The sequence below is a fragment of the Grampus griseus genome (genome assembly GCF_964374135.1).
Source record: "Grampus griseus genome assembly, chromosome: 1".
Classification (NCBI taxonomy): Eukaryota; Metazoa; Chordata; class Mammalia; order Artiodactyla; family Delphinidae; genus Grampus; species Grampus griseus.
Window position 1 is genome coordinate 82,328,636 of NC_139017.1, and position 235,690 is coordinate 82,564,325.

General features: G+C 35.7%; 3 protein-coding genes across 4 annotated transcripts; 1 reads left to right on the forward strand and 2 right to left on the reverse strand.

Moving 5' to 3' along the window:
* Positions 1 to 22,458: 22,458 nt before the first annotated feature.
* On the reverse strand, positions 22,459 to 180,631 carry SYCP1 (synaptonemal complex protein 1; the record flags this gene model as incomplete). 2 transcript variants are annotated; one of them, XM_082662437.1, is made up of 31 exons in its annotated part: positions 22,459 to 22,596; positions 22,704 to 22,793; positions 30,506 to 30,649; positions 37,519 to 37,698; positions 41,384 to 41,443; positions 58,256 to 58,330; positions 59,005 to 59,097; positions 60,245 to 60,355; positions 60,784 to 60,900; positions 86,945 to 87,007; positions 87,186 to 87,248; positions 93,165 to 93,246; positions 96,120 to 96,190; positions 96,902 to 97,019; positions 98,434 to 98,537; positions 99,339 to 99,443; positions 123,365 to 123,426; positions 142,469 to 142,536; positions 143,759 to 143,943; positions 144,448 to 144,542; positions 153,328 to 153,436; positions 156,164 to 156,237; positions 156,848 to 156,917; positions 158,168 to 158,226; positions 170,197 to 170,270; positions 175,284 to 175,351; positions 176,079 to 176,243; positions 177,379 to 177,435; positions 177,610 to 177,653; positions 177,830 to 177,914; positions 180,524 to 180,631. In XM_082662437.1, the coding sequence occupies 31 exons, from the start codon at positions 180,629 to 180,631 to the stop codon at positions 22,459 to 22,461; spliced, it is 2,937 nt and encodes a 978-aa protein (XP_082518563.1). The 2 variants fall into 2 exon arrangements, with proteins under 2 accessions (XP_082518563.1, XP_082518564.1); XM_082662438.1 differs by lacking the exon at positions 58,256 to 58,330.
* A 3,367-nt stretch (positions 180,632 to 183,998) lies between these two features.
* LOC309827047 (bile acid receptor-like) lies at positions 183,999 to 196,150 on the reverse strand (the record flags this gene model as incomplete). Its single annotated transcript, XM_082661537.1, has 10 exons — positions 183,999 to 184,243; positions 188,615 to 188,728; positions 188,882 to 189,007; positions 189,415 to 189,546; positions 190,418 to 190,517; positions 190,652 to 190,756; positions 190,851 to 190,993; positions 191,666 to 191,806; positions 193,817 to 194,179; positions 196,087 to 196,150. The coding sequence occupies 10 exons, from the start codon at positions 196,148 to 196,150 to the stop codon at positions 183,999 to 184,001; spliced, it is 1,533 nt and encodes a 510-aa protein (XP_082517663.1).
* Positions 187,398 to 188,237, forward strand: LOC309825524 (dnaJ homolog subfamily A member 1-like). Its single transcript, XM_082659126.1, has one exon. The coding sequence runs from the start codon at positions 187,463 to 187,465 to the stop codon at positions 188,183 to 188,185; it is 723 nt and encodes a 240-aa protein (XP_082515252.1). The 5' UTR covers positions 187,398 to 187,462; the 3' UTR covers positions 188,186 to 188,237.
* Positions 196,151 to 235,690: the final 39,540 nt, after the last annotated feature.

A 235,690-nucleotide genomic window follows, 5' to 3' on the forward strand; every position in this document is an offset into this window, starting at 1 on the left:
CTTACAGATGGCCAGTAAGTACACAAAAAGGTGCTAAACATCAGGAATCACTAGGAAAATGCAAATCAAAACCACAATAACATATCACCTCATACTTGTAAGAAAAGTTATTATCCAAAAGTCAAGAGATGAAAAATGTTGGCAAGGATGAAGAGAATGGAACCCTTATACACTGTTGTGGGAATGTAAATTGGTACAAGCATTATGGAAAACAGTATGGCAGTTCCTCAAAAAAAAAAAAATTAGAACTACCATATAAGCCAGTAATCCTACTCCTGGTTATATATCCAAAGGAAATGAAATCAGAATCTCAAAGAGGCATCTGTACTCCCATGTTCATGGCAACATTATTCATATAACCAAGACATGGATACAAACTAAGTGCTTATCAACAGATGAATGGATAAAGAAGATGTCTTACATGCGCACACACACACACACACACACACACACACACACTCATACACACACTGGAATATTATTATTCAGGCATAAAATAGAAGAAAATTCTTCCTTCTGCAGCAATATGGATGAACCTAAAGGATGTACTAAGTGAAATAAGCCAAAGACAAATACTGTACGGTATCACTTATATATGGAAGCCAAATAGAAAAAAAAAAAAGGTGATTTCATAGAAACAGAGAATAAAATGTTTATTTCCAGGAGCTGGGTTTAGGGGAAAATAAGGATATGTAGGCCAAAGGATATAAACTTTCAATTACAAGAAGAATAAATTCCAAGGTTCTAATGTGTGTCATGGTGACTATAGTTAATAATAGGGTATTGTAAACTTGAAAGTTTCTGTGAGTAGATACTACGCATTCTCATGACAGACAAAAAAAGAGCTAACTGTATTAGATGATGGATATATTAATTATCTTGATCTTGGTAATTATTCCACAATGTATATGTATATCAAATCATCACGTTGTATACTTTTAACATATACAATTATATTTGTCAATTACTCCTTAATAAATAAAGTTGGAAAAAGGTATTATAACTAAATTTTATATATTCAAGTAGTTAGAGGAAAAACTAAACATGTATAGACATGGAGATATAAAATGTCCAAATTGAACTTCTAAAGATAAAAACAACATTGTTTCTGATGAGAATACACTGAAGTAGGTTGATAGCAGATAAAGCATTACAGTGAAAAAGATTAGTAAAGTTAAATACATAGCAATACAAACTATTCTAAATAAATTACAGAGGTAAAAGGACTGAAAAAAAATGAACACTAAATGATTGAGTTGTGGAACAACTTTGAGATTCCAAATTTATGTGTAACTGTACCCCTGAAGGCAAGGGGCCCAGAAAAAAATACACTATACTAGAAGACTAAACAATAAAAACTATATGATCATCTCAATAAAGGCACACACACACAAAACGTTTGGCAAAATCCAAACTCTATTCCTGACAAAATTATCAGCAAACTGGGGATAGAAGGAAACTTACTTAACTTAATAAAAGGCATCAACAAAAAAACTATGACTAACATCATACTTAATATCAAAAGATAGAATGCTTCACCCTGAAGACAGTGAAAAAGGCAAGAATGTCTGTTCCCATATCTTCTATTTAACACTGCACTGGGGATAAGGTAAGAAACACAAAAAGGCATTGAGACTGGAAAGGAAGGAGTAACATTTTTAGTCACAAAAAACATGATTATATATAAAACCTTACTGAATCTAAAAAAACTAATAGAACTTAATAAACTAATAGAGTTCAGCAAGATTAATATACAAAAATCGGTTGTATTTCTATACATAAACATCAAAATTTTAAAACAATTGTTATTATATTTGCATAACATAAAACTGCTGCTTGAGGGTCTGGCTTCCAACCAGCCTGAATCTAGGTGCTGTGTGAGATGTTCCTGTTTGGGACATGACAGGCCTTTGCACCCCCCAGCCCCCAACTACTAGGAGCAACTAAGAATAAATTAAGCTGCTTGGACACTCAAAAAGGTTTGAGAGACAACCAAAAGCTAGGGCAGGGTTGAACAATAAATCCATCTCCTACATGAAGCCACTCATTACAGACTACGAAAGGTGGCTATTTTATCCAATGCAACCACACATGGAACATTATCCAGGATAAATCATATGTTAGGTCACAAAATAAGTCTTAATAAATTTAAGAAGACTGAAATCATATAAAGCACCTTTTCCAACCAAAATGGTATGAAGCTAGAAATCAATTACAAGAAGAAAACTGTAAAACTCACAAATATGTGTAGATTAAAAACATGCTACTGAATAACCAATTGGTCAAAGAAGAAATCAAGAGAGAAATTAAAAAATTACCTTGAGACAAATGGAACTGGAAATACAACATACCAAATTATATGATGCAGCAAAAGCAGTGCCAAGAGGGAGGTTCATAGCAATAAATGCCTACTTTAAGAAACAAGAAAGATATCAAATAAGCAACATAACTTTATACCACAAGGAACTAGAAAAAGAAAAACAAACTAACCTCAAAGTTAGTAGAAGGAAGTACATAACAAAGATCAGAGCAGAAATAAAAGAAATAGAGACTAAAAATGCAATAGAAAAGTCCGATGAAAATAAGAGCTCAATTTTTGAAAAGATAAACATAATTGTCAAACCCTTAGCTAGACTAACCAAGAAAAAAGAAAACTTAAATAAATAAAATCAGAAAAGAGGAGATATTACAATTGATATCACAGAAATACAAAAGAACATAAGAGATTACCATGAACAATTATAGGCCAAAGAACTAAACATCCTAGACAAAATGGGAAATTCCCATAGAAACATACAACCTAACAACACTGAATTATAAAGAAATAGAAAATCTGAAGAGACCAATCACTAGTAAGGAGATGGAATCAGTAATCAAAAACGCCCCAACAAACAAAAGTGCAGGACATACAATGAAGAAAGGACAGCCTCTTCAATAAATGGTGTTCGGAAAACTAGACAGTCACATGCAAAAGAATGAAACTAGACCATTATCTTACACCGTACACAAAAATTAATTCAAAATGGATTAAAGACTTGGATGTAAGACCTGAAACCATAAAAGTCCTAGAAGAAAACACAGGCAGCATATTCTTTGACATTGGTCTTAGCTATATCTTTCTGGATATGTCTCCTCAGGCAAGAAAAACAAAAGCAAAAATAAACAAACAGGACTACGTCAAACTAAAAAGCTTCTTCACAGAAAAGGAAACCATCAACAAAACTAAAAGACAACCTACCAAATGGGAGAAGATATTTGTAAATCATATATCCGATAAGGGGTTAATATTCAAAAAGTATAAAGAACTCATACAACTCAACATCAAAAAAACCCCACCTCAATTAAAATATAAGCAGAGAACCTGAATAGACATTTTTCCATACAGATAGCCAACAGACACATGAAAAGATGCTCAGCATCACTAATTAATAGGTAAATGCAAATCAAAACCACTATGAGATATCACCTCACACCCATCAGAATGGTTATTATCAAAAAGAGAAAAAAATAACAAGTGTTGGAGAGTATGTGGAGAAAACAGAACTGTCATACACTTAGTAGAAAGGTAAATTGGTGCAGTCACTATGAAAAACAATATGGCGATTCCTCAAAAAATTAAGAATAAAACTATATGATCCATCTATTTTATTCCTAGATATTTGTCTGAAGAGTACGAAAATACTAATTCAAAAAGATATAAGCACCCCTATGTTCATGGCAGCATTATTCAGAAAAGGTAGGATATGGAAATAACCTAAGTGCCCATCAGCGGATGAATAAATAAAGAAGGTGTGGTATATATATAAAATGGAATACTACTCAGTCATAAAAAGATGAAATCTTGCCATTTGCAATAACATGGATGTACCTTGAGGGTATTATGCTAAGTGAAATAAGTCAGGTGGAGAAAGACAAATAACATATGATTTCAATCATATGTGGAATACTTTTAAAAATCAAAATAAACAAAACAAAACAAACAAACACATAGATTCAGAGCACAGATTGGTGGCTACCAGAGGAGAAAGAGGATTGGAGGCAGGGCAAAATGGGTAAAGGGGGTCAGCTGCATGGTGACAGATAGAAACTAGACTCTTGGTGGTGAGCACGCTGTTGTGTATTCAGAAGCCGAATCATAATGTTGTACACATGAAACACACAATGTTATAAACCAATGTTACCTCAATAAAAATAATTATTCTATGTGAAAAAGCCAGACCAAAAAAAGTACATGCCATATGATTCTGTTTATATAAAATTCTAGAAAATACAAGTTAATCATTAGAGCAAAAGCCAATTAGTGACTAACTGGGGATGGGGAAATGCGAGGAAGAGCAGGAGAGAAGGATTACAAAGGGGCAGAGGAAATTTTTAGGGGTGATGAATATGTTCATTATCTTGATTGTGATGATTTCATAGGATATACATATGTCAAAACCTATCAAATTATACTCTTTAAACTTATGCACCGTTATGGTTTGAATAGAGTACCCCCAAAATTCATACATTGAAGTCCCAACCCCAAGTAACTCAGAATGTAATCTTATTTGGGAGATAGGGCATTGCAGATGAAATTAGTTAAGATGGAGTAGGTTAGGCCCCTGAAACAATATGATTGGTATCCTTATAAAAAGGGGAAATTTGGATACAGACACATGAGCAGGGAGAATGCCATGTGACGATTGGAGTTCCTTGCCACAAGGAACTAGCAGAAACTAGGAGACAGGCCTACAACAGATCCTTTCCCAGCACTCTCAGAGTAGCATGACCCTACCCTACCAATATCTTATCTTGGACTTCCCGCCTCTATAACTCTGAGACAATACATTTCTGATGTTTAAGCCATTCAGTTGTGGTACTATTTTATAACAGCCCTAGGAAACTAATACATGCAGTTAATTGTATGTCAATCATACCCCCAACAAAGCTGTTTTTAAAAATTCAGTAGATAGAAACGACCTGTGCCTTATCTGGATTCAGGTTGTACTACTCTTTCACTAATCTGTGCCTTATCTGGATTCATGTTGTACCACTCTTTCACTCTTCCTTTTACTATGTTCTTTTGAACATTCTAAACTTTTCTTGCAGCAGGGCTTTGCATTTGCTGTTTGTTCATTATGAAGAGCTCTTTCACCATATCTCCAAATGGCTTCCTCATTATCTCAGCTTAAAAATTATTTCCTCAGAAAAGTCTTCCTTGACAACTAAATCTAGTGTCTCACACTGCCCCCATCACTTTTTACCCCATTATCTCGTACTTCCTTCATAGCATTTATAACTTTCTGATATTGTATTATTTGTTTACACACTTTTCTCTGTTTCTCCCTTTCCAAAGAGAATGTAAACACCATAAATGGAGGGGCTCATCTGTCATCACTATATCCTCAGACTTCAAACCAGCCTACTGTATATACTATGTTAAATAAATATTTATTGAACACATAAATAAGTGAACATATAGAGCTAATCTCAGAGTGTATAATTCAATACATAGAGAGGTTATTAACTGCTTCAATGTTCTATAAATAGTTACAGTAAAAGCCAGGCTAAAATCCAAGTTTCCTAATATCCTTTTCATGACATTAAAATTTTAACTCACTTTCAAAGGTAAAAAGAGCCATCCACAATCTCCAATTAACTAAGCAGAGGAATGACATTGGAATATGGATCAGATTTACTAATACTTTCCCCTCCTCAAAGAGTGTACTTTTCTAGCTTGCAACATGCTCTAGTTCCATAAAATTCTAAAATCCTATGCAACAGATATTTTTTTAAACATCAGTTTATTCATCTGAACTCTGAGTTATCTATAAGAATCAAATTGCAATAGTCTGCAATTTGAAACAAAATCTATTTGTTTATTAAACTCCTTTTAACCCTCTTTTCTTAAACAATACAGATAACTGAGAGCAAGAAGAGCTGGACCTAATGGGCGTATTGATAATTTTATTATCTTGAAGCTCCAAAGAGACAATTTTGATTTAATATGTATAAAAAATATGTCAATTTGCTGCTTTCTTTTGGTAACCAGTTAAAGCCCCTAATATGACAGATTTATATGAATTTATGCAAGCTTGTCCCATCCATTTCAAAACATTTTTAAAATTAAGGTCATATATAAATGTTAATAGGAATTGCTAACATTTTCTGTAATAAAATTTATAGTGTTATAAAGTAGGATCAATACCAAGGTTTTTTTCCTATATATCAAAACTTATTTTTCTAACCCTTAGTATAATATCTTTCACTCTATTTTTGTTACTTTATATAACCTCTTGGTAATTAGATATTATTTCCCTGGCTAAATAATATGAGCAGTATTAACTGTACTCACAATAACACAGTATTGTTATATGCGAAAATCAATAAAAGATCATTAGCAAATTAATCTGTGGTAGCTAAGGGATAATAAACTAATAATATAGTTAATTTCCTTCACTACACATGTGTAAAAAACAACTGAAGTGAAAGAAGCTAGACACAAAAAATCATGTATTGTATGATACCACTTATTTGAAATACACAGGTGAATTCATAGAGACAGAAAGCAGACTGGTGGTTACCAGGAGCTGGCGGAGTAGAAAATGGGGAATAACAACTTAGAGGGTAAAGGGTATCCTTTTGGGGTGATGAAATTATTTTGAACCAGGTAAAGGTAGTGCTTGCACAACACTGTGAATGTATTAAATGCCACAGAACTGTTCATTTTGAAAGGTTTATTTTCATTATGTGAATTTCACATATTAACTTTAAAAAAGACAACTGACAGCTTAATGCAAAAATATTAACAATACATTGTGGTGTTTGTAATACATGTAGAAGTATATTGTATGTCAAGAACAGAATAAAGGACAGGAATGGGGAATGGAAATGTATTTCTGTAAGGTTTTTTTTTTTTTTTTTTTTTTTTGTGGTACACGGGCCTCCCACTGTTGTGGCCTCTCCCGTTGCAGAGCACAGGCTCCAGACACGCAGGCTCAGCAGCCATGGTTCATGGGCCTAGCCGCTCCACGGCATGTGGGATCTTCCCGGACTGGGGCACGAACCCACGTCCCCTGCATTGGCAGGCAGACTCTCAACCACTGTGCCACCAGGGAAGCCCTCTGTAAGGTTTTTATACCATATGTAAAGTGCTATAATATTATTAGAAGGTAAACTATGATAAGTTAAAGATGTATATTGAAAATCCTAGAGCAACCACCAAAAAATAAAATATAGCTAAAAAGGCAATAGTTCAAAAGAATAAGAAGACACAGACTGGGAGAAAATATTTACAAAAGATATATCAGATAAACCATTGTTATCTGAAATAGTCAAAGAATATTACAACTCAATGATAAGAAAACTAACAACCTGATTTAAAAATGGACTTGAGCAGACATCCCACCAGAGAAGACATATAGATGGCAAATCAGCATATGAAAAGATGTTCCACATTATATGTCACCAGGGAATCGCAAATTAAAAAAAAAGATACCACTACACACCTATTAGAATGGCCAAAATCCAGAACACTGACAATACCAAATGCTGGCAAGAATGTGGAGCAACAGGAGCTCTCATTAATTGCTGGTGTGAATACAAATGATACAGCCACTTTAGAAGATAGATTGGCAGTTTATTACAAAACTACATGACTCTTATTATAAGATCCAGCAATCATGCTCATCGGTATTAACCCAAAGGAGTTAAAAGCTTGTGTCCATACAGAAATTTCCACATGGATGTTTATAGAAGCTTAATCCATGATTGCCAAAACTTGGAAGCAACCAAGATGGCCTTCAAGCGGTGAAAGGATAAACAAATCGTGGTACATTCAGACAATGGAAAATTATTCAGCACTTAAAGAGAAATGATCTACCAAGCCATGAAAAGTTACGGAGGAGCCTTAAATGCATATTACTAAGTAAAAGAAGGCAATCTGAAAAGGCTACGTACTGTCTGATTCCAACTAAATGACATTCTGGAAAAGGCAAAACTATGGAGACATTAAAAAGAACAGTGGTTACCAGGGGTTGGGGGAGGGAGGGATGAATGGGCAAAGCACAGAGGATTTGTAGGGTAGTGATAATATTCTGTACGATATGATAATGTTGGGTACATGTCATTATACATTTGTCAAAACCCATAGAATGTAGAACACCAAGAGTAAACCCTAATGTAAACTATGAACTTTGGATGGCAATAATGAATTGATAAAGCTTCATCAGTTGTAACAAATGTACCACTCTGATACAGGATGTTAACTGAGGGGGAGATTAAGCATGCGTGGGACCATGTGCATATGGGAAATCTCTGTATTTTCCATTCAGTTTTTTTTTTTTTTTTTTTTTTTTGCGGTACACAGGCCTCTCACTGTTGTGGCCTCTCCCGTTGCGGAGCACAGGCTCCGGACACGCAGGCTCAGCGGCCATGGCTCACGGGCCTAGCCGCTCCGTGGCATGTGGGATCTTTGCAGACCAGGGCACGAACCCGTGTCCCCTGCATCGGCAGGCAGACTCTCAACCACTGCGCCACCAAGGAAGCCCTCCATTCAGTTTTACTTTGAACCTAAAACTACTCTAAAAAATAAAGTTTGTTACTTTTTAAAAAGCCAATGATGAAAATAAAATGGAATCATGACAACACTAAAATTCCAAAAGAAAATACAGGCTTACCTCATTTTACTGTGCTTCACTTAATTGCACTTCACAGCGTATTTTTTACAAATTGAAGGTTTGTGGCAACCCTGTGTCAAGCAAATCCATCAGTACCATTTTTCCAACAGCATTATTTTTAAATTAAAGTGTATACATTATTTTTTAGACATAATGCTATTGCAAACTTAATAGGCTATAGCAGAATGTAAACATAACTTTTATATGCATAGGGAAACCAAAAAATTTGTGTGACTCACTTTGTTTTGATACCTTATTTACTGCAGTGCTCTGCAACTGAACCTTGAATATCTCCAAAGTATGCCTGTAGAAACAGAGAAAACAAGGAACAAAGAACAGATGGAATAGAAAATAAATGGCAAGATGGTAAAATTAAACCCAAGTGCATCAATAATTATATTAAACGTAAATGGTTTAACTAATTCAAAAGATACATGCACCCCAATGTTCATAGCAGCACTATTTACAATAGTCAAGACATGGAAGCAATCCAAGTGCCCATCAACAGACGATTGTGTGTGTGGGTATATATATATACAGTGAATATTATTCAGCTATAGTAAAGAAATATTGCCATTTGTAGCAACATGGATGGACCTAGAGAATATTATATTAGTGAAGTCAGAGAAACACAAAAATGATATCCCTTGTGGAATCTAAAAAATAATACAAATGAATCTATATACAAAACAGAAACAGTCTCACAGACAAAGAAAACAAACTTATGGCTATCAAAGAGGAGAGGGGAGGGAGGGAGGGACAAATTACGTGTATGGGATTAACAGATACAAACTACTATATGTAAAATAGATAAGCAATAAGGATTTACTGTATAGCACAGGGGATTATATCCAATAGCTTACAATTACTTATAATGGAATATAACCTACAAAAAAACTGAATCACTATGCTGTACACCTGTAACAGCATATTATTGTAAGTCAATAATATTCAATTAAAATACTGTAAATCAACCATACTTCAATTAAAGATATATATGTAAATGGTTAATCATTCAAATTATAAAGCAAAGATGATCAGATTTGATTAAAAAATCAAGACTGACTGTATTCTGTCTACATGTAACCCAGTTTACATATAGAAATACAGACAGATAAAGACAAAAGAGTGGAAAAAGATAAAATATGAAAACATTAATTAGAAGAAAGCTGTAGTGGCTATATGAATATCAAAGTAAACTTCAGAGCAATGAATATTCTATGAATAAAAAGGAACACTTTACAATGATGAAGGGGTGAAGTCATCAAGAACAAAAAAGCAATCCTAAAAGTGTATGCACATAAAAACAAACTTAAAAGTATACGAAACAAACACGGACAGACTTAAAAGGAGAAATCAATAATCTATAATTATAGTTGAAAATTTCAACACCTTTCTCTCAGTAATTGAAATACTACATATTTCAAGAAGCTCAAGAAGAAATAGTAACTTTAAATAGCCATATATTTATCAAATAAATTTATTTCATAATTAAATATATTACTTCAAAGAAAACTTCATTCCCAGATTATTTCACTGGTAAATTCTCTCAAACATTTAAGAAAGATATAATACCAATTTAACACAAAGTCTTTCCAAAAGTTGAGAGAACACTCCTCAGTTAATGTTATAAGGCCAGCATAACCTTGATGGCAAACCAGGCAAAAACACTACAGACTAAGAAAACTAGAGACAAACATCTCTCAAAAAATGTCGAGATGCAAAAATTCTTCACAAGAATTTTAGCAAATCAAGTCCAATAATATATAAAAAGGATAATATGTCATGACCAAATGGGGTTTATCCCATGAATGCGAAGTTGGTTTAACACTGGAAAATCAATTAATGTAATTCACCACGTCAACAGACTAAAAATGAAATACCATATGTTCATCTCAAAATATGCAGAAAAAGCTTGAGAAAAATCAGCATTCATTCATGATAAAAATTTCCAGCAAATTAGTAATACAATGAACTTCTTCAACCTGATAAAAGACATCTAACATCATACTTAAGGTGAAATAATTGGGAAAAAGGCAAGGATGTCCACTCTCACCATTTGTATACAATGTTATATTAGAAATACTAGCCTGTGTAACAAGGCGATAAAAAGGGGAAAAAAGCATAGAGATTGAAGAAGTAAAAATGTGTTTATCTACAGATGACATGATCATCTATACAGAAAATTGTAAGGAATCTACAAAAATGTTACTGGAACTAGTAAATGCTACTGGAACTAGTAAGCAGGTTTATCAAGGTTGTAGGAATCAAGTTCATTAGACAAAAATTTCCACCTCCCTAGGCATCATTATCTTCCTTCTGCCACAAGGTTCCTGGAGTGTCAGACTATGTTACACTCATGCCCTCTTTCTGGGTCCTGGGCACCACAGATGGTTACTGCTAGGTGGCCATCCTTGGGTTCATCTACTTGTTTGGTCTGCCAGCTAGCCTGCCTTGACTTCCATGTACCAAATACCATTCCCTGAGTCCTACAAAGCAAATGCAGACCTTAGCGAGGCAAAGAACACTCAATCAGTAGAGCTGGCACCAAAATACCAATGCTCCATGCCAACATGGTCTTTCATTGACTGTGACCACCTATTACTGACCAGAGCTGCCTTGGGTGGCCCTCACGTGTCCAGTTGTAGGAACTGCAGCCTCCAAGTTAACTTCTGTTTTCAAAGGACCTGGGATAGGCAGGTGCATAATAATAATGGCTATTGCAGGCATCAGCCTGGCAATATGGGCTCTTTTGACATTTCAGCTACTCCCAGGACAGGAAGGAGGCTTCTGAGGATGGAGAGAGTCCATGGGGCCAGTTTAGAGCTAGGGAACATCTAGAGTACAAGTCCTCCTTTTTCCTTGTCCCTGTTGAATTCACCTTCATGTAATGAGTCAAATTCATTAAAACCCACTGAACGCCCACCTATCAAGGGCATTCATAACATTGATTTTATTAATAAAAATGAGAGATAATTATTAGCACTTGCTTTGTGCTAGATACACATCAAAATGTCTGTTAACTCATCTTTTTCTATTTATAATTATCACCATTTTACACACCAGAAAACTGAGCCACAGAGAGGTTATTCAGAACCTGAATGGCAGAGCAAGGACTCCAAACTTAGTCAGCCAAACAAACGCCATACTTTTAATATACACATCATATCACCTGTGGTAGGTAGGCCTGAAGAATTAGTTTTGACTTAATTAAACATGATAATCCAATAAACTATATTTGCGATTTAGCTAATAAACAGATTGTACAAAAATCTCAGATACTATTAAAAGAGCTAGAAAACTTTTTTTTCCACATCTTTATTGGAGTATAATTGCTTTAAAATGTCATGTTAGTTTCTGCTGTACAACAAAGTGAATCAACTATATGTATACATATATCCCCATATTCCCTCCCTCGTGAGCCTCCCTCCTACACTTCCTATCCCACCCCTCTAGGTCATCACAAAACATCAAGTTGATCTCCCTGTGCTATGCAGCTGCTTCCCACTAGCCATCCATTTTACATTTGGTAGTGTATATATGTCAATGTTACTCTCTCACTTCATCCCAGCTTCCCCTTCCCCCATTGTGTCCCCAAGTCCGTTTTCTACGTCTGCATCTTTATTCCTGCCCTGCCACTAGGTTCATCAGTACCTTTCTTTAGATTCCATATATATGCATTAGCATACGGTATTTGTTTTTCTCTTTCTGACTTACTTCACTCTGTATGACAGACTCTAGGTCCATCCACCTCACTAAAAATAACTCAATTTCATTCCATTTTATGGCTAATATTCCATTGTATATATGTGCATATCTTCTTTATCCATTCATGTGTTGATGGACATTTAGGTTGCTTCCATCTTCTGGCTATTGTAAATAGTGCTGCAGTGCACATTGGGATGCATGTATCTTTTGGAATTATGGTTTTCTCCGGGTATATGCCCAGGAGTGGGATTGCTGGGTCATATGGTAGTTGTATTTTTAGTTTTTTAAGGAACCTCCATACTGCTTTCCATAGTGGCTGTATCAATTTACATTCCCACCAGCAGTACAGGAGGGTTCCCCTTTCTCCACACCCTCTCCAGCATTTATTGTTTCTAGATTTTTTGATAATGGCCGTTCTGACTGGTGTGAGGTGATACCTCATGGTAGATTTGATTTGCATTTCTCTAGTGATTAGTGATGTTGAGCATCTTTTCATGTGTTTGTTGGCAATCTGTATGTCTTCTTTGGAGAAATGTCTATTTAGGTCTGCCCATTTTTGGATTGAGTTGTTTGTTTTTTGATATTGAGCTGCAAGAGCTGCTTGTATATTTGGAGATTAATCCTTTCTCAGTTGCTTCATTTGCAACTATTTTCTCCCATTCTGAGGGTTGTCTTTTTGTCTTGTTTATGGTTTCCTTTGCTGTGCAGAAGCTTTGAAGTTTCATTAGGTCACATTTGTTTATTCTTGTTTTTATTTCCATTACTCTAGGAGGTGGGTAAAAAAGGATCTTGCTGTGATTTATGTCAAAGAGTGTTCTGCCTATGTTTTCCTCTAAGAGTTTTATAGTGTCCGGCCTTACATTTAGGTCTTTAATCCATTTTGAGTTTATTTTTGTGTATGATGTTAGGAGGCGTTATAATTTCATTCTTTTACATGTAGCTGTCCAGTTTCCCCAGCACCACTTAATTGAGGAGGCTGTCTTTTCTCCATTGTATATTCTTGCCTCTTTTGTCAAAGAAAAAGTGACCATATGTGCATGGGTTTATCTCCAGGCTTTCTATCCTGTTCCATTGATCTATATTTCTGTTTTTGTACCAGTACCATACTGTCTTGATTACTATATCTTTGTAGTATAGTCTGAAGTCAGGGAGCCTGATTCCTCCATCTCCATTTCTCTTTCTCAAGATTGCTTTGGCTATTCAAGGTCTTTTGTGTTTCCATACAAATTATAAAATTTCTTGTTCTAGTTCTGTGAAAAATGCCATTGGTAATTTGATAAGGATTTCATTGAATCTGTAAATTGCTTCGGGTAATATAGTCATTTTCACAATGTTGATTCTTCCAATCCAAGAACAGAGTATATCTCTCCATCTGTTTGTATTGTCTTTGATTTCTTTAATCAGTGTCCTACAGTTTTCTGCATACAGGTCTTTTGCCTCCTTAGGTAGGTTTATGCCTAGGTATTTTATTCTTTTTGTTGCAATGGTAAATGGGAGTGTTTCCTTAATTTCTCTTTCTGATTTTTCATTGTTAGTGTATAGGAATGCAAGAGATTTCTGTTCATTAATTTTGTATCCTGCTGCTTTGCTGAATTCATTGCTTAGCTCTATTAGTTTTCTGGTGGCATCTTTAGGATTTTCTATGTATGGTATCATGTCATCTGCAAACAGTGGCAGTTTTACTTCTTCTTTTCCAATTTGGATTCCTTTTATTTCTTTTTCTTCTCTGATTGCAGTGGCTAAAACTTCCAAAAGTATGTTGAATAAGAGTGGTGAGAGTAGGCACTCTTGTCTTCTTCCTGATCTTACAGGAAATGCTTTCAGTTAGTCACCATTGAGAATGATGTTGGCTGCAGGTTTGTCATATATGGCTTTTATTATGTTGAGGTAGGTTCCCTCTATACCCACTTTCTGGAGAGTTTTTATCATAATGGGTGTTAAAATTTGTCAAAAGCTTTTTCTGCCTCTATTGAGATGATCATATGGTTTTTATCCTTCAATTTGTTAATATGTGAGCTAGAAAACTTTTAATGTAATAGTTGTTAACTTAGTGTACGTTGAGAGAGGATTTGGCACTATGAACAATATTGTTGACAAAAAGGAATTTTCTACCTATTGAGACTAGGTCATCCAATGACTGTCAATTTACTGGGAAAATCATTTTAAAAAATGGATGCATTTTCCTTTGACAAATCATAGTTCAGACATGGGCTTCTTTTAACTACAGACATCCTCATCAAGCAAATAACACAGCAATTATTTTTAAATTAAAAATAATTTGGAAATTATTAGAATAATTAGAGGATCTGCACTACAGGCTTATCACTTTGGGTTTTTTAAGGTTTTGTTTGTTTGTTTCCTTGCTTCTTGGCCGCACTGTGCAGCATGTGGGATCTTATTAGTTCCCCGACCATGGATTGAACCTGTGCCCCCTGCAGTGGAAGCATGGAGTCTTAAACCACTGGATCACCAGGGAAGTCTGGGAATGTCTATTAAAATTTTAAATATACATCTCCATAGGCCCATGAATTCCAAGTTAATAATTTATTCTATAGAAATAAAAGCACTAACATTAGCATTGTTCATAGTGCATAAAACTGGAAACAAAGAGAAATCCCATTACATCCGTTAAGATAGAGCAGATTATGCCAACAATAACAAACAACCCCAAACTCACAGGGGCTTAACACCACAAAGTCTTATTACTTATTCACACTACATGACCATGATGTGCTTAATCAGAGAACTTTATTCCATGTAATTTTCACTCACAGCCCTAGGATGACAGAGGTTTCATCATTTGTAACATCACAAATTGCTGCAGCAGGAGGAAGAGTGTAACAGAGGGTCTCATGTTATTAACCAAATACTCTGGCATGGAAGTAATTAACGTACATCACTTCTACCTAAAATCGATTGGCCAGAACTTATCATATAGCCTTACCGAAGTGAGAGGGGAAGTATAATTTTCTCATGTGTCTGGAAGGAGAGAAGAACTGGATACAGCTGATCATAAAAGTCTCTACCATACTCTAGTAGATAAATAGCTGAATTATGGTACATTCATAAAATGTCACACAGCAATTTAAAAGAATGAATTGGAAGTATACCATGTTTTAGAGAGATCTCCATGAGATAATGAACGAGTAAAGCAAGAATCCAAAAAGTATATATTATCTCATTTTTGTAAACTAACCATGATCGGAGAACCCTGTATGCATCACGCATATGTAAAAATATAAGTAAATACATTATATTTATATCTATCTGTCATGGAGAAAAATAGGGTTCTTGCCAAGGGTTACTACCTAGGAGAGGAGGATTTGGTGGAGGGGGACCCTGATATATGTAGACAGAGGAAGAGAGAGGGTGAAAAAGAAAGCAAAAGGAAAAAATTAGGGCACTAAGAATTTGTATGATTATATTTATGCATTGATGTAAGTTATGTATATGAATATAGAAACTAAGTCATTTTTAATTTTTTCCTTATAATTTTGATTGCTTTTATAGGCCTCAAAACACTGATCTGTTGAAATTAAATGAACTTTTCACTTGCCCCCAGCTCTAAACTCTATGATTTCGTAATTTAAATAAGTCTTATCTGTCTCTATTTGTCATTTCCTATTTCTAACCCACAGTTGACCTGCTACTGATTAAAGTTCTTGATGTACTACTACAGCCTGTGGACTATTAATTATACTGAGTTATACTGAATTCAGCTTGCCTGAAATTATGAATAATTTATTTCTAACCTTTATATCAACCGAAGCAACTTGCTCTTTGACGTCATTAATTTACATTTACATGAAGCAGGAGACATTTTATTACTGCTAAAGTGATAAAGTTATGGATATTTTTCTTAGGACAGGTATTAGGTCTAATCTAAAAGTCTATAACTTAAACTATCAGTCTAAGAAATTTTCCCGTCTCTCATCTGGACTATTTTAATATCTTCAATAACCTCACCTGTTCTGATTTACATCTAATGATCTTTCTAAAACAAAAGTCTTTTTCAAGTGAAAGGATGGATGATAAAGTTGGGAAACCATATACTTTATATCCTTTTGTAAAGTTTTAATTTTAAAATACCATATTTTAAGTAATAAAGTCTTATTTTCCTTGCTTAAACTCTATTTCATTTTCCATACCAAAAAAGTACAAGCTTTGCAACATAATATACAACATTCTATATGAAGAGACCATGGTCTGGTTCTACTAATTATTCTTCATTTCAACCTTTATTTTGCTATTTCTTCTGCTTTGATTTCCTCTTATCCTTCTTATACACCTGTAGAATTCCTATTTATGTTCAAAATCCATCTCTTCCTGAAGGCCTTCTCTGAAGTCGACATGAAATTATCATTTATGTCTCTGTATATTTCATACTTGTATACTGTTGAATTACTTATAAGTGACTCATTTGTTTACACATTTATATTTGCTACTAGACTGCAAGTCATTGAGAGTATCATTTATCATATTGATACCCCCAAATCCAACTATTTATTCTATACTTTCAGGTATTGCCACTCAGAATGATACGATACAGAATATTCCTTTCTTGAATCACTTTGTTCTCTAGGCTTCCATGATCCTTTACACTTCACTTGTCTCCCTTATTAGTGTTTACAGCAACCTCTCTATTGCTTGACAATGTTTCAGTATCCCAAGGCTCAGTACTAACTCCTTTCCCTTCTGTAACTACACACTCACTACCTGTAAAGAGAGTGCATTCAATCCTGTGCTTTAAACGGCATGTTTATGCCAATGATTAGTAAATACTGACCCTTCTGGAAAGCTCCAGATTCATTTGTCCAATGACCTTCTCAACATCTCCACTTAGATATCTAAGCTATCTCAAATATTACATAGCCCAAAACAGAACTTGAAAACCCAACCTTACACATTTTCTTTCTTTCACCTCATCCTTACCTCCAGCCAATCTGTCAGTAGTCAGCACATCTGTTTGGTTCCACTATCAAAATATATCCAAAATATAACCCCTGAGCCCCACACCCTTGCTCAGTCTAGTGTGGCTAACATATGCTCTTTTTACAGCCCAAATTTGGCTGAGGCTCCCTCAGCCCATGCTTCTGCTGAAGCGTATGTCCTGTAGACACACTGAAGTACTCATTTTTGCTTCAGACAAAGCTTACAAATCATTCAGTTAAGATCCAGAACCTGCAACCTATTTCTAAAAAACAGTAATTCATGTAAAAGCAAAGCTACCATAGGCTATAATGACTCACCAAGTGAAAATTCCTATGGGGCTATGATCCAGAACAGGACCACCAAAGCCACATCAGAGTTTCAATATTAGTATGTTATTTAGCTCCCCCAAATTCCACTCTATTTTTTAAACCTTTTTTAAAAAATTAGTTTATTTTATTTATTTTTGGCTCTGTTGGGTCTTTGTTGCTGTGCGCAGACTTTCTCTATTTGCGGCGAGCAGGGGCTACTCTTTGCGGTGCACAGGCTTCTCGTTGCGGTGGCTTCTCTTGTTGCAGAGCACGGGCTCTAGGCACGCAGGCTTTAGTAGTTATGGCTCGCGGGCTCTAGAGCGCAGGCTCAGGAGTTGTGGCGCACGGGCTTTGTTGCTCCGCGGCATGTGGGATCTTCCCGGACCAGGGCTCGAACTCGTGTCCCCTGCATTGGCAGGTGGATTCTTAACCACTGCGCCGCCAGAGAAGCCCCAAATTCTAATCTATTTTTTTCTCAAAGTATCCAGCCTATTTAATCAAATTACTGGGATTTGATAACGCTCTACTGAATTTATCCCCTCATTAGAGGAGCTTTCATCTGCAGGGCAAAGCCTGCTCTGTAAAACATACAGCATGGAGCAGATCACATGCCTCCTGCAAGAAGCTTCATGATGAAAAGAGTAGAGAAGGCTGGGTCCCCTATGCCCAATTTTCCTAAACTCATGGATCATACTGTCACCCCTTCAAAGAGTGACTAAAGGGCAGGAAATATTTCCTAACAACCTAAAACTGGGTTATGACAAAAAGCTTCTTCTTATAATAATATCTAAGCTGCACTCAGTTTAAATTATTATGCTTAAAAAAGGTATTAATCATTATGTAATTAGCCTATACAATTTTCATAATAATTAAATTATAAATTTTCCAATTGTTCATTAATGCTAGTTAAAATTATTTTTATGATATTTTTTGTGAGGTTTTTTTTTTTTTTTTTTTTTTTGATGAGGTTACCACAAATGAGTGCACTGATCCCTAAACTTAGAATGATAAATTATTTTTCTTACTCTGGTGTTTTTCAGGAGTTGCCTCAAAGTAAAAACAATAGCATTAGTCTTAAGTTTTATTCTGGATTTGGTTGTCAAAACTGACTCTCCAAATCTCAAAACAGAAGACACAAATATAGGCTACTATAACAATATAGGAAATTTTAGGAAATTTTATGGAAATTTTATGTTTTTCTAATTTCCAATATTTGATCTTATTTTTATTTTTTAAATTAATTTTTATTGGAGTATAGTTGCTTTACAATGTTGTATTAATTTCTGATCTTATTTTTAAATCATGTATTAAACATTTTGATTCTGAAGTCTTACTATAAGAATCATCAGTATGGTATATGTAAGTTTTTCTTAAATATATATTAAATTTTTATTTAATCAATTCAACAAATACTGAGTACCTACAATGGGTCAGGCATTGTTCTAAGTACTCAGGATGCATCAATAAACAAAGCAGACAAAAATCCCTGTCTTTGTGAAGTTTACATTCTAGTGAGTGAAGACAATGAATAATAAACATACTAAGTGAGGTATATAGTGTGTTAGAAGATTATATGTGCCATGGGGAGAAAAAGAGTAGTGTAAGGGGAATCAGAAGTACTGGAGAGAGGGGAAAGTTTCCGAGAAAGAAGCATGCCCAGCATGCTCAAAAACAGCAAGAAGCAGTCTTTCAAAACTTAAGAGCCTAACTCATCTTTTTAAATTAAAAGCAAGGAAGAACAATATTTGAAAATTTAAAGAGTGCAAACTAATTGTGACAGACTGGCTAGTTGTTGACCTGACCCCCTTCCCTGATCTCCTGAGACATAACTAGAAATGGATCACAGTCTCTCTTGAAATTAGGTGTGGCCATGTGATTTGGTTCCAGAAAGTAGAATGTGGGTGGAAGTGATGTACATCTATTTCAGACCTGGGTCATTAAAAACTTCCCACATGGATCCTCCATGGTATTTCCCCCTTTGCAACAACCTTGGAAGCAAGTTGTTGAAGATGGCAGAGCTAGAAGTTGGAAGGAGCCAGCGTTCCTAAATCACCACCTGGAGAAATGCTGCTTACTAAATAGTAGCATTTAAGTGAGAAGTTGATGATTAGCCAGAGAAGCTAGTGTTAACTAATATACAAGTCTTGTTTTATTTTAAAATGTTTGAAAATATATAGTAGCTTCAAATGTGAAATATCATGTCATCAAGACTAATAATCCTCCAAAGAAAATACTTGCTCAGGAGACTAATTATAAAGTTCCAATTAAAGTTTCTAGATCAAAAGCTAGAAATCCTAAGACTATATCCAGTTTTCAGAGTACAGTTACAGGCACACAAATTGAAGGAGGAACATAATTTCCATAATGTTATATAGCATTTCCATTTTTTCCTGGGTAGTCTTTCCTACAAACACATTTCCCCACCATAAGGAAATTAAAATTCTACTATACCAAAATTGTTATAGACAACTATAAGACTATTTTTATCCATTTGCCAATTGTTTTTATAAAGTTCATTCACTCCCTTACTTTATTAGATGAGTCTTTCATACCTACTCTTCTCTTCACAACTTGCAACACTTTCCCCTCCACCTTCATTCTCAGTGGATGATCTTAATTCTCACTTCACTTAAGAAAATTGAAGCTATGAAACCAGAAGTTCTACAAACTCCCATCCACCATCATGTTGTGATATATATGTTTCCTTTTCCCTTGTTACTATGGTAGAATTGTCTATTCTCCTAGCTAAGGCCCAGCACTTTAATCTTCCACCAGATTCCATTCCTCTTGCCTATTTATTACAGGACATTCTACTTAAAAAAAAAAAATCTTCTTTCTCTTCGGCATCATCATTTCCCATCATCCTGAATCTTTCCTTAATTATGTAAACTTGCTATTAATTCTTACATCTTTTAAAAAAGAATCTTCTCTTGACCCACTTCCATTTCAAGTAGCTATTTCATTTATCTTCTTCCCTTTTAAGGTATAACTTCTTAGTTTTCTTACTCTTAATGAAGATAGCTGTCTCCACTTTTTTCCTTCCATTCTTTCCTTAACCACTCCCTCCAATCGAACTCCACTTCACTGAAACTGCCATTGTTAAGATCACCAAAGTCCTCCCCATTAATAACACATTAATCAATTTTATCTCTGAGCAGTATTTAACACAATTTATCACTCCCTTCTTCTTTGAAATACCTTCTTGCTAGACTTCAGTATTACCCTTGCTAAATCTTTTATGGTTCCTTCTCATCTCTGATCTCTTCTCTTTTCTAGGTACAGTCACTCTCATAATTGTACATGTTCTCAACCACTCTGATAGCTTTAAATATGCTGTTGACTCCCAAATTTATATCACTCTCCTGGATCTGTCTCTAAGCCTACTTACCATCTCTGTTTGGATGTCTAATATACATTTTAGACCAAATATGTCCAAAATTACATTGCTCAGGCCAAAAATATTGACATTATCCTTGGCCTTTTCTTTTTTTTTTTTATCACATCCCACATCTAATCTTAAAAATAGATCCAGAAGTTGACCTCTTTACTCCTCTACTGCTCTCAGCTTTGTTCACACCACTACCATCTCTCATATGTATTATTAAAATAACCTGTTTTCCTGTTTTAACCTTTTGTCCTCTTTTTAAAATCTGTTCTCAATATAGCAGTCAGAAAGATCCTTATTTTAAAACATGAGTCAGATCACAGTTTTCTTTGCTCAGAAATATCTGCTAATTTCACATCTTATTCAGAGTAAAAGCCAAAGTTCTTACAGTAGCCTATAAGCATTACATAATCTGCCCACCCAAACTCCCTATCCTGTTAAATACCAGGCCTTTTCTCCTTATACTCTTCTTTTGCTCATTATCCTCTACCCACACTGGCCTCCTTGCTGTTTCCCAGATACACTAAGCACACCTCCACCTCTGGGCCTTTATACTTTTTGTTCCTTTTATCGGGAATGTTCTCCTCAAGATAGCCACAGGCTTACTAGTTATTCATCAGATCTTCAAATGTCATTGCACTGAGGGCCACTCTACATAAAATTTCAACCCTCTTCAATACTCCCTAATACTCTTACCTGTTTTATTTCTCCTTAGCAATTATCATTAACTAATATACTATGTGTTTTGCTTATATAGTTTATTTATTGTCTATTTTCCCCATTAAAATGTAAGCTCTAGAAGAAGAGAGGGCTTATTTTTGTCTCATTCATTCTTATATCCCCAGTATCTAGAACTGTGCTTAATTCTTAGCAGATATTCAATAAATATTTGCCGATTGAATGTTGAATAAATGAAGTATTTTAGGTAGTCATACTGGTGGAGGCTTTTTTCCCACAACTTAAAGCCATTTGTCAATTTTATAAATAGATAAATCAAAGCTGCTTCAGAACTGTGAAACTTAAATGCCCTCAAGATTTTAAAAATAAATAATATTAGCAAAATTATAATAATTAGCTGTTCAGATGACCTCACAGAATCAATGAGAAGTATTTTCATCTAAAATATTTTAATAGTAAAGAATAAATAGTAAATCTCAGTGTTCCTAGTGTTCAACGGACAACTTTACAGGTGTGAAAACTTAGCCAAAACAGCTTTCATGAATACAAGAAAAGGTAAAACCAAAATATAATCATCTAATTATCTGAATAGAATTACAAGTTTTTAAGTAACATGTGGTTATCTCCCATTTAGGCCAAAATATTAAAATAAAAAGAAACAAATTATTTATGAAAATATCAAAAAAGTCTCAATTTCAGAAAATGTTTGGCTCTGTAGAAAATAAGAATAAAAAAATTAAGTATAAATTTGCTGTTATTTAGGCTCCTTAATCACACTGATTTTCTGAAATTAAACAAATAGCTTTCCTGCTTCCTTTAGTTTTTGTTTCCTATCCATTTTAGCAATTATAGCCCAAGGGTCCTCCTGCATTTTCCTCATAGCTCCGAGCTTCCGCGTACATCCAGTGGTTGTTAGAGATGAAGGAGTCTGAATAGGAAATAAATAAAATCATAATATGTTTAACTAAAAAAAAAAAAGAAAGAATTAAATCCAGCTTTTGAAATTTGCTTTCTGAAATAAAATTTTAAAACTACCTTTTTTGGTGTTCTGACACAAAATTGAGAAATTGGTGGATTCTTCTTCTTGTATAGTTTTTTCAATGTCTCTTCCTCTGAAACCATGCTCTTAAAGAGAAATATAAAAATATAATTTGGAGGCTGCCACCATTAATATTATATTATTAAATTTTTGTCTACATCCCACATATGAGAAGGAGATGGAAGAGTACAAGGAGGGAGAATAAAAGAGGAGAGAGGGGAAAGGAAAAGAAGAGGAAAAAAATGAAAAAGACTGAAGAAAGAAGACAATGACAAAATAAATCTTCAATCTGTCAAACAAGGACCTAGATTTTGATTCTATTAACTATATATCTAAAAGGTTATGTGGAATACAAGATGTGTATGAATATTTTTCTACTGATTTCTATTTCTATTTCAGAGTCTTCATACTATCACTTTCCCCACCCCTTCTCCCAACCTACTTATTTAAATACACTTAGGCCTTATAATAAGCATTCATAATCCTATAAAAATTATAAATGTTGTCAATTATCAATTTATGAATATTTTCCCAAATAATAATAGCTAACACTTATTCAGTATTTTCTTTATGTCAGGCACTACTTTAAGCACTTTGCATATTTTAATTAGTTTTAATCCTCACAACATTTTTATGACACACAAATACTATTATTATCCCCATTTTAAAGGTGAAGAACTGAGACACACAAATATTAAGTAACTTGCCCAAGACTATACAGCTAGTAAGAGGTGGAGCCAGGATTCAAATCCAGGTAGGCTGGCTCCAGAATCCATTTCCTTAATGAATATGCTACATAAATTTAGTCAGGTAAGCAATCAGTTCACATTATCTTTTCCTGCTCATTAAAGTCACACTTAACACAAATTTCAGAAGCTTCATGGATGAAAATATTCAGCCATTTTCATGAATTCTAAGATTTCAGCAGAATTCACTTAGTCACAAAGAGTTGACCTTTCAGATACACTCAAATCAGTATGCACCAACGGACCAACTTAGAAAAGATAAATTATCTTAAAAATCATATCGTAAACTATCATTAAAATTTTGCTTACTGTATGGTAACTGTATGTTCACTAATGGCTGCCTATATAAAAAGAATAAATTAACCTAATTTAAAACAACAAAAACTTGTCTGTCCTTATAACTCTGTTGCATTCATCTTTTATGTGCTTATTGGGCACTTGTATATCTCCTTTGGAGAAATGTCTGGTCAAGTCCTTTGCCCATTTTTCAACTGGCTTGTTTTTGTCATTGAGTTACGGGAGTTCCTTATGTATTCTGGATATTAATCTCTTGTCAGATATATGATTTGCAAATATTTTCTCCCAATCTTTAACCTTTTCACTTTCTTAATAGAGTCCTTTGATGCATTTAAGTCCTTAATTTTGATGAAGTCCAATTTACCTATTTTTTTCTCTTTTTTGCCTGTGCTTTGGTGTCATGATATCCATGAAGTCCTTGCCATTCAATGTCATGAAGATTTTCCCAATGTTCTTCTAAGAGTTTCATAGTTTTAGTCCTTACGATTAGGTCTTTGATTCATTCTGAGTCAGTTTTTGTATATGGTGTAAGGTAAGAGTCCAACTTCATTTTCTTGCATGTGGACATCCAGTTTTCCTAGTACCATTTGTTGAAAAAACTGTCCTTTCCCCACTGAATGATCTTGGCACTCTTGTCAAAACTCAACTGATTATATATGTGAAGATTTATTTCTGGGCTCTGTTTTTTATTACATCGGTATATATATTTGTCTTTATGCCGGTACTATACTATTTCAATTACTAGCTTTGTAATAAGTTTCAAAGTCAAGAACTGTGAGTCCTCCAATGTTGTCTTTCTTTTTCAAGATTGCTTTAGCTATCTGGGGCCCCTTGCAAATCTGTATAAATGTATCGAATTTTCCATTTCTGCCAAAAAAGCTGTTGGAAATTTAATAGGGAACATGTTAAATATGTACACTGTTTTTGGTAGTATTGACATCTTAACAATGTTAACTCTTCCTATCCATGAACACAGAATTATTTTTCTTTATTTTTAAGTCTTTCAGCAATGTTTTGTAATTTTCAGTGTATGAGTATTTTACTTTCTTGGCTAGATTTGTTCTTAAGTATTTAATTCTTTTTAATGGTATAGTAAATAAAATTGTTTTCTTAATTTCCTTTTTGGATTATTCATTGTTGGAGTATAGAAACATAACTGATTTTCATATGTTGATCTTATACCTTTCAACAGTGCTGAATTTATCTATTAGGTCTAGAAGCTTTCTTGTTTAGGCTTTGTGATTTTCCATGTATAGATATGATCATGTCGCCTGCAAATTAGAGGCAGTTTTACCTCTTTTTTACATTTGCATGCCTTTTGTTTTTTGTATTTGTCTAATAGTTAAAAGCCATGGCTAGAACTTCCAGTACAATGCTGACTAACATTGGTGAAAGTGGGCATCCTTGTTTTATTCTTAATCTTAGGGGGAAAGCTTTCAGTCTTTCACCATTGAGTATGATGTTAGCTTTGGTTTTCATTCATACCCTTTATCATGTTGAGGAATTTTCCCTCTGTCCTAGCTTTATGAATTTTTATAATGTCAATTGAGACGATCATTTGCAATATTTTTTCCTTTGTTCTATTAATGTGGTGTATTATATTGATTTTCTTATATTGAACCACTCTGGCATTTCTTGGATAAGTCTCATTGGTCATGGTAAATGATCCATTTACTATGCTGCTGGATTTGATTTGCTAATATTTTGTTGAGGATTTTTGCATCTACGTTCAGAAAGAATAATGGTCTACAATTTTCCTTTCTTGTGATGTCTTCATCTGGCTTTGGTATCAAGGTAATGCTGGCCTTATTGAATGAGTTACAAAGTGTTCTCCCTTCAATTTTCTGGAAAACTTTGAGAAGGATTGGTGTTAAGTCTTTAAATATTTGGTAGAATCCATCGATAAAGCTATCTGGTCGAGGACTTTTCTTTGTTGGGAGTTTTGGATTACTAACTCAGCTCTGATAAGGTTTTCTGTTTCTTCTTGAGCAGATTTAGGTAATTTGTGTATTTCAAGTAGTTTTTCTATTTGTATATTTCTTCTAGGTTATCTAATTTGTTGGCATATAATTATTCACAGTATTATTTATCTCTAAAATGTTGGTAATAACATCTCCAATTATATTTCTGACTTTAGGTATTTGCTTTTGTCAGTCTAGCTAAAGGTTTGCCAATTTAATTGATCTTTTCAAAGAAACAAATTTTGGCTTCATTGATTTTCTGCTGTTTCCTTTTCTCTAATTTGTTTATCTCCACTCTAACCTTATTATTTCCTTCCTCTGTCAGCTTTGGGTTTAGTTTGATCTTCTTTTTCTAGTTCCTTAAGGTATAAAGTTAGTTTATTGATTTCTTTCTTTTTCAATGTAGGAATTTACAGCTATTACATTTCCCTTAGAGCACTGTTTTTTCTGTCTTACGTAAGTTTTGGTGTATTGTGTTTTTCATTTTCATACATCTCTAAGTCAAATTTCCCTTGTGATTTCTTCTCTGATCCATTGGTTGGTTAGAAGTGTGTTAATTTCCACAAGTTTGTGAATTTTCTAATTTTCTTTCTCTTATTGATTTCTAACTTCATCTCTTTGCATTAGCTTTACTTCATATATTTTAAGGGTTTGTTATTAGATGTGTAAATGATTAAAACTCTCATAACTTCCCACTGTATTGAATCTTTTATTAATATATAATGTCCTTATTTGTTTCTTGTACTTTTTGATTTAAAGTCTATTTTGTCAGATATTAGTATAGCCATCCCACCTCCTTTTTGGTTACTATTTGCACATCTTTTTCCATCCTTTCACATTTAACCAATTTAAAGCTAACATGAGTCTCTTTTTGTTTACTAGAGTGTATAATCTGTTTACATTTAAGTAACTACTGATAAGGAGAGACTAACTTTTGCCTTTTTTGATATTCATTTTCTATATGCTTTATAGGTGTTTTGTTTGTTTGTTTTTGGTCACTCATTTCCTCCATTACTCTCTTCTTTTGTGTTTAGGTGACTTTTTTGGTAGTAAAATGTTTTGATTCCCTTCCCATTTTCTTTTGTGTGTATTCTATAGATCATTTTTGTGTTTACCATGGGGATTACATTTAATGACCAAACATTATAGTAACCTAATTTGAATTTATACCAACTTCACTTCAATAGCCTACACAAACTGCTCTTATACAGCTCCATTCTCCTTCTGTTACTGATGTCAAAAATTACATCTTTATATATTGTGTGCCCAACAACATAGATTAATTAAGCATTTGTCTTTTAAATTATGTAGAGGATAAAAAGTGAAGTTAGAAACCAAAATTACAATCATTTCAGCTTTTATAATTTCCAATGTATTTAACTTTATCAGAGATCTTTTCTTTGTCTAGCATACTTTCATTTCAACCTGAACAACTCCCTTCAGCATTTCTTGAAGAGAAGGTCTAGTGACAACTCCCTCAGCTTTTGTTTATCTGGGAATGTCTTAATTTCACTACATTTTTGAAGGACAGTTTTGCTAAATAGCAAATGCTTAGCTGACAATGTTTGTCTTTCAGCCCTTTGAATATGTAAACCTACTGACTTCTGGTTCCAAGGTTTCTAATGAGAAATCAGCTGATAATCTTATTGAGGGTAACATATATGATGAGTTGATTCTCTCTTGCTGCTTTCAAGATTCTCTCTGTCTTTTGAATGAACTTATGTTTATCAGGTGGGGAGGATGGAGGGAAGGGATAGTTAGGGAGTTTCCTATTGACATGTACATACTGCTATACTTAAAAAGGATAACCAACAAGAACCTACTGTATAGCACAGGGGAACAAATATATTATGTATTAAAAAAAAGATTCTCTCTGTCTTTCAACAGTTTGATTATAATGTGTTTTGATGTGAGTCTATTTGAATCTATCCACTTAGAATTCATTGAGGCTCTTGGATTTGTAGATTCATTTACTTCATCAAAATCTGAAAAGTTTTCAGCCATTTCTTCAAACATTCTTTCTTCCCATTTCTCTCTTCTCTTTCTGGGACTCCCACAATTCATATATTGATTTTTTGATGGTGTCCCACAAGTTTCTGAGGCTCTGTTCACTTTTCTTCATTCCTTTTTTTCTGTGCTTATACTCAATAGTTTATTGTCCTATCTTCAAGTTTACCAATTCTTTCTTTTGCTTACTTATATCTGCTTTTGAATCCCTCTAATACACTTTTCATTTCAATTACTGTACTGTCAATTCCAAGATTTCTTCTTGGTTCCTTTTATAATTTCTATCTCTTTATTGCTATTCTCATTTTATTCATACATTTTTCTGTTTTTGTCTATGTCTTCCTTTAGCTCTTTGAACATCTTTAAGATGGTTGTTTTTAAAGTCTTTGTCTAGTAAGTCCAATATCTGAGCTTCCTCTGGACATTTTCTGTTGATTTGTTTTGTTCCTTTGATAGGCTATACTTTCCTTTTCTTCATATGCCTTGTGATTTTGTTGTTGTTGTTGTTGAAAACTAGCCACTTTAATCTTATAATTTGATACATCTGCAAATCAGATTCTTCCCCTTCCCCAGGGTTTACTGTTTATTTATTTAGATTTGTTTTGCTTTTTGTTTTACTATTAAAAGTGTCTCTGTGCATTGGATAAGCCTGTGGTGAAAATTTGAGATCTTCCTGGTTTTTTTTCTGAGCCTGTGTCTTTCCCTGGGCATGGCTTTCTAAATGCCCTGTAAATGTGATTGATTTTGAATGTTCTAATGCTTGAACATCTGGCTCTCCAAAGAGGGAAAAAAAGAGAGAGATAAAAGTGCAGTTTGTTCTTCTGGAAGACAAATCTTCTGGAAGACACTTCAGCCAGTGAGGTTCGAAACAATGGCAGCCAGACTCTGTACCTGTACCTCAGTGATCAGAATCAGCAGTCAGAACACTGAACCTTGATCTTCGGAGGACAAGGTCCTTATTGTTCACCCTGGTTCCAGCAAGACATGAGCATGGCCCTACCACATGGTTATAGGTTGAGTGATAGGTAGCCATTACCACTTTTAAGGCTGAAATTGACCAAAATTAACCATAACTTACCAGCCAAGTTTCCCTCTGGAAGTTGCAAGCATTCAAATAGTCTTTAGAGTTCCAAAATAAATTACTTCAGACAGTTTCTACCAGTACCATTGTTGTCTAGGTGGAGAAATGGGTTCCTGGCACTTCCTACTCCACTATCTTCTCTAAGGTCATTCTAGACAATACATTTTTAAATCTTACTTTTTATAATAATTTGAATGTTCACCAAAATTTAAATGCAACAGCTAAGAAAATTACAAAAATAACTAACTTCAAGTGATAATTATAACAAATAAAGCCCACTATGAAATATCTTTAGACTAGTTTAAACTGTAAAAAATAAAATAAAAATAAATAAAATACTGTAGTATGTTTATTGTGTTACAAAGTTGTGATGCTCCTTTTAAAAATGAAATGAAATCATGAATCATTCTGAATCTCAGATAAGCTAAGAAACTAGCCTAAATTCACACTACTAGAAAAACAGTATGAATTCTAGTCCTGGAATATCTAATTCCATAGCTCATGCTCTTTCTAATAATTCTCATTACATTCTTTTAATATCTGGACTTCAGTTTGAACTGGCAGTTATTATGTACCATGACATACATAGGCTATGGAGCTAGACTGTTGGTGTTCAAATTTTGGCTCCATGCCTTATTAGTTATGTGACCTTAGGCAATGTAACAGTGTGACTCAGTTTCCTCATCTGTAAAATGAGAATAACAATCCTGTCTCTACTTCTAAAGCATGAGATTGTTTCAAGAAATAACTGAAGTAATCTGTGTAAAGTCTTTACAATAGTGCCTGGTTCACATTTTAATCATTAAAATGCTAATCATTATCTACAAAACAAAGAGATACTAGAGTAGGGATTTTCTATAAGTTAATTTCAATAATTACAATTTTAAGACTTCAGCTACTCATTATTCCAGAACAAATGAAAGTAGAGGATCCCAAAACAGTATAAAAGCTTGAAGGATCTCATAGCTATGAGTTGGAATAATGAAACAAATGACTTTAGCTGGAATTTTGTAATTAAGAATCTTTGGTAAATTGCTCCATTTCGTGTAATAAGGTTTATCTGATTTTAAATCAAATGAGTATAAGTTTAATTATTCTCAATAAATCATTATTATGCCTTAAGAAAATACTGATACGTGTTAATATACTCATAGTAGGGAGTAATTGATGATACAAACTGCTAGGGGAACTATCCTCCTTAAACATGTCATCTTTAACACATTAACCCATTAAGAATCATAGAAATGTAATAGTTTTCAACCAATACCTTGATATAAATTTCAACCAATAAGTGGTATAAAATAAAAGAACATGTATAATATGCAAAATCAAGAGGGGTCTTGAATAACAAATTTGGCTGCAGCAAGATTAAAGATATTCACCTAGCCTTTCTTTAAAAAAAAAAAAAGGAAAAGAAATAACACTCTTCTGGAAAACAAGAGGGTTAGTCCTCTCATATGACAACTATGTTATACCAAGTATTTCAAAATGTCATTGTTTTCTGAAGTTTATGGTGATTTTTTTAACCCTAATTTCTTTAAAATGCTGCAAAAGTAGAGGGTTCTGTGTTATAGTAGAGTTCTACTTTTTTTCAGTATTGCAATATAGATACTATGCATATATATTATACATATACATCAAGAAATAATATAGAAATATAATAATGTAAACAAATAATAAATGCTGATTATTTGTAATAAGTTTACCAAAAGATCAGTAGTTTCTGAACTATCTGAATTAATATCAAAATCGAAGACCATTTTTCTCTTTTTACTACTTTCTTCAGTGGGTACATTCTTGTTTTCTCTTTGCTGAATTTTTAGTTTCGTTGGTGTCTTCACAGTATATGCCTATTCAAAAAGAAAAACAATACGTTATCCCATCAAATAAAACATATATTACTAATAAACGCAAGTTGAGGTTTTAGCAATCAATAATAACTCTCCATTATTATTGACATGTATATGAAGTAGAAATTTTGGATAAGAATTTAATTCAGAAGTTTTTGAAAAAAATCATGGGGGAGAGAGAAGGAGAAAGAGAGGGAGGGGCAGAGAAAGAGAGAGAAAAGAGGCACTCCAGCTTCATCAGTCAACAATCTTAAGAGAGACTTTAATTTTTCTAACAATGATTAAGACCCAAGACCTGAAATCTTTTCTCACTCCATAGAAATACTTACTGATTTATTTGACAAAAAGTTTGCTTATGTTTTGTTGACAAAGTAATTCCATTAGTCAATGTTTAGTATTCCATATTACCCTGTAATATGTAATATGTAAGTTTTATAATTTTTAAAAAGTATCTTTAAAAAGTAAGGGCACTCATATCTGCAAAAATGGCAGAATAAGGAGCTCCAAAAATATGCTCTTCCACAAAGCAACAAAAATGCTGGTAAAGGTGGTCAGAATCAGCTTGTTTAGAACTATGGAAATTAGCAAAAAGCTTGCAACAACCTGGAGAGTTTTTTGTTGTTGTTAATGGCTGAACTTCTGTAAGAAGAGCAAAATTAGCAGTATCTTAACTTTTCCTCATCTCATCCCCTGCTCTCTAGCTCTGTGGTACCCTTAAAAAGTAACAGCCCACATTCCTGGTCCAGCCTGGCAGCCACTGGACACAGCAAAACAGAACTGGGAGCTCTTTCAAAGTTTTATTCCCAAAAAGTTGTCATTATTTGACCTGCCTAGTGGTTCTCTGGATGATTTCATTTACAGGACTGTTGGTATTTGATCCAACTCAGAGCTCACTCAGTTAAAAAAAAAAAAAAAACTTTCTCCTTGATGTGTGTAGGGTAGGGAATAATATTTGTCAAAAACAATTAAAGACAAGTGTTTTAACTTTGCAGCTCCCTGAGGCAATGATTAACAGCTGGGTGAATGACAGACTAACCAAAAACCTTAAAAGGACAGCTAGGAAATAAGATGTCCATAAGGGGCTTTGAAAAACTCTGAAATATTCCTGGAAGTACAGAAAGCCATGCTCACAGACAGGGCTGTAAGCACAGGAAAGACATGAGAAGGCCCTAAGCTCTTACCTGTGGCTCATCTTGAAGGTCTGCAAAAGCAGAAACTGAAGGCTAAGGCAGAGTTTTCTACTGTCTGACTGAGTGTTGAAAGCATGCCTTAACACTAACTTAATAGTCCTTTGGCAAAGACTGTGAAATTTATTGATCCAGGTATTTAAGGAAATCTCTATTAAAACATTAGCTGAACATTAAGCTAACCAGTAGAGACTTTAGTGGCACTCAAAGAATACAAACTTTACAGAATTAATTTAGAAAAGTCACTAAACAAACAATAAAAACTATGACAAGCAGAAACAACAAACCTTGAGGAGAAGGGAGAATCTGATTTCCAGATTTGTCACTTACATTATTTTTAATGTTCAGATTTCAAGAGAAAATTATAAGCTGTGCAAATAAGAAATAATGGCCCATACATGTGTGAGGAAGCAATCAACAGAAACTATCCCTAAGGAAACCTAGTTACTGGACTTCCTAGACAAAGACTTTAAACCAACTATTTTAAACATGTTCAAAGTGAACATATTATAGTAATCTTATAGTCTTATTATAGTAAGAGATAAGAAAAACCATGTCCAAAGAACTAAAGGAAAGTATAAAGACAACGTCAAACCAAATGGAACATCAATAGATGGATAGAAATTATTTTTAAAAGCACCAAATAGAAATTCTGGAGTTGAAAAGTACAATAACTGAAATAAAAAATCACTAAAGAGGCTCAACCTCAGATTTGAGCAGGTAGAGGAAAGAATCCATGAACCTGAAGATAGTTCAACTGATATTATCCAATCTGAGTAACAGAAAGAAGAAAAAAGAAAAATGAAAAGAGCCTCAGAGACTTGTGGGGCACCATCAACCATACCAACATACACATAATGGGAATGAGAGTGGAGGGAATTCCCTGGTGGTCCAATGGTTAGGACTCTGTGCTTCCAGTGCAAGTGGCCTGGGTTCAATCCCTGGTTGGGGAACTAACATCCTGCAAGCCACATGGCACAGCCCCCCAAAAAATAAATATAAAAATAAAAAAAGAATGAGAGCAGAGAAAGGGCAGAAATAATATTTGAAAAAATGACTGAAAACCTCCCAAATTTGATGTAAACATTAATCTATACATCCAAGAAGCTCAACAAGCTCCAAGGAAGATAAAATCAAAGAGATCCACACCTAGACACATCATAACCAAAATGTCAAAAAACAAAGAGAAACTTGAAAGTAGCAAGAGACACGGGACTCACCATATACAAGGTATCTTCAATAATATTAATGGCTGGTTTCTCATGAGAAACCAGGGAGTCCATAAAAGATTGACATATCCAAATGCTAAAAGGAACCATTACCAAATAATTCTATATCCAGCAAAACTGTCCTTCAAAAATGAAGGAGAAATTAAGATATTCCTAGATAAACAAAAATTGAGAGAATTTGTCACAAGCAGACCTTCCCCACAAGAAATACTAAAGGCAGTCCTTCAGGCTGAAATGAAAGAACACAAGACTCAAATTCATATGAAGAAATAAAGAGCACCAGAAAAGGACACTGCATAGGTAATCATAAAAGATAGTATAAATATATTTTTGTTTGTAACTCTGTTTTTCCTATCTGATTTTAGACACAGATATATAAAGCAATAATACTGTATCGATGGGCTTAAAATGTATAAATATGTGACTTATGTGACAATGATAGCACAAAAGAGAAAGAGGGAACAAAGATATATTGGGGCAAAGTTTTTATATACCATTGAAATTACACTGACATTAATTCAAACTAAATTTAAGTTAAGGTGTTAACTGTACTTTTCAGCTAATCACTAAGAAAATTTATTCCGAAAGTATAGTAAAAACCAAAAGGATTAAAGTGTTATACTAGGTAATACCTATTTATCACAAAATAAGACAGTAATGGAAAGGTACAGGAATAAAAAGACATAAGACATATAGAAAACAAAGAACAAAATGGTGGACCTAAGTTCTACATTATTAGTAATTACATTAAATGTAAGTCGATTAAACATTCCAATCAAAATGCAGAGATTGTTCGAATGAATGATGGAAAAAATCATGATCCAACTATATCATGTCCACAAAAGACACAATTTAGATTCCATAACATGAATAGGTTGGCAGTAAAAGGGTGATAAAAGATATACCATGCAAATAGTAAACAAAAAGAGTTAATATCAGATAAAATATACTTAAAAAAAAAGATTAGTAGTGACAAAAGGAACATTTTATAAAGGTAAAAGAATCAATCCATCAAGAAAAGATAATTGGTATGAAGTATACATGCAGCTAACAATATAGCCCCCAACACATGAACCAAAAATTGGGAAAATTAGATTATTCAACAGTAATAGTAGGAGACTTCCATACCCCCACTTTCAATAATGAAAAGAACAACCAGACATAAGATCAGCAAGGAAATATAATACTTGAACAACACTATGAACCAGCTAGATGGATACTTAGCAGAATCACAAATTTGGAAATACAATGCATTCCTAAATAACCAATGGGTCAAAAAATAAATCACAAGGGAAATTAGAAAGTACTTTGAGATAATGAAAAGGAAAATACAACAGACTTATGGGATACAGTGAAATCAGTGCTTAGAGAGAATTTTATAGCTATAAATGTCTACATTAAAAATTATGATGAAGACATGACAATTAAATACAGTATGGTACCCTGAGTTGGATCCTGGAAGAGAAAGAGGACATTAACGGAAAAACTGTGAAATCCAAATCAAGTCTGAAGTCTAGTTAATAGTAATGTACCAATGAATGATTCTTAGTTTTGACAAATGTACATGGTAATGTAAGATGTTAACAATGGTGAAAACTGTGTGAGGAATATAAAGGGATTCTCTGTATTATGTTTGTAACTTTTCCATAGATCTAAAATTAATTGCAAAATAGAACTTCATTTGAAATAAAAAGGTCACCACACCACCAGAATAGCCAAAATAAAAAGATGAAAAATACCATGTGGTGACAAGGATGCGCAGCAATCAGAACTCTCATTCACTGGTAGCCAGAATGTACAATAATTTGGTACAATAAATTGGTACAATAATTTTTTTAAAAACATGATTGGCAGTGTGATACAATAAGAAATATATATATATATATTTGGTCTTTGTCCTTGGTTCCTGACACAACTTCTAAAACCCTTGTAATTTCCTGAGTGACAGGGTTGACAGGAGGCATCTTTTGGTATAATATTTGGTCTTTGTCCCCAGTGATGTTGATAGGAGAGTTTTTTGTTATTCATAATGAGCTCCTTTCAACTTACCTGAGTTTATGCTAATGAAATAACTGGTGGTAGGGGGTGCTTCAGGATGATAGCTTCAGGATGGTGGCTGGTTGCCAGGAAGACCAAGGCATGATTAGAAGTTTGGAACCTTTCACCCCACCCCCTGAACTCCTAGGAGGGGAGATGGGTTAAAGACTGAGTTAATCACCAATGGCCGATGATTTAACAAATCATGCCATGTAATGAAACCTCCATAAAACCCCTAAACAATGAGGTTCAGAGAGCTTCCAGGTTGGTAGACACATGGAGGTGTTGGGAGGGTAGCACTCCTGGAGAGGCATGGAAGCTTCTGTGCCCCTTTCCCCATACCTTGTGCCCTATGCATTTTTTCTATTTGGCTGTTCCTAAATTGTGTCCTTTATAAAAACTGTTAATAGCAAGTAAAGTAATTTCCTGAGTTCTGTGAGTCATTCTAGCAAATTATTAAACCTGAGAAGGGGGTTGTGGGAACCGTCAATTTATAGCCAGTTGGTCAGTAGTACAAGTGGCAAGCCAGGACGGTGTCTGAAATGGAAGCCTTGTGGGACTGAGCCCTTAACTTGTGGGGTCTACATTAACTACATTAACTACAGTGTCAGAAGTGAATCAAATTGCAGGACGCCTAGTTGATGTCTGGAGAACTGGAGAATTGGCTGGCGTGAGAAAAGATACACACACATTTTGTATCAGAGTAAAAACAGCTCAGGCTGTATCTGTTAACATGGAATGTATTATGCATAACCCTGTAACCCAGCAATTTCACTTCTATGGACATACCCAACCAAGATGTGTACATGTCAAGCAATACATTTTTATAGCAATGCTATTCATAAAAGTCCACTCTGGAAGCTAACCAAATGTCCATTAACATTACAAGGGATAAATAAGCTGTGGTACAGTCACACCATGAAATACCAAATAAAAATAAAGCAACTTCAAGCAACAATGTGGATGAATCTCATAAACATAATGTTAAGTGGAAAATGTCAAAACAAAAAGAATATGATTCTAATTACAGAAAATGCAAAAACAGGTACATCTAATACTAGAATTTGGGACAGCAGTTGGACTTGGAGGAAGGGCTAGTGACTGGAAGGGGAAACAATCAACTATTCTGAAGTGATAGTAATAGTCTCTTTTAATCTGAGTGCTAGTAGTAAGGTTAAGTTTGGTTTGTAAAGATTCATCAAGTTGTATAATTATGATCTGTGCATTTTCTTGCATATATTTCAATAAAAATCTTTTTTAAGTAAGGTCATTCTTCAACAGAGATCATTTCATATTTTGAATAACAGAATAGTAAATACAACAAAATAATTTTATATAAAAGGCTTGCTAAAAAAGAAACTATTCTTTTTTTAAAAATACGATAAAAATAAAATAAAAACAATATATCTTTTTTTAAAAAGCCTCGCTAAGCTATGTACTTTACTAATTTTCATAAATTCCACGAGGTGCATAATATTGTATATATAACAGGATATGAGTGTAACTCTTTCTTTTGCTCTGGAATTGTCAACTAAAGCACAAAGCTGGGGGAAAGTGCCAGTAACACATACTCTAAAGAAAGCTACCTATAATTAAGGCCAGCTCCTTCTCTAAGGGTTATTAAAAGGTGGTAGAACAGGCCCAACAATCACCAAATACCTCTCTTATTCCCAGTTATTTTAAGGAAACTGGGAGGTTAAAGCACAAAACTTCCACTTAGGGGGTAAAGACAGGTTGAAATACTCTGCCCCGCGACTCCCAAGACAAGTGAGGATATAACTTTAAAAAGCAGCCTTATAAGAAGGGGACACTGGCATCTCATTCCCTAAGTGGATATAAACCTAAGCAGAAAATTTGTTTATCTGTCTTTGTGTCTCCCTGAGCAAAGTAAAAAGAAATTAGAGAGAGACAGATGGCAGAGAGCGGGAAAGGGGGAGTCAGAAGTAGAGCATTATGCACCACCATTTAGCATTGAAAGGTTGAATGAATTCCCCATGGATTAAGTGGACATGTCGAAGATAGCTAGCAATGAGCCATCTTGTTAGTGGCACCTGCTCCACAGGGCTGACTGCTAAGTAAAAGACTCCAGCAGCAAGATGATGAGGAGTAAACAGCAAAGGGAGGTAACTGAGGTCATACTGGAAAATGCAAGTCAAAACCAGATTTTGTACATCAGGGTCCTATGCACTGGTGAATACCAGAAAGTGATAAAATTTGCCCAAGATGTCATTAAGTTGTGAACAGTGATAGATTAAAAAAAATGAAACCATTTCGTGCTGGTATAACAAATAATTGAAACTTTAAAGAAAATGGTTTCATGTCTATGTGTGTGATACCAGATATATGGTATGTGATAACAGAGACTTCTTTTTTATTAAAAAAAATTACTACTTTCTTAGAAATTTTAGCAACAAACCTTTGGTAATGGTGTAGATAAAGTATTTTTGGCAGATGTCCACAGACAGTCTCTTTTATCTTTTGATTTGCCGTGATCAGCTGATGGGAAGTTTCCAGATTTATTTTGTGAAGGAGCTGCTTTAGAATCAAGTTTCCAACAACTAGTTTCAGGTGTTTCCAATAAAGATGTCCGTGTTTTCTATATTGAACAACAAAAATGAATAAAGTCATCATTAAATGTCATTTTAATTAAAGTACAACAACTAGAAGAAATATCACTGAAATAAACTAGAATTTACCCCCAAATTTAGTATTGATTAGATAACTTTGAATAAATTTCACTTATCTTCTTTGTCACTTTATTTTGCCATTTAAGATGAAAGTGGTATCTGCCCCCTTTGTCTTCACAGAGCTGCTATGAAAACAAGTAAGACATCTCAACTCCCTATTTGACCAAAAGTTGAAAATTCTCCAGAGAAAAATCTCTATTCCTGGTGGCAAAAAAATCTTAATCTGAGGTTCATTCCAACAGCCTAACAGCCAAAGGGCATTCTCTTTTATGCTTTCATATTTTCTCTATCAACTATAAAAATATCAGCTTTTCCTATCCACCAGCTTCATTCCCCTCCAAAAAAAAGAAATAGAGAAGAAAAATTATGAAAGTAAAGAACTAGAGAAATTTTCAGGAAAATTTTCAGGGCAAGATAAAGGTAGCTGATTAGAAGGCACAAACTACTATGTATAAAATAAATAAGCTACAAGGATATATTGTACAGCACAGAGAATATACCCAATATTTTATAATAACTATAAATGGAGTATAACCTTTAAAATTTGTGAATCTCTATGTTGTATACCTGAAACTTATATAATACTGTAAGGAAACTATACCTCAATTAAAAAATAAAATATAAATTTTTAAAAAGGAGCTAAATGAGGTAATTTGAAGGTTTCTTGCCCAGTTCTAGTGATCTCACTTCATTATCCTTTTTCCAATAGGTATGAATTTTGGCAGCATTTTTTCCACAGAGTTGCATTTCTATATCTTTTTCCATAAATATTTCTATATCATAGCTGATAACACAATTTTGATGAAAGCAAATTTTCTTCCGCTCTCTGGACTCATCAGGAGTCATCCTCAAAATCTCCAAAATGTAACTGCTTTCATGGACAAATTTTTCTTACCCAAAAGGACTGAGAATAGCAACTACACCACCCTGTGGTCATATCTTGGAATCTAACATTTCCCTAGTAGCCTAAAAGAAAATGCACCAGCATTCTAGACTACTGAAATAACCCTCTTTGTAATACATCATGAAAATGTATATACTTTCCTACAAGTTACATTCTTTTCTGAATATTACATTTCCAATGATGAATATATACAGAACATTCATGATTTTCTCTGTTGTTCTTTTTAAACAAACATTTATTCGGTATTTCCTATGTGCCAAGCACTATTTTATTTTATTATTTTTTTAATACATCTTTATTGGAGTATAAAGTATACCAGCTTTACAATGGTGTATTAGTTTCTGCTTTATAACAAAGTGAATCAGTTATACATATACATATGTTCCCATATCTCTTCCCTCTTGCATCTCCCTCCCTCCCACCCTCCCTATCCCACCCCTCCAGGCGGTCACAAAGCACCGAGCTGATCTTCCTGCCAAGCACTATTTTAAATGCTTCACAAAGCATTAAATGAGATAATAATCTCATTTAATCTTCATAACAACTTTAGGAAAAAGGTACTATTATTATCCCTAGGTGATAAAACTGAAGCATGAAGAAATTACATTCCCAACCTCAGAAATGTTTGATGAACCTAATGATTATTATATATAAGGCTTGTGATACTTCAATATTGTTGGAATAAAGCATAGCACACAAAAGTCTATTTAAATCTTTTCATTTCATCATTTTCTCATTATTTGCAATATATATATATCTAGACACCCAGATAAAATATAGGGAATTATCTAATCTACTTGATAACATACATAAATAATAGACATATGTTACTGGAATTATACATGAATCAAAACAACTCTATAAGAATATGTGATATATACTTTCATAATATGAACACATTCTATATTTAGAAATAAATATTGGAGTTTAACCAATTTATCATCTTCATCAGACACTTCGCTTAGACTATATCTAATCCTCCTGGCTAATTTTAATATAACAATAATTTCTCCAAATATAATGTTTTCAAATATCTATCACAGTGTCCGGACATATGAAGCACCTAATATTCACTCACAGGTGCAATATTTCTTTCTTTCTTCTCTTTGAACCCAAATGTAACAAAATTATATCACTGTCTATACAAAAAAACTGAACATTGTTGTTTGGTATAGACAAACAACATACTCTTATGTTAAACAAACATATACAAACAATATACAAACAAACAAGACAAACAATATACTCTGTTACTTTCAGTTTATAGTTAAAGCAACTTCTGTGGGGACTTAGGAGACTACATCACTGTGTATAAGGAATATTTAATCATTTTAACTAAAATTTGCAATAAAACTCTTCTGTAATAATTCTATATTACCAACTGGATTAGAAGCTGAATATAACCTCCCTTTCTCATACCTGATGCTCCCTTCTATGTACAGGGAACATTCTTAACTTCTCTCTGCTTTCTTAGAGAAACAGCAATGACTTAATGGGATTGTTGAATATGAAAGGAGTAACAGGGGACATATAGTTCAGCCCCTTCCTTACTCCTCCTCTTGGGTACCAGAAGAAGCACACATTCTACTCTATGCCATACATTTTACAAGAGCAGGCCATTCAAGTAGGTACACTTGTCCCAGTCTAGCTCTACCTGTGATAGAGTAGATAAACTTGTTTAATTTAGGATTTCAGGATTAAGAAATCCTGTTGCCTTCAAATATAAGCCACACTGTCCAATGTTATTTGTCAATAATAAAGATATTATGTTGATTTTCACTGCCTTTCTCAGTTGGCTTAGACTTAAGAGAGCAAGATGTCATTTATTTAGCCCTCTCAAACCTCAAAATTAAACACAATCTAAACATGAGCTTTAGAATTTTTAATTGAAATATTTTCCCCCAATGTTGGAAATTTCTCAAGAAACACAGAAGTACCTAACTAATTTAATGCTATAATAAAAACTATAAAAGAATAAAATCTCTAAATTTCCAAATGACAAATGCTTTGAAATTTTTTAGCTAATGCTTTTGAATTAATAAATAGAAAGAAATAATTTTGGAAATGAAGTTGTGTGATATATATATATATTTAATTTTTATTGGGGTATAGTTGATTTACAATGTTGTATTAGTTTCAGGGGTACAGCAAAGTGAATCTGTTATACATATACATATATCCAGTCTTTTTTAGATTCTTTTCCCATATCGGCCATTACAGAGTATTGAATAGAGTTCCCTGTGCTATATACCATAGGTCCTTATTAGTTATGTATTTTTATATAGCAGTGGGTATATGTCAATCCCAATCTTCCAATTTATCCCTCCCTCACCCTTTACCCCCTAGTAACCATAAGTTTATTTTCTACATCTGTAACTCTATTTCTGTTTTGTAGATAAGTTCATTTGTAGATTCCACATATAAGCAATATCATATGATATTTGTCTTTCTCTGTCTGACTTAACTTCACTTAGAATGATAATCTCTAGGCCCATCCATGTTCCAGCAAATGGCATTATTTTGTTCTTTTTAATGGCTGAGTAATATTCCATTGTATATATGTACCACATCTTCTGTGTGATATATTTTTGATGTTATTTTCCCATTTATGAACAAAAAGATTTACTAAGTAGATGTTAGAAAGTGAAATGGTTATAAAGAAATCTATGAGAGTTATATAAAACTCTTACCTTGTCTTTTTTTTCTTTGAGAGTAACTGTGTTTTCTTTTGCCTCTCTTTTGAGGTTTGCCTATTAAAAATGAATATCAAGTACATACAATGTAGTCATTACTATTATAAAAAATTACTGTTCCTATTATCAAATCTTTCCTAAGAAGTATTAACAAAGAATACTGCCTTCTAAATCTTATAAAATAATGAAAAGAAAAAAGAAAAACAAATTAGTTCCTTTCTACAAAGGTATGTTATTCGATTTTGATTATCTTTTTTAAAAATTCTGATCTGTCAGTAGTTATCTGTGGACTCATTAAGTCCTTTAAAACACTGAATCTCAGCTTTCTCATTTGTAAAATGAAGTGGATGGATCAGCTTATAAAGTAAGGGTATATACAAGTAGCTAACTGTAAAGAGCTGCAAAGAGATCCAAAATATTGTGAGCCTTTAGAGGCAGAATTCCCTTTTTCTCTGTGTATGGAGAAAAGCAATTCAGTTGGACACTGAATAATCAATTTTCAACTTGAGATAAACAGGTATGAGAGAGAAAAAGAAAGTACAAAAAGAGTACAAAATACTTACAAAATAATACATCATTTCTCTAGTACTCCAGGAAACAATACATTTTGCTGGAGATTAGGGCATGTGTATTCAGTGGGAAAAAAAGAAAAATTAACCCTGGCCTAGAGAAAAGAATATGTGCAATGCCTTTAATATGACAATCATCTGGAAAACAGAATGGTTACAGCTCCAAGGAGCCTTAAAGGTCTCAGAGAAGAAAAAGTTTCAATAAGCACAACTTTAGGCAAACTCGCCTTGCCTGCCCATGATGCCTATGCCAATACCTGCATTCACTGAATGTCTGTGTACACCATGGTATCTCTCCTAAAGTGCTGCTCCTAACCAGAGAACACACTTCACCATGAAAGAAGCTGGCAATAAGCTGATGTAACAGTAGTCACTGCTCTTATTATGTATCCTATCAACTACCAATAGTTGATCTTCAGTTATCACAACTGGGGTCTACTCTATGGGGATGAAATGCTGTCTTCTAGGATAAAGTATACCCTCTAAACTGGCTAAATTACACTGCTTCTCAGAATACATATCTTGGCTTCTAGAGGATGGAAGGGAGAAAGCACCTCCCAAAACTGCACTTTCTCTACAACTCTGACTTTTGCTACTCCGGAGATCTTAGTACAGTCTGTTCTAATACAACATGGGTTTCCAAGGTGTGAATTAGCTCATATACAAAGGTGTATCTTTGCTAGTGTCTAATTAATCATGAGTTCCCTAAGACCAAAGTGATGGGCAGTCCACTAAGGTACCTATTTAATCTGAGTAACTAAAAAATGCGTGTAATATGGTCTGGCAAAGAGAGGATTGACTTGAGGCACAGGAGTAGAATATGATAGCCCTGTGCCCAAATTTCAGACCTGAATAAATTTACAAACCTAGAACCCTCTAAATTAAACAAAAGCTTGGTACTATTGTGGAAGGATTTTGCAATAATATCACAAATTCATACTGAATCCTTCCTACTACCATGTGCACTGAGAGAAATACTAAGACTTATGGGTAATTGGACATTGACTATTAGCTAACACCAATTCTTGTAACCCATAATGTTATTATTTTTTCACTAGTTTGAGCGCAGGTGTACTGGGGTCAAGTGATAAATAGCACTTAATCCAAGTCCACCTCATGGTGAGCCCATGGAACCATAAACCTATCCTGTGGTCATTTCTTTAGATCCTGAATATACAGCTGAACAGATAAACTCAATAAGTGGCAAAATCCCCATATTGGTTCTGACTACAGAGTGAGAGATTTTTATATTTGGAAGGACCAATTGGAAGACTTTAGAACTCTCCTTCCATATCAAGAATGTAAACAAATATACAAAATATCACATCTCACTAGGCAGAGATTAAGGCACCATCAAGAGATGAAAGATATAGGAAAGGTGATTTAGTACAGTCTCACAAAGCCAACCTATTTTAAGTGGAAGCTAACACTGTCATTCGGCAACAATTTCTTCATACCAACTGGTATGTAAAATAGGTCAAAATCGGGATTGGCATATTGACTAGGATCAAAATTGAAAACTAAAAAAAAGTTTCATACAAAACATGAGCTCAACTTAAATAATGGAATTGTGATTACAGAACAGAATATGTGTTTTTATTAATCCTGATAATGTAAAATAATTAAACATAAAAATTGTATATGCAAAAGAATAGGCAGTAGGAGAAGTGTTAGATATACTGTTTAAAAATATAAAGGTAATGAGTAAAATAATTTAAAAAACTATATACACGTCCCAAATCAACCAAAAATACACACACATAAAATTTAGAGAAAAAGACAATAAAATAAATATTAATATGCAATGTAAAATAAAATGGCAAAAGCATGATTAAAATATATATCATATTGATAAGGGTTAATATCCAGAATATGTAAGGAACTCACACAACTCAACCAAAAAAAACCAAATAATTTTTAAATGGGCAAAGGACATGAATAGACGATTCTCCAAAGAGGATATACAAATGGCCAACAAGCGTATGAAAAGATGCCCAACATCACTAATTATAAGAGAAATGCAAATCAAAACTACAATGAGCTATCACTCACACTCCTTAGGAGGATGACCACTATCAAAATAATAGAAAATAAGTGTTGGCAAGGATGCAGAGAAATCGGAACCCTTGCACACTATTGGCAGAAATGTAAAATGGTACAGTTGCTACAGAAGACTGTTTGGTGGTTCCTCAAAAATTAATAATAGAATTACCATATGATCCAGGAATCCCACTTTTGGGTATATATCCAAAAGAATTCACAGCAGGATCTCCAAGAGACATTTGCACACCCATGTTCATTAATTACAACATTAATCACAATAGCCAAGAGGTGGAAGCAACCTAAATGTCCATCACAGATGAATGGATATTCATCCATGTGGTATATACATGCAATGGAATATCAGACTGCCTTAAAAAAAAAAAAGGAAATTCTGTCACATGCTACAAATGGATGAACCCTGAAGACATTATGCTAATTGAAATAATCCAGTTACAGAAAGACAAATACTGCATGGTTCTACTCATATGAAGTATCAAAGGTAGTTAAAATCATAGAAACAGAAAAAAGGTGGTTGGAAGGGGAATTAGTGTTTAATGGATTTAGACTTCCAGTTTTGCAAGATTAAAAAGTTCTAGAGATCTATTGTACAACAATATGTATATGCTTAAAACTATTAAACTGTATACACTTAAAAAGTGTTAAGATGGATGGTAAATTTAATGATACATATTTTTACCATGATTAAAAAAAGTAAAACTATAACCATTCTATCTTATGAATATCAATATGAAGGTACTAAGTAAAAATATTAGCAAACAGAATCCAGCATCACATTAAAAATACTTCATGACCAAATGGAGTTCATTCCAGAAATGCAAGAATAATTTAAAAATATGAATCGTATCAATAAATACTATTGGAAAAAATAAGCTACTAAAGAAAAAGAGACTCTCAGATTAGAGACTCCACCAGGGTTAATAAGAAATGGACAAAAACATATAAGACAAACAAGTCCAAAAAGAAAGTTAGGATCACAACATAAATATCAGGCAAAGCTGGCTTCAAAGCAAAAAGGACAAAGATGAAAGATACAGTTTCCAAGGAGCAATTAATTAGTATAAACTTTTACACAATGAATAGTATTCATCAAAACATGTAAAGCAAAACTGGTCGAGAACTCACAAAGAAGAGAAATATAACAGTAATAAACCCTTAACTCCTTCTTTCAGCTCATGATTGATCAAACAGAAAAAATACATAACAAAGTTAAAGTAGATGTCAAAAAAAAACTGATACAGTAGATCAAACTGTTTGGTAAAGGTGGAAGAGTGAAGGCAGATTATAAAATCTTCCTCTCCCTACACTAACAAAAAAGTATAAAGGGAGGGAGGAAAAGTAAGTAGTCAAGAACCGGCAAAAATGAATTCAACGACAGAAACATACCATACCAGGTCATAATCTCTGATTCTAGTGAAGGTTCAGCATGAAAGATACAGAGTACAGCTGTGCTGATTTGACTCAATGTGTCTCCTAACCTAATCACTACTTACATGGTATTGGTGAAAGTGAACACATATAATAATGAGAAGAATTGTCACTAATATACCTGAATTTGCAAGAAGAAATCTGAGGGGATAAGCAGGCAGTCCAAGAAAAAGAAGCCTAGGAAATGCATGAAAAATGACTAAATCTTTTTTTTTTTGTTTTTTGTTTTTTGCGGTACACGGGCCTCTCACTGTTGTGGCCTCTCCCGTTGCGGAGCACAGGCTCCGGACGCGCAGGCTCAGTGGCCATGGCTCACGGGCCCAGCCGCTCCGCGGCATGTGGGATCCTCCCGGACCGGGGCACGAACCCGTGCCCACTGCATCGGCAGGCGGACTCTCAACCACTGCGCCACCAGGGAAGCCCCAAAAATGACTAAATCTTATCATTTTGGTCTCTCTAGTCTGGACAAAAAAGCATAACAACCATACCCGTATAGAATTAATTATCCTTGCCAATAAATAGAACATATTAGAAATAAAGTCAAAAGACAAAATGTAAAAAAGAAGAAAAGATTCCCCTGAAGGAGCAGAAAACATAAAAAATATGACATTCACTGAAAAACCACGTGAATTTTGTCCTTATCCCTGGGTCCACCTCTCATCACCTTGTAAGTGAGGTATACCAAATCATGATATTCTTATCTTTTCCCTCATAAAATTTGGTGCATGAGGAAATACAGCTTGGAAGAGAGATTGGAAAAATGGCAAAAATGAATAACCATAGCTTATCCTGTTGGATAGACACATGGGCTCCAGGGCTTCAGCTTGAGTTGGTTAAAAGATGTGAAGCCTGGGCTTCCCTGTGGCGCAGTGGTTGAGAGTCCACCTGCCGATGCAGGGGACACAGGTTCATGCCCCAGTACGGGAAGATCCCACATGCCGCGGAGCGGCTGAGCCCGTGAGCCATGGCCGCTGAGCCTGCACGTCCGGAGCCTGTGCTCTGCAATGGGAGAGGCCACAACAGTGAGAGGCCCGTGTACCGCAAAAAAAAAAAAAAAAAAAAAGATGTGAAGCCTAAGGAAAAAATCATCACAAAAAAACTACAGACCAATCTTTGTTATGAATCTAGGTGCAAAAATTGCTCAACAAAATACTAGCAAACCAAATCTAGCAGAATACAAAGAAGATTATATGTCATGACAAAGTAGGATTTCTCCCAAGAATTGAAATTGAATTTCATCAAATTAAAGACTTTGTGCTACAAATGATACCATCAAGAAACTGAAAAGACAATTCAAAGAATGGGAGAAACTGTTTAAAGATCTTATATCAGATAAGGGACTTGTATCTAGAATATATGAAGAACTCTTAAAACTCAACACTAAAAAAATAAGTAACCTAATTTAAAATATGCAAAGTATCTGAATAGATATTTCTCCAAAAAAGATATACAAATGGCCAATAGCACGTGAAAAGATGATCAAAATCATTAGGCATTAAAGAAATACAAATCAAAACAAAAATGATATACCATGCCACACCCACCTGGATGATTATATCAAAAAAAGACAACAAGTATTGGTGAGGTTGTGGAAAAACTGAGACCTTCATGCACTACTAGTGGGAATCCAAAATGGTACAGTTGGTTTAGAGAACAGTTGGGCAGTATCTTAAAATATAGAGACACCATATTACCCAGCAATTCTACTTCTACATATATAATCAAGAGAAATGAAAACATATATCCTCACAAAACTTGTACACAAATATTCTTAACAGCATTATTCTTAATAGTCAAAATGGAAACAACCGAAATTTCCATCAATTGATAAATGGATAAATAAAACAGTATACCCATATAACAAAATATTATTCAGCAATAAAAAGGAATGAAGTACTGATATATGCTAGGACATGGTTGGACCTTGAAGACATTATGCTCAGTGAAACAAGACCATATATTACATGATTTCATTTAAGTGAAATATCCAGAAAAGGTAAATCTTATAGAAATAGAAAGTAGATCATTGATTGACTAGAGCTAGTGAATTTGTTGATGGGAGCCAAGGGGCAGGTATAATTGCTGCTGGGGGGTTGATACATATATTCTAAAACTACGTAGCAGTGATGGTTGCACAACTCTCAGTAACTGTCAATATATGTAAAAACCACTGAGTTGTACACTTTAAATGGATGATTATATAGTACATAAATTATATGTCAGTGAAACTGTTTTTAAAAACTTTCGGAGCTGAGCAAGGAAACAGACAAAGTTGGGGACTTTAACACCCCTCTTTCAGCTACTGATAGAATTACTAGGCAGAAAGTCAGCAAAAATATATAAAACCTGAACAACACAACTAACTAATTAGGTTTAATTGACATTTATAGTACACTCCGCCAACAATAGCATAACATACATTTGTTTCAAGCACCTATAGATCATTCACCAAGACAGACCATATTCTGGGCCATAAAGCGAACCTCAACAAATTTAAAAGAATAAAACTGCTATGGACTAAATGTTTGTACCCCCCCAAAATTCATATATCAAGGCCTTAACACCCAGTGTGGAATGGTGTTTGGAGGTAGGGCCTTTAAGAAGTAATTGGGTTTGGAAGAGGTCATAGAGGTGAAGCCCTCACGATGGGACTGGTACTCATAAAGAGTTGAAGAGACCAGCATTCTCTTTCAGCCATGTGAGGACATAGCAAGAAAGTAACTGTCTTCAAGCCAGGAAATGGGCCCTGACCAGAACTTTACCACGCTGGCACTCTGATCTCAGACTTACAGCTTCCAGAACTGTGAGAAATAATATTTGTTGTTTAAGCCATTCAATCTATGGTATTTTTGTTATAGTATCACGCAGACAAATACAGAACTCATAAAGATTGTATTCTCTAACCATAATGGAATCAAACTAGAAATCAGTAACAGAGAGACAACAGGAAAATCTTTGAACACATGAAAATTTGAAAACAAACTTCTAAATAATCAATGGGTCAAAGAAGAAGTCTCAAAGAAAAATAAAATTATAAGAACTGAATGGGGAGAGGGGGAAGATGGCGAAGAGTAAGACGCGGAGATCACCTTCCTCCCCACAGATACATCAAAAATACATCTACACGTGGAACAACTCCTAGAGAACACCTACTGAACGCTGGCAGAAGACCTCAGACCTCCCAATGGCAAGAAACCCCCCATGTACCTGGGTAGGGCAAAAGAAAAAAGAATAAACAGAGACAAAAGAATAGGGATGGGACGGGACCTGCACCAGTGGGAGGGAGCTGTGAAGGAGGAAAGGTTTCCACACACTAGGAAGCCCCTTCGCGGGTGGAGACTGCGGGTGGCGGAGGGGGGAAGTCTTTGGTGCCGCGGAGGAGAGCACAGCTACAGGGGTATGGAGGGCAAAGGGGAGAGATTCCCGCACAGAGGATCGGTGCCAACTGGCACTCACCAGACCGAGAGGCTTGTCTGCTCACCCGCCGGGGAGGGCAGGGCTGGGAGCTGAGGCTCGGGATTCGGTTGGATCGCAGGCAGAGGACTAGCGGCGAGAACACAGCCTGAAGGGGTTAGTGCACCACAGCTAGCCGGGAGGGAGTCCGGGGAAAAGTCCGGACCTGCCGAAGAGGCAAGAGACTTTTTCTTGCCTTTTTGTTTCCTGGTGCGCGAGGAGAGGGGATTCAGAGCGCTGCTTAAAGGAGCTCCAGAGAAGGGCGCGAGCCGCAGCTATCAGCGCGGACCCCAGAGACAGGCATGGGATGCTAAGGCTGCTGCTGCAGCCACCAAGAAGCCTGTGTGCAAGCACAGGTCACTATCTACACCTCCCCTCCCGGGAGCCTGTGCAGCCCGCCACTGCCAGGGTCCCGGGATTCAGGGACTACTTTCCCGGGAGAACGCACGGTGGGCGCCTCAGGCTGGTGCAACGTCCTGCCGGCCTCTGCCACCGCAGGCTCGCCGCGCACTCCGTGCCCCTCCCTCCTCCCAGCCTGAGTGAGCCAGGGTCCCCGAATCAGCTGCTCCTTTAACCCCGTCCTGTCTGAGCGAAGAACAGATGCCCTCAGGCAACCTACACGCAACCTACACCACATCCCAAGCTGAACCCCGGGAGCTGTGCGAACACAGAAGAGAAAGGGAAATTTCTCCCAGCTGCCTCAGGAGCAGCGGATTAAATCTCCACAATTAACTTGATGTACCCTGCATCGGTGGAATACCTGAATGGACAACGAATCATCCCAAATTGAGGAGGTGGACTTTGACAGCAAGATATATTATTTGTTCCCCTTTTCCTCTTTTTGTGAGTGTATATGTGTATGCTTCAGTGTGAGATTTTGTATAGCTTTGCTTTCACCATTTGTCCTAGGGTTCTGTTCGTCCGTTTTCTTTTTTTACTTAAAAATTTTTTTCCTTAATAATTATTTTTTATTTTAATAACTTTATTTTATTTTATCCTCTTTCTTTCTTTCTACTTTTTCTCCCTTTTATTCTAAGCCGTGTGGATGAAAGGCTCTTGGTGCTGCAGCCAGGAGTCAGTGCTGTGCCTCTGAAGTGGGAGAGCCAACTTCAGGACACTGGTCCACAAGAGACCTCCCAGCTCCATGTAATATCAAACGGTGAAAATCTCCCAGAGATCTCCATCTCAACACCAACACCCAGCTTCACTCAACGACCAGCAACCTACAGTGCTGGACACCCTATGCCAAACAACTAGCAAGACAGGAACACAACCCCACCCATTAGCAGAGAGGCTGCCTAAAATCATAATAAGTCCACAGACACCCCAAAACACACCACCAGACGTGGACCTGCCCACCAGAAAGACAAGATCCAGCCTCATCCACCAGAACACAGACACTAGTCCCCTCCACCAGGAAGCCTACACAACCCACTGAACCAACTTTAGCCACTGGGGACAGACATCAAAAACAACGGGAACTACGAATCTGCAGCCTGCAAAAGGAGACCCCAAACACAGTAAGATAAGCAAAATGAGAAGACAGAAAAACACACAGCAGATAAAGGAGCAAGATAAAAACCCATCAGACCTAACAAATGAAGAGGAAATAGGCAGTCTACCTGAAAAAGAATTCAGAATAATGATAGTAAAGATGATCCAAGATCTTGGAAATACAATAGAGAAAATGCAAGAAACATTTAACAAGGACCTAGAAGAACTAAAGAGGAAACAAGCAATGATGAACAACAAAATAAATGAAATTAAAAATACTCTAGAAGGGATCAATAGCAGAATAACTGAGACAGAAGAATGGATAAGTGACCTGGAAGATAAAATAGTGGAAATAACTACTGCAGAGCAGAATAAAGAAAAAAGAATGAAAAGAAAAGAGGACAGTCTCAGAGACTTCTGGGACAACATTAAATGCAACAACATTCGAATTATAGGGGTTCTAGAAGAAGAAGAGAAAAAGAAAGGGACTGAGAAAGTATTTGAAGAGATTATAGTTGAAAACTTCCCTAACATAGAAAAGGAAATAGTTAATCAAGTCCAGGAAGCACAGAGAGTCCCACACAGGATAAATCCAAGGAGAAACACGCCAAGACACATATTAATCAAATTGTCAAAAATTAAATACAAAGAAAACATATTAAAAGCAGCAAGAGAAAAACAACAAATAACACACAAGGGAATTCCCATAAGGTTAACAGCTGATCTTTCAGCAGAAACTCTGCAAGCCAAAAGGGACTGGCAGGACATATTTAAAGTGATGAAGGAGAAAAACCTATAACCAAGATTACTCTACCCAGCAAGGATCTCATTCACATTTGATGGAGAAATTAAAACATTTACAGACAAGCAAAAGCTGAGAGAGTTCACCACCACCAAACCAGCTTTACAACAAATGCTAAAGGAACTTCTCTAGGCAAGAAACACAAGAGAAGGAAAAGACCTACAATAACAAACCCAAAACAATTAAGAAAATGGGAATAGTAACATACATATCGATAATTACCTTAAATGTAAATGGATTAAATGCTCCCACCAAAAGACACAGATTGGCTGAATAGATACAAAAACAAGACCCATATATATGCTGTCTACAAGAGACCCACTTCAGACCTAGGGACACATACACACTGAAAGTGAGGGGATGGAAAAAGATATTCCATGCAAATGGAAACCAAAAGAAAGCTGGAGTAGCAATTCTCATATCAGACAAAACAGACTTTAAAATAAAGACTATTAGAAGGGACAAAGAAAGACACTACATAATGATCAAGGGATCGATCCAAGAAGAAGATATAACAATTGTAAATATTTCTGCACGCAACATAGGAGCACCTCAATACATAAGGCAAATACTAACAGCCATAAAAGGGGAAATCGACAGTAACACATTCATAGTAGGGGACTTTAACACCCCACTTTCACCAATGGACAGATCATCCAAAACGAAAATAAATAAGGAAACACGAACTTTAAATGATACATTAAACAAGATAGACTTAATTGATACTTACAGAACATTCCATCCAAAACCAACAGAATACACATTTTTCTCAAGTGCTCATGGAACATTCTCCAGGATAGATCATATCTTGGGTCACAAATCAAGCCTTGGTAAATTTAAGAAAATTGAAATTGTATCAAGTATCTTTTCCGACCACAAGGCTATGAGACTAGATATCAATTACAGGAAAAGATCTGTAAAAAACACAGACACATGGTGGCTAAACAATACAATACTTAATAACGAAGTGATCACTGAAGAAATCAAAGAGGAAATAAAAAAATACCTAGAAACAAATGACAATGGAGACACGATGATCCAAAACCTATGGGATGCAGCAAAAGCAGTTCTAAGAGGGAAGTTTATAGCAATACAATCGTACCTTAAGAAACAGGAAACATCTTGAATAAACAACCTAACCTTGCACCTAACGCAATTAGAGAAAGAAGAACAAAAAACCCCAAAGTTAGCAGAAGGAAAGAAATCATAAAGATCAGATCAGAAATAAATGAAAAAGAAATGAAGGAAACGATAGCAAAGATCAATAAACTAAAAACTGGTTCTTCGAGAAGATAAACAAAATAGATAAACCATTAGCCAGACTCATCAAGAAAAAAAGGGAGAAGACTCAAATCAATAGAATTAAAAATGAAAAAGAAGTAACAACTGACACTGCAGAAATACAAAGATCATGAGAGATTACTACAAGCAACTCTATGCCAATAAAATGGACAACCTGGAAGAAATGGACAAATCTTAGAAATGCACAACCTGCCAAGACTGAATCAGGAAGAAATAGAAAATATGAACAGACAAATCACAAGCACTGAAATTGAAACTGTGATAAAAAATCTTCCAACAAACAAAAGCCCAGGACCAGATGGCTTCATGGGTGAATTCTACCAAACACTTAGAGACGAGCTAACACCTGTCCTTCTCAAACTCTTCCAAAATATAGCAGAGGGAGGAACACTCCCAAACTCATTCTACGAGGACACCATCACCCTGATACCAAAACCAGACAAGGATGTCACAAAGAAAGAAAACTACAGGCCAATATCACTGATGAACTAGATGCAAAAATTCTCGACAAAATATTAACAAACAGAATCCAACAGCACATTAAAAGGGTCATACACCATGATTAAGTGGGGTTTATTCCAGGAATTCAAGGATTCTTCAATATATGCAAATCAATCAATGTGATAAACCATATTAACAAATTAAAGGAGAAAAACCATATGATCAACTCAATAGATGCAGAGAAAGCTTTCGACAAAATTCAACACCCATTTTTGATAAAAACCCTGCAGAAAGTAGGCATAGAGGGAACTTTCCTCAACATAATAAAGGCCACATATGACAAACCCACAGGCAACATCATCCTCAATGGTGAAAAAGTGAAAGCATTTCCACTAAGATCAGGAACAAGACAAGGTTGCCCACTCTCACCACTCTTATTCAACATAGTTTTGGAAGTTTTAACCACAGCAATCAGATAAGAAAAGGAAATAAAGGGAATCCAAATCGGAAAAGAAGAAGTAAAGCTGTCACTGTTTACAGATGACATGATACTATACATAGAGAATCCTAAAGATGCTACCAGACAACTACTAGAGCTAATCAATGAATTTGGTAAAGTAGCAGGATACAAAATTACTGCACAGAAATCTCTGGCATTCCTATACACTCATGATGAAAAATCTGAAAGTGAAATCAAGAAAACACTCCCATTTACCACTGCAACAAAAAGAATATAATATCTAGGAATAAGCCTACCTAAGGAGACAAAAGACCTGTATGCAGAAAATTATAAGACACTGATGAAAGAAATTAAAGATGATACAAATAGATGGAGAGATATATCGTGTTCTTGGATTGGAAGAATCAAAATTGTGAAAATGACTCTACTACCCAAAGCAATCTACAGATTCAATGCAATCCCTATCAAACTACCACTGGCATTTTTCACAGAACTAGAACAAAAAATTTCACAATTTGTATGGAAACAGAAAAGACCCCGAATAGCCAAAGCAATCTTGAGAACCAGAAATGGATCTGGAGGAATCAGGCTCCCTGACTTCAGACTATACTATAAAGCTACAGTAATCAAGACACTATGGTACTGGCACAAAAACAGAAATATAGATCAATGGAACAGGATACAAAGCCCAGAGATAAACCCACAAACATATGGTCACCTGATCTTTGATAAAGGAGGCAGGAATGTACAGTGGAGAAAGGACAGCCTCTTCGATAAGTGGTCCTGGGAAAACTGGACAGGTACATGTAAAGTATGAAATTAGAACACTCCCTAACACCATACACAAAAATTAGCTTAGAATGGATTAAAGACATAAATGTAAGGCCAGAAACTATCAAACTCTTAGAGGAAAACATAGGCAGAACACTCTATGACATAAATCACAGCAAGATCCTTTTTGACCCACCTCTTAGAGAAATGGAAATAAAAACAAAAATAAACAAATGGGGCCTAATGAAACTTCAAAGCTTTTGCACAGCAAAGGAAACCATAAACAAGACCAAAAGACAACCCCCAGAATGGGAGAAAATATTTGCAAATGAAGCAACTGACAAAGGATTAATCTCCAAAATTTACAAGCAGCTCAATAACAAAAAACCAAACAACCCAATCCAAAAATGGGCAGAAGACCTAAATAGACATTTCTCCAAAGAAGATATACAGATTGCCAACAAACACATGAAAGAATGCTCATCATCATTAATCATTAGAGAAATGCAAATCAAAACTACAATGAGATATCATCTCACACCAGTCAGAATGGCCATCATCAAAAAATCTAGAACCAATAAATGCTGGAGAGGGTGTGGACAAAAGGGAACCCTCTTGCACTGCTGGTGGGAATGTGAATTGGTACAGCCACTATGGAGAACAGTATGGAGGTTCCTTAAAAAACTACAAACAGAACTACCATATGACCCAGCAATCCCACTACTGGGCATATACCCTGAGAAAACCATAATTCAAAAAGAGTCATGTACCAAAATGTTCATTGCAGCTGTATTTACAATAGCCAGAAGATGGAAGCAACCTAAGTGTCCATCATCGGATGAATGGATAAAGAAGATGTGGCACATATATACAATGGAATATTACTCAGCCATAAAAAGAAACGAAATTGAGTTATTTGTAGTGAGGTGGATGGACCTAGAGTCTTTCATACAGAGTGAAGTAACTCAGAAACAGAAAGGCAAATACCGTATGCTAACACATATATATGGAATCTAAGAAAAAAAAATGTCATGAAGAACCTAGGGGTAAGACGGGAATAAAGACACAGACCTACTAGAGAAGGGACTTGAGGATATAGGGAGGGAGGAGGGTAAGCTGTGACAAAGTGAGAGAGTGGCATGGACATATATACACTACCAAACATAAAATAGATAGCTAGTGGGAAGCAGCCGCATAGCACAGGGAGATCAGCTGGGTGCTTTGTGACCACCTAGAAGGGTGGGATAGGGAGGGTGGGAAGGAGGGAGATGCAAGAGGCAAGAGATACGGCAACATATGTATATGTATAACTGATTCACTTTGTTATAAAGCAGAAACTAACACACCATTGTAAAGCAATTATACTCCAATAAAGATGTAAAAAAAGTCTTTAGAGACATGAAAAGTAGGGCTAACCTTTTATTTCAAAAGTCTAGTAAAGAAGTAAAAAAAAAACTGTATGAACACAAAACACAACATATCAAAACATACGGGACACAGCTAAAGCAGTACTGAGAGAGAAATTTATAGTACTAAATGCTTATATTAGGAAAAAGGGGAGAGTGATTTCAGCAAAATGGCAGAATAGGCGTTTTTACCGTCCTCCCCATCAAGAACACAGATTTTGACTATAATCCATAGATGAGAATACCTCTGTGGAAGTTCTGGAGTCCAAAAGAGAACTTCCAGCACACCATTAGAGCAAAAAAAAAAAAAAAAAAAAAAAAAAAAAAAAAAAAAAAACCCAGATTCAACACACTGAAGAAGATAAGAAGAATGGTTTCATTTTACCCACATCACCCCCTCTCCCAAGACAGTACAGCACAGTTCCCAGAGAGAACCTGTTAAGTCAGCAATTTTTCCCATGGGGAAAAGTGAGACCAGGAAAGTAAGCACCTAGCTTCCCCAACTATGCAAAACACTGCCAAATATTTGCAAACCATATATGTGATAAAGGGTTAATGTCAAAAACATATAAAGAACTCATACAATTCAATAGCCAAAAGCCAAACGATCCAATTTAAAAATTGGCACAGGACCTGAGTAGACATATTTCCAAAGAAGATATATAAATGGCCAACAAGTAAATGAAAAGGTATTCAACATCACTAATCATCAGGGAACTGCAAATCCAAAGTACTATTAGATATATAACCTCATGTTTGTTGGAATGGCTATTATCAAATAAAACAAGGGATACATGCTGGCATGGATGCAGAGAAAAAGAAGAACCCTTGTGCACTACAGATGGGAAAGTAAATTGGTTCAGCCCCTACAGAAAACAGTATAAAGATTCTTCAAAAAATTAAAAATAGAACTGCCATACAAGTCAGAAATTCTACTTCTAAGACTACATCCAAAGGAAATGAAATTATTATGTTGAAGAGGTATTTGCACCCCCATGTAGCATTATTCACAACATCCAATACATGGAAACAACCTGAGTGTCCATAGACGAAGAATGGATAGAGACAGTGCAGTATATATATACAATGGAGTATTATTCAGGTGTAAAAAGAAGGAAATCCTTTCATTTGTAACAACATGGTTAGACCTTGAGAGCATTATGCTAACTGAAATCGACAGAGAAAGACAAATACTATATGATATCACTTACATGTGGAATCTTAAAAAACAAACAAAACACAACTAAATTCACAGAGAAGAGGATTAGATTTATGGTTACAAGATGCAGGGTTTGGGGAGATGGGGAACTGGATGAAGGTGGTCAAAAGGCACTAACATCCAGTTATAAGACAAGTACTAGGGATGTAATGTATAACATGATGACTATCATTAACACTACTGTATGGTACATTTGAAAGTTGCTAAGAGAGTAAATCCTAAGAGTTCTCATCACAAGGAAAAAACCTTTTTTTTCTTTGTCTTTCTTTTTCTTAATCTATATGAGATGATGGATGTTAACTAAACTTATTGTGGTTATCATTTTACAATGTATGTAAGGCAAATCATGCTGTACACCTTAACTTATACAGTGCTGTCAATTATATCTCAATAAAATTGGAAAAAGAACCTAGAAGAAAGAACATTAGGAGTGGTTTAATACAAGGAAGTATTATTCCTCTTTTACTAAAACAGTAGGATAAAGGTAAATATGTATGCTACAATCGCAGGTGAAGTAAAAGCCACTTAGTCATTTCTTTGACAAACATTTGTCGAAAACAGAAAATTTTCAAAGCACTATGCTCAAATAAAGGAAAGACAAAGATAAATAGACATAACCCCAGCCCTTGAGGAACTTGAAATATAATGGGGCACAGAGTGACATAACTATTTTAATATAAGAGCAAAATACTATGAGAATACTTATATACAGTCAGCTCACCTTTGCAAGATAAAAGATATGTGAAGTTTTCCATAGGTGGAGAAAGGAAGAAAGAAATTAAATGCAGGAAACAAAGTGAACAAATGCACAGAGGTTTGAAATTGAAATTGCATGTTACCTAGGCACGTTGCAGAGTGATTAGGGAGGAGGATTTGGAATTATGAAAAATAAACCTAGATTTGAATTCTAAGCCATTCTATTTTTTTTATTATGTGATCCTGAATAAATAAGCTAACCTCTATAAAAATGGAGATAACAATAAGTATTGTTTATAGAACTGCTATAAAGATTAAATTATATATAAGTAGTATACTCAGCACAGTGAGCTGTCATATAGAAAGAAAAAAAAAGTATTTGTCATTTTAAAGTGTGAGTCAATTCACTTTGTAAATTCCAAAACACTATACAAATATAAGGCATTATTTTTTTTCTGAAACATGATCAATAGCTAAAAAACACATCCAAATACATAAGTACTTTATAATATATGAAATAATATTTCTCAAATATTTATATCTGAAAGCTCACCTACTCTTAAAGTATACTTATATTTCTATGTCTTTAATATTTAAACAAGGGACTATACTAAATACTTCTGAAATAAAAGCTAATGGGGAAAATTATATTTTTAATCCTTACTCAAATTTATCCTATTATTTTCTAATATAACATGTTTATAAAAACTTAAGTTACACCTAAAACTTAAAATTAGTTACTTTATCTATAATGCCACAAAACCTACTTTTTCTTCTCTTTCTATTTCAAGTTGTTTCTTAGCAGAACAAAGTTCATTTTTGAGATTGGATAGTTCAGTCTCCTAAAGAAAAAGGAACATGAAGCTTATAAGTGCATCCATATATTTCTTAAGACAATAAAAATTCAAACTAGTGTTTCAAAACACTATTCTCTTTCTATTTCAAGTTGTTTCTTAGCAGAACAAAGTTCATTTTTGAGATTGGATAGTTCAGTCTCCTAAAGAAAAAGGAACATGAAGCTTATAAGTGCATCCATATATTTCTTAAGACAATAAAAATTCAAACTAGTGTTTCAAAACCAATTTAGTTTTATAGAGAAATAAATTCACTCATGAAATATATACACTTTTAAAACCCTACTGATATGAAGGCTCCTAGTTGAATATAACTAAAGATTTAATTTAGACAACTTTTGTATAGTTTGCTCTAAAGAAATGTTTAACACTATGTATATCTCTCCTTCTCATTCTCTCCCAATCTATCTCACTCCTCCTTTCCCAACCTCAATCAGAGCTCAAAACTTATTCGTAACTGGAGTTTATAACTTTTCATTTGAAAAACAGAGTTCGTTTTACCAAAAAAATGATTAGAAAACCACCTACCTATAAGATCTATAACATCCCTTTCAGATTTATGATTATTTGATTCTACAGTTCAAAATTATGGTTTTATTTATTATTCTTTACTACCAGCCATGCTGACATGAAAATTGGCTTCTACTGCTATTTGTTCTCACCAAAGATGCTTTCAATGATGACTGTTCTTGTTCTTTGCTCTTATAAAGTCCTAATTCTGAGTCTCTTTCTTCAACAATTTTATCATATTGGTGCTATGTTAAAAAGAGAAACCATTTTAAGTATATTAGAAGCCCAAAAGATTACATTTTAATACGACTGGTATCCTTATGCATTTAATATTTATAAAAAATGATGTTTATGAATTCAGTAATACATATCTGAGCTATTTTTTAATTTTTTCAACTACATTTTTAAATTCTAACAATAAAAACAATGAAACATAGATAACTGTCTTAGAAATAATCCAAGAGCAAGAAATAATTTTTTAAATTAGAGACACTGAATTTCATAATTTATAAAAAGTCTAGAAACACAGGACCTCTTCGAAAAACGGCTGATTCCAGATCTTGTGCAGGGAATACAAAATGAGTCTTGAACATTTTGTCATAACAGAAAGCAAGAAAGCTGTCACAGATTATTAGGGTCAAATCAAAGGGACCTGCCAACCAGTTCGAAGAGGCTCCCACTGGCCAAAGTTGGGACAATTTAAGTGTCAACAAGGATCAAAACTGTACTGGATTAAGACATACCAAATATGCTTAAATCTATGAGTTCACAATATTACTTAAAATATTTTTTTAAATCCTCATTGGTTACTTCATAATAATATCCTAGCAACAACTTATAAAGATTAATTGATAGGTATAGCCCACTTCCTCTCCAAATCTTGAAGAGTATAGGGCTTAATTCCCTAAGAGAATGATTACTTTCAAACAACAATAAAAAATAGAGCACACTCACAAACACAACAAACATTGTCTTTCATCTATTTATTATTGTTTAGCCTAGTATGTGTTAGACACAGGTAGAAGATAAAAATATTATATTTATAGTTATATTATATTTATTTAAATACATATCCTGGGTATGTATTTAAATAACTACAAGGTGGGAAAGTCTATAAGAGACTACTATGAAAATTGAGGAAAAGAGTGATTACATTTATCCATCAAGACAATAAGGAGAGACCTCCTCAAGGAAGTGACCCCCAGGCTCAGCTTCATGTGGTTAAGACTTCAATTTGGAGAAATGAGAGATCAAGAGTATTCCAGCTATAATTAGTCATTGTTGCATAGACAATAATTTTCTCTGACAAATCAGAATGCTATATTTTATCATTTTTATGCATAAATATGGCTCCAATTAATAATTTTCATTACACAACAGGAAAAAAATTACCTTATGCTTTTCCATAAGTGCTACCATTTCAGCTATTTTATGTTGACATCGTATATCAATTTCTTTCTGTAATTTTACTGCTTCATCAGCTATTACTTTTGCTTTCTCAACCTATCAAATAAATTTAAAGTTTTTTAAAATTAATGCACAAAAAACAAATTTAACTTAAATGTTAAATTTAAGTTAAAATACAGAAATCAAACACCAGGAAATTAGGAAAGCCAAGTAGAAAATACATTATTGTTTTGGTTTATTTTAGTTAGGGTCTTCTACTAAGTGAATGACAGTATAACACTGTAAAGATCATTTAATCTTTTCAAAATGATTATATACTACCCAATACTCAAATACTTAGAATAACAATGATACTTTTAGCTTCTATTAAAAAAGCTAATTAATTATCCCTAGTATAAATTTATTAAATCTTCTAAAGAATCATAATGTTAAAAGTAAGAATTATTACTTTTCTCTTAAAATGCAAACATACAAATATAGGGTTTTAGTATAACAACTTCTCAAACATATTTAGTTTTTCCTACCTCTCCCAAAAGATTTTCTTCTGATAGCTTTTTGTCCTCAATTTCTTTCTGATAGCTGTCAGTCATTTCTTTAAATTTTTGTTTGGCACCTTCTAGTTCTAATTCTAATTTATTGACCTTTGAATAAAGAAAACAGCATGAACATTAATAAATTCTGTGGATTACTTGAAAATATTCTGTATTCATTTTGTGGTTTTGTGACTCTTAAAAGATGATTTATTCATAGATATTATAGTTGGATCATTTTACTTACAGTTTTCATATGGTGAGATGTGCTTTATTTTTCACAATATCTATCTTTTTCCCTAAAATGCATATTTAGTCTTGACAAGTAATATTTTAAAAGCAGCCATATTTTTATTTTTAATGAATTTTTCAACAATATTTATTTAGTCTCAGTTTGCTGTTTTATTACAATAAGTAACTATTCCATTTGGACAGAACACACATGCGATTCAAGGAAAAAGCATTTTTTTCAAAAAAAAAGCTTTACTGAGGTATAACATATGCAAAAAAACTACACATAGTTAATGTATACAGTGAGATGAGATTGGACAAATGCATACACCCATGAAATCATCGCCAAAATCAAGGTAATAGACATATCCATCATCTTCAAAAGTTTCCTTCTGTCCCGTTTTTTTTGTCATAAGAACACTTACATGAGACTACTCTCTTAACAAATTTTTTTAAATTTTGTGCATATTTATTCCTTCTAATAGATAGTGTTCAGGTTCTTTTTAATTGATGCCTATTTCTCCCTATCCTCCTAACCCTGATACATTTTTTAAATGTTTTTATTGTGGTAAAAGTCACATGATATAAAACATACTATTTTAACCATATTTAACTGTACGGTTCAATGGCACTAAGTACATTCACATTGTTGTGCAACTCTCACCATCATCCATCTCCCGAATATTTCACCTTCCTAAACTGAAACTCTGTGCCCTTTAAACATTAACTCCCCATTCTCGCTCCCCACTCCCTCTACCCCCCAGCCCCTGGCATCTACCAATGTACTTTCTGACTCTATGAATTTGACTATTCTAGGCACCTCGTATAAGTGGAATCAAACAGTACTTGTCTGCACGTAATGTATACTGGAATGTATTTTTAAGGCTAACAATATATGTCCTGCAAACAGAATGTACCTTCTTTTTTTCCCCCCTGTGCTATACAGGAGGTACTGACCAGCCAAATACGTCATACATAGTAGTGTACATACATCAGTCCCAATCTCCCAATCCATCTCACCCCTCTCTTAGTGTCCATACACTTGCTCTCTACAATTGTGTCTCTATTTCTGCTTTGCAAATAGGTTCATTTGCACCATTTTTCTATATTGCATATACATGTGGTAATATACAACATTTGTGTTTCTCTTTCTAACTTACTTCACTCTGTATGACAGTTTCTAGGTCCATCCACGTCTCTGCGAATGGCACAACTTCATTCCTTTTTATGGCTAATAGTCCATTGTACCACATCTTCTTTATACATTCCTCTGTTAATGGACACTTAGGTTGCTTCCACGTCCTGGCTATTGTAAATAGTGCTGCAATGCACACTGGGGTGCATGCATCTTTTGGAATTATGGTTTTCTCAGGGTATATGACCAGTAGTGTGATTGCTGGGTCATATGGTAGTTGTATTTTTAGTTTTTTAAGGAACCTCCATACTGTTCTCCATAGTGGCTGTATCAATTTACATTCCAACCAACGGTGTAAAAGGGTTCCCTTTTCTCCACACCCTCTTCAGCATTTATTGTTTGTAGATTTTTTGATGATGGACATTCTGAACAGTGTGAGGTGATACCTCATGGTGGTTTTGATTTGCATTTCTCTAATAATTAGTGATGTTGAGCAGCTTTTCATGGGCCTCTTGGCCATCTGTATGTTTTCGTTGGAGAAAAGCCTATTTAGGTCTTCTGCCCACTTTTGATTGGGTTGTTTGTCTGGATATTGAGCTGCATAAGCTATTTGTATATTTTGGAGATGAATCCCTTGTCAGTTGCTTCATTTGCAAATATTTTCTCCCATTCTGAGGGTTGCCTTTTGGTCTTGTTTATGGTTTCCTTTGCTGTGCAAAAGCTTTTAAGTTTAAATGGGTCCCATTTGTTTATTTTTGTTTTAATTTTCATTATTCTAGAAGGTGTATCCAAAAAGATCTTGCTGTGATTTATGTCAAAGAGTGTTCTGCCTATGTTTTCCTCTAAGAGTTTTATAGTGTCTGGCCTTACATTTAGGTCTTTAATCCCTTTTGAGTTTATTTTTGTGTATGGTGTTAGGAAGTGTTCCAATTTCATTGTTTTACATGTAGCTGTCCAGTTTTCCCAGCACCACTTATTGAAGAGGCTGTCTTTTCTCCATTGTATATTCTTGCCTCCTTTTTCATAGATTAGTTGACCACAGGTGTGTGGGTTTATCTCTGGGCTTTCTATCCTGTTCCATTTATCTATATTACTGTTTTTGTGCCAGTACCATACTGTCTTGATTACTGTAGTTTTGTAGTGTAGTCTGAAGTCAGGGAGTCTGATTCCTCCAGCTCCAGTTTTCTTTCTCAAGATTGCATCGGCTATTCGGGGTCCTTTGTTTCCATATAAATTGTAAAAATTTTTGTTCTATTTCTGTGAAAAATGCCATTGGTAATTTGATAGGGATTGCATTGAATCTGTAGACTGCTTTAAGTAAACAATATAGAATTGTTGACTACAGGCACTATGTAGTACAGCAGATCTCTAGAACTACTTTATCTTGCATAACTGAAACCTAAGCAAATTGAAGAACAACTCCCCATTTCCCCCTCCCTCCTAGTCCCTGGTATTTACTTTTCTAATTTCTGCTTCTATGTGTTTGACTATTTTAGGTATCATGCAGTATTTGTTCTTCAGTGACTGGCTTTTGTTGCTGAATTGTAAATATTCTTTACATATTCTGGATATTAGATCATTACCAAATAATGATTTGCAAATATTTTTTCCAATTTTTTGGCTTGTCTTTTCACTCCCTTGATAGTGTCCTTTCAACCTTTGATAGTGTCCCCTTGAACATTATCAATAGAGTGAAAAGATTCATTGCAATCTCTACCCAAATTCCAACTGCCTTTTGTCGGAACAAATTGATCCTAAAGTTTACAAGGAATTCCCAGGGACCCTGGATAGCCAAAACAATCTTGAAAAAGAACAACGTTGGAGGACACATAATCCCCAATTTTAAAACTCACTACAAAGCTACAATAATCAAAACAGCGTGGTACTGACATAAGGTAAACATATGGATCAATGGAATAGAATAGGAAGTCCAGAAATAAAGCCATACAACTATGGTCAACTTAGAATGACAAGACAATTCAATGGAGAAAGAATAGCTTCTAACAATAAGAATGACAAAAGAATTCAATGGAGAAAGAACAGTTTCTAACAAATGTTGTTAAGACAAATAATAAGCACATGGAAAAGAATGAAGTTGGACTCTTACCTCATATCACATTACAAAAATAACTCAAAATAGATTAAACATCTAAATGTAATAGCTAAAACCAAAAACTCTTAGAAGAAAATAGGAGTTAAAATGCATGACAATAGATTTGGCAATGGATCCTTAGATATGACACTAAAAACACAAGCAACTAAAGAAAAACAGTTAAAATGGATTCCATTAAAAAGCACACTCAGTATTACTGAGATTAATTTTCTATAAAGAATCAACACCTTCAGTTTCTATTTTTTCCATATATTTTGTACAAATATTTACTAATATAATAATTATCAAAAGAAAGAGGACCTTAGGACTTCCCTGGTGGTCCAATGTTAAGAATCCGCCTACCAGTGCAGTGGATGTGGGTTCGATCCCTGGTCAGAGAACTAAGATCCCACATGCCTCAGGGCGACTAAGCCTGTGCACTGCAACTATTGAGCACAAAGGCCACAACTGGAGAGCCCACATACTGCAACTACAGAGCCCACGTGCTCTAGAGCCTGCGCACCACAATAGATCCTGTGTGCCACAGCTGAGTCCTGATGCAGCCAAAAATAAAATAAATAAATAAATAAATAAATATTTTAAAAAAGAGGACCTTTAATTAGCACTCACTCTCCAGAATCACTTATGGCATTAGGACTGAATTAGAATTGAGGAGGGGGTAGAGGACAGTGACAGGAATTGGGGAAGGGAGGCATGGGTAACTTAATAATGAAACAGACTGTATTCTGTACCCATGAAAGAACCACTAACTTTATTTTTCTTAATATTTATTTATTTGGCTGTGCCGGGTCTTAGTTGCAGCATGTGGGATCTTCATTGCTGCATGCGGGATCTTTTAGTTGAGGCGTGAGGAACCTTTAGTTGTGGCACATGGGTCCTTTAGTTGCAGCATGCAGGATCTTTAGTTGTAGCATGCAAACTTAGTTGTGGCATGTGGGATCTAGTTTCCTGACTAGGGATCAAACCCAGCCCCCCTACATTGGGAGCACAGAGTTTTAGTCACTGGACCATCAGGGAAGTCCCACAATCACCAACTTTAAAACACAGAATATTATAAATGTTGATAAAGGCTTCTGAATGCCTCTGTTCATTAGTTTCCCCTTCTGCTCCCTGAAGTGTAACAAAGATTCTTAATTTAATATTCATGAGTCCCTTCCCCTTTTTTATAGCTTTACTGCATAATGATATATCAGTATTTCAGAGTTTTTTGTTTCAGACTCTATATAAATGTTTTCTTAGTATGTATATTTTTCTGTCTTGCATTTTCACTCAGCAGTAGGTTTTACATATTTATGTGTGTATAGTTCCTTCATTTTCTCTGCAGAGTAGTGTTCCATTGTATGAATATACCATGGTTTATTTATGTACTCAACTGTTCACAGACACTGAATTGTATTCAACTTGGAGATAATACACACGATAATGGTGTGACTGTTCTCAAAAACATTGTCTCCTGGTACAAATGTATAAATTTCTCTATATCCAGACCTGAAATTGCAGATTGCATGTTCAACTTTACAAGATAACAACATTGTTTTCCAAAGTACATGTACCAATTTAAACTCCCAGCAACAGTGTGTGAATACGTATATCAATTTGGAGAGAACCAGCATTTTCACATAAATGGTAGATTGTTAAAATTACATTTTCTAATAGCTTGTTGCAGATGTTTAAGACTAGTAATTTTTTCTGTGTAATGATTATATATCTATCAACCTTACTAAACGACTCAATACTTTATTAACTCATCTGGAGATTCTTATAGATTTTTTACAAATGCAACTCCAATCTAAAACCATCTGAGTCTGAAGTTTGTTTGTTGAAAGATTTTAAACTGCTGATCCAATCTCCTTAATAGGACTATTCAGGTTAATTATTCGTTTTGAGATTGTTTTGGTTAATCGACTTCACTTCATATTTTTTGTATCTTTCAAATATATTGGCATAACAATGTTCATAGTAAAGGTATTAACTTCAGACCTTCATTAAAAAAACACGTTATAATTTCTAGATTAATAGAATTGTGGTTAGAGGACATATTCTGTATGATTTCAAGCCTTTGAATTCTGTGGCCCTATACATGATCATTTTTGTTAACTATCTGAGTGTTCTTGAAAAATATGTTTCCTTCAGTTTTTCATCTAAAAATGTCCTTATTTCTCCAACATAGAAGAGAGACACGTTGTGGACATAATTCAAGGTTGATCTGTTCTCTGTACTTGAGAATATTGTTTCACTGATTTCTAACTTCCACTGTTGCTTGCTGAGATGTCCACGGTAAATCTCTTGTCATTCTTTCATTGGTGATCTCTCATTTCTCTCTAGCTACTTTTAAGACCGATGTGTGTCTAACATTCTGTAGTTTTACTATACTAAGTCTAGTTCTGGATTTATTCTAATTTTTCCTTCTAGGTATCCATCAGTCTTCCTATATCTATGAATTCGTGTATTTCATCAATTCTAAACATTCTTAGTATTTATTGCCTCTCCCCAATTCACTCTATTCTTTCCTTCTTCCTGGGCAATACAAAACCCTTATAAAAACAAATTCATTACAATATGTGACAATAATAAGAGTATGATAGCATATAAGTTAGACATGAGAGAGAAAGGAGATTATGTATTCTGAAGCTAAAATGTACCAGTAAAAAGGACAAAAATTATGAACTCCAGCTGTATGTTGTTCATAAGAGACACATCTAAAACAAAGATATAGAAAGCACAATAGTAAATAGGTTGTTAAAAATACCATGCTTAACACAACATTGTAAATCAACTATACTCCAACAAAAATTTTAAATAAATAAATAAATTAAACCCTGTAAACACTAAGAAGAAAACTGGTATAGTTATAACAATAAAAAAGAAGAATTATTCTCTAAGGCAAGAAAACACTATTACATAGATAAAGTGAGTGTCTTTAAAGTGGAAAAAAGTTCTATTATGTATAGAATATACAGAATATATATAGAATATATATTAAGTATACACATTAAGTTCCACATTGTATAAAAAAAATTACATATATTATAGTATGTACCTAATAACGTGGTATTAAAAGAAAAATTGACAGAACTTCAAGGAAGAATAGAAATCCACAATCATCAAGTGAGATTTTTTAACACATCAATCTCATTCAAGTAATAAAACACGAAGAAAAAAGAAGTAAAGATATAGAATCAATAAATATGCAGCAGTTTAAAGAATATGACTATAATCTTGACCAAATGGAACACTTCACCCAACAACTGTAGAATACACATTATTTTCAGGTATATGGGTGTGTTTATAAAAAGTAACCCTATATTGGTCCATCAAGCAAATGTCAATAAATTCCAAAGTACTGAAGTCATACCAGAGTGTGTTCTCTAATTACAGTGTGCTTAGGATAGAAATCAATTCCAAAAACATAACATGCCATTAAGCTCAGAAACTGAGAAATATAGGAAGGTATTGAATGAAACAATACTAATTTAATATATATTTAAACCTACGAGACACAACTACAACAAGCTTAGAAGGAAATATATTGCCTTAAAATGTGTACACTGGAAAGACTGAAAATTAATTATCAAAGAATTAATATCAAATTGGAAAAAGAACATAATGAAAAAACAATAAAAGGAGGAGAAAATAATAAAGAACATAAATTAATGAAACAAAAACAAGCACCCTACAGAGAAGATCAAAAAATCCAAAACTGTGTTTTTTTTAAACTTCCAAAATTGATAAATGCCTGGTAAGACTGATCAAGAATAACAAAAGGCATAAATAACCAACATCAGGATTGAAAAAAGGACAATACTATAGATGCTACAATTTTCAAAATATAGAAAATGTAGATTAACAGGGCAAAATCCCCCCAAAATATTATTTACTAAAATTGAAAGAAATAGTAGGATACAAAATGAACATACAGATATCTGTTGCATGTCTAAACACTAACAACGAACAAGCAGAAAGAAAAATTTTTTTAAAATCCCATTTAAAATTGCAAAAGAAAAAGAATAAAATACCTAAGAATAATCTAAATAAAGAGGTAAAGACCTGTACTCAGAAAACTATAAGACACAGATGAAAGAAAGTGAAGGCGCCACAAAAAAGAATGGGAAAATATACTAAGCTCAGGGATTGGAAGAATTAATACTGTTAAAATGACCATACTACCTAAGGCAATCTACAGATTCAGTGCAATCTCTATCAAAATACCAATGGCATTTTTCACCAAACTACAACAAATAATTTTAAAATTTGTATGGAAACATGAAAGATCCCAGATAGCTAAAATAATCTTGAGAAAGAACAGCAAAGCAGGAGGTATCACACTCCCTGACTTCAACACTGTACTACAAAGCGACAGTAATCAAAGGAGCTGGCACAAAAACAGACACATAGATCAATGGAACAGAATAGAGAGTCCAGAAATAAACCTATGCTTATATGGTCAATTAATCTACAACAAAAGAAGAACACACAATGAGGAAAAGACAGCCTCTTCATAAATTGTGTCAAGAAAACTGGACAGCTACATGCAAAAGAATCAAATTGGACTACTTTCTCACACCATATACAAAAATAAAATAGATTAAAGACTTAAATGCAAGACCTGAAACCATAAACCTCCTAGGAGAAAACATAGGCGGTATGCTCTTTGACATTGATCTTATCAATATTTTTTTTTGGATATGTCTTCTTAGGCAAGGGTAACAAAAGCAAAAATTAAACAAATGGGAATCAAAATAAAAACTTTTGCATAGAGAAGGAAACTATCAACAAAATGAAAAAGCACTCTACTGAATGGGAAAAAATATTTCTAACAATATATCTGATAAGGGATTAACATCCAAAATATACAAAGAACTCATACAACTCAACATCAAAATAAACAAGCAATTCGATTAAAAAAGGGGCAGAAGACCTGAATAGACATTTTTCCAAAACAGACATGCAGATGGCCAACAGGCAGATGAAAAGATGCTTAACATCACTAACCATCAGGGAAATGCAAATCAAAACCACAATGAGGTGGGGAGGAGTCAAGATGGCAGAGTAGGAGGACATGGAATTCACCTCTCCCAACAAATACATCCACAAATGGAACAATTCTCACAGAGCACCTTCTAAACACTAGCAGAGGACCTTGGACACCTAAAAGGACAAGAAAGATTCCTGCATAACTCAGTAGGATGAAAGAAAGGAAAAAAAGAGGAAGTGGGATGGGATCAGTGCCCCTGGTGGGGAGCTGAAGAAGAGGAGAGGTTCCTGCACCCAGGGAAGCCCCCTCACCAGGGGGAAGATCAGCTGGGACAGAAGGGGAACTTCAGGGGCTCGAAGGAGAGTACAGCAACCAGTCTGTGGCAGGCAGGACAGAGTGAGACCTACACAGATGGTCCATGCCACAGCCCTGCACGCCTCAGCCTGAGACATGTGTCTGCCACTGCAGGCGGGGGCTGGGTGCTGGAACATGGAGTTTGGAGAGCAGACCCAGGGAGAGGTCTGTTGTTGGCTGCGAGGAGACAGCCTGAAGGGACGGGAGTGAGGAGCTGCGCAACTGGGAACATTCGTGGAAGAAGCCTGGGGCACCATCGAAGCGAAGCATCATTGTTGAATGGCACATGAAGGGCGGGGCTGTCATTGCAGCCTCTTTCCCCACGTGCTGGCCCTTGCCTCCATGGGCATTACGAGGAGCTCCCTCCTGAGCAGACTTGCATGCCCTGGTCACCACCTCAGCTCCCCCCAACCTGTCTGGGTGGGCTCACATACCCAAATCACTGCCCCAGCCCCCTCTCGCCAGGGCAGGCTCATGTACTCTGGGGCAACCTCAGAAGCAGGCACCGGTGGGTGACCCACACGCAGATGTGGAGCTGAAACCAAAGCTGAGCCCCAGGGGTTGTGTGACTAAGGAAGAAGAGCTGAAATCTCTCCTTGAGGCTGTGCGAACCACAGATTTACACCCCTGCTGCCAGCTTTGTAAATTCAGCACCTGTGGAACATTTGAAAGGACAATGAGTGCTCCCGAAGATGAGACAGGTCTAGCTTTAGCAAGTGGAGGGTTTGTGGGCACATACACTCAGGAGTTAGGCTAGGCCACAGTCTGAGCAGCCTCCATAGCTCCAACAGTGGGTCCAGGTGCACGATTACTGCAGTCCTTGGACCTGACTTCAGTAGGTCTGTGGTGGTGGCCTGGTGAAAACAATGCCAAAGAGACACCAGGGCCAATCAATTGCTGGCATACCCACAGTTAAGGTGGGTCATGAGCACTGACAACAAAAATGTAATTTGTGAGCCCACACAATGGGTAAAAGGTGACACAACAGAGCACGCTCACAGGTGAACAGTTTCAGAGGAGTAATATTTAGCGGCATCTCTCCCAGTGGGAATGCTCCAATCCTGCCTACCTAGCACTGCAGATCAGAAATACAGCTCCAAAACAGATCTGGGGGCCTCTACTCCAAGAACTAGGGAGCAAACCCTGTCCCTGACAGGGCTGTGACAATCACAGAGCAAAGGGGAGGCCTCACTCAATATCTAGTGCAGGCTCTGGTCACTACAACCTCCTATCAAGGGGATAACGGCCAGCATACACTGGGAAACAGGTGGCAGACATCCATACTAAAAAACAGCCCCCAAACCAAAAAATATTAAACACACAGAGACTACACAAGGACGTTCCCACATAAAAATAGCCCTCCAACACAGTGTGAGGTTCTGGCGTCGGGAGGAAGAGCCACCCGAGCATTTGGCTTTGAAGGCCAGTGGGTCTTGAGTGTGGGAGCCCAACAGAGCTGAGGGATACAGAGACTGCATTCTTAGAGGGCACACACAGGGTCTCATATGCACGGGGACCCAGCACAAAGCAGTATCTCCATAGGAACCTGGGCTAGACCTACCTAGGGGTCTTGGGAGGTCTCCTGGGGAGGCACGGGTTGGCTGTAGCTCACTGTGGAAGCAAGGACACTGGTTGTGGAGACCTCAGGGAATATTGATAAGCATAAGCACTCCTGGAGTTTCCAATTTCAGCACCAAGACCCAGCCCCACAAACAGCATGCAGGTTCCAGCACTGGAACATCTCAGGCCAAACAACCAGCAGGATAGGAATACAACCCTACCCATCAGTAGACAGGCTGCCTAAAGGAGTACTGAGCTCACAGCCACCTCATACCGCTTGACACAGTCCTGCCCACCAGACGGACAAGACCCATCTCCACCCACCAGAGGGCAGGCACCAGTCCCTCCCACCAGGAAACCTCCACAAGGCCCCAGACCAAACTCTTCCACCAAGGAGCAGATACCAGAAGCAAGAGGAACTATGATCCTGCAGCCTGCGGAAAGGAGACCACAAACACAGAAAGTTAGACATAATGAGATGACAGAGAAATATGTTTCAGATGAAGGAAAAAGATAAAAACCCACAAGAACAACTAAATGAAGAGGACATAGGCAACCTACCCAAAAAAGAATTCAGAGTAACAATACTAAAGATGATCCAAAATCTCAGAAAAAGAATGGTGGCACAGACCGAGAAGATACAAGAAATGTTTAACAAACAGCTACAAGATTTAAAGAACAGATATGAACAATACAACAAATGAAATGAAAAATACACTAGAAGGAATCAATAGCAGAATAACTGAGGCAGAAGAATGAACAAGTGAGCTGGAATATAGAATGGTGGAAATCACTGCCACAGAACAGAATAAAGAAGAAAAGAGTTAAAAGAAATGAGGACAGTCTCAGAGACCTCTGGGACAACAATAAATGTACCAAAATTTGCATTATATGGGTCCCAGAAGGAGAAGAGAAAGAGAAAGGGCCTGAGAAAATATTTGAAGAAATTATAGTCAAAAATTTCCCTAATATTAGAAAGGAAACACTCACTTAAGGCCAGGAAGCACAGAGAGTCCCATACAGGATAAACCCAAGGAGGAACATGCCAAAACACATATTAATCAGACAGAAAAAAATTAAATACCAAGAAAAAAATATTAAAAGCAACAAGGAAAAAGTGACAAATAATATACAAGGGAAAACCCATAAGGCTATCAGTTGATTTTTCAGCAGAAACTCTGTAGGCCAGAAGGGAGTGGCAGAATATATTTAAAGTGATGAAAGGGAAAGACCTACAACCAAGAATACTTTACCCAACAAGGCTCTCATTAAGATTCCAGGGAGAAATCAGAAGCTTTACAGATAAGCAAAAGCTAAGAGAATTCAGCAGTACCAAACCAGCCTTACAAAAAATGCTAAAAGAACTTTGCTAGGTGGGGGGAAAAAAAGAGGCCACAACTAGAAACAAGAAAATCACAAATGGGAAAAGTCACTGGTAAAGGCAAACATACAGTAAAAGTAAAAATTCATCAACATACAAACATATCAAAACCAGCAACCGTGAGGAGAGTACAAAAGCAGGAAATGGGAAATGCATTTGAAATTAAGATACCAGCAACTTATAACAACCTTGTATATATAAAGATTGCTATATCAAAACCTCATGGGAACTGCAAACAAAAAACAATAGAATCACACACAAAGAAGGAAAAGCAACCCAAACATAACACTAAAAGATAGTCATTAAATCAAAAGAGAAGAGAACAAAAGAAGAAGGGAAGAAAAATCACCTACAAAAACAAATCCAAAACAATTAAGAAAATGGCAATAAGAACATACATACCGATAACTACCTTAATTGTAAATAGATTAAATGCTCCAATCAAAAGAGGCAGACTGGCTGAAAGAATTTTTTAAAAGACCCATATATATGCTAGAAGAGACCCACTTCAGATCTATGGACACATACAGACTGAAAGTGAGTAGATGGAAAAAGGTATTCCATAAAAATGGAAATCAAAAGAAATCTGGAGTAGCAACACTCATATCAGACAAAATAGATTCTAAAATAATGACTATTATAAGAGAAAAAGAAGGACACTACATAATGACCAAGAGATAAATCCAAGAAGATACAACAATTGTAAATATTTATGCACCCAACATAGGAGCACCTCAATACATAAGGCAAATGCTGACAGCCATAAGAGGGGAAATCGACAGTAACACAATGATAGTAGGGGACTTTAACACCCCACTTTCACCAATGGAGAGATCATCCAAAATGAAAATGAATAAGGCAACACAAGCTTTAAATGATACATTAAACAAGATGGACTTAATTGATATTTATATGACATTCCACCTAAAAACAACAGAATACACTTTCTTCTCAAGTGCTCATGGAACAATTCTGCAATATAGATCATATCTTGGGTCACAAATCAGGCCTTGGAAAATTTAAGAAAATTGAAATAATATCAAGTATCTTTTCCGACCACAAGGCTATGAGACTAGATATCAATTACAGGAAAAAATCTATAAAAAATACAAACACATGGAGGATAAACAATACAGTACTAAATAACCAAGAGATCACTGAAGAAATCAAAGAGGAAATCAAAAAATACCTAGAAACAAATGACAATGAAAACACGACGACCCAAAACCTATGGGATGCAGCAAAAGCAGTTCTAAGAGGGAAGTTTATAGCAATACAATCCTACCTCAAGAAACAAGAAACATCTCAAATAAAACCTAACCTTACACCTAAAGCAATTAGAGAAAGAAGAAAGAAAAAACCCAAAGTTAGCAGAAGGAAAGAAATCGTAAAGATCAGATCAGAAATAAATGAAAAAGAAATGAAGCAAACAATAGATAAGATCAATAAAACTAAAAGCTGGTTCTTTGAGAAGATAAAATTGAGAAACCATTACCAGACTCACCAAGAGAAACAGGGAGAAGACTCAAATCAACAGAATAAGAAATGAAAAAGGAGAAGTAACAACTGACACTGCAGAAATACAAAGGATCATGAGAGATTACTACAAGCAACAATATGCCAATAAAATGGACAACCTGTAAGAAATGGACATATTCTTAGAAAAGCACAACCTTCTGAGACTGAACAGGAAGAAATAAAAAATATAAACAGACCAATCACAAGGACTGAAATTGAGATTGTGATTAAAAATCTTCCAAAAAAGAGAAGCCCAGGACCAGATGGTTTCACAGGCGAATTCTATCAAACATTTATAGAAGAGCTAACACCTATCCTTCTCAAACTCTTCCAAAATATAGCAGAGGGAGGAACACTCCCAAACTCATTCTATAAAGCCACCATCACCCTGATACCAAAACCAGACAAAGATGTCACAAAAAAAGAAAACTACAGGCCAAGTTCACTGATGACCATAGATGCCAAAATCCTCAACAAAATACTAGCAAACAGAATCCAACAAAACTTAAAATGACCATACACCATGATCAACTAGGGTTTATCCCAAGAATGCAAAGATTCCTCAATATATGCAAATCAATGTGATACACCACATTAACAAATTGAAGGATAAAAACCATATGATAATCTCAATAGATGCAGAAAAAGCTTTTGACAAAATTCAGCACCAATTTATGCCAGAAAGTAGGCATAAAGGGACCCTACATCAACATAATAAAGGTCATATATGACAAACCCACAGCCAACATGGTTCTCAATGGTGAAAAACTGAAACCATTTCCTCAAATATCAGGAAGAAGACAAGGTTGCACACTCTTGCCACTATTATTCAATATAGTTTTGGAAGTTTTAGCCACAGCAATCAGATAAGAAAAAGAAATAAAAGGAATACAAATTGGAAAAGAAGAAGTGAAACTGTCACTGTTTGCAGATCACATGATACTGTACATAGGGAATCCTAAAGATGCTACCTGAAAACTACTAGAGCTAATCAATGAATTTGGTAGAGTAGAAAGATACAAAATTACTTCACAGAAATCTCTTGCATTCCTTTACACCAATGATGAAAAGTCTGAAAGAGAAATTAAGGAAACACTGACATTTACCATTGCAACAAAAAAAATAAAATACCTAGGCATAAACCTACCTAAGGAGGCAAAAGACCTGTATGTAGAAAACTACATGACACTGATGAAAGAAATTCAAGATGATACCAACAGATGGAGAGATATATTATGTTCTTGGATTAGAAGAATCAGCATTGTGAAAATGACTATACTACCCAAAGCAATTTACAGATTCAGTGCAATCCCTATCAAACTACCAATGGCATTTTTCACAGAACTAGAAGAAAAAATTGCACAATTTGTATGGAAACACAAAAGACCCCGAATAGCCAAACAATGTTGAGAAAGAAAAATGGAGCTGGAGGACTCAGGCTCCCAGATTTCAGAATATACTACAAAGCTACAGTAATGAAGACAATACGGTATGGGCACAAAAATAGAAATACAGATCAATGGAACAGGAGAGAAAGCCCAGAGACAAACCCATGCACATATGGTCAACTTATATTTGATAAAGGAGGCAAGAGTATACAATGGAGAAAAGACAGCCTCTTCAATAAGTGGTGCTGGGACAACTGGACAGCTACATGTAAAAGAATGAAATTAGAACCCTTCCTAACACCTTACGCAAAATTAAACTCAAAATGGATTAAAGACCTAAATGTAAGGGCAGACAGTATAAAACTCTTAGAGGAAAACATAGGCAGAATACTCTATGACATAAATCACAGCAAGATCCATTTTGACCCACCTCCTAGAGAAATGGAAATAAAAACAAATGGGACCTAATGAAACTTAAAAGATTTTGCACAGCAAAGGAAACCATAAATATACACAAAAAGACAACACTCAGAATGGGAGAAAATATTTGCAAATGAAGCAACTGACAAAGGATTAATCTCAAAAATATACAAGCACCTCATGCAGCTCAATATCAAAAAAGCAAATAATCCAATCCAAAAATGGGCAGAAGACCTAAATAGACATTTCTCCAAAGGAGATATACAGATGGCCAACAAACACATGAAAAGATGCTCAACATCACTAATCATTAGAGAAATGTAAATCAAAACTACAATAAGGTATCACCTCACACCGGTCAGAATCACCATCATCAAAAAATCTACAAACAATAAATGCTGGAGAGGGTGTGAAGAAAAAGGCACCCTCTTGCACTGTTGGTAGGAATGTAAATTGATACAGCCACTATGGAGAACAGTATGGAGGTTCCTTAAAAAACTAAAAATACAACTACCATATGACCCAGCAATCCCACTACTGGGCATATACCCTGAGAAAACCATAATTCAAAAAGAGTCATGTATCACAATGTTCATTGCAGCAATATTTACAATAGCCAGGACGTGGAAGCAACCTACGTGTCCATCAACAGATGAATGGATAAAGAAGATGTGGCACATATATACAGTGGAATATTACTCAGCCATAACAAGAAATGAAATTGTCCCAGAGTCTGTCATACAGAGTGAAGTAAATCAGAAAGAGAAAAATAAATACCGTATGCTAACACATAGATATGGAATCTAAAAAACAAAATGGTTCTGATGAAATAGGGGCAGGACAGGAAAAAGGACACAGACGTAGAGAATGGACTTGACAACACGTGGAGGGGGAAGGGTAAGCTGCGACGAAGTGACAGAGTAGCATTGACACATGTACACTACCAAATATAAAACAGATAGCTAGTGGGAAGCAGCTGCATGGCAGAGGAAGATCAGTTCGGTGTTTTGCAACCACCTAGAGGTGTGGGATAACAGGGAGACACATGAGTAAGAGGTTATGGGGATATACGTATGCATATAGCTGACTCACTTTGTTATACAGCAGAAACTAACACAACACTGTAAAGCAATTATACTCCAATAAAGATGTTAAAAAATGATAAAAAATTAAAGACTGTTACAAGGGATAAGGAAGAACACTACACAATGATCAAGGGAACAATACAAGAAGATATAACAATTGTAAAAATATACGCACCCAACATAGGAGCACCTCAATATATAATGCAAATGCTAACAACCATAAAAGGGGAAATTGACAGTAACACAATAAAAGTGGGGGACTTTAACACCCCACTTATACCAATGGACAGATCATCCAGATAGAAAATCAATAAGGAACCACAGGCCTTAAATGACACATTAGACCATTCGGACTTAACTGATATTTATAAAACATTCGATCCAAAAGCACCAGAATACACTTTCTTCTCAAATGCACACAAAATGTTCTCTAGGATAGATCACATCTTGGACCACAAATCAAGCCTCGGTAAATTTAAGACAATGGAAATCATATCAAGCATCTTCGCCAACCACAACGCTCTGAAATTAGAAATAAATTACAGGAGGGGTTTCCCTGGTGGTGCAGTGGTTAAGAATCCACCTGCCAGTGCAGGGGACATGGGTTTGAGCCCTGGTCCGGGAAGATCCCACATGCTGCAGAGCAACTAAGCCCGTGCACCACAACTACAGAAGCCTGTGCTCTAGAGTCCACGTACCACAACTACTGAGCCTGCACACCTAGAGCCTGTGCTCTGCAACAAACAGAAGCCACCACAATGAGAAGCCCACGCACTGCAACAGAGTAGACCCCGCTCACTGAACCTAAAAGAAAGCCTGTGAGCAGCAACGAGAACCCAAAGCAGCCAAAAATAAAATAAGTAAATAAATAAATAAATAAATTTATTAAATATAAAAATAAAAGAAAGAAATTACAGGAAAAAACTGTAAAAAACACAAACACGAGGAGGCTAAACAATATGTTACTAAACAACCAATGGATCACTGAAGAAATCAAAGAGGAAATCAAAAAATACCTAGAGAAAAATGACAATGAAACATGACAATCTAAAATCTATGGGACACAGTAAAAGCAGTCCCAAGAGGAAAGTTTACAGCAATACAATATTACCTTAGGAAACAAGAAAAATATCAAATAACTTAACCTTACACTTAAAGCAACTAGAGAAAGAAAAACAAACAAAGCCCAAAGTTAGTAGAAGGAAAAAACTCATAAAGATCAGAGCAGAAATAAATGAAATAGAGACAAAGAAAACAAGATCAATGAAATTAAAAGCTGGTTCCTTGAAAAGATAAACAAAATTGATAAACCTTTAGGCAGACTCATCAAGAAAAAAAGGGAAAGGGCTCAAATCAATAAAATTAGGACATTACTACAAGCAACTACACACCAATAAAATGGACAACCTAGAAGAAATGGACAAATTCTTAGAAGGGTACAATCTCCCAAGACTGAACCAGGAAGAAATAGAAAACATGAACAGACCAATCACAAGTACTGAAATTGCAACTGTGATTTTAAAATTTCCAACAAACGAAAGTCCAGAACCAGATGGCTTCACAGGCAAACTGTATCAAACATTTAGAGAAGAGTTAACACCTATTCTTCTGAAACTCTTCCAAAAAATTGCAGAGAAAGAAACACTCCTAAGCTCATTTTATGAGGCCACCAACACCCTGATACCAAAACCAGACAAAGATACCACAATAAAAGAAAATTACACATGGATGAACAGAGACACAAAAATCCTCAACAAAATACTAGCAAACCGAATCCAACAAACAATACGTTAAAAGTAGCATACACCATGATCAAGTGGGATTTATCCCAGGGATGCAGGAGTTTTTAATATATGCAAATCAGTGGGACACACCACATTAACAAACTGAAGAATAAAAACCATACGATCATCTCAGTAGATGCAGGAAAAGCTTTTGACAAAATTCAACACCCATTTATGATAAAAGCTCTCCAGAAAGTTGGCATAGAGGGAACCTACCTCAACATAATAAAGGCCATATATGACAAACCCACAGAAACCCTTATTCTCAGTGGTGAAAAACTGAAAGCAGTGTATATATGTCCATGCCACTCTCTCACTTTGTCACAGCTTACCATTCCCCCTCCCCATACCCTCAAGTCCATTCTCTAGTAGGTCATAGCTAGTGGGAAGCAGCCACATAGCACAGGGAGATCAGCTCGGTGCTTTGTGACCACCTAGAGTGGTGGGATAGGGAGGGTGGGAGGGAGGGAGACACAAGAGGGAAGAGAGATGGGAACATATGTATATGTATAACTGATTCACTTTGTTATAAAGCAGAAACTAACACACCACTGTAAAACAATTATACTCCAATAAAGATGTAAAAAAAAAAAACAAAAACTGAAAGCATTTCCTCTAAGATCAGGAACAAGACAAGGATGTCCACTCTTGCCACTTTTATCCAACATAGTTTTGGAAATCCTAGCCATGGAAAACAGAGAAGAAAAAGAAATAAAGGGAATCCATATTGCAAAGGAAAAAGTAAAACTGTCACTGTTTGCAGATGCCATGATACCATACACAGAAAATCTTAAAGATGCCACCAGAAAACTACTAGAGCTCATCAATGAATTTGGCAAAGTTGCAGGATACTAAATTAATACACAGAAATGTTGCATTCCTATACAAATAAATTAATACACAGAAATGTTGCATTCCTATACACTGACAACAAAAGATCAGAAAAAGAAACTGAGGAAACAATCCCATTTACCATCGCATCAAAAAGAATACAATACCTAGGAATAAACCTATCTAAGGAGGCAAAAGACCTGTACTCTGAAAGCTATAAGATGCTGATGAAAGAAATCAAAGATAACACAAACAGATGGAGAAATATACCATATGCTTGTATTGGAAGAATCAATGTTGTCAAAATGACTATACTACCCAAGTCAATCTATAGACTCAATGCAACCCCAGCAAATTACCAATGGCCTTTTTTACAGAAATAGAACAAAAAAAAATTTTAATTCGTATGGAAACATAAAAGACCCCAAATAGTCGAAGCAATCTTGAGAAAGAAAAATGGAGCTGGAGGAATCAGACACCCTGACTTCAGACAATACAAAGCTACAATAATCAAAACAGTATAATATTGGCACAAAAACAAAAATATAGCTCAATGCAACAGAATAGAAAGTCCAGAGATAAACTCACGCACCTATGGTGAACTGATCTATGACAAAGGAGGCAAGAATATACAATGGAGAAAAGACAGCCTCTTCAATAACCAGTGCTGGGAAAACTGGACAGCTTTATGAGAAAGAATGAAATTAGAACACTCCCTAACACCATACACAAAAATATACTAAAACTGGATTAAAGACCTAAATGTAAGGCCGGATACTATAAAACTCTTAGAGGAAAACATAGGCAGAACACTCTCTGACATAATTGTAGCAATATCTTTTTGGATCCACCTCCTAGAGTAACTAAAATAAAACAAAAATAAACAAATGGGACCTAACTAAACTTAAAAGCTTTTGCACAGCAAAGGAAGCCATAAACAAAATGGAAAGACAACCAAAAAAACAAGAAAAAATATTTGCAAGCAAAGTGACTGACAAGGGATTAATCTCCAAAATATACAAACAGCTCACACAGCCCAATATTAAAAAAACAAACAATCCAATCAAAAACTGGGCAGAAGATCTAAACAGACATTTCTCCAAAGAAGACATACAGATGGCCAAAAGCACATGAAAAGATGGTCAACATCACTTATTACTAGAGAAATGCAAATCAAAACTACCACGAGGTATCACCCCTCACCTGTCAGAATGACTATCCTCAAAGACAACAAATAACAAGCATTGATGAGGATGTGGAGGAAAGGGAACCCTCATGCACTGTCAGTAGAAATGTAAATTGGTACAGCCACTGTGGAAAACAGTATGGAAATTCCTCAGAAAATTAAAAAAGAACACTACCCTATGATGCAGCAATTCCATTTCTGGGTGCTTTTCTGAGGAAAGCAAAAACACTAATTTGAAATATATATGTACCCCTATGTTCCTTGTAGCATTATTTACAATAGTCAAGATATAGAAGCAACCTAAATGTCCATCAACAGATGAACCAATAAAATTTCAACCATTCTTGTAGGTAGGGCCCACTTTCATAGGTGTGAGACCTATGTAGTCATACAATGCTCTCTGATTAGTTTCCAGCCTATTTTGAATTTTTTAAGAATATTTGAACTAGGTGCCCCACCTTTTCATTTTGCACTGAGCCCTACATATTATGTGGCTAGTCCTGCTTAGGGGTGTAGTGATATTCCATTGTGATTTTATTTTTATTTCTGTAACTAATAGTGTTAAATATTTCTTCATGAGCTAATCAGTCATTAGTATATTTCCTTTGTGAAGTGTCTATTCAAGTCTTTTGCCCACTTTTTAATTTTTATTATGATAAAATACCCATAACATAAAATTTGCCATCTTAACCTTTCTAAACCATACAGTTCATTTACATGGTTATGCAACCAATCCCCAGAACTCTTTATCTCATAAAACTGAAACTCTATACCCATTAAATAATTCCCCACTACCCCCCTCGCACAGTCCCTGGCAACCACCACTCTCTAGCCCATAAATTTGACAACCCTAGGTACCTCACATAAGTAGAATAATATTTGTCTTTTTGTGACTGGCTTCTTTCACTTAGCTTATGCCCTCAAGGTTTATTCATGCCGTAGCATATATCAGAATTTCCTTCTTTCTTAAGGCTGGGTAAAATTTCATTCTATGTATATACCACATATTGTTTGTCACTCATTAGTCAATGAATGTTGAGTTGCTTCTACCTTTCAGCTATTGTGAATAATGCTGCTAAAAACACGGGTGTATACATATTTCTTTCAGACCCTACTTTCAATTCTTTAGGTATATGCACAGAGATGGAATTACCAGATCATATGTTAATTCAATTTTTAATTTTTGAGTAACCACCAGACTGCTTTCCATAGCAATGGTACCATTTGACATCCCACCAACAGTGTACAAGGATTCCAATTTCTCTACAATTTCACAAATATGTCTTATGTTCTTTTTTTTTTTTAATAGTACCCATCCTAATGGATGTGAGGTGGCATCTTATTGTGGTTTTGATTTGCATTTTCCTAATGATTAGTGATGTTGAAGATCTTTTCATGTACCTATATACCATTTATACATCTTCTGTGGAGAAATATTTATTCAAGTCCTTTGCCCATTTCCAATCCAGGTTGTTTGTAGTTGTCTTTTGCCAATTTTGAATTGGAATATTTGTATTTTAGTGTTGAGTTTTAAGAGTTCTTTATATATTCTGGATATATGTTATTTGTCAAACAAATATTTTTGTCAGTATTTTCGTCTTCTTTGTACTTTGCCTGTTTTCTTTTTTTTTTTTTTTTCCCGGTACGCGGGCCTCTCACTGTTTGTGGCCTCTCCGGACGCGCAGGCTCAGTGGCCATGGCTCACGGGCCTAGCCGCTCTGCGGCATGTGGGATCTTCCCGGACCGGGGCACGAACCCATGTCCCCTGCATCGGCAGGCGGACTCTCAACCACTGCGCCACCAGGGAAGCCCGCCTATCTTCTTAATGATACCTTTTGATATGCAGATCTTTCAGATTTTGATGAAGTCTAATTTATCATATTTTTATGAATATTGCTAGTTCACTTACTAGTACACTAGTGACTTTGTAGAAACCTTAGAATTTTCAGTGTAGACCATCACATCGCTTAAGAAGAAACAGTTTTACATATTGTTTTACAATCTATATAACTTTATTCCTTTTTCTTGCCTTAATGTACTAGCTAGAACCTCCAATACAATGTTGAATGGGGTAGTAAGAGCAGACACTGTTCTTGATACTAAAGAGAAAGTATTCAGTCTTTCATCATTAAGTATGATGCTAGCTCTAGGTATTTTGTAGGTATTCTGTATTAGACTGATAAAGTCTCCTTTTATACCTAGTTTTGTTGAAATTTTTTTATCAAGAATGAGTGGGGAATTTTGTCAAATGTTTCTCTGCAATCATTGAGCTGATTATATTTTTCTATTTAATCACTTGATACAGTAAATTACACTGATAGTTTCAAATTTTAAACCTAACTTAAGTTTCAAAAACCCCCACTTCTTCAATGTAATATGGTTTTAATATATTGCTAGATTATATTTACTGGTATTTTTTTAAGGGTTTTATGTCTCTATAAAGGATACTGGTCTGTAATTTTTTTTCTTGTAATATCTTTATCAGGATTTTGTATCAAAAAACTAGTTGGGAATTGTTTCCCCTCTTCTATTTTTTGAAAGAATTTGTAGAACACTGGCATTATTTCTTCCTGAAGTGTGTGTTAGAATTCACCTGAGAACTTCCAGATCAGGATTTTCTCAAGGAAATTTTTTTTTGAATTTTATTTAATTTGTTTTTATACAGCAGGTTCTTATTAGTTATCTATTTTATACATATTGGTGCATATATGTCAATCCCAATCTCTCAATTCATCCAACCACACCCCCACACACACTTCCCCCCTTGGTGTCCATACGTTTGTTCTCTACATCTGTGTCTCTATTTCTGCCCTGCAAACCGGTTCATCTGTACCATTTTTCTAGATTCCACAAATATGCGTTAATATATGATATTTGTTTTTCTCTGACTTGCTTCACTCTGTATGACAGTCTTTAGGTCCAACCACATCTCTACAAATGACCCAATTGAGTTCCTTTTTATGGATAAGTAATATTCCATTGCATATACGTACCACATCTTCTTTATCCATTCGTCTGTCAATGGGCACTTAGGTTGCTTCCATGACCTGGTTATTGTAAATAGTGCTGCAATGAACACTGGGGTGCATGTGTCTTTCTGAATTATGGTTTTCTCTGGGTATATGCCCAGTAGTGGGATTGCTGGATCACATGGTAATTCTATTTTTAGTTTTTCTAGGAACTTCCATACTGTTCTCCATAGTGGCTATATCAATTTACATTCCAACCAACAATGTAAGAGGGTTCCCTTTTCTTCACACCCTCTCCAGCATTTGTTTGTAGATTTTTTTGATGATGGCCATTCTGACCGGTGTGAGGTGATACCTCATGGTAGGTTTGATTTGCATTTCTCTAATAATTAGTGATGTTGAGCATCTTTTCATGTGCTTTGGGCCATCTGTATGTCTTCTTTGGAGAAATGTCTGTTTAGATCTTCTGCTCATTTTTTAATTGGGTTGTTTGTTTTTTTGATATTGAGCTGCATGAACTGTTTATATATTTTGGAGATTAATCCTTTGTCTGTTGATTCGTTTGCAAGTATTTTCTCCCATTCTGGGGGCTGTCTTTTTGTCTTGTTTATAGTTTCCTTTGCTGTGCAAAAGCTTTTAAGTTTCATTAGGTCCCATTTGTTTATTTTTGCTTTTATTTCCATTACTCTAGGAGGTGGGTCAAAAAGGATCTTGATGTGATTTATGTCATAGAGTGTTCTGCCTGTTTTCCTCTAAGCGTTTTATAGTGTCCAGTCTTACATTTAGGTCTTTAATCCATTTTGAGTTTACTTTTGTGTATGGTGTTAGGGAGTGTTCTCATTTCATTCTTTTACATGTAGCTGTCCAGTTTTCCCAGCACCACTTACTGAAGAGACTGTCTTTTCCCCATTGTATATCCTTGACTCCTTTGTCATAGATTAGTTGACATAGGTGTGTGGGTTTATCTCTGGGCTTTCTATCCTGTTCCATTGATCTATATTTCTGTTTTTGTGTCAGTACTACATTGTCTTGATTACTATAGCTTGGTAGTATAGTCAGAAGTCAGGGTGTCTGATTCCTCCAACTCCATTTTTCTTTCTCAAGATTGCTTTGGTTATTCAGGGTCTTTTGTGTCTCCATACAAATTTTAAGATTTTTTTCTTCTAGTTCTGTGAAAAATGCCATTGGTAGTTTGATAGGAATTGCACTGAATCTGTAGATTGCTTTGGGTAGCATAGTCATTTTCACAATATTGATCCTTCCAATCCAAGAACATGGTATATCTCTTCTCTAGGAGATTTTTGATGACAAATTCAATTTCCCTGATATATGGCTCTTCAGATGTACTGTTTCATCTTGTGTCAGTTTTTAGGAAGTTAGGTTTTCCAAGAAATTTGCCCATATATACAATGGAATATTACTCGGCCATAAAAAGGAATGAAATTGGGTCATTTGCAAAGACATGGATGGACCTACAGACTGTCATACAGAGTGAAGTAAGTCAGAAAGAGAAAAACAAATATCGTACAAACGTATATATGTGGAATCTAGAAAAAATGGTACAGATGAACTGGTTTGCAAGGCTGAAACAGAGACACAGATGTAGAGAACAAACGTATGGACAGCAAGGGGGAAAAGCGGGGGTGGGGGTGGTGGTGGTGGTGGGAAGAATTGGGAGATACATATATACACTAATATGTATAAAATCGATAACTAATAAGAACCTGCTGTATAAAAAAGTTAAATTTAATTAAATTTTAAAAAAATAAATTTGCCCATTTCATCTAAGTTTCAAATTTATTGATATAATGTTGTCCATGACATTCCTTTGTTATCCTTTTAATATTTACAGTATCTATATGGTAATGCCCTATTTTATTCCTGCCTTCAGTGAATTTTACTCTCTCTCCTTTTGTAATCAACCCTGCTAGGGGCTTATCAATTTTATTAATATTTTCAAAGAATCAACTTTTGATTTCATTAATTTTTGTCTTTGTCTCTCTTATTTCTTTGATCTCTCTTTTCATTTTTATTATTTCCTTTGGTCTACTTTCCATGGGTTTCATTTGCTCACCTCTTTTCAGTATCTGGGTGAAAACCTAGGTCATTTCTCCTTTTCTAAAATAAACATTATTTATAAATTTCCCTACAAGAACTGCTTTAGTTGCATCCCACAAATTTTGGCATATTGTATTTCTATGATCGTTCCATTTAAAATAATTTCTAATTTTCCTTGTGATTTCTTCTTTGGCCCATGAGTTACTTACTAGTATAATGCTTAATTTCCAAATATTTAGGCTTTTCCAGATATCCTATGGTTACTTATTTGTAATTTAATTCTGTTGTAGTGAGAGAATATACTCTATAAGACTTTAAAATTTTTAAATGTATGGTCCAGCATATGGTCTATCTTGGTAAACAACCTATGTGCACTTCAAAAGAATTTACAGTTGTAGCTATAATGTTCTACAAATGTCAATTAAGTCAAGGTAGTTAATAATGTTGTTCAAATTTTGTATATTCTTACCTATTTTCTTCTAGTTGCATCAATTGCTGAAAGAGGGCTATTACAACCCCCAAATATAATAATGAAATTATCTATTTCTCATTTTAGTTTTTTATGTTTTTACTTCACGTATATTGAAGCTCTGCTATTAAGAACAAATACATTCATGACTGTTATATCTTCCTGATGAACTGATACCTTTATCATTATCAAATGCCCCTTAGGATCTCTGATAATACTCCTTGTATTTCAATCTATTATATGTGTTATAAAAATTGTTATTCCAGCTTTTCTATGCTTACTGTTTGTATAGCATATGACATATCTTTTTCCATATTTTTACTTCAACTTCCTTTTATCTTTATATTTAATAAAGTGTGTCTCTTGCAGGGAGCATATAGTGTGGCCTTGACTTTTTTATCCAGATTAACAATTCCAAGGCTCCACCCCAAACCTACTCAAGTTCAATTTTCAATGTATGGGTAAGGAATATGAAGACATATATATACACACACGTACATATATTCTAAGCTGCTTAGATGATTTTAACATAGATAAACCAAAGATGTGCACTCTACTACAACTAAAAGGATTGATCCCCACAATCTCAAAAGATAATGATTGAAAATAATTGCTACAATATAAATAAAGGGCTTAAAATTCCTAAATTCTCATCTATGTGTTAGTATTTTTAAAACAAAAATAAGGATTCCAAATACCTTTATCTCATAAACATTCAGTTGCTTGCTTTCTGCTGTACTTTTTTTTTTTAAGGCCTTATTCTGTTAAAAGATAAAAATAAAGGATTATGTTTAATATCAAAGTGATTCAAACTTGCACTGTTACTGACTTAGACTAAAATTACTAAAGTAAAGGAAAGCATTATTCTCTAAAACTGTAGTGAAAACATAGGTTGTTTTTTTTTTTTTAAATAGTTTTATTTTGAGAATCAGTACATACCTCCTGCTGGAGTTCTTCAATAACCTTGCTTTTATTTTCAACTTGTTTCCTTAAATTGTTACACTAAAAAATCAAGAGAAATTTAAAATATTTTATTCAATATTCCAGTCAAAATAATTTCAAACTAACAAAAATATTAGCATAGAGATCACTTCAAAAATCATGTCGTTAAATAATTCCATTAATGTCAAAAATTATGTGAACAAGTACAAATTTTAATAGATTATCTCAGTACAAATTTGAAATTCTTAAAATGTCTTAATCTACTTAAAGAACACATGAATTCAATTACTTTAAGGGAAAAGTACCTTTTACTGAATCCCATACAGAGGGCTGAATTATATAATTAATTGGATTTTGGAAAGCCAGCCAGAGGAATAACTATAATTTGTCTTCTTTCTTATTCATTATTCCCCATTTATCATTTATGAAATCTCTTTTACTTATTATATTTGGGGAAGGGGAATAATATAATACTCTATCTCCTCTATAATACTCTATCTCCTCCTAAATACATTCTAATTCCTCTTACAGAAATACCATCTAAATCATTTTTTTAATATCTCACTTTGAGGGACTATTTCACCTGGCTACACATGTAGAATTGGATTAAGAGGTACTAGCCCAAAAATATATGGAGCACCATAAATGCAGCACAGATTTCTAAAGGGTCCTAAAACATTACAGATATATAAGCTGTTCTAATTTCCATCAAAGTAGAAAGAAAGTCCAACGGGAAAAATATTTTAATATCCACAATTAGCACAAAATGCTGTGTTAAATATCTTTCTTGAAATACTCATATGTAGTCATAGTCAGCAACTATTCTGAAACTGAATAAGGTATGATACTGGGGTTTACAAGTGATTTATTTAATCTAAATTTTACTGTGCACCATCCCCCTCAATGGTCTATTTCAGAAAACTCAAAAGAAAACTGAAGAAGAAAAGCCATAGAAAAGTGAGAAACATTTTACTGATTATCATGCCAATTGGCAGGTATAAACATATTAGGTGAAACTATTTGTGTATACAATTTTTATTTATTAAAAAAATCAAAGACTTCCATTTTTGACAGAAAAATCACCTAGATACTCTGAACAACTTTCCTGATAAAAATAATTTGAAAGTAAATATCTAAAAAATAAGGAATCTGCCTACTTGAAATTACAACTTTAAAGTGTCGTAATAGTAGGTTTGAGGCTAGCATCAAAGGCAGCACTTGGCCTACGGGTATCTGCTGAACATACCTAGGGTCAAAGAGATAGGAGATAAAACTCAGAGCTCACTAAAGGTAGAGAATCCAATAAGAGAACCCTGCATAAAGTCACAAACTCAAAGGACTACCTACTCAGTGAAAGTGTAAACAAGAAATAAATCTGCCACACAGAAGGGTACAGTAAGGAAACTTGTCTGTCTTGACCCTGGCACTGAGTGAATGTTATGAAAACTGTCCTGAAAATTTGTAGCCATGAGGTGGCCTTATATTGGATTGGGGAGGGGAGCGGGGCAGTCATTTATAGCTGGATTCATACTATCTCTATAATCTCAAAAAACTTCAAATGGAGAATTTACTTTAAAACGGGCTCCTCGTTAGTAGTGTCCCCAAGAAAATCTTTCTGGGAGGATACCAATTTCAACACAAGCCTCAAAGAATTACCACAGGTAAAAAACCAAGGAATCAGAAAACATAAATAAGGCTCAAAGAATAAAAAGTCAGCAGAAAGAACAAAGAGCAAAATCAGACCTGAAGAAGACTTCAGATATTGATATTATCAGACAAAGAATATCATATTAAAATATATTAAATATTTTTTAAAATTAAAGACTTGAAACTATGAAAAAGAAATGAGAGACCATAAACAACAATTGAGCAGATTTTTAAAAGAACTAATTAAAACTTCAGTAATGAAAAATATAATTAAAATTTAAAACTCAATAGACAGGAAAATAGGTTACTTCTTGGCCTTACCACATGAATGCTGAACACATTTTAAAAATATCAGTTTGAAGTATCACCAGATTATTAACTTTGCCCAAAAAAGCACATGTTTTATGCATTTCTCTGTTCTTCAGACCATCAAAACTTATTCCCTTGAGAGTTAATATTGATGATCATATTTTTCTGCTACTCAGTTTTTCCTAAAAACTATCTTTATAACTGACACTACTACATATTATAAAAACCATCTTTATAACTGTAATTATGACAGTTAAAAAAATATGTATATTTTACTAAAAGGATAATGACATCAGATCTATCAACTTTGCCATTTTGACTGGACCATCTCACTGTCCCTTATTTCTGAATAAACTAATGAAAATTAAAGTAACTTAAGTTTTCAATCCTTTTAAATTTAAATAATATCCAAATTTAGGACTAATTAATATATTTGGTGGAATACCCAGAAATTCTTGAAAAGATTTTAAAGTATTACAGTTATTTTTAAGTCAAATAATTCATGTACAAAAAATCAAAGAATTTTATTCACCAGAATTCTAGGTAGAAGAAAATAGTGTTAATTATTAGAGGTCGGAACTTCAGAAAGTGAACTATGCTTTCCGAAAGACTACTCACTGACTCACTATACAGAAAGTCAAGTTTAAGACAAGTGTGTGGTGAAGGGCAGAGAAGGGAAAAGTGAATTGGTATTGCCAGCCAGGCAGTAAAAACATTTCACATAAAGAAAGCAGAAATTTTTCTGCAGCTCCCTTGATTATAAGAATTGGAGAGATATCTAAGAATGATTTTTAAAAGCATCTTGCCACTCTAAAGATATCCACAACAAATGCAGCTGCTAAGAGAATGAAATTTGGGGAAAGAGAAGAGATAGCTGAAGATCAGTTTAATGAAGCTTTCTTTGGTCTTTGAAGCATTATGCAAAAACTCCTTATCCCAGAGCCTCTTCAAAGAAACCTGTAGTAAAAATCCTATACTATTTCTCGGGGAGGGGAAAGGGTAAGCTGGGACAAAGTGAGAGAGTGGCATGGACTTATATATACTACCAAATGTAAAATAGATAGCTAGTAGGAAGCAGCCGCATAGCACAGGGCAATCAGCTCAGTGCTTTGTGACCACCTAGAGAGGTGGGATAGGGAGGGTGGGAGGGAGACACAAGAGGGAGGAGATATGGGGATATATGTATATGTATAGCTGATTCACTTTGTTATAAAGCAGAAACTAACACACCATTGTAAAGCAATTATACTCCAATAAAGATGTTAAAAAAAAATCCTATACTATTCCTGAAAGCCTTCAAAGTGGAATTGAGATTTCTTTGTACAGGACAATGTAAAGGTTGGCCCTAAAGAATCTAGCCATACATATTTTGTTACAAAGTCTCTATTCCTAAATATTTTTCACATTTGATAATACCTTGTTTTCTAATATCTTCATTTGTTTATCTTTTTTTACGACTTCACATTCAATGCTTCGAGCCTAAAAAACATTATTTGACATCAGATTTTTAAAAAATGTTAACAGAATTTCTATTTTCTGAGTATCTTTTAGACATGGAATTATAAAGCTTAGTCTTATATTTCTACAAAAACATTTATCAGCTCTCCCAGTTTAGTTCAGTAACCTTTTTTAAAAAAGAAATTCTTTTTGTGTCTATATGTCAATGTTCATTATTCTTATCTTAGCATTAATATCACTTTACAATATTTTATTAGCTTTCCCAGTTTATACTGAATTTTTTTAAACTATATATAAATGTTTATAATTTGTTAAATATGTTCTTCACAAACTTTTGTTAAACTGAACTTTGTAACAATCCAATGATATAGAAAAGTAGGTATTATTATCCCCACTTTAGAGATGAGGAAACAAAGGCTCAGATAAACTACGTATGAAATAATAAATGTCTGAACTAACGTAGTGAATTGGGATAAGAGAAGAGTGTAATGAATTTCAATGTCAGCCAAAATATCCAAGAAATATTTGTATTTTAAATTCTTTCCAGAAAACTGTTTCAACAGGTAAATTGAAATCCAACCATGGAAAGCTGAAACATGCTATCAACTTGTCTTGCATTTCGTTGTTGTTTTTTTTTTCCTTAACTCATCATTAATATTTTCTACTTTGGTAAAATAAATTTACGTTCTTAGTGGAAGATTTTTATTTTACATTAAACATGAAATTCATGTTTTTCCCTACACCAACAAAATTAGTGTTTTGAAGCAGCCCTCTGATACAAATTTTAAAGTAGTGAATTACATACCAAGTCTTTAGGAGATTAAATTCATTTTTTTCGGGTTGAATTTAACAAATAAATATGAAACTCAAAGAAAAAATAGCTTTTTGAGAAAAATATACGATATAGTCTAAAGAATGTTAGAGAGGCAGCTCTACCACTTCTTAGTCATGTAGCTTGTCAAGTTTTTACCCTTTGAAGGCCTGACTTCCTAATTCATAAAATGAGAACAAAAATGACTTCCAGTTTAAGATAACATACATAATCTAGAATGTTCCTGGTTCATTGCAAGCCCTTAAAAATATAGTTCATCTCATCCTTAGACTATTCCAATAGTCTTAGAGCTCTCCAACGTATAAATAAAATTATGACACTTCTCAGGTGAAAACTCTTCAATAACCTCAAACTCCTAAATATAGCTATGTGGCCTTAAATGATCTACCCTCATTTTCCCCCACCCTCATTTTTCCCCATCTTCATCTCTCCACTCGCATGTCCTCGCCTCTCAGCTTTCCCTCCTCTCTCCACTCTCACCACTATCTTAAACTCTACCTTTCAGCCAAGATAAACTTTGTCTAGTTGCTTAAATATGATGGGCTCTCTCATACTTCATATACAATGTGTGTATGTGTATGTGTGTGTGTGTGTGTGTGTGTGTGTGTGTGTGTGTGTTTAACTTGGAATACTCTTCTTTTCCCTGATATACTTGTGCCCACACCTCTGCCTTCCACTAATTCCTATTAATCAGAGGTTTCAAAATGAATGTTGCTTCTTCCAGGAAGCTTGTCCTGACTCAAGTTTAGATAGATGCCCTTTCCATGGGCTCCAACAGCAATTACATAGAAGACCTATGTTTTGGTCTGGCCAGCATCCTTTCCTGGAAAGACTCTTTCAGTGTAAATTTCACAGTAATCCTGCTTAGTTCATAAAGCTTGATGGGGACTGATATGTCTCCAAGGATGGCAATGCAGCTCAGGCTTGGACAGATTACTCTATCCCCTAACTGCAATGAATGGCTCAGGTATAAGTGAGCTAAACTAGGCCAGAGTCCTCTCTAAGATTTTTTTCAGAGCTTTCAAGACTATTTTTTATAGCCTTCCAATTTATTCCAGTGCCTTTCACCTCTCCCTATTCCATTTTCAAAAATTAAAAATGTTACTTGCCTAATGAAAAAACTTAATTGGATACTATTGTCCACCAAAACAAATTAAAAACAAACTTAGCACCCAGAACAGTGCCTGGCACATCGTAGGTAGTCAGTAATATTTGTGGAATGAATGAAAAAACACAGTCAAGGCTTTCACAATCTAGGTTGATCAGCACAATCTATTTTGGCACCCTTTTCTCCCTCTATGTATGTTATATACTATAATCATGTCACATACTTTATACTATTCCACTTTTGTGAATAATCTTCCCTAAAAGCCTTCTTCCTATCTCAACTCTTTGAAATCATTTCCACCAATGCACAACACAAATTTATTAATCAATTTATCAGTATATTTCATATTACTAAAGTATGAGCCTTTTATTTAGCCTAAAATATAAATCAACATTTATAAATGCTCACTATTTAAAGAAATTTAGAATCATGCCACTATTTCTTCTAGATATAAACCACATAAGCAAAATAACCCAACGTGGCCCCTATTTTTAAGGTCAATAGCCTACAACAGTCCTTGGCCCACTAATTATTTATACAATAGTATACTTTTTCTTGACACGTGGTATTGCTTTTATGATTTAAAATTTTGTGATAGAATCTTTTATTAAATACAACATACCTTTTCTTCACTCTTGTCCAATTTATATTTAACTTCATCTCCTTTCTGTTTTAGTTCTTCTTTCACAGATTCCAGTTCATTCCTTAAAGAAATAGAAGAGTGATACTGTAATAAAATCTATATTTTCATTTTATTCCCTTTCTGGAATTCCTAAAACGGTCGACTATTTAATTTTTTGTTGGTTTATATTTTCATTTTGTTTGATAATTTTTCATGCGTTAATGTCAATAAGCACAATTCTACTCCTACATTTAAATTAATTTATACATTTATTTTGAAATTACTTAGATCTTTATAGCCATTTTTCCATAAAAAAAGAAACTCCTAGATAGGAAAACTTATTTCTTATTTAAGTCAAGATTTCACTTTACTGTTTTCTTAGTCATAAATTAGTCATCATTCTAAGACATAGTCGTAATGTTGTACAGATAAATTAGGGACATATATACCAGTGATTTTAAAGAAGAACTACATGACTGAGATATTTGCGTATACCTGTATCCTTATATATGTACAGAGTATCTCTGGAAACATACACAAGAAACCATGATACCTCTGGAGAGGGAAACTGGATATCAGGAAGACAAAAGGCAAGCAAAACAGGTTTCTTTCCCCATGTCCTTTTGTCCTTTTGATTTTTACACCACATGCATGTATTATCCTTTCAAACTTTTTTCAATTTAAAATCTGTCTGTTGCATATGAAAACAAGGGTGTTTTGTCTCAGAAGGATACTTAAAGCTCTTTCTTTCTTTCTTTCTTTCTTTTTTTTTTTTTTTTTTTTTTGTGGTACGTGGGCCTCTCACTATTGTGGCCTCTCCTGTTGCAGAACACAGGCTCCGGACGCACAGGCTCAGCGGCCATGGCTCACGGGCCCAGCCGCTCCGCGGCATGTGGGATCTTCCCAGACCGGGGCACGAACCTGTGTCCCCTGCATCGGCAGGTGGACTCTCAACCACTGCGCCACCAGGGAAGCCCTAAAGCTATTTCTAATTGTAGACTCTCTTGTTACTACAACTGATATGTTACTGGGTCTAATGTAAATGCATGGAATAGTATTCAATCACGTGGAATAACTTGGCCTTGTAAGAACTGAATCTAGGATGTTTACTCTTCAACTGAGTTTAAAATTTTTAATTGGCATATTCTTACTTTTCCTAAATATATTTTTATTTACAGTTCTGTAAGTCCATAGAGTAGGCAGATGTACAAAAAGATATTATCCAAACAACTTAAATTCTCTTAAATTAAAAGCAGCCTTTCCCTAAAAAATATCTTCACTTTTTATCCCCAAAATGTACAGTGGCTTAATTACAGATTTAGTCTATAAATAACAGTTACTTCTGAAGAAGAAAAGTAAGCATAAAGGACAAAAGTAATCTTTAGAAGCATAGTAAAAGATGACTTTCCAAATATGGAAAATAGTAACAGTTAAGTGCCAGGCACTGTGCTCAGCACTTTATTCACATTTCCTCATGTAATCCCCAGACAGTCCTATGAGGGAGATATATTAGGTCTAAGGAAATATCAAATAATTTACAATTGCTAAGTTTTAATGACCACATTCTTTAATCAAACAAGTCAAAACTTAATACATCAGAATGTGAGTACAAACAAGAGCCCCCTAATATTTGGAAAGCATCTAAATTACTAATGGATTAAAAGGAAACTTAAAATACAAAAACAGATTATTTAGAAAATAATAAACATGAAAACACTGCATATCAAAAAGCAGGTCACAGATCTACAGTAGTGTTAGAAAGTAAATTGATACCTTGAAATGTTTTTCAGTATTTGAAAAAGAGAAAGATAAACCAAATATCAATATATTGATTTTTAAATATATCAATTTTTAAAGTAACTAAAGAAAATATTAATATTTGATTGCAGGCAGGAAAAAGATTTGTAAGTAAAAAAGCAATGGGAAAAAATTTCAAAAGGAAAGAATTCGATTTAATACAAAATTCTTTAAAAAAACTTCTGTATAACAAAAAAATTACCCAAAGTGAAAGGAAAACAACAGGTTAGGGGAAATATGTGCTTTAAATAAAATAACATAAAGGATTAATATGTTTTTTAAAGCTTAAATGAGTAAGAAAATAATCAAGATATCAAAATATTAGTGGGCAACAGGCATAAGCAATTTACAGAGAAGAAACTCTAGCAAACACACACGAAAAATTCCAAAGCTTACCCAAAACATGAAAATTATAAATAATATAAAATTTATAAAATTATAAATCATAAGAACTATGAGTTGTTTCTACCTGTTATATTATCAAATAAATTAATGATAATACCCAAAAGTAATTAAAACATTTGGAACCAGCATTTTCATAAAATATTGGTTGTATTGCATGGTTTACAACTGATAAAACCTATTAGAAACCATTGGTCTATAAAAAGTAATTGAAATAATTATTCCTATGACTCAATAAATTCACACTGGAAATTTATCCTATAAGAAAAAAATCTCTATGTCCCAAAATGTTTACTACAGTATTCTTTATGATAGTGAAAAACTGGAAAATGTAAATATCCAAATTAAAATATTGTTATATCCACTTGACTGACTGGCATACAAGCATTAAAATAGATGATTGTGAAAACAACTAGAAACATAGATAATGCTTAAAGTAATATTAAATTTTTTAAATACCTCTTCTAAATTTTCTGGCATATGACTAGTATACTTTCTTAAATAAATATTAAATATTAGAAAGTTTATGATAATTTAAAATTAATTTCTACATCTAATATCACTATTTCAAGCTAAGTATAAAATAGACATTATTACAATTTTATTTTTAAGCAGGATTGCAAAGCAATGATTTAAGTCTAATTTTTTATTTTATACTATATTCAACATAAGATTAATGTAAATTAACTACAACAAGTTAATAGAAAAGAAATACTATTTTGGGCCAGTCAAAAAAGGCCAATGCATTAGTCTTGCCTCAATTGTGTTTCTGTCTCTTCCAGATTTTCTATTTGTTTCAACATCCTTTCTTCTTCCTTTTTGCTGTTCTAAAGAAATAATCAGTGCGGTTTATATTAATTATTTTGTTTCAACAAAACTAAAATTGAAATTAATACTCAAGACCTTTATCTGTCTTAAAATTCATTTAGTTATATATAAAGCAAGAGAATGGGTTATTTAACTTATACAGTTCCACACTAGTTTTCCAGCCTTACTCTATTCCCCTAATAATCTCTATATTAGTAGCTAAAAAACTAGTCTTACTTGCTGTTTCCCAGTGATACTTTGAGACTTGTGTCCTTTGTTCGTATTGTTATGGCTTCAAGGAATGCTTTTCCACTCATTGCTACCGACTGAACTGATAATTATTCATGTTTTTAAGGTAAAAATCAATGCTGTATTCTCTCTGAAGCCTTCTCTTTCTCTTTCCCCAAGGCAGAAGTGATCCTGTGAACTATGATAACACTTTGTCCCCCAAACAATACATATGATATACTATTTTAAGCTATTTGAGCATTTATTTTTTTATTGAGTCATAAACTAAAGAGGAATATTTTATTCATCATTGTATGCATATTATTACTACCTCAGTATGCATATTTTTCTTCTAAAACAAAGTATTTCGAAGAAAAAGATAATCAGATAATCTAAAATAATCAGACTTTTAAAGCTGGAAGAAACTTTAGAGGTAATCTATTCTAACCCCTTAACTTTACAGTAAGAAAACTAAGTCACTGGGACTTTCTTTTTCAACTCACATTAATATCTTCTTGCTGTTTCTTTAATTCTAGGGCCATATCCCTTGTTTCTTGTGCTAGGTCTTTGTTTTCCAGTGAAAGCCTTTTGCAGCTTGCAGTTAGTTCAGTATTCTTAAGCCTGTTTTTTAAAAAACATGTCATACCAAAATATTTACATATAAAATTATATGATGTGGAATTTTATCCAAAATAATCTTAGGGGAAAGAAAGGAAGGGCTGGGGCTACAAATGAAATAAGATTGGCCATTAGTTAAAAATTTTTGAAGCTTGGTGATAGGTATATGCTGGTTCATTACAATATTCCCTCTTAACGTTGTATATATTTGAAAATTTTCTATAGTAAGTTTTTCAAGATGTTACATATTTCCTTGCATATTCTCCATACCACTTCCCCGTTTATCTTTCACAAATTTTGAAAAGTATTTATCTTTTCAAATAATATTTTCTTTCTAGTAGACTGTCTCTTAGAAACTGTTTCAAATTTCTGATGATTTAATAGCACATGAGACATTAACTATTTTTAATTAAAATATTTTCATTAAAATAAATAAAACTTTGTGCACATGCACAACACTTAAACTGCTCTTACAAGGTTTCAAATATTCTACATTGGAAGAGAGATTACTGCTGTTACTGGTTGCAGCCAGGATCAATTTTAAATGAGGGAAGGGGAGTGTGTGGCTGGCTCTATGGAATGATTTCAGAAGCACCTTTTATCTACTACTTACTGATACTGGAAACTCATCAAAGAGTTTTAATTAAAAAATGAAAAGTTGAAAAAGCAAATATACCAAGGATAACACAAATTTATATTAATCAGTTCATTCATTAAAAGGAATTTTGGTTAATAGATGAATATTACCCAGAGCCCCTACAAAAGTACTGTTGAAAAGGTACCAGAAAGCTGAGAATGGGAGTTGAAAGAGAAGTGACAAGATGCTGAGTAAATTACTTATTTCTCATTTTTATCTAGAGTTGAGAAGCAACCAGAAAGCAAAAATCATGCTCACCACTAGATTGCCTGCTTCAGTTTAGTTCTCCCTGAGTAACAACACAACAATCATTTCCTCCCACTTTCTCTAGAAATTAAATTTACTAAGTAGGTGAAACAACTAAATATTATGTTTGGACAATGTGAGAAATGAATTTATATTTTGTCAGTTCATCAATACAAACCTATGTAGTAATTTAGTAAAACAATCAAAATAACTAGTTACAACTACAAATGATTATTTTTATGAGGAGCTAAATAATCTCCAAGAAAAGAACATATCGCTCTTCTAATGCAGTTCTCAAGTTTGTGATATATACTCTTCTTATGTCAATAATACGTACCTCCTTTAACAATGAAATTGACACATTATTTTGATCTTTAATCAGAAATAAAACACAACTTTAAGCCTATTCAAAAAAGTATTACACATAATTTACTAATTTAGTATTACCTACTTCGGAAAGTAGTTAATACTTTACAGTATTACAGAAAGCTTAGGAATTGAATACATAAGCTACTTTATAGATAGAAAACATACTTCTCATTTTCAAGCTCAGTTTTCAGCTCTTTAACCTGTTTTGAATAATGCTGTTCACTTGTTGCAATGGCAGTTAACTGTATTTCCAAATCATGTACTTTTTTCTGGAAAATAAACATGTATTATCACAGCAAATGTTTTTACAGTTTTCTCACTTAAAAAGTATGGTCACTCCATGTAAGCAAGTTATATCTTTGGCAAAAATATGTCAAATTTTTAAAATTTAAATTGATTCAATGCCATAGTCATTATAATTTTAAAACAATGAGCAATGACAAATGCAATACTATAAGTAAATTCCATCTTGATATTCTGAAGCTCAACCAGTAAAATTATATTTACATATTATAAAATACTATTGTCAATTTTATACTACCAAGTAATTAATTTCAATTAAAATGTCACATTTTTAAGAAGAAATGCATTAATGAAATCAGGCAGTACTTGAAAAACTAAGCTGTTCTTACTATATTAGAAAGACAATTACAATGTAATACTGTAATAGACTGAAAACATACTTTTTAAAAATAAAAGACATTCTAAAATTATAACATGAGCACTATAAAAACTACTGTAAGCTAAGAACTTAATAAAGGCTAAAATTTAAATGTATCAATTAAGAAATACTCAAGACATCAAGAAATGTAATTGTTATAAGCCATGGCATTATGTATACTATTGGTATCTAAAATGTTGACCTTTCTCTTCCTCATTATAATATGCAGGTTCTCTAAATGTGCTTTAAATCAATTGTTAGCATACTAAATGTAGCAGGAACGCATCTTCCAGAGGAATTTTGTGAAGCAATCTTGCACAAATCTAACAGCCACACCATAATCTACAATGTAAATCTGTATCCTACTAACAAAACACTTGAAAAAAAAATGTATCCTTTTTAAACAAACCTCTCTGGTTTTGAGAAGCCCTGTTAGTTCTTGTTCTGCTCCTTTTAATTCTTCAGCAATCTTCTCAAATTGTTTCTTCTCATCTAAAAGCTTTTGGTTTTCTGCCTATTTAAGGACATTAACAAATCATGACAATCAAAGCACACACACATTCAAGATAATCAAGCTGCTCAAACAGAGTTGTGAAGAGAATTATGAATTTCTCTTTGGCTCAAATTTTTAAAAAAGAGAAAACAAGTCATTAAGTAAATTCCCAAACTAAATATGATAACAGAGGATTTAATGGGCAGAGCCCTGGAATTTTTTATTAAAAAAAAATAAGTCATACAGGTCACTGAATTCAAACCTCACCTTATGCATAAATCACTTTAATTTATTAGCACTTATTACTTAACTCACTATTCTATCAACCCAGTTTGTACTTACATTTTACTAAAATGCTCTTCCTGTAACTTTCATGCAATGGTCATTGTTCTGTGTTCCTTAATCACAAAGTCTAATTCCTCTTTTCACATGATAGCTGAGAAATATTTGAAGAGCTATCATCACTCCTGAACTTTTCTCTTAGCTACCCTAAAATTTCTAATTATTTTTATTATATATTCCTATGGAATGGTTTTATATTGCCTCATTCCTTCAGGATGGGCTCACTTTGTCAACATACCATTCTAAATGAGGTGTCAAGAATTTAATTCAATGTTCTAGACAACCATGGGTCAGCAAACTACAGCTCACAGATCAAACCCAGCCACTGCCTGTTTTTAATAATTCTTTACCATAATATAGCCAACCTAGTTGTTTATATATTATCTATGCCTGTCTTGCCCTGTAACAGCAAAGTTGAATAGCTGCAGCAGAGACCATATGGCCCGCAAAGCCTAAAAACTTACTATTGGCCTTTCACATAAAAATTTTGTCAACCCCTGCTCTAGACAAGTCCTATACAACAAAACTTTCTGCAACAATAGGAACATTTTCCATCCTGTCCAATATGGTAGCTATTAGTCCTTCAAATGTGGGCCACTGGAGCTTAGAAACTGACTTGTTAATTTGATTTATTTTAATTAATTTAAATATAACACATTTGGCCAGTGGCTACCATACTGGTTAGCATAGCTCTAGCTACTGAGTAAAACAAACTATAATCTAACCATTAACTCTTTAGTTATGAGTGCTTAATTTCTATTACTTCTTCCTGTTATCCAACAGAGCATAAGATTATGAATTCAATTTTTATTTTGTTTACTTAAGCATGAGATTATAATAATTTTATTAAAGCCTTGCCAATAAGAGGTCTGAGATTAAAAACTATAAAATCCACTAATTGCAGTTATAGATTTTGAATTTTACCTATAAGCAATGTAGAGCTATTGAAAGTTTTGATATAGCAATATAACATGATCATATTTGTGATTTAAAAAAGATAACTATAGAAATAGTACATAGGAAGACCCAATTATAATCAGGTATATATCTATACATATATAGATATGTACAAATATCTACAAATATAAAGACTCAAAGATATGCCATGTAAACAATAAACATAAGAAAACTAATGGCCATAATAATATCAGTTAAAACAGACTTCAAAATGAGACAGTATTATCAGAGATAAAGACAGGCATTCAATCATGACCAAAGAGTCAATTCAGCTGGAAGAGATAATAGTTATATATAAATGTAAAACCTTTAACTGAAATTCAAAATACACAAGGCAAACATTGACAGAATTAGAGAGAAACAGACAATTACAAAATCAAAGTAAGGGATTTTAATACCCATCTTTCAGTACACAATAGAACTGGACAAAAATCAATCAAAACCAAAAGAGTTTTCACAATACCATCAACCAACTGTACCTAATTGACATTTATAGAACGTTCCACCTAACAATAGCAGAGGAAATATTCTTTTCAAGTGCACATGGAGCATTCACTCAGATATACGAGATCATGATTTCTAAAACAAACCATAACAAATTTAAGTAATAAAGTATATTATTTGACCATAATGGAATTAAGCTAGAAATGAATAACAGAAATGTAACAGCAAAATCTCCAAATACACAGAAAATAAATAACAGACTTATAAATAACCCCAGGGTCAAAGAATAAATCTCAAGAGAAATCAGAAAATAAATGAAAATGAAAATACAACATATCAAAATTTGTGGGCTAAAGCTAAAGAGGTGATTAGAGGAAATTTATAATATTAAATGTTTACATTAGAAAAGTCTCAAAAGAGCAATCTAAGTTTCCACCTTAAAAACATAGAAAAAGAGCAAATACACACAAAGCAAACAGAAGGAAGGAATAAAGAGAAGAAATCAGTGAGATTGAAAATCAAAAACCAACAGAGAAAATCAATGAAATAGAAAGCTGGTTATTTGAAAAGATTGATAAAGTAATAAAACTCTATCAAGACTGACAAAGAAAACAAGACCACAAGACAACCCTCAGAATGGAAGAAAATATTTGCAAATAAAGCAACCGACAAAGGATTAATCTCCAAAATTTACAAGCAGCTCATGCAGCTAAATAACAAAAAACCAATAAACCCAATCCAAAAATGGGCAGAAGACCTAAACAGACATTTCTCCAAAGAAGTTATATAGATTGCCAACAAACACATGAAAGAATGCTCAACATCATTAATCATTAGAGAAATGCAAATCAAAACTACAATGAGATATCATCTCACACTGGTCAGAATGGCCATCATCAAAAAATCTAGAAATAATAAATGCTGGAGAGCGTGTGGAGAAAAGGGAACACTCTTGCACTGTTGGTGGGAATGCAAGTTGATACAGCCACTATGGAGAACAGTATGGAGGTTCCTTAAAAAACTAAAAATAGAATTACCATACGACCCAGCAATCCCACTACTGGGCATATACCCTGAGAAAACCATAATTCAAAAAGAGTCATGTACCAAAATGTTCATTGCAGCTCCATTTACAATAACCAGGAGATAGAAGCAACCTAAGTGTCCATCATTGGATGAATGGATAAAGAAGATGTGGCACATATATACAATGGAATATTACTCAGCCATAAAAAGAAATGAAATTGAGTTATTTGTAGTGAGGTGGATGGACCTAGAGTCTGTCATAGAGTGAAGTAAGTCAGAAAGAGAAAAACAAATACCGTATGCTAACACATATATATGGAATGTAAGAAAAAAAAATAGGTCATGAAGAACCTGGGGTAAGATGGGAATAACGACACAGACCTACTAAAGAATGGACTTAAGGATATGGGGAGGGGGAAGGGTAAGCTGTGACAAAGTGAGAGAGTGGCATGGACATATATACACTACCAAACATAAAATAGATAGCTAGTGGGAAGCAGCTGCATGGCACAGGGAGATCAGCTCGGTGGTTTGTGACCACCTAGAGGGGTGGGATAGGAAGGGTGAGAGGGAGAGAGATGCAAGAGGGAAGAGATATGGGAACATATGTATATGTATAACTGATTCACTTTGTTATAAAGCAGAAACTAACACACCATTGTAAAGCAATCATACTCCAATAAAGATGTTAAAAATAAAATGACTGACAAAGAAAAAAGAAGACATAAATCACCAATATCAGCAATGAAAATAAGAGTAACACTACAGACTCCAAAGACATTAAAAAAATAATTGCAGGGAGTGCTACAAACAACTCCATGCACAGACAGTCGACAAAGTTAATGAAATGGGTTAATTCCTTAAAAACCACAAACTACCAAAATCACCCAAGATAAAGCAAGTAACTTGAATAATTCTATAGAAAAAATAAATAAAATTCATAGTTAAAAATCTTGCCAAAAAGCAATCTCTAGGTCCACATGATTTCTCTGGAGAATTCTACCAAACATTTAAAAAAGAAATAATACTAATTCTATATAATCTCTTCCAGAAAATGGAAATGAAAGAAATGATTCCCAACTCATTTTATGAGGCCAGCATTAGCCTGGTTCCAAAACCAGTGAAAGACAGTCCAAGAAAACTATAGGCCAATAACTCTCATGAACACGAAAACAAAAATCCTCAACTAAATATTAACAAAAAAATTCAACAATACAGAAAAAGAATAATACAGGCATATCTCAGAGATATTGTGGGTTCATTACAGAATACTGCAATAAAGCAAATATCACAATAAAGCAAGGCACAGGAACTTTCTGTGCACATAAAAGTTATGTTTACACTATTCTTGGTTTATTAAGTGTTCAATAGCATTATGTCTAAAAACAACAATGTACATACTTTAATTTAAAAATACTTCGGAACTTCCCTGATGGAGCAGTGGTTAAGAATCCACCTGCCAAAGCAGGCGACATGGGTTCAAGCCCTGGTCCGGGAACATCCCACATGCCACGGAGCAACTAAGCCCGTATGCCACAACTACTGAGCCTGTGCTCTAGAGCTCATGAGCCACAACTACTGAGCCCACTTGCCACAACTACAGAAATCCACACACCTAGAGCCCATGCTCTGCCACAAGAGAAGTCACCTCAATGAGAAGCCCGTGCACCACAACAAAGAGTAGCCCCACTCGCTGCAACTAGAGAAAGCCCGTGCACAGCAATGAAGACGCAATGCAGCCAAAAAGAAATAAATAAATAAAGTTTTTTAAAAATACTTCATTGCTAAATAAACCCAGACACCTACGGTCAATTAACCTTTGACTAAGGAGGCAAAAATATACAATGGGAAAAGTCTCTTCAGCAAGTGGTGTTGGGAATGTTGGACAGCTGCATGTAAATCAGTGAAGTTAGTATGCTAACACATATATATGGAATTTATGAAAAAAATATATCATGAAGAACGTAGGGGTAAGACAGAAATAAAGACACAGACCTACTAGAGAATGGACTTGAGGATATGGGGAGGGGGAAGGGCAAGCTGTGACAAAGTGAGAGAGTGGCATGGACATATATACACTACCAAACGTAAAATAGATAGCTAGTGGGAAGCAGCCGCATAGCACAGGGAGATAGCTCGGTGCTTTGTGACCACCTAGAGGGGTGGGATAGGGAGGGTGGGAGGGAGGGAGACGCAAGAGGGAAGAGATATGGGAACATAGGTATATGTATAACTGATTCACTTTGTTATAAAGCAGAAACTAACACACCATTGTAAAGAAATTATACTCCAATAAAGATGTTAAAAAAATAAAAAAGAATACACCCTCTCACCACACTCAAAAATAAACTCAAAATGGCTTAAAGACTTAAACATAAGACATGACACCACAAAACTCCTATAACAGATCACAGGCAAAACATTCTCTGACATAAATCATACCAATTTTTTCTTAGGTCAGTCTCCCAAGGCAATAGAAATGAAAACAAAAATAAATAAGTGGGACCTAATCAAACTTACAAGCTTTTGCACAGCAAAGGAAACCATAAACAAAACAAAAAGACAACCTACAGAATTGGAAAAAATAATTGCAAACGATGTGACCAACAAGGGCTTAATTTCCAAAATATACAAACAGCTCATACAACAACAATAAAGAAACAAACAACCCAATCGAAAAATGGGCAGAAGACCTAAAGAGACATTTCTCCAAAGAAGATATACAGATGGCCAATAGACACATGAAAAGATGATCAACATCGCTAATTATTAGAGAAATGCAAATCAAAGCTATAATGAGGTACCACCTCACGCCAGTCAGAATGGCATCATTAAAAAGTCTACAGATAACAAATGCTGGAGACAGTGTGGAGAAAAGGGAGCCCTCCTACACTGTTGGTGGGAATATAAGTTGGTGCAGCCACTGTGGAGAACAGTATGGAGGTTTTCTCAGAAAACTAAAAATAGAATTACCATAGGATCCAGCAAGCCCACTCCTGGGCATCTATCCAGACAAAACTATAATTCAAAAAGATATATGTACCCCTATGTTCATAGCAGCATTATTCACAATAGCCAAGACATGGAAACAACCTAAATGTCCATCGACAGATAGATGGATAAAGAAGATGTGGTATATATATACAATGGAATACTACTCAGGCATAAAACCAAACAAAATAATGCCATTTGCAGCAACATGGATGAACCTAGAGATTACCATACAAAGTGAAGTAAGTCAGAAAGAGAAAGACAAATACCATGTGATATCACTTATATATGGAATCTAAAATATGACACCAATGAACCTACCTAAGAAACAAAAACGGAGTCATGGTTATAGAGAATAGACTGGTGGTTGCCAGGGGTAGGTGGGTGGGAGAGGGAAAAAAAATACTTCATTGCTAAAAAAATGCTAACCATCATTACATTATTTGTAATCTTTCTGCACTAGTAACAAAGATCACTGATCACAGATCACTGTAACAAATATAATAATAATGAAAAAGTTTGAAATACCATGAGAATTACCAAAAAGTGACACCAAGACACAGAGTGAGCAAATGCTGTTGGAAAAATAGTGCCAATATACTTGCTTGAGGCAGCATTGCCACAAACCTTCAATTTACAGAAAATGCAATTATCTGCAGTGAAGTGCAATAAAACGAAGTATGCCTATACACCACACCAAGTGAGATTTTTCCCAGGAATACAAGGCTGGTTCAATGTTTGGAAATTAATCAATGTAAAACACCATATTAATAGTCTAAAGAAGAAAAACCACATGATCATATCAAATGACACGTAAAAATAATTTGACAAAATTCAACACAGATTCATAGTAAAAATTCTCAACAAACTAGGAATACATGGGAAAGTCAACAAAAAACCTATAATTAACATTATAGTTAATAGTTAAACACTAAATGTTTTTCCCTTAAGATCAGGACATCAAAGATGTACACAATCATCACTCCTATTCAATATCACATTGGAAGTATGGAAGAATAAAAAAATACACAAAATAATTCATCTTTAATAAATAAATAAATATTTTGTGGAAAAGGTTGGGGGTGTGGCCAAGATGGCACAGTAGGAAGACCTTGTGCTCACCTCCCCCTATCAGCATACCAGAATTAAACTATTTACACAGAAACTGTTGATGAGAAAGACCAGAAGACTAGAGAAAAGTTCTTCTACAACTAAAGAAATAAAAAAGGAACCACAATGAGATGGGTAGGAGGGGCAGATATGTGGTATAGTCAAGACCCATACCCCCAGGGTGGGCAACCCACAAACAGAAGAATAATTGAAATTGCAGAGATTCTCCCCAAAGAGCACGGAGTCCAAGTCCCACACTGGGCTCCCAGGCTAGGGTCCCTGCACCAGAAGATGAGTCCCCAAAACACCTGCCTTTGAAGGCCAGTGGGATTTACTTTCAGGAGAGCCAAACGGCTATGGGAAATCGAGATTCCACTTTTAAAGAGTGCACACAAAATCTCACATGCTCTGGGACCCAGGGAAAGAAACAGTAATTTGAAAGGAGCCTGCATCAGACCCACCTGCTGACACCAGAGAGCCTCCTAGAGAGGCATGAGGCAAGTGGAGCCCACCCTGGGAACACAGACACTGGCAGCAGCCAATTTTTGGAGCTCGTTCTACTACGAGGACACTTGTGCTGGCAAGCAACATTCTGGAATTCTCCCCCTCTAGCTTATTAGTGCCAAGACCCAGTCTGCCTCAACAGCCTGAAGACTCTAATACTGGGAACCTCAAGCCAAGCAACTAGCCAGATACAGCCCCACCCACCAACAGGTCAACTTCCTTAAGAGCCCCAAAGCCCACAGCCAACCCAAGACATGGTCCTATCCACGAGAAGGCAAAGGACTCGGCCCCACACATCAGTGCACCAGCAGCAGCCCTGGAACCACCAGGGCCCTACAATCAGAGATCTCAGGAACCAGCTCTACCCACCAGTGAGCCAGCACAAACACGAGGACCCAGCCTCACCCACCAGTTGGTGAGCACAAACCCCAGGATCCCTTGGGCTCCCACCCTTCCCACCAGTGGGTGAACAACAGGCACAGGACCACTGCAGCCACACAGCCTGCCTTGTCAAAAAACAGTCCACGTACCAGGAGGCTGGCACCAGTCTCAGGACCCCCAGGCCCTGAACCTGCCCACCTGCAGGCCAATACCAGTTCTGAGATGCCTTGGACCCCCTCAGCCAGCCATCCAATTATCCAGCCCCACCAACCTTCAGGCTGACAACAGCTCTGGGATACCCCGGACCCCAGAGCCAGTAGTGTCAGGAATCAGCCATGCCCACCAGCAGGCCGATACTAGATGCAAGACCCCAGCAATACAACTACTCATCCCAGAACCCAGCTCTGCCCACCCATAGGTCAGCACTAGCCCTAGGATCTCCTGAGGCTCCACAGCCAGCCACCTTGTGACCCAGCCCCACCCATCAGTGGGCAGCAGCCTCCACACAAGGCAGGGCCTGGCAACCAACTGGACCGGGGCCACCCACACCTGTAAGACCACCCAAAGTAGGCAGCCCACCACAACAGAAGGAAAAACATGGCCCACATAGGGGGCACCCCTAAAGCATATAGTTCTGATGACCAGAGGAAAATATGTGGCTGGGACACATAGGATGTCTCCTATAAAGGGCCACATCTCAAAGGTCAGGAAATATAACCAACCTTCTAAATACATAGAAATAAAAACAGCAAATTAGGCAAAATGAGGCAACAGAGGAATATGTTCTAAATGTAGGAACAACAAAGTGAAGTGGAGATAAGAATCTACCCAAAAGAGTTCAGGGTAATGATTGAAAAATGCTCAAAGAACATGGGAGAAAATTGGATGAACAGGGGGGAAGTTAGAAGTTTTTAACAAAAAGTTAGAAAATATAAAGAAGACCCAAACAGAGATGAAGAATACAATAACTGAAATTTTAAAAATACACTAGAAGAAATCAACAGTAGATTAGACAATACAGAGGAATGGATCAGTGAGCTGGAAGACAGAGTAGTGAAAATTACTGAAGATGAACAGAAAAAAGAATAAGAAGAAATGAGGACAGTTTAAGAGACTTCCATGACAACATCAAGAGTATTAACATCTGCATTATAGAGGGCCCAGAAGAACAGAGAGAGAAAAGGCCAGAGGACATATTTGAAGACATAATAGCAGAAAACTTCCCTAACCTGGGAAAGGAAACAGACATCAAGGTTCAGAAAGAACAAAGAGTCCCAAACAGGGCCACACCAAGACACACTGTAACTTAAATAGCAAAAATTAAAGATAAAGAGAGAATATTAACAGCAGCAATGGAAAAGAAGTTATGCACATGAGAACTCCCAAAAGGCTATCAGCTGACTTTTCTGCAGAAACTCCACAGCCCAGAAGGGAGTGGCATGATATATTTAAACTGGTGAAAGGGAAAAACTTAACAACCAAGAATACTCTACCTGGCAAGGCTTTCACTCAGATTTGATAAAGAGATCAAAAGTTTTACAGAAAAGAAAAGCTAAAAGAGTTCAGCACCACCAAACCAGCTCATGTACAAAGCTAGTAGAAAGGTTAAAAGACAAAAGTAATAAAATCAACTTTATCTGCCATAAGTAGTTAAGGGATACACAAAACAAAAAGATGAAAAGTATGATGTCAAAAATAGTAATCATGGAGAGAAGGGAGTAAAAATGCAGGGTTGTTAAAATGCATTTGAATTTAAGACATTAAAAACTTAATCAGATAGATAGATAGATAGATAGACTGCTGTATATAAACCTCATAGTAACCACAAGTCAAAAATCTATTATAGATACATACACACAAAATAGAAACGAACCCAAACATAACACTAAAGATAGCCATCAAATCATAAAGGAAGAGAGCAAAAAAGAACTACAAAAACAACTCAAGGAGGGGACCAAGATGGTGGAGTAGGAGGATATGGAACTTACCTTTCCCCACAAATACGTTAAAAATACATCTATACATGGAACAATTCTCATGGAAAACTGGAAACTGACAGAGGAACTCCTATACAACCAGGGATGCAAGAATGATTCCCATGTAATCAGGTAGGACAGGAAGAAAAGCATCAAGTTGGGACCTGTGCCCCTGGGAGGGGACTAAGAAGAAAAGGGAAATTGCATGGGGGGACACTCACTGTGGGGAGTAAGTGGGTTGAGCCACAGACTGGGTATCCCAGTCCTGAGGTATTACATAGAGGAGACAAGCCCCTTTGGCTATTTGGAGAACTGCTGGGACAGAGAGAAAGGCTGGAGGTGTCTAGACTCTACTTGTGAGGAGTGAGTGGGTGCTGGCTTGCCACCAGGCAGGGCAGGGAGAGGTCTGCCCTAGAGGCTAGCACCTTGAGCACTCCCCAGTCCAAGCTGAGTGAACACCTTGGCCCCACTCACTCCATGCAACATCTTGGCACTGGATCTAGGAAAGCCAGGTCCTGGGAAAAGACTCGATCTAGGAATGCAGAGGCGGCCCAAGAGCCTGGGGTGTGGTCCAGGTAGGGTGGCGGCAGCCATTGTTGGTGCTTCCTCAAACAGTGCCACAGAAGTAGCCCAGGCTTCTGATGGCAGCACAGCCACTTCAATTCCTGCAACCATAATGTCACTATCTCCAGTGTCAATCAAGGTAATTCTCCGGCCCTGCCCACTCCATGCCATAACCTTGCACTAGATCTGGGACAATGACAACAGGGGAAAAGACGTGACCTTGGGCTGAGTGAGTGGAGCCACAGACACATATGCAGGTAGCGGACTGGACCTCTGTTAGCCCACGAGCCCCACTTTCTATACAGCATTCCCCTCCTTTGGGGCAAAGGATCCAGCACGAGGAGAAGGAAAAAATACACACTTAAGGGAACACAGCCAGCTCTATCCCAACCCTCAGGGCATCCACTCCTGCAACTTAGGAACTGAAAGGGTGGGGATTGCCACTGAGCAGAGAAGAAGTCACACCTCACACCCTGTGCAGGCTTTAGCTCCTCAAACACCAGCCACATACCCTATCAAGGTGATAGTGGCCGGCACACCCTGGGGAAAGATGTGACTGGTCTCCACACCAAATCCAGCCCTTACACTAAAAACACTGGGCACATGCGGTCTACACAGGAATGCTCCCACATAAAAACACCCCTTCAAGACCACAGTAGATAACTGTTTCACCTAAATTCATAGAGACAGAAAAAGTTAAGTAAAATGAAAAGGCAGAGGAACAACTCATAATTGAAAGAGCAAGAGAAATCCCCTGAAAAATAATGAAACAGAGATAATCAGTACAACACACAAGTTCAAAACGTTGGTAATGAAAACACTAAATTAAGAAAGAGAATAGATCTAAACATTTTAACAAGGAACTAGAAATTATACAGAAGATCTAATCAAAAATAGAACATTCAATTTCTGATAAAAAGCACTCTAGAGGTAATGACTCACAGACTAAATGACACAAAAGAATTCATAAGTGATCTGGAAGGTGGAAAAATGTAAATCACCCAATCAGAATGGCAGACAAAGATAAATGAAAATTAATGGTGAAAGCAACATACAAGGTCTATGGGATAATATAAAACACGTCAACTTCCACATTATAGGGGTCCCAGAAGGGAGAAGAGAGAGAGAAAAAGGCCGAAAATGTACTTGATGAAATTACAGCTGAAAACTTCCCTAACCTAAAGAAGGAAACAGATATTCAGGTACAGGAAGCACAGACAGTCCCAAACAAGATAAACCCAAACAGACACACACCAAGATATGTCATAATTAAAACAGCAAAAGTTAAAGAGAGAATTCTAAAGGCAGCAAGAGAAAAAGAGAGTCACGTATAAAGGAACCCGCATAAGGCTATCAGCCGATTTTTCTACACTAACATTGCAGACCAAAAGGGACTGGCATGATATATTCAAAGTCATGAAAAGGAAAAACCTGCAAACTAGGATACTCTACTCAGCAAGACTATCATTTACAATAGAAGAGAGAAAGAATTTCACAGACAAGCGAAACTAGAAGAATTCAGCAATACTAAACCTATCCTAAAAGAAATGTTGAAGGAACTTCTCTAAATGAAAAAGAAGTAAGAATCTACAGGAAAGGGAAAATCCCAAGAGGAAAGGCAGATAAATAACAAGGATTGAAGATCACTTAAATGAGCTAGTACACATATTAAAAAACAAACAACAATTGTAAAAGCAACTATAACTACAATAAATAATAAAGGGATAAGCATGAAAATGTAAAATAGGACATCAAAATCACAAAATTGGGGGGAGGGGAGTAAAAAAATGTAGATCTTTTAGAATGTGCTTGAACTTAAATAACTATCAGTTTAAAGCAATAGATATGATTATGGTCAACATAGATGAACCCCATGGTAACCACAAATCGAAAACCTACAATAGATACACACACACACAAAAAAAAGAGAGAGAAACATAAGAATATTACAAAAGAAAATCATCAAACCACAGTGGGAAAAACAAAAAGAAGAAATAAAAAAGAAGAACTACAAAAACAACTGGAAAACAAGGAAAAAAATAACAATAAGTACATGCATATAAATAATTACACTCAATTTTAATAGACTAAATACTCCCATCAAAATATATGGTGGGTGATTGGACTAAAAAAAACAAGAGCCTTCAATATGCTAACTACAAGAGATTCACTTCAGAGTGAAATACACAGACTGAAAGTAAGCAGACGGAAAAAGATTTCATGCAAACAGAAACAAGAAAGTGGGGGTAGCAATACTCATATCAGACCAAATATGTTTTAAAACAAAGGCTATAACAAAAGATAAAGAAGAGCATCATACAATGATAAAGGTATCAATACAAGAAGAGGATTTTACACTCACTAACATATACGCACCCAATACAGGAGCACTAAACATTTAAATACTAACATACATAAAGGGGGAAACTGAAAACAATACAATGATAATAGGAGATTTTAACACTCGACTGACATCAATGGACAGATCATCCAGACAGAAAATCAATAAGGCAACAGAGGTCCTATATGACACAATAGACCAGTTGGACTTAATTGCTATGTACAGGATGCTACATCCCCAAAAAAGCAGAATACACATTCTTTTCAAGTTGACATAGAACATTCTCCAGGATAGATCACATACTACATCACAAAACAAGCCTCAACAAATTTAGGAGGACAGAAATTTTATCAAGCATCTTTTCCAATAATTGTATGAAACTAGAAATCAACTACAGAAAGAAAAATGGGAAAAGAACAACCATGTGGCAACTGAACAACATGCTACTAAAAAAAAAATGGGTCACCAATGAAATCAAAGGGAAAATCAAAATACCTTGAGGAAAATGAAAACACAACGTTCCAAAATCTATAGGATGCAGCAAAAGCAGTTCTAAGAGAGAGGTTTATAGTGATACAGGCCTTCCTCAAGAAACAAAGAAAATCAAAACAACCTAGCCTATCACCTAAAAGAATTAGAAGAAGAAAAACAAAGACAAAAGTCAGCAGACGGAAGGAAACAATAAAGATCAGAGAGGAAATAAATAAGAGACCAAAAAAAAAGAAAATATCAATAAAAACAAGAGCTGATTTTTTGACAAAATTGATAAACCTTCAGCGAGACTCACCAAGAAGATAAAAAAGAGGACCCAAACAAACAACATAAGAAATGAAAGAGGAAAAATAACAGCCAATACCACAGAGATACAAAAAGTCATGAGAATATTATCAGCAATTATATGCCAATAAACTGAAGAACCTAGAAGAAATGGACACATTCCTAGAAACATACAGCCTGCCAGGACTGAGTCAAGAAGAAACAGACAATTGAAACAGACTGCTAACTAAAAGCGAAATTGAATCTGTAATAAAACTCCCAGCAAACAAAAGTCCAGAACAGGATAAATTCACAGGATAATTCTACTAAACATATAGAGAAGAGCTAAGACCTATCCTTCTCAAACTATTCCCCCAAACTGAAGAGGAAACACTCCCAAATTCGTTCCACAGGGCCACTGTTACCCTGATACCAAAATCAGACAAAGACACTACAAAAAGAGAAAATATATTTTATGAATATATATGTAAAAATCCTCAACAAAATATTAGCAAACCAAATTCAACAATACATAAAAAGATCATGCACTATGATCAAGTTGGATTTATTCCAGGGCCACAAGGCTGGTTCAACATATGCAAGTCAATCAATGTGATACACCACATTAACGGAAGGAAAGACAAAAAACCCCATGATCATTCCAACAGATGCAGAAAAAAATGTTTAACAAAATTCATCATCCATTCGCAATAAAAGCTCTCATCAAAGTTGGTACAGAGTAAACATATCTCAATATAATAAAGGCCATTTATGAAAAACCCACAGCCAAAGTAATATTCAACAGTGAAAAGCTGAAAGACTTCCCACCAAATTCAGGAACTAGACAAGAATGCTCACTCTCACCACATCTATTTAACATAGTATTGAAAGTTCTACTCACAGCAATCAGACAAGAAGGAAAAACAAGTATCAAAATTGGAAGGAAAGGGGTACAACTGTTACTGTTTGCAGATTACATGATACTCTATACAAAGTATCCTAAAGCCTCCACCCAAAAACTATTAGAACTAAGAGATGAATTCAACAAGATTGTAGAATACAAGATTAAGCTGTACTAAAGATGCTACCAAAAAACTACTTGAGCTCATCAATGAATTTGGTGAAGTTGCAGGACACAAAATTAATACACAGAAATCTGTTGCATTTCTATACACTAATAATAAAATATCAAAAAGAGAGAGCAAAAAAAAATCCCATTTAAAATTTCATCAGAAAAATAAAATACCTAAGAATAACCTTAAACAACGAGGTGAAAACTCTGCAAACTATAAAACACTGATGAAGGAAATAGGAGATGATTCAAAGAAATGGAAAGATATCTTGTGCTCTTGGATTGGAATAATTAATATTATTAATATGGCCATACCACCCAAAGCAATCTACAAATTTAATGCAATCCCTATCAAAATATCCATGACATTTTTCACAGAACTAGGACAAATAATCCTAAAATACATATAGAACCACAAAAGACCATGAGTTGCCAAAGCAATCCTAAAAAATAAAACAACAAAGCTGGAGGTATAATCCTCAGAGACTTCAGACTATACTACAAAGCTGCAGTAATCAAGGCAGTATGGTACTGGTACAAAACCAGACACAAAGATGAATAGAACAAAATAGAACCCAGAAATAAATCCGCACACCTATTGTCAATTAATCTACGACAAAGGGGGCAAGAATGTACAATGGAGAAAAGACAGTCTCTTTGGTGCTGGGAAAACTGGACAGCTACATGTAAAAGAATGAAATCAAAACATTCTCTAACACCATATATAAAAATAACACAAAATGGATTAAAAACCTAAATGTAAGACTGGAAACCATAAAACTCCTAGAGGAAAACATAGGCAGAACACTCTTTAACATAAATCATAGCAATATCTTCTTGGATCAGTCTCCTAAGGCAAAAGAAATAAAAGCAAAAATAAATAATGGGACCCTATTAAACTTAAAAGCTTTTGCACAGTAAAGGAAACCATCGACAAAACAAAAAGACAACCTACAAAATAGGAGAAAATATTCGCAAATGATATGACTGACAAGGAGGTTTTTTTTGTTTGTTTGTTTGTGGTACGCGGGCCTCTCACTGCTGTGGCCTCTCCTGTTGCAGAGCACAGGCTCCGGACGCGCAGGCTCAGCAGACATGGATCATGGACCCAGCCACTCTGCGGCATGTGGGATCCTCCCGGACCGGGGCACAAACCCATGTCCCCTGCATCAGCAGGTGGATTCTCAACCACTGCACCACCAGGGAAGCCCAGACAAGGAGTTTTAATATTTAAAATACAAAAACAGCTCATACAACTCAATATCAAAAACAACCAATCCAATCAGAAAATGGACAGAAGACTTGTAGAGATATTTTTCCAAAGAAGATACACAAATGGCAAACAGGCACATAAAAAGATGCTCAACGTCACTAATTATTAGAGAAATGCAAATCAAAACCACAATTAAATATCACCTCACACCTCTGAGAATGGCTATCATCAAAAGTCTACATATAACAAACATTGGAGAGGATGTGGAGAAAAGGGAACCCTGGTACACTGTTGGTGGGAATGTAAATTGGTTCAGCCACTATGGAAAACAGTATAGAGATTCCTTTAAAAAACTTAGAACAGAATTACCATATGATGAAGCAATTCCACTCCTGGGCACATATCCAAAAAACCTAAAACACTAACTCAAAAAGATATACGCACCCCACTGTTCACAGAAGCACTATTTACAACAGCCAAGACACAGAAACATGGAAGCTACCCAACAGATAGTCATCAACAGATGACTGGATTAAGATGTATACACACACACACACACACACACACACACACAAAATGGAATATTGCTCAGCCATAAGAATGAATGAAATACTGCCATTTGCAGCAACATGGACGGACCTAGAGAATATTATGCTTAGTAAAATAAGTCAGAGAGAGAAATACAAATACAAATACATTATATCACATGTGGAATCTAAAAAATAATACAAATGAATGTATATGCAAAACAGAAACAGAATCACAGATGTAGAAAACAAACTTGTAGTTACCAAAGGGGAGAGGGAAGTGGGGAGGAGCAAATTAGGGATATGCGGTTAACAAATACAAACTACTTATAAATAAAATAGATATGCAACAAGAATATACTGTATAGAACACAGAATTACACCCAATACCTTTTGATAACCTATAATGGAATATAATCTGCAAAAAACCGAATCACTATGCTATACACCTGAAAATAACACAATATTGTAAATCAACTATAGTTCAAGAAAAAAAAGAGGAAGAAAGAAAGCTCTGACAGGTCTTACAAAACAATAAACCTGTCTAACTTTGAAAAATACAACAAAACCAATTTTAAAACGGCAATAAGAACATACCTATCAATAATTACTTTAAAAGAAATGGACTGGGGCTTCCCTGGTGGTGCAGTGGTTGAGAGTCTGCCTTCCGATGCAGGGGACACAGGTTCGTGCCCCGGTCCAGGAGGATCCCACGTGCCGCGAAGCGGCTGGGCCCGTGAGCCATGGCCGCTGAGCCTGCGCGTCCGGAGCCTGTGCTCCGCAACGGGAGAGGTCACAACAGTGAGAGGCCCGTGTACCACAAAAAAAAAAAAAAGGACTAATGGACTAAATTCTCCCAACAAAAGACACAGAGTGACTGAATGGACAAAAAAACAAGATGCATATATATGCTGCTTACAAGAGACTCACTTCAGATCTAAAGACATAGACTAAAAGTGAGGGCATGGAAAAAGGTATTCCATGCAAATGTAAATCAAAAGAAAGCCAGGGTAACAATACTTATATCAGACAAAGTAAAACAAAGACTGTTACAAGAGACAAAGAAGTCCATTACATAATGATTAAGGGATTAATCAAAAGGACGATATAATAATTATAAATATATATGCACCCAACATATAGAAGTACCTAAATACATAATGCAAACATTAACAGACATAAAGGGAGTAATTGACAGCAACACAATAATAGCAGGGAACTTTAACATCCCACTTACACCAATAGACAGATTATCCAGACAGAAAATCAATAAAGCACTGGCCTTAAATGACACATTACACCAAAAGGACTCAATATATCTATACAGAACATTCCATCCAAAAGCAGCAGAATAGACATTCTTTTCAAGTATACATGGAACCTTTTCCAGGATAGACCACATGCTAGGCCACAAAAAAAATCAGTAAATTTAAGAAAATTCAATTCATGTCAAGCATCTTTTCTGACCACAACACTATGAGACTAGAAATCAACTACAAAGAAAAAAACTACAAGGGAAAAAACTCCCAAACATGTGAAGGCTAAACAATATGCTACTAAACAACGAATGGATCACTGAAGGAATCAAAGAATAAATCAGAAAATACATGGTGACAAATGAAAATGAAAACACAACAATCCAAAATCTAAGCAATGCAGCAAAAGCAGTTCTAAGAGGGAGGTTTATAGTGATACAAGTCTACCTCTCAGGAAACAAGAAAAATCTCAAATAAATAGCTTAATCTTACACCCAAAGGAAGTAGAAAAAGAACACACAAAACCCAAAGTCAGTGGAAGGAAGAAAATCATAAAAATCAGAACTAAATTTTTAAAAAGAGAGACTAAGAAAACAATAGAAAAGATCAACAAAACTAAGAGCTGGTTATTTGAAAAAATAGACAAAATTGATAAACCTTAGTAAGAGACTCATCAAGAGAAAAACAGGGCCCAAATCAATAAAACCAGAAATAAAAAAGGATAAATAGAACCAACACCACAGAAATACAAAGGATCATGAGAGATTACTATGAACAATTTTACACCAATAAAATGGACAGCCTAGAAGAAAAGGACAAATTCCTAGAATTGTACAATTTTCCAAGACTGAACCAGGAAGACATAGAAAGAATAAACAGACCAATTACCAGTAATGAAATTGAATCAGTAATTTAAAAAATTTCCAACAAACAAAAGTCCAGGACCAGATGGCTTCATAGGTGAATTCTACCAAACATTTAAAGGAGAATTAACACCTATCCTTCTCAAACTATTCCAAAAAACTGCAGAGGTAGGAACTCTTCCAAACTAATCCTGCCAGGCCAGTATTATCCTATTAGCAAAACCAGTCAAAGATATCACAAAAACAAAAGATTACAGCCCAATATCATTGATGAACATAGATACAAAAATCCTCAACAAAATATTAGGAAACCAAATTCAACAATACATTAAAAGGATCATACACCATGATCAAGTGGGGTTTATTCCAGGGATGCAAGGATGGCTCAATATCTGCAAATTAATGTGATACACCACATTAACCAGATGAAGAATAAAAATTATTTGATCATCTCAATAGATGTGGAAAAAGTTTTTGACAAAATTCAATATCCATTTATGCTAAAAACTCTCCAGAAAGTGAGTATAGAGGGAATATATCTCAACATAATAAAGGTCATATATGACAAGCCCACAGCTAACATCATACTCAACAGTCAAAAGTACTTCCTTTAAAATCAGGAACAAGACAATGATGCCAACACTTGCCACTTCTACCTAACAAAGAATTGGAAATTCTAGCCACATCTATCATACAAGAAAAAGAAATAAAAGGAATCCAAATCAGAAAGGAAGAAGTAAAATTGTCACTGTTTGCATATGACATGATACTGTAAACAGAAAATCCTAAAGACGCCACCAAAAAACTACTAGAACTCATCCATGAATTTGGTAAAGTTACAGGACACAAAATTAATACACAGAAATCTGCTGCAGTTCTATATACTAACAACAAACTAACAGAAAGAGAAATTAAGAAAGCAATCCCATTTACAATCACATCAAGGAGAATAAAATACCTATGAATAACTCTAAGTAAGGAAGTAAAAATCTCTACCTGGAAAACTATAAGACACTGATGAAAGAAATTGAAAACAAACAAAAAAAAGATGAAAAGGTATACCATATTCATGGACTCAAAGAATTAATGTCATTAAAACAACCACAATACCCAAGGCAATCTACAAATTCAATGCATTCCCTATCAAAATAACAATGGCATTTTTCACCATACTACAATAATTCTAAAATTTGTATGGAAACACAAAAGACCTCAGATTTCCAAAATGATCTTGAGAAAGAACAAAGCAGGAGGTATTATGATACCTGATTTCAAACTCTACCACAAAGCTACAGTCATCAAAACAGTATGGTACTGGCACCAAAACAGACACATAGATCAATGGAACAGAACAGAGGGCGCAGAACTAAGCCCATGCTTATATAATCAATTAACCTACAACAAAAGAGCAAGAAATACAATGGGGAAAAGACAGCCTCTTTAATAAATGGTATTGGGAACACTGGACAGCTACATGCAAAGGAATCAAACTGGACTACTCTCTCACGCCATGCATAAAAATAAATTCAAAATGGATTGAAGACTTAAATGCAAGACCTGAAACCATAAAATTCCTAGGAGAAAACATAGGCAGTACACTATTTGACATCAGTGTTAGCAATATCTTTTTTGGATATGTTTCCTCAGGCAAGGGAAACAAAAGCAAAATAAACAAATTGGACTATATCAAACTAAAAAACTTTTTCATAGAAAAGGAAACTATCAAAAAAATGAAAAGGCCACCTACTGAATGGGAGAAAATATTTGCAAATGATACATCCAAAAGGGGTTAATATCCACAATATACAAAGAAACAAAGAACTCATACAACTCAACATCAAAAAAAACCCAAACAAGCTCATTATAAAACAGGACAAGGTAAAGGATCTGAAGAGAGATTTTTCCAAAGACATAAAGATGTCCAACCGGCACATGAAAAGATGCTCATCACCACTAATCAGGGAAAGGCAAATCAAAACCACAATGAGATACTACCTCCCATCTGTCAGACTGGCTATTATCAAAAGATAAGAGATAACAAGTGTTGGTGAGGATGTGGAACAAAGGGAACCCTCATGCATTGTTGGTGGGATTAGCATTATTTACAATAGCTAAGATATGGAAGCAACATAAATGCCCATCAATTGATGAACAGATAAAGAATATGTGAGAAAGATAGATAGATAACAGCCATAAAAAAAATGAAATCTTTTCATCTGCAACAACATAGGTGGACCCAGAGGGTATTATGTTGAAATAAGTTGTACAGAGAAAGGCAAATACTGTATGATTTCACTTATATGTGAAATCTAAAAAACAAAACAAATGAACAGACACAACAAAACAGAAACAGAGTTATAGATACAGTGAAAAAACAGGTGGTTGCCAGAGGGGAGAGAGGTGAGGGTAGGAAAGAAATGGACAAAGGAGACTAAGAGGTACAAACTTCCAGTTGCAAAATAAATGAGTCACAGGTATGAAATGTACAGTGTGGGGAATATAGTCAATACCTATGTAATATATTTGTATGGTGACATACTGTAACTAGACTTATCACAGTGAACGTTTCAAAATGTACAGAAATATCAAATCACTGGTGTGCAACAGGAACTAATATACTGTTTTAGGTCAATTATACTTCAAAACAAACAAACAAAGTCATAAAACAGAGATGAGATTTATGGTTATGGGGGTGGGGAAAATAAGGGAGGACAAGGAGTTGGATGAAGGCTGCCAAAAGGCACAAACTTCCAGTTGTAAGATAAACAGTACTAGGGATGTAACGTACAATGTGATATAATTCACACTGCTGTATGTTATTTATGAAAGTTGTTAAGACAGTAAATCTTAAGAGTTCTCATCACAAGGAAAATTTTTTTTCTATTTCTTTAATTTTGTATCTATATGAGATGATGGATGTAGACTTATTGTAATGTATGTAAATCAAATCATTATGCTGTAGACGTTAAACTTATACAGTGCTGTATGACAATTATATCTCAAGAAAACTGGAAGAAAAAATAAAATACAATTAGATTCAAAAAATAAATACATTAAAAAAATTATACACAAAAGAATAATAAAGCTGGAGGAATCACACTACCCAAATCTAAGACTCACTATAAAGCTACAGTAAGCAAAACACTGGTGAATGGATAGACCACAAAAATCAATGAAACAGAAATAGTCCAGAAGTAGACCCACACAAATATGGTCAATTGATTTTTTTTTTATAAATGTGCAAGAGTAACTCAATAGAAAAAGGAGAGTCTTGGGAATTCCCTGGTGGTCCAGTGGTTAGGACTCCGCACTTTCACTGCCGAGAGCTCAGGTTCAATCCCTGGTCGAGGAACTTAGATCCCGTAAGCCGCTTGGTGCAGCCAAAAACATAAATACATACATACACACATACATATATAAAGAAAAAGAGAGTCTTTTCAACAAATGGTATTATCAGTACCCTACATCAATCCAAAGTATTTAAATCTTAAATATCTCTCAAAGTAGTATCTCATTACTACCATCATCTCCCAGCCTAAGTTCTCTTCTCTGGCTCCTGTGATTGTCTGTCTATTCTGAACTGTTCTCTTAATATATTGTGTTCTCCGTACTGCAAACCAAATGAGCTCTTCAAATTGCAAATCTGACCAAGTCACTCCCTGCTGAAATTCTTTAGAGCTTCTCATTCCTCTTAGGATAAACATAAAATTCTGTTGATATGATTTTAAAGGGCCATGAATTAACAGGCTCCTACTACCTCTCTAGCCTCATTTTGCACCACACTCTTTCTTTCACTCCATGTTGTATTCACCATTCTCCTTCCTATCAAATGACCTTTGCACATATTTTCTCTACCTGATAAGCACTTCCCTTCCTTCTCTGGATTTCAGTTCAATCTTTACTTTTTCAAAAAATGTCTCCTAAACTCTCTACATAGTTCAAATCCCTTTATCACACTGTAAACTAATCCTTTATTGCCCTTGACACCATTGTATTATTACCTTTGAATGGCTGCTTGTATTTAAGTATGATTATTTCATGACTAGCTCCATGAAAACAGGATATGCATCCATTTGCTCCCCAGTGCATCCCCAGAGTATACCATAAAAGGAACTCAACAAATGTTTGTTAAATGAATAAATGTATCTTATTCATCCTTCACAACCACCCTATGAGATATGTACAATTATTTCCCCCATTTCATAAAATGGAAAAACCAAGGCATCAAGAATTTAGGTAAATTGCTCTAGGTCATACAGCTAAGAAGTAAAAAGCTGGATACCATCAAAGCATTATGATTCTAAGGACCAAGATATTAATTATGCTCTAACGGCTATTCAAATAAAACAAAACCTAAACCAATCCTTGTCCATGTAGGAGTGTAAAAATAATACTTTAGTATTAATTCATTCAACAAATATTTATAAAGTGCTTACAAAGTGTCAGTTACTGTGCTAAGTACTGAGGTTACAGGGCAAACAGGACAAAGGTTCTTAGCCCTTATTGGAGCATTCCACTATTTATTTATTGACCACCTACTATGTGCCAACTACTGTGCTAAGTAAAGGAGACTCTAAAGGGTGAATAAAGCTTTAAATAATTATACCAAAAATAAATTAAATTTCATTTGTGATACGTGCTATAAAGGAAAAATTCAGGGTGCTAGAGGAACAAGCTACACAGAGACCTAAACTAGCTAGGAATGTCAAGAGAGATTTCTAAAGAATTGATATTTAAGCTGAGACCTGAAGTATAAGTTTACATTATCAAATTTGAAAGAAATGTAAATATTATTATTTGCAAGAATTTGTGCAAAAGCAATTCACTGAAGAAAGGATAAGCATTTGGAAATAGTGCTTCCCAAGAGATGGAAGAATTAGGAGTTGCAAAATCAGGTAGAGATGTGATTGGTTAAACCCAAAATCAAAGACCTGTAATGATAAACAATATTGTCTTTTATAAGCAAAGTTTGGCAAACTACAGCCTCTAAGACAAAATCAGCCCACAACCTTCTTTTGTAGGCCCTTGAACTAAGAATGGTTCTTGCATTTTTATAAGATTGTTAAAAATAAAAGAAAAAAAAATGGAAGGGGAGGAGAAAATTAACATTCTGTATATAGCCACAAAGCCTAAAATATTTACTATCTAGTCCTTTACAAAAAAAGTTTACCAACCCATGCTCTACACACTATAATCAAGTAAAACATAATGAAGCCTATCCTAACAAATTCATTAAATATGATTCTATTTGAATACTAAACGTAGGTACTGAATAGATATCATACATATCTTTCTCAAAATTGCAGCTTTGTGGCTCAAAGTTATCAAACGCACACCAAATTTACAATCATCTACAGAATAGGCATATTTGATCTCACTTAAACGTACTGTCAACACATGCTTAAGTAATATAAACACCTACACCGACAGTTATCAAATATACCATAAAAATTGATAGAGATAAGAAATGTGGCTTCACTAAAACCAAATGTAGTTTTTTTTATATTTTAGTTGAAAAACTACCATAAGACATCTATAGGATGAGAGTCTAAGTCACTGGATTTAATACTATTTTGAAAAATAATTGCTACATGTTAATAAGAGAAACCATACACTTACCAAGATTTTTTTCAATTCTTCAAGTTCTACTTCTTTGTTATTTTTAAGCTTAGTCATCTCTTCTAAAAAATCAAAAGAATATAAATGCGTTAAAAGCTGGATTTAAAAAAATGGGAAAGGAGAGACAAGAAAACAAAAAAAAGATTCCATTTTTAAAAGACATTCTTTCATAGTTGTACCATTCAAATAGCCTCCAATCTGATTTCTCCACTTCTATTCCTCACTACCAACACTCCCCACCCAACATCAAATTTACCTTCCATACAGAAGTGACAATGATCCTTTAAAAATGTAAACAAGATCATGTCATTCCTCTAATTAAAATCTTTCAGTGGTGTTCCTTTGCCAGCAGAATAAAATCAAAATTCCTTTCCTTGGCCCTACCTGATTTGGTCCTTATTACCCCATACTCACTTCATTCCCCGTTCCATATTTCTTCTTACACTTAGTCACAAAGGTTTTCATTCACTCACATGTATTAACCAAGCTCCTTCACACCTCAGGGCATTTCTACATGCTTTTCCTCCTGAATGAAAAGCTCTCTCCAACTCACATGCTTTCCCTTAACTAAATCTCACTTACTTAGGTCTCAGTTTAAGGCCATCCTTGATCACCAAATCTAGATTAGGCCTTATTATTTTCTTATATTTTGTCATTTTCATTCATTTCATTCCTTCATAGCACTTATCACAATTTGTAATTAAATATTTATTTGTAATTATTCATTTTATGTGTCTCCGAGTGCAAAATCTCATGAGAACAAAGACCATGTCTGTTATGTTCCTAATCAATATCCAAAGCTAAATGAGAAACATCTAAGTCTAAGTTCTATAGTTATTGTGTATCTAATAACCAAAGAAGAAGCAATAGAAAAAACTAGAAGGAGAATCTATTATACAACCAGAGTGAAAATAAATGTGGGCACAGAGATAGAAAACTGACCACAGGAGTAAAACCTGTTTAGAGCTATATTAGACTGAACTGAAGATGGGAGACACATGAAGAAGCAAAGAAAACTGTACCAAGTAAAGAAACACATAAAAAATTATTTGACAAAGATTCTGAATTTACAGTTGTCTTTAACTTGCTTGGTATGCACTACCTCATTCTTTAAATGAACAATGAAGAAACAAAGAGTTTGAATTTAGGCAATTAGATGGCTCTTAAATCTGCAACACAGAATAGTCAGATTTGTATTTTTAAAGGAACACTCTAGCATAAATGCAGAGAATGAACAAAAGGTAGACAAGACTGGAAACAAAAAGATTGATTCTAAAGATACTGCAATTAGTTCTGGTCAGAGATGTCTGGTTCCAAGCTAATGTCAAGATATAAGGGGTAGAGTAGGCTGTATCTGAGAAGTGCACAGAATAACAGTGGTCTTAGGATAGGTCAATGATTGTAACTCCTGAGGGGACAGTGGAGGCATACACTAATCAAGATGTAATCCTACGAAAATATCATTAAGGAAGAATGCAAAGTGTAGCCAGGAAACAATGCAGTAAGAATGAGGGCTACTGCAGTAAGAAAGAAGGTTATGAATAAAGGCCAAAGCAAATAGAAGCCTAGTAAACACAAAAAGAGATGACAAAGATGAGGACAAATGAGGGTAATATGAAGCATGGTTTATGATAATGTCCCAGATACAATTTGTGTTCCATTATGTTACTCACATGCATCCCTCTCCTAGGCTAAGAGAATGTGCTTGAAACTCTAAAAACCAGGAAAGAGGAAATGAGGACTTGAACTGTTCTAGGTCTGTGGAGACGAAGAAAAGGGGGAAGATTCAAAAGATACTTAAGCATTAAAAACCCTTAAATTAGTTAGATTTTAAGAGCTAGATATTAAGAGTTAGAGACAACAGCATTAGATAACCAATTAGAAGTGAAAGGTAAGGGAGAAAGAAGATTTTTTGGTTTTGAGAACTATACTATCAACCAAAGAAGGAAATAAACTAATGTTGAGTACTTACATCATTGTTAATGATACTCTCCTAAACATAATACTTTGCACACTCCATCATTCTCTACAACTATCCAAATCCTCTCTGTATCTTAAACTCTACTTTGTTTTTTAAATCTACCTATTCTATAAAGCCTTTTCCAACTCTGCAGTCCACACTGATACCTTTGGCTTCCTCTTGTTAACAGCATTAACACATTTCCATCAATAAGAAATCTGTAAGCATTCACTCCAAATATATAAATATTTATACAATACAAATACATATTTATATTTTATAAATTTATATAAAATACATATATTATTCATTATAAAACATATATAAAGCATTAAAAATAAATAGAAGTTCTAATACTTCCTTCCCTAATCCTAAATAGAAGTCTCTCTCACTCCTTTAATTTTTGAAACATGGTTCTAATGATTTTATGAATTCAAACTTTCTCCTACAATAATTAGAGATTTCTCAAGAACATGGTATTTCACTTCTTGTATATGTTTCCAACTAAGATAGTGCTAAGAAACACACATAGAACTATTTCACAGTCCTGGAATTCCTTATCCAAACTTCTCATAATATATTGCTCTACTAAGAGAAAAATCACATTATGCATTCGATCTTTCAATATGACAATAACAGCCACTTACATTCAATATCAGATTTAATTATCCCATAGTCTACAACATTCATTGACCAATTCTAAAGAACATAGGTATATGCAGTGATTTAAGACAGTATGTTATGCTTTAAAGGAAGATTTAAAAAATGGGTGAAATATGCATTCACAATCATTCTAATGTAAAATAATACTAAAATTATTATTTACCATTGGATAGTACAATTTTGGATGTTCAAAACAGTCTAGTCTGTAATGGAAAAGTAAGCTTTGCAAAAGGAAAAGCATAAATTGGGTTTCAAAATTCAATCAAACATCCTAACAGGCACTACTGCTTACAATTATTTTAATTATATAAGTATTCAAAGTTAATAATAAAGATTATAGAAAGTTATAGAGATTTCCAGAAAAATGCCTGCCAATCCATGAATTATCTTAATTTATAAAATAATTCTTTTCACCAAAATTGGAAAAAAATGTTTATATATGTTTATAATTCTCCACAATTATAAATATGAAGCTTTATAAATATGAAGCATAGACTTATTAAAATTAGCTAACTAAATGGTCATAAATTCACAAAATAACTACAAACTTCTCTCTCTTTTAGCCATGAAAGTTGAGTATTAACAACACCACATGATAAAATAGGGTCACATTTTCCTGAAAATAGTTCATAGTCCAACATGGCTAATAAATGAAATTTCAAAATTCAATCAAAATATAAGACATTTCCCACTAAGAATTATTATTACGGCCTCTGAATCCTAAATTAAGAAAAAGAAGACTACAGGACGAAGACATTCCACCTGTGGGCAGCAGCTTCAGGCCATGCTCCAGAGTTCCAGGCTACCCTACATATTTCAGACTTGCCTAGCCAGCCGCTAAAACCTTGAGAATGCATCAAGCGCACGTTTATAACACTCTATGGAAGGAATCTGATCTTCCCATATGCAGAGCCTAAAAACCCACGGCAACTGTCTAGAAGGAGAACAAGGGGTAAAAGGCAGTTTCAGGCACAAGCCCCTTAGATATCCTCATCCACCAATGGGCAGAGAGCAGAAGCAAGAAGAACTACAATCCTGCAGCCTGGGGAATGAAAACCACATTCACAGAAAGATAAACAAAATGAAAAGGCAGAGGGCTATGTACCAGATGAAGAAACAAGATAAAACCCCAGAAAAACAACTAAATGAAGAGGAGATAGGCAACCTTCCAGAAAAAGAATTCAGAATAATGATAGTGAAGATGATCCAGGACCCCAGAAAAAGAATGGAGGCAAAGATTGAGAAGATGCAAGAAATATTTAACAAAGACCTAAAAGAATTAAAGAACAAACAGAGATGAACAGTACAATAACTGAAATGAAAACTACACTAGAAGGAATCAATAGAAGAATAACTGAGGCAGAAAACGGATAAGTGACCTGGAAGACAGAATGGTGGAACTCACTGCTGTAGAACAGAATAAAGAAAACAGAATGAAAAGAAATGAAGAGAGCCTAAGAGACCTCTGGGACAATATTAAATGCAACAACATTCGCATTATAGGGGTGCCAGAATGAGAAGAGAGAGAGAAAGGACCCAAGAAAATATTTGAAGAGATTATAGTCAAAAAATTCCCTAACATGGGAAAGGAAATAGCCACGCAAGTCCAGGAAGCGCAGAGAGTCCCATACAGGATAAACCCACGGAGAAACACACCGAGACACATTGTAATCAAATTGGCAAAAATTAAAAACAAAGAAAAATTATTGAAAGCAGCAAGGGAAAAATGACAAATAATATACAAGGGAATTCCCATAAGGTTAACAGCTGATTTCTCAGCAAAAACTCTACAAGCCAGAAGGGAGTGGCATGACACACTTAAAGAGATGAAAGGGAAGAACCTACAACCAAGATTACTCTACCTGGCAAGGATCTCATTCAGATTGTATGGAGAAATCAAAAGCTTTACAGACAAACAAAAGCTAAGAGAATTCAGCACCACCAAACCAGCTGTACAAGAAATGCTAAAGGAACTTCGCTAAGAGGGAAACACAAGAGAAGAAAAGGGCCGACAAACACAAACCCAAAACAATTAAGAATATGGTCATAGGAACATACATATCGATAATTACCTTAAACATGAATGGATTAAATGCTCCAAACAAAAGACACAAGCTTGCTGAATGGACACAAAAACAAGACCCATATATGTGCTGTCTACAAGAGACCCACTTTAGGCCTAGGGACACATACAGACTGAAAGTGAGTGGATAGAAAAGATATTCCATGCAAATGGAAATCAGAAGAAAGCTGGAGTAACAATACTCATGTCAGATAAAATAGACTTTAAAATAAAGAATGTTACAAGAAGAAAGGAAGGACACTACATAATGATCAAGGGATGAATGCAAGAAGAAGATATAACAATTATAAATATATATGCACCCAACATAGGAGCACCTCAATACATAAGGCAACTGCTACCAACTATAAAGGAGGAAATCGACAGTAACACAATAATATTGGGGGGCTGTAAACCTCACTTACACCAATGGACAGATCATCCAAACAGAAAATTAATAAGGAAACACAAGCTTTAAATGACACAATAGACCAAATAGATTTAATTGATATTTATAGGACATTCCATCCAAAAACAGCAGATTACACCTTCTTCTTAAGTGCACATGGAATATTCTCCAGGATAGATCACATCTTGGGTCACAAATCAAGCCACAGTAAATTTAAGAAAATTGAAATCATATCAAGCATGTTTTCTGCCCACAACGCTATGAGATTAGAAGTGAATTACAAGGAAAAAACGTAAAAAACACAAATTCATAGAGGCTAAATACGTTACTAAATAACCAAGAAATCACTGAAAAAATCAAAGAGGAAATCAAAAAATACCTAGAGACAAATGACAATGAAAATACGATGATCCAAAACCTATGGGATGCAGCAAAAGCAGTTCTAAGAGGGAAGTTTATACCAATACAATCCTACCTCAAGATACAAGAAAAATCTCAAATAAACAATTTAACCTTACACCTAAAGGAACTAAAGAAAGAAGAACAAACAAAACCAAAAGTTAGCAGAAGGAAAGAAATCATAAAGATCACAGCAGAAATAAATGAAATAGAAACAAAGAAAACAATAGCAAAGATCAATAAAACTAAAAGCTGGTCCTTTGAGGAGATAAACAAAAGTGATAAACCATTAGCCAGACTCATCAAGAAAAAGAGGGAGAGGACTTAAATCAATAAAATTAGAAATGAAAAAGGAGAAGTAACAACAGACACCACAGAAATACAAAGCATCCTAAGAGACTACTACAAGTAACTCTAGCCACTAAAATGGAAAATCTGGAAGAAATGGACAAATTCTTAGAGAGGTATAACCGTCCAAGATTGAACCAGGAAGAAACAGAAAATAATATGAACAGACCAATCACAAGTAATGAAAATGAAACTGTGATTAAACGTCTTCCAACAAACAAAAGTCCAGGACCAGAGAGCTTCAGAGGTGAATTCTATCAAACATTTAGAGAAGAGCTAACACCTATCCTTCTCAAACTCTTCCAAGAAATTGCAGAGGAAGGAACACTCTGAAACTCATTCTATGAGGTCACCATCACCCTGATACCAAAACCAGACAAAGATACTACAAAAAAAAAAAATTACAGGCCAATATCATTGATGAACATAGATGCAAAAATCCTCAACAAAATACTAGCAAACAGAATCCAACAACACATGAAAAGGATCATACACCATGATCAAGTGGGATTTATCCCAAAGATGCAAGGATTCTTCAATATATGCAAATCAATCAATGTGATACACCATATTAACAAATTGAAGAATAAAAACCATATGATCATCTCAATAGATGCAGAAAAAGCTTTTGGCAAAATTCAACACCCATTTATGATAAAAACTCTCTAGAAAGTGGGCATAGAGGGAACCTACCTCAACATAATAAAGGCCATATATGACAAACGCAAAGCAAACACCATTCTCAATGGTGAAAAACTGAAAGCATTTCCTCTAAGACCAGGAACAAGACAAGGATGTCCACTCTCACCACTATTATTAAACATAGTTTTGGAAGTCCTAGCCATGGCAATCAGAGAAAAAAAGAAATAAAAGGAATATGAATAGGAAATGAAGAAGTGAAACTGTCACTGTTTGCAGTTGACATGATACTATACATAGAGAATCCTAAAGATGCCACCAGAAAACTACTAGAGGTAATCAATGAATTTGGTAAAGCTGCAGGATATAAAATTAATGCACAGAAATCTCTTGCATTCCTATATACTAATGATGAAAAATCTGAAAGAGAAATTAAGGAAACACTGCCATTTACCTTTGCAACAAAAAGAAAATACCTAGGAATAAACCTACCTAGGGAGACAAAAGACCTGTATGCAGAAAACTATAAGACACTGACGAAAGAAATTACAGATGATACCAACAGATGGAGAGATATACCATGTTCTTGAATTGGAAGAATCAGTATTGTGAAAATGACTATACTACCCAAAGCAATCTACAGATTCAATGCAATCCCTATCAAAATACCAATGGCATTTTTTACAGAATTACAACAAAAAATCTTAAAATTTGTATGGAGACACAGAAGACTCCGAATAGCCAAAGCAGTCTTGAGGGAGAAATACAGAGCTGGAGGAATCAGACTCCCTGACTTCAAAGCTACAGTAATCAAGACAATATGGTACTGGCACAAAAACAGAAATATAGATCAATGGAACAAGATAGAAAGCCCAGAGGTAAACCCATGCACCTATCGTCAACTAATCTATGACAAAGGAGGCAAGGATATACAGTGGAGAAAAGACAGTTTCTTCAATAAGTGGTGCTGGGAAAACTGGACAGCTACATGTAAAAGAATGAAATTAGAACACTCCCTAACACCATACACAAAAATAAACTCAAAATAAATTAGAGACCTAAATGTAAGACCGGACACTATAAAACGCTTAGAGGAAAACATAGGAAGAACACTCTTTGACATAAATCACAGCAAGATATTTTTTGATCCACCTCCTAGAGTAATGGAAATAAAAACAAATATAAACAAATGGAACAGCGACTGCACAGGTGCAAGTGGAGAGCCTTCGGCTTGGCGCAGGAGCAGACGTGGTTCTGTGGCTCGTCAGTCTTACTCAGGGTTTTGGTCCCATCACTCCAGTGAATGGGTCTTCTCAATGTCACCACTGGGATGTGGCACTCCTGCTGCTGATGGAGTTGGAAAATTCCGTAAGACAAGGCCCAGTGACATTTCACATGGCATAGGAGGAAAAAACTTGGACAGGCAATGGACTGAAAGAACATGACTACGGAAGCACCCAGCTCCAAAAGTCCCAGCCTGCCACTATAGAATGGCCATGTGGATAAAAGGCTATTGGCGCTGCAGCCAGGAGTCACTGCTATGCCTCTTAGGTGGGAGAGCCAACTTCAGGACACTGGTCCACAAGAGACCTCCCAGCTCCATGTAATATCAAACGGTGAAAATCTCCCAGAGATCTCCATCTCAACACCAACACCCAGCTTCACTCAACGACCAGCAACCTACAGTGCTGGAAAACCTATGCCAAACAACTAGTAAGACAGGAACACAACCCCACCCATTAGCAGAGAGGCTGCCTAAAATCATAATAAGGCTACAGACACCCCAAAACACACCACCAGATGTGCACCTGCCCACCAGAAAGACAAGATCCAGCCTCATCCACCAGAACACAGGCACTAGTCCCCTCCACCAGGAAGCCTACACAACCCACTGAACCAACTTTAGCCACTGGGGACAGACATCAAAAACAACGGGAACCACGAATCTGCAGTCTGCAAAAGGAGACCCCAAACACAGTAAGATAAGCAAAATGAAAAACACACAGCAGATGAAGGAGCAAGATAAAAACCCACCAGACCTAACAAATGAAGAGGAAATAGGCAGTCTACCTGAAAAAGAATTCAGAATAATGATAGTAAAGATGATCCAAGATCTTGGAAATACAATAGAGAAAATGCAAGAAACATTTAACAAGGACCTAGAAGAACTAAAGAGGAAACAAGCAATGATGAACAACAAAATAAATGAAATTAAAAATACTCTAGAAGGGATCAATAGCAGAATAACTGAGGCAGAAGAATGGATAAGTGACCTGGAAGATAAAGTAGTGGAAATAACTATTGCAGAGCAGAATAAAGAAAAAAGAATGAAAAGAGCTGAGGACAGTCTCAGAGACCTCTGGGACAACATTAAATGCACCAACATTCGAATTATAGGGGTTCCAGAAGAAGAAGAGAAAAAGAAAGGGACTGAGAAAATATTTGAAGAGATTATAGTTGAAAACTTCCCTAATATGGGAAAGGAAATAGTTAATCAAGTCCAAGAAGCACAGAGAGTCCGATACAGGATAAATCCAAGGAGAAATACGCCAAGACACATATTAATCAAATTGTCAAAAATTAAATACAAAGAAAGCATATTAAAAGTAGCAAGGGAAAAACAACAAATAACACACAAGGGAATCCCCATAAGGTTCACAGCTGATCTCTCAGCAGAAACTCTGCAAGCCAGAAGGGACTGGCAGGACATACTGAAAGTGATGAAGGAGAAAAACCTACAACCAAGATTACTCTACCCAGCAAGGATCTCATTCACATTTGATGGAGAAATTAAAACCTTTACAGACAAGCAAAAGCTGAGAGAGTTCACCACCACCAAACCAGCTTTACAACAAATGCTAAAGGAACTTCTCTAGACAAGAAACACAAGAGAAGGAAAAGACCTATAATAACGAACCCAAAACAATTAAGAAAATGAGAATAGGAACATACATATCGATAATTACCTTAAATGTAAATGGACTAAATGCTCTCACCAAAAGACACAGATTGGCTGAATGGATACAAAAACAAGACCCATATATATGCTGTCTACAAGAGACCCACTTCAGACCTAGAGACACATACACACTGAAGGTAAGGGGATGGAAAAAGATATTCCATGAAAATGGAAACCAAAAGAAAGCTGGAGTAGCAATTCTCATATCAGACAAAATAGACTTTAAAATAAAGACTATTACAAGAGACAAAGAAGGACACTACATAATGACCAAGGGATTGATCCAAGAAGAAGATATAACAATTGTAAATATTTATGCACCCAACATAGGAGCACCTCAATACATAAGGCAAATACTAACAGCCATAAAAGGGGAAATCGACAGTAACGCATTCATAGTAGGGGACTTTAACACCGCAATTTCACCAATGGACAGATCATCCAAAACGAAAATAAATAAGGAAACACAAGCTTTAAATGATACATTAAACAAGATGGACTTAATTGATATGTATACGAAACTCCATTCAAAAACAACAGAATACACATTTTTCTCAAGTGCTCATGGAACATTCTCCAGGATAGATCATATCTTGGGTCACAAATCAAGCCTTGGTAAATTTAAGAAAATTGAAATTGTATCAAGTATCTTTTCGGACCACAGCGCTATGAAACTAGACATCAATTACAGGAAAAGATCTGTAAAAAATACAAACACATGGAGGCTAAACAATACACTCTTAATAATGAAGTGACCACTGAAGAAATCAAAGAGGAAATTAAAAAATACCTAGAAACAAATGACAATGGAGGCGGAGGGGAAGATGGCAGAAGAGTAAGATGCAGAGATCACCTTCCTCCCCACAGATACACCAGAAATACATCTACACGTGAAGCAACTCCTACTGAACACCTACTGAACGCTGGCAGAAGACCTCAGACCTCCCAAAATGCAAGAAACTCCCCACGTACCTGGGTAGGGCAAAAGAAAAAACAGAGACAAAAGGATAGGGACGGCACCTGCACCAGTGGGAGGGAGCTGTGAAGGAGGAAAGGTTTCCACACACTAGGAAGCCCCTTCACGGGCGGAGACTGCGGGAGGCAGAGGGGGGAGCTTCGAAGTCGCGAAGGAGAGCACAGCAACAGGGGTGCGGAGGGCAAACCGGGGAGATTCCCACACAGAAGATCGCTGCCAACCGGCACTCACCAGCCCAAGAGGCTTCTCTGCTCACCCGCCGGGGCGGGCCGGGCTGAGAGCTGAGGCTCGGGCTTTGGTCGGAGCGTAGCGAGAGGACTGGGGTTGGCTGCGTGAACACAGCCTGAAGGGGTTAGTGCACCACGGCTACCCGGGAGGGAGTCCGGGAAAAGGTCTGGAGCTGCCGAAGAGGCAAGAGACTTTTTCTTCCCTCTTTGTTTCCTGGTGCGCGAGGAGAGGGGTTTAAGAGCGCTGCTTAAAGGAACTCCAGAGACAGGCGCGAGCCGAGGCTAAAAGCACGGACCCCAGAGACAGGCGCGAGCCACGGCTAAAAGCGCGGACTCCAGAGACGGGCGCGAGTCGCGGCTAAAAGCACGGACCCCAGAGACGGGCGGGAGACGCTAAGGCTGCTGCTGCCGCCACCAAGGGGCCTGTGTGCGAGCACAGGTCACTATCCACACCCCTCTTCCGGGGAGCCTCTGCAGCCCCCCACTGCCAGGTTCCCGGAATCCAGGGATAACTCTCCCGGGAGAACGCACAGGGGGCCTCAGGCTGGTGCAACGTCACGCAGGCCTCTGCCGCCGCAGGCTCGCCCCGCACGCCGTGCCCCTCCCTATCCCCGGCATGAGTGCGCCAGAGCCCCCCAATCAGCGGCTCCTTTAACACCGTCCTCTCTGAGCAAAAAACAGACGCCCTCCAGCGACCTACACGCAGAGGCGGGGCCAAATCCAAAGTTGAGCCCCTGTGAGCTGTGAGAACAAAGAAGAGAAAGGGAAATCTCTCCCAGCAGCCTCAGAAGCAGCGGATTAAAGCTCCACAATCAACGTGATGTACCCTGCATCTGTGGAATACATGAATAGACAATGAATCATCTTAAATTGAGGAGGCGGACTTCGAGAGCAAGATTTATGATTTTTTCCCCTTTTGCTATTTTTGTGAGTGTGTATGTATATGCTTCTGTGTGAGATTTTGTCTGTATAGCTTTGCTTCCACCATGTGTCCTAGGGTTCTATCCCTTTTTTAAAAAATCTTTTTTCTTAATAATTAATTTTAATAACTTTATTATACTTTACCCTTTCTTTCTTTCTTTCTTTCTTTCTTTCTTTCCCTCCTTCCTTCCTTCCTTGCTTCCCGCCTTTAGACAACAAATCATCCCAAATTGAGGAGGTGGACTTTAAGAGCAAGATTTATGATTTTTTCCCCTTTACCTCTTTTTGTGAGGGTGTATGTGTATGCTTCTGTGTAAGATTTTGTCTGTATAGCTTTGCTTCCACCATTTGTCCTAAGGTTCTATCAGTCCCTTTTTTTTTCTAAATAATTATTTTTTAATTTAATAACTTTACTATACTTTATTTTATTTTACTGTATCTTCTTTCTTTCTTTTTTTTCTTCCTTCCCTCCTTCCTTCCTTCCTGCCTCCCTCCCTCCTTTCTTTCCTTCTTTTCTTTTCTTTCTTTCTTCCTTTGTTCCTTCCTTCCTTCCCTCCTTTCTTTCCTACTTCTACTAATTCTTTCTCTCTACTTTTTCTTACTTTTACTCTGAGCCATGTAGATGAAAGGCTCTTGGTGCTACAGCCAGGAGTCAGTGCTGTGCCTCTGAAGTGGGAGAGCCAACTTCAGGACACTGGTCCACAAGAGACCTCCCAGCTCCACATAATACCAAACGACGAAAATCTCCCAGAGACCTCCATCTCAACACCAGCACCCAGCTTCACTCAACGACCAGCAACCTACAGTGCTGGAAAACCTATGCCAACAAATAGCAAAACAGGAACACAACCCCACCCATTAGCAGAGAGGCTGCCTAAAATCATAATAAGGCTACAGACACCCCAAAACACACCACCAGATGTGCACCTGCCCACCAGAAAGACAAGATCAGGCTCATCCACCAGAACACAGGCACTAGTCCCCTCCACCAGGAAGCCTACACAACCCACTGAACCAACTTTAGCCACTGGGGACAGACATCAAAAACAACGGGAACTACAAACCTGCAGCCTGCAAAAAGGAGACCCCAAACACAATAAGATAAGCAAAATGAGAAGACAGAAAAACACACAGCAGATGAAGGAGCAAGATAAAAACCCACCAGACCTAACAAATGAAGAGGAAATAGGCAGTCTACCTGAAAAAGAATTCAGAATAATGATAGTAAAGATGATCCAAGATCTTGGAAATAGAATAGAAAAGATGCAAGAAACATTTAACAAGGACCTAGAAGAACTAAAGATGAAACAAACAATGATGAACAACACAATAAATGAAATGAAAAAGACTCTAGATGGGATCAATAGCAGAATAACAGAGGCAGAAGAATGGATAAGTGACCTGGAAGATAAAATAGTGGAAATAACTACTGCAGAGCAGAATAAAGAAAAAAGAATGAAAAGAGCTGAAGACAGTCTCAGAGACCTCTGGGACAACATTAAACGCACCGACATTCGAATTATAGGGGTTCCAGAAGAAGAAGAGAAAAAGAAAGGGACTGAGAAAATATTTGAAGAGATTATAGTTGAAAACTTCCCTAATATGGGAAAGGAAATAGTTAATCAAGTCCAGGAAGCACAGAGAGTCCGATACAGGATAAATCCAAGGAGAAATACGCCAAGACACATATTAATCAAACTGTCAAAAATTAAATACAAAGAAAGCATATTAAAAGTAGCAAGGGAAAAACAACAAATAACACACAAGGGAATCCCCATAAGGTTCACAGCTGATCTCTCAGCAGAAACTCTGCAAGCCAGAAGGGACTGGCAGGACATACTGAAAGTGATGAAGGAGAAAAACCTACAACCAAGATTACTCTACCCAGCAAGGATCTCATTCACATTTGATGGAGAAATTAAAACCTTTACAGACAAGCAAAAGCTGAGAGAGTTCACCACCACCAAACCAGCTTTACAACAAATGCTAAAGGAACTTCTCTAGACAAGAAACACAAGAGAAGGAAAAGACCTATAATAACGAACCCAAAACAATTAAGAAAATGAGAATAGGAACATACATATCGATAATTACCTTAAATGTAAATGGACTAAATGCTCTCACCAAAAGACACAGATTGGCTGAATGGATACAAAAACAAGACCCATATATATGCTGTCTACAAGAGACCCACTTCAGACCTAGAGACACATACACACTGAAGGTAAGGGGATGGAAAAAGATATTCCATGAAAATGGAAACCAAAAGAAAGCTGGAGTAGCAATTCTCATATCAGACAAAATAGACTTTAAAATAAAGACTATTACAAGAGACAAAGAAGGACACTACATAATGACCAAGGGATTGATCCAAGAAGAAGATATAACAATTGTAAATATTTATGCACCCAACATAGGAGCACCTCAATACATAAGGCAAATACTAACAGCCATAAAAGGGAAAATCGACAGTAACGCATTCATAGTAGGGGACTTTAACACCGCAATTTCACCAATGGACAGATCATCCAAAACGAAAATAAATAAGGAAACACAAGCTTTAAATGATACATTAAACAAGATGGACTTAATTGATATGTATACGAAACTCCATTCAAAAACAACAGAATACACATTTTTCTCAAGTGCTCATGGAACATTCTCCAGGATAGATCATATCTTGGGTCACAAATCAAGCCTTGGTAAATTTAAGAAAATTGAAATTGTATCAAGTATCTTTTCCAACCACAACACCATGAGACGAGATATCAATTACAGGAGGAGATCTCTAAAAAATACAAACACATGGAGGCTAAACAATACGTTACTTAATAACGAAGTGACCACTGAAGAAATCAAAGAGGAAATTAAAAAATACCTAGAAACAAATGACAATGGAGACACCATGACCCAAAACCTATGGGATGCAGCAAAAGCAGTTCTAAGAGGGAAGTTTATAGCAATACAAGCCCACCTTAAGAAACAGGAAACATCTCGAATATACAACCTAACCTTGCACCTAAAGCAATTAGAGAAAGAAGAACAAAAAACCCCAAAGTTAGCAGAAGGAAAGAAATCATAAAAATCAGATCAGAAATAAATGAAAAAGAAATGACGGAAACAATAGCAAAGATCAATAAAACTAAAAGCTGGTTCTTCGAGAAGATAAACAAAATAGATAAACCATTAGCCAGACTCATCAAGAACAAAAGGGAGAAGACTCAAATCAATAGAATTAGAAATGAAAAAAGAGAAGTAACGACTGACACTGCAGAAATAAAAAAGATCATGAGAGATTATTACAAGCAACTCTGTGCCAATAAAATGGACAACCTGGAAGAAATGGACAAATTCTTAGAAATGCACAATCTGCCAAGACTGAAACAGGAAGAAATAGAAAATATGAACAGACCAATTACAAGCACTGAAATTGAAACTGTGATTTAAAATCTTCCAACAAACAAAAGCCCAGGACCAGATGGCTTCACGGGCGAATTCTATCAAACATTTAGAGAAGAGCTAACACCTATCCTTCTCAAACTCTTCCAAAATATAGCAGAGGGAGGAACACTCCCAAATTCCTTCTACGAGGCAACAAACACCTTGATACCAAAACCAGACAAAGATGTCACAAAGAAAGGAAACTACAGGCCAATATCACTGATGAACATAGATGCAAAAATCCTCAACAAAATAGTAGCAAACAGAATCCAACAGCACATTAAAAGGATCATACACCATGATCAAGTGGAGTTTATTCCAGGAATGCAAGGATTCTTCAATATACGCAAAACTATCAATGTGATAAACCATATTAACAAATTGAAGGAAAAAAACCATATGATCATCTCAATAGATGCAGAGAAAGCCTTTGACAAAATTCAACACCCATTTATGATAAAAACTCTTCAGAAAGTAGTCACAGAGGGAACTTTCCTCAACATAATAAAGGCCATATATGAGAAGCCCACAGCCAACATCATCCTCAATGGTGAAAAAGTGAAAGCATTTCCACTAAGATCAGGAACAAGACAAGGCTGCCTACTCTCACCACTCTTATTCAACATAGTTTTCGAAGTTTTAGCCACAGCAATCAGAGAAGAAAAGGAAATAAAAGGTATCCAAATCGGAAAAGAAGAAGTAAAGCTGTCAGTGTTTGCAGATGACATGGTACTATACATAGAGAATCCTAAAGATGCAACCAGAAAACTACTAGAGCTAATCAATGAATTTGGTAAAGTAGCAGGATACAAAATTACTGCACAGATATCTCTGGCATTCCTATACACTAATGATGAAAAATCTGAAAGTGAAATCAAGAAAACACTCCCATTTACCACTGCAACAAAAAGAAAAAAATATCTACGAATAAACCTACCTAAGGAGACAAAAGACCTGTATGCAGAAAATTATAAGACACTGATGAAAGAAATTAAAGATGATACAAATATATGGAGAGATATACCGTGGTCTTCGATTAGAAGAATAACATTGTGAAAATGACTCTACTACCCAAAGCAATCTATAGATTCAATGCAATCCCTATCAAACTACCACTGGCATTTTTCAAAGAACTAGAACAAAAAATTTCACAATTTGTATGGAAACACAAAAGACCCCGAATAGCCAAAGCAATCTTGAGAACGAAAAACGGAGCTGGAGGAATCAGGCTCCCTGACTTCAGACTATACTACAAAGCTACAGTAATCAAGACAGTATGGTACTGGCACAAAAACAGAAAGAGAGATCAATGGAACAGGATAGAAAGCCCAGAGATAAACCCACACAAATATGGTCATCTTATCTTTGATAAAGGAGGCAGGAATGTACAGTGGAGAGAGGACAGCCTCTTCGATTAGTGGTCCTGGGAAAACTGGACAGGTACATGTAAAAGTATGAGATTAGATCACTCCCTAACACCATGCACAAAAATAAGCTCAAAATGGATTAAAGACATAAATGTGACCCCAGAAACTATCAAACTCTTAGAGGAAAACATAGGCAGAACACTCTATGACATAAATCACAGCAAGATCCTTTTTGACCCACCTCCTAGAGAAATGGAAATAAAAACAAAAATAAAGAAATGGGACTTAATGAAACTTCAAAGCTTTTGCGCAGCAAAGGAAAACATAAACAAGACCAAAAGACAACCCTCAGAATGAGAGAAAATATTTCAAATGAAGCAACTGACAAAGGATTAATCTCCAAAATTTATAAGCAGCTCATGCAGCTCAATAACAAAAAAACAAACAACCCAATCCAAAAATGTGCAGAGCTAAATAGACATTTCTCTGAAGAAGATATACAGACTGCCAACAAACACATGAAAGAATGCTCAACTTCATTAATCATTAGAGAAATGCACATCAAAACTGCAATGAGATACCATCTCACACCAGTCAGAACGGCCATCATCAAAAAATCTCGAAACAATAAATGCTGGAGAGGGTGTCGAGAAAAGGAAACACTCTTGCACTGCTGGTGGGAATGTGAATTGTTACAGCCACTATGGAGAACAGTATGGAGGTTCCTTAAAAAGCTACAAACAGAACTACCATATGACCCAACAATCCCACTACTGGGCATATACCCTGAGAAAACCATAATTCAAAAAGAGTCATGTACCAAAATGTTCATTGCAGCTCTATTTACAATAGCCCAGTGATGGAAACAACCTAATTGTCCATCATCGGATGAATGGATAAAGAAGATGTGGCACATATATACAATGGAATATTACTCAGCCATAAAAAGAAACGAAATTGAGTTATTTGTAATGAGGCGGATGGACCTAGAGTCTGTCATACAGAGTGAAGTAAGTCAGAAAGAGAAAGACATATACCGTATGCTAACACATATATATGGAATTTAAGAAAAAAAAAATGTCATGAAGAACCTAGGGGTAAGACAGGAATAAAGACACAGACCTACTGGAGAATGGACTTGAGGATATGGGGAGGGGGAAGGGTGAGCTGTGACAGGGCGAGAGAGAGGCATGGACATATATACACTACCAAACGTAAAATAGATAGCTAGTGGGAAGCAGCTGCATGGCACAGGGAGATCGGCTCCGTGCTTTGTGACCGCCTGGAGGGGTGGGATAGGGAGGGTGGGAGGGAGGGAGACGCAAGAGGCAAGAGATATGGCAACATATGTATATGTATAAGTGGTTCACTTTGTTATAAAGCAGAAACTCACACACCATTGTAAAGCAATTATATTCCAATAAAGATGTAAAATACTAATAAAAAAATAAAATAAACAAATGGAACCTAATGAAACTTAAAAGCTTTTGCACAGCAAAGGAAACCATGAACAAGATGAAAAGACTACCCTCAGAGTGGGAGAAAATATTTGCAAACAAATCAGCAGACAAAGGATTAATCTCCAAAACATATAAACATCTCATGCAGCTCAATATTAAAAAAAAAAAAAACCCAATCAAAAAATGGGAAGACGACCTAAATAGACATTTCTCCAAAGAAGACATACAGATGGCCAAGGAGCACATGAAAAGCTGCTCAACATCACTAATTATTAGAGAAATGCAAATCAAAACTACAGTGAGGTATCACCTCACACCAGTTAGAATGGGCATCATCAGAAAACCTAAAAACAGCAATTGCTGGAGAGGGTGTGGAGAAAAGGGAACCTTCTTGCACTGTTGGTGGGAATGTAAATTGATGCAGCCACTATGGAGAACAGTATGGAGGTTCCTTAAAAAACTAAAAATAGAATTACCATCTGACCCAGCAATCCCACTACTGGCCATATACCCAGAGAAAACCATAATTCAAAAAGACACACGCACCCCAATGTTCATTGCAGCACTATTTACAATAGCCAGAACACGGAAGCAACCTAAATGCCCATTGACAGACGAATGGATAAAGAAGATGTGGTACATATATACAATGGAATATTACTCAGCCATAAAAAGGAACGAAATTGGGTCATTTGTTGAGATGTGGATGGATCTAGAGCCTGTCATACAAAGTGAAGTCAGAAAGAGAAAAGAAATATCGTATATTAACGCATATATGTGGAACCTAGAAAAATGGTACAGATGAACCGGTTTGCAGGGCAGAAATTGAGACACAGATATAGAGAACAAATGTATGCACACCAAGGGGGGAAAGCAGCGGGGGGTGGGGGTGGTGGCGGGATGAACTGGCAGACTGGGATTGACATGTATACACTGATGTGGATAAAGTTGATGACTAATCAGAACCTGGTGTATAAAAAAAATTATATATATATATATATATATATATATATATATAGTGAGAAAAATAAAAAAGACTACAAAACATCTGTTAGGCTCCTTACAATTCTAGGTATGTATGAACTGCATAATGAAACTGAAAAGTCTTTCTTAAGATTTAAATTTTCTATCTTTGAAAAATCAAATTAATAGTTATCAAATAATCACTATTGGTAAATCATGGAGGAGAAACTATATTTTATTCTGAAATAATGTTGATGGTTTTATAATTGGTTAATATTATCATGTACATATGTTATTCTCTAAAACTTACCCAGATCACTTGATTTCTTCTGAAGCTCGATGGTAAGTACTTTCAATTGATCTTCACTTCTTTCCAACCTTGTAAAATATATTAGTTCATAATGTAAAATATTCTTTTAGTCAGAATACATCTAGTAACTGAAACTGGTGCAATTTAGCAACAGTATATCTTATCATAGATTCACTCATTCAATTATTACACATTTCTTGACAACCTACTTTGTGTCAGATAGTGTAACATTTCAAAACAAGATATTACTATTATACATACATAGTTGTGTATTAATTACATCTACATAAAACCTCAAACTTATTGTCATGATTTAGCTCTTAGCTATTGATGATAATCAAATTAATGCATCCTAGAACTTTGAAAGAGATTGAGTACATAACTACTATTATACTGAATTCTGCCTTAGGAACAATATATGAGAATTACACAATTCACTTAACTCCACTGGCTTTCCATTTCCTCATCCATAAAACTGAGTTAATTGGAACAGATGACATCCAAAGTCACTTAAAATTTGAAAATCACCTGGATAGGTCAATCAAGAATATACAAGATTAGCTGAGCTAGAATATCTAGTTTTCCTTCCTTCACTATACACAAGCAGTAGAGAAGAAACTCTACTAGGCCCAGGTCATGACTTCAGAGAGAAGCTTATTCCTCTCTTTCATCTTCCAGACTTAATTAACCCTTATACTAACGGGACAAAAATAATTACCTAGGCCTCATAACACAACTTCATATAAACATTTCCTTAATACAAAGTACTGGAAAACAGATGAAGTTTTTAACTCAAGTTTTAGAAAAACTATTTAGATGAAACGCAGATGAATATTTTATATATACCTAACCATGTTCATTAATCCATTGATTTATTAAAAATGTTTGAGTACCTACTCTGTACCAGGTTAGTTGCTAAATTTATAAATCACAAAGAAGGTTACAGACCCCAGTAAAAACAAAACAACAACCTAGGAAGTTATTTCTATTTAATAACCCACAGTTAATTAAATATGTGATATCACTGCATCAGCCCTTATGAGCTTGTCTATATTGCTTAACTCTATGAAAAGCATGCATGGGAACTATCCTAGAGAATACCTGCTATCTTTTCCTGGGATACCTGCCTACCCAATACAAACTCTTAAAATGTGTTCCCACTTTATATATAAAAAAGAGACTTGGTTATAGTTGTTATAGGAATTACAAGCCAGTTGTCAATGAATAGAAAATGGCACTGAATATTAGAAGTAAATTGCTTTTATTCAGCTAAATAAGAAGTATTTTTACCTTTGCTGTTCTGTTGTCAATAATTCTTTCAAGTTGCAGGTAGTAGTTTTAAGTTCAGTAACCACAAATGAATGGGCAGCTTTAGCTTCATTAAATTCTTCCATTTGCGCTTCTTTTTCTCTAGTGAGCTGATATATTTTTTTTGTTGCTATTTGTAAATCTTCCTCTAAAGCCTTTTGAGTACTCTAAATGAAATAAAGTACAAAAAAAACCCCTATGAACCAAGGGCCTTAAGAAAAAAGGCTGAATTCATCTGCTTTCTGTAATTCACTGCCTCTCCCTCCCTCTCTCCTTATCCCTTCACCCCTCCTCTACTCCACCCTGGCCAATCTGGAGTGCCGCACCCACTACTCTTATTTCAATTCACCATTCCTCCAAAGCCCACCTATACTCCCAATCCCTCCATGGAGTCTTCCTAACCAATCCAGCCCATAATGTTCTTTCAATTCTTAGAAATATTGTAGAATTTTTGCCTGAATCATGTTGGTACCTAGCATAGTCTTGTATTTGTTATATTTTTGATGTGTTTTTATCAAATGTCTCTAAACTATAAGCATTTGTAGACAGAGATTGTATCTTCTCTGTTTGAAGCTTCAGGTCCTTGTACATAGTATTAGCATTCAGTAAATATTTGTTGACTGACTGATGGTGTGAGAATTATCACACATTAATCAGTTTTTAAATCATACCACACTTCTTTGCAAAGACATTTTAATATCTTCTAGTTCTGATGTCAAATGATCCTTCTTCTCATTTGATTCTTTTAAGCTTTCATTCTGTAATTCTAAAAAAGAAAGTTGTAGATAGGTAATACTTAATAAAAAATACATACCAAGAAAACAAATTATTTGTAACAATTACTTTTTCCTCTATTACATACTCCAAAATGAGAGAGAATTATGCATATACAGATGCACTGATATCATCACCTTTTACTGACCTTTCAAGATTGTTATTGCCCAAGGACTCAAAGGTGAATATATAGGGACATTTTGTGCTACATTTTTTAGTACTAGCTAAGCATTAGAAACAACCTAAATATCCAAAAGGAGACATTAAATTATGGTGATACAATGGTATATCATGTAGCCAGCCACTGTAAATGATGATATAGATGTTTATTTATTTATTACTAATTTGAATATTCATAAAAATCATAGAATAAAAAGGGCAACTTAAAAACAGTATTTATATAAATAGTACATGTGAAAGGAAAGAATACACATAAAAATCTCAAAAGTAATTTGTCTCCTAATGGTGAAATTATTCATGATTTTCATTATTCCCGATCTTGATTTTTATATTTTTCTAAATAATTGCATTTACTTATTTAAATATTATGAAAAAAAGCTACTGACTCCACTTGATAGCTAAATATTTACTAAATCCTAAGTGCCAGGTGCTAGTTTATATGCTTTGCACATATGCAGTCACTTTTCAACCTCATAAAAAACACTAAGGGAAAACAGTTCATGCCCATCTCTGGGTTCAAATTATTCTATTTCCTTTTACTAGCTACCTACACTTGGGCATGATACTTAGTCAATCTCTCTCTACTTTTCCCACATGTAAAATGATAGTTATTCATATCTTGAAGAGTTCCTGTTAGGATTACACACGATAACGCAACTTAAAACATCTAACCACAGTGTTTTCTAGCATATAGTCAACAAATGTTAAATACTATTATGATGATGGTAATGATGGTATAGTGTATACAGAAAATGGACCTTAAAATTCAAGGTATTTACAGTACAACTGGACAGGCAGACAAATAATCAAAGATAAGTGCTGATGGGTAGTCACTAGAAATTCTGGGAATATATCAATACATAGAGGGGACACCAAAGCTTAATAGGACCAGTAACGGTTAGAGGTAAGGGGAGACAGACATAGAGAGGGAAAGTTCCAGAAAATGACAGCTGGGTTGAAACATTTGAAAGCCAGTAACAATTAACAAGAGTAATGGGAATTGGGAGAAAATCACAAGAGATGTGAAAGAGCATATACAAAGGCAAAAATGGAAGAGACAGGATGACACATTCTGAAATCTAAAGGAAATATATTTCAATAGCATGAAACTTAAAGTATGAGGGAGAAATCATAGCAGATATGATTGGAAAAATAATGACAAAATCATAACAGGATTCACATAACTTGCTCAGAGGTGTACGCTTCCTAAGTCATGAAAAACAATGAAGGATGTTAAACAACAGAATAATGTTCCAGGTTTATATTTTTTTTTTAATTCCAATCTCAAAATCTGTGTAGAAATGAAGGGGCTAGTGCTCCAACTCTCAGAAAAAAATAGGAAAAGTAGATCTGGAAAGGGGGCAATGATAACTAAAGGTTGTCTATTATCATACTATTTATAATGGTCTGTCAGTAAGTGTCTCCTCTGAGAAATCATAATCACAAACTAGTACTTAGGCATGTGTGGGAACAGAATATATGCTGCTTGAATATCCTAAAAAGCTCCAAGCCAAAACTTAGTTTGAAGTTCCCCTAAGTTCCCCCAGGATTCCAGAAGCTGCAAATGTAAATTTCCTCTGTAAAAATATACTTCCAGTTCAGGCCTTAAAGAATTTCCACAGCTGAAATTACATGACCTCACAATCAAAATTCACAAGAGTAAACAAAGCACTACGAGCAAAGTCAGTAGAATGAACAATAGACAGACTTTGACCTGACTGTGAGATTTCAGTTGTTAGAATTACTGGCTGTAGAATTTAAAAAATAAGTATTATATCATTTTTAAAAACTAAAAGAAGGAACTTCCCTGTCAGTCCAGTGGTTAAGACTCCATGCTTCTAATGCAGGGGGCACGGGTTTGATCCCTGGTCGGGGAACTAAGATCCCACATGCCGTGCGGTGCAGACAAAAATTAAAAAAAAACAAAAGTACTAAAACAAATAAGGGGACTTCCCTGGTGGCGCAGTGGTTGAGAGTCCGCCTGCCGATGCAGGGGACACGGGTTCGTGCCCCGGTCCGGGAAGATCCCACACGCCATGGAGCGGCTGGGCCTGTGAGCCATGGCCACTGAGCCTGCACGTCCGGAGCCTGTGCTCCACAACGGGAGAGGCCACAACAGTGAGAGGCCCGCGAACCGCAAAAATAAATAAATAAATAAAGAAAAGAAAAGAAAAGAAATAAGGAAGATGTCCTAAAACTATCTAGAAATGACATATAAAATTGAAACTGACAATTTCACTGGGGTAATAGTGAGATATGTCATTCAAACAAACATTCCTCTAAAAAGGAATAAAAATTCAGGATCAAATATTAAGAACATTAAAATCACTAAACTCCCAACAAAATAATAAGAAATTACCAGGCACAAAGTGAAGGGAAAATAGAAACTTAGAGAAGTAAGATAAGTACAAAACCTGCTTTTGCCTCAGGGGAATTTGCAGGTCCTGGCAAAGCTGGACTTTTGATTTGAAATTATGATGAAATGAGAAAAAGAAATATGAAAATCCAAAGACTATATAAGGTAAGAAGCCCAAGAATTAAACCTTTGTACAATAAGATAGAACACTCATTATATGTGGAGGGAGCAAAAGTAAACAAACTCTCAAGCAAATCTACAGCACAGGTTCACATCACCTGAGTGGTCCAGTTAATCCCAAGCCATGAAACGGACTTAAGGTGGGTAGAGCCACCATGCACATGGTAAAAGTAAATAGGAATCCTCCAAAGAGGAAGTTAAATTACTTACATACTAGGCAAGGCTTACAATACTTACAAATTTTTTCAAGAAAAATAATAAACATGTAGTCAAAGACAACAAGGCACCCAATAAAACAAGGCTAAATAAATAAAACAAAATCTGGACTAAAATATATCAGAAACAAAAGACAGTATGAGGCCCACAAACATTTAAGATAAAGAATTATCAGAAAGAAACTATAAAATAGCTATTCTTAGTATATTTAAAGAATAAAAACCTTGAAAATAATAAGAAACAGAAAATTATATAAAGTAGAATAGCAGATTTAAAAAATAAGTAAGAATAACATCTTAAACATCTTAATAACTGAAAATAAAATTGGAAGAGTTCATAGTGGGTGAGAAACAAATGAAGAGAGAATTAGTGAATGACAAGATAGGTGAAAAGAAATCGTCAAGAATAAGGCACAGAAAAGCAAAACTGTGAAAAGATGGAAAAGAAATTAAGAGTCACAGAAGATAGAGAAAATTAACATGATTTTTATTCAAAGTTCCAGAATGAGAGGAAACAGAGAATAGAGCAAATATAATGTTTGAAGGAAAGCAATAATAAAGGACATTAATTTACAGATTCAAGAAGCTGTAAAATTAGATTAAGCATATATCTTAACATATCATACTGAAAATGCTAAAATATCAAAGGCAAAGAAAATCTAAAAAGCCACAATAGAGGGAAAAGATAACTTATATTCAAAGGTTCAACAGTTAGGTTGAAAAATGACACAAAGGAAGCCAAAAGAAAGCAAGATGCTACCTTCAGTGTTCTAAAACATATAGTTTTAACATATAGTGTGCCAACTAGAAATACATATCAAACAAAAAAATCCTTTCCAGATGAGAATGGATAAACAAACGTTCAGACAAAATCATCACAAGAATATGCTCACTAAAGCATATTCTAAGTATTACTCTTCAAGGTGGAAAGAATATGATCCAAACAAAAGATCTGAGAATTAAGAGGAGGGATCAAAATCAAAATGGCAGAGTAGGAGGACACGAAACTCACCTCCCCACGAGGAACACATCAAAAATACATTTATACGTGGAACAATTCTCACTGAAAACTAACTGAAGAATGTCAGAAAAACTCTTGTACATCCAAGGCTGTAAGAAAGATCCACATGGAATCCAGTAGAAAGGAAAGAGAAGCAATCAGATCGGGACCTGTGCCCCTGTGAAGAGACACGGAAGAGGAGGGGAATCCTCCTTGGGGAGAGAGCAGTTCAAACCACGTATTGGGCACCTCAGCTCTCAGGTCCAAAAGTGGGAAGACAAGTCCCCTAAGCTGGTTAGAAAACCAGTGAGACTAACAAGGGGGCTGTAAGAAACCTAAACTCAACTTGTGAAGAACTGCAACACTTGCTTACTCCTGAAACAAGGCAGAGAAAGCAAACTGAAACTGCACTGTACTCTGTCCCATTTCCCACAACTTCCACAGTGTGCTACCCAGCCTGAGCCAAGTGCCTGCTCAGGCTTTGCTTGCTTTGCCCGCAACTCCACACTAGGTAAAGGGCTGCTGTGGCTGACCAGAGTGCTCAATTGTGAGGCACTATGCCAGCCCAAACACAAAACAGCATCTGAATAGGGAGGGGCATCCATTATCAGCACTTAAAGCAACAGTACATCAGAAGCGGTCCCAGGCTCTGACTACAGCTGACACCACCACAGCCTGCACCCAGACCCACACAGAGCACCCACACCAGCCCTGCCTACTCTGCAGTCCAACTCCAAACTAGGGTGAGGGTTGCAAAGGCATTTTAGTCCCATCTGAATGGGGCAGGGACAGCTATTAATGGTGCTTACAGATGCAGCACATAAGCAGTCCAGACTTTGACTGTGACCAGGGATGCCACAGACCATACCCAGACCCACGCCGAGCACCTGCACTGGCCCCTCTTGCTCCAGCACTGCTCTGCATGGGGTAAGGGTGCCAGTGCTGGGAGGGAAGAGCACACACTTAGAAGGAACAAAGACAGATCAGACCAAACCCTTAGGCTTTCTCCTTGAGCAACTTGAGACCTGACCCTGCCCCCAGTAGGGTGGTGTTGACCACTTAGAAAAGAAACCCCAGCTCACAACTGGCTCTGGCTCTAGTCCCTCCATCTCCAGCCCAACCTCTTACCAAGGTGATAGCTGCCAGCACATGCTGGGAAAAAACACGACTCACATCAGATCCCACTCTCCCACCACAACCAATGGGCACACTCAGACTCTCCCATACAATAATACCCCTTCAGGACCTCAATGGGTAACTTTTTCACCTAATTTCATCAAAACAGAGAAAGTTAAGCAAAATGAGAAGACAGATGAATTTCTTTCAATCAACAGAACAAGAGAAAAACCCTAAAAACAACTGATGAAACTAATAAATAATTTACCAAATAAAGAGTTTAAACCATTAGTAATAAGAATGCTACCTGAATTAGAGAAAAGAACAGATGAACACAGTGAGAATTTTAACAAGAAACAAGAATATATAAAAAAGAAACAGTAAGAACTAAATAATACAATAATTAAATGAAAAACACACTACAGGGAATTAACAAGTGACTAAGTGATATAGAAGAATGCATAAATGATCTGAAAGATAGAAAAATGTAAATCGCCCAATCAGCAAAAATATTTTCCAGCAAAAATGCCAAAAAAGTCCTAAAAATAACATTAATCAAACAATATGTAAAATTGAATAAAATAACATAAAAATAATAATAAAAGTAGATTCATAACCGGGGATAAAAAGTTAATATTAGAAAATTAGGTTTAACATTAGAAAATAATCACTAATAAATTAAAGGAAAAAAACATATGACAATCTCAATATATGCCAAAAAAAAGCACATTTGATAAGTCAATATCCATTATAAAACTCTTTGACAGTAATTCTCTTCCAGAAAGCAGGGATGCAATAATAAATAACTGCATTCCCCATAATTAGCTTTGTGCCTGACACAGAATAGAAAGGAGGTTAATAAAAGTTGAACAGATGAAAGAATGAGTAATTGTTTGAAAGTGGTAATATACATCCAAAAGAAAGTTTCCAACTGCCTTCCAACTGCATTATACATGGAATGTAGGACAATGTGCCGCTTCCATTCAAAAGGATAGCAGAGGAAGTAGAGACTTCAAATTTGTTAAAGCCAGAAGGTAAAGAAAACTTTCATTAATAGGTTTTGAGGGAAAAAAATTTTTATATGCTACGTAAGAAGAGCAAGGGTTTCAAAGACAAAGTTTGGAAAGTAGAGGAACAATAGGAGGTTAAGACAGGGAGAAAAGCCAACATTGATAAGAGAATGAAAAAAGGTAATGGGTTTTAACCAAGGATGACTGATATGTGGCCTCATGAAAAAACCCAAACCCTCTCCAAACAGCATCCTATTTCAAAGTATAGTACTCTTAATACACAGAAAGAAAATAATCAAAATTTTCTCCCCTTAAATTTATTTCTTAAATCTCTGATCACTGATACTCTTTAGCAGGCAACAAGTATTGGCAAGAGACAAAAATTAGGTAATAGCAAGAAAATATTAAAAATTAGCTGATCATAATTCATTTAAATGGATAGTTCCAGGCAGAATGAAGTAGTCTGTAACAGAACAACTCTCATGCTGAAAATAACTAGAAAACACGAAACAAACCAAAACAGAAAGGACAAAAGAGGCTAAGATTCCTAAGAAAGAACTCCTGATAACTGAACTGACAAAGTGCAGCTGACATCTGCTGATTCTGGGTATGAGCAAGAGGTCTAAATGCTGCCTTGGTCCCAGCAGAGGGCCACTGCCAGGGGATAAAAAAAAGAGCATAGTTTTATTGGGTCTCAAAGAGCTGAAGAAACAAAACTGAAGACTCAAAAAACCTCATAAACTTGACTATTTCCCTTCATTCAGCTCAGCCTCTAATTGCATTATAGTAATTAGCCCACCACACTCCCAATTTCTCCCTAGCAAACAGAAGACAATATCTCCAGAGCCTCTAACTTTTCTTATAACAATGTATGGAATTCAATCAAAAAATTACTGGGCACACCAAAAGATAAGGACAAATCACCAAAAAGTAAGACTGTAAAGGAATAGAAAGTAGAATGGGCTGAGGGGAGGAAGGAAGGGGAGTTACTGGTTAATGCGTACAGAGTTTCAGTTTTGCAACATGAAAAGAGTTGCAAGAGTTCTGGAGATAAATACTAGTGATGACTACATAACAGTGTGAATGTATCTACACCACTGAGCTGTACACTTAAAAATGATTAAGATGGTAAGTTTTATGTTATATGTATTTTATCACATTTTTTAAAAAGAAACAGACCAACAGGTAAGCCAGATATTGAAATAAAAAGAAAATAGCTATAAAATATCAATGATTAATATATTCAAAAAGGATGAAATGTCATTTTTAAAAGAGGAGAATTAACCGGAAAATTGGAATCTTAAGAAAAATAATTGAGTGGAAATTTAGAAGGAAAAAATATGATTAAAGTTAAGAATTCAGTAAATGAGTTTAAAACCAAATTAGACACAGCAGAAGGCAGGGTTAGGTAACAGGTCAATAGAAGATCTCTAAGTTGAAACAAAGAGAAAAACAAATGGAAGATACATACATATGGGAAACAATGAAAAGTAACTTAAATGAATATATTTCAGTGGTTATGAGTCTGCAGAATCACATTGTATTAGTTATTTATTACCAATAAGTTGTTTCCAGTTTATATAAGATTAAACATTCATTCATCCTAACACGTATTAAACTCCTATTATATATACATAGCAATATGCTGGGCACTAGAGTGACAAAGATATTTAGTGAGACAGAGTGCCTGCCCTCAAGACACTCATGGTCACAGGAGACACACAAGTAATGCTTAAGCCACTCTTAACAATAAGGAGTTCACTAGAATTTAGCCAGTAAATTTGGAGAGGAGGTAGGAGGTTCATTTTGGACAGAGTAAGTAGCCAAAAGCATGATGGTGAGATAGGAAGAACATAAAAGGTAAGGAAGTTAAACAATTTCAGTATATCTGGAGTATAGGATATAGTAGTGACCGTAAGATGAAAGGAGCAGGCATAGGTTAGCAGGAACTAGATAATTATTTGCCACATTTTTAAGAGAAAGGTGAAAAATGTCACAAGACCTCTATGATGTTCTGAAAGGGACATAGTATTTCACAAAGTGTATGCCTTTCAAGTGCCTTACTAGTTGAACAAGTTTGAAAAATACTCAATAATAATATAGTCTAAACATTACATGACACTAAAGATCCTTCATAATCTGATCCAAACATTTTTTTTCCAGTCTCATTTACCTGAGTTCTTTAAGATACAGACACACCAATCAGTGTTTCAAATATACCCTAATTTTCACACTTCCATGACTTGCACAAGCCATTTCTTCTGCCTACACTCCCTCCTCCAATTCATTGTCTAGTGAACTTTTAATCATTTAAGGTTTAGTTTAACTAACAATTTTTTCTAAATGTCTTGCTCCCAGAATAATTAATAATTCCCTCCATAGTGCTCCCAGAGTATTCATTTATTTATAAGATGTTTGAGTGCCTAATATATGCCAGGCACTTGGAATGCATCAATGAACAAAAAAAGACAAAGATCCTTGTTTTCATGGAGCACCTTATTGAAACTCTGAAGAAGGTGACAGTATGAAAAGGGATAAGAGGAGCACATATACTTTGAAAAATCTTAAGTGACTATTATTCCCTCCTCCAACTGTTCCAACCTAGGTGGAGAATTACAGCATTAGAAAGCATTACAAAAAAATTGTAATGAAAGCTAAATTTAAAACATAACAAGAGGAATACATAAGACATTCTTATATTTTCTTATATAAATTCTTACTTGTCTTTTCCTCTAATTGATTAACTTTATCTCTGGACTCCTCTAGCAGAAATGTTAACTCTTTCATTTTATTTTCTTTCTCAGTACTTTGGATCAATAGCAGTGATACCTAAAATGAAATATTTAAATAATACATTATAGATATGAAAAATTAGATATGACACCTTAGCATTTATCATTATCTGTGATTTTTTTATGTACTTGCTTATATGCTTTTCAGCTGTCTGTGCCTGGCATTTAGTTATGTGCCTGTACGATAAACATTTATTGGATGAAGGAATGAACAAACTAATACAATATACCCAATATTACAGTATGCATTTTAAGTTATCACTTAGAAGATTATATATTGAAATCTACTCGTTCATTTATTCCATAAATATTATTGAGCACCTAATCTGTTCCAGAAACCCTAATACGCACTGAATATACAGAGATGATGGAACTCACCTTCAAGAAACTCACAGCCTAGACCAGGAAACAAACAACTATACTTGAATATTATTAGTAATAGGACAAAAATGTTATAGGAATCAAGAAAAGAACACCTAAATCAGTCCTGGGGGAGGTAATCAAAAATTAATCCTTCTCAGAGAACTGAACTGAGTCTTGATAGACAAGTACAAATTAATCAGGCTGCAGGGGAAATGAACATTCTAGACTTGTATGAGAACACAAAGGATCAAGAGATCATGCTTCTATTCAGAGAACTGAAAATATTCAGATGGCTAGAATACAGAGTGCATGTAAAGAAAAGGTGAAAGATAAACTCATAAAGATAGATTGAAGACTTGCAGATTCAACATGGCAGAAAGACCTCTATGCCCTATTTTCATCTTCAAATCACCCAAAAAATAACCAGGAAAACAACAAAGGTGGACTTCATCTTCCATGAAACCACGAGATTTGTATAATCCAAACCATAACATGTCAAAAAGGAAAGCAGTTAGAAGGAACAGAAAAGGATTTAGTATAGAAAAGCAAGGTCAAAACTAAGAGTCTAGGGGCTTCCCTGGTGGCGCAGTGGTTAAGAATCTGCCTGCCAATGCAGAGGACAAAGGTTCGAGCCCTGGTCCGGGAAGATCCCACATGTCGCGAAGCAACTAAGCCCGTGTGCCACAGCTACAGAGCCTGCGCTGTAGAGCCTATGAGCCACAACTACTGAGCCCACGTGCCACAACTACTGAAGCCCGCGCACCTAGAGCCCATGCTCCAAAACAAGAGAAGCCACCGCAATGAGAAGCCTGTGCACTGCAACAAAGAGTTGCCCCCGCTCACCGCAACTAGAGAAAGCCCGTGCGCAGCAATGAAGACCCAACGCAGCCAAATAAATAAATAAATAAAAATAAATTAAAAAAAAAAAACTAAGAGTCTACACAGGGAAGATTACAAATGAGAAGATAATTCAATCCCAAAGAAACAGAATGTTTCAAGAATTAGAAGCAACAGACACTGTGAAAGGTAGGTATGAAACAGGAGACTAAGTCTAAGGAGACTGGAAGTCTGCAAAGAGTAGTAAGACCTCCCTAGGCCCTCTTATCCCTCCTTCCCTGGACTCTACTCCCTGAAAGCCAATGTAGTCAGAGAACTAACCTACTCCATCTTTATAAGAGACACTGGTATGATCAAACTGAAAAAAAGAATCTCTAAACCTGGGTATTCCAGGCACAGGAAGGGGTGGAGACAAAGGATATAATTGAGAGTCAGCATATGGAATGATGAGACTCAGCTTGTCCTTCCTACCCTGCCAACTCAGCCCCAAAATGCCATCAGCAAAGTTTACATTCCCAGGCAGGAATTTGGAGAACTCCAGAAAAAAAAAAAGCCTTACAAATAATGACATTTAGGAGTCCCCAACAAAAACACTAGCTGGCCACAGCATAATTTTACAGGGAACCCCCCAAATCTGTAAGCTCTGCTCATGTACCCAGGATTCCAACAAGCTTCTTAGCACTTTATTCTATTTTTGTGTTCTGTAATAATAAGCACAATTTTAAATTTTAAGAAGACCTTCTTCTTTCAGAAATCTGGTTTAAAAAATACAGTTAAAATACAGAAAAAATTGTTAACTCTTTCAAAAGATCAAAGTATAACACATAAATCAGAATTCTATCATTTAACCAGAACTTAAAGAAACTCTAAGAATCTTCTCTGTACTTTCAATTAACGTTTGCCATTATTGTTCAAGTAGATATCCTTATTATCTATAATTACAAGGTATCTGTGGCAAGTCAGATAAAAACTCAGGAAAAATAGGGGGAAGTAGAGAGATGAGGATTCCTTTCTATATTTCATTTTCCATTCTGGATTCAGAAGGCTTGAAACTGTTAAAGTTGGCATAATAATCATCTGAAATCAACATTCTTGTGACTGCAAAAGAACACAGACTCATCATTTTCAAGTCTCGCACTATGTGTCATTAATAGAAAGAAGCAAAAGAATGTTTTAGTTCCCCTTCATTGGTGTCATAAATAGTGTATTTCAAAATAAACTGCAAAATGTGGGTCGAGTGGTCAATCATCATCATCTTTATATTTTATGAGGTTTCTGTCTGAACAAAACTCACAAAATAATATATTTTTACAGCAATGTCCTAAAACCCACTAATATAAATATTGTAGATTCACTGATTTTAAAAAAGGACTAGCATTTAGTATGTATAAATTTGAGTCAATGGAAATTAAGGCAAATGGAAAATATATTTAAATATGTATAATATTAAAATTCTCTCAGAAATTTATCAAGCAGGCAGCAAGTACAAATTTCTCTTGAAATTTTAAGTATCTCATGAATTAGCAAGTATAAAGAATACAGAAAGTTGATTTTTAAAAGGCACCTGTTTTTCCTTGTTATTTACTTCCTTCTTGTATTGTTCATCAAGATGTTGGATTTTTTCATAATCTTCCTTTACTTTAAAAATAAAACAAATACACTTTAATATCTTCACATAATTGTATAACAAACAAAATTTTAAGTTTCTGATATTTTATTTCACTTCCTTATTTATCTAGATATTAAACCCCAAAGGTTTCTAACAAGTTAAAACTGCTATTTTCTTGCTGCTAACTTTCTGTTTAGTAAAATAAAGAATTTAAATAATATCAAAGTTACAATAACTTTTAAAAATTCTATCATTCTTATAATAGCAGATATATAAAAGTTTTTTCTTTATAACACACTAGTCTGAAATAACAGATTTTAAATGTGTATGTATATTATTATTTTAACATGCAACTTGACCAAGAAATGTAAAAATAAGACCAAATCACACTTCAAATCACCAAATCACACCATTATACAAACCATAATTTGATTTCAGGGAAAATGTAGCTTTTGAAGCCAAAAGGGTATTTTTAACATATACCAATTTCCTGCCACATTCCACAAGATTTTGAGGGGCTTATAAAACCATATACAATACAGAAATTTTCAATAGTTTAGGCATCAAGCTAAAGGTATGAAAACATTAGCAGAATCTAATAAACAGCAAAAGAGTAATATAAAAAATAAGGATTCCTACCCTTAAAATGGATTTCCAGTCTGGAATTCTCAGCTTGCACACGAAGTTCCTCAAAAGCTATTATCATTTTCTGAAATACATTTAACTTTTAAGAATCATACTTAGACTTTTTAAATAGCTTTCCTCAAACAATGAAAATAATAAATTTGTATCATCTGATCATTATACTTAAAACTATACAACTTTGAATAATGAAAATTCTATAACTTTTAACAATTAAATAATTTACTAAAATATTAAGAGTGCTTATTAAGGTAGCTTCCCAGGTATTTGAAGGCACTGAAGACAGGTTATATATCACTGAACAGCAAAAAAGCAATTGTTGGTACTCTAGTCATTTACTTAATAGCCCATATCAAAATCTGTAATTTTCTATTGATTTTTGCTTATGTATTTCTGTCTTCACTAAAGTGTAACCTCTGTGAGGTCTCTCCCCATAAGAGTTCAAATTATACTTCCATTACCTGGCAGCATGAGTTCATTCACATTCAACAAATCCTGATTTGTAAAATTGGATGAATTCATTTATTCATTTAATAAATAGTTACTGAGTGTCAATTATGTGCCAGGCACTGTTTTAAGCACTTAGGATATAAGACAAAGTCCTTACCCTATTGGAACTAACTTATATTTCAGTGTAAGAAAGAATATATACACACACAAATACACATACACACATACACACACACACGTGTATATCAAATAAATATCATGTAGTTTTAAGTGCTCTTCAGAAAAGTTAGACAAGGTGAGGAGATAGAGGATAATTGAACAGAAAGACATTTTAGGTAAAGTAGTAAAGGGGATAATAAAAAAAGCAGAATGAAGCTTATGAGTTTGCATAAGATCTTGGATACAGAAGTTCTAGATAGAAGGAACAAATTCAAAGAAGCAAGATCAGAAAGAGCTTAGCAAGTTTGAGAAACAAAAAAGGAACAACTATAGAAGAGAAGCAAAGTGGAAAATGATAGGGGATGGGGTAAAAAAGGTAAACAGGCAACAGACAGATTGATAATACTGGCATGTTTTTCAAATTAATGGTTAAGTGTCACAATGTGCTAGTCTCTGACACAGAGTTAATATCTAATAAATTAAGTTAAATGGTGTCACTAACATGTAAATTCAAAAAATATTAAAAAACAGAACATTAATACTCATGGTATATATAGAACCCTGGGAATTTTATTGGATATAATCATATATCAAAAGATAAATAATAATCCCTTTAGCAAGAACAATTGTTCATATCTTTGTAGCTATCACTCTAATTTGCTTAGAAATGCCTCTGTTTAAAATATTCAAATTTTCAATACCACTTACCTCAATGTTACTATTTAGGTCCACATAAACTTGCCTAGTTTCTTCCCGCTCATATTCATCTATTATAAATATAAAATTTTCAAAAGTAAATTTTAAAACAATTACAATTCCAATAAGATAATACTCAAATGTCTCCAGTAAACATTAAAATATTTAAAAATCTGTGTTAGTAAAGGGCACTGGTATATCTTTTGACTCTTTTAAAGTAGTATCAAAAGCAACTTCATAGTAAGGTATGGTCATACTTCATGACATCAATCTCAAAAGCTAGGTGCTGTTCAATTATCTCTAATTTCCTTTTATAGAATTACTACTATTCATTAATTTATTCAAACTTTGTAAAATATATTTACAGTTTTAGACTTTACAATAAGTAGGGATTTAACCACTAGTCTATGAAGTATTTTTCCTTTGTATATTTAAGATTCTTGAAGTACATGTGAAAGGCAAAGCTCACTCTTGTTTCTGCTCTATCTCTGAAGAGGCAGGAAAGAAGATAAATCTCAAGACCGGAGGAACAAGTTAAGAATAGGTGAAGCCCCAAGAACAAATCTCCTGTAAATCCTCTATAGTATTTTTTAGGGTTTTCTTTTTTGATTTTTTTTTAACCTGAGCAATGATTCCCTCTAACTATATATTCAAGCCTTGAGTAAAGTCAGTAAAACTTAGAGTTGATAGGTGGTGCTGTAGAGAATTAAGGCACGAGGCAGGAAAACAAATGCAGCTGTCCCATCATCATTCCCCCAGGTAAGGCCAAGCAACACAGAAACCACATTAGACTAAAGGGAGGGTATTGGTCCTATATTCTCAGTAACAAGCTGCAAAACAAGAGAACGGCAGCTACGATAGACTCAAATGTCAATGAAGAGCCAAATGAACTGACTTTAGAAGAATACAAGTATCCTAAATGCCTCAAAAATACTGGAGAGAGCTCTAGACTTATCACAGCACATGGAACAGGAGCCAAACCACTTTTATTTGAATATTAAAGGGCTGGAAAATTTAAAGAAATAGAGACAGAACACATCAGCATTTCAACAGAAAGATGGTTCATCCTTCTCACTCCATCTATTCACTGTCTCATATTCACTAACAAACACATTTAGCAACAAACCTTCTCTATTCCACAGAAATTATTTGCACCAAAGAACTGCATTCTATTGCCAACACCTCCAATCTTCCCGTTACCACTACCACCAGTACTTCCAAAATACCCTCCAGTCATTCTTCCAATAGGCAAGTACTGAAAAGCAAATAAATAAAACTACAAAAAAGAAAATAAATTGGTATAGATGTACTTTACAGTTGTCAGGAGCAAGTTGCTACAGGTGGCATAGAGAAGGGACTTTCGTAGCAGAGTGTTCTAATATACTGACGTAATACTGTAACAGTATAAGCCTACCTTTTTGGTTTTCCTGGTATCTATCTATCTATCTATCTATCTATCTATCTATCTATCTAAACTCCCTGGTTTTCCTGGTATCTATCTATCTATCTATCTAAACTCCCCACCCCCACCTCCTCCCTTCCCTCTCTCTCCCCTCTCCCTCCTCTCTCTCTCTCTCTCTCTCTCTCTCATACATATACACACACACACACACACACACACACACACACACACACACTTACTTTGCCCTAATTTGGCCAACTAGATCGTGCTGCATTCATCATCTTAAATAAGAAATGATTCAACCAAAAGCAAAGAAAATGTCTACGAGTTTCAAAAGCCCAGTGTTGGGATTAGGGGAAAGATTCAAGATATAAACAAGTAATAGATTTTCAGAATATATAAGTCAGAACAAAGCTTCCATCCTCTAGACCTAAGAAATATTTACCAGTTTGTAAGGAAGAAGCCTTTAAAAGGGGAAACTGAGAGAGCTTATTAGATTCTGGCAGGTACTTAAGAAAGGGTTCACAAATACCATATGCTAACACATATATACGGAATCTAAGAAAAAAAAAATGTCATGAAGAACCTAGGGGTAAGACAGGAATAAAGACACAGACCTACTAGAGAATGGACTTGAGGATATGGGGAGGGGGAAGGGTAAGCTGTGACAAAGCCAGAGAATGGCATGGACATATATACACTACCAAACGTAAAATAGATAGCCAGTGGGAAGGAGCCGCATAGCACAGGGAGATCAGCTGGGTGCTTTGTGACCACCTAGAGGGGTGGGATAGGGAGGGTGGGAGGGAGGGAGATGCAAGAGGGAAGAGATATGGGAACATATGTGTATGTATAACTGATTCACTTTGTTATAAAGCAGAAACTAACACACCATTGTAAAGCAATTATACTCCAATAAAGATGTAAAAAAAAAAAAAGAAAGGGTTCTGTAGCCCTCTACCCTCACCAAGCTAAGCTTCAGGGTTGGGGAACACAGAAATCCCAGAGAGTTAGGGCCAACTAAGAGTAGAGTGGGGCTGTGCTTTTTTTTTCTTCAGTATAACTCTAGGAAGATGACAAAACCTGAGAAGAAATGCCTGTGAAATATATATAGACAGGTAAGGCCTTAAACAGCTTCACAATTTCCCTTGTTCCAACACGTTGTGCAACTGAGCATGGTGGGATAAAGCACAGAGAACCAGCATACCTGAATAGGCCCTGAGGACTGGTATGAAGAGCAGCTCACCAACTATCTATGTGGACAAATAACTGAATACCAACCGAAATGATGAAAAGTCTCAGAGGATAGATGACTGAGAAACAAACGTCCCTCTCTACCACATGGTACTATATGGGCACCCCCAAATTTACATACAATCCCAGGGAAAGAAGAAAAATTCCCAAATTTACTGAGATAATTTCTTCCACACTAGCAGAATGAAGGCTTTAAGATATAAAGATATAAAAAAGATATAAAAATATAAAAAATATAAAGATATAAAACATCTTAAGAATTTTTAACATTTTAAGACATAAAAATCTTGTGCATACTTGAGTTTGCTGACTAAAATCACTCAGAATCATATATTCTACAAAATTTATCAGAGTACGAGAAAACCACACAGAAGGGACAGAAAAGAGATTCAGCTACCATAAGTAGAGCCATGCAAGGTGAAAACATTAGAAATTGCTCAGTGACCTGCTGTACAATTATAAATATAAAAAGAGGATTCAACCACTATACTAGGACCAAGCTCAGTTTATCACCTAGTTTGTTTATTTAGTCTAGATAGTTCTTGCTTTTTTCAATGATGTATATGGTTAGAAAACCTACACGAGGCCTATGAAAAAATACTGTCAAACAAAGAAAAGGGAACATGAAAGATGTTAAAAGGAACAGCCTATCTCTGAAAACGAACTCTAGAGAATTCAGATGAAAATTTCAGAAAACTATTTGGTATTCTCAACAGAACCAAGAAAATATGGTCTCAGTGAAAGAGGAAGATACAGTCATAAAGAAAGAACAGGCCATGTTAGAAATTCAAGAAATAGGGTGAATTAAATAGAAAAAATAAATAAGGAGGAAAGGAGCAATGGCTTAGATAATGAGCGACTCAAAGGAACTAGAGATTAGAGGCAGGACAGGAAAGAACTGATACTTCAGAAGTCAAATTGTTTCCTAATACAGGAAACAAACATAAATTGAGGAGGTGGGGGAACAAATATTAAAACAATTAGAGAAACGAAGAACAAAGGGCCAACAAACAAATAATAAGTATACCCAAACAGAAATCAGAATAAGTGACCAAAGATATCATAAGGCTTTCCTGGTCTAAAGAAATAGACTGGTGCATATAGATCCAAATGGTTGCACTGACAAAACTGTAAACCATAAGGATCAAGAAAATGCCAGAGTCCTGGCAAGGGGGAAAATATATGCATAAATACATATACTATATATTTAGGTAGAAATCTAGGTATAGATAAATGGAACTGTGATTATCCCCATTTCACAGATAACAAAAGTGTGACACAGAAAAATTATGGTATTTGCTAGGATCCCAAAATAATAAGTGGTGGTACGTGATTAAAACACAGGTCTGCCTAATGAAAACCAGTAGGGATAAATGCAAAGAATGTTATTTGGATCCAAAAACCTAAATGCACTTGCAAAGAATGAAGTAAAAAAAAAAAAGTGAAAGATTTTAATGACTAGTGAAGTCACTAAAGCCTATAATACAATGTGACTATCAAATAAGCTGACTTTAGAGTTCATTAATGACACCTACAATTAGACAAGAAATAGTCCTTTACACAGGTCAAGTTACACATTAGATTACCTAATACAGATCTGGACTCCTAAATATAACAACAATATTCAAACAGATCAACCAAAATAACAAAAGTACAAAGAATCTTGAAACATCTAGGCTGAAGAAGACAAGATTCAGAAAGGACAAGTAACCACCTTTAAAAATCTAAAGAGATGAAAAAGTGCTTAGACTTTTTCTGTATGCCTTAAGGAGAAGAAATACAGTAAGAAGAGAGAAACTACAAAGAGATTTCAATATAAGAGATTTCAACAGGGAATTCCCTGGAGGTCCACACTTTCACTGCAGGGGGCCCAGGTTCCACCCCTGGTGGGGAACTAAGATCCCGCAAGCTGCGTGGTGTGGCCAAAAAAACAAAAAGAGAGAGAGAGAGAGATTTCAACATAAAAATAAGAGCTGTGCTTAAATGACAGCCTCAGGGTTAGTGGGTTTCCAAAACTGAATATGTTCAATCACAGGAAAGAGACTACCACTTGGTAGTCACAAAGGAAATTATTAATTTCCTATAAAAGAATTAAAGCAATGGATATGTAAATAGACCAAAAAGCTTTAAAGTCCTTTTCAACACTAAGTAATTTAGATTAAGGGATAAGGCTACAGAAAAAAAAAAAATGTATGCAGTACTTCGAATGGCAGGCTAAAGAATTCCAATGTACTTAATGTGAGCAATAGACAGCCATTTAAAGGTTTGTTTTTTTTTAAGGTACATCTAAGAACAAATTTATTCTTTACTTATTCATTCATGAATTTATTTATTGCCTGCTATCTTCACAGACACTGTGCAAAGTGTTGAATATACTGAGTCAAATAAGACATGATCCCTTGCCTGCAAGCTTACAGTGAGATGTAGTAGGTACTCAATATTTGTTGAAGGAATTCATAAATACATGGTAAAGGTATACTAAGGGTACTAAGTAAAAGAAGAGGAGCATCTAAGTCAGAGTGAAAAACTAGGGAATATTTCCCAAGGGTGGTAATAATTACTCTGAGTTTTGAAGGACAAATATGAATTAACAAGATGAAAAAGGAAGGAGGATCAGCCAATAAACATATGCAAAAACTCAGAAGTATAATCTGTTTAGGGGTTAACAAGTAGTTCTCCATGAGCTTGTGTATGTGGGACATGTGAAAAGATTTGGCAAGGTGAAGGGAAGTGGCAAACACCATGCTATCCTGAAAATTATGGAAAGCCACTGAAAAAATTAGACAGTGACATTATTTGATCTGTATTTTGAAAAAGCATCCAGGACTCTGTTTTATGGTAATGACTAAATAATTCAGACCAACCTTCCTCCTAAAGATAAAAATCTGGAGGAATTTTTTGAATTATTGAAAGAATCAAAGATCTAAAAAGATAATGATGAATCATCAGGCCAAGAACAGGTTGAGGATTATAACTCAGAAAACCTAAACCAACTTCCAGTGTCAGTCAAGATGGAATAAGCCCACTATAGCCTTTCTCTCCCATTGATTACAACTAAAAACTCTGGATGAAATCCATAAAGTAACTACTTGAGGAATCTGAAAAGTAAGCAAAAGCAGGTAGATTGGGAAGAAAAGTAAAATCTTGAAGAAATGACTCATGTGAAGGCGAGTTTCCTGTTTGTTTAGTTTTTTTCCTACCTTCTCTCCTAGCATTACTAAAGTGTAAGGGCCCAGCAGAACTATAAAAGCAAAAGGAAATCCCTTTTTTTTTTTTTTCTCTTCCAGCCCTGCCCCAAAGGTGGCTCCAGTAGTGGAGCTACAGCAGCCATGGCAGCAAGGACATATGAAACCCCAGGAGAAACTCCATGTCTCTCACCAAAGGACAGGAGGACGGGACCCCTGTAAGGCTGAGGGTGAAGGGGCAATGCTAGAGAGAGCTGGAGAAGGTGATTCCCTAATTATTTGTATGACTTGGCACAAGTCCCATAGGGAAAAGGGAGGATGTGCATGTACAAGATAGACCCAAGGCAAATATAGCAAGTCCCTCTGAAATCACTATCCAAGTCCCAGAACTAATCTAATCTTGAGTGGAGCGTACATGAAACAGACGCAGAGTAACATGGCAAAAGCTTTGAAAACTGAACTGATAATGGAACCCCAGCACACAAAAGGTAAGATAGAACTTGTGATCTAAACTTGAGTTGCATATCTGCTAAAATACAAACAAACAAACAAACATTTTCCAGGGGATTTTTAACAGGACCCAGAATCTCACAACATGTCCAGGATATAATCTAAAACTTCTCAGCATTCAGAGAACTAGGAAAATGTCACATCATTCTAAGTCTCAAGCAAGCAATCAAAAATAATGAAGTACACAATGAAATAAACAATAAGAACTAGAATCTACAAAACAACAAACCACAGAAACAGATCCCAAGGGATTCCAGATATTGGCATTGCTGGACAAAAAATTTAATAAAACTAAGCTTACTATGCTCATGGAGACAAAAAAAAAAAACGAGCTTAAAAATTTCTGCAAGGAATTTGAAACTCTAAAAAGTAACATTACAGATATTTTTTAAAGAACAGAACCAGAGAATACAAGAACAGAAATTAAGGCCTAACAGATGAATTTAAAAACAGTTTAGAAACAGCTAAATAGAGAACTGGTGAACTGGAACAAAGCAGAAGAAATTATCCTGAAGGGAGCACAATAAGAAAAGAAGATGAAAGATACAAAAAAGGTAAGAAATATGGAAGGAACAGCACAGTGACCTCACTGTTATGACTTGAAAAGTTTCAACAGGCTCTCATCTAAGGGATTTTGCATTTGCTGTTTCCTCTGCCCGAAATATTCATTCCCAAAATAGCTACATGATACATTCCCTCATTTATTCAGGTCTCTAATCAGATACCACTTAATCAGAAAAAAACTTCCCCAAATACCCTATCCCAAAATATTCTCTTTTGAAGCAGTTGTCATCACCCAACATGTATTTTATTTATTCATTTATGATATGTGTCCCTTTACAAGAGTGCATACTCCATAATAGCAGAAATTTTGTCTGTTTACCACTGTTTTCCCTTAGCATCTAGAACATTTCATGGCACATAGTAGGCACTTTTTAAAATGTTGAATGAATAAATAAAAGACAGAGAAAATCACAATAGCAAAAATAAAGGCTTACGGCAAAAATACAGATGGAGTTTACAGTAAATATAAGGCAAATATTAAGAATTTTTAGGGCAAGAATATATAATGGAGAAAAGACAGTCTGTTCAATAAGTGGTGTTTGGAAAACTGGACAGCAACATGTAAATGAATGAAATTAGAACATTCCCTAATACACAAAAATAAACTCAAAATGGATTAAAGACCTAAATGTAAGGCCACAGACTACAAAACTCTTAGAGGAAAACATAGGCAGAACACTGACATAAATCACAGCAAGATCTTTTTTGATCCACCTCCTAGAGTAATGAAAATAAAAACAAAAATAAACAAATGGGACCTAATTAAACTTAAAAGCTTTTGCATAGCAAAGGAAACCATAAACAAAACAAAAAGACAACCCTCAGAATGGGAGAAAATATTTACGAATGAAGCAACCAACAAGAAATTAATCTCCAAAATATACAAACAGCTCATGCAACTCAATATCAAAAAAGCAAACAACCCAGTCAAAAAATGGGTGGAAGACCTAAAAAGCCTTTTCTCCAAAGAAGACATACACATGGCTAAAAAGCACGTGAAAAGAAGCGCAACATCACTAATTAAGAGAAATGCAAATCAAAACTACCATGAGGTACATTCATTCAACAAGTGATATGCTCAGGGCCAGGGATCCAGCAGTGAATAAACAGACAACAATTTTAATCTCATAGAGCTTACATTCCATTGCGGGAGGAGGTAAGATAAACATCTCAAAAAAGTAAAATCTAGAGTTTGTCAGATAGTGATTGACTGCCCAGGAGTGAAACAATTCAGGGAAAAAGGACTTGAAGTGTCAGTAGGGGTTGGGGTCATCAATGTACAATACAGTGGCTAGGCTAGAACCTAGGGGAAGATGGTATTTGAATAAAGACCTGATGGAGGTGAGGGAGCAGCACATGATGATGTTGGGGAGGGGTGGGAGCATCCCAGGCAGAGGGACCAGCAGGGACAAAGAACTTGAAGTGGGAGTAGGTCTGGAGAGTCTGAGGTGGCCAGAGCGGAGTCAATGAGGAGGAGAGAAGCAAGAGATGAGGATGGAAGAGTAGGCAGGGGCAGACATGAAAGGCCTTGTGGACCACTGTCAGGACTTTGACTTTTCCATTGAGTGTGATGGGAAACTGCTGGAGAATTAGGAGCACAGCAACAGTACAATCAGACTTAGGCTTAACAGTATTATCTAGACCACCAATGCCCCAAAGGTGAGCAACAGACCTTTGGAAATGTGGCTGATGAGATGGAGGGACTGATTTTTCATTTTATTTCATTTTAATTAAATTTAAAACTCATTTCTTGATTCAGTGATTGGAAAACTTATAAGTGTGTTTGGAACAACTTGGGTATGTGAATCTATTTTTTTCAACTGTGCATTTATGAGTTTTAAATATAGATCAGGTATTTCCAATAAAAATTTTACCATCTGAGGGTTTCCCTGGCGGTGCAGTGGTTGAGAATCTGCCTGCCAATGCAGGGTACATGGGTTCAAGCCCTGGTCTGGGAAGATCCCACATGCCACAGAGCAACTAGGCCCGTGAGCCACAACTACTGAGCCTGCGCGTCTGGAGCCCATGCTCTGCAACAAGAGAGGCCGCGATAGTGAGAGGCCCGCGCACCGTGATGAAGAGTGGCCCCCACTTGCCACAACTAGAGAAAGCCCTCGCACAGAAATGAAGACCTAACACAGTCAAAAATAAATAAATTAATTAATTAATTATAGTATCTTTAAAAAAAAAACAAAAATTTTACCATCTGAAAGAAAAAAAAAAACAACCTACCATGAGGTATCACTTCACACTGGTCAGAATGGCCATCAACAAAAAATCTACAAACAGTAAATGCTGGAGAGGGTGTGCAGAAAAAGGAACCCTCCTACATTGTTGGTGGGAATGTAAATTGGTACAGCCACTATGGAAAACAGTATAGAGGTTCTTTACAAAACTAAAAACAGAGCTACCATATGATCCACCACTCCTGGGCATATATCCAGAGAAAACCATAATTCAAAAAGATACATGCACCCCAATGTTCACAGCAGCACTATTTACAATAGCCAGGACATGGAAGTAACCTAAATGTCTATCCGCAGAAGAATGGATAAAGAAAATGTGGTATATATATACAACAGAATATTACTCAGCCAGAAAAAAGAATGAACTAATGCCATTTGCAGCAACATGGATGGACCTAGAGATTATCATACTGAGTGAAGTAAGTCAAACAGAGAAAGACAAATATCGTATGATATTGCTTATATGTGGAATCTAAAAAAAGGTACAAATCAACTTATCTACAAAACAGAAATAGAGTTACAGATGTAGAAAACAAACTTATGGTTACCAGGAGGTAAGATGGGAGGAAGGGATAAAATGGGACATTGGAACTGACATATACAGACTACTATATATAAAATAGATAACTAATAAGGACCTGCTACATAGCACAGGGAACTGTACTCAATATTCTGTAATGGCCTATATGGGAAAAGAATCTAAAAAAGAGTGGATATATGTATATGTATGTGTAACTGATTCACTTTGCTGTATACCTGAAACTAACACAACATTGTAAATCAAATATACTCCAATAAAAATTTAAAAAATAATAATAATCATAATAATAATAAAATAAATAAAAGATGTTTTAGGAAAAAAAGAATCTACATGTCACATCAAGATATACTCTTTAGGGGAATTCTGTGGTGGTCCAGTGGTTAGGACTCTGTGCTTTCACTGCCAAGGGCACAGGTTCAATCCCTGGCTAGAGAACTAAGATCCTGCAAGCCATGTGGCATCGCCATAAATAAATAAATAAATAAATAAATAAATAAATAAACAAACAAACAAATATGAGGAAAAAAGATATACTCTTTAGTTCACTTAAGAGATCACCTAAAAATGTTTAAAAGGTTCTTCAAACCTCTCCCACCATCTGATATCTGACTTAGCTTAAAACTAAATGGAAGAAAGAACTAGCAGCCTTGCCTCTCTAGCCCAGGTTACTTTCTACAGTGCAGTCCATATACTATCTCTCTACCCCATCCATATACTTTTCACCACTTTTTATATTTAGACAGAAAAGTTAATCTTGCAAGTTGAATAAACAGGGTATCATGGAAGAGCTGATAGTGGTGCAGTACATTCTGGAAGGTATATATAGTTGCAAAAGCAAAGTACTTTAGGCAGAGACCAAGAATAAAATAACTAGCAATACTGCATACTAGAAATAATAATAACGGCTAACATTTATTGAGCACTTTGCACTGTTTAAGCATTTTATATTTATTAACTACTTTAATTCTCAAAACAACACTGAGGAACTTTACTAACTAATAAACAGAGGGTCAGACATTACATAAATTATTCAAATTATTCAAGGTCAAGCAGATAACAACTGAAAGTTTGAATTTGAGCACAGGGCTATCTATCTCTTCAGTCCAAGCTCTTAAGCTGTGTGGTATCAATTAAAATTTGAAAAATAGAGGCTATCCTGAAAAAGCAGGTAGACAGTATTTCCCAACAGATTCTTGGCAGAAACAAACAAACAACAAAGTAGACCTAATGGCAGATTAATGACAAAGACAAAAACAATTATTTTTGAAAATCAGATTATGTTTTTCATCAAAATGAAAAAAATTCCTACTTTACAATTAACATCAAAATATGCATAAAATAAAAACATGCACTTTCACATACATACTACAACCTTAATAGAATGTTTTAAAATAATGTTTCTTTAGAAGAAATTTGAGAATTCTATTTATAAATAAATACTACACTGCTATTCTTAAGCACTGTGCTTTCAGCATAGCCCTCCATCAGTATTTTCTATTATGAACATGGCTATATATCATTCTTGATTCAATTTCCGGTTGTTCCAAACAGAAGAGAAGGTTAGTCTCAAGACCACACTTTAATTGAAATGAGAATTAACCATAAATGCCAAGTAAATATATATCTTTTAAAATATATTATCTTTCAAAAAGCTTGAAGAACTTTTCAAAGCTCAAAGAACTGAGAATCTAGTTACTACTTATATAAAGAAATGGTATGAGACACATATAACTTGTTCAAATAAAAAATGGCTCCTGGGACTTCCCTGGTGGTCCAGTGGTTAAGAATCCACCTTCCAATGCAGGGGACATGGGTTCGATCCCTGGTCAGGAAACTAGGATCCCACATGCCACAGGGCAACTAAGGCCGTGCCACAACTACTGAGACTGCATGCTCTAGAGCCCACGCAACACAACTAGAGGGCCCACATGCCGCAACTACTGAGGCTGCACACTCTGGAGCCTATGTGCCGCAACTAGACAGCCCATGCACCACAACTACCTAGCCCGCGTGCTCTGGAGCCCGTGCGCCACAAGTAGAGAGAAGCCCGCGTGCTGCAACAAAAAGACCCCACGTGCTGCAACAAAAATACCCCACATGCTGCAATGAAAAGACCCCACATGCAACAACCAAAAGACCTTGCATGCTGCAGTGAAGATCCCATGTGCCACAACTAAGACACAACGCAGCCAAATAAATAAATAAATAAATAAATATTTTTTAAAAATTTTTAATTGGTTCCAAAAACTGAAAAGACAATTTGTTTCCCTCTCCACCCCCCACCATTAAAGTAATAACAATAAATTGATAAAATCATATAAAATGAGAAAGATATTTACATTTCTTTGTCTTTTCAGCAGATCTGGCACAAGTTTCTTTGAGTAGATTACATAAATGCCTTGTAGCATTATTCCTGAAACAGAGGAAAGAGTTTGCATAAGTGTAATGTATCTCAAAGCAAAATCATATATAAAAGTTATGAAACATTACTGTTACAATTTTAAAGAAATTCTTAAAACATCATAATATTTAATATATATCACATATCGTTCATAAGTGACTATAAAGGAAAAATTGTACTATTAGCAAAGATGATTTAATAACTGCCTCCTTTTAAAGTGAAAAGCTCCTTAAAAGTTTCTACCCAAGTAGCTTTCAATAACCTTTTAGTAAACAGTTCCAGATTCAGCTAAGAAATAAAATGAGAAGAGAGGATTGGGATTTTCATTACTAATTACCCCAGAAATATTCTAGCTATCTTACCTTCAAAACATAAAATAAGTAATTTTCTGAAGAGTCATTAATTATGTGAATAAGACCTCTGATCATCTCACAGATGCAGAAAAAGCTTTTGACAAAATTCAAAATCCATCTATGATAAAAATTTTCAACAGAGTGGGTACAGAGGGAACCTACATCAACATAATAAAAGCCATATATAACAAGTCCACAGCTAACATCATACTCAACCCTGAAAAGCTGAAAGTTTGTCCTGTAAGATCAGGAACAAGACAAGGATGCCCATTCTTGCCACTGATATTCAACATAGTATTGGAAGTCCTAGCCACAGCAATAGACAAGAAAATAAAAGGCACTTGAATCAGAAAGAACAAAGTAAAACTGTCACGATTTGCAGATGACATGCTATTATATATAGAAAACCCTAAAGCCTCCACCGAAAAACTGTTAGAACTAATAAACAAATTCAGTAAAGTTACAGGATACAAAACCAACATACAAAAATCAGTTGTATTTCTGTACACTAATAATGAACTATCAGAAGAGAAATTAAGAATATAATTCCATTTACAATTGCATCAAAAAGAATAACACGCTTAGGAATACATTTAACCAAGGAGGTAAAAGACCTGCACACTGAAAACTATAACACACTGATGAAAGAAATTGAAGAAGACACAAATAAATGGAAAAATCTTCTGTGTCCATGAATTAGAAGAATTAATATTGTTAAAATGTCCACACTACCTAAATGGAGTCTGGTACCAATTCCAAAATTGGAAGGGGGTTCCTCACACCAACAAGCAATTCTGGGCACCACAGCTGAGTGTCCTACAATTCAATTCTGACACCATCTACCTGGAGATAGCATCAGACTTCATAAGTTAAGGGTTCAGTCCTATAAGACTGCTACCCTCCCCTTATCCCACCAACTTCAGATGCTTGTTGCAAGCCCAGGTTGTTACCTGTGGTTCTGTCCCACTGGCTATAAATCAGAGGTTCCCATGACCTCCTCCTTGGCTTCTATTAATTTGCTAGAATGACTCAGAGAACAGAGAAACAATTTACTTACTAGAGTACTGGTTTATCATAAAAGGATATAACTCAGGAACAGCCAAGTGGGAAAGATGCACAGGGCAAGGTATGAGGAAAGGGTGAGAATCTTTCATCCTCTCTCCGAGCTCATCATTCTCCCCAAATCTCCACATGTTCACCAACCAGGAACCTCTTGAACCCTGACCTCTCAGGTTTTTACAGAGGCTTCATTAGATAGGCATGACTGATTAAATCTTTAGCCATTGGCAACTGATTCAACCTCCAGGTCCTTGCCTGTCCCCAGAGGTTGGAAGTTCCAATCCTCTAACCATGTGGTTGGCTCTCCAGGCAACCGGCCCCTATCTTTAGGTGGGGTCCAAAAGTCACCTCATTAGCATAACAAGACACCTTTTCACTCTCAACATTTAGGAAATTCCAAGGGTTTGAAGAGTTGTGAGTCAGGAAAGATGGATGAAAACTAAATATATACGTGAAATATATTTTGGTCATCTGAATGACCAAATATATATATATATTTTCTTATAAATCACAATACCACACTACTGAAAGCAATCTACAAATTCAATGCAATCCCACTCAAATTTCCAATGGCATTTTTCACAGAAACAGAACAAACAATACTAAAATTTGTATGGCATCACCAAAAATGCCAATTAGCCAAAGTAATCTTGAGAAAGGAGACCAAAGCTGGAGGCATCACACTTCCTGATTTGAAACTACATTATAAAGCTATAGTAATCAAAATGGTATGGTACTGGCATAAAACCAGACACATAAATCAATAGAACAGAATAGACAGCCCAGAAATAAACCCACAGATATACAGTCAATTAATTCATGACGAAGAAACCAAAAACATACAGAATGAGGAAAGGACAGTCTCTTCAATACATGGTGTTGGGGAAACTAGACAGCCACATGCAAAAGAACAAAACTGGACCACTACCTTACACCATACACAAAAATAAAGTCAAAAGGGATCAAAGACTTGAACCTAAGATCTGAAATCATAAAACTCCTAGAAGAAAACATAGGCAGTAAGCTCCTTGACATAGGTGATGATTTTCTGGATTTAACACCAAAAGCAAAGGTAACAAAAGGAAAAATAAACAAGTGGGCTACATAAAATTTAAAAGCTTCTGCACAGCAAAGGAAACCATAAACAAAATTAAAAGGCAACCTACTAAATGAGAGAAAATATTTGCAAATCATATATCTGATAAGAGGTTAATATCCAAAGTATATAAAGAAGTCATGCAACTCAATAGCAAAAAACAATCTAATTTTAATGTGGGAAGAGGATCTGGACAGAGATTTTTCCAGAGAAGACATACAGATGGTCAACAGGTACATGAAAAGGTGCCCAACATCACTAACCTCCAGGGAAATGCAAATCAAAATCACAATGAGATATTACCTCACACCTATTAGAATGACTATTATTAAAAAGATGAGATAACAAGTGTTGGTGAGGATGTGGAGAAAAGGGAACCCTTGTGCACTACTGGTGGGAATATAAATTGGTTCAGCCACTATGAAAAACAGTTTGGTGGCTCCTCAAAAAATTAAAAATAAAACCATATGATCTAGCAATTCTACTTCTTGGGATTTATCCAAAGGAAACAAGAATACTAACTTGAAAAGGCATATGCATCCCCATGTTCAATGCAGCATTATTTACAACAGTCAAGACATGGAAACAACCTAACTATCAATGGATAAATAAAGTGTGGAATATATATACACCCATAAAAATGAAGGAAATCCTGTCATTTACAACATTATGAATGGAACTTGAGAGCATTATGCTATATGAAATAACTCAGACAAAGAAAGACAAATACCATATGGTCTCATTTATATGTGAAATCTTAAAAAAAAAAATTAAAAACTTATAGATACAGACAACAGATTGATGGTTGCCAGAGACAGAGGTGGGAGGTGGGCAAAATGAGTGAAGGGAGTTAAAAGGTACAAACTTCCAGTCATAAAATAAATCCCGGGGATGTAATATACCACATGATGAATATAGTTAGTAATATTGTATATTTGAAAGTTGCTAAGAGAGTAGATCTTGAGGGTTCTTGTCAAAACAAAAAATCTACAATTATATGTGGTAATGGATATTAACTAGACTTATTGCGGTGATAATTTTGCAATATATACATATATCAATCATTACATTATACACTTAAAAATAATATAATGTTATATGTCAATTATATCTCAACCAAAAAAAATTTTAAAGGTCAATATAATGCAGTCGTATCTTCCAAATCTCATTAAATGGTATTGAAAGTTAAAAAAAAAAGACCTCTGGGTGTCTTGAAGTTGCTAACATATACACCAGTTTAAATTTTCCAATGTATAATTTTTCTGCAGAAATGAATTGTTACAGATTAACATTTTATAATAATTTTTAAGTCTAAATATTAGTTTAATGAAGAGCAAAAGCTGTAATATTACATAAAGTACATCCTTTAACATTTTCAATAATCTAATAAATGAAAAGGTTAAGAAGTCACTGAAATCAAAGGTGGCTTTGTTTTCTTTTCAAAGCCTGTGACTATTCTCTACCACAAATCAGTAGTTCTCAAAGTATGATCCTTGCACCAGCAGCATCCACATCACTTGTTAGAAGTACAAATTCTTAAGTTTACTCCACTGAATCAGAAACTCTGTCAGGGGAGGAGAGGCCAACAACATGTGTTTTAAGAAGCTCTGCGGGTAATTCTGAAGCTTGCTAAAGTTTAAGAACCACTGTTCTAGACAGAGGAACTTTTTATTGTTACTGATTTTGTAAAATCAAAACAAGTAACTACAAACCTAATTCTTGGACTTCCCTGGTGGCACAGTGGTTAAGAATCTGCTTGCCAATGCAGGTAACACGGGTTGGCGCCCTGGTCCGGGAAGATCCCACATGCTGTGGAGCAACTAAGCCTGTGTGCCACAACTACTGAGCCTGCGCTCTAGAACCCGCAAGCCACAACTACTGAAGCCCATGCGCCTAGAGCCCATGCTCTGCAACAAGAGAAGCCACCGCAATGAGAAGCCCGCACACCGCAACAAAGAGTAGCCCCCCGCTCACCACAACTAGAGAAAGCCCGCGCGCAGCAACGAAGACCCAACACAGCCAAAATTAAATAAATAAAATAAATTAATTAATTTAAAAAAAAAGGATGATACTAAAGTTTTAAGCCAAAGTTAATGGAAGAATGATTGGGCCACTGGCAAAAACAGGAATTTGACAGTGAGAATTAGCTTGGAACTAAGTTGAGCCCTCTTCTGCAAGGGTTTCACCTAAAACAATAGTCAAACAAAAAGGTATACAATATACATAGGCAGTTGTAGATATAAGATTATCAGGTACCTTTATCAACACTAAGTAATGGCTTCCCTGCCTGTCATTTTAAAAAGTGAGAAGTTACTAGTCAGTGACCACAGTTTGCCAAATGCAAGAATGTAAAATAGGTATGTCTTCCTTTTCTCCACAGCACCCAGATAGAATTCTATACATCAATTAATATTATACAACAGAAAGAGCACATTCAATTTTTGGAAATTATTTTAATAATTAGTTTGGAATGAAAAATAAATTTGTAAAGAACAAATTCATTAAATTATTACTTACTCTTTTATTAAATCTTTATTTTCTTGAATTCCTTCTTCTAATTTCAAACTTACTTTTTCATTTTCAAACTAATTTATAAGACAAAAGAACAGTTCATCACATTTTACTTAGCAAAATAAACATGAGTATATTCATTAAGCAGCATTTCTTTGCTAACATGCTATGATGGTCAATAAGAATTATTTTCTTTGAACACAAAGAAGAACTTTTTTTGTCACACTTATGGATATCCTATAAGAATATGGGTCTCACTTTCATCAGTCTAAAATTAGGTTTGCTGAATTATCTCCAAAATGTATCCAACAATATTTTAATGTGATATTATCTTCCCTAAACATTTTGAAATGATGTTTTATCTTTCTCCTAACCCAATGTTGCATTTTCTCAAAATTTTTCTTTCACCATGCCATAAAATTGAAGAGAAACAGTTTCAAATTTAAAGTTTTATCTACAATGTCATTTTCTAATATAATAAAAAAAGACATATCAAACAAAACATCATCAGTAACGGGAACCAATAAAAATTAAAATTCTATAATTAGAATCATTAAATCAATCTCTATCTAAAGTAAATTACTATTTCCCTAGTCATTTGCATTAAGTTTCATGCAGCCTGTCTTCTGCTCATCCTAAAGTTGAAATGCAACTAATATTAATGAAACTTCAAAAAACACCATTCTTAAAATCCACATCACAGAAACAAGATAAACCCAACTTACTCTGAAATAATACTCTAGTTTTAATAGTATTATAAGATTTACTATACTATATTTTCAATTACAAATTTCATTATACCTGTAGTTCTTGAATGGCTTTCCGCTGTGCTTCAATTATTTTTCTATTTTCTTGCAACTTGTTTTCTTTCTGCTTCAGTTCAGATTCTACACTCACTTTCCACTTCTTGATCTTGTCAGTCTCCTTATACAGTTTTGAATATAGTCTGCTCATTGGTTCTGAATTCTATTATAAAATAGGTTTTCAATGACTGTTAATAGTTCAAAATTTTAGTATAACCAAACTACAGCTGCCTATTGAAAATATCCATGAGTATCTTAATAGTTGAGACCAAATCTCTCCTCAATTTATGCCCTAATACCATGCTGAAAGCTATATTAACTTTTTTCTAACTACTAAGGCAATATTAGCTACTTTACTAAGGTTACTGGTCACCTGACTAAGTTATTCCTTGATGAATAAAATCAAATAACTTCAAAATGTGCCTAAGCCAGAAGTTAGAAATCTTTAAGTCAATGAGAGAATCTGGCTGCTTAAAAGCTAAAATAAATCACTCTACATGAAATGTGTCAATTTTAGCAATGGTCTTGAAATATTTTGGTTATACAAACAGCTTAAGGATTAGCCAAAGGATATGAAGTTTAAGGTACAATGACAAGAAAAATAATAGTGAACACAAGATCTTTCATTTAGCCTGAGGTTTTATTTGGATTTTATTTGGATTTCCTGCATCATCCCTTTCCACATTATAAGGTAAATGTCAAAGGTTTGCTTTTATTTTTTTAATCACGCTACTTTCTCCTTGCTGATAGCTCTGTTATCAAAATATATGAATAAATTCCATATTTCTAAATTTGTGATACCATAATCCCAGCAACAACCAGATAGCACTTTACCAGGCCATGGAATTTCTCTTTGCTTTAAAGACATCTATGTGCCATAAGAAAGAATGATTTTTATAACTAAAATCAGAAGTACAGTATATCCTACAAATTCCTTAGACAGTAAACCAGCCAAACAATCATACCTATTAATTCAAGAATTGTTTGTAAAATACTGGCTTAATTCTCAACCTTTTCACACATTGCATTCATCTCCCCTTTCCTATTCTTGATTTTTATGGTTTAAAGTTAAATTGCCCCGTAAGAATTCATGCTTTCATAACTCAGGAAAATACAGAGGCCTAGTGTTTCAGCAAATTCAAAAGAAAAGCAAAGTGGCAAAAAGGTTTTAAAGAATATAACTTAAAACCTTAACTAAATATTAATCCTTTTGAAGCTTCAAAAGAAAGATAAATACAAGTAATAATAAATGATACTCCAATTACAAGAAATTTAATATAGACAGGAAATCTTCTGACCTCAAAATCAGAGTCTTTTAGTCCCTCCTGGTAATGACAACTGTCAGAATTATCAACCTAAAAAATGAATAAATTTTTCCTATGAGAAAATACTCCTGATGATAGTTTCCAAATAGCAGCAATTAAATACTGAAGACTAGTAATCCAACAACTAAAGACTTTTTTTTCTTTTTCAAGCAAGCAATTCAATATCTAAACAGGTTATATCTATATACACTATACTTAACTGACCTGTTCAAGCATGGGCAAAAAGTCAACTTTTTGTAAAGCAGGATCTGCAAGATAAAAGACAACTGGAATTAAATATGCCAACATCCTGTTTTATATATTAAGTATTATATCTAGCTTTAATGTCAAGGCTATCAATATAATACTCTTATTTGATATCTAGCAATGTGTATTTTAAAAATGCTTCTATGTATGGTGATACATTGCTTTTCTAGTCTCCTACCTGAATCAATGTTTTTCCCATTTTTGGAGAAATTAGTCATTGCAAATGGAAAACCAAAATCATCTTCAACACATTTGTTGAAACCCTAGAAACACAAAGAAGTTCTTAAACACACTGTCTCATACCACTCTAATAACTAGCAGTGTAATATGTAATTACATATACAGTATACATCTGCTTAAAAAAGTGACTATAATTGTAAATCCTTTAATGTATACATAGTGTTAAATATATCAAACGATTTTGCCCTGTAAACAAAGCAAAATTTTTTGATTTTCACTTATAAGAGAAAGCTAAACTAAAATTACATGATACATGCTTTGTAAGTACTCAGTAATAATTTTAGTGATTTTAATTAGTAGCTTAGAATATTGGCTTTCTTCAATTTCATTATGATCTTTCCCCTGGTAGAATTGAGAATTTTCTTCACTGAATAGCATTTTAATATTATACTCTTTGGCTATAGAGACATAAGAATTTTTCTACAACATAGAAAATTAAAATATTCATTGCTTCATCCTATTTCCAACATAAAGTTCCACATAAGAAATTTATTTTTTTAAAGAGAAAGATAGATCAATGGAAGAGGATAGAAAGCCCAGAGATAAACCCACGCACATATGGACACCTTATCTTTGAAAAAGGTGGCAGGAATGTACAGTGTAGAAAGGACAGCCTCTTCAATAAGTAGTGCTGGGAAAACTGGACAGATACATGTAAAAGTATGAGATTAGATCACTCCCTAACACCATACACAAAAATAAGCTCAAAATGGATTAAAGACCTAAATGTAAGGCCAGAAACTATCAAACTCTTAGAGGAAAACATAGGCAGAACACTCTATGACATAAATCACAGCAAGATCCTTTCTGACCCACCTCCTAGAATAATGGAAATAAAAACAAAAATAAACAAATGGGATCTAATGAAACTTCAAAGCTTTTGCACAGCAAAGGAAACCATAAACAAGACCAAAGGACAACCCTCAGAATGGGAGAAAATATTTGCAAATGAAGCAACCGACAAAGGATTAATCTCCAAAATTTACAAGCAGCTCATGCAGCTCAATAACAAAAAAACAAACAACCCAATCCAAAAATGGGCAGAAGACCTAAATAGACATTTCTCCAAAGAAGATATACAGACTGCCAACAAACACATGAAAGAATGCTCAACATCATTAATCATTAGAGAAATGCAAATCAAAACTACCATGAGATATCATCTCACCCCAGTCAGAATGGCCATCATCAAAAAATCTAGAAACAATAAATGCTGGAGAGGGTGTGGAAAAAAGGGAACCCTCTTGCACTGCTGTGAATAGGTTCAGCCACTATGGAGAACAGTATGGAGGTTCCTTAAAAAACTACAAATAGAACTACCATACGAGCCAGCAATCCCACTACTGGGCATATACCCTGAGAAAACCAAAATTCAAAAAGAGTCATGTACCAAAATGTTCATTGCAGCTCTATTTACAACAGCCCAGAGATGGAAACAACCTAAGTGCCCATCATCGGATGAATGGATAAAGAAGACGTGGCACATATATACAATGGAATATTACTCAGCCATAAAAAGAAACGAAATTGAGCTATTTGTAATGAGGTGGATAGACCTAGAGTCTGTCATACAGAGTGAAGTAAGTCAGAAAGAAAAAGACAAATACCGTATACTAACACATATATATGGAATTTAAGAAAAAAAATGTCATGAAGAACCTATGGGTAAGACAGGAATAAAGACACAGACCTACTGGAGAACAGACTTGAGGATATGGGGAGGGGGAAGGGTGAGCTGTGACAGGGCAAGAGAGAGTCATGGACATATACACACTAACAAACGTAAGGTAGATAGCTAGTGGGAAGCAGCCGCATAGCACGGGGAGATCAGCTCAGTGCTTTGTGACCGCCTGGAGGGGTGGGATAGGGAGGGTGGGAGGGAGGGAGACGCAAGAGGGAAGAGATATGGGAACATATGTATATGTATAACTGATTCACTTTGTTATAAAGCAGAAACTAACACACCATTGTAAAGCAATTATACCCCAATAAAGATGTTAAAAAAAATTATTTTTTTAATTTTTTTTTTTTTTTTTGCCACACTGTGCATAATGTGGGTTCTTAGTTCCCTGACCAGGGACTGAACGCATGCCCCCTGCAGTGAAAGTGCGGAGTCAACCACTGGACTGGCCAGGGAAGTCCCCACATGAGAAATTTAAATAAATTACTAAAAAAAGCTCTATTCCTCCTTTCCTACAAGAACCTACTACACGTACGAACTTCCCGTTTATCCTGTCAACCCAGAAGCTCAGAGTCAAATTTTAACCTCAAACACTGATTTTTACCAGTATGTCAACATATTTGTCCAAATTTTCTTAATTTTCCTTGATCCTAATATTCTTCTAATTTATATTTTACTATTTCATTGTATATGTTCATAAGTTGCTTTAAATCATTTAAAGAAAGAGGATTAAAGTAAGCAGGTTCCATTATGTATGCAGAATTCCAAAGCCCCAGTAATTATTTCTTTAAATGAATGATGCCTAAACACATTAAGTGTGCTCATTATTCATTCAAAGAAATGCTATGCAAAATTCTTGGGTAAATCAGAACATATTTACTGAAAAAAATTATATCACCAGTAAGAAAGTTCACGTTGCCTCATTTACCTAATGAATAAATGCAAATTTACCTTGAAGAAATCAGAATCTCCTCCCAAAGTCTGAGGTTTCACTGCAGATACTTGACTGCTACTTAATCTCGGTGGTACAAACAATTTAAAGGGCTTCTGCTTTTCCATTTTCTCTTCCAGTCGTAATTATCTATTGCTCAAGATGGGGGAGAAAGTGTTTTACATTGTTTCATTAATGCACTACTTATTCTATAATAAATGGGTATATAAAGGAATGCGTGAAACATTTGCTACCATGGAAGCCTACGGTGTCCCTTACTGCCGTGGTGTTCAAAGCAGAAACATCCCCTATTTGTCCCCACCATCCCCCCACCACCAATGGCCACGCTGGCGACGTCCATGGATAATAGAGAAACTCAAACTAGGCATCATCGCCGGGACTGCCTGAAAAGAAGCCCGTTACCTCCACCAGCCCTGTTAAATTGCATCACCTCGCCGGGAAGAACTAGTTGAGGTGCTTAGACGACTACGGAGAAGGCGCCACAAGGCGCCGGGGGCTGCCTGCGTGTGGGAGGGCCAGTAACAAAACGTCGCCCAGCTCTGGGTTCAATCATCAGGGAGGGAACTCAGCACACCTGCCCTTACCTTTAAAAAACTAGCGGGAAACCGCGGGCTCGGTGCTCACGCGAACCGCCACCTGCTGTCTATTAGGGCAGCAGAAAGAACCAACACGAACTTCTGCCTCCGAACCTCGGAAAAGGCGGGATATCGCGCCAGCCGAGCGGCCAGGAGGGAGGGGCAGGGCGGTTGGAGGTTTAACGGCTAAATAACGGTCGGCGACCTCCGTTGACCCGGGGCGCAAGACCTACATCTCGCGAGATTTCCCTTTACCTTAGTAGCAATTCTTCCCTGGATACTCTTTCTCCTTAGAATTGGCCTTCTTTAAGCTTCTCCTATTGTTAAAGAATGTGAGGAAAACTATCAGGTGCTGTGATAGAATGGAGCTGAGAGTGAAAAATCTATTTCTGTCCTCTAAGAAGAGCTCACAGTCTTAGGGAAGAAACAAGTGCAAACATAATTATAACCCCCTGTAATCATTTAATGGTAGTAATTTTCTAAGGGTTGTTGGGACCCTTAGAAAGGGACAGTGGCCTTTACAGTGGCTTGGGAGTCAGGAGAGAGCTTCACGGATGTGGTACACTTTTGTTACTACTTCCGTAGAAAACAGAAGGGTGAATAGAGCGTTGGCTAGATAGTGAATGCGGGAAGGGGTGTTCCCGGCTGAGGGACGGTAGGCAAAGGCGCTGGAGTCGTGAGAGAGATAAGTCCAAGAGTGACTGAGGGGGCTTCCCTGGTGGCGCAGTGGTTGAGAGTCCGCCTGCCGACCAGTTCGTGCCCCGGTCCGGGAAGATCCCACGTGCCGCGGAGCGGCTGGGCCCGTGAGCCATGGCCGCTGAGCCTGCGCATCTGGAGCCTGTGCTCCGCAACGGGAGAGGCCACAACAATGAGAGGCCCGTGTACCGCAAAAAATAAAAGTAAATAAAAAGAGTGAGTGGGTCCAGGCAGTGCGGTGTAGGTGTGTGAGGACGCAAATGGGAAAATGATGAAACTGGAGACTTAGCAGATGTGACGGCCTCTCGAAGGCTTTTGGATTTTAGCCTTTATGGATGGGAATCTTGAGGAAGTTTGAGCGGAAAAGGGGGCATGATCAAGTTCAGAAGAAAATTTGTAGTATGAAAAATGGTTTAGATTTATGAGACTGGAGTTAGGGAGACAGTTTTAATAGCCTAGGTGAGTAAGGTATGAGACCTGAGCTATGACAGTGCCAGTAAAGATGAAGAAAATGTGTCAAATGTAAAAGATATTTAGGAAGGAAAATTAATAGGATTTGATGGCTTTTTTAAAGTGAGCAGCAAAAGAGAGAAGTCTAAGATGACTGCCTGGTTTCAGACTTGGGCTACTAGACACAATAAATATTGTGGGTGCTAGGTACCTAGGTTTGAGAAATAAGACAATGAGTTCTGTTTTCAACATATTGACTTTGTTTTCTAACTTTCTCCATGTACTACAATATAATTCATGCTTTTCCAAAGGACTTTAGTAATATTTTTAAGCAACTCGTTTTGTATAAATTTAACCTACAAGACGGAACAGTTTCTGATAAAATTACATTTTGAGCTAGAAAGGATGATCCAGTGTAAGGCTTTCATTTTACATGAAACAGTCTAGATACCCTAAAAAAGATAAAATACTCCCTTCAAGAGATGATACCAAGAATAAATGCACAAGATAACCCCTGGGGGGAATAATTGATACATTTAATTAATATATTTTATAAGTTGAGGGTATAAATTCAATATTCCAATTTTTTTAAGTTTTACAACAGTGAAATATTCAACTATGGTCTTTTTTCTGTATTGAAAACAAAATGCTATTCCTAGTATTAAATTAACTTAAAAATCACAGTATTTTATTTAATCAGATCCAGTCTTTCAAAACAATTGTGCTTCCATAGAATTTCTCACTTTCATGTATTTCACATGAAAAATTGTTAACATTAATCTTGTTCTTACAAGGATTAAAATATTTGTGGTAAGATTTCAGGTTTTAAGAACTTTATTTTTTCTGCAAAAGGTGTTGGCAAAAATGTCAAAATATTGTCTACCAGAATGAGCATTAAATTGTGCTGAATTTCCCAATGTATGTTAAAATATTTTGTCATTTTAATTTTTTCAGTATCTTGCCATGACAAAATTTTTAATTGGGGCTTATGAAAGATCTCTTTTTTAAAGACATTAAGGGACTTCCCAGGCGGTCCAGTGGTTAAGACTTCACCTTCCAATGCAGGGGGTGCAGGTTTGATCACCGGTCGGGGAGCTAAGATCCCACATGCCTCGGGGCCAAAAAACCAAAAAGAAATAAAACACAAGCAATATTGTAACAATTTGTAACAAACTCAATAAAGACTTTAAAAATGGTCCACATCAAAAAAAAATCTTAAAAAAAAAGACATTAAGGAAAAGTAAGAATTGAACGAAGCTTTGTTCCTCTTTAATAATTTATAAAATGCTATAACAGAAATAAGTTTAAAATGTTAGTTCCTTATCCATCAATCTAGCCTTAAAGAGGTTCACAACTGCTTTTATTCTGATTACAACTGTTTCCACTAAATAATCTCTTTTATGTCTTCAAATAATATATATATTTTCATTCAATTTTCTACTAAATGAAAAAAAGGAGAGTTTCTTCAGGTAAGAACTCTATTTAGTACTACTCCTTTCTGAACGAACCACGCAGTAACAATAACCATTGCTTCTTTGGGGACGAATCTTAAAAAGAATACTAGATGTCCCTCTAGTGGTGGTCCTAAATTCCACAAAATTTGATGAGCCCTTGATGATGTCCATTTTATGGCGATATATTCTATTCGTAACAGCAATTCTGTTCATGTTTTTCAAATCAGTATCCTGTGATCATAGCGTAAACAATCTAGATTTAGGAAGTTTAAGACAAACCACAACATTCTAAAATTTCATCAAAATGAATACAAATTCCGTTTCTCAGAGAGTAAACTAGCCAATTTGGAGTCCTTTGTTTTCCAAATGCTAAGTATTTCTGAATAGTTGTGATTCAGTGTTCTCAGTTCAGTGAGCCTCCCAATGAGATGAGCAAAATGCTGTAGGTCTTCTGGATGATAAATTTTTGAATATTTGTACAAAATTTGTAAAACTGGTTCTTGTAAATTTTCCACATGTTGCTTATTTGTAATGCATGGACGATCTGAAAAACATTATCACATATATCTTAATGAATATTGGAAAATGGTAGAAGATAATGAATTAATTTAAAACAATACAGTTTTAAATAATAAAAATTGCAAATATTTACTGAACCTTTAATATATGCCAGATTTTATGCCAGGTAACTTGCTTCTATGCAATGTTTTATTTAATCTTCATAATACCCTATGAAGAGTATCTCTTAATGATCAGACAGCATTCACTCATCCAGTCATTGTGCTGGAGATACAGCAGTGAACAGAGACTAAATTTCCTGCCCTCATTGAGCTTATTTTTTGGGTCTGGGAGGAGTAGGGGAGGAAAGAGACATATACACATTTTTTAAATAAAAATATATGACAACAATAAGCGAGAGTACGGGATAAGAATTGGGGGGGAGGGGCATTAGCTATTTTTAAAAGGGTGATCAGAGATAAGATGACATTTAGCAGAGATCCAGGATGGTGAAGAGGGAGCCATGAAACCATCTAGGAAAGAGCTTTCCAAGCAGAAGATTTGTCAAGTACAGTAGAAGCTGTGGAAGGAGTCTGCTTGAAATTTACAGGCAACATATGTATCAAAGGCAGTGTGGCTGTGGTGGTGTGAGCAAAAGGAATAGTAATAGACACTGATAGAAAGAACTTTGGCTTTAAACTGTGTAAAATAGAAAGCCATTACAGGGTTATGAGCAGAGGAATGACATAATCTGGCTTATGTTGTCAAAGAATCACTCTGGCTGCTGTATAAAGAATAGACCCTAGGGAGGCAAGGGCAAAAACAGGAAAGTGAGTTAGTAGTTTTATTAGGATGGCAGGGACAGAGACAGTAAGAAGTGGTTGAGTTCTGGATCTATTTTGAGGCTATAGTCAACAAGACTTGTTGCATATTTGATAATGGGCATAAGAGAAAAAGAAGTGAAGGATGACTTCAAGAATTTTGGCTTATACAACTTGAAGTATGGAGATGCCATTTAGTAGAGATGGAGGAAGAATATAGGAGAATCAGGGGGCAATCAGGAGTTCACATTCAGACATGTTAAATTTTATATGCCTACTAAACATCCAAATTGAAATCTTGAGTAGGCTATTTAATGGAGCTTAGGGTAGCAGTCCAGGTTGGTATATAATTTGGGAGTTGTCAGCCTCTAGATGGCATTTAAAGCCATGAGATAAGATGAAATTTCAAAGGAAGTGCACATAGGAAAAAAGAGAACTGAGTCCTGGGACATTTTAACATTTATCAGTGTGGGAGATGAGGGGGAATTAACAAAGGAGACGGAAAGAGCAGCAACTGAGGAGGAAAACCAAGAGAGTGAAATGTCCTGGAAATCAAGTGGAAAAAAATCATGTCAAGAAGGAGGGAGTGATCAACTGAAGCCAAATGTTAAGTGTTCTAAGAAAGAGGGAGTGATCTGCTCTGTCAAATGTAGCTCACGGGTCAAGTAAGATGAAGACTAAGAATTGACCACTGTAATCTGCAATGCCAAATTACTGAAGATTTTGATAAGTTATGGTGGAAGGGAAAGGAGGGGACCAAATCTGACTGTACTGGGTTCAGAAGTAAATGAGAAGAGAGAAATGGAGGCAGGAGTATAGACAACTCTTAAATTTTTTTTTTTTTTTTTTTTTTTTTTGCTATAATGTAGAACAGAGAAATAGGAGAATAGCTGAAAGGGGATTTGAGGTAAGGGCAGACACTATAAAACTCTTAGAGGAAAACATAGGCAGAACACTCTACGACATAAATCACAGCAAGATCCTTTTTGACCCACCTCCTAGAGAAATGGAAATAAAAACAAAAATAAACAAATGGGACCTAATGAAACTTCAAAGTTTTGCACAGCAAAGGAAACCATAAACATGATGAAAAGACAACCCTTAGAATGGCAGAAAATATTTGCAAACGAAGCAACTGACAAAGGATTAATCTCAAAAATATACAAGCAGCTCATGCAGCTCAATATCAAAAAAACAAACAACCCAATCCAAAAATGGGCAGAAGACCTAAATAGACATTTCTCCAAAGAAGATATACAGATTGCCAACAAACACGTGAAAGGATGCTCAACATCACTAATCATTAGAGAAATGTGAATCAAAACTACAACGAGGGCCTTCCCTGGTGGCGCAGTGGTTGGGAGTCCGCCTGCTGATGCAGGGGACACGGGTTCGTGCCCCGGTCCGGGAAGATCCCACATGCCGCGGAGCGGCTGGGCCCATGAGCCATGGCCGCTGAGCCTGCGCGTCCGGAGCCTGTGCTCCACAATGGGAGAGGCCACAACAGTGAGAGGCCTGCATACCACAAAAAAAAAAAAAAAAAACTATAATGAGGTGTCACCTCACACTAGTCAGAATGGCCATCATCAAAAATCTACAAACAACAAATGCTGGAAAGGGTGTGAAGAAAAGGGAACCCTCTTGCATTTTTGGTGGGAATGTAAATTGATACAGCCACTATGGAGAACAGTATGGAGGTTCCTTTAAAAAATAAAAATAGAACTACCATACGACCCAGCAATCCCACTACTGGACATATACCCTGAGAAAACCATAATTCAAAAAGAGTCATGTACCACAATGTTCATTGCAGCAATATTTACAATAGCCAGGACATGGAAGCAACCTAAATGTCCATCAACAGATGAATGGTTAAAGAAGATGTGGCACATATATACAATGGAATATTACTCAACCATAAAAAGAAACGAAATTGAGTTATTGGTAGTGAGGTGGATGGACCTAGACTCTGTCATACAGAGTAAAGTAAGTCAGAAAGAGAAAAACAAATACCGTATGCTAACACATATATATGGAAACTAAAAAATAAGTGGTTCTGAAGAACCTAGGAGCAGGACAGGAATAAAGACACAGACGTAGAGAACAGACTTGAGGACACAAGGAGGGGGAAGGGTAAGCTGGGACAAAGTGAGAGAGTGGCATGGACATATATACACTACCAAATGTAAAATAAGATAGCTAGTGGGAAGCAGCCACATAGCACAGGGAGATCAGCTGGGTGCCTTGTGACCTCCTAGAGGGGTGGGATAGGGAGGGTGGGAGGGAGATGCAAGAGGGACGGGATATGGGGATATATGTATATGTATACGTATGGTGCAACAAGAAAACTAGCTCTGCAAAAGAATGTGATTTGTGACAAATGTGAAGGCCAAGGTGGTAAGAAAGGAGCAGTGGAGTGCTGTCCCAATTGCTGAGGTACTGGAATGCAAATAAGAATTCATCAGATAGGACCTGGAATGGTTCAGCAAATTCAGTCTGTCTGCATGGAGTTCCAGGGCCATGGGGAGCGGATCAGTCCTAAAGATAGATGTAAAAGCTGCAATGGAAGGAAGATAGTTCAAGAGAAGAAAATTCTAGAAGTTCATATTGACAAAGCCATGAAAGATGGCCAGAAGATAACATCCCATGGTGAAGGAGACCAAGAACCAGGACTGGAGCCAGGAGATATTATCATCATTTTAGATCAGAAGAATCATGCTGTTTTTACACGACGAGGAGAAGACCTTTTCATGTGTATGGACATACAGCTGGTTGAGGCATTGTGTGGCTTCCAAAACCCAATATCTACTCTTGACAACCGAACCATAGTCATCACTTCTCATCCAGGTCAGATTGTCAAGCATGGAGATATCAAGTGTGTGCTAAATGAAGGCATGCCAATTTATCGTAGACCATATGAAAAGGGTCGCCTAATCATTGAATTTAAGGTAAACTTTCCTGAGAATGGCTTTCTCTCCCCGGATAAACTCTCTTTGCTGGAAAAACTCCTACCTGAGAGGAAGGAAGTAGACGAGACTGATGAAATGGACCAGGTAGAACTAGTGGACTTTGATCCAAATCAGGAAAGACAGTGCCATTACAATGGAGACGCATATGAGGATGATGAACATCATCCTCGGGGTGGTGTTCAGTGTCAGACCTCCTAATGGGGCCAGTGAATAACACTCACTGCTGGCATTTTATTTGCAGTAGTGATTGAGTGAAAGACTATAATCATAATATGCTCACTACTTGCTATTTTTTGTTTTAATATTCAACTATAGTAGTGTTTTAAAAGTTAAATGAAGAATAAACTCAAATATAAAAAAGAAAAAAAAACTTTGTTATAAAGCAGAAACTAACACACCATTGTAAAGCAATTATACTCCAATAAAGATGTTTTTTAAAAAAAAAAGGCATTTTTTAAGATGCAAGAAATTACAGCATGTTTGTAAGCTGAAGGGAATGCCCTTATAGAGAAGGCTATTTTGATGGAAATTGGTACATTTGGAATCAATGAGTAATAAAATAATCACAATCTTCATGATTTCATTGCCAAACTTAATCCAAATTTTTACTGCTAAATAGTTTTTTACCTGAAAAAAACACTGTTGTGGCTGCAAGCAGAGCATATTCAGTATTAGTAATGCTAAGCTCACTCATTCTTCTACAGAAGTAATACAGTGTAGTAATAAATTCTTCAGAAATACCTAAAAAGATTAATATCAAATGTATTTTCATCAGAACACAGTGCAGACTCATATTGCCATTATCATATTTTCTCAAAGCAGTACAAGAAAATGAAACATGTCTGACAAATTTTTTCCATCCAATACAATATTTTGTATTATATATAATATTACCAGTCAGCATAGCAGAAGGACAATCTTCATTGCAAAATGTTTCCATAGGATAAATAGCACTTCTATCACCACTTTGATCATGACAATTCAGTGAATGATCTGAATGATCTGATATTTTCATAGTACCTAGTTAAGGGAAAAAATATAAAGTCTGATTTTTTTAAATCTTTATTCAGATAGTAAAGTCAATCTCTCTAACGTCTGTTAAACAGGAAACATTCCCAACAAATGTTATCTTTATAATTTTTATTACTGAAACATGAATCTAGAATAATAGTTCACACTTTATATAAACATTATATAGAAGACCCTCCAAAAATGCGTTTTCTATGATACTATATAAGAAGAATGGTTTTCTTTAAGAGAAAAACAAAAGCTAGAACAATGAATTGGAAAACTATAAACCACTATTATGAAGTACTTATTTGTACACCAACTAGTACAATAAAAATATAATAAAAAATAGCTCAATGTTATATAATCTGTTGCTAAATTTAATAGTAACTATTAACATTAAGATTGAGTTAGTTGACCTTTTTTGCTTTCAGAAGTTGATGAAAGATATTCTTTTTGACTGTAAATTTGGGCCACATAAAGGAACATCACTTCAGTTTTTGATCCCTTCTGTAATGCAGTCTGATCCTCATTGGTCAAATTTTCAAATCCTTTATGAAAAGATCACATAACTGTTTGAAATAAATAATGAAAAGATAATTTTCAGGTATAGGATTTAACTTTTTTTTTTTTTTTTTTGAGGTATGCAGGCCTCTCACTGTTGTGGCTTCTCCCGTTGCGGAGCACAGGCTCCGGACGCGCAGGCTCAGCGGCCATGGCTCCCGGGCCCAGTCGCCCCACGGCATGTGGGATCTTCCTGGACCGGGGCATGAACCTGTGTCCCCTGCATCGGCAGGCGGACTCTTAACCACTGTGCCACCAGGGAAGCCCAGGATTCAACATTTTTATATTATTTACTTATGACACGAATCTTAACTGGTCCCTTAGAATAATTATGATTCCACATGGTACTATTTGGGGGCACTTTCATCAAAACCAGATAATAATAATTTCCTATGGCAAGAGCAAATTAAACATAGTTGGTTTAGCCTTGAAGAATTTATTTTCACAGAGAGTTACCTGTGCATGTAACTAGATAGCTAAGTTTTGGCCAACAGTGGCTTCACCTTTTTTTTTTTTTTTTTTTTGGTATGGTACAGGGAATTTTGTTTCATGTTTTATCTAAAAAACAAAAACAATTTATTTCCCAAAATAAAAATAAAATAAAACATACAATCAATCATAGTTTGTCTTAACTCTAAGTCTTTGAATTCACTTGAATAATATTTTAAAATATTTATATTTTCATCCAACTGATTGATTAAAGCAAACAAAGTAAACATGTTTTTAAATTTAGAAGCAGTTTTGGTAGAAAAATAGAGGGTTTTGTTTTCTTAAAATGCCACCTTCCTTTAAAGCAAGGAACTTTTTTAAAATTACGTATTAAATTACTTTAATTTTTTCCAAAGATAAAGTGATTACCTGGGAGTCTCTTGGTGAAATCCATTAACCTCTGTATATGTAGGACAACTGTCTCTGAGAGTCGCAAGAAGATCAGTTCAGGATTTGCATATCCCTGCAGCTAAGCAACAAAAAGAAATAAGATTAATAATTTTTTTCTTTCAAATAACTTTAAATTTTAAACTTTTCTGATTATGCTGTTATTTTCTAACATAAGTAATTACAAATTATTTCTTGCTAGTAATGAACACATACAAATCTTTCTGTTTCTTCTAATGGAATTGTATATTTTTGATGAGCGGCCACAATGTTGTTAATGAGCTGATGTTCCTCTTGAGTTAGTTCCATGCTCTCCTGAATCTGTAAGAAAATATAGGGGGAAAACTGTAATGCATACCTATTAAATAAGACATCATCATTAAAGAAACAAGAAATTTTTTAAGGAGAGCCTTGCCACTTTTCCAGATCTAGTGGTAGGTGACACAAGCTTGTTGTTTACCCCTTCCTCTTCCACTTTGATGTTAGAGTAAAAATTATTCTTCTGCTTAAAGTTCTTTCGAAGTCTCTTTGATCTGCATTGGATTTCTGTGAGCAAACCTGTGATATTACAAAATTCACATAAAATATTTTTGGTACAACAAATAACATTATAGGATTTGATGAAAATTGTCTTACATTGTACACATATGTGATCATGAACTTGCCTTTTCACAAAAAACCTTTCTTTTTTGGTAAGCATGTACAACAGCAGTTAAATTTACTACATTACTTACTTCTTTTCCTTCCACAACTTCCTATCTACTTAAAACTACACAGTCATCCTAGACTTAAATTAAAAATTAATTTTGCATCTCCAAATTATAAATTTAGACCTTTTTATGTTAGAGAAATTTCCACATTAATTATATCTTGGAAGCAACAGAATGTTAATTGGTACATTGAAGGGAAACCACTAATTTTAAATTGTGCTTTTTGTAGTTGAATTATATAACTTTAGGTTAAGTAATATAAAAATACAAGGACTTCCAATTAAGAAGAAAATATGATTATTACCAAAGTTAGAGCAATATAGTATAGAACAGATTTTATGGAAATAATTACCTAGATTGGTAACTGGCTATCCTAATTTAGCAGTTGCTGGAGAAATAGCTTAAATCCAGACAAATATGTTATGTTCAAATATGTTCAAAATAACTTGAAGAACGTAAGTTCCTAGTAAGGTAAGAAAAACTAAAATCCCCCTAAAAAAAAAACCACAATGGCACTTACATTCTTCCAACATTCCTACTGCCTTACACTTTTTTAGTCTGCACTCTTGACATTTTCTACGCATGTACATGTCCATTTCACAGTGACCACCATTCTTGCAACTATATACTGCATTTTTGGTGATGCTACGTCGAAAAAACCCTAATAACAAAGGAGAGTTTTTAAAATTTTACTATTAGGTATTTTTAGTTACTTGTTTTTAACCTTCATAGTAAAAGTAATCAAGTTAACTAAATTATTTCAATAAAATGTTTTTTCCCTCAGTAAGAAGGTTTGGTTTAATATACATTTATCTGGATAATTGTTTTAATCCTCTCCTATTTGATATATCTTATTCCATGGTTGTTCCTGTCAATAATCTATCTGGAAATTAAACTAAATAACCCCAACACATTAAAACAACTCTCTGTTTTCTATGGTTATAATATACCATCTAAAAGCATTTTTAAACTATATTTTACAGAATATCAAGATTCCATGACACATCTCTCAAGGTTCCCTAGAAGGAATATGTGCTCATGTAAAATAAAACTATAAGGAAACCTCTCTTTTTCTCGCCCCACATTTCTACCTCAACTCATAAAGGAAGAGATAATTCTTCCAAACTTACTCCTCTGTCCTTCCTTTTTAGCACTTCCCCAGATGAGAACATATTGCTAATTTATTTAGTCCAAGACGTTGAATGGGCCGTTTTGTGTGTGTGTGTGTGTGTGTGTGTGTGTGTGTGTGTGTGTGTGTGCATGCTGGGGAGAGGTGTGGAGATTCTACATTTTCCTAAATCCATGCATAGCAGTCTCTTCCCATTTCCTGTTTCATTTCCCATTCCTGTGCAACAATCCCTGCTATCTTCCTCTTATTCCATTCCAAGCAGTGAAGTTGATAAAGTTAGTCAATACCCCAATTAGAAGCCTGCCATACTCTTTCTGTAGACACGCTTGAGAGTGGGAGTTTCATGACTTAGATTCAGCAAAGGGAATAGAAAGCTCAGCTTAGGTTTCAGAACTATGCCTCATTCTTCAACTTAGTTTTAACAGCAAGGCCCTGCATTTTAAGAGTAAGCAAATACTGGCCCAGCTAGTCTACTCATAAAGCTGGTACCTCCTTTCCCTTAGTCTTCGTTTGGCTATTCTTTGTGTGGGGTGAGTGTGAGATTCTGACAATAAGACTTCACCTTGAACTTCTAGACACGTTTACCTAGTCCTGTATTGATCTAATCATTTCCAGGTTCTGCCCCAATATTTCATTTGTGAATTTAAAAAATGCAGAAGTGTTTCAAAACCTCAAAACTTCATCAAGGACTATTTTACTCCTTACTCCATGCCAATATCAATGATGATCTTCAGTGGTAGACCTCCCATTGGTTTTCAAAAAAGCATTCCTGGGACTTCCCTGGTGGTCCAGTGGTAAAGAATCCGCCTTCCAATGCAGGGGATGCGGGTTCGATCCCTGGTTGGGAACTAAGATCCCACATGCCGCGGGGCAACTAAGCCCACTCGCCTCAACTAGAGAGGCCGCGTGCCTCGAACTCCAGGGTCCACGTGCTCTGGAGCCCAAGCACCACAACTAGAGAGAGAAAACCTGCACGCCACAACTAGAGAGAAGCCCATGCACCACAACAAATAGCCCGCACAACACACCAAAGTCCTGCATGCCGCAGTGGAGATCTCACGTGCCACAACTAAGACCCCACACAGCCAAAAATTTAAAAATAAAATAAAATAAATAAATATTTTTTAAAAAGCATTTCCAACAAATAGATAGAATCGTAGAAGTCATTTAATTGAAATTTCTTCTTAATTCACGAATTATACCAGCCATATGAGATGTAATAGTTAACATTCAGACCTTTTTAAAAGACATTTTTTATTCCAACGTCAAATTCACCTAGGAACATGCAAAGTTTCTGCCACAAAAATATTTTGAATTTTATATTTAAATATAAAAGTTTTCATCAAAATTAAAAAGAAAATGAAATCAAAACTTCGTTAAATTCCATTTTCACATCTTTGATCCCACAGATTGATCACTTTAAACATATCAATGGCTCTCCTTGATTTTATGTTTCACATTTTAAAGAGAGTACTCCTACATGCTTAAAATTTCATGACTCTTCAGTGAACACTAGGATTAAAGTTTTAACTTTATCCTTACCTTTGCAACCTTCACAAGTAAGTGCATTGTAATGATATCCTGATGCTTTATCACCACAAACTACACAGAGTTCTTCCTGTCCCTTAATACGAATGGAAGAATGAGTTATTCTGGACCTTTTTATTCCAGGGTAACCATCTTCAGCATCGTGGGCAACCACGTAAGTGGATTTATTTAATTCACAGGAAAGAAGTCCATACTCTCCACCACTGAACTGTGGGTCCAAGCTACAAGTGTTGAAATGACTTTGTAAAGATTGGGACTGTAGAGCTGGAGGAAACTGGACAGTAGAATACTTGCAATAAGGTGATTCTTGAAAATCAATGTCGTACAGCTGATAATTGATTTGTTCTGGCAAAATATCTAGTTTTTTTAACGGACACACACACACAAAAAAAAATGGTGAAAGTCAAGTTATTTTTCAAATTTCAAAGAGTTTTACAATCAAAGAACAGAGTTAATTCAACATGTCCAATACATCCCAGGGACTTGCTGTCCAGCATGAGAGGCAGACAGTAAACTGAATTGCAATGCATGGTAAATGCTGCCACCCCAGAAGTATGCAGAGGTTGCTCAGGAGCTGGGAGAAAGGGTTGTTAATGGCTTACATACCAATGCAGTCTATTTCCTTAAGTAGAAATGAGTATTTCCCGGAGTTTGAAATGAAAGCTTTTCCCCAGCTTCTGTATTTTCTTTGTTGTGAATAAAATTGTTTTCAGTGCAATCAGATCAGTAAAGAGATGAATTAATAAATTATCCCACCCCCCCACCAAAGAAATCAAACTAAAATACAATTATACCAGTTATCTGGTTATTTCAAGCAAAAAATAAATTCTTTAAACTCCCCATTTAATATACCTTAACACTCTCCTTCGCCATTTGTAGACCTGATTTAAATTACTAGTTTCTTTTCTGTTTTATTGTCTAGCAATTCAATTATCTGGTGATAAACTTACCTACCCCGGAGGGTGACTGTAAGAATGAAATAAAATGTGAAATGCAAAAGCATGTATAAAATACAAAATGATACTTAATGGGTATCTTTATTGTTATTATCAGAAGCTACCAAACACCAACTTACTTTCTGTTTTCAGGAGGATTACTGAAATCAATCCAGAAAATTGGCTCCAAAGAGACCCAGGAATACTTAGTTCCTCTATGTTTGTATCTAGTAATATTTGTACTTTTCCTGGTGCTGAATCACAGTATGATTAGACTTACTCTTACCCTCAAAATTCTACCCCCAAGATTGGTAAACAGTATAATTTCTATTAATTCACATAAATTATTTGCAATCTGATAGCATCCAATCCAATGCAAAGTGTTGAATAAATACCAATAACAGCCTGATATAAGAAGAAAAGTTATCAGTAAAAACAATGTAACTTTCATTTAAAGAAGAGGGCCCTTCATGGCTGAGTATCAAAAGACTGCAGAATACTGGCTGATGTTCCATTGGCATGGAAATCAGAGTTCAAAGTATAATATAAAAGAAAACTGCATTTAAAATTCAATTCATATTATAATCTTGGTCTTTTTGGAGAAAAATCCTATTGTCTCTTGCACTCTGTTTTCTATTTCTTTCCCTTTGATAAAAATCTTATATTAAGATTAAAGTTTCAGGAACATTGAATAACTACTCTGAACTACATATTCTAAATTGCATGTGAACTAGCTTCAGCTAACCCCTAAAAATAACTTATAATTTGCATGCTAATTCTATTTTTAAAAATTGAATACAATTTTAGACTACTGTGCTTTTTCTTCTTTACATTTGATTCTGGCTTACAGCATTTTGGTATTTCTGATTTTTGAAAGTAATTATATTCTCTGGTAGGGAGTAATTGAAAGTCTTTGGTTCATTTGTTAATTTCTTTAAAAAAAAAACCCTCTAGGGACTTCCCTGATGGCGCAGTGGTTAAGAATCCGCCTGCCAATGCAGGGCACATGGGTTCGAGCCCTGGTCCAGGAAGATCCCACATGCCGCGGAGCAACTAAGCCCGTGTGCCACAACTACTGAGTCTGCACGCCTAGAGCCCGTGATCTGCAACAAAGAGAAGCCACCGTAATGAGAAGCCTGTGCACCGCAATGAAGAGTAGCCCCCGCTCGCCGCAACTAGAGAAAGCCGGCGCGCAGTAATGAAGACCCAAAGCAGCCAACAATAAATAATAAATAAATAAATATTTTTTTAAAAACCCTCTAATTAACCATAATTCCCGCCAAATAAAAAGTTTTATTAAATATTATACTGTAGTTTTTTATTACACACCGTAGTACTGCACTGGTTCAGCAAGACAATACCCATCAGATGCAGTGACGTAAGAATTGGCCATTCTCTGGTCCAATTTTCACTTCTTCATTAGTAGATGCTAAAATAGAACCTGAAGGAAACAAAAATTTTGTAGACTTTTTGAAAGTATGATTATCAAATCAGTATGATTTTATAAAAGTATAATACTGTTTTTGAAAAATAAAGAATTTAGCAGACTTTATACAAGACATTTATATTTACACTTTAACTGGAAGAATATTGATTTTTCATATCTCTACATACCAGATTATTTAATTCAGACAACATCTTATTGCTCAGTTCTTTAAAATAACTTAAATCTTGGTAATAATCATTATGGCTCTTGAAAGGGTACCAAGCTTTGGAGTTAGACTTCATACACTGCATTTACCACTTATTTATGGGTCATTTTTACACCTCCCTGAACCTTAGTTTCCTCATTTGTAGAAGCGAAAGAATGAAACACACCTAGCCAAGTTATGGGAGAGTTTAATTAATGTGTTTAAAATCCAGTACAGTTCTTGACTTAATAACCGAGTTGTATAATTATTATTCTAATAGTTGCGCTAGATCTCAGTGTTCTCAATTTAGGTGAATTAGGAAGAAAAATTACACTTTTTCATGAAGGAAATTAAAGAATAGGAAAAGAATGGCTTTCGTAGCACTTTATTTAATCTTCTAAGTTCTTTGTAAATATTTTTCATAGCACTGTGATATGCTAAGCATTAAAACATTAATTTTGGTTCTGCGTGACCAATGAAAATAGTTTTTTGATTACTGAAAAAGTGTTTTATTTTTAATAGTAAAGACTAAAAATCATAAGCTATTATGAGGGAAAATTATTCAAAATCTAGGACGATCCCTTATGGGAAAAAAACCTATTTTTGTTATTTCCTAGGTAGGAACTCCAAAAAGAATGCATCTTTGAATAGACTTAAACAGGAAATCACAGTTAAAGAAATTGGAAATTATTAAAAGAAAATAAAGGTCACTCTAGAGTCCATGATATTTTATAGCTTTATCCTGTCTATTCGAAGGTAAAGACTGTTTTCACCTTTTAAAAGAACCGAAAAAGAAGAAAATGGGTTTTGAAACATACCAAAAGATATATATGACAAACTTCTGAGATTATATTGAAAAATCTTTTACTTAGATTTATTTCTCATGTGATGAGGTCATGGCAAAGGTTTCTACATTCGTGAAGATGATTAAAATAGTAGTATCTCTGAAATTTGTCTCCTGTATTATTTAATAGGCTCTAGGTTCCTTTAAAAGTACTTAAATCTCCCACTCTCTGACAGTCATGTAGAAGTGCTGAATGGAACAGATGAAGCAAAAGTGGTGCCCCCAAATAAGTGCACTTTCAAAATGAAGTTTTCCTTGAAAAGTAAGGACTAAAATCAATAGGATCAGTATTACAACAGGTTAATCGGCTCTCCATATGAAGAGAATTCTAAGTGCTATCGGTTTAATTTGTGCCATACTCTTTAGTAATAATCCTGTTTAGTTTTTTCCAAACTTCTCTTTTGAGTCTCGATTTGATTTTAGAAAATCCCAAATGAATGTGAAAACTTGAAGTTGTTACTCACCCTTCCTTTAAAATTCCTGCTTTTAGCATTAGGCTTCATATAATATTAAATAAATATCTGAAAATTAAAAAGTATTTGGTATTCCTTTTTTTTGCTGAGCAAGATTTCATCTAAGAAATAATATAGAATAAATTAGAGGTAGCACATTAAAACAAAACCGGTAATATCCTGGCAAATACATACAGAAGTATCTTATAACAATGCTGCTGTCAGGGTTCATATCATAAATAACAATGTTCTCAAACCAAGTCCTTCCAATACTGATAAATAAATGCCCCAAAATATTGTCTAAAGCAGAAATGTCTTTATCAGTTTATGGACTACAGGCATACCTCAGAGATACTGCGGGATTGGTTCCAGACCACCAAAATTAAGCAAATATCACAATAAAGCAAGTCACATACATTTTTTTATTTCCCAGTGCATATTAAAAGTTATGTTTATTTTATCCTGTAGTCTACTAAACATGCAATAGCATTATGTCTTTTTAAAAAATACCTTGTTAAAAATACTTTATTGCTAAAAAAAGTAATCATTATCTGAGCCTTTAGCAAGTCATAATCTTTTTGCTGGTGGAGGGTCTTGCCTCAGTGTTGTCGGCTGCTGACTGATCAGGGTGGTGGCTGCTGAAGTTGAAGTTATGAAACTATGAAGTTTCCCTCATCAATTGACTCTTCCTTTCATGAACAATTTCTCTGTAGCATGCACTGCTGTTTCATAGCAGTTTACCCACAGTAGAACTTCTTTCAAAATTGAAATCAGTCTTTCAAACCCTGCCTGTGCTTTATCAACTAAGTTTATTTACTATTCTAAATCCTTTGTTGTCATTTCAACAACCTTCATAGCATCTTCACCAGGGATAGATTCCATCTCAAGAAACCACTTTCTTTTCTCATCCATAAGAAGCAACTCCTCATCCATTCACATTTCATCATGAGATTGCAGCGATTCAGTCACATATTCACGCTTGACTTCTAATTCTAATTCTCTTGCTATTTTCACCACAGCTGCAGTTACTTCCTCCACTGAAGTCTTGAACCCCTCAAAGTCATCTATAAGGGTTGGGATCAACTTCCGAACTCCTGTTAATGTTGATATTTTTACCTCTTCCTAGGAATCACGAATGTTCTTTTTTTTTTAAGGTGTGTGTGTGTTTTTTTTTGTTTTTGGCCTCAACGCATAGCATGTGGGATCTTTGTTCCCCAAGTAGGGATCGAACCTGTGCCCCCTGCAGTGGAAGAGTGGAGTTTTAACCACTGGACAGCTAGGGAAATCCCTGAATGTTCTTAATGGCATCTAAAATGGTGAATCCTTACCAGAAGATTTTCAAGTTACTTGGTCCAGATCCATCAGAGGAATCACTAGCTGCAGCAGCTATAGCCTTACAAAATATATTTCTTAAATAATAAGACTTGAAAGTCAAAAGCCATGGGCTGTAGAATGGATGTTGTGTTAGCATGCATAAAAACAACATTAAACTTACTATACATCTCCATTAGAACTCTTGGGTGACCAGGTGCATTGTCAATGAGCGGTAATATTCTAAAAAGAATCTTTTTTTCTGAGCAGTACGTTTCAACAGTGGATTTAAAATATTCAGTAAACCATGTTGTAAACAGATGTGCTGTCATCCAGACTTTGTTTTTCCATTTATAGAGCACAGGCAGAGTAGACTTAGCATAATTCTTTAGGGCCCTAGGATTTTCAGAATAGTAACTGAACATTGGCTACAACTTCTAGTCACCAGCTGTATTAGCCCCTAACAGGAGAGTCAGCCTTTCCTTTGAAGCTTTGAAGCCAGGCATTGACTTCTCCTCTCTAGCTATGGAAGTCCTAGATGGCATTTTCTTCCAGTGTAAGGTTATTTCATCTACATTTGTTGTTTAGTGTAGCCACCTTCATTCATTACTTAGGTATGTCTTCTGGATAACACGCTGCAGCTTCTTCATCAGCACTTGCTGCCTCACCTTGCACTTTTACGTTATGGAGATGGCTTCTTTCCTTAAACATCATTAACCCACCTCTGCTAGCTTCAAACTTTTCTCCTGAAGCTTCCTCATCAATCTCAGCCTTCATAAAATTGAAGAGAGTTAGGGCCTTGCTCTGGATTAGGCTTTGGCTTGAAGGAATGTTGTGGTTGGTTTGATCTTCCATCCAGACCACTAAAACTTTCTCCATATCAGCAATAGGGTTGTTCCACTTTCTTATCATTTGTGTGTTCACTGGGGAATCACCTTTAATTTCCTTCAAGAACGTTTCCTTTGCACTCACAGCTTGGCTAACTGCTTGGCATAAGAGGCCTAGCTTTTGACCTATCACAGCTTTTAACATGCCTTCCTCACTATGCATAATCATTTCTAGCTTTTGATTTGAAGTGAGAGACATGAGACTCTTCCTTTCACTTGAGCACTTAGAGGTCATTGTAGGGTTATTCAGTGGCCTAATTTCAATATAGTTGTGCCTCAGAGGATAGCGAGGCCTAAGGAGAAGGGGAGAGATGGGAACCAGGCAGTTAGTGGAGCAGTCAGAACACGCAGCATTTATCGATTAAGTTCACTTTATATGGGTGTGAGTTCATGGTGCCCCAAAACAATTACAATGGTAACATCAGAAATCAATGATCACAGATTACCATAACAAATATAATAATAATGAAAACGTTTGAAATATTAAGAAAATTACCAAAATGTGACACAGAGACACAAAGTGAGCTAACTGCTTTTGGAAAAAATGGTGCCACTAGACTTGCTCAGTGTAGGGTCACCACAAAACTTCAATTGGTAAAAAAACCCAGTATCTGCAAAGCGCAGCAAAGCAAAGTGCAGTAAAATGAGGTATGCTTGTAGTTATAATCCAGGGCATATATGGGACACAAACATAAATAGGCCATTGATTAAAATATGCCTTTTAAAATATGAAATATTTCTCTCCTTTATATGCTTATAGTAATAGTTGCATTATTTTCTACATAAAATGTTCACTAATTAAATTTTTCTTCAGACTTCTAAATGTCTAACAGAAGTATTATAATATGTATGCATGGTAAAACAAAATTTTCAGAAATAATATGCTTATAAAATTAGTTTAAAAACAAATTATTAATAACATAGAGAGAGGTATGTAATCAAAAACTTCCTATCCTATTAAAGTAAAGAGAAAAATTACCGTGGTCTTGGAATGATTCTGTTTCATTACCTTCCTAGTAAATATTTATTTAAAGAGAAAATAACTTAGTTAAGAGAGGAGATTTTGTCAAGAGGATCAATTTGGCCTGCGTAAAGTCTATGTTTTTCTTTAACAAATATAACTTTATCAAAAACCATATTTTTCACAGATTATGATAGCTATTTTACTGAAAAGATGTGTAATTGCACAAATGGATTTGCGTCTCCTCTGCTTTAACCATGAATTGTTCTTGGTAACTCTTCATGTCTAAAACCTTAACAGGAAAAACATATTGATTACTGAGAACTATATCTATATGTTAAAGAATTTCACAGTTTTCACATTTTTACTCTTGCAATATATGTCATTTGAATCATGAATAATGCATTGCTTATTGACATAATTGAAAAGTATATTGTTTTGCAAAAAAAAATTTTTAGTTTTCATAGTAGTATCTACTAAAAAATGAGTGATAGTGCTATATAATACATAATTATAAAAAGGTTTTTTATGGTAGTGCTTCTTTGAGCCAGAATTCTCTGAGCTTATTGGAACCAGAAAAAATGAAAAGAATATATTTGAATAATAACACAAATTAAGGCTTCTTGATTCCTCCATAATTATCTGTCCTTTAACTTTTGAATACAGGGAGGACTTTACACTGTGAAGTCTTCTCATGCTTTTATTATACAGCTTTATCAAGATGTAATTTACATAACATCATATTCATTCTCTTAAATTCACTGTACAGTTCAGTGGTTTTTAGAATATTCAGAGTGTGCAGCTATTACCATCATCTAATTCCAGAGCATTTTTGTCACCCCAAAATGATCCCCCCATACCTGTAAGCATGGCACCTCATCCCCTCCTCCCCCAATCCCTGACAACCACTAAGCAACTTTCTGTTTTTATGGATACGCCTATTCTACACATTTCTTATAAATCTAATCATATAATCCATACATAGTTTTATATGAAAAAAGTAATTAATATGTTAAGTACTTTTCACAGCATAAGACAGAAAGAAAATAGATTAAGTATTCAGAAAATTCATGACTATGAAAGTAATATTTTAGATACTTCAGAAGTATAGAAATATTTGTGTGTCTATTTCCACAATCTGACGTAATTTTCATAATTATACCATCATAAAATTTTCAACAAAAGTATAATTCCCTGAATATCTCTTTATCAGAATTTATTTCAAGTGGTTTGAATTTACATATTACCTATTGCTTCAAAAAATAAAATATTTTATCAATAAGTTCTTGATTTAAAAATGAGTTTAATTTTTAAAATATAACAATAAACATTACTGTGAAGTGACTTATCACATCAAATGTCAAGTCCAACCATAGTCTAAAATTATCTTGTCATTCTTTAGGAAAGAACCAAATTATTGTGTAATCTACTTAATTAAATTTCTTATTTTCAAGGGGAAAATGCTTTTTATAGCTTGACTATCATAGTAACTACAATTGTCTTACCTTGCAAAAATTAAGTTAATGTTAGTGGAAACTAAAGATCTCAAAAAATACCCTCTAATTTATTAATACCTTACAGTTTAATAATGAAGTGAGTTGTCAACAAAATTAGCATTCATATTTAATTTAGACAGTATAAAATACATTTTTCTTATTTTAGAGAGAACAAAATACTCACAGTTCAATGATATTACTAGAGATTGTCCTTTTCCTCACAGAATGAGTATAGATAGATTTAGCAATGACTTTAACTTTCCATCTGGAGCAACTGAGCCTTTTCTCTATTTATCAAGGAGTGGAAATAAGGGCACTCTGCATACATTTAGGCTCTAGACACTCTGCAGAGCAATGCTTCAGCTCTGTCTCAGAGACAAACTTCCCACACAATCCTCTCGGGTCAAAGCAAGGGCAGTTACAAGCTGACATAAATCAAATAATAACCAGATCATCAGGGATAGAAGCCTTTGGGACCTTCAGGTCACACTCTCCCAGAGTTCCTTATTGTTTATTTAATACATACTTTGTTTTCATGATTGAATTTGACATTCTTCCATTCTGATTACAAAACATTGGGTCTCTACAAACTACCAAGTAATATATACAGGAAGGAAAAAAACCCTTCATTAAATTCAAACTCCACTAATACAGGTGCTATAACAATTCAACTTGAAGTTTATCTTTTCATTACCCATAAAAAAGGGAATTTGTTAAACCAATTAGTAATGTGTAATAATTCATAGATTGCTGCAATGTTAGATGTATACAAATCATCTAATCCAACTCTCTCAAGTTTTTGGCTAAGAAAAACTTCAACACAAATAGATACTACTCCTTGTTCAAGTTCTCATAGCTAGTTAGTAGCAGAGATGAAACTCAATGAAAATCCAAGCAGTTGAACAGGATATATAAATAATTTCATTATGACTTTTTTAATGTCACATAAATAAAGTCTGTTAGATAATACCAGGCTCAGAGTCTTATTCCTTTAAGGCATTTCTACAGAGGCAAGTTTACAAATGCATTTTCTACCACTAAACCCCATTCTCCTGGTTACACCATCTCTGACCTGATGACTGACTTTTCTTATCTGACACTATGCTCTTGTCTCAGTCCTGCCCAGTTCCACTTGCATGTAAACATGGCATAGCCTCAGTATGCACCTCTACCTTTCCTGGCATCTGATCTTGTCCACCTCCAGTTTCTGACTTCAAACTATAATACTGATGATGAATTCTTCAAGGGTCTTCATCTACTACAGAGCAGAATTCATGATAAAATCTGCAAGTCATGTCACATGGAGTTTTGTTTACTTTTTAAATAAGAGGCTCTGTTATCTGTGAATTTTAATTGGTTAACCAAAGAATAACAGTCATGCCATTATAATTCATTTGTGTTGATTCTAAAATATTCCAAAAATAGACTCCAGATTATGTCTTAAAAGAGGTACTCTCTACTAGCAACCTTACACTGAAAAATAGCAAAACAACTACATGAAAGAAAAAAATAGCAAAACAAACATATAGTACTTGATATCTTTTAAAAGCAATGTTTAACTTCTAAATATTTATCTGGAACATTTGTTTCTTAAGAGAACATATTTTTTAAAGAACTTTAATCCTTTCACTATTAGTATTCAAACATCAGGGATAATGTATACAATTTTATTGCTTAGATAATTCCCAATTTTAACCTCTGTTTATAAGCAGAATTATTAGCTTCTGTATTTAAAAAATACAATTTCGAATGCTCAATGATTCAAACTTTTCACTTATTCATATCATCTTGACCACACATACCCTCAGTTCCATCCCAATTATATCTGAGATACTACAATTCATTGACAATCAGCTTCCTTGTTTAGTTTTACAAAAAATGATTTGGGAATTCCCTGGCAGTCTAGTGGTTAGAATTTGACGCTTTCACTGTGGTGATCCAGGTTCAATTCCTGGTCGGGAACTAAGATCCTGCAAGCTGTGTGGCCGCAGACAAAAAAAAACAACAAAAAAAGATTCATCCAGAACTTTACAGCTACAAATTTTTACATGTACTTCCCTGGTTTATAATAATACTCTAGACTTACTGTGGCATTAGCATAGTGCTCATTCCAAGGTACTTAAAGATATGTGCAAATATATCTTGATATTTTAAAATAAGGAAAGCAGATTTATATTTTTCAAATTTTACACAGGCTACTGGCAACCGAGCATTCTACTTGTAATCACATGGTTCACTGATATCCCTTAATATGCATAAATGAGGAAATTTCTTGAAATTTATTCTTTTTATACTGTCACTCAATACACAGGTGGCCTATATTTATAGATACATGCCATTTAAAATAAATATTATCATTACATTATCAGTAACAAATAATCTAAAGAGTTACAAATCTAACCCACTTGTTTGCTGTATAATTAGGAGCATCATTAGGGAAGGCTCTATGAGAAAGTGACATCCAAGACAAGACCTAAAGGATGACAAAAAGCCAGCCACAGGAAGAGCTGAGGGATGAATGTTTTAGAAGGAACAACACACTGCTCTGTGTTGGCTTGTGTAACACCAAAAGAAGGTCAGTGTAGTGAATGGTGACAGAAGACAGGAATAGAACAGGATGAGACTGGAGAGAAAATAAAACCAGGTTGTAAGAGCCTTAGAGAGAAGTCCGAATTTTATTCTGGGTATAACAGGAAATCATTAAAGGATTTTAAGCAGAAAAGACACATAATCTGAAGTATATTTTTTGTTTTGCTTTATTTTGTTGTTTTGTTTTTAATTGACATTTTTATTGAGACAATTGTAGATTACCTTGCAGTTTTAAGAAATAATACGGAGAGATCATGTGCTTAATCTAGTTTCCCCCAATGGTAACATTTTGCAAAATTGTGGTACAATATCAAAACCAGTATATGGACATTGATAAAAACCACCTTATTCAGAGTTCCCCAATTTTACCTCTGCTTATTTATGTATGTGAATTAAATTCTGTACAATTTTATCACTTGTAGGTTCATGTAGCCATCACAGAGTCAAGATACTGAATAGTTCCCATATCACAATCCCTCGTGTCACCCTGTTTTAACCACACTCACTTCCTTCTTCCCTCTCCCCATTCCTAACCTCTGGCAACCACTAATATGTCCTCCATTTCTAAAAATTTGCCTTTTCAAAATGTTATACAATTGATCATACATTGTGTAACCTTTTATTCCTCAGCATAATTCCCTGGAGGTTAATCCAAGTTGTTGTGTAGATCAAAAAACCACTCATTTTCATTGTTGAGTAGTAGTCTATGGTTCTGGGCGTACCACAGTTTAAATATTAAATACCTTTGGAAGGGCACATGGGTTAATTCCATTTTCTGCTACTGCACATAAAGTTGCTATGAACACTCATGTACAGATTTATGTGTGAACATAAGTTTTCATTTCTCTGGAGTAAATGCCCAAAAGTATAATTTCTAGTTTTATGATAATTGTGTATTTTATAAGAAACTGCAAAACTTTTCACAAATAACTGTATAATTTTATATTTCTACTAGGAATGTATGAGTGAACCAATTTCTCTCCATCTCTTCCAGAATTTGATATTGTTACTATTTTTAATTTTAGCCTTTCTGATAGATGGGTAGTGATATCTTGTGGTTTTCATTTGTGTTTCCCTCATGGCTAATCATACTGAACATCTTTTTTTAATATTTATTTATTTTATTTATTTATTTTCCTTTTTTTTTTTTGGCTGCTTCGGGTCTTAGTTGTGGCATACGGGATCTTTGTTGAGGCATACAGGATCTTTTCGTTACGGCATGTGGTCTCTTCGTTGCAGCGCTCAGGTTTCTCTCTAGTTGCGGCACTCAGTCTTTTCTGTAGTCGTGGCACGTGGGCTCTGTAGTTTGCGGCATTTGGGCTCTCTTGTTGAGGCACACAAGCTCAGTGGTTGTGGCACGTGGGCTTACTTGCCCCACGGCATGTGGGATCTTAGTTTCCCAACCAGGGATCGAACCTGCATCCCTTGCATTGGAAGGTGGATTCTTTACCACTGGACCACCAGGGAGGTCTCCTGAACATCTTTTCACATTTTTTTTTTTTTTTTGCCATCTGTATATCCTCTTTGGGGAAGTGTCTGTTCATGTCTTCTCCCCATTTTCTAATAGAATTGTTTATCTTCTTATTGTTGAGTTTTGAGGGTTGTTTATATATTTTAGATACAAGTCTTTTGTTGCATATGTGGTTTGCAAACATTTCTCCTAATCTGTAGTGTGTCTTTGCATCCTCTTTACAGGGTCTTTTGCAGAGCAAAAGTTTTTTTGGCCTTTGTTTTGTTTTGTTTTGTTTTGTTTATTTAACATCTTTACTGGAGTATAATTGCTTTACATTGTTGTGTTAGTTTCTATTGCACAGCAAAATGAATCAGCTATACATATACATATATCCCCATATCCCCTCCCTCTTGCGTCTCCCTCCCACCCTCCCTATCCCACCCCTCTAGGTTGTCACAAAGCACCGAGATGATCTCCCTGTGCTATGTGGCTGCTTCCCACTAGCTATCTATTTTACATTTGTCTGTGTGTATATGTCCATGCCACTCTCTCACTTCGTTCCTGCTTACCCTTCCCCCTCCCCGTGTCTTCAAGTCCATTCTCTAATTCTGCGTCTTTATTCCTGTCCTGTCCCTAGGATCTTCAGAACCATTTTTTTTTTAAATTCCATATATATGTGTTAGCATATGGTATTTGTTTTTCTCTTTCTGACTTACTTCACTCTGTGTGACAGTCTCTAGGTCCATCCACCTCACTACAAATAACTCAATTTCGTTTCTTTTTATGGCTGAGTAATATTCCATTGTATATATGTGCCACATCTTCTTTATCCATTCATCTGTCAATGGACACTTAGGTTGCTTCCATGCCCTGGCTATTGTAAATATTGCTGCAGTGAACATTGTGGTACATGACCCTTTTTGAATTATGGTTTTCTCAGGGTATATGCCCAGTAGTGGGATTGCTGGGTCATATGGTAGTTCTATTTTTACTTTTTCAGGGAACCTCCATACTGTTCTCCATAGTGGCTGTATCAATTTACATTCCCACCAATAATGCAAGAGGGTTCCCTTTTCTTCACCCCATCTCCAGCATTTGTTGTTTGTAGATTTTTGATGATGGCCATTCTGACCAGTGTGAGGTGATACCTCATTGTAGCTTTGATTTGCATTTCTCTAAGAATCAGTGATGTTGAGCATCCTTTCATGTGTTTGTTGGCAGTCTGTATATCTTCTTCGGAGAAATGTCTATTTAGGTCTTCTGCCCATTTTTGGATTGGGTTGTTTGTTTCTTTGATATTGAGCTGCATGAGCTGCTTGTATGTTTTGGAGATTAATCCTTTGTCAGTTGCTTCATTTGCAAATATTTTCTGCCGTTCTGAGGGGGTTTTTTTCATCATGTTTATGGTTTCCTTTGCTGCGCAAAAGCTTTGAAGTTTCATTAGGTCCCATTTATTTATTTTTGTTTTTATTTCCATTTCTTTAGGAGGTGGGTCAAAAAGGATCTTGTGATTTATGTCAAAAAGTGTTCCTCCTATGTTTTCCCCTAAAATTCTATAGTGTCTGGCTTTACATTTAAGCCTTTCCTTTAATCCATTTTGAGTTTATTTTTGTGTGTGGTGTTAGGAAGTGTTCTAATTTCATTCTTTTACATGTAACTGTCCAGTTTTGCAGAGCAAAAGTTTTTAATTTTGATGAAGGATGATTTATCAATTTATCCTTTTACAGATTGTACTTATAGTGTTAAGTCTAAGAACTCTTCACCTAGCTCTAGATCCCGAAGATTTTCTTCTATATAGTTTTCTAAAAGTTTCATATTTTAAGTTTTACATTTAAGTCTAGGATTCATTGTTAGTTAATATTTTTATAAGATGTGAAGTTTAAGTTAAGGTTTTGTTTTGTTTTGTTTTTGTCTATGGATGTTCAATTGCTCCAGCACTGTTTGTTGAAAAAGTGATCCTTCCTCTGTTGAATTGCTTTTGCACCTTGTCAAAATTCAGTTGGGCATACCTGTGTGGGTATATTTTTGGGTTCTCTATTCTGTCAATTGATTTATGTGTCTACCTCTCCACCACTACCATGCCACACCATTTTGACTGCTGTAGCTAACTAGAAAGACTTAATGCTTAGTGGAAGGATCTTCCCACTTTCTCCTTTTTTGTCAAGATTGTCTTAGTTATTCTAGGACCTGTGCTTTTTCATATAAATTTCAAAATAAGCTTGTCTATTTCTACCAAAAAAAATTGCTGGGATTTTTATAAGAATTGTATTAAACTTATTGATCAGTTTGAAGAGAATTGACATCTTTACTATGTTGAATCTTCCAACCCATGAGCATGGTATATCTCTTCATTTATTTAGGTGGTCTTTGATTTATTTCAGCATACAAACCCTGTACATGTTTTGCTAAGTAAATACCTAAGTACTTCATTTTCTTTGGAGTGATTTTAAATGGTATTGTTTTTCATTTTAGTTACTTCATTGTTGGTTTATAGAAATATAACTGCATTTTTCTGTTGATCTTGTATCTTGCAACCTTGCTGAACTTACTTATTAGCTCTAAAGTGATTTTTCTATTCCTTGGAATTTTCTATGTAGACAATCACGTCATCTGCAAGTAGAAATAGTTTTATTTCTTCCTTTCCCAACTGTACGCCTTTTATTTCTATTTCTTCATTTATTAAAATGTCTAGAACTTCCAGTACTATGTTTAGTAAGAGTGGTGAAAGCAGACATCCTTACCCTTGTTCCAATCTTAGGGAGAAAGCATTCAGTTTTTCATCATTAAGTGTGATGTTAGCTAAGATTTTTATAGATGCTCTTTATCAAGTGGAGGTAATTCTCTATTCCTAACTAAACTACTATATGCGTGAATTTTATTTTCATATAATTCTGATGCTACATGGGAGGAGAGCAGGAAAATAAATGAGGTAGCCAGTAAGGTGACTATCACAGTACTCCAGGTGAGAGATGATGGTAGCCTAGACTAAGATGATGGTAGTGATGTGGACTAGGAGATAAGAGGGAAGATTCAAGATATATTTTGCTGTATAATCTGTAGGACTTGCTAATGGATTGGACAGTTAGTCAGAAATTGCATTTGGCTACAAACAGCAGAAAACCCTACTATAATGACTTAAGTAGAGGCCTTCTTCCCCCATACAAAAATAAGTCTGAGAGTTAGCAGTTCTATTGATGTCACCAATGTCTCAAGATCCTTCTATTCTTTGCTCCTTCATCATTAACATATGACTTTGAACCATATGGTCACAAATGGATGTTGTACTTCTAGGTACCACAGATGAGTTCCAGTAAGAAGGACAGAATTGCAAAAATTTTCCTTTAGTGAGACTTTATTCAGAAAGTTAAGCACTTCCAGAAACATCCATCTATATCTCCTTGATTAAAACTATGTCACTGGCCACTCAGCTTGCAAGGGAGGCTAGGAAATGAATATTTTATTTTCCAGTCTCTAAAGTAGAGAAAAGCAGGGAGAAGTTTACTGCAATGGGCGCTAAGTGAGCCAACCCAGAGCACCTGCCACATTAGGGATGATGGAGAATAAGGAATAATGGATTACTCCCATGTTTCTGGTTGACAGATTATATTACAGTTTGCTAGGATGTGTAAGAGCGGAATAGATATGGATTTTTAAGGGAAAGCGATAGTTCAACTTTGGACATGGTGAGATTAAAATGTCTGTGAAGTATCTAGAATGTCAAGCAAAGAATTAGATACATGAGGCTGGAATTTAGAGAAGTCAAGGCTGGAGGTAATAATCTGGAAGTTTTCAAGAAATTGATAGCATTTAAAGCTGTTGAACTATATAAGATCACCTAAGAAGAAAAAAAGTAGTTGGACACAGCCTTGAGGAACTCCAATATTTAAGTATTGCTTTGGGAAAAGTGAACTCACAAAATAGATTGAGTAGCTAAAAAGGTAAGAGAGAAACAAAGAAAGAGGCATCAAGGAAATAAAGGGAGATATGTGTTTCATGGAGAAGGTATTCTATAGTGTAGAATGCTACTGAGAGAAGCTAAATATGATAAAGAAAAAAATTTTTCCACTGAATTTAGCAGCATGAACGTAATTGATGATTGAATTAATTAAAACTGATTTCAGAGTCAAGAAACAAAAAATCCATTTTAACCCCAAATAGGAATCTGCTATTTTTCCCACACAACAAAAAGCCTGGATGTAAGCAGCTAAAAGCATTAGGGAGCCAACTGTCAGAGCCTGCTGATTTGTGCTTCCCTTGGACTGTCCCTCATGGCTGGAAAGTGGGTGTCATTGTTCTGGACTCATGTACAAGACAGAGGGAAAAGAAAGCAAAGGTGTGGTGCCAGCAACATATGCCCCTTTATCAAGAGTAGAAGAACTTTCCCTTCCCTCGGAATTATTTTGCATCTCATTAGTCAGAACTGTGTAACACAGCCATCCTGAACTGCAAGGGAAACTCTGGGAAGGTGAGAATTTAAGTTTTCTAGCCTCTACAGTGAAAATGGACAAAAGAAAGAGGGATTGAGAATGGATGGTTTAAGCAATCAAAAGTGCCTGCCATGATGACCTCGACAATAACAGTTTTAATGGTGTGGTGAGACTGAAACCAGATTACAGGGGACTGAAGAGTGAATGGGAGGTGAGGTAGTAAAATGCAATGAATAGAAACATTTTCTATTCATTTGGCCAGAAGTTTAGCTGTGAAGAGGAGCAGAGAAGTAGGATGGTATCTAGATTGGGTTATAAGGTCCAGGGATATTTTTTGTTTTATTTTATTGTCGTTGTTTTTAATATGAAGTAGTAGGCTATGTTTGTAAGATGATAAGAATGATCATTGTGAGGAGGGGCGAGACTAGTGATGCAGGGAGGAAAGAGAATGAAAAGGAAGACTCCAAAAAACTCATGCCCATAGGTTCTAACCTGCTTGTGATCTTCCCTTCCTGATCACCTGGACTTTAGACTCACCTAGCCAGCCTCCACAATTGCATCAACTTATTCCCTGTAATAAATGCCTTAAAATCCCTGGTTCTGCTTCTAGGATTGAATCCTGATGTGGAATTTGATTCTCAAAAAAGTCCTTGAAAAGGCAATAAAATTGTGCACTAGTTTCTATGAAAGAAGAGAGGAGGTACACTTGACCTGAGGAAGCAAGTGAAGACTTCTGGAGTGATATTTCACTTAACCTGAGTCTTGAAGAGTTATTAAAAATTAATAAGGCAAGGAAGGAGTGGAAGCAGCAATGAGCTAGTGAGCCAGCCCCCTGGAAAACAAACAAACAAACTTGATTTGTAGAATTCAGTAATTTCCCTGGTGTATATACTCCTAGCACGGCCAATTTTAAGCTCTCAACATGATGTCACATGAACACAGAGTTAGAAAGAGATGCACACAATTGGCTTTCATAAGTTAGTATGAGCCCACACCACTAAGTAGAAGGTATAGGGTGGAAACAGCATGTACAATCAAAACGTAAACACCAAACTTCTTTCTTGTACAAGACTCTTTATCATGGAGAAAAGATCCAGTGGGCCACCTTCTCCACCAGTTGTCATAGCAGTAAAAGAACAATGCTCAGAAGCATAACTGCATTTTTTTGGCAACATACCAACGATGAGCACCAAAATGATTAATTCAACTAAGGAACTTCTAGACATTGTCCTATAAAAGCAGATAATATTATTTGCCTGAGGTCAATGACAACTAAAGGCAGAGGTGTGATCAAACACTAGGCAGCCTAGAGTGAATGCTCTTTCCACTACAGAATTCTTCACTACCACATCCTACTATAAAGACTAAACCTGGAGTCCAGAATATCTAACACCTGGAAAATCCTCACACTCCCATTAGTCTGGAATCAAATTTTTAAGAATCACTGTGGTAAGATGGAAATGTCCACTTGGTTTTGAAGGAATTTAAAAGCCAGTCTTTAAGCCATACATCTATGATTTTTGACAGGGTGCCAATACCATTCAATGGTGATAGAATAGTCTCTTCAAAAAATAGTGCTGGGACATCTCAATATCCACCTGCAAAAGTATGAAGCTGCACCCCTACCTCACACCATATCAAAAAATTAACTCAAAATGGGCCCATAACCTAAATATCGAGAGTTAAACCATAAAACTCTTACAAGAAAACATAGGAGTAAATTGTCATGATCTTGGATTTAAAAATGGTTTCTTAGATATGACACCAAAATATGCGTAACAAAAGAAATATAGATAAATTGGACTTCACCAGAATTAAAGACTTTTGTGCATCAAAGAAAATTACCAAGAAGGTGAAAAGAAAATCTATGGAATAGTAGAAAACATATTCCAAATCATATATCTGTCAATGGTCTAGTATCCAGAATATATAAAGAACTCTTACAAATCAATAATAAAAAGAAAAAATTCAATAAAAAAATGGGCAAAGGACTTGATTAGACATTTCCCCAAAGAAGATGTACAAATGGCCAGCAAACACATGAAAGGATACTGAACTTCATCAATCACCATGGAAATGCAAATCAAAACCATAATGAGGTACCTCATCACAACCCCTAGGGTAGCTATAATAATTTTTTTAAAAAACAGAAAATAAGCGTTGGCAAGCAGGTGGAGAAACCAGAACCCTCCTACATTGCTGATGGGAACGTAAAATGATTCAGTGTGGTGGAAAATCATTTGGTGATTCCTCAAAAAGTTAAACATAGCATTACTACACGACCAAGTAATTCTACTCCTAAGTACATAGCCAAAAGAATTGAATACTCAAATAAATACACGCTCATATCATCACTATTCATTTGAGCCAAAAATGTAAACAATGGGGGCTTCCCTGGTGGCGCAGTGGTTGAGACTCCGCCTGCCGATGCAGGGGACACGGGTTCGTGCCCCGGTCCAGGAAGATCCCACATGCCGCAGAGTGGCTAGGCCCGTGAGCCATGGCCGCTGAGCCTGCGTGTCCGGAGCCTGTGCTCCGCAACGGGCGAGAGCACAACAGTGAGAGGCCCGCGTAGCGGGGAAAAAAAAAAAGTAAACAATGTAAATGTCCATCAATAGTTGAATGGATAAATAAATTGTGGTGTAAACATGCAATGAGGACTTCCCTGGTGGTCCAGTAGTTAAGACTCTGCACTTCCACTGCAGGGGGCACGGGTTCCATCCCTGGTTGGGGAAGTTCTGCATGCTGCCTGGTGCGCAAAATAAACAAACAAACAAATTAATAAATAATTAAAAATAAACGTGCAAATGAAATATTAAGCCATAAAAAGAAATGAAATACTGATATATGCTACAACATAGATGAACCTCAAAAACATTATTAAGCGAATGAAAGTAAACCCAAAAGGTCACATATTGTATGTTTCCATTTGTATGAAATATCCAGAATAGGTAAATCCATGGAGACAGAACACACATTGGTAGTTGCCAGCAGCTGGGGGTGGGGTGAATGGGAAGTAACAGTTTAATGGTCATGGGCTTTCCTCTTGGGGTGAGGAAAATGATTTGGAACTAAATAGAGGTGGTAGCTGCACAGCACTGAATGTACTAAATACAACTGGAATGTTCACTTTAAAATGGGTAATTTTATGTTACATGAACCTCACCTCACATGAACCACACCTCACCTTGTTTAATAACAAGAAAGGCCTGGCTCTATAGTTGAGGTTCATACTGAGCAAACAGAAAGGCTGTCTCTTAAAGTTGCACTGATTTTCATTTTATGGTAAGATCAAGTAAATTCCATTTTGTGGTTTTGGAGCTGTTTCACTGGATTTGAAAACTAAACTAGACGTGGCTTTCAATTCTAAACAAAACAGTAAGAAATAAAGTTACATGGTAGGTGGTTTGGTTGTTTTTTTGTCCTCAAGTGTTTTAAAACATTTTTGAGGTTTTTAATAGTAAAAGGAAATCAGATTTAGTACAGCTGGATCATTTCTACATAATTGGCTTTCATTCTTGATCTGGTTTTGAACTGTTTACCCCACTTTAGTATTTAACCATTATCAGCTTCATTAATGAAACAGAAACCACCTCCTCTAATCATTTATAAAAATGCTTGTCAAACAAAATTTAAACAAAGAACAGGATCCGGGCAAAGTAACATCTCTTTAAAAGCTACTGCAACTAATTATAGGAGTGTTCCAAGTTATTTTGTTGTTGTTTTCCATTTATTATGAAAGAATCTTAAGACCTACAGCATTTCTCTTGGCAAAGTTATCTGAATTCTTTTATACAAGAGTAATTATTTTAACAATACTTTTCACTGATATGAAAAGCAGAGTTTTCAGCTGCTTATTTATGTCTATAAGCTATAAAAATCAGATTCCTATTTAATCAAACCACCTTTAGAGACATCATTTTCTAGTCTACTTAGTTTTCAGTTGATTGAGTAAAAAAGAGCGTGGGAGACAGTTTAAAACATATTTCTTAGTTTATGATATGCTTATGAGATTGCACAAGCAAAATTATCAGTTTGTATATCCAAAAACAAAATTAGATTTAAATATTCAATTCCAAAAGACTGTTCTACTGGAATTTAATGAGAATGCCACAAAGTTTTAAGTGATTTATAGTTAAATATGCTCCACTCTTGTAATCATTTCTCCTCAAGTCTTCATATTTTGTAGAGTTGAGAATGTTAGAAAAATAAGGCAAAAAAAATAGAATGCTAATTCAAAATATAAGGGATAATGATGAGATGCAAGCTTTATATATATAAATGATGCTATTGGCTGATCATCAATTGAGCATGTTGTTTGAGCTTCTTTTCTAGTTCACTTTGCTGACTAAGGGGGTCAGTCTGTAGCTATAGAGCAGGAAAGGTTCTTAGGGTGATACAGTCAATGATCTTTTTTCATTACTATTCTGTTAGACTATTGGTCTGTGGCAATCTTCTTCACTATTGTGTTCCCAGTGCCCATCACAGGGCTTGGCTCATAATAAATGCTCAATAAGTATTTCTTGATTGAATAAACAAATACATGCATGAAGAATGAATGCCTGCTATGCTAACCAGCCTAGTTAACTATCCAGGGAGTGAAAGTAAAGATGCAATAAAGTAACGGCTCTGGCATTCAAGAAAGTCAAAATACTCAATTAAGGACTTCATTATCTTATAGCTCCTGTTTTGAATTCAAGATTTATTTATGCTCATTTTGTGGGAGGAAAACTGAGCAATAGCAGTTGACACTTTGTTTATGAATCTATTAGTGCTTTATCTCCCTGGGCTATAATTGTTTTTATTCATATTTATCCTAATGAATTAATCATGTGTACCTTATAAGCAGAGACCACGTTTATTTTTATTTCCCCAGTGCTTAATACAGTCACTTGCACATAAGAGATAATCAATAAATGCTTGTTGAACCCAAAGTTGACACTTTCTCTAAAATATTTTCTTCTTCATTTTTATTTTGTTCCTAGTATATTAATGTAGTACAGACCTTTCAGAATACGGAATCTGTAGATAATGGCAGGGACATTTCTATCTATTTATAATTTATACTTAATATATTTAAAAAAATCTTATTGATTAGCACTGGTTTATGAAGAAACAGCTCCAAAAATATATGGCTTCTAATTAACAGTAAATAATAATTTATGAAATTTCTTCACTCAGCTTTTGCAGAATATTATACATTTTAAAATATCATTTTAATAAAATAACCAATGAAAAATTAAATCTTATAACAATCTCAATTTCAAGGGTGGGAAATTTTTCTAAAGTATTCTAGTTACAACTTTCCTATCTAGAGAATTTTCAAAATAATACTGCTCAATATTTTCCCATAATACTAGTGAAAATCTGCAGGGGAAAAGTATTATTTTTTCTCCAAAGTGGCAAAGGTATAGGACCACCTGTTAAGGGTTCTTATTTTGAGAAAAAAAGAAGTCACCTGGTTTAAATAGCCAGGTGAATCTCCTTTGTGTGAATTAAAAAGCTGAATAATATCAGAGAGAATTTGAGAGTCACCATTTACCATACTGACACGCTTTACCTGGAAATTTAACCATTGGTTTTAGACTGTCAGATATTTTGTGTAAATGCACCTTAAAATGTAGAATTAAATATTCTAAGACTTCTTTTCATTCTACTTCCCCTTTTCCTTAATCAATATCATATTTGGCATAATGTTACAGAAATGCACATGATTTGTGCAGGCCTTTTTTTGGGGGGGGTGCGCCTTATCAGACTGTTTTATTTAATGGGGCATTGACAGATCAGCTCAGGCTCTAATTGTTAGGATAAAATATTAGTCACATTTTTTATGCAGTGTTTATGAATACTTGGCACCTCCTTTTATATTAATGCCAGAGTTAGAATGGATATTTTTAAAATTATCTATGGAGGAGGACAGTTGCTCTTCCTTGCTTTTTTTTTAACTAAATCAAGTAATTCTTTGTTAGCAGCTCTTCTGAGTCCTGCCGGAATGAATTTGTATCATTTTGACAAGATGCAGAAGTGGCGCTAATAGTTATTAAAAGCATTAAAACATTAACCTTTAGCAACCTCATTTTTCACTTGCTACCCTCGTTTAAGAATTTTATCAAATTGAAGTTAAACACTAAAAATTAGAGAGAACAACTAATCTATACTTTTCAGCCTAGAAAGAATAAATGTGACAGAAAGTAAAAGCATTGGAAGAGACAGCGTAAATTGTTGTTTTAGTGTTAATTAATATAATTTTAGTTATCTACGACTGGTGAAACTGAAGTGTCGGAGAGGGAATTGTTCAAGAAACAATTATCATTATAATAATCATTTAATCTTCAGAATTTCAAGATTACAGATTTGATAGTATCAGGACTCGGTTTATTAAACATTACATGAGAGACTTCCCTGGTGGCACAGTGGTTAAGAATCCGCCTGCCAATGCAGGAGACACAGGTTCGAGCCCTGGTCTGGGAAGATCCCACATGCCGCAGGGCAACTAAGCCCGTGCGCCACAACTACTGAGCCTGTGCTCTAGAGCCTGCAACCACAACTACTGAGTCCATGTGCCACAACTACTGAAGTCTGCGCCCCTGGAGACCGTGCTCCGCAACAAGAGAAGCCACTGCAATGAGAAGCCCATGCACCACAACAAAGAGCAGCCCCCGCTGGCCGCAACTAGAGAAAGCCTGTGTGCAGCAACGAAGACGCAACACAGCCAAAAATAAATAAATACATTTATTAAAAAATTTTTTTTAATTTAAAAATAATCATTACATGAGCACTCTAGATTAAAGAATTTTCAGAGAATTCCCTGATGGTCCCGTAGTTAGGACTCTGAGCTCTCACTGCTGAGGACACGGGTTCAATCCCTGCTCAGGGAACTAAGGTCCCGCAAGCCGCGCAGCCAAAAAATAATAATAATAAAATAAAATAAAGAATTTTCAGATCAGAATATTTTAGCCCCTCTAATCACAAATTTAATTGAATTCAATTTACAGCACACCTCAATAGGAAGTTCTTAACAAATATTAACGACTGCCCCAAATCTCTTGTCACCTGACTATAAACTAAGCACTTCACTGGCTCCTAAGGCAGAGCAAAGATAAATAAAACATAATTCCTTTATACATAGGGAGTAGGACATGTATATAAGTAACTACTACACAGGGTAGAACATGATAAGTGCTAAGCAGACAAAGAACTGTGAGGACACAGCAGAGGAAGAAATAATTAGCATAGCCCACAATAAGCATTTGTAGATGAAATTTATCATTCTTTCTAGCCACCTGGTACCTGAAACTTTTCACTGTTTGGAAAAGTTCCTCTCCTTATGATTCTTGGCAAGGCAGAGCCCAGATTTCACTATGGAAGCTAAAAATGTGGCATCCTCCCTTGCAGCTAGAACATGACTTAGGCTCAATTGACCAGATATCACTGTCCCCCACACCAACTATTCCCAATAGCAAAGACTGCAAAGAACTCTCTGTGGGGGGCTTTCCTGGCGGCACAGTGGTTAAGAATCTGCCTGCCAATGTAGGAGACACGGGTTCGAGCCCTGGGCCGGGAAGATCCCATATACCACGGAGCAGCTAAGCCCGTGCGCCACAACTACTGAGCCTGCTCTCTAGAGCCCGTGAGCCACAACTACTGAGCCCGTGAGCCTAGAGCCTGTGCTCCACAACAAGAGAAGCCACCTCAATGAGAAACCCACGCACCGCCACGAAGAGTAGCCCCTGCTCACCGCAACTAGAGAAAGCATGCGAGCAGCAACAAAGACCCCGCACAGCCAGAAAGAAAGAGAGAGAAAGACAGAAAGAAAGAGAGAGAAAGAAAAGTACCTGGAGCAACTACAGTAGAGATATTTGAGAACTCTCTGCAGAGCAAACTGAAGCATCTAGTGATAAAGATGGTAGTTGTAATGTTCTCACTACACAAGTTCTTCAGCATGATTTTGAACATTGTTCCTGGTTGCACAATGGTGAACCTGATTTTCCAGTCTTCCTAGTGGATCTTTAGGCAACACAATATCCTTAAAATAAATGATTCTCCATTCAGATCGACTAGAATTTTATTCTATAGCTAGCATGTAAGAATGTTGGTGGACACAGCACTTAATAAATGGTAGCATGCTTTTCTTGTGTCATATTTCTATCTGCTGACCCAGTCCAGGATGTTAAACAGGACCTTCTAGTATATGTAATGCAATGGTCCTCAAGTCCGCCTAACCATCAGAATCAAACTGAGGAGCTTTCAAATTCAAGCTAATGGAACTTGATCAGGAGAACCTGATGGCATCATTCATTCGTTCCACAATATTTATTGAACACCTACTATTTTTCAGGCACTCTGCAGGTGCTAGGGATCAATGATAGCAAGAACAAACATTATCTCAACTCTAGTGGAAATTACTGTCTTGTGGGGAAACAAAGTAATCTCATATGATGAGATTTCATCAGATGTTTCTCACTGATGAAACATCACTATAAATAAAATAAATGTGTGAAAGAACATAATTTTATGATAGTATATAATAAAAGAACCTAACCAAAACTGAGAGATTTCAGACAGCTTCCCAGATGAAAGATTGAGTTGAGATCTGGAGAATTAAAGGCATTTGATTTAGGCCTTGAAGGATCTCAGGCAAATATGCAAGAATGAAAGTGTCAGATCAGTGATTAGATTAGATGCCATATATCCTGGAACTTTGAGAGAGTTGGAGAACAAGAGACCTCTTTTTATTTTTTATTCTTTGATGGTTCTTTTTTGTTGTTATTATTGAGAAATATTGACATACAACATTTTCAGTTTTAGGTATACAACATAATGATCCGATACATGTATATATTGTGAAATGATCACCAAACTAAGTCCAGTCAACACCCATTACCACACATAATTACAATTTTTTCCCTTGTGATTAGATCCCTCAAGATCTACTCTCCTAGCAACCTTCAAATATACAATAGAGTACTATTAACTACAGTTATCATGCTGTCATTACATCTGCAAGACTCATTTATTTTATTTGCTGGAAGTTTACCGTTTATCCACATTTACCCATTTCACTCATACCCCAGCAGTGTCTAAACTAGGATTCCAGGATCCCTAGAAATGCATGAAAACAGCCTTACATCATTGAAGGATTTTTTGAGAAGTCAATTTCAAGAACCTCAAGAAGCCTTTTTCACGATTGATCTGTGTAAGAATGAGCTTATGTTCATAATAATAATTATCCTACTTTACAAAAGAAGTACATATTCCTAATCCAACCCAAACATTAGCACGATACTTTCCACTGGGTTATATTTCCAGAGCATCAAACAAGAGCATAAATGAAAATGCTAGTTTGGGAGAAATCTCCTTTAACAATAAATCAGCCCCACAGGGCTTCCTATCTTGCTTAGTAAGACTTAGCATTAGATATTGGATATTTTGGCCCACATTAGGATATTCTGAATTCAGAACAGATGAATCAGTATAAATTAGTGAGGATTTTTCTTTTCAATATAAATAGAATACATATTTAATATATGTTATATATTTATGTATAGTATATATAAATGGAATATTTGGGAGACTCCCAAATTTTTTGAGATACAGTGACTGAAACCTATAGATAAATGATGTGCTTTATTCAATTAAGTATTAAAACCAAATTTGTCAAATCATATAATTAAATATTCCTGTTAGTTAATTCTCATCTTATAAATGTTTACTAGTTCCTACCTAATTTTATCAAAAAATAAGTGTATTCAGATACAGAGAACAAACTAGTGGTTACCAGTGGGGAGAGGGGGGAGGGGCAAGGTAGGTAGGGGTGAGGGAGTGGTAGGTAAACACTCCTGGGTGTAAGGTAGGCTACAAGGATGTATCGTTCAACACAGGGAATATAGCCAATATTTTGTAATAACTGTAAATGGAGTATAACCTTTAAACATTTTATAAAAAATTAAAAATTCATAAAAGTCATAAAAAAGTGTATTTATATTTATGGTGAAAAATCACAAACAGCCACTTCAGTTTTAGTCAGAAACTGGGTGAGGTAGAATCCAGGGCCTAAGCATTTTAAAGCCTAGTTATTCAGAAGAGGGGGGCTTCCGGGAAGATGGAGGAAGAGTAAGATGCGAAGATCACCTTCCTCCCCACAGATACACCAAAAATACATCTACACGTGGAACAACTCCTACAGAACACCTACTGAACGCTGGCAGAAGACCTCAGACCTCCCAAAAGGCAAGAAACCCCCCACATACCTGGATAGGGCAAAAGAAAAAAGAATAACGAGAGACAAAAGGATAGGGACCTGCACCAGTGGGAGGGAGCTGTGAAGGAGGAAAGGTTTCCACACACTAGGAAGCTCCTTCGCGGGCGGAGACTGCGGGTGGTGCAGGGGAAAAGCTTCGGAGCTGCGGAGGAGAGCACAGCAACAGGGGTGCAGAGGACAAAGTGGAGAGATTCCCGCACAGAGGATCAGGGCCGACCGGCACTCACCAGCCCGAGAGGCTTGTCTGCTCACCCACTGGGGCGGGCGGGGCTGGGAGTTGAGGCTCGGGCTTCGGTCGGAGCGCAGGGAGAGGACTGAGGTTGGCGGCGTGAGCACAGCCTGCAGGGGGTTAGTGCGCCACGGCTAGCTGGGAGGGAGTCCGGGGAAAAGTCTGTACCTGCCGAAGAGGCAAGAGACTTTTTCTTACCTCTTTGTTTCCTGGTGCGCGAGGAGAGGGGATTCAGAGCGCTGCTTAAAGGAGCTCCAGAGACGGGCGCGAGCCGCGGCTAAAAGCGCGGACCCCAGAGACGGGCATGAGACGCTAAGGCTGCTGCTGCCGCCACCAAGAAGCCTGTGTGCGAGCACAGGTGACTCTCCACATCCCCCTTCCGGGGAGCCTGTGCAGCCCGCCACTGCTGGGGTCCCGGGATCCAGGGATAACTTCCCCGGCAGAACGCACAGCGCGCGTCAGGTTGCTGCAACGTCACGCCGGCCTCTGCCGCTGCAGGCCGGCCCCGCGCTCCGTGCCCCTCCCTCCCCCCCACCTGAGTGAGCCAGAGCCTCTGCTCCGAATCAGCGGCTCCTTTAACCCCATCCTGTCTGAGCGAAGAACAGAGACCCTCCGGCGACCTACACGCAGAGGCGGGGCCAAATCCGAAGCTGAGCCCCTGGGAGCTGTGAAAACAAAGAAGAGAAAGGGAAATCTCTTCCAGCAGCCTCAGAAGCAGCGGATTAAAGCTCCACAATCAACTTGATGTACGCTGCATCTGTGGAATACATGAATAGACAACGAATCATCCCAAATTGAGGACGTGGACTTTGAGAGCAAGATTTATGATTTTTTCCCCTTTTCCTATTTTTGTGACTGTGTATGTGTATGCTTCTGTGTGAGATTTTGTCTGTATAGCTTTGCTTCCACCATTTGTCCTAGGGTTCTATCCTTCCTTTTTTTAATTTTTTTCTTAATAATTATTTTTGATTTTAATAAATTTATTTTATTTTACTTTATCTTCTTCCTTCCTTCCTTTCTTTCTTTCTTTCTTTCTTTCTTTCTTTCTTTCTTTCTTGCCTTCCTTCCTTCCCTCCTTTAGACAACAAATCATCCCAAATTGAGGAGGTGGACGTTGAGAGCAAGATTTATGATTTTTTTCCCCTTTTCCTCTTTTTGTGAGTGTGTATGTGTATGCTTCTGTGTGAGATTACGTCTGTATAGCTTTGCTTCCACCATTTGTCCTAGGGTTCTATCCATCCTTTTTTTTTTTCCTTAATAATTATTTATTTATTTTAATAACGTTATTATATTTTATTTTATTTAACTTTATCTTTTTTCTTTCTTTATTTTTCTCCTTCCTTGCTTCCCTCCTTCCTTCCTTCCTCCCTCCCTCGCTCCCTCCCTGCCTCCTTTGTTTGTTTCTTTCTTTCTTTCTTTTTTCTACTTCTACTAATTCTTTCTTTCTACTTTTTCTCACTTTTATTCTGAGCCATGTGCATGAAAGGCTCTTGGTGCTGCAGTCAGGGGTCAGTGCTGTGCCTCTGAGGAGGGAGAGCCAACTTCAGAACACTGGTCCACAAGAGACCTCCCAGCTCCACATAATATCAAATGACGAAAATCTCCCAGAGATCTCCATCTCAACACCAGCACCCAGCATCACTCAATGACCAGCAAGCTACAGTGCTGGACATCCTATGCCAAACAACTAGCAAGACAGGAACACAACCCCACCTATTAGCAGAGAGGCTGCCTAAAATCATAATAACTCCACAGAAACCCCAAAACACACCACCAGATGTGGACCTGCCCACCAGAAAGACAAGATCCAGCCTCATCCACCAGAACACAGGCACTAGTCCCCTCCACCAGGAAGCCTAAACAACCCACTGAACTAAGTTTAGCCACTGGGGACAGACACGGAAAACAATGGGAACTACGAACCTGCAGCCTGCAAAAAGGAGATCCCCAAACACAGTAAGATAAGCAAAATGAGAAGACAGAAAAACACACAGCAGATGAAGGAGCAAGATAAAAACCCACCAGACCTAACAAATGAAGAGAAAATAGGCAGTCTACCTGAAAAAGAATTCAGAATAATTATAGTAAAGGGGATCCAAAATCTTGGAAATAGAATGGACAAAATGCAAGAAACATTTAACAAGGACCTAGAAGAACTAAAGATGAAATAAACAACGATGAACAACACAATAAATGAAATTAAAAATACTCTAGATGGGATCAGTAGCAGAATAACTGAGGCAGAAGAACGGATAAGTGACCTGGAAGATAAAATAGTGGAAATAACTACTGCAGAGCAGAATAAAGAAAAAAGAATGAAAAGAACTGAGGACAGTCTCAGAGACCTCTGGGACAACATTAAACGGACCAACATTCAAATTATAGGGGTTCCAGAAGAAGAAGAGAAAAAGAAAGGGACTGAGAAAATATTTGAAGAGATTATAGTTGAAAACTTCCCTAATATGGGAGAGGAAATAGTTAATCCAGTCCAGGAAGCACACAGAGTCCCATACAGGATAAACCCAAGGAGAAATATGCCAAGACACATATTAATCAAACTGTCAAAAATTAAATACAAAGAAAACATATAAAAGCAGCAAGGGAAAAACAAAAAATAACACACAAGGGAATCCCCATAACGTTAACAGCTGATCTTTCAGCAGAAACTCTGCAAGCCAGAAGGGACTGGCAGGACATATTTAAAGTGATGAAGTAGAAAAACCTACAACCAAGATTACTCTACCCAGCAAGGATCTCATTCACATTTGATGGAGAAATTAAAACCTTTACAGACAAGCAAAAGCTGAGAGAGTTCACCACCACCAAACCAGCTTTACCACAACTGCTAAAGGAACTTCTCTAGGCAAGAAACACAAGAGAAGGAAAAGACATACAATAACGAACCCAAAACAATTAAGAAAATGGGAATAGGAACATACATATTGATAATTACCTTATATGTAAATGGACTAAATGCTTCCACCAAAAGACACAGATTGGCTGAATGGATACAAAAACAAGACCCATATATATGCTGTCTACAAGAGACCCACTTCAGACCTAGAGACACATACACACTGAAAGTAAGGGGATGGAAAAAGATATTCCATGCAAATGAAAACCAAAAGAAAGCTGGAGTAGCAATTCTCATATCAGACAAAATAGACTTTAAAATAAAGACTATTACAAGAGACAAAGAAGAACACTACATAATGATCAAGGGATCGATCCAAGAAGAAGATATAACAATTGTAAATATTTATGCACCCAACAGAGGAGCACCTCAATACATAAGGCAAATACTAACAGCCATAAAAGGGGAAATCGACAGTAACACATTCATAGTAGGGGACTTTAACACCCCACTTTAACCAATGGACAGATCATCCAAAATGAAAATAAATAAGGAAACTCAAGCTTTAAATGATACATTAAACAAGATGGACTTAATTGATATTTATAGGACATTCCATCCAAAACCAACAGAATACACATTTTTCTCAACTGCTAATGGAACATTCTCCAGGATAGATCATATCTGGATCACAAGTCAAGCCTTGGTAAATTTAAGAAGATTGAAATTGTTTCAAGTATCTTTTCCAACCACAAGGCTATGAGACTAGATATCAATTACAGGAAAAGATCTGTAAAAAATACAAACACATGGAGGCTAAACAATACAATAATTAATAATGAAGTGATCACTGAAGAAATCAAAGAGGAAATAAAAAAATACCTAGAAACAAATGACAATGGAGAAATGACAACCCAAAATCTATGGGATGCAGCAAAAGCAGTTCTAAGAGCGAAGTTTATAGCAATACATTCCTACCTTAAGAAACAGGTAACACCTCGAATAAACAACCTAACCTTGCACCTAAAGCAATTAGAGAAAGAAGAACAAAAAACCTCCAAAGTTAACAGAAGGAAAGAAATCAGAAATATCAGATCAGAAATAAATGAAAAAGAAATGAAGGAAACAATAGCAAAGATCAATAAAACTAAAAGCTGGTTCTTTGAGAAGATAAACAAAATAGATAACCCATTAGCCAGACTCATCAAGAAAAAAAGGGAGAAGACTCAAATCAATAGAATTAGAAATGAAAAAGGAGAAGTAACAACTGACACTGCAGAAATACAAAAGATCATGAGAGATTACTACAAGCAACTCTGTGCCAATAAAATGGACAACCTGGAAGAAATGGACAAATTCTTAGAAATGCACAACCTGCCAAGACTGAAACAGGAAGAAATAGAAAATATGAACAGACCAATCACAAGCACTGAAATTGAAACTGTGATAAAAAATCTTCCAACAAACAAAAGCCCAGGACCAGATGGCTTCACAGGTGAATTCTATCAAACATTTAGAGAAGAGCTAACACTTATCCTTCTCAAACTCTTCCAAAATATAGCAGAGGGAGGAACACTCCCAAACTCATTCTACAAGGCCACCATCACCTTAATACCAAAACCAGACAAGGATGTCACAAAGAAAGAAAACTACAGGCCAATATCACTGATGAACATAGATGCAAAAATCCTCAACAAAATAGTAGCAAACAGAATCCAACAGCACATTAAAAGGATCATACACCATGATCAAGTGGGGTTTATTCCAGGAATGCAAGAATTCTTCAATATATGCAAATCAACCAATGTGATAAACCATATTAACAAACTAAAGGAGAAAAACCATATGATCAACTCAATAGATGCAGAGAAAGCTTTCGACAAAATTCAACACCCATTTATGATAAAAACCCTGCAGAAAGTAGGCATAGAGGGAACTTTCCTCAACATAGTAAAGGCCACATATGACAAACCCACAGCAAACATCATCCTCAATGGTGAAAAAGTGAAAGCATTTCCACTAAGATCAGGAAGAAGACAAGGTTGCCCACTCTCACCACTCTTATTCAACATAGTTTTGGAAGTGTTAGCCACAGTAATCAGAGAAGAAAAGGAAATAAAAGGAACCCAAATCGGAAAAGAAGAAGTAAAGCTGTCATTATTTGCAGAAGACATGATACTATACATAGAGAATCCTAAAGATGCAACCAGAAAACTACGAGAGCTAATCAATGAATTTGGTAAGGTAGTAGGATACAAAATTACTGCACAGAAATCTCTGGCATTCCTATACACTCATGATGAAAAATCTGAAGGTGAAATCAAGAAAACACTCCCATTTACCATTGCAACAAAAAGAATAAAATATCTAGAAATAATCCTACCTAAGGAGACAAAAGACGTGTATGCAGAAAATTATAAGACACTGATGAAAGAAATTAAAGATGATACAAATAGATGGAGATATATACCATTTTCTTGGATTGGAAGAATCAACATTGTGAAAATGACTCTACTACCCAAAGCAATCTACAGATTCAATGCAATCCCTATTAAACTACCACTGGTATTTTTCACAGAGCTAGAACAAAAAATTTCACAATTTGTATGGAAACACAAAAGACCCCGAATAGCCAAAGCAATCTTGAGAACGAAAAACAGACCTGGAGGAATCAGGCTCCCTGACTTCAGACTATACTACAAAGCTACAGTAATCAAGACAGTATGGTACTGGCACAAAAACAGAAAGATAGATCAGTGGAACAGGATAGAAAGCCCAGAGATAAACCCACGCACATATGGTCATCTCATCTTTGATAAAGGAGACAGGAATGTACAGTGGAGAAAGGACAGTCTCTTCAATAAGTGGTGCTGGGAAAACTGGACAGGTACATGTAAAAGTATGAGATTAGATCACTCCCTAACACCATACACAAAAATAAGCTCAAAATGGATTAAAGACCTAAACGTAAGGCCACAAACTATCAAACTCTTAGAGGAAAACATAGGCAGAACACTCTATGACATAAATCACAGCAAGATCCTTTTTGACCCACCTCCCAGAGAAATGGAAATAAAAACAAAAATAAACAAATGGGACCTAATGAAACTTCAAAGCTTTTGCACAGCAAAGGAAACCATAAACAAGACCAAAAGACAACCCCCAGAATGGGAGAAAATATTTGCAAATGAAGCAACTGACAAAGGATTAATCTCCAAAATTTACAAGCAGCTCATGCAGCTCAATAACAAAAAACCAAACAACCAAATCCAAAAATGGGCAGAAGACCTAAATAGACATTTCTCCAAAGAAGATATAGAGACTGCCAACAAACACATGAAAGAATGCTCAACTTCATTAATCATTAGAGAAATGCAAATCAAAACTACAATGAGATGTCATCTCACACCAGTCAGAATGGCCATCATGAAAAAAATCTCGAAACAATAAATGCTGGAGAGGGTGTAGAGAAAAGGGAACACTCTTGCACTGCTTGTGGGAATGTGAATTGGTACAGCCACTATGGGTATGGGTAAGACAGGAATAAAGCCACAAACCTACTAGAGAATGGACTTGAGGATATGGGGAGGGGGAAAGGTAAGCTGTGACAAAGTGAGAGAGAGGCATGGACATATATACACTACCAAACATAAGGTAGATAGCTAGTGGGAAGCAGTGGCATAGCACAGAGAGATCAGCTCGGTGCTTTATGACCACCTAGAGGGGTGGGATAGGGAGGGTGGGAGGGAGGGAGATGCAAGAGGGAAGAGATATGGGAACATATGTATATGTATAACTGATTCACTTTGTTATAAAGCAGATACTAACACACCATTGTAAAGCAATTATACCCCAATAAAGATGTTAAAAAAAATCTAGAAACAATAAATGCTGGAGAGGGTGTGGAGAAAAGGGAACCCTCTTGCACTGCTGGTGGGAATGTAAATTGATACAGCCACTGTGGAGAACAGTATGGAGGTTCCTTAAAAAACTACAAATAGAACTACCATATGACCCAGCAATCCCACTACTGGGCATATACCCTGAGAAAACCAAAATTCAAAAAGAGTCATGTACCAAAATGTTCATTGCAGCTCTATTTACAATAACCAGGAGATGGAAACAACCTAAGTGCCCATCTTCGGATGAATGGATAAAGAAGATGTGGCACATATATACAATGGAATATTACTCAGCCATAAAAAGAAACGAAATTGAGCTATTTGTAATGAGGTGGATAGACCTAGAGTCTGTCATACAGAGTGAAGTAAGTCAGAAAGAGAAAGACAAATACCGTATGCTAACACATATATATGGAATTTAAGAAAAGAAATGTCATGAAGAACCTAGGGGTAAGACAGGAATAAAGACACAGACCTACTAGAGAATGGACTTGAGGATATGGGGAGGGGGAAGGGTAAGCTGTGACAAAGCGAGAGAGAGGCATGGACATATATACACTACCAAACGTAAGGTAGATAGCTAGTGGGAAGCAGCCGCATAGCACAGGGAGATCAGCTTGGTGCTTTGTGACCACGCGGAGGGGTGGGATAGGGAGGGAGGGAGGGAGGGAGACGCAAGAGGGAGGAGATATGGGAACATATGTATATGTATAACTGATTCACTTTGTTATAAAGCAGAAACTAACACACCATTGTAAAGCAATTATACTGCAATAAAGATGTAAAAAAAATAAAAAATCACAAACAAGTTAAAAACAGTAAGTAGGTTGATATTTTTTTCAAAATTCTTGTAAAGAATATACTAACACAAATGTATAAGGAAAGGGTTGTGCTCATCTTTAAGTGAGAGTGAGCAGTGACCATAGTTTTATTTGGCAAGCACTCTATTTAAAAATTTTTTTAATCTGAATGATTTAGGTAGGATTGTGGGGGAGGCATACTCTCTTGAATTCTTCACCACAGAGCCTTCCAGTCCCTATTATTAGCACTTAGCTCAGTTAACTCATTTACTATTCTTGTATGGCCCCTCTTGGGCTTTGAGTTTACAACTCCTATAGAGGTATAGTATGTGTTTGGAATAAGGCTAGGAGGTAGTTGTTGAGAGTCAATTCTCCAAGGGTCTCTAACATTTATGCACATCTTGCAACTAATGTACTTTTCCCCTTTATTCATAGTATCTTTTCAAAGGTGTTTGACTAGAAAACAATCTTTAAGGATAAGATAGTGTCTCCCTCCAGACCAAAAGGGAGGCATGCTTACTACCCTTTGTAAAAGATTCATGTTCCGTAAGCTCCAGTTTCTCCTATATCAACCCACTACATGTGCAGGTGTCATCCTGCCCCCTTTACATCACTTTGTGGGAAGTTAAGATGGGGAAACAACATGAAAGTCCTGATGCTCTGGCTACTGTTATTGCAGATAGTAATAAACTGCCCTTCACCTCTGATCCAGGAATTTTGAGCATGGTTCCCTCTATCTAGTCTTTTAGGTGGTTCTTTCCCCAGCCACGGGCAGTTTCCTAATATTCTTGTGCTAATCAGTACTTGGCTGAAGAATTTAGGATGACACTTTGCAGATCCAGGCCTGGGACTAGGGTAAGGCAAGAGAGGTGCCCAGGAACAAAATTTAAGGAGGCCTTCACTCTCAGGCTCAAGCAAAAACCTAAGAATAAGTACCTCCTTGAAGTCTGTGGTCTGGACTTCTCTCTTGCCTCACCCTAGTCCCAGTCATGTCCACATCTCCAGAGTACTCTTTCATTTCTCTCTCTCTCTCTCCCTCTCTCAGGCTTTTTTTTTTTTCTCTCCACTATTCTACCCTCAGAACTCTGGGATGTTGTGAAGAGTAAATGTTCTAATAACTGTAAATGTTTATTACATGCTTAAAACATAAAATGTGCTCAATAAATGTTTATTATTGTTGTGACTATTATTACAAAGATATTTTTGTGCTTTTTGGTGGATATATTTGGGTTTTGTTGCTACTTACTTTCTAACAAAGATGTTCCATTAAATCAAATTCACCAAAGAATTCCTATAACACTTTTTAAAGGGAAAAGAAGATGTCTAATGATATCTGAGAAATGTTCACATTGTTTAGAAATTCAACATTTATTAAAAGCATATACAAACTTATAAGTGGAAAAGCTGAAACTTTGGCATCAGTCCAGCGGAGGAAGTCAACTACATAATCACTACTACCCCATTTGGGAGTAACAAAGCTAAAGTTACAACCTGCCAGTACTCCCCACACATACACATACCACTCACAAGTAGAAAAAAAGAAAAGAAAAATAAAGCAAGCATGCCTACTTAATCCAGCTTTCCAATACATCAAAAATTAAAGCCACTATCTTCTTGGGAATTGTGGTTTCTATTGTGTATGAAATTTAAAAACCTAATGTATCACCAGCTTTGCTCCACTTGCTATTTTAAGACACCTGTCTTCTAGCAAAATTCATTCATATTTATGGATGTCCTAAAGAATGTATTACATATGATAACAGACAGGACCAGTCAAAGACTATCTGGAATCCATGTTGTTTTGCCCCTCCTGTCCCACTAAAAGCAGTAATCTCTACTAGGTTCTCTCTACTGCATGGTTCTGCCTCTATCAAGCACCACTGCCCCCTCAGTTGCATATCAGTCCATCCACCAAGTACCACCCCCCATGCCCACTGCCTTCTTCTTCAGCTGGGACTCATTACAGATTCCCAAAGACCTCACTCTCTTCCACTGCTAGTACTACAATTTGTCTCTAAGAAGTTGAACCATGCCACAGAAAATTGTAAAATCATGGAGACTGTGCCACCACAAAAGTATAATTTCTAATTTTAGTCAGACCCCTAACACCACTCATTTATCTTTAAACATTGGTACCTCTCCTTCTATGAGAGATTGCAAATCTCCTACGATAGATTGCAAAAATGACACACATTCTTTCCCTTCCAGAAAGAAGTAGAGTCTGTTTCTCCATCCCTTGAATGTGGGCTGGCCACATGATTTGCTTTGACCAGTGAGACACTGTAGTATACATGAATAAGCAGAGGTGAAAAAAAAACTTGCACATTTGGGCTTGTAATGATCTTGTTATCCCATAGCCACATGAACAAGCCATGGCTAGCCTACTAAAAGATGAGACACATGACCAATCACTCCAGCTGACAGCTGGCCTACCACCAGATATGTGAGTGAACATATCCAGGACCAGCTAGCCTCCTGCCAACCAACAAATCACAAACCAGAATCAGCTAAGCCTGACCCAAACCAGAAGGACTACCCAGAAGACTCATGAACAAAATAAATGATTATTGTTTTAAGCCACTAAGTTCTGGGGTAGTTTTTTATGCAGCAATAAATAAATGATATACCCTCTGATTCACTTCAGTAATTACTTTATTCCAAACCCTTGCACCATTTAATAACCACCCCTACTACCATTCTCAGCACCTGATTTTACCTCCTTCTTTAATGAGAAAAACGAACATACTTAACTCCCACCCTGCCCTAACACCACACTACAGTGTAGTGGTAAAGAGTACTGATTCTGAAATCAGACTCCCAACTCTTACCTTGGCTCTGGAACACATAAGCAGTATGACCTAGAGAAAATTACATGTTCCTTCTCTGTTAAAGTAGGGGTAGTGATAATACCTACCTCATAAGGTTGTTGTGAGAATTATGAATAAAGCCTTAAGATCATTTCACTGCACATAGTGAATGTTCTAGAAATATAAGTTACTATTATTTTTATTGTGACTAGCCAGTGATCCAGAACTTGTTTGTTAACAGCTTTATTCACATATTTATTTATTCATATGCCATAAAATTCATGTATTTACAGTGTACATGTCAATGGTTTTTAGTATATTCACAGAGTACTGCAACCATCACCACAATCTAATTTTAGAGCACTCTCATCACCCCAAAACAAAGCTTGATTTTTGAGGCCTGAAAAACTAAGGTGGCTCTGATCCAAATCCTTAAGGAAGGGCCAAGAGTCCAACAGGGAAGACCAAATACTGATGACAGTCCAATGAGTAGGAGCAGAACTGTAAACAAGAAGTGAAGCCAAGAATCAGAGTCAGATAGAAATAGGGTTGGAGAGGAAACGAGGTTTAATACTTAGACACAAACAGCACCAGACTGTCTCCAGCTAACATTATCACGTATGCCAGACGGACTTAAAGGTGTAGCATTAGGTGAAGCTTCTCACTCCCCACAGTCAGACCTACCCTGTGAAGGCTGACAAAGCCAGGATTGCCCCAGATTTCTGCCCTCTAAAAAGGTCCTAACAAATCCTGGTAAGCTTTAGTCAAGGTTCCTTGGGTTACAAGTACAACCTTCAAATTCTCCCCAAGTTCTCCAGAATTGAGGTGATCACCTTTACCTTTAATGTCCAGCTAACATAGCCTAAGCCCCCATCCTATGTGACCTCAGGGAGTTCTGTCCACTCCCTAAGTATTTCTAAGATTCCTTGGGAAATGCTTACATGTTCCACAAATATATTATTGTTTCTTGCCATCTCTTACTTCAGTCTACTTCCCTGTGTTTCTCACAAGATCTCTTCATGCTATCTCAAAATCATTTCAACATCCTACCAGGATTATCTCGCTAAAGCTTTGCCCCAAGTGTAGACTTAAGCACCTACCTAAAATCCCTAAGTACAGCTAACCTGAGGCTTTAGTATTTATAAACTTAACTGCTGGCTCAAATATAAAAGGGACTACAACACGAGGAAAGATGATCATTTAAACCAAAATTTTAATTATCATTGCCCTAGAATCTACTGGCAATACTTTATCCCTGAGGGTTCTCTACCAGTGAGCTCTCTCCTTATCCTCCAGCTGGTCATGGTGTTGTAGAATGGCAGCTCTCCTCCCAAAATCAGGAGTCACTTTAGCATTATCTTTTCCTTTCCAAGCCATGGGCTTTCGCTCTCTTTCTCAGACCCAGCCAGAGAAAAAGCTGGCCTCTAGGTAGGGGCCACATTTTCTCCTCAAGGATGACTGATAGTGGGAACAAGCACTGAATTCAGGAAAGATCTCCTATTTCCCACCATGCAAAGTATGATATGGACCCTGGCTCCAGGAAGCCAATCCATAATAGTTGACAGCGCAGTTTCCAAAGTCTGACTCACTCAGCCTTAACTAGGCCCATGTGTGGTGCACTATCCTATTTCGACACTTCATGTAAGATCCAGTCCAGTTCCTTTTCACACTTTCCTCCAGGTTATAGTGAAAAGAATTTCAGACCTTCATGCTCCTCTTGTGGACTATCCTCCCAATCTATTATAAGCAAATATTTATACCAAAAACATGCACACTCCTAAAGAAAAATAGTAATTATATTCTGTCACAGAGCAGCCTAAGACTGGAAATATGAAGAATACTATTAACTCTAGGCAGTCAGTTTTATTAAAAATGCAATATATGTGCAAAAGATGCACATAATTCATTCAGACCCTGCCAGGAGTATATATAATATACAGTATATGCATCTTATTACCTTTCTAAAGTATTACATTTTCTGAATCTCAGAACACATCATGTCCCAAGGTTTTGAATAAGGAATTATGGACCTGTGTAATCAAAAGCTGACTTAGGGAAAGTGGTCAATATCTGGAAAGAAACGTTTGAGCTAGATAGATAATACTAAAGCTCTCTGATGCATAAGACATTGTTTGCAGGAAATCTAACCTATATGGTAATTGTGAGGATTAAATAACTTTACTGTAAAGTCCTTAGAACAGTGACAGACACAGAGTAAGCACTTAACATCAGTATTGCTGTCAATACTGATAGCAATTCTGGATACAATCCTTTCCATAGACCAGGTGTTAGAGACGGTTATGGTACCATAGAACTAGTATACCTTCTAATGTAAACGTTGGCCTCCCAGGTTAGGAAAAAGGGGGGAGGACAGGATCTAGGCCTCCTGAGGCACAGCATAGAATGGTAATCGGAAAAAAATTCCACAGGATAGCATAATAAGAAGTAGAATTCAATAGAGTCGATTACATACTTTTGTGGCTTTCTAATGGACCTAAAATGTCGTCTTCCAGATTTCAGTACGAACAGATTGTATGAGTGTAACAAAAAGAGAATTAGAGAATTCCACTAGATTGTCTCTCCTAAGGGCCACTGCCTGTTGTGTATACTTAGCACCTCTCCTTTGCGTAATGTAAATGTTCTGTGGGACTGTGGTTCAAATCGTGTGGGAAAGTGGAGGAGAGCACTAATTGCTTGGAATTGTGGTTTTAGTAAAAGAATATATTAAAACATTGTTTGCAAACTCTGCAATTGTGGGATAGGTGGGCCAGCAGTATTATCTATAGGAGGTGTGGTAGGCAGATTTTCTTCCAGAATCTGCTGGGAATACAAAGGTAAAAAGCCCAGTTCTCCTCCTGCACCCCCTTCTCTGACCTCTCACTGCTGTGACACTCTTGCCCCTTTCACCATGTTCCTAATCATGTCATTACCTTCAATTACTTATAAGAGTATGAACTCTTTCTCCCATTAGAATGTAAACGCCCTATTCACTTTGTTATACAGCAAAAACTAACACTCCATTGTAAAGCAATTATACTCCAATAAAGATGTTTAAAAAGAAAAGAATATAAACTCCCTAAGGGCCAAGACCTGTGTCATTCTCTGCTGTATTCCCAGACACTAAACACTGCCTGAAACAAGACTCTCCAAAAGTATTTACAGTATTAAAGTAATTAATGAAAAAGAACAAAGTTTGACACACAAGCTTGACAAGGTAAACTCATAAACCAATATAACAGCACAAGTCATTGCTGTTCTGGTTAAATTTATTTTCAATTAATAATTGAATTAAAACAGAAAAAAAAAAGGTAAGCAGAAAATAATGACTCCATCTCACATGTATTAAGATGGCTATTAAAAAAACAACCAGAAAATAGCAAGTGTCTACAAGGATGTGAAGAAATTGGGACCCTTGTGCACTGCTGGTGAAAATGTAAAATGGCACAGCCACTGTGGAAAACACTATGGTCATTCCTCAAAAATTTAAAAATAGAATTACCAGATGCCCCAGCAATTCCACTTCTGGGTATACACTCGAAAAAATTGAAAAGAGGGATTCAAACAGATAGTTATACATGTGTTCATAACAGCATTATTCACATCAGCCTAAAGGTGGAAGCAACCCAAGGGTCCATCAATAGATGAATAGATGAACAGAACGTTGTGTGAAACTTGAGGACATTATGCCAAGTGAAATAAGCCATCACATTATATGATTCCACTTGTATGGGGTAACTAAAGTAGTCAAATTCATAGAGACAGAAGGTAGAATAGTGGCTGCCTAGGGCTGGGAGGAAGGCAGAATAGGGGAAGTCTAATGGGTGCAGAGTTTCAGTTTTGCAAGATGAAAAGAGTTTTGGAGATGAATGGTAGCGATGACTGCACAACAACCTGAAGTACTTACTACTATTGAATGGTTAAGATGATACATTTTATGCATATTTTACCAATATTAAAAAAATTTAAAAAAAAAAACGGTTACAATAACAATCCACATCAATCAAAACCAGTAGGGAAAGGAGAAACTCG

Excerpts from the sequence above, each read along its gene's own strand:
- LOC309825524 (XM_082659126.1), top strand. The coding sequence starts at position 187,463 with ATGCAAATAAGAATTCATCAGATAGGACCTGGAATGGTTCAGCAAATT.